Source organism: Lampris incognitus, chromosome 13 (genome assembly GCF_029633865.1).
Source record: "Lampris incognitus isolate fLamInc1 chromosome 13, fLamInc1.hap2, whole genome shotgun sequence".
Classification (NCBI taxonomy): domain Eukaryota; kingdom Metazoa; phylum Chordata; class Actinopteri; order Lampriformes; family Lampridae; genus Lampris; species Lampris incognitus.
In genome coordinates this window covers 12,168,314-12,434,570 of record NC_079223.1, presented here as the reverse complement: position 1 = coordinate 12,434,570, position 266,257 = coordinate 12,168,314, and the positions used below count along the sequence as shown (strand labels likewise).

General features: G+C 44.9%; 4 protein-coding genes across 4 annotated transcripts; 1 reads left to right on the top strand and 3 right to left on the bottom strand.

The window, feature by feature from the left end:
- Positions 1-22,673: 22,673 nt before the first annotated feature.
- Positions 22,674-119,386, bottom strand: kif20ba (kinesin family member 20Ba). The gene is made up of 34 exons (XM_056292276.1): positions 119,285-119,386; positions 118,618-118,707; positions 116,740-116,859; positions 115,390-115,528; positions 110,952-111,142; positions 107,793-107,847; positions 104,900-105,106; positions 102,476-102,587; positions 101,725-101,796; positions 101,283-101,429; positions 97,284-97,446; positions 96,969-97,109; positions 94,113-94,238; positions 91,106-91,233; positions 89,544-89,664; positions 87,534-87,747; positions 86,980-87,041; positions 86,676-86,795; positions 84,808-84,949; positions 79,628-79,893; positions 79,435-79,530; positions 75,996-76,993; positions 74,457-74,595; positions 73,343-73,465; positions 71,471-71,519; positions 70,778-70,903; positions 68,506-68,636; positions 67,582-67,737; positions 64,666-64,863; positions 58,496-58,705; positions 40,021-40,095; positions 39,291-39,408; positions 28,653-28,798; positions 22,674-22,754 (listed from the first exon to the last, which is right to left on the bottom strand). Exons 1-34 carry the CDS (start codon positions 119,384-119,386, stop codon positions 22,674-22,676), a joined length of 5,364 nt encoding a protein of 1,787 aa, XP_056148251.1.
- Positions 119,387-120,840: 1,454 nt separating this feature from the next.
- On the bottom strand, positions 120,841-133,072 carry LOC130123146 (high-affinity choline transporter 1-like). The gene is made up of 8 exons (XM_056292275.1): positions 132,889-133,072; positions 130,482-130,598; positions 129,742-129,897; positions 128,301-128,449; positions 126,447-126,590; positions 125,756-125,909; positions 124,893-125,110; positions 120,841-121,401 (listed from the first exon to the last, which is right to left on the bottom strand). The coding sequence occupies exons 1-8, from the start codon at positions 133,070-133,072 to the stop codon at positions 120,841-120,843; spliced, it is 1,683 nt and encodes a 560-aa protein (XP_056148250.1).
- A 10,754-nt stretch (positions 133,073-143,826) lies between these two features.
- Positions 143,827-153,206, bottom strand: ankrd1a (ankyrin repeat domain 1a (cardiac muscle)). Its single transcript, XM_056292323.1, has 9 exons — positions 153,063-153,206; positions 151,911-152,093; positions 149,595-149,720; positions 149,225-149,332; positions 148,153-148,251; positions 147,661-147,759; positions 146,511-146,609; positions 145,467-145,565; positions 143,827-144,074 (listed from the first exon to the last, which is right to left on the bottom strand). The coding sequence occupies exons 1-9, from the start codon at positions 153,087-153,089 to the stop codon at positions 143,982-143,984; spliced, it is 933 nt and encodes a 310-aa protein (XP_056148298.1). The 5' UTR covers positions 153,090-153,206; the 3' UTR covers positions 143,827-143,981.
- Positions 153,207-187,113: 33,907 nt separating this feature from the next.
- On the top strand, positions 187,114-236,177 carry pcgf5b (polycomb group ring finger 5b). The gene is made up of 10 exons (XM_056291945.1): positions 187,114-187,145; positions 199,536-199,685; positions 199,812-200,823; positions 205,013-205,109; positions 207,314-207,369; positions 214,494-214,553; positions 214,945-215,126; positions 219,859-219,957; positions 222,316-222,405; positions 235,791-236,177. The coding sequence occupies exons 3-10, from the start codon at positions 200,709-200,711 to the stop codon at positions 235,836-235,838; spliced, it is 747 nt and encodes a 248-aa protein (XP_056147920.1). The 5' UTR covers positions 187,114-187,145; positions 199,536-199,685; positions 199,812-200,708; the 3' UTR covers positions 235,839-236,177.
- The last annotated feature ends 30,080 nt before the right edge of the window (positions 236,178-266,257 follow it).

Sequence of the window (266,257 nt, the reverse complement as noted above, 5' to 3'; positions counted from 1 at the left end):
GATCGGCTCTGAGCCCTTTCTTCTTTGCACTGATGATTGACAGGTTGACGGACAAGATCAGGCAGGAGTCTCCATGGACTATGATGTTTGCGGGTGACGTTGTGATCTGTACCAAGAGTAGGGAGCAGGTGGAGGAGAGCCTGGAGAGGTGGAGGTATGCACTGGTGAGAAGAGGAATGAAAGTCAGTAGGAGCAAGACGGAATACCTATGCATGAATGAGAGGGAGGACAGTGGAATGGTGAGGATGCAAGGAGTGGAGGTGACGTAGGCATATGAGTTTAAATACTTGGGGTCAACTGTTCAAAGTAACGGGGAGTGCAGTAGAGAGGTGAAGAAGAGAGTGCAGGCAGGGTGGAGTGGATGGAGAAGTGTGTCAGGAGTGATTTGTGACAGAAGGGTACCAGCAAGAGTTAAAGGGAAGGTTTACAAGATGGTTGTGAGACCAGCTACGTTATATGGTTTGGAGACAGTAGCAGAGTTGAAGAGATGGCAGAGTTGAAGTTGCTAAGATTTTCATTGGGAGTGATGAAGAAGGACAGGATTAGGAACGAGTATATTAGAGGGACCACTCAGGTTGGACGGTTTGGAGACAAAGTAAGAGAGGTGAGATTGAGATGGCTTGGACATGTGTGGAGGAGAGATGCTGGGTATATTGGGAGAAGGATGCTGAATATGGAGCTGCCAGGGAAGAGGAGAAGAGGAAGGCCAAAGAGGAGGTTTATGGATGTGGTGAGAGAGGACATGCAGGTGGCTGGTGTGACAGAGGAAAATTGCAGAACACAGGACGAGATGGAAATGGATGATCCGCTGTGGAGTAGCTGAAAGTAGTAGTTAGCAGATTTTTGTAATCCGGGGCTGTTCATAAAACAAAATGACGCCACTGACCCCGAGTACTCCTGAGAGGAAATACAACAGCGAAGGACTGAGAGGGAAAAACTAAAGGCAAGAACTTCAGACACTACAACAGTAACTGATGTGCAGGCACAAGACAGAGCTAGAAAAATGCTTTTCCACAGAAAAAGCGTGTGAATGCTGAGCTGCTGAAAGAAATCGCGAAAGCATTGCTGAAAATGGATAAATAGGAAAAGTCAGAAAGTCACTAGCCGACCTGAAACTGAAATGTGAAATGGCTGAATATTTCAAAAGTTTTAAAGGTTTAGAAAACTGAAAAATTTGCCATAATGTGCTAAATACATAAATAGTTTGATTGTTGAATGGTTTCTGTAGTTAAAGTATGAAAAAGTGGAAGTGGTGCCACTAATAAAGAACTGCAAAGCAATAGTGTTAATACCCAGCATTCACACTAATTAGGCTGGCAGCTGAGTTTCAGATTGATATGTGACGTCACAATAGGACTGAACATTCTAACAGGCAAAGTGTATGGCAGAATTGCTAAACTTTAGAGCTGAATTGTTCAAAACTACAAAATATGGTAAGAGAAGTCATGCGAGCGAATAACAGAACCCAGGGATGTCGTGTACCAGCACTGCTGCCATTTTTGGATTGATTTGAAGCTCTCTAATGGCTTCCACCCACTAGCTGCTGAACACTGGGTCGGGGGGGGGGGGAAATTGAATTTGTGTTACCTTGATAATCACCTTGGACATACATTCCCACAACCGGATACTGGACAGTTAATTGTCCCACACAGAGTCGGTACCAAGAAGATTGAAGCTGCGCAGAACTGCAGAAGTTACTGTTTCAATTTCATCAAGTTCCCAAGCATCCGCAGCTTCTTATTCACACCGAAACAACCCTTGTTTCTGTGGCCATCTGGGCACAGAGAGAAAACCACAAAGCCTTCGTCATTCCTCATGATGAGTTGTGTTGACCCGAGACAAGGATGCAGCTCCGTGACCTGGTTAAACTGCTTCTTGGGGTTCAGTGGCTTGCATAATGTGTTCATGAGTAGGCAGAAATCATTGTTGGTTTCTTTCTTCACATAGACCATAACAACAATAGAGAAACCAGAAATCCACCAGCCTTATGGTTTAAGGCGGCAGTCAACACGGCTGGAACACATCTCCACTAATCGTTGGTAAAGAAACACTTGATTTTTTTAATTATTGTTATTATCTTCCTTTTTTGTTTTGAGTGTTGATTGTTTGTTTGTTTTCTGTTTTAATGTTTTGTTGTGTTTGGTTATGTCTTGTATTATTTTGTTGGCCCCATGCTGTTGTTCCATCTTTCTTTTTTTTCTTTCTTTTACTTGTTTGAGTTGCCTCCACTTTGGCTTTTGTCCTGTCCGGGAGGCATCAATTCAGCCATGTAATTAGAAATAGAAAGAATGAGAAAAAAAATCGTTGGGAAACCCTCAGAAATGAAACTTCGTTTCTTGCTTTTATTCACCATGAATCTTCTCGCTGTACTTAAAGCAGTTTCATCACAAAAGGGCCCATTAACACCATTTCATTCTTTTTTTTAAAGACACTTTTCTTTGTCATTGTATTGCTCCAACCCTCACCTATGGTCATGAGCTTTGGGTGGTGACCGAAAGGGTGAGCTCGCGGATACAAGTGGCTGAAATGAGTTTCCTCCTCCGTAGGGCGTCTGGCTCGGCCTTAGAGGTAGGGTGAGGAGCTCGGACATCCGCAGGGAGCTCGGAGTATGTGGCGACTCCACATTTATCGGAGAAGGCATGTGGTAGTCTCCAGTCCTCCCCGGATCGGCAGAGGGGGTGGAGCGGTGACCAGGACAGCTCGGAAAATAGGGTAATTGGACAGCTCGGAAAATAGGGGTAAATTGGACAGCTCGGAAAATAGGGTAAATTGGCCAGATACAATTGGAGAGAAAAATCCATGCTGTTAGCACGGATTGTGGCTCCTGCTTTGAATGGTGGTGCTGTGGAAAGAACAGTTGGATGGATGGATGGATGGATGGATGGATGGATGGATGGATGGATAGATGGATGGATAGACCACAGTGGAAACCACTGACACTGAACAGAGCTGATTAATGTAATGACTTCTGTCTCATTTGCTGTCCTGAAGATTGATGGCTTTGTTGCCTACAATGTACAAATATAATGACCTGGGCTTAGAGAGGTCTATGTTAATTACCAGCCTTGTCCCCTTTTTTACCTCCTCTCTCCTTCCTTCCTTAACAGAGAAAGCCCTGTTGATGATTCTGTTAGCAGTCAGTATTTTCAGATTTTCATCTCTTCATTTCACTTCTCTCATCAACTCAGCCTCTGTGATGTTGGTCTATGGGGAAAGCATCCTGCTCTTAACAGTCTTTATCTTAACGAAATACGGCATCTTTGATTTTGGTATCTCTGCGTTCTGAACTGTGTCTCTTAAATGTCCACCCATCCATTATCCAAACCACTTATCCTGCTCAGGGTCACGTGGATGCTGGAGCCTATCCCAGCAGTCACTGGGCGGCAGGTGGGGAGACACCCTGGACAGGTCAGTTTAGTACGGCCGGTTCACCTGACCTACATGTCTTTGGACTGTGGGAGGAAACCGGAGCACCCGGAGGAAACCCACACAGACACGGAGAGAACATGCAAACTCCACAAAGAGGACGACCCGGGATGACCCCCAAGGTTGGACTACCCCGGGGCTCGGACCCGGACCTTCTTGCTGTGAAGCGACCGCACAAACCACCGCGCCACTGTGCCGCCCCCCAAGTGTTAGCTTTCATAAGGAAATTCTATCCAAAGGACAGAACTGTTAAGTGCTCATGACTTATGAGCATATTTTGAATACTGCAGAGAAAAAAGTAGGCTACTTTAACTAAGCCGGTGATCAGCTAACAGCATTCCACTGATGTACAGTTTATGAGGCGCTACATGTGCAACATGTCATTGGAAATTCATTTTCCGCATTCACACTTGGACCTCTTCCCTGCTGATCTTGGTGCAGTCAGACTCTTAATGTCCCTCAGGCGAAAAGAAGTGCAAAAGCATAACAATTTTTTATCTCAAATGATCTAGCATTAAAAGTGCAATTTCAGAAGAACGACGGAGTAAGTAATACGCAACACTGCACTCTCTCGTCTGTAAAACCATAAGTTTATTTTTAGATTTTATTTGATGAACAGAGTGCTTGCAGATGAATAATTACCGGAGTGATAATAAATCAAGGAAATTTTGAGAGCTTACATTTTGATCTGAGTGAGAAAATGTTATTTCTCAGGAGCACAATTTAAAAAGTATGAGACATTTTTCCTCAATCTTACATTGGTGTTAAACAGAACTCATTTATGCCTCGGAGAAGTAGTGGAACAGGAAGACATTTTATTTTCAATTTTGTTTCCATATTTGCAGTTTTATTTGCAAAAAAATAAATGATCTTCAATGCTCCTCAGTTTAAATGCTGAGGAAGCATTTGATAGAACAGATTGGCTTTGGCTATATTTGGAACACACTTTAAAAAATGGGATTTCATGCAGATTTTATCAAATGGGTTAAGGTACTGTATTCTGGACCAATGTCAAGGGTTCGAATAAATGTCTACACAATATATTATACATTTCATTATATTGTAGGAGCAATCCCTGATGGAGCTATGGATAAGAGAAAGGTGGCACATTGTCACCACTGGAATTTCCCATCCGCCAGACTTGACCAACACGTGGAGAGGACATGCTCAAGGTTGGCTGGCCTTCCACAGAGCATTCAGCTGGGTCTCTCTGCCAACCCCCATGTGTGGAGGTTTGATGGAGTAGGCAGGACATCATACATGGAACACAACAGGAACTTGATCTGGCGTCTTCCATGATCCAGATGTCATGCCAGGTCAGTGCCCTCTCTTGCACACTCTCCCACCCCATCCAGCTGCCCTGCTTCTTCATGGCTACAGCCTTGACAGATCTGCTTTCCTCCTCTGCCTTGCGGACTTCCCTCTGCACCATGCCACGCTGCTCTTTCGGGTTAGCCTTGTTCCAGCTTGCCCAGGTGGAGCAGCCAGACCCAGCCTGCCCCAGGCTACTGACCCGACAATTTCGCATGATGCAGGCGATCTTCCACACTTAGGGCCTGTTGTGACCTCAATACCTGCCTGGCATACTCTTGCATCTTTGCTGTCTCGCAGCATCATAGCCTGTTGTGTCTTTATTAACTTGTACTCCTCGACTACGGATGTTACTGGCAGCTGCAGTTTGCTGCCTGTGCTGTACAGGCCGATAGAGCAGAAGTTTCTTTGGACACACAGCCATCTCCTCAGGTAGGTGTTCATCTTCCTCTCCAGCCCCTCAACAGTGGAGATGGGTACCTCGTAAATGAGCAGTGGCAAAAGCAGTCTGGGAGCAACCCGGGTTGGTATCCCCACACCTTATACTTACCAGGTAGGCCGCTCTTCTGCAGAGATGTCATCCAGGTTTCCGCTTGAATGAGCATCTCCTTCACACTCTGCTTGTTGTTGAGGTCCGCCCTGTACAATTTCCCCAAGCTCTTCATCAGTTTCTCTTCGACTGTCGGGATTATTTCCTCTCTGATCTAAATGCGAAACTGATGCTGGACACGGACCCTCCTCATTACCAGGCTCCTGGATTTTGCAGGTTTGAAATCCATCTTTGCCCAATCAGCGAGCTCGACCAAGTCCTCCAAAATCCATCTCCCTTCAGGTACTGATTTCGCTGTGATGGTGAGGTCATCCATGAATGCCCTGATGGGTGCTTGCTGGATGCTGCTTGCTAGTACTGCACAGACTGAATCACAGATTGTGCACCCAGTGACAATGCCCACCTCCAGTCTCTGCCAATCAGTGGTGAAGTCCCTGCAGGTGAAACGCACGTTGAGCCCATCGAAGTAGCATTGCAAGAAGTTCTGGGATCGCTCTGCGACATAATAGGTCTTCAGTGTTGCTTCCAATAGCTTTTGGGGTATTGTTCCATAGGCATTGGTTAGATCAAGCCACAGTAATGTCAGGTCACCATGGTTCCTTTTCGTATCCTCAATGATCTTAGAGATTACGCTGGTGTACTCAAGACAGCCAGGTGACCCCGGAACGTCCCCTTTCTGAACTGAAGTGTCCATGTACTCGTTGTCCAACATGAAAGTTGTCAGCCTCCTTGCCAGAATCCCAAAGGAGATTTTGCCTTCAATGTTGAGGAGTGAAATGATATGGAATTATTTGATCTCTGTGAAGTCTTCTTCTTTAGGGATGAAGCATCCTTCCACAACCAAATAATTGTCAGCAAGGAAGTTCTTCCTCCATGCCAGCCTCAGTAACTTCCAGAGTCATTTCCTGAGCCTTTTGCAATACTTGTACACCTTTTATGGAATGCCATTTGGACTTGGGGCTGATTTTCCTCTGGCCTTCTTGAGAAAATTGTTGATTTCCTGCCAGCTTGGTTTCTCTACGCTAAATTGGATAGTTGGTTCAGCTGGTTTGATGAGTGTCTCCATCTTATCCAAGCTGTCCTCCCTTCTGGGGTCACTGTGGACTTGATGAAGATGCTTCTCCACTCCACCTCCTCCTTTGTTGCTTTCAACTCCCCAGATCTTTTGTCATCCAGAAGTTTCAACAGATATTTGAATGGGTTCTTAGCGAAAGCCACCCTTTCCTTCATCTGTCACTTCCTATCCCTGCAACGACACTTGGCTTGGCGTGAGATCTTAATGCGCTTCCTCAGGTTGTCTCAGATTTCGGTGAGTGCTGTTTTCTCATCCTCTGTCGTTTTGCGAAAAGCCTTCGTCAGCCTCTGCAGCCTCTGGGTATGCGTCCTGGTCGCTGCACTAGCGCCTCCTCTGGTCGGTCGGGGCGCCTGTTCAGCGGGGAGGGGGAACTGGGGGAATAGCGTGATCCTCCCACGCGCTACGTCCCCCTGGCAAAACTCCTCAATGTCAGGTGAAAAGAAGCGGCTGGAGACTCCACAAGTATCGGAGGAGACATGTGGTAGTCTGCGGCCTTCCCTGGCTTGGCAGAGGGGATGGAGCAGCGACCGGGACAAGGTGGGGTAATTGGCTGGATACAATTGGGGAGAAAAAATGGGGGGGGGGGTTTAAATCAATATAATTGTAAACTACTAATAAGACACGTTAGCCCCTAGCTAACAGGTCTGACCCTTTAGCCGAGCGGTTAGTGATGTCGCCTTGTGGCGCAGTACACCTCGGATCGAATCTCGCACCGGGCAAGAAAATAACCGGTTACATTGGTGGCAGCGGTGGGATCCGGAAGTGTGCAGATCCTCAGAAGCCTCTTCGGAGCGCGGGAATAACAAAGCGCGAGGGCGCGCATCCGGGGAGGGTGACGACTGTAAACTACTAATAAGACACGTTAGCCCCTAGCTAACAGGTCTGACACTTTAGCCGAGCGGTTAGTGATGTTGCCTTATGGTGCAGTACACCCCGTATCGAATCCCGCACCGGGCAAGAAAATAACCGGTTATATAATTATTTCAGTTAATTTTTGTTACCAATGTTTTGTATGAGTTATTTTCTTTCCCTCAGAGCTGTGTAATGCTGCAGTGTGCTGTCAGCTGGTGTCGTTTGTTACTGCTGGGGTTCGCTGCTCCGCTCGTCTCAGAGTGACGGTGTAGGAAGTATTCACAATATGCTCCATGTTCGTCTGGCAAAGGTGAACATTTGCAACCGCAGCCTTTTTTGAAGATGAACTTAAATTGTAGCCTGCGCGCGCTAGACTCTCCATGTGCCGCACGCCTCACAGTTGAGCATTTTCCCCGCGCACAATCGTTGGGAAAGGAGCGGCCGTAAAACAGTGGATAATTTTTTTTTTGAGTGTCACAACAGCCAACGAAACAAGTCGTTTCGCTATCGGAATCTGGTCCATTTGGTCCGATAACATTTGGAAAGTCTCGAAGAGCCCCACGATTAAAGTATTTTATCCCATTCAAGTTAGCGGAGGAGGGCTAAACCGGAAGTTGGCAGGCAGCCAAGGCGTCTAACACTGGTGCGCATGCTCTATAGGCGCTGGGGTCGGTGGGGGGTCCCCAGGCTCTGAGCGACTCGAGTAACCCGAAAACCCGACTCTCTTTAGTGAGTTAATCATATAAACTCGAGTCAGGACAAAGAGTCGAACCTCCCATCACTAGGAGGGGGGGGGGGGAGTAACAGGAAGGTGTGGGGGTGGGGGCAGTGACAGGGCTGTCATATTAACACTGAATCATTGGCTCTTCGTGTTATTAAGACGACAATAACCGGCCAGACATGTTAATGTTGTGACTCAGACATGTTCCTAACGATGACTCACCTGCGGGGAGGTGGCAAATAAAGAAAAGGGGTGACCTCATCCCGACTGCCCCTGCCCTGACCCCTGTGGCAGCAATCAGGTAGGTTTGAATTCATCCTGTTCACTTTTTTCTATCCTTGAATTCTGAATTTTACCAACATATTCAGGAACCAAGCTGATTTCTCTCCAACAAAAATCTTTTTATTTGTTTGGCTACAGCCATGCGGCAATCCTAACTATATGCTTCCTTTGTTTTGGTTGCCATTATTATTGAGCCTATGTTATTTCACCATATAACTTTTTTTGTCCCTTTTTCTCCATCTCGGTGTTACTCCCCATTAGGGGTCATTGCAACCACACTGCCTCCAGCAGCAGAAACGCTTGTTATGAGAGAACGAGCCCGGGCACATAACAGTTGACTCATATGCTCACAGTGATCACACAGACAAAGTTAGAAGGATGCTAAAGCTTTCAAGAAGGGCAGGACTGAGAACATTCCCATTGGCAGGACCTATAGAGTTTAGCGCTAACTGGACTTCACTAGACCCTCAAAACAAGAGATATCATAATAAGAATCCATCCATCCATCCATCCATCATGCAAGCCACTTATCCGAATTTGGGCCGTGGGATGCTGGAGCCTATCCCAGCTGTCATTGGGCGGCAGGTGGGGAGACAGCCTGGACAGGCCACCAGTCCATCACAAGGCCGACACATCTAGGGACAATGTAGTATGAGCGATTCACCTGACCTGCATGTCTTTGGACTGTGGGAGAAAACCGGAGCCCCCGGAGGAAACCCACGCAGACATGGGGAGAACATGCAAACTCCACACAGAGGACGACCCGGGATGACCCCCAAGGTTGGACAGCCCCGGGTTTGAACCCAGGTACCTTCTCGCTGTGAAGCAATTACACTAACAACTGCGCCACCGTGCCGCCCGTGATAAGAATCAACAAGGACAAATGACTCAGTGGTAACAGTCGCATAACACTAAGAAGCTTTGGGTTTTAAAGTGACATTGTGTATTTTTTCCATTAATTTAGCGAACGAGACGTGATCGTTTCCTCGCGTACAGGAAATGACCCTATCTAAGAGGCATGATGAAAAAAATGCAGGATTTAAGATGTTTTTTTTTTTTCTTCATCAATGAACCGCATGTATTTGCTGCAATCTCTACCATCAACAAGCCATTAGCGAAGAGAAAAACATCTAAAAGCCTGCGCTCATGTTTACCTTGCCTCGTGCCATTTCCTGTGCATTAGTAAAGGATCACGTCTCGTTCGCTGGTATGGAGACAATACCGCCTGTGTTTGTCCCAGCAGACAGTTTGAGGCGATAACAGTGAAATTAAGTGGTCTATTGAGGGTCAGAGGTCTTAATGTGTTGTGTACACACTCCAGATCTTAATGATAAAATCACACAATGTCACTTTCAGTTTAGATTTGAAGGCGTCTTCAGAACCAGCCTGTCTGGTGTCGGAGGGCCGTGAGAAGATGCTCTGCAGCCTGCTGAGTTTGTTTGGCTCTGGGAATAGAGAGGAGGCTTCTCCTGGGGACCGGCGGGCGTGGAACGGTACATAATGCTTTACCGTATGTGTTCGATAAGAAAGAGGAAGCCTCTTAAGTATTTCACAGGTAAACAGTAATACTCTAAAGTCAGATCTGGTGTGGATGAGGGCTGCGGTAAGGGGGGCTAGGATGGGCGAAATACAGCCAAACTTTCCAAGTTTAAATCAGGATTCCGGCTGCGGTATTCGGTACCATCTGGAGGTTTCTGATACTGATGTGTGGCAGGTGGGGAGAAAAGACTTCTCAATAGTCAAGCCTGGCTGAAAGGAACGCTGAATTCCAGTCCAACTGATCATTCTTCCAGGGAATTTAGACATTTTCTTATCGGGTTCTCCCTCTGAGAAGATATTTGGATAGATGTGGCATTCCTCAAACACTCTTACTCGTAGTTCTGGTTCATAGAAGTAATAAACCATGTGGTGTTCCCTTATCTTTATGCAGTACAGTCGAACCCACTTACATCGAAATGTGATCACCGGAATGCACAGACAACCCCAGGGTTACTTTAAGTCCTAACGAAACGTTGTTGGATCAGTCGAGGTTGGATAAGTCGAGAGCTCTCTCGGCTATCACTCCCGCCCCTCCAAAGCCGTATTGCAATACTGCTTAACTCAACTTAGTGGTGTGCAGGTTGACTCAGCGTTTACACTGAATCAAGTGGCATGTATTGGCGAATTGTTTGCAGCAGGCACGTCTTAAGTGAGATTGTAAACCAGTAAAAGTAAATGGACTGACCTAGAAATAAGAAGACAGCTTTGTTCAGCCCCTGTAAAGGAGGAAATCAATAGTCGGCTGTGCTGAACAGTTATATGGAAAATTGAGAACGGCAAAATGAGGAAGTCGTTTTAATTCTCTGGTAGTTTTACTTCCTTCTGAGCTTTGTCACAACTATCCTCTTTCAGGAGGGTCTCAGTCTCAATGTATTTACAACTATAGGTCTCAGCAGTAATCTCTTGGTTCTGTGCTGCCGATGAGAATGTTCCTAAACTTTCTGAAGGCATCTCACCTGTCTAACCTTCTGTTTGTATCTCCGAGCACAGGAGTGCCCATGTTGTGGGCCTGTCTCCCCCCCCCCCCCCCCAGGGAGTGGCATGGCTCAGGAGGTACAGCAAGTCGTCTAGTAATTGGAAGGTCCCTGGCTCCTGCAGAGAGTGTGTCGAAGTGTCCTTGGGCAAGACAATGAACCCTTAATGGCTCCTGATGAGCAGGTTGGTGCCCTGCATGGCAGCCTCCACCATCAGTGTATGAATGTGTGAGTGTGAATGGGTGAATGTGAGGCGTACACTGTAAAGCCCTTTGAGTGCTCGGTAGACTAGAAAAGCGCCACATAAATGCAGTCCACTTACTGTTTAACATTCCTTCTCGCTTTCCAGGACACATTTTCTTCCTTTATAGACTGTCTGATGACCATGGATCATCTCTGTCTCTTTCAACCGCCTGTTGAATTCGGGGGCCTGTTGGGGATGCGTCCTGTTTTCCCTCGGACACAAGTCCACCCTTCTGGAGACTTATGCTAGCTCTGTCTCGGTGCTTGTGTGCATGTGAAGTCCATTTCTCTCTGCAGGGCCCCACTGAGCAGAGCTGGTTTGTGGTGCGGCGTCCCGCCAGCTCTTGACTGCATCTGTGGAGTTCCTGACGTTGTCTTGGATGGTCAAAGATTCACTAAATTTGCAGACCCTTTAGTTGACTGGTTAACGTAGTCGCCCGTGGTGTGGGAGACCTGGGTTTACATCCCGGCTGGGGTGGTTCCCGGGCTGCCCCCCTTAATTCGCTACATTGGTGGCAGAAGTGGGATGGTGAGACTGCGAGGCCATCGGAAGAGGGTGCGTCCAGAGGTGTGAGGGAGCTGGTATGCTGAAGCACGGGGATCCACTTCCCAAAGGAGGGGGGCAGTGTAACGAACATGAATGAGTAGACCTGCTAGCCTTTGGCTAATGGGTCGGACCCTTTTAGTCGACTGGTTAACGTAGTCGCCTGTGGTGCGGGAGACCTGGGTTCGCATCCCGTCTGCAGCGGTTCCTGGGCTGCCCCCGAATTCGCTACATACATATTTGTTACATACAAATTTCAATGTGCCCAGCACATTTAAATTTGCTGAATGTTATGCATTAACCATATGTATTCTACATTACCTTGTTCTGTGTAATCTATGATATGTTTGATTACATTGATCTATGATTACATTTGATGTAATCATAATGGATTCATTATAAAGAATTGTACCGCTACAAGGAAGCCAGTTTGCAAAGTTGGGTCTAAAATGCGTGGGCATCACGAGCTAACGCTGGCAAAAGGATGAATACATACATACATACATACATACATACATACATACATACATACACTACCGTTCAAAAGTTTGGGATCACCCAAACAATTTTGTGTTTTCCATGAAAAGTCACACTTATTCACCACCATATGTTGTGAAATGAATAGAAAATAGAGTCAAGACATTGACAAGGTTAGAAATAATGATTTGTATTTGAAATAAGATTTTTTTACATCAAACTTTGCTTTCGTCAAAGAATCCTCCATTTGCAGCAATTACAGCATTGCAGACCTTTGGCATTCTAGCTGTTAATTTGTTGAGGTAATCTGGAGAAATTGCACCCCACGCTTCCAGAAGCAGCTCCCACAAGTTGGATTGGTTGGATGGGCACTTCTTTGAGCAGATTGAGTTTCTGGAGCATCACATTTGTGGGGTCAATTAAACGCTCAAAATGGCCAGAAAAAGAGAGCTTTCATCTGAAACTCGACAGTCTATTCTTGTTCTTAGAAATGAAGGCTATTCCATGCGAGAAATTGCTAAGAAATTGAAGATTTCCTACACCGGTGTGTACTACTCCCTTCAGAGGACAGCACAAACAGGCTCTAACCAGAGTAGAAAAAGAAGTGGGAGGCCGCGTTGCACAACTGAGCAAGAAGATAAGTACATTAGAGTCTCTAGTTTGAGAAACAGACGCCTCACAGGTCCCCAACTGGCATCTTCATTAAATAGTACCTGTTAGAGCCTGCTTGTGCTGTCCTCTGAAGGGAGTAGTACACACCGGTGTAGGAAATCTTCAATTTCTTAGCAATTTCTCGCATGGAATAGCCTTCATTTCTAAGAACAAGAATAGACTGTCGAGTTTCAGATGAAAGTTCTCTTTTTCTGGCCATTTTGAGCGTTTAATTGACCCCACAAATGTGATGCTCCAGAAACTCAATCTGCTCAAAGAAGTGCCCATCCAACCAATCCAACTTGTGGGAGCTGCTTCTGGAAGCGTGGGGTGCAATTTCTCCAGATTACCTCAACAAATTAACAGCTAGAATGCCAAAGGTCTGCAATGCTGTAATTGCTGCAAATGGAGGATTCTTTGACGAAAGCAAAGTTTGATGTAAAAAAAATCTTATTTCAAATACAAATCATTATTTCTAACCTTGTCAATGTCTTGACTCTATTTTCTATTCATTTCACAACATATGGTGGTGAATAAGTGTGACTTTTCATGGAAAACACAAAATTGTTTGGGTGATCCCAAACTTTTGAACGGTAGTGTACATATATCATGAATTTAAATAACTAACCTCTTACGTAGGCCCTTGTGTCCTGTGGGATGGTTGGATCAGATTAGCTTCCTCCAGAGATGCCTTCAGCAACAGGTCACCCACTGTTCTGACCGAGGGCCTTCTGTGAGTGGTGGGGGACCCCCAGCTGTATTTATACTGTTTTATTTTATTTATTTATGTTTTGATGGCTGGGAGAGCTGGTGTTGGATCGGCTGAGAGAACTTGTTCTGCTGCGTCTTGTGGATGGCTCTGCTTGGAGCTGTGCCCGAGAGGAAACACCGAGGTGGTCTGGCGGTGGCCTCGCCTAGCGTCGACTGTGCAGTGGTTTTATCCCATCCTTTTTGATAAGACTTTTAATCATACCAGCTAATTAACTTCTGATAAATTATTTGATAAATAGCAAATGATTCAGAGAATGCCATCTGTTAACGCTTAGCTTTTGCTGGTTCACATCAGCAACCAATCACATCTTTGACAATAGGTATTCTCTGATCGCCAATCATAGTGAAATTGAAAAGCTCTTGACTTGCTCAATGATGTTGTCCTGACCTCTTGTCCGGGAGCGGGGCCTGGAGGTCAGTAACTATAGTTACTGGACAACAAAGATTTTGCTTTCTGAACACTTGGGTGTATTCTATGTACTATTTTGGGCTGCTGATCATGAAAATCACCTTAAAAGTTTCCCATCACATACTGTTTTGTAGATATAACCTATTTTTGCGATTTCCCATCATATTTTAGGTCTACTAGGACATCGCCCACAAAGCAAGCTGTGTTGGTCAGTCCAAGCATACCTGGGCATGCAAATGTTGTTTTAGGCATGCCTGGGCATGGTTAGTCAGGTTAGATTAGAGGGGGGCAGCATGATCTGGGGGGTGGGGTGGGGTGGGTGCAGGTCTTTGTTCCAACCAAGCAGTTACACACCACACACCTGATTCTATTAGTCAAACAACAGTCTTGTTCCAGCCAAGCAGTTACACAACTGATTCTATTAGTCAACCAATAGTCTTTGATGAGGACCTTGATTTATAGATTTCGGTGTGTGGCTGCTTGGTTGGAGCAGGGACCTGCACCCACGCCGGCCCCATCTGGGTCATGTTGCACATCCCTGGAGGCTATAAAAGCCGCTCACATTTACAGATGCTGTTTGGATGCATGCTGATGCACATGTGAATAAGTTAACCGGTGTAAATCAGATTTTGGTGGCCTTACGCATAAGAAATGGGGAGCGATTGTTCAGAAAACGGCTTGTGTTCTGCTATAACAGGCGTCTGAAATTGAGATTTGACCAGACATTTAAAGCGCTTTGCGTGGCTATCGCAGCTAGAAAAGCGCTATATAAAATGCAACTTGATTGACTGATTGGTTGTTTGCGTTTGTGTCATTGTGTGGACTGCGGGGGAGCTGTGTCGAAGGTGTTTGGCTGGGAGAGCTAGCTTCGAATCGGCTGAGGGAGCCTGGTCTGCTGCCCCCTGTGGGCCCAAGTACCACGGCCTTGCCTGTAGCAGCGCCCGAGAAGGAAGCACCGAGGGCGGTCTGACAGGATGCAGAAGCGGGGCAGGCTAAGCTAACTGCTAGCCCATGCAGACCGGAAGTTCTGACAGTCATCCTGGCTGGCGTCCATCATCCGGACAGCAGAATTTTTGGACTGTGTTGCACCGAACAGGCTGTGTTGTTAACTGTTTGTGTGTTTTGTTTTTGTTTTGCTTGGTTTTCTGTTTTTGGAAATTTGGATATGTTTTTATGTTTTGTGCTGCACTGCTGTGGGAGGGGTGAAACTAAATTTCATTTCTTTTGTGTCAAGTACACGATAGAAATGACAAACCGTTCTTGATTCTTGATTCTTTTTACTCTTACGTATTTGATCTTACTTATTTTTGCCTTGTCTGTTTTTATCTTCTTTTTTTGTGAAACACTTTGTAAAATTGTCTGTGAATGTTCTCATTCATCCAGGTCACGGTAGTCCAGTTGCACTCGATTCAATTCCTTTGGCTTACTTTGTAAAATTGTTTTAGAAAAGTGCTATATAAATAAAATGTATTATTATTAATAACTTTTTCAGGCCGCAGCCTTTTTGTTATTGGTTTTAATGAAGGTCAAATGTGAACATATCCACTAAGTATAAATTTGGAGACTTGTATGTATAAAGGCATTTACAAGTGTTGCTTTTGTATAGACAGTATTAAATACTGTCCCTCAGTGTTGGGGTGGCTGAAAATTTTACTTTTTGTGTTTTTTTTTTTTTTGTTGAAAATTACACTAACTACTTAAAGATATCACGTGCTAAATGTGGCCAATGAATGCTGTTTAATTAGCTAGGGTAGGCTAAGCCAGTGGTTCTCAACCCAGTCCTCAAGGACCCCCTACCCTGCGGATTTTCCTTGTAACTCTGCATAGGTAGCCCTGCTTGTACTTACTCGACCAATCATCTCGCAGCACTTAATTACGCAAGGTGTGCAACGTCTGACAACATTCATTGCTGATTGGTTGAATAACCACAAAACAGGGTTGCAAAGAAAATGTGCAGGATAGGGGGTCCTTGAGGACTGGGTTGAGAAACGCTGGGCTAAGCAACGTCACAACTGCTTGTAATGAAATTATAGCTCACCTGTTTGAACTCTATGCTCATATTTCATCTTCAGTTGCTGCCGAGTACGTTTTGTGCCTGTTGGGTTGCACCCACACACACACACACACACACACACACACACACACACACACACACACAGATTATATAAACGTTGAATAAGTGGAATACTCGAGATAAAACTTGTTTTTTCAATTAATACTGACCCATCAACTCCGTCAGCACTTTTCTGCCACGCTAGCTCTGGTTCTTCCGCTCCCATGTTGCTTCCCCCCTTAAATCTCTCCTATCTCTACTCCTCCTCTTCTGCATACGCGCTCATTAATAACCCCACTCCAGCGGGGCGAGGTAGGACGACCCTTTTCTCGCGCTGGTTGCCATGGCGAATCGTAGGCTCGGCGCTCCATTGGTGAGGGCTTTTTATAGTCGCCGCACGCGCTTCACTCAAGAGTCCCGTGGTCGGGGTTGATTGGAGTAACTCAGAGCAGCGGTTCTGGAACCGGAACCTCCCGAGTGTGGCAGCTCGGTGAGCCGAGCCCGGGTTCACGTTGAACCTGCGAGTTTGTTAAAGCTGCTTTCTGAAACAGGCCCCAGTACATCCGTCAGTACCGGGCCACAAACACAGCCAGCGCTAACCACTGCTCAACAGTACCGTCAGTAGCGTCTATTCCGTTGCCTAGCGACACGAGGCTCGCCGGTTCGAATCCCCGTGTTACCTCCGGCTGGGTCGGGCGTCCCTACAGACACAATTGGCCGTGTCTTCGGGTGGGGAGCCGGATGCGGGTAAGTGTCCTGGTCGCTGCACTAGCGCCTCCTCTGGTCGGACGGGGCGCCTGTTTTGGGGAGGGGGAACTGGGGGGGGGGGGGAAATAGCGTGATCCCCCCCACGCGCTACGTCCCCCTGGCGAAACTCGTCACTGTCAGGTGGAAAGAAGCGGCTGGTGACTCCACATGTATGGGAGGAGGAGGCGTGTGGTGGTCTGCAGCCCTCCCCGGATCGGCAGAGGGGGTGGAGCAGCGACCGGGGCGGGGTGGGGGTGGGGGGGTAGCGCAGTCAGTACTGGTTCTCAGACACGCCTACATCCGGCAGAGCCATTGTCGGCGTTATTGGCGCCAGCTGCGTTTATCCTGCTGTCGCTGACGTCACGCTGACTTTGTACATTGGATTGCAGACCAGACGTTCTCGCAGGGGGTGGTCAGAGCCCAATGGCATGGAGGACCAAGACGATCGGGGACCACTCTCGGCTGCAGCCTTCATCCCGCCCTCACTGCCGCTGTGACCTGGAGACATCTTCCGGCACTGAGGTCTTTGTTGGATCGCGCTTCGTCTGGAATCCCCCACCCCCCTTGACCTATCCGCCTCGGGTGACCCTACCAGGAGCCAAGCTCTGGACGCCATAGCGATTGGGATCATTAGTACACGCAAGCTTCTCCTCCACCACGACAAGGTGGCGATCCAGGAGAAGCCCCCCCCCCCCACACACACATACACAGTACCACAGCATTTCCTGGTGTGTCTGGGGGGTTGAGGACAGGAAAGGGAGCTCAGACGGCACAATGGGCACAGCTGTGTGGGCAGTGATTGGTAAAATTGCAGCATTGCAGCCGTTCCATCATTCACAGTGGAAACAAAATGACCGCCCAGTCTTTCTGTCGTCCTCTGGAAGGGTCTGGAAAGGGACCGGGCCATGGATGCGGAAAGATGCGCTGCATGAATACCCATTTTCTCTGTCACTGTCATCACTCCGTCCCCCTGAGCCCTCAGTCATCGGGTCTCCACTGCACTCCTGCTTGTGTGTTAAAGAGATATAGAAAGATCGCACCCATCTCTAAACGAATGGGACTGTCCTCCACCGAAAACGACCCCATAAGTCGTTTGTACAAGCAGGTTATTACGACCTATGGTTACGTTTTAAAGTTAAGCGACCTCTAGCGGTCGTGTAAATAACGACAATCTGGTGTCTCGGGTGCTTCGTCACCATATGAGCTTTGAGCTTCGTTGCCAATCCAAATGCGACGAGCCAAGCGGGGGGAGTGTGGCATATCTCCCGCTGCCGGTAGGGGCGCTAATTTAGGAAACGCTGGATCGTATTACAGGGTAGGAACAAACGACCTGTGTGGTCTCATATGGGTTGAAGGACTTTTGTTAATAAATCCACGCAATCAAAATTTCAGAACATACAACACCCCTACTTGTGCACAAAAATGCACATGCAACATAAATGCCATTGTGCAACGTAACACACACAATTATATCAGCACTGTCACACACAATACAAGAGATCCTAAACCCAACACACACATACAGACAGCAACATATAAACACCAACCCCCCCCCCCTCTGACAGGTCCCTGTTAGATAGCGGCGTGTTAACTGGACACACTGACCATGCTTTGGCTGTGTTTCCTCAATGTCTCTGACGTAACAGGCAAAACGACACACTCACACGAAGCATGGGTGCATGTATGTGTAACAGCAACACAACCTACTGCTTTCTCTTCCCAACAGCCATGCAAACCCACCAAATTTGTCTCGACATACATTAACAGTTTATTGGTTTACACGACGCCCAGACTGGGAACATCTTGACAGAAGGTTGCCACCGTAGGAAGAGTCCTAACTGATCGACACTGCATGAAAGCAGTAAATTGTCCCTAGGTGTCAAGCTGGGTGGGGACGTCCGCGGGACGTTTGCAGGACTTTCACAACGTCCCCCACTGGTCCCCACCTCAACGTTCTCTGAGGGACGGTACCGGGACGTTACTGACGTCCGCAACAAGTTCTTGTTTGGTCGTGATGCGACATAAATGTAACGTCCGGGGTCACGTTCTCATTTGGTCCCCGGGGTCACGTTCTCATTTGGTCCCCGGGGTCACGTTCTCATTTGATCCTTCAAGAACGTTTTGAGAACGTCCTATTTTGGTCTCTCATGACGTTATAAAGGGGACGTTAATGGGACTTTCCCAGGACATTTATTTACTTTTGTGGACACGCACAAATTATATATATATATATATATTAATCATATAATGTATAGCAATAATATAACTTTGTTAAAAGAAACACTCAACGATAGGGAAAGTGCACAACAAAGAAGGAGCAAAATAATCCAGTGAGTCAAGTAAATACTTTATAAGAGAGTACAAGCCTGTTTCATGCCATAAGCTTGTACTGTCCCGGGTGTCTCCCTGCCTGCCGCCCAATGACTGCTGGGGTAGGCTCCTGCACCCCCGCGACCCTGAGAGCAGGATTAGAGGTTTGGATAATGGATGGATGGATCATAGATTACACAAAGCGAGGTAATGTAGAATACATACAGCCAATGGATGACATGTAGCAAATTTAAATGTGCTGGGTAATAAACTTGTAACGAGAGTTCAGGGCAGATTTAGTGAATCTGTGACCATCCAAGACAAAGTCAGGAACTCCACTGATGCTGCCAAGAGCCGACGGGACCCTGCACCACAAACCAGCTCTGCTCAGTGGGGCCCTGCAGAGAGAACAGGCCTCACATGCACACAAGAGGCAGAAGTGATGAGAGCGATGCAGAATCAGTCACAACTAAAACAAGTAGTATAAACGCCATTATGAACGAGGACAGCGTAAACGATAGCATAAATCTCCAGAGGGGTGGGACTGCGTCCAAAGGAAAACAGCATGCATCACAAACAGGCTCCAAAGTCATCAGGCGGTCGAGAGAGAGAGAGAGAGAGAGAGAGAGAGAGAGAGAGAGAGAGAGAGATATGATCCATTGATCATCAGACAGCCCATAAAGGAAGAAAATTTGTCCTGGAAAGAGAAAAATAGAGAGGGACAGGCACACATGGGCACTCGTGCTCAGAGATATAAACAGAAGGTTAGACGGGTGAGACGCATTCTGAAAGTTTAGGAACATTCTCATCGGCAGGACAAAACCAAGGGATTACTGCTGTGAGACCAACAGTTATAAATACACTGAGACTAAGACCCTCCCGAAAGAGGATAGTCTACATTACTAATGGTTGTAGAGATTTGTCTTAATGCATGGTCAATACTCCAGGAAAGAAAACCAAAGACAGAAAGGTGAACCAGTTCCTGTGGACACAACGTTTATTGACAGAAATGTTCCCTTACTCATCTGACCTCTTCAGTCTAAACTGTATTGTTTATAAGGGTGGGGATGCCTGCAGTCAGTTGAGACTGAAGAGGTCACTTAGATGAGTGATGAAACGTTTCTGCCGATAATCGTTGTGTCCAGATGAACTGATTCACCTTTCTGTCTTTGGCTGTAAAGATTGGAATAAAACAACTGAGCAAGATGTCTTGATGCATGCTCAATAATCCAGGTAAGAAAATCAAAGGTTGAATCAGTTCATCTGGACACAACGTTTATTGACAGATACTATGTTTCATCACTCATCTAAGTGACATCTTCAGTCTAAACTGATTGCAGATATCCTCACCCTTATAAACAACACAGTACAATACAGTGCCTAACGACCGAAACCAACCAACGACCAGTTTCATATGCAGAAACTAGAGTTTCAGTGGCCATGTGTACTATTCACAGAGGATTAGGGAATGTTGCAATCACAGCATTGTAAGATGGTGACAGATGTACTCTTAGCCCCCCCCCTTAAGTTACCGCACTGGACGCCTATCTCCACCACTCCAGATTCAGCACCTGAACCCGACTCCCTTTCGACCGAGCCCTCCCTTCCGAACAGCGTTCGCCTATCTCTTAGGACCGACTGGCCCATGTTCGGCTGCTGTTCACATGAAACCCTTCTCCACTCCGGCCTTCAAAGTTCTTGTCTGAATATTTGCTACTACCACCAAGATCTGCACCCGCGGCAGCTCCACCCGGGCCCGTGCCCCAGGCTTCCATGCGCACCCTAGCCCTCGAGACTCCTGCTGCCGGCGATAGCCGGGTATGGGCCCGACACGCCAGCGCCATCCATTTTCAGGGCTAATTGATGCTAATTGAGCAAGATACACTATGATCAGTTGATAGACACAAAATGCTCATTTGCAAGCTATAATACATTATTTATAAAAACATACTTCTATTTTATATGTTCAAATAAATAAAAAATAGGGCCATTAAGGCTACAGGGCTATTTTAGCCAACGATCGGCTAACCACTGCTGCTCCGCAAACTGCTCTGAACAGGTTAAGGCTAATGTAAGGAAAGGCCAAGACAATACATTAGCTTTAGTGTATTACAGCTGTGTGGTTTCTTTGTTTTGTTTTTTAGTGAAAAAACATATCAGCTCAATAGCTGATATATCTTTCTTTTAGTCAGTTAACATTTAGCAGCTAAGCATCGATCTTTTGGGTCTTTAATGTCAGGCTAGGAACAGGAAAATGCCTCCACACCGTTACTCTGCTGCACTGATAACCCTGCTGGTGTTTTATGAATATGGGCCAAGGCTACATGTTTTGATCCAGTTATGTTTTAAAAGGACTTCCAAGAAAGAAAGAAAGAACACTCATGAATCATTTTCAGCTTTTTTTATTTCTACACAATAGCCATTATCTCAGACACATTCCAAAATTAGCTAGCCAAGTATGGGCTGTCTTCTTGAATGGCATTTAGGCCTATCCCCCCATTACTCTTAATGTCCATATTCACAAGGGAGCAGAATAATGTGCCATGTACACACACTATGGACACAGAATTTAGTAATGCTGACTCGGGCAACTGTAGTGATGGGAGTCAAAAGGAGTGTTTCTTTAAATGAGGAAAGTGATGCAGGGAGACAGAAGACCTTCAGAAAGGCCTGTATCTGTGAGTCCCCAAAGACTCCTAGGGAGGCTTGTTCCTCGACTTCACAGTATTTTATATATGTTTTTAGAGAGTTTGAACCAGCAAAGTTGCCCAAGTCAAGTGGCTGAGTGCTTCAGTCTCGACTTAAAATAAGCAGTGTTTTTTTTTTAAAGTTTCTCTATGTGCCATGAAACTCTCAAATTCAAACTCTACGCCCAGTATACATCCCATACTATGGATGGCATAGAAATGACAGTAAATATTTGTGAACTCAAACAGGCATGAAAATAAAATCAAGGAAAAGTGCAAAAGCTCGATTTTAGAGATAAAACTCCAACAAAGGTAATAATATGGTTTAGAAACCAGTAAGACTTAAAGAAGGTTCAAATGCAGGACGGCTGTTTTACTATCATTTTAATTTTTCTACAGATTTGTTACACTATTGCTTTAGCCCCATGACGAACTTAAAAAAATAATCTTGTGATATCAATGCAGGTTGGTGGACTTCTGCATTGGCTACCAATGTATGGACTGTCAGATCAGTCATGGCGATGAGGACAACTACTTCCACAAAGAGATCTGTCTACCTGGAGAGATTTATCTAGTATGTGGTCTCCAGCTATGATTGGGTATTACCAAAAAAGTGGTGAGCCATATGTGGGAGACATTTTGTAGCGAAAGGGTGGAAATGGGAAACATCAGTGCAGCAGCTCATTTACAGTACAGAGAATTGCACTTCAAACTTCACAAAATTATACAAGCCCTTCATATATCTTTGAGGTATATAGAGAATAAATAGAGAAGTTAGTGTGCTTAATTATGCATGTTAGACATATTTAGTGTTTCAATAAGCTAATAATAGTTCTATTCCAGTTTATTGCATTGGTACATACCTATTGATTTTGTGAGTTATCTACTGAAGGTACAACTCCATAAAAAAAAAAAAATTAAAATGATCAAGGGTGGATGAGGAAGTTGGGGAGGTCATCAGTCTGCTTTTGAAGCATCTAAATGTTGGCTTGCAAAAGCTCCTATGGAGCAAACAAAAATAGGCTGATAAACATACAGAGGGACCAGGGGGTTATTTTGGGGTCCGGGTCCGCAAACATCTCTTTAGGATCAGGTGGTCACTTTCCTTCTCCACTGGATTTGTGCTGATGATCTGGAAAGAAAACCTTACTGTTAGCATCCATCCATCCATTATCCGACCCCCGTACCCAGCTTACTGTTAGCATCTACTGTGGAAACGTCTGCATGTACGTATGTGTGTGTGAGGTGAAATCAAGATGTTCATCATTAGAGAAGTGAGTGAACACGTTTCAGCATGTGTTTGCTTGTGTGTGACTAAGAAACATTCAGAGAGGAGAGAATGAGTGAGTTTGAGTGTGACTGTTAAAAAATGTAAGTAAGCGTACATGAAAACAAAGTATATTCTTGAAAGAGATGGACATGTGTGTGTGTGTGTGAGTGAGTGATGTGCGGGTCAGGGTTTTTATTTTATCTGGATCTGCCGATCTGAACCCACTTAACCTGTTTTCACGCATGCACAGTGGATATAAAAAGTCTACACGCCCCTGTTAAAATGGGAGGTTTTTGTGATGTAAAAAATTAAACCAAGATAAATCATGTCAGAACGTTGTCCACCTTTAATAAATTTACTGCTTTTAAATTCAGAAAAAACCCGAGATGCTGGTCGTTGGCCCCGCTAGACACAGATACCAATTTGATCAAGTAACATAACAACTGACAACTCTGTGATTTTACAAAGTGTGGCAGCCCAAAGTCTTGGTGTTACGTGTGATCCCAGCCTTTCCTTAATAAGCACATTAAAGAAATCACCAAGACTGCCTTTTTTCACTTACGTAAGTAACATGGCTAAAATTCAGTCTTTCCTGTTCATGGTTGATGCACAGACTCTAACACATGCAATGCATTTGTTTCATCCAGATGTGATTACGGTAATGTTGTGTTTTCAGGTCTGCCACATGCTAGTCCTAAAAGTCTTCAGATGGTTCAGAATGCTGCTGCTAGGGTCCTAACTAAAACTAGGAAATTTGACCATATTACACCAACTCTTGCCTCCCTTCATTGGCTTCCTATCCATGTTAGATCAGAATACAAGGTGCTTCTGCTGACTTATAAAATCCTAAATAGGCTTGTCCCATCTTACCTGTCTGATCTCCTTAAACCGTACATCCCATCTCGAGCTCTTCGTTCTCAAAATACAGGGCTCCTGTGTGTACCCAAAGTTAAAAAGAAGTACACAGGTGGCAGGGCCTTTTCCTATCGGACCCGTTCTTGTGGAATAACCTGCCTGCTGCCGTCAGACAATCAGAGTCTGTTGAGTCCTTAAATCCAAACTTAAAACTTATCTTTCAGCCTTAACCTACAGTTAGTTGCCTTTAAGTTGAGTGCTTCACAACCTGTACTGCATGGCGGGTCGGTTTCTGTCTCAATGAATTTACCAACCACTGTTCTGCCCATGAGATTATAGAGTATAGATTATTGATTATTGCAAACTGTTCTCTTCTCTCATGTGTCTTTTCTCTCTCTGAATGATGTCTTCTCCTCTCTTTTTGTGTGTGAATGGTGTGATGTGAGTCTCCCCTGTCTGCACGTGCAGTCTGTCCTGCTCTCACGTTTCCATGGTGACAGTGGTCGCCACCTGGATACTGCTTGGCATCCCTCTCATCACATTTTTTAATATATCTTATAAATCCATATAATTTGTTATCCTGTTTCAATGTTGTGTCCTTCTCTCTCTCTGTCCAAAGGAGTTGAATCAAGTGCAACTGGACTTGGTATATATCCGTGAAGACGTTTCGCCTCTCATCCAAGAGGCTTCCTCAGTTCGTGCCTTTCTGACTAGACGAAGCTAGTCTGACTGGCTGGTGATGAGACTCAGAGTTTATCCTCTTGGAGTCGTTGTCAGAGCTATAGTTCGTCTAGGCCGGCTAAATTTTGCAAAAATATACATCCAGTCTCCCAAAACCATGGGGAAAAACGTGTAATGGCCTTACGAGACCAAGGTTAAACTGTTTGGCCATAATTGCAAAAGGTATGTTTGGCGCAAATACAGCAGAGCACATCACCAAAAGAACACCATACCCAAGGTGAAGCATGGTGGTGGCAGCGTTATCCTTTGCGGCTGCTTTTCTTCAGCCAGAACTGGGGCTTTACTCAAGGTGGAGGGAATCATGAATAGCTACAAATACCAGTCGATTTTGGCATAAAACCATCAGGCGTCTGCTAGAAAGTTAAAGATGAGGAATTTCACAAACACTGACGACCAAAAGCATACATCCAAATCAATAAAGGAACAGCTTCACCAAAAGAAGATCAACATTTTGGAGTAGCCCAGCCAGAGCCCAGACCTGAATCCAACAGAAAATCTGTGGAGTGACCTGAAGAGGGCTGTGCACAGGAGATACCCCTGCAATTTCACAGATCTAGAACATTTTTGCAAGGAAGAGAGGAAAAATATTGCCCAGTCAAGATGTGCCAAGCTGATTCTCTGATCGTCCCAAAAATACTGAGTGCTGTCCATCCATCCATCCATTATCCAAGCTGCTCACCCGAATTTGGGTCGCGGGATGCTGGAGCCTATCCCAGCAGTCACTGGACAGCAGGCGGGGAGACACTCTGGACAGGCCGATTCACCTGACCTACATGTGTTTGGACTGTGGGAGGAAACCGGAGCACCCGGAGGAAACCCACGCAGACACGGGGAGAACATACAAACTCCACAGAGAGGACGACCCCCAAGGTTGGACAACAACCCCAGGGTTCGAACCCAGGACCTTCTTGCTGTGAGGCGACCGCGCTAACCACTGCGCCACCCCACTGAGTGTAATAAAATCAAAAGGTTCTTCATCAAACTATTAGTTAAGGGGTGTAAAGACTTATACAACCAGCTTATTTTAAGTTTATATATATATATATATATATACATATAAATATATATTCTTTTCCCTAAAAGGTTTCAGTTTGTTTTTCACTTGAATTTTATGGGTTGCAATTTCACATTAAAAGTTTATCAACATTTATCAACGTTAAACCTATTTAGAACTATGTTCAACATTTCCAGAACTAAACATTTCAACTAGAAACACAATGGTAAATTATGACAGACCACAGTTCACACTTATTAGTAAACTGAGGGGAGAAAAAAAACCCTTTTCATTAAATTCCTTCCTGCAATAGAAATATGACCCTTTATTCACTGGACTCCTTGCCTGCACTGTCAGATTCATTTCTGTGCACTGAAGGAATAAGATTGAGTCCACAGTGTCTGAGTTCATTGTTAGCCCCACCTCAGTCACTTCCTGCTGAGCTTTCCTGTGTAGTTTGTAGCAGGGATGCATAAAACTGCCCGTTTGAAAGCGAAAAAAAGACAAGAAAGGCAGATTGACGCTTCCTCCAGAATACTATTATGTCTTTGTGATCCTTTAAGGCCCGGAACCCCAATAAGTGGACCCATATCTGGCCCTCGCCGACTCATTGGCACTAACGCTCCTGTCATAACATGTGAAATAAAGTGCACAATGTTAAGTAAAGTGAGTGCTGCTCTACTTTATTCTGACCTCACCCCACAGCGTACACTTGACCTATGCTGCAGAGTGCGTGCAGACACAAGATGGTCTCTCTATCGTCTTTGACTAGACAGAGCCACTCACCAGCTAAGTCACAGATAATCAATAACTGTCCTAAACCAAGAACATGGCCTATGTGAAAAAGTGCAAAGTCAACCAGGAAAACCGTCAGTTCAAATCTGACTGGACCGATCAGTTTTGTTTTATTTTACCGGACCACGCCAGTGCCAAACCGACATGCATGCAGAGCGTAGCTGTCTGCAAAGCAGATAACCAAACAGGCCAAAGAGGAGGTTTATGGATGTGGTGAGGGAGTACATGCAGGTGGCTGACCTGACAGAGGACAGGAAGAGATGGAAATGGACTGATCCGCTGTTGCGACCCCTAATGGGAGCAGCTGAAAGTAATAGTGGCTGGAGGAAATGTCAGCGGAACACAGGGATCTTTTGCTTCATAATGATGTTCGCTGGCTGAGCAAAGGCCGTGTGTTGGAGTGGGTGTGCAACCTGCGCGATGAGCCTGTGTCACTTTTATCTGGACTGTGGAGCCAAAAAGCCCAAGGATATCAGAGGTTATTAAGTGACGTTAAGGTGATGGCATATATTATTATTTTTGTATGACATCATATCTCATCTAAATCACCCTAATCTAATTACAAGACAAGAACCACACTGTTGCAGACATGTATGAGGCAGCTGAAGGTTTCTGGTAAAGCCGAACCTTTTGGAGAGAGACATTCACAGGAGAAAGTTGCACTTTCCACGTCTGTGGGAGAATTGCAGGAACAACGAAATGCGGGAGGATCCAGCGATGAAGGGTTTTGTGATAAGCCTGGCAGAAAACTTCAAGAAATGATGTGAAAGTTCCCCTAAACTCTCAGGTGACATCCTCCTCTTCTCGAGACAGCCGTTCTTTGTTTTGGCTGACGGACGGTGGACTGCAGAGGCCAAAAGACTAGTACTTTCCATAGATGAGGCAACTCTTCTGATGGTCTTGGAGATGGGAACATCTGATTTGCTCAAAGCACAACACAAGGACGTTGTGATGAGTGACTTTTGGATCAATGTTGTTCCCCAAGCTCAATTCAAAAACATGAGAGCTATTTCAGTGCTCCTACTCACAAGTTTCCCCTCCACGTATACATGTGAGTCATTGTTTTCTTCAAAGAACTCAATCAAGAACCGGGTAAGAAACAGACTCTCCAATGCACATCTTGGCCAGTGCCTCAGGCTTTCCGAAACAGAATACAAGCCCGACATCAGAAGGATTGCCTCATCCCGTTGCTCTCTTTTTTTTAGTTTGTTGCACCCCCCCCCCTTTCCTCCCAATTATACTTGGCCAATTACTCTATGGCGTCCCGGCCACTGCTCCACCCCCTCTGCCGATCCGGGGAGGGCTGCAGACTACCACATGCCTCCTCCGATACATGTGGGGTCGCCAGGTGCTTCTTTTCACCTGACAGTGAGGAGTTTCGCCAGGGGGACGTAGTACGTGGGAGGATCACACGAGTCCCCCCAACTTCCCCTCCCCCGACCGACCAGAGGAGGCGCTAGTGCAGTGACCAACATCCAGCCTCCCACCCGCAGACACGGCCAATTGTGTCTGTAGGGACGCCCAACCGAGCTGGAGGTAACACAGGGATTTGAACCGGTGATCCCCGTGATGGTAGGCAATGGAACAGATCACTACGCTACCTGGACGCCCCCCAACACTCTCACTTCCCTCACTGATTGGTGAATGAACATCCATTTCTTTTTGTGCATAATTAAATGGTTGGTTTTGGACTTATTTTGTTTCAAGAGTTCTTTTTTTTTCTTGTGTGACCTTCAACACAGCTTTAAGAATCCCAGTAGCAACAACATCTGCACATAAAAGAACTTTTGCTGGCGCAATGGAAAACCCCCCCATATGTTTTTGCCCTTGGCTTGGCATGCATGACATGATTTAGCCCTTTAGGAAAACTAATTGGGAAACCCAGCTCTAAGGGAAAAGTGACTGCCTAGCTAACTCACACTGTTGCTGGGTCAGTTTTCCAGTTGTACGCTTTATGCGGTATTTGCCTATGGATGCAATAATGGATACCGATTGGAGGAAAAGAAATGCAAAAAGGTTTGCATCAATCATGTGGAATTCTTAACAATAGATGCTGCAAGCACAAATACGTGGAGTAAGTCTGGAGAAGTATATCATGTATCAAATATCAAATATATCGTGTAAATTTAGTATAAACTATGTTGTGTGCAGCCTCTTTGACCCACACCTTGTCCGACCCGATCTCAATACTCTTTTCAGTCCTCCTGAACCCACCCGACTCGTGAATAAACCCTCAAGTTTTGGACTGACCCGTGCATCACCAGTGGGTGTTGTACCTGCATGTGTGACAGTTTGTCTGTGTGGTGTTTGTGTGTTACATACAGTTTCTTTATGTATGAAGGATGTATGTGTGTGTGTGTGTGTGTGTGTCTGACCGGATGTGAAGGCATGTCCATAGGTGAGGAGATCTCAGGGCGGTAGAGTTTCTTCTTGCTCTTCTTCACTCTCAGACTGTGAGGGAAAGAGGAGGTCCCTGGGTCTACATCACACCGACCGCTAACTAAACCCATCATCTTCTTTGCTACAGGAAGAAAGAGACAGTAGAATTAAATGGTTAAATGCACTGAAGCAACAGCAATAGCAAAAAGAACTGGGATGCTATTTGACCCTAAAGAGAGCATACTGGGGCCTTTAGCATTTACTTTATAAACTGATACAAAATCTTTTAGATTACATGTGATACTGGCTCAGAAAATGCATTTTTTCTGTCCCATTCTAAAGGCTCAGCGTTTTCGGTTTGTATTTTTCAAAGCCATCGAGCATGCCGAATTTCGCCACAAGAGGGCACTGTGACATAACCTCACACGAACAGGAACAACTTTTGGATCCGTGGGAACATAAAATCCGGGTGAAAATCAGTTTTAAAATCTGGGTATTTTTTTGGTGAAAATCAGTAAAAACCTAAAACGCTGAGCCTTGCCCATTCTGAACATGATGCTTTACTCTGAGCCTACAGTACCCAGAATTCACTGCGAGGGCTTGGTTCTTGAGCAGATGTGTGGCTGCTTTCTCCTAGACTGCCCTGCTGTCTTTCTTTTAATGAATGTTTTTCTAAAACAGCCATAAGCAGATTCACAGGAGCAAAGTTTTTATTTCTGAAACTGTTTTCCCTCTTGTTAAGTTTGGTTTGTCTATTTTACCTCTGATGTAAAGCGCCTGAGTATTTAGAAAAGTCAAACGTCAGATGTAGCATTATTATTACCCCCCCCTTTTTCTCCCCAATTGTACCCAGCCAATTACCCCACTCTTCCGAGCTGTCCTGGTTGCTCCTCCACCCCCTTTGCCAATCTGGGGAGGGCTGCAGACTACCACATACCTCCTTCGATACATGTGGAGTCGCTAGCCGCTTCTTTTCACCTGACAGTGAGGAGTTTCACCTGGGGGATGTAGCACATGGGAGGATCACGCTATCCCCCCCCCCCCCCGAATAGGTGCCCTGACCGACCAGAGGAGGTGCTAGTGCAGCGACCAGGACACATACCCACATCCGGCTTTCCACCCGCAGACACGGCCAATTGTGTCTGTAGAGACGCCCGACCAAGCCAGAGGTGACATGGGGATTTGAACAGGTGATCCCTGTGTTGGTAGGCAACGGAGTAGACCGCCGTGCCACCTGGACGCCCAATATTATTACTATTATTATTATTATTATAGACGCTGAGCGCTGTAAGAAGTGGCTCAAGGCTATTCAAAAGTAGGTTTTTGAATTTACTCACGTAACCAAGAGCTTCCAAAGCATTCCTGCTTCTTCACACAGCTGAGCACAGTACGACACTTTCAACACTTCTCCACTGGGTTTATTCACTATTACAGCCGAAACTTACTTTTCCAAAAGATGCAATGACTAAAAACCACACAACTACGAACTACAGTTCAACTCCAGGTATTTCTGAACCATTACAAAGAATAAAAGGAAGTCCAAGCCCCGTAGTGAGCATTATGTTGAATCTTATTCCTCTGTGGTCTATGAATAATTGTACATTAAAGTAAATTATGGTCTATCTCACAGCTTGTTCAAGGAATCATGAACCGTGGTAAATCAATCCTCTGTACAGTCCACCAGGAGGATAGCTGGACATAAAAATGTCCTCAATCACAATCTAAATGGCTGCCTTTTCTAAAGTGTGCCATAAGACGGGTCTCCATTCAACTGTCAAGCTTATTTCAAGGGAACTTTTCTAAAGTCAAAAAAAATAAAATGTGAATTAGTTTTTCCCGTCAGATCTGTTAGTCAGAAAAAACAACAACCCTGAATGCAGTTTTACATGTCCTGCCTCACATCCAAACTTCAACACTCACAAAGACATAGCCAATCACGATTCAACTCGATTCACATTTAATTTTCTAATTGGGCAAATGCATTTCCATCAGCCAATAACCCTTTTTCGACAAAAGCAAAAACCACCTCAAGCAAGCCTATTAACGTTTTTGTGATATTTGTGATATATTTCAAAATTTGGTTTTTACATTCAGCCTTTTTTTGCCATTCGAAAAGTCAAGTTTTGCAAGAGCTGGCTGGCTGGAAACCCCACTACAGAACCCATTTGAGGAAGAAATGTGGTGTATGCAGCAAGGAAATATGAGTAGAAAGAAAAACAATATACAATGCACTTGTAAGGTGGGTGCATAAAATAAACTACATTAAAGAAATGGTCAACATACACAAAGATTGGAATTTTCTTATTTAGCATCACTGCTGAGTATTATCTTTACTCTTGGGGCTATGACCCCCAAATTGGGAGAGTGGCTCCAACAGATTCCAGGTGCAACATCTGAGATGTCTGTCTAGAAAAGATACTGAACCCTCAACCTCCCAGGCCTCTGGTAGAGGACCCCAAACACAAAGACCACCCCACATGGGGGAGAGGGGAGTTGTTTTATATATACATTTACACATATAGTAAATATAAAAGGTCTACCCACCCCTGTTGAAATTGCTGGTTTTTGTGATGTAAAAAAATGAAACCAGGGTAAATCATGTCAGATCTTTTCCACCCTACGAACACTGTATGTGCAAATGTGCACGCACGCACACACACACACTCACACACACAAGCGAGTAAAGAGATCAAATGTAAAAATGTTGATCTCTATCTTCATGTTTTGGCAGTGCTGTTCCATGTTGTCATGCTAATAAAAGCCCCGAATTAAATACAGGAAAGAAAAGGGAAAGAGGGGGAGGGAAGGAGCAGGAGAGGCTTGCAGAGAGGGAATGAGGTTAGCGATAGCAAGCGAGAGCAGAAGAAAGAAAGAGGGGTAGAGGAGCAGGGGTGAAAAAGAGATCAAAGAAAAAGACGGAGAGGAAGGGGGAAGAGAGAGAGCGGTAGAAATAGACAGACTGGGGAGAGGAGAGGACAAGAGAGAAAGAAAGGAGGAGAGACAAGATAATAGGGACGGAGGGATAGAGAAGAGAGGGACTCATGAGACGGTGGAGGGAAATATGTGGGGATGAAGGATCAAGAGATAAAGAAAAGAGCAGAGGGGAGGCCGAATAAAGGTCAATGCGGGGGGGGGGTAGACAGAAAAAGAAAGCAAGACAGAAAGAGGAGGAGAGAGAGAGAAAGAACGAGGGAGAAGGCATGAAACATCCAAAGAAAATAGGAGACAAGTGAAAGGTGAAGGTGAAAGCGACAGAGCTAGAAAGAGCGAGAGAGCGAGATTAGACAGAAGCGAACAGTATTTCTCCTCTGGCACTCCTGGACAACAATTCATTGACCGGGTGACACTGTCCATCCCTGCGGACAGAGCGCCACCATGACTCCAGTTGTTTTTAATACGTTCCCTGTCTGAACCTTCTCCTCCTCCTCCAAGCCATCATTAGAGCAATAAACAACCCCTGCCCTTCACAGGAGACCTCTTCAAACCCGAGTTATCTTTCCCCAATGTCCTCCTGCAAGCACCAGCCTGTTTGTTCTTGCTTATCAGGGTGCCGGGACACATAATACTGAGAGTGATATTTAATTGAAATATTAAGCGTTCAATGTCTCAGCAAATAATAGGGAGTGGGTGAATGTTCGGTCCCCATCATCAGTGTTTTTCTGGGTATGTCAGTGCTGATCTATGGGTGAGCGACTCACAACGTGATGATATTCATGTGTAAGTATTTGTGTGTGATAATTACATATATGCCTCCCCATATAGATCAGTATTTCTCAACCTCAGGGCTGGAACCATCAATGGTTCTGACGGTTTGTTTGTTGTTCTGCTTGCTTTTTAACTTAATTTTTAACCACTCCTTGGGACCACTGGCTTATTTTAATTGATTTTATGGTTTGCCTGACGACACTCCCGTCCACACGGCTGATGTTCCGACTCGCCCCGATCTAGCCCCCTCTACGTTAATGGCGCCTCCTGACACTGTAGCTTCCCCACCACTAGTGGCTAGCGGTGTTCACGTGGCTCGCCATCGCACTGTGAAGCCAAAACAACAGCCCTCGTTCCAGGTAACGACCTCCTCCTCCCGTCTTAAGATCCTGAAAGAGACCGTGATTAAACACTCTGGAAGTCTTCCTTGCCCCAAGCCCCCAGGGAAATTCATTCTCATGGCTGATGTTGCTGCCTTGCCTCAACACTCGCCTGCTCGGAAAACCCCATCCCCAGTCGGCGAATTCAAAACAGTGTGGATCGTGAACTCCCCTGCTATGAGAACCCACAGCCAACATCCTCCTGTGCCCTTTTCTTCCCATCCACATTAATGGTTTGGGACTCCATAATCAGGAACATCCGTTTTTTTTTCAATGCAGCCACACACCGTTTCCCTGGAGCCACCATCCCTGATAAGCTCCCGGGGCTGCTGCACTAACTGCCGTCCCCCACCAATCGATTGATCATTCATGTGGGCACAAATGATGCTGATCGTCGGCAGTCTGAACTGACCAAAAAGGATTTTAATAATCTTTTTAACTTTAAGTCTTTCTGGTCCCATTCCCACACTGGCCCATGGAGCAGGGTGTTTCAGCAGTATCCTCAGCCTCCGCACTTGGCTCCAGTCTGCCTGCAGAGCTCAAAATATAGGTTCTATTGACGATTTTAATCGGTTTTGGGATAATTTCACCCTCTTCAGAGCTGACAGAGTCCACCCCAACAGGCTGGGTAGCCGAATGCTAGCAGCCAACTTGCAGTATGCTGTACAGTCCTCTCCATGTGACTGACAGTTTACATCCCATACTTCCTTCCCGGAACCTCCATCTCCGCCTATGGTGGCACCTCAGAGTTCTGTTCCCCCCGCTAGCACCCCTACCACTTGCCTTATTTGTCATTAATCCTCTCACTGGGAGTTTTCCCTATACAGACTACTATAAGGCACCAGACCTCCCATCCACATGAGATTTCTAATGGTAGGAACAATCTTCTTCTTTCAGCTTGTTCCCTGTTTCTCAGGGGTCGCCACAGCAGATATTAGTTTCAACTGGTACCTTGTGAGGGCACAACACCAATGGCAGCCATTGTTAACCCGCCTTTGACCAATCCAATCTGGTATGGTCTTGTCAATCTACATACTGATTTGGCAACATTTTACATCGGATGCCCTTCCTGACGCAATAACAACCTAATATTTGGAGCAAATATCTGCAATTTACATCCTATTTGCTGTATTCCCGATGCTTTTTACTCTTCTTTGACACCAAACAATTTTGGCCTCTTGAATGTGAGATCTCTTTGAAATAAGTGCTTTATCATCCATCCATCCATTTTCCGAACCACTTATCCTGCTCTCAGAGCCGCGGGGATGCTGGAGCCTATCCCAGCAGTGCTAGGGCAGCAGGCGGAGAGACACCCTGGACAGGCCACCAGACTAACACACACACACACACACACACACACACACCTAGGGACAATTTAGTATGGCTGATTCACCTGACCTACATGTCTTTGGACTGTGGGAGGAAACCCATGCAGACATGGGGAGAACATGCAAACTCCACACAGGACGACCCGGGACAACCCCCAAGGTTGGACTACCTTGGGGCTTGAACCCTGGACCCTCTTACTGTGAGGCGACCGCGTTCACCACTGTGTCACCCCAGTCCCTTTATCATTAATGATTTTATTGTTTCTAATAATGTGGACGTTTTTATGATAACTGAGACCTGACTGTCCCCAGGGGACACTGTTCCCCTGATTGAGACTAGGCCCCCTGATTTTGTATATTTTCATATTCCCAGGGCCTCCGCAAGAGGGGGTGAACTAGCAGTTCTTTATAAGTTAGGTCTTAAGTGCCAGCCGGTTACTTTATGTAATTTTATCTCCTTTGAGTTTTTTTAAATTTATTATTCCCTGGACCGCCTCCTTTACTCTGCACCTTAATTTAGAGGCCCCCTAATTCAGTTAGTTTTATTTCTGAGTTTTCTGAGCTATCCATTATCATGCCTAAATATGACAGGTTGTTTATTCTCGATGATTTTAATGTTCATGTATGTTGTCCTTCCCATTCCCTCACCTCAAATTTTTTAGATCTTATAGATTCTTAACCTCATTCAGTTACTTATTAAAGGGGCCACACATACCAAAGGTCATATCTTAGAACTTAAACTCTCATTTGGTTTCTCTCGAGTGTCTTAATCTGGTGGATATACTACACCATAAAGGTGTAGTTTTTAAAGTTCCACTACAACTCTCTATTCCTAGTCCATCCATCCATTATCCGAACCGCTTAACCTGCTCTCAGGGTCGCGGGGATGCTGGAGCTTATCCCAGCAGTCACTGGGCGGCAGGCGGGGAGACACCCTGGACAGGCCGCCAGGCTATCACACAGGGCTGACACACACACACACACACACACACACACACACACACACACACACACACACACACACACACACACACACACACACACACACACACACACACACACACACATTCATACCTAGGGACAATTTAGTACGGTCGATTCACCTGACCTACATGTCTTTGGACTGTGGGAGGAAACCGGAGCCCCCGGAGGAAACCAACGCAGACACAGGGAGAACATGCAAACTCCACACAGGGGTTGACCCATGATGACCCCCAAGGTTGGACTACCCCGGGGCTCGAACCCAGGACCTTCTTGCTGTGAGGCGACTGCGCTAACCACTGCGCCACAGTGCCGCCCCTATTCCTAGTCTCTATCCTAGAACATGCTCTCGCATTCTCAATGCTGGTTCTGCAGTTAGATTCTGTGATGCTTTTAATCCATCATCCTTTAATTCCACTATATCCCCTCTCAATCCAGATGTGCTATAAATTCATTCAATGATCAGTGCCTAGCCATCCTCGACCAAATTACACTGGTTTAAACTAATAAACAAAAATCAAATGACCGTCCATGGCTGAACAATCATACACGAGCTCTTATAGAGCCCTTATATCTTTAGAAAATCACATAACGCCCTAAAAACCAAATGTTAATTTACCAGAAAGCAGTTAAAGGATGTGAGATCAGCTCACTTCTCTGAATTGACATCTAGAAATATCCACGATCCTAAAGTTCTCTTTAAGGTAATCAATTCTGTTATTAATGGTCCTGCCACTTCTTTTTCTGAACCTGATGAGCTGTCCGAAAAATTTCTCACTCATTTTGTAAATAAGCTGGAGAATATCAGGTTCCAAATCCAGCCTGACCCTTTCATTCTTTCCGTTCCCCCTGTTAATTCTGCCTCTTACTCAATTTCAACCTATTACAATTTCAGGGTTAGAGTAGTCTCCTATATGAACTCTTCCTCCTGCATCTTAGACATCATCCCCACTAAGCTGCTGAGGGAGGAATTTTCCACTGTTAGCTCTGTTATTTCGCAAAAATTTAATAATTCTCTGGCCTCTAGTCCTTTTCCAGTTTTACCCATTGCTAAAGAAACCTAATGTGGATCCCCTGTTCTTAAGTAACTACTGACCAATCTCCAAACTGTCTTTTTTATCTAAGGTTCTGGAGAAAGTAATTTCATCTCAACCGATATCTTTTACGAACACTAATAGTGTTTTTAGCAGTTTCCAGTTTGGTTTTAGAGCACTTCATAGTATCGAGACAGCTCTAGTTAAGGTTACTAATGACCTACTGCTGACTGCAGACAGAGGGCGACTGCTCAATTTTAATTCTTTTACACTTAAGTGTTGCCTTTGACACAGTCGATCACAGTATCCTTTTACATTGCTTGGAGACTTGGGTAGGCATCATGGGCTCGGCTCTTAGTTTATGCTCATACCTCTCCAACAGAACTTTTTCTGTTGTTCTGGGTAACTACTTCCTCGATGGCTCAGTTGAGTTGTGGTGTCTCCCAAGGCTCAGTTCTTGGCCCCCTTCTGTTTTTTATATACATGCTGCCTCTTGGCCAGGTTATTCAAAATCATGATGTGTTTTACCATTTTTATGCTGATGACACTCGGTTATATATGCCACTAAAACCCACAGATCCTAGCACCCTAGCAAATCTCACAACTTGCATTTCTAATATTAAATCCTGGATGTTCCAAAATGTTCTTACATTTAATGATCATAAGTCTGAGGTCATTCTGTTCGGTCCCCCAAATTCCATCAGCCCTTTTGGTACTAAACTTGGCAGGCTGTCAAATAGTCTTAAACATGCTGCTAGGAATCCAAAGGTAATATTCGATGCTAACCTTTGTTTTGATTATCAAGTCAAAAATGTTGTTCAGTCATGTTTTCTCCAGCTCAAGATAATCTCTAAAATTGGGTCAATTTTATCAATGGCTGATCTACAAAAAGTTGTAAATGCTTTTATTGATACTCGGCTTGATAATTGCAACGCACTTTACTCGGTATCAGCTAGGGCTCCATCCACCATCTCCAGTTGGTACAAAATGCCTTTAGATTTTGAATTGTTGAAAATTTTATTTCTCACTTTTAAGGCCTCAAATGGTCTTCCTGCTATATACATGTCGGATTTGTTGACCTGGTATACGCCCTCTCGACCATTAAGATCTGCAGATGGAGCCCCGCTGGTTATTCTCTGGTCACGATTTGTTACAAAGGGTGATTGGGCTTTTGCTGTTAGAGCCCCCACACTATGGAACTCTCTTCATACTAAACTCAGACAAACTAAGTCTCTAGCTTCTTTTAAATCTCTTCTTAAAAATGTTCTCTTTGTGAAAGCTTTTGGGAATATTTGATATTTGTTTTTATTTATTCATACTGTTTTTATTTTTATTCCTATTTTATTTGGTCTCATTCATTAATTTTTACCTCCTCTTTGCTCATGTCCTCTGGTCTTATTCTCATTTTTTCCTTGTCTGGTTTTATTTTTGTAAAGCATTCTGTAACATTGGTAAGAAAAGTGCTATGTAAATAAAGTTATTATTATTACTGTCTCCCTGCCTGCTGCCCAGTGACTGCTGGGATAGGCTCCAGCATCTCCGCAACCCAGAGAGCAGGATAAGTGGTTCGGCTAATGGATGGATGGATTATTATTATCGTCAATGGGATAATCTGAGGGGTGGTGAGAAATCCTTCCTTGCTTCCATCTGTAGTGCAGTACTCTGGGGACATATTAGAGAGTAAATGGTAGATTCTAAGGCTTTCTGCAGGTCAGTTTTTCATTTTCAGCCGTTTTTAATGGCAGATAGACAGGTAGGTTGTTTGAAGTCTGAAGAGAACCCAATACATCTATTCTGTCCCTATATTGCTGCAACCAGCTGGTCCAGTCTTGCGCAGTAGATGGGTGTCCAGCATATGTCACGGCAGCGACGGTGAGAAGGTCGACGTACACACGCAGAGGGAATGCACTAAGCCTGTAGCTCAGTCACGGACAATGACAGATTGTGCTGTTTTTACAAAGTCATCGGACTTTGTAATTATGGCTCATATTTCAAATGTTAAAAGTGTAAATAGTGTATTTAGAGGAAATGTTTTGCCGGGGAAAAAGTAATTCACATAACTTATTGTAGCACTACTTGGTATTTTGTCAAACTTATCCGCCTCACTGAATTGATACCAATCTTAAAACAAGGCATCAGTGTTGTTCATCTTGGTAAATGTGGTCGGATGACTATAGTATTGGTTTAAAAAAATGCTTACACTCATCTTTGCAATGATTTATAATATGACTATGAATGACCTGTCATTGTAGTAATTATCAATTAATGTCTTAATTTTTACCATTTGGTGAGTAGCGGATTGTTTAAAGCTTGTCTTTATATCATTCATTATTGATGCCTGCAACTTCGCAGTAATCATCATTCATATTTTGCTCATCATGTAATAAAAATGGAATTATTAGGGATTTTTGCAGTTTAATAAACTTTTGAAAACAGATTTGTGGAAATTATTGACAGCTGTGCCTAATGTGCTCTCCTTAATCTTAGGGACAAGCATGCAAAGTTATTGTTGTTGTTTTTTTTTAACCGTGCTTTATGTAAAGCCTTAATTACCAGCACTAGGGTTCAAGCATCAACTCATGCTGTTACTGAACTGACAGAAAACATCAAACTTGCCATTGTGGGAAAAAGAAAAATCCAATCATGTGTAGTAAATAATGTCTTGGCTAAAATTTCAGGAATGCTACGTGTATTATACAATTATACTGCCAAAAACTCAATGCAAGACAAGAACGGCTTGTTCTGTTAATGACACAGTCAAGACGTATTAAGAAAATAAACCTCAATAAATGTGACAGTCCTGAATTTAATCAGCCTCCGCAAAAAGTGATTGTAGGATCAAATGAACGATCATGCCAAGTCTGACATTTCAGAAAAAAATTATTGGAGGCTAAAAATTTAGAAAAAAATTAATGAGTCTATGGGAGAGTTGGCCAGATGAAGCCGGTTCAGTACTTCTGGCTGCAGTACCAGCACTAATCCACTAGTTACAGTGGCTTCTTCATTCTTCTGAATGTGCATCTAAAATGCAACTAGTGGGGATGCATGGCATTTTGAAGCTTTATGAAGCTGACAGACTCCTAATGTAATGTAGCTAATGTAGGCCAAGAATTAAGGTGGACTGTTGGTGTAATTTGGTGTCAGTTGGTGTAATCTGATGTCAGTACCCTGCCAATGGTTTGAGCGAGTGTGTCCTCAGGACAAACCTTTTGTCCCAAGCAGCGTGGGCGAGCTCTGCAGGAAGTCTCCTATCTTCTGCAGCGTTCCCTCTTTTTTGCCTTGTTCGCTGCTTTGAGTGTCATGGCTGCTCACTGGGGAGGAGCCCTGGAGATGGGTGACAAAAAGTGGAACTGAGTACGTGTGCTTTTGTGTATGTGTATTTTCCGGATGATATCATCACTTTTTGATTAGAAAGCGTCCCTTTTAATGACTTAAGGCCCACAACTGTTTATTCTTCAAACTAAAACTCACACCTAGAAATCTGACTACAAACTGAATCTCCTGTGAGAGATTTTGCTCATATTTAAGTGGCAAGTATAATTTATAATTATAAGTATAATTTTAAGAATATTTTTTTCAAATTTATGGGCATTCCAAACGCAACATGAATTTTGATGCATCTTAACACGTCACAATATACAAAGAAATCATCTGAACATGAAACTGGATCCTCGAGGTATGAACAGACAGTGCTGAATATATGTTCTTGATGAAAATTCCCATAAGCTAATAATAAAAAATAGAATAAGAATGTTGAAATATCGTCTTTTATTTGTCTTTTTATTGAACCAGAACAAGTCATTATCAAAACTCGGCATGGTAACAATAAATGCCCCCCAAATAAATGAAAACGTTGACAGTGAACTATCAATGCATGTTTAACCAAGATGTTTTTGCATATAAATATCTGTGCGTGTGTGTGTGTGCGCGCATCACCTCCTCCTGATGTGCGATTAGCTTTGGTGTCACTTTGGATCTTGTGTTCCATCGGTTTTCGGCTTCCACTTCCTCCTAAAACCACAAACACGCACACAAAAACACAAAACAAATACACATATTACAATAATACACACACCAAGTATAAAGGAGATGGTGTCACTGAGCTGAAAACAACCACATATGATGATGTTGTAATCACAGGGCTTTAGACCAGGTATTTGAAACAGCTGCTGGTAGTTTAAAAAAAAAAAAACATGCTAAAAAGAAAAGGCCACTGTGTGTGGGACTGACAACAGATTCCACAATTTTACAAACCTCATTCAACACATTCTCTTCAATAGACAGAGACTGACCAGAGAATCCAAGTGGTGTTTGTTGGTCAGCCAAGTACACAAAACAATGACAAACGATAAACTTTACTTTCTCCATCCCTCAGAGAACAACAATTTCACCCAACCCCAGCTTTCCTCACACAGGTTGCCACCTTTTTAGAAAACGTCCTCTAAATGATGACTGATCCTGTGGCCTGAGTGCAGACCATGTTTCATGAAGGGGAAATGGGCAACATCATCAATTAATTTTCGACAACAAACATGATTAAAAAAAAGCTGCTTTGTCGAGTCAGCACCATGATGAAGCCGAGCGTCCAGGCTTCGGCTGGACACTGATGGACACCTGAACGTGATTTCAAATACTTTTCATGACACGCTGGGGAAAACCCACACTTCCTTACATGTTTTTCTCCACGCTCCTCTGTTTGGGAGGCGACAGCCGGGGAAGGAGGTGGTGAGGGAGTGGAGATCTGTGTCATGCGTGTGAATGGAAGATGATTACATGAGGAAACCACACATTTTCAGCTGAATTAATCAAGAAAAATGAAGCAAGATGAGAACACTTTGGCAGATGGGAGATGAGACAGTTGGCGTTAATGCAGAGGGCTCACATTTACATTTAGTTACAAGATAATGGATGGATGGAAAGTGCAAAAAAAAAAAAAAAAAAGGTCAGGAAAATCACTGTTTCTGGATTCAATCTGCAAGGAATGTGTTTATATAGTGACAGATGTAGTTAAATGTCTAGTTTACTCACTGTCCACTCTTAATGGATAATTTTACAATTAATTTTAGTAATTACTTCTAAGTTTTAATTTTATACTTGTAAGGTGATGTTGTCCCTGTGCTGAATGTGCTTGCCTGTCATATGTGAGTTGTTTATATGTCATTTTACCAACATAAGCGACTGGTCCTCCATCATCATCAGGTTGAGTATCCTCGGATGTCCTCCACATCTATTGTACTCATTTAAGAGGTGGTTTAGAGTGAGCCACTGGGCACAACTGTATCTTGATGAGGCAGCCGATCTGAAGACTGTTGTGTTGTAGTGTTGTTATTCTATGTTAAGTACACTGTGAGAGCCACGAAACTGGAGTCAAATTCAAGGTTTTTGCAAACCTACATGGCCAACTTATTAACATTATTATCAACATTATTAACATTATTATTTATTTAATTATTTGTCTAATTATGGCGGTGCAGTGGTTAGCGCAGTTGCCTCACAGTAAGAAGGTCCCGGGTTCGAGCCCTGGGGTAGTCCAACCTTGGTGGGTCATCCCGGGTAGTCCTCTGTATGGAGTTTGTATGTTTTCCCCCTGGGTTTCCTCTGGGGGGCTCTGGTTTCATCCCACAGTCCAAAGACATGTAGGTCAGGTGAATCGGCCATATATATATATATATATATATATATATATATATATATATTATATGTGTGTGTGTGTGTGTTGGCCCTGTGATGGCCTGGCGGCCTGTTCAGGGTGTCTCCCGCCTGCCGCCCAATGACTGCTGGGATAGGCTCCAGCGTCCCTGAGAGCAGGATAAGCGGTTCAAATAATGGATGGATATTTAACTATTTATTAACATTATTGTTAATTATTATTATTATTAACATGATTCTGAATCTGATTGAATGGGCCATGTGCCATGAAATATAAACTTTGAATGAAGATGAAGGTCAAAACTCTTGAGTAATCTGTGATTCACTGGCTGTCTTTAAAATGATCTGAGGAAGAGAGAAGAGCTGGAGGAAAGAGAAATCAACCATACGGCTTTGAGGGGGTGTCTGAGATAAGGAGTGTGTAGGCAGACCAAATGAGGAGATAGTGTGCTGTGTTTTTGTGCGTTTGAGGGAGAACGCGCAGGAAAAAAGCAAGATAGACCCAACGCTGAATGTCTAGAGCCAATGAATAAGGCAAGAAAATGGTGTGTGAGAGAGGAATAGAAGTAGGTGACACAGGCTGAGCATGAGAATGGAGAAATGAGAATATGAAATACATGCGGCACACAGACAGAGCTGAGGGGTGATAAAGGCTGTGTGTGTGTCTGTATGTGTGTGAACACAAGTGTTCACATGTCTGTGTGCCTTCTTCTGTGACAGAACTGAACTGGAACAGCACAGTAATGGCATTTTCACACTGGCCAAGAAACCCGCTAACATCCGCCTTTGGTCAATGTAACACTGACCACCAAAGGCGGATGTTAGCGGGTTTTTTGGCCAGTGTGAAAGGGGTATAATTGTGATAGCTGATGCAATCTGCTGCCATATACTTACAGGTTCACTCACAACAGAAACATCATCTAATCAGATGAGAGGCCACTTTGACGAGCAACTTTCTTGTCACCATGCCATACGGCTGAAACATGGAGCCGGCTACATATGATAAACGTGGGTTTATGATGGGTTTAAATGACCCCCCTTCACCCGTTTAGTACAAGAGTTGCTGTACTTAAGAAATTCTTCAGAGAAGTTTAATTTTTGAAATACCACCCGGTGTGCATTGAAGTACCTATTTTGATTTACGGCACAAGTGTAGGGATGCAGAGAGAAAACTGAGGCGGTATCCGCCTAAAATCCTATAGTGCACTTCACTGTTGATTTTTAAAATATTCTTTATAAGGTTAAGTTGACTGAGCATTCGTGCTTTCGTTCAAAACCACCCTGCTTCACATATCCCCCCATCCCCGCTTTTTCTCCCAATTGTATCAGCCAATTACCCCACTCTTCTGAACCTTCCTGGTCGCTGCTCCACCCCCTCTGCTGATCTGGGAAGGGCTGCAGACTACCACATGCCTCCTCTGATACACGTGGAGTCTCCAGCTGCTTCTTTTCTCCTGACAGTGAGGAGTTTTGCCAGGGGGACGTAGTGCCTGGGAGGATCACACCGTTCCCCCTCCCCCCCGAACAGGTGCCCCGACTGACCAGAGGAGGCGCTAGTGCAGCCACCAGGACACACACCCACATCCGGCTTCCCACCCGCAGACACGGCCAATTGTGTCTGTAGGGATGCCCGACCAAGCTGGAGGCAACACGGGGATTCGAACCGGCATCTGTGTTGGTAGGCAACGGAACAGACCGCTACGTTACCCGGACACCCCCTTCACATATTCACCTTTGAGCTACCCGGTGCAAGCACAGTATTTTACTGTTGATCGGTTATAGGTTAAATGCCCTGCTTGAAAGGCACTTTGTCCACAGTCACTGAAGAAGGGGAGCATGCTTTTGAATGAGCTTCCAAATCCCTGATCTTTCTACAGGGATTGAAGATTAAATCAGCTTCCTCTCACTCATAAGTCTGCATCTTAAATCTGTAGGCCATGGGAAAAGTCAGGCGAGTCACCTACTTCGAGACACTTTGTATAAAGCACGTATGTGATATTTGGTGAGAAAGCCCTGGTCTGCTGAACAATATGAGGTGGTGACTGGTGACTGGTTGATGGAGGTAAATAGGGTGAATATGACAATGGCTGTAATGAGGGATGCTCGTCTATGAAGTATGAGAATGGGATTTACGAGTCAGGCTCAGAGAAAAAAAATACCTTGTTTGTCACTCTCCGTTTACTCCTCAGGAAACTCCATGTCTTCAGAGAAGAAATAAATTGGAAGTTAGAGAAGAACGCAAAGGTCTTGCTTCTTTTAATGTGAATATTTTCTAGTTAATAACTTTGTATATGTAATAACAGACAGGTGAATCAGTTCATCTGGACAACATGTTTAGTGGGAGAAACGCTTCATCACTCATCCAAGTGACTTGGTCAGTCTCAGCTGACTGCAGGTATCCCCCAATCCATTGTGACTTCCTTACCTGGATTATTGAGCATGCATAAAGACATATGTATATGTAACATTTACATTGACGGTATCACCATTAAACGATTAATATCAATACAACCGAAGTTTGAAAGACTACCAAAAATCCCTACTTGAAAATAAAGATAATTTTACTAGAAAATCACTTTGGTAAACGTTTAAGTACTTTACCCGAATTCAGTCTTTAAGGCTGAAATTGTCAACTTTTCTCCATTAATAAATCATTATTTCATCCTTCTGGACCCTGGAGACAGGTTCCATAGCACTACCGGTCATCTTTACCGTGGTTGGAGACGCTCTCCAGTCTCAGTGTACCGCTGCTGAAATGTTTTGGCAGGGTAGAACGAATACTGGTGCAGCGGCAAACACGTACATGTAAACAACTCCCAGGAAAAAAGATTGGAAAATGATGCCGATGTGTCCATGACGATCAATATGACTGTACAAGAGTGTTCCCGTACTATATTAGACTGTCTGTGTTAGCTTTGGTCCCAGGATCCATTTTTAAAGGGTTGGAACTGTTTACTGCCGAGCTGACGGCACACCAGCCACAATGGCTGCTACACCTTGTTTGCAGTCCCTGAAAATCAGAGTCAACTGGTCTGCTTCTCTCTGCTTCCTACATCCAATTATATCACAATAATGTCGTGAATGAATATTGACTGTCCAACAGAAGCACCACATCATCATTTTTCAAACAGATAAAATGACAGAAATGGAGAAAAGTCACAGATTGCAACTTTGAAGAAATCCAATTTTCCAGAAGACTGCTCATGTTTTATTTTTTGTCAAGGACCGACCATGACAGAAAAAGTAGGAATTAAGGATAACCTGAGAGCTGATAGTTGAGGAGTACAGCCAGAATAAAGATGGAGAAAGTCTTGCTTAAAAAGTTGGTTGAAGTTGCTGGTTACATCCCAGAGATATAGCTCGTCTCCATCCATTACTCTCCTTCTCTGTTGCCAAAACTTTGATCCGTGCCTTTACCACGTCGAGAATCGACTACTGCAACAGCATTCTCTACGGCTCATCATCCAAAGTCCTAAACAAACTCCAGTACATCCAGAACTCTGCTGCTCGCCTACTCACCCACTCCCGCTCCCATGACCACATCACCCCTGTCCTCCAGAACCTCCACTGGCTCCCTGTCCCACAATGGATCCAATTCAAAGTCCTTCTTCCTCCTCACAAAGCCCTCCATAACTAGGCCCCCTCCTACCTCACTGACCTGTTCTACTACCATACTCCTTCCCGCAGCCTTCGCTCCTCTGATGCCAACCTCTTGTCTCCACCACACAGAACCAAACACCAGACCTGACAGAGCCTTCTCCATAGCTGCCCCCTTTCTCTGAAACTCCCTCTCCAAACTGCACCGATCTGTACATGTTCAAATCATTAATCAAAACTCACCTTTTGTAATTGATTTTAATGTGTGATTATTGTTTTGCATGTTTTTGGTGTGTTGATTTTATGTTTACTTTATCTTATATATAAAGCATCTTTGTGTACCTTGAAAAGCGCTATACAAATAAAACACATTATTATTATTATTATTATGGCGGCATGGTGGCGCAGTGGTTAGCGCAGTCGCCTCACAGCAAGAAGGTCCTGGGTTCGAGCCCTGGGGTAGTCCAACCTTAGTGGGTCATCCCGGGTCGTCCTCTGTGTGAAGTTTTCATGTTCTCCTCATGTCTGCATGGGTTTCCTCCGGGGCTCCGGTTTCCTCCCACAGTCCAAAGACATGTAAGTCAGGTGAATTGGCCGTACTAAATTGTCCCTAGGTATGAATGTGTGTGTGTGTGTGTGTGTGTGTGTGTGTGTGTGTGTGTGTGTGTGTGTGTGTGTGTGAGTGAGTGAGTGAGCCCTGTGATGGCCTGTCCATGGTGTCTCCCTGCCTGCCGCCCAATAACTGCTGGAATAGGCTCCAGCATCCCCGTGACCCTAAGAGCAGGATAAGCAGTTCAGATAATGGATGGATGGATGTTATTATTATCATAAACTACTACTACTACTTTCGGCTGCTCCCATTAGGGGTCACCAGAGCGGATCATCTGCTTCCATCTCTTCCTGTCCTCTGCATCTTCCTCTTGTCACACCAGCCACCTGCATGTCCTTCCTCAACATATCCATAAACCTCCTCTTTGGCCTTCCTCTTTCCCTCTTGCCTGGCAGCTCCATATTCAGCATCCTTCTCCCAATATACCCAGCATCTCTCCTCCACACATGTCCAAACCATCTGCCTCTCTTACCATCTCTCCAAACCGTCCAACCTGAGCTGTCCCTCTAATATACTCATTCCTAATCCTGTCCTCCTTTGTCACTCCCAACGAAAATCGTATCGTCTTCAACTCTGCCACCTCCAGCTCCACCTCCTGTCTTTTCATCAATGCCACCGTCTCCAAACCATACAACACACAGTTGGTCTCGCTACCATTTTGTAAACCTTCCCTTTAACTCTTGCTGGTACCCTTCTGTCACAAATCACTCCTGACACTCTTCTCCACCCACTCCACTCTGCCTGCACTCTCTTCTGCACCTCTCTTCCGAACTCCCCGTTACTTTGAACAGTTGACTCCAAGTATTTAACTCATACACCTTCGTCACCTCTACTCCTTGCATCCTCCTCCTTCCGCTGTCCTCCCTCTCATTCACACATATGTATTCCGTCTTGCTCCTACTGACTTTCATTCCTCTTCTCTCCAGTGCATACCTCCACCTCTCCTCAACCTGGTCCCTACTCTCACTACAGATCACAATGTCATCCGCGAACATCATAGTCGTCCATCAGCCTGTCCATCACCATTTCAATTATTATTATTATTATAAACACTGATCACTGAGAGTTAGTTTGGATGGAATCATATTCACCATGTTGGGAAGGTTTCAAATGAAAGAATAACCTTTTCAACTATTTGCTTGCAAGTAGAGGCTACTTGTCAACAAAACAGTTGTGAGACCTGATTGCTCTGATCAGCACTAAATGTGGTGAGGAAGCATCTTTTACACCAAAGAGAAAGACAAAAAGCAAACGTCCTCATCATAACCTCATTTTATTGGTGTTTAGTTTAATGAATTTTCTATTTATGGTCTTGCAGATGCTGTGCCCATGAACATAAATCCCTTACTCAGGAACTCTAACAGAAGGCCACCATGAATCCTTAACACAGCTTCAAGACAGGACACATAAACAGTTATAGTACAGCTGTTGTGTGATTGCACAGCTAGATGGACACACCCCATCCTACAAATTAACTGTGTTTATCAGACATGGACACAAACACACAAGCGAGCCTAAGTGTAGCCTAGCCTATTATCAGAGTTAAACAATTATAAGGCCGAGCAAGGCAGTCTTAGCATAACATCTACATAGACCTCGGTCAGCAGCTACATGGCAGTTCCTGCTCACTGGGATCATGTATCGCTAGAGTACTGCAAACTAGCCATCACACTATAAGTAAAACTACCGTGCATTAGGTAGCCTTTTGGAGTAATTAATGTAGTATGTAGCATTTTCTGGGCTATTTTGTCTATCAGTTGTGTTATGCGTTTTAGAATATATTGTAAAAAAAAAAAAAAAAGAAGAAAAGAAGAATGATTACACAGGAAAACCTGCTTTTTCTTTCTTCTGGGAGAAAACAAGTTCAACCCCCTCCGAAGTGCCTGCTGAACATGGGGGCATCATCAAAGACATGGCACTTGAGAAGTGCAACCCATTTTTTTTGGGGGGGGGGGGGTTTCCCCCCCTTTTTCTCCCAATTGTACTTGGCCAATTGCCTCACTCTTCTGAGCCGTCCCAATCTCTGCTCCACCCCCTCTGCTGATCCGGGGATGGCCGCAGTAACTACCACATGCCTCCTCCGATACATGTGGCGTCACCAGCCGCTTCTTTCCACCTGACAGTGAGGAGTTTCACCAGGGGGATGTAGCGTGTAGGAGGATCACGCTATTCCCCCCAGTCCCGCCTCCCCCCCTGTTCGGGGGGGGGGGCCAGAGGAGGCGCTAGTGCAGCGACCAGGACACATACCCACATACGGATTCCCACCCGCAGACACGGCCAATTGTGTCTGTAGGGATGCCCGACTAAGCCGGAGGTAACACGGGGATTCAAATCGGCGATCCCCGTGTTGGTTGGCAACGAAATAGATCGCTACACCACCCAGACGCCCAATCCTTTTTTTTAAAAATATTTTAAATATACAATGTTTTCTTCTGTGCAGTCAGGGGAAGCCACATCATCATCTTATAAATGTGTTAAACACTGAATGCATCTTCTAAAATAAAATTGACTTCTTTGCAAATATAATATGTGGGCCAGTGAACCTTCAATTAGCATAGTCAACACCTCAAAAATCCCACATAAAGACAGCTGACTAAAGGACGTGACAGAATCGGACCAGCTGATCAGCTGCTTTCTCTATATCAAGGCATTCCAACAACAACAACAACAAAAAAATGATGTGTGTGTATGTGTGCACACACAAAGGTTGAACTTTTCACTTTTACTTGTTTTCACACTGGAGTATGTAGCTAATAATGTTTATGATGTGTGCAGGCATCCTGAGATGACTACCTTTTTCTGTTTTCCGTTGTTCTTTCGACGACAGATTACAAGTAGGCTTCGTCACTTATACATGTGTTTGTTACTGTGTGTGTATGAATCAGAGAGCGACAAAGAGAAAAATGTGCAAAAACAGAATTACAAGTAACAGTGGAGAACATGAAGTACAGGCTGTGCAGCTGGTACAAAAGCCAACATTTCCTGTGACAAGTTTGTTCCCTAAGTAATTGTTTGCTGCCCTTAGCAAAGCCTTGTTGTTTTTAGTCTACGTGGGACTTATGCTCGGTATCGTCGACGTTGTCCTAAGCAAGGGTACTTTCCTCTGATGTTTATGTAGCAAAGGGCAGTTGGTCCAACAGTGACAAATTAGCCAACACGAGGTAACACCTGGACCATCACACATTACTGCTGAGTATTCAGGAGGTGGTCTCGGATTAATTTCATCCAAACATCTGTGATGCTGGATATTCACTTTATAATCACAACGGCTTACTTTCTACATTCCACAGCCGATGACGCTTTAAATGATTTAGCAACAGCTGCCTTCACTCTGCGTACCTCAGCACAGGCTCTTTCATACTCTGCAGCAGAATACTGCGCCCCCGCCTGGTCCAAGTCATCCCATACACACCATGTGGACACCACGCATAATACCAAGCAAATCATAACCAGGACTATTCGCTCAACACCCTTGGCTCCCTTTCCTATCCAACATAACCCCCCCCCCCATATATGACGAGTCGCACTTACTCAAAGGATGCACCAAAAGGCCAAAGATTCCCCCCATCTATCAATCCACGCAGACATCTTCAATCCAACTGCTGCCCGCCTCCCATCCAGATGACTAATCTGGAAGAAAACCCCCACCACCCGAATCCACTTGAGAAAAGGAATGGGAGTCCAAGTACGTCCCAAACAAACATCTGGTGTCAGACCCCACTCAACGGGTCCCCGGCACCAACCTCCAAAGGAGACAGTGGTCAACCCTCAAAAGAGCAGGACCGGCCACGGCCCATTCTTTACGGGTAGGGCAGCAGCCCAAGCCCAGTGTGTGCTTATGGAGAAGAACAGTGGAACACATCATTGACGCTTGCCCTCTCCAAAGACTAAAAGCAGTTAACTCCAGATAGTTTTGCACCAGTTTTCACCAACCCGGAAAGTTTTCTGGAGATCTTAGTTGGAGGAACAGCAGCTCTCTGTGAGACATGGAGGCTCCCGAGAGTGGGGATTTCAATCTGCACTCCCAGCGATTCACCGAGCGAATCTCCGCTCCATGCCCACCAAAATAGACGAGCTGCTTCTCCTCAACAGGACGAACAAGGACGTTGCACGTTCTGCTGCCCTTTGTTTCACTGAAACCTGGCTCAGCGAAACCACCCGACAGCGTATTACATCTGCCGGGCTTCCGCCTACACTGAGCGGACTGCGTAACGGTGCTATCGGGAAAGCGAAGGGTGGAGGAATTCGCTCCTACATAAACGAAGGTTGGTGCAAAACTGTGCCTGTATAAAAAAAGACTTTTTCAATTATTTCAATGCTTCATTGCATTTAACACCTGCATTCATTTTGAAGGAACAGGAACCCTGAGAGAGAAACACGACCAGGATTTCTTTTGTGATGTTTTTGATGACTGCTCGTCACATAAAGCATGATTTCTTTTCTCAATTAATCAAATAGAGGAAAAAAAGTTGGAGGCAGCAAAAGCAGTGCAGAGACCAAGCAGTGTGTGGTCATGTGACAGGAAGAAAACCGGGGGGGGGGCAGGTGAACTGTACCCGAACCTGTGGCTCTCATCCGGGGTGTTTGGTTTATGTCTTGTATAAGGCAAGTGAATGTGTATATTTCTGTGTCACCTATATCTTTACTGTGCATATGTGTTTTGTGGAACGTGGTATGTGGCTTATGCATTTCTTTTCCCTTCCTTATTCGTTACTTATAATTTGTGTGCTGTTAAAACAAGCCTCTCTGAGGATGCTGTATGAGAGTATTTTTCTCTGCGGGCTGTAATTGAGTGTTTGCTGCTCTCAGACTGGTACGTGTGTGTGTGTGTGTGTGTGTGTGTGTGTGTGTGTGTGTGTGTGTGTGTGTGTGTGTGTGTGTGTGTGTGTGATGATGTATGTGATACATGTTTGTATCTGCATGTATCATCATTTTTTACATGCCCTTGAGACCTGTGCGCAGCATAGGAATTAGCCTATTTCCTGGCATTAGCTAAAAACAAACTATCATAAGAGGGATTTCAATCCTCCGCTGCACTCGGTGAAATTCAAGTGACAGAGAAAATAAATTTTTAATCTCCTCAAAGCCAAAATAGCTACTTTTTAAAGATATATGAACATTTTTCATCCATTTATTCTGATATCAGGATCAGGGACATTTATCAATGCCCTAATAAGGCTGTATACATCAATGTATGCAAAAAATGTACAAAATGTGTACAGTCGCATATTTTCATATCAACACATATTTCGTCTCCTTCCTGGAGAACATTATTTTTGCATTGCTTTGACCATTGAGTAACCCTTGGAAAGCATAAACATTCAAGCCAATAATATCTATCACAGCCATTGTTACTTCTATCTTGGAAATACTGCACATTCATGAATAATACCCCTTTCTTTTATTTATTTTTTTAAAAGCTTTTTTCAGGCACCCATCCATCAACTACGCTGAGAGAAAATGGTTTTGCATTACATCTCTGGTTGCTTTCCACTGAAATCTTTTACCCTTTTACTAACATTCCCTAGTCCTGCATGGCTCCCTGGTTCAATTTTAATCGACCTCAAGTAGTCTTAATTTGCTATTCAAGTCCCACCCAAATGTTCCAAGTCAAATGGATATATATCAAGGGGGAGAAAAGCCATTTGAGATCCACTTATCAAGTACGGCCAGCCCTAGTATTTATTAAACCTAGGTAAGATAAGGAGGAGGAGCCCCAATATATGCTCTGTGAACCACAAGGCTCTAATCTTCACAGATACTGTACAGCCTGACCTACATACATATACATCTCACACAAACACCCGGTGAAACCTTATGAAATTCTTGCTTTAAGGTGGCAAACTGCCACTTTTACATAAAAACAAGGCTCTAAATCACCAGTGTCATACTCAGATTTGTGGTTCTGGTAAAGATGTCCATTAAGTGACATCACATTTGGTCTGTAATGTGTCTGGTACATGGCTTCTGCTGGGCTGCACAGTGGCATAAAACCCATCATAATGTTGGGGGAAAGGTGTAATAATCTAATCAGGTTTTAGAAATATTGTCACAATAATTAATCAATAATGATTAAGCCCAGTCACTGGGAATGCACAAGCAAGTGCATTCTTAATGCCGGTCCCGTGCCCGGATAAATGGGGCGGGTTGTGTCAAAAATGGCATCTGGCTTAAAACCTTTGCCAAATCAAATCTGCATATCATAAATCAGATTTCCATGCCAAATCGGTCAAGGCCCAGGTTACCAACGGCCGCCAGCAGGGTGCCGGTGGAAAACTATGCTACTGTTGGAAGAAGAAGGAAGCCACGTCCAGAGGCAGCAAGAGTGGAGGAAGGATAGGAGTGTGGAAGTGAGGATCGGAACGCTGAATGTTGGCACTATGGCTGGTAAAGGGAGAGATGGCTGATATGATGGAGGGAGGAAAGGTAGATCTATACACTGTGTGCAAGAGATCAGGTGGAAGGGGAGTAAGTCCAGGAGCATTGGAGGTGGGTTCAAATTCTTCTACCATGGCATGGACGGGAGGAGAAATGGGGTAGGGGTAATGCAGAAGTAAGTGTATATCAAGAGTGTGTTGGAGGTGAAGAGTGTCAGACAGAGTGATGAGTATGAAGCTGGAAATCGAAGGTTGATGATGAATGTTGTCAGCACCTTTGCTCCAAAAGTTGGGTGTGAGATGGAATGAAGTGATGGACTGTACCCAAAGAATAGAGAGAGGTGATTGGAGTGGAGGTTTATGGATGTGGTGAGGGAGGACATGCAGGTGGGTTGGTGTGACAGAGGGAGATGCAGAGGACAGGAAGAGATGGAAATGGATGACCCGCCGTGGCGACCCCCAACGGGAGCAGCTGACAAATAAAGAAGAAGTCACAATAATTACTCAGAACATCAGTGGGCCTGTATTTGAAGAAGCACCACTGAACCAGTTGGGGTGCAGGTCAAATTACTTGTTCAAGAGCACCGTAACAGTTGTGTGTGGGAAGGTTCAAGATAAAAGGTGATTCTCAAACCCGTAACAAAATGTTTTAACCTTGCAAAACTGGCTGTACATACTGTAAGCCAATTCCTGGAATGATGATTTGCACAAGTGATTATGTCAGGATTTGAAACAGGAGTCAGTCAACATAGGTCTTTTGGAAAAGATGCCCTAGCACCAGCGGACATTCGAATAGTTATGATGGACTGCGAACCTGATGGCAAGGGTACTAGTGATTCTTTTCTGAAATTCTTAAGCAGACGCAAAGTTATTTGGAGGAATGAAGAATTAGGAGTATAGAACTAGCATGAATAAAGTGAAACTAAAATATAACTGACATCATCAGCCTTCACTTATAGTTAATAAGTGACATAATAATAATTACTTATAGAAATAAGTGAATAACACATACATAAATGTTATATAAATATATACTTTGACACACAGAGAAGGAAAGCTGGCTGTCAAAGGCTTTAGAGCCCTGAACCCCAATAAGCTGCTCACAAGAGCCAAATGTCTGGCCCACGCCAACCCATTGGCACTAACACACCTGTCATAACATGTGACATAAAGTGAGTGCTGCTCTACTTTATTTTGACCTCACCCCACAACGTACACTTGATCTATGCTGTAGAGCGCGTGTAGGCACAAGACGTACTCCACGCTCTCTATGGTCCTTGACTAGACAGAGCCACTCACCAGCTAAGTCACAGATCATCGATAACTGTCCTAAACCAAGAAAACGGCCTGCGTGAAAAAGCGCAAAGTCGACAAGGAAAACCGTCAGTTCAAATCTGACTGGACCGATCATCTCACGTCACGTCATCTCATCTCATCGTCGGCCGCTTCGCCGGGGTCGGGTCGCAGTGGCAGCAAGCTAAGTAGGGCACTCCAGACGTCCCTCTCCCTAGCAACGCCCTCTAGCTCCTCCTGGGGGATCCCAAGATGTTCCCAGGCCAGACTGGACATGTAGTCCCTCCAGTGAGTTCTGGGTCTACCCCGGGGTCTCCGCCCAGTTGGATGTGCCCAGAAAACCTCCAAAGGAAGACACCCTCCAAAAGAAGGCGCCCTTCCTTTTTTTTGGGGGGGGGGGGTAATAAAAATAAAAAAATAAGGGAAATAACAAATATAATAAAATAAATAAAACAAAGCTGGACTGATCGGTTTTGTTTTATTTTACCGGACCACGCCAATGTCAAATCGATGCATGCAGACCGTAGCTGTCTGCAAAGCAGATAATCACAATGGGCACTTCAACACTATGCATGCTGCCAGTTTTAATCAGGAATCAGGAACACTTTGTCATTTCACCTCATGTACTTGCGCACATGAAGTGAAACGAAATGCCTTTAATAAATGTTATGTCTTCGGTCTGGATGAACACTCGGACAGGTAAGTGTACTTCACTGGTCTTTATTTAACATTGTCTTATCTTGCAGACCTCCATGTGTACACAGCTACAACTCTATATCAATTAATGCTAACTACCCTACAAAATCAGATCACAGCAAACAAAATAGCAAATATGATAACACACAAATGCTCCATTTCTACTATCTGCAAATCAACATCACCACAAGAGAGTGCAACAGCTGCATCGTTGCATATTTCATGGGACCTTGCTAAGGTTAAGCTAAGAAGCCATTCACTGATGCCAAGTTTATTAAAACGTGTGCAGTTGATATGGTTGGCGAAGTTTTAAGCCGTGATGAGAAAAACAAGAAAACAGTTGTGGCGCTATTAAAGCAGGTGCCATTGTCGGCTGACAGGGCAACAAGACGAGTATAACTTTTAGCAGAGGAGTGTTTTTCCAATCTACTCACCGATTTGAAGAAAGTAGAAGCCATATCACTAGCCATAGCCTCGTCCTGTGATCAAACTAATATAGAACAGCCATCTGTGTTCACAAGATTTTTTTGATGGGAAGACCTTTCGGGAAGAGTTACTTCTTTTGCTTCCTCTGCCTGGGTGCACAACTGGGGAAATCATTTTTAATGGATGAACATAGTTCTTTGAGAAGAATGGCATGGATGTGAGAAAAATGTCTGTTGTCACCGATGGGGCTCCGTCAATGGTGGGACAACACAAGGGCTTGGTAAGCAGGCTTGCCGTTGTTAACCCAGCGCTCTTGGCATTTCACTGCATTATTCATGAATCAGTGTTGTGAACTAAACTGTGGGGAAATGAAAGAGGTGATGGATGCTGTGACGAGACTGGTAAATGTTGTTGGTGAGAGTTCCAGCCTGCAACATCGCCTTTTCACAGCATTGCTAGAGGATGTGTCAGTGGAACACAAGGATCTTTTGCTGCATAATGCCGTACGCTGGCTGAGCGAAGGCCGAGTGTTGGAGAGGGTGTACGACCTGAGCGATGAGCTTGTGTCATTTTTATAGCAGACTGCGGAGACAAAAAGCCCAAGAATATCAGAGGTTTTTAAGTGACATTAAGGTGATGGCATATGTTATTTTTTGTGCGACATCATGTCTCATCTAAATCACCCTAATCTGCAACGCAAGAACCACACCGTTGCAGACATGCATGAGGCGGTTGAAGCTTTCCGGTAAAGCCGAACCTTTTGGAGAGAGACATTCACGGGAGAAAGTTGCACTTTCCACGTCTGTGGGAGCATTGTGGGAACAATAAAATGCGGGAGGATCCAGCGATGAAGGATTTCGTGATGAGCTTGGCTGAAATTTTCAAGCAACAATTTGAAAGCTCCCCTAAACTCACAGGTGACATCCTCCTCTTCCTGAGACAGCTGTTCTCCGTTCTGGCTGATGGCTAGTGGACTGCAGAGGCCAAAAGGCTGGTACCTTCCATAGATGAGGCAACTCTTCAGATGGAGGTCTTGGAGATGGGAACATCTGATTTGCTCAAAGCACAACATAGGGATGCTGGTGGTGAGTGACTTTTGGATCAACGTGGTTCCCCAAGCTTGATTCAAAAACATGAGAGCTGGGGTGCCCTGGTGGCTCACCTGGTAGAACGTGTACCACATAAGTCTGAATTCCTTACCACAGTGGCCTGGGCTCAAGAGTTTTATTTGTCACGTACACACAAGTAAAAGTCCCGAGTGCAGTGAAATGAAAAAAGGTACGAGCTCCAAGATGTGCAAACAACAAAGTACAACAGGTATACACGCGTTCCAATTTGCAATACACAATTTAAAATGACATACAGCGAAGGGCCTTGGGCCGGGTTCGAATCCAGCCCAGGCCCTTCGCTGTATGTCATCCCCTCTCTCTCTCCCCTGCCTTTATTGTCTCTCTCTCTACTGTCACTGTTAAAATAATGCAGAAAAAAAATCTAAAAGAGAAAAAAACATGAGCGCTATTGCAATGCTCTTACTCACAATTTCCCCCTCCACATACAAATGCGAGTCGTCGTTTTCTTCAAAGAACTCGATCAAGAACCAGGAAAGAAACACTCTCCAGTGCAGATATTGGCCAGTGCCTCAGGCTCGCCGCAACAGAATACAGGCACAACATCAGAAGGACTGCCTCATCCTGTCGCTCTCACTTCCCTCACCGATTTGTGAATGAACATCCATTTATTTTTGTTCATAATTAAATGGTCGGTTTTCAAATTTTACCAATTACTTTCAAAGCCCTACATGGCCTCGCTCCTGCATCTATCACTGATTTACTCACACCCCATGGGCCTGGCTGCTGCTTGTGCTCCTCAGCCAGGTCCTTTTTAACTGTTCCCTCAGCCAGCCTTGTTACTAAAGGCGACCCAGGTGTTTTCTGTAAGAGCCCCACATCTCTGGACCTCCCTCCTTGAGGAAATTAGGCTAGTAAACTCACTGCTTTCTTTAAAATCACTTCTTAAAACTTAATTTTACAAGAAGGCCCAATATTTTATTTGTTTAAGATTGTTTATATCTTGTACTTTTATAATTTTACATTTTTAATTCTTTATGTTTTCTTTCATCACCTTATTTTAACTGTTTTCATCATAATCCTTGCTTTATCAGCTCTAATTCTCTTCGTTTTAATTATGCTCTTGTGACTTTATCCTGACCGTGTTTTATCTTGTTCTGTGGGGTGGATCTGGCATCATGTCCTATATTTTTTACTGCATTTTGTTGTTTTATACAGGTTAAGGCCCTGTGATGGTCCGGCGGCCTGTCTAGGGTGTCTCCCCGCCTGCCGCCCAATGACTGCTGGGATAGGCTCCAGTATCCCCGCAACCCTGAGAGCAGGATAAGCGGTTTGGATGATGGATGGATGGATCTTGACTTGCATTATTTTATCCTTTTGTGTAAGGCACCTTGTAACGTTGTTGAGAAAGACGCAATATAAATAATGTTTACTATTATCATCTAAATCACCTTAATCTGCAATTACAAGGCAAGAACCACACTGTTACGGACATGTGCGAGGGTGGCTGAAGCTTTCCGGTCAAAGCCGAACCTTTTAGAGAGACATTCACGGGAGAAAGTTGCACTTCCACGTCTGCCGGAGCATTGCAAGCAGAACGAAATGCAGGAGGATCCAGCGATGAAGGATTTCATGACGAGCCTGGCAGAAAACTTCAAGGAATGATTTGAAAGCTCCCCTAAACTCTCAGGTGACATCCTCCTCTTTCTGAGACAGCCGTTCTCCGTTTTGGCTGACAGCCCATAGACTGCAGAGGCCAAAACACTGGTACCATCGATAGATGAGGCAACTCTTCAGATGGAGGTTTTGGAGATGGGATCATCTGATTTGCTTCAAAGCACAACACAAGTAAGTAGGGGTGAGTGACTTTTAGATCAATGTTGTTCCCCAAGCTTGATTCAAAAACATGAGAGCTATTGCAGTGCTCCTACTCACAAGTTTCCCTTCCACATACATAAGTGAGTCATCGTTTTCGTCCATGAACTCGAGGAAGAACTAGGAAAGAAACAGACTCTCCAATGCACATCTTGGCCAGTGCCTCAGGATTGCCACAACAGAATACAAGCCTGACATCAGTAGGATTGCCTCATCCTGTTGCTCTTACTTCTCTCACTGATTGGTGAATGAACATCCATTCATTTTTGTCCTTTTGTCCATAACTAAATGGTTGGTTTTGGACTTCTTTTATTTCAAGAGTGCATTTTTTTCCCTTGTGTGACCCTCAGCACAGGCTTTAAGAATCCCACGCCTAAATTACTACTACTACTAATAATAATGATGATAATAATAATAATCGTAATAGCAGCAACAAAATCTGCACATAAAACAACTTTTACTGCGCAATGGAAAAAATCCCCCCCCAAGACATTTTGGCCCTTGGCTTGGCATGCATGACATGATTTGGCCCTTTGGGAAAACTAATTGGGGAACCTTAATCAAAAGTAAATTAGGTGCATTATCGGCCAGGATGGAGTGTTGTCGGAGCAATCTCAGAGCGAGGGGGAACATCGACGCTCCGACTATTGCTCCTCCCTTCGGGCAAAATCAGACAGCTCAGCTCCCCTCATATACCCTGCTGCCGGTTAGTGTGCGTACGCGTGTGTGTATGCGTGTGCGTGTGACTGTTAGTATGTGCGTGTTTTTGGGTGTGTGAGCATGTGTACATGTCTGTATGTGTTTTTCTTTCATATTCTTACCTTGTCCATCTCTGCACTCTTCCTCTTGCGCGCTGAGCGGGTGATTTTCACGGTGACGGTGTTCTCCTCACCCTGCCGACGCAGAGCCATACGATTGGGCTGCAATGGGCTGAAAGAGATTTCCAGCTCAGGCTTTGGGAAGCGACTGGTTCTTCCGTTCTCTGTTGAGATTTCAGAGGAGTCCAGCACCGTTGGACAGCCAAAAGAGCCCTGCAGAACCACATGGGCAGTTAGACAAATATTAGGGCAAAATCGTCAATCAAGATACTACTACTACAACCTTTGGCTGCTCCCGTTAGGGGTCGCCACAGCGGATCATCCATTTCCATTTCTTCCTGTCTTCTGCATCTTCCTCTGTCACACTCGCCACCTGCATGTCCTCCCTCACCACATCCATAAACCTCCTCTTTGGCCTTCCTCTTCTCCGGCAGCACCATATTCAGCATCCTTCTCCCAATATACCCAGCATCTCTCCTCCACACATGTCCAAACCATCTCAATGTTGCCTCTCTTGCTTTGTCTCCGAACCGTCCAACCTGAGCTGTCCTTCTAATATAATCATTCCTAATCCTGTCCTCCTCTATCATTCCCAATGAAAATCTTATCATCTTCAACTCCGCCACCTCCAGCTCCGCCTCCTGTCTTTTCTTCAGTGCCACTATCTCCAAACCATATAACATAGCTGGTCTCACAGCCATCTTGTAAACCTTCCCTGTAACTCTTGCTGGTACCCTTCTGTCACGAATCACTCCCGACACTCTTCTCCGCCCACTCCACCCTGCCTACACGCTCTTCTTCACCTCTCTTCTGCATTCTCCCTTACTTTTGACAGTTGACCCCAAATATCTAAATTCATACGCCTTCGTCACCTCTACTCCTTGCATCCTGACCAATCCACTGTCCTCCCTCTCATTCACGCACAGGTCTTGCCCCTACTGACTTTCATTCCTCTTCTCTCCAGTGCATCCCTCCACCTCTCCAGGCTCTCTTCAACCTGCACCCTACTCTCGCTACAGATCACAATGTCATCCACAAACACCCTAGTCCACACAGACTCCTGCCTGATCCCGTCTGTCAACCTGTCCATCACCAGTGCAAACAAAAAAGGGCTCAGAGCCGATCCTTGATGTAATCCCACCTCCACCTTGAACCCATCTGTCATTCCAACCGCACACCTCATCACTGTCACACTTCCCTCATACATATCCTGCACCACTCCTACATACTTCTCTGCAACTCTTGACTTCCTCATACAATACCACACCTCCTCTCTCAGTACCCTGTCATTTACTTTCTCTAAATCCACAAAGACACCATGTAACTCCTTCTGGCCTTCTCTATACTTCTCCATCAACATTCTCAAAGCAAACATCGCATCTGTGGTGCTCTTTCGTGGCATGAAACCATACTGCTGCTCGCCAATCGTCACCTCTCCTCTTAGCTTCTATTACTCTTTCCCGTATCTTCATGCTGTGGCTGATCAACTTTATAAAATCATCAATCATGATTACGTAGATCAAACAGCCCAGTTTTAGTTTCCATAATAGTGTTTTGCAAAAGTATTACACCCCCTTCAAAGTTGCCAAACTTGTCTGAATTACAAATGGTATATTGAGACTGACCTTCAAAATTTACCAACGTGAGACTGTTATTATTTATCTTTCTTACAAAATATTTTCTAAAATAACTGAAATAAGCTGTTTGCTTAAGTATTTAACACCTGTGCCCTGGAAGCTCCAAGTTTACACGGATGAAAAATACTGCCGGACACAAATGGCTTACAATTGGCCTTTACCTGTGAAACATTAAAAGAGCTCACATTTTCTGGATAAAAAAGCCCCTTAAGTTTAAGTATCATTGGTCAGACTGTGAGTGTGAAGGAAAGGTGTGAAAATGAAGACCAAAGAGCATTCTAATGAAGTTACAGATAGAGGAATAGACATGCACCACTTAGGAAAAGGCTACAAATAATATACAAGTTTGGATATCCCAGTGAGCACTGTTGGATCAATAGTGAGGAATTGGAACCTACATCATACCACCCAGGCTGCCTAGACAAGGCCATTCCTCAAATGTCAGCGTCCAAGCAAGACAGAGACCTGTGTGGGAAGCCACAGAGAGCCCAAAAATCACTCTGAAGGATGTACAGAGCTCAGTAGCTTAGAGTTTATGGAAGGTGCACCCGTCAAACATATCAAGAGGTCTGCATAAAACTGGCCAGTATGGGAGGGTGGCTAGAAAGAAGCCATTATTCAAGAAAAACCATATCAAAGCACGCCTGGAGTTTTCCAGAGAGCATGAGAGTGACCCAGCTAAGATGTGGGACAAGGTTTTGTGGTCAGATAAGACCAAGATCGAGCTTTTTGGCCAAAATTCAAACAAAGAAGAAAGCCACTTCATCAGAATCATACTTATTGGCCATGTAAGTTTTCACATATATAGAATTTGACTCCAGTGTCGAGGCTCTCAGTGTACTTAATGTAGAATAACAACACTACAACACAACAATCTTCAGATATATACACAAGGATTGACTTAGACAGGTGAAATAAGAGGTGATAAAGTGCAATGGTGCAGAGAATATATCAGAAATGCTGAAATAGATGTTAGCAGGTTATTTAGATACATGCCTGAGGTAGATGTACATGACAGAGTTTACCAGTATGCATACAATGTACAGTAAAGTATATAGAAAAAGGTTGGATTTGTTTGACAGTGTTAAACGTTCATTTGAATGACAGCCCACGGAAAGAAACTGTTTTTATACCTAGTTGTTTTGGGATACAGTGCTCTGTAGCGCCTGCCAGAGGGGAGGAGTTGGAACAGGTTGTGACCAGGGTGTGATGGGTCTGCAGTGATTTTGCCTGCCCGTTTCCTGAATCTGGAAGTGTATATGTCCTGAATGGAGGGCAGGGTAGCACCAATGATTTTCTCTGCAGACTTAACTGTCCATTGTAGTCTGTCCCTGTCCTGTTTGGTGGCCGATCCAAACCAGACAGTGATGGACATCCAGAGGAAAGACTGGATTATTGCAGTATAGAACTGAATCAGCAGTTCCTGAGGCAGGTTGAATTAGAGATTGTGGAGCCCAGAAATCTGTAGGTTTTCACCATAGACACAGTGCTGTTTAGTATGGCGGTGGTAATGGGGGGGGGGAGACTCCCCCTGAAGTTCACTGTCATCTCTACCATTTCGAGTTTGTTCAGCTCCAAGCTGTTATGGCTGCACCAGAGGGCCAGCTGATAAACCTCCCGTCTATATGCAGACTCGTCACCAAACTTCAGCAAACATCAGGAGTTTAACAGACGGTCCAACCTGAGGTAGTCATTTGTGTACATGAAGAAGAGTAGAGGGGAGCACAAACATCCCTGTGGGGTGCCAGTGCTGATGTCCGGGTGCTGGATGTGAATTTCCCCAGCCTCACCAGCTGCCTCGTATGTCGGGAAATTTTTAACCCACTGGCAGATGGGGGCTGGTACAATGAGCCAGATGAGTTTGGAGTGGAGGATATTTGGGACGATAGTGTTCAATGCTGAGCTGAAGTCCACAAACAGGACCCTTGCGTATGTCCCTGGGGAGTCAAGGTGTTGGAAGATGTAGTGCAGTTCCATGTTGACTGCATCTTCCACTGACCTGTTTGCTCAGTAGGCAAGCTGCAGGGGATCAAGCAGGGGGCCTGTGATTTCCTTAAGGTGGGCCAACACCAGTCTCTCTAAGGATTTCATGACCGCAGACTTTAGGGTAATGGGCCTGTGGTCATTTAATCCTGTGATACGGGGTTTCGTGGGTACCGGCATGATATTGGAGCTATTGAAGCAGAAGGGGACTTCACAAAGCTCCAGTGATCTGTCACAAAGATCAGTGTGAAAATGGGGGCCGGCTGGTCAGCACAGACTTTTAAGACAGGAGGGTTACACGCCAAATGTACTATTCACAGAGGATTGGGGAATAGTTGCAATCACAGCATTTTAAGATGGCGACAGATGTCTTTACGCATGCTCAATAATCCAGGCGACAGATGTAGTCTTAACCCCCTGGGTTCAGGGATGGTCGTTCCCTCTTCACATAGATGGCCTCTTTGACTCCCCGTTCAAACCAGTGTTCCTCCCTATCAAGGATGTGCACATTCTTATCCTTGAAAGAGTGGCCACTGGCCTGTAGATGGGTGTAGACCACAGAGTCCTGGCCTGACGAGGTAGCTCTTCTGTGTTGTGCCATCCTCTTGACTAGGGTCTTTTTGGTTTTCCCGATGTACAAGTCACGGTAATCCTCCCAGCACTTAACAGGGTACACCATATTGCTGTTTATTCTGAGAATCTGGATCCTTGGGGTGGACCAATTTCTGACGCAGCGTGTTTCGGGGTTTGAAAGCAACTGAGACGCGAAGAGATGTGAAGAGGGAACGACCACCCCTGAACCGGGGGGGGGGGGCTAAGAGTACATCTGTTGCCATCTACAATGCTGTCATTGCAACTACTCCCCAATCCTTTGTAAATAGTTCACATGGCCATTGTAACTCTAGTTAATGGTCATGGCAATTTGCATATGAAACTGATCGTTGGCTTTCAGTCATTATGCAGCTGTATTGCTTATAAGTAGGGCCCTACCAAATTCACGGCCGTGAAAATCGCGTCACGGACCGTGAAATCAGCCTCTTCCCGTGTAATTGACCATTTGCCGTGAAATGCAGTGAAATGCAGAATTTAAGTGCGCAACCAGTTTGAGAAAATACTGTGCTGACATGATTGACATTTTGGATGCGCGAATAAAAGCATTCACGTGTCTAAGACATTGATTGGTTAAATGAGCATCCGGGGTGGTCGCAATGATCATTGTTGTTACTAGCATGGTTTGAGTTAGCTGTCGCCAGCATGTTAGCTTAGGCCCTAACGTACTGAAGATGTCGAAATCTAAAGCCTCAAAAAACACGACTGCAGACGACAGAGTAATTGAGTTTGGAAAACATATTTTACACGCTGATGGCGGGAAATTATTTTGTACGAGTTGTAATATCTCGTTAGATCACAGTCGACGAGCAACGATTCAGCGTCACTTGGAAAGTGAAACAAAAAGAGGGCTGCCGAAAAAGAACCACAAGGTCGTTCGGAGACGAGTCAAACGAGAACATTACGCAAAGTAGATTTAAACAACCAGCGGCCGAATTCCTGAAAGCAGTGCGCATTTTTGACCCTGCACAAATACTTATTTTGACGGTGGATTTAAACTCACTCAGCACGGACATTCCTGGATTTGACAAAAACTGTAGGCTGGAATTGCCGAACTACAAACACATCGCACAAGAGGTGGACACAACTTTACTAGCGCTAGCTTTTTGGAAATCCTCCGAATCTAGGCTACCACATCTTGCTAAAGTAGCGTGGCGCTGTCTGTCAATCCCGACGAACTCTTTGGACGCGGAGAGGGCCGTGTCAAAACATGGACAAGTATTTTCATCGCAGAGACAGAGCATGAAGCCAAGCACCATCGCAGGATGCTCAGTGCTTACATTAAACCACCAGTACGGTTATGCTGTGTACAGTAGGCTGGGCTATTCAGGCCCTGTGTGAATAAAAAGTGTAATTTAATAATTGCCGTGAAATGTCGCATTTTTCTTATAGATTCCGTGAAATCTGTGATTTTCGAGAAACTAGGTCCGTGAAATTGAGCGAAATGTACCGTGAATTTGGTAGGGCCCTACTTATAAGGGTGGGGATACCTGCAGTCAGTTTAGACTAAGAGGTCACTTAGATGAGTGATGACACATTTCTCCCAATAAACGTTGTGCTCAGATTCACTGATTCAACTTCCTGGGATTTCCTTACCTGGATTATTGAGCACGCATCAAGACAACGGAAAGTCATAACTTTCACCCAAAGTCACTCAATCATTCTATTTATTAAAAATCAAACGTATTCTTATAGCACTTTCCAAAAACTGAGTTTACAAGGCAACTTCACAAATAAGAATGCACAAAATGTTGGAGAATATGGAATTACAAGTAACTATTTTTTAAAAATATGAGTCTTCTATAGAGATATAACAGAATATAGAGAAGGGGGTAATTCTAAGGTCCACAGCAGGACGTTCCTTTGTCTAGGATCTAATCTCCTCAGAATTACAGAACCTCAGTGGGCAGTGCCCTGGTTTGACCTTGTCTGTGTTATACTGACCTCTTGTGGTGGCTGGGTGTTGGTGCTGCGTAGCTCCTGGATGACTTTTTCTTTGTCTGCATTGCTGGACAGCAGCTTTTGCAGCTGGACCTCGAGGGCTGCGACCAGGGAGTCCCTCTCGTGCCTCCACTGCTCCATAGCCTGCTCCTTCTCCGCCAGCTGGGTTGACACAGATGCCAGCTGGGAGGACACAGACTCCTACAAATAGAGGGAGAAAAAGGGAGAGGCAGCGAGAGGGAGCGAGAGACGGAGAGTGTATGTCGGACAGAGACACAGGGGAACAGAGTGAAAGACGAACAAAGACACATATAACAGGTGATAAGTATATATTTTTGGGAGGAAGAGTAAAAACATGAATGAGAAAGAGGGTGTGTTCAGTGAAACACACACATACAAGCACAAATACAAAACATGAGGGGAGAGAGAACGCTTTCAGAGAGATACGTATACTTGTATGGAGGTGAAAAATAGAGTCCAATAAGCACGACTAAACCAATTAGAAAGAGCATATGACCGAGGTCACGCATGCTGAATTTTGTAGAACTACACTTAAACATCTAAGAACAACATTCACCAGTTCATGCTGGGCAGAATTAGGAAGATATTAATTGAACATAATTAATCCTACGTGGCTCTAACTGCGATTATGAATTGACTCAGCATCTCTTCACTAATAAAAAAAAAAGCAGTGATCGATCAAATGCAGACCCAGTGCCCAGTCTGGCCATAAGGAAAGGATGACAGAGTGTCAACTTGGGGTTGAAACAGGAGCCACACGCTCTTAAAATCTGACAATTATTGTCATAACAGAATTGGCCATTTCAAATAACGAACCGCTGATCTCCAACTTCTATGTTCAAGTGACAAAGGGTTGAACCGATACATATGGAATATGTATGTAATTCAGTACCGGAAGCCAATGGTACCTTTTTTCGGTACTTTACTCTCTTTATAATAACGAAAATGTCATTTCAGTTGTAATGGCCGAGGCCAAACTTACTGACTAGTAATCTGGTCAGCACCCTTAAAAGTAGGGCTGTCCCGAATACAATTTTTTGGGCTCTGGAGCTTCGGTAGTAATCAACAGTAAATATTCGAAGCTTCGGCAGTGTGTGTGTGTGTGTGTGGGGCGGGGGTCTGCTGAACACGACTTGGGAAGGACTCAGCCAGACATTTCTCCGTTCTCTGCTAAGATGGATGGCATAGCACTGTAACACGTTTCTTTCAGTTAAAGGCATTCATTTTTAAGGATTCTGTTATGCTAGGTATTGTTGTTTGTATAGTTAGTTGTAAATAAAACATTTTCCAAAAGGTGTGGTGTGTTTTATGCATGTTTGTAATCGCAAGGGGTTGAACAAGGTCCTATCTATGTGTTATTTTTTCTCCTCAATTGAATTTGGCCAATTACCTCACTCTTCTGAGCTGTCCCAGTCGCTGCTCCACCCCCTCTGCCGACCCGGGGAGGGCTGCAGACTACCACATGCCTCCTCCGATACATGTGGAGTCGCCAGCCGCTTCTTTTCACCTGACAGTGAGGAGTTTCTCCAGGGGGATGTAGCGTGTGGGAGGACCACGCTATTCCCCCCAGTTCCCCCTCCCCCCTGAACAGGCGCTCCAACTGACCAGAGGAGGCACTAGTGCAGTGACCAAGACACATACCCACACCCGGCTGCCCAGCTGCTACCCTACCTGGACGCCCCCATGCATGTTTAAAAAAAAAAGTTTTAAATTTTTTTTACAGTGGGGGAAACCGGAGCACCCGGAGAAAACCCACTGCAGACACAGGGAGAACATGTAAACGTCACACAGACACAGAGGACGACCTGGGATGACCCCCATCCATTATCCAAAACCGCTTATCCTTACTCAGGGTCGCGGGGATGCTGGAGCCTAGGGAGTTGTTCCTTATCCAATGCAAAGGTCTCAGGACAGGATGTTGTGTTGCAGTAAAGACCACTGAGGCAAATTTGTAATTTGTGATATTGGGCTATACCAGGGGTTCCCAAACGTTTCCATGCCAAGGCCCCCCAAATAGCATTAGCTTCTGGCCGGGGCCCCCCTTTTTGCAAGATGTCTTTAAAAACCCATTGACAATACTACGGCAAATGTTAAAAAGAAGGGAAAAAAACTCCTGAATATATTTCCTTATTTTTGTTAATGCAATAATAATGACATTTATACTTAAAATTTTAATCCTTCCATTATAGTGAACATTTCTCTTTTCCATTATAAGCATTTTTGTTATAAATATATTTGACCATAATATACATAATAATTCAATTTATTTTTCCAAAAAAATTTTTTTTTAGCATTTTCTGTCATCTTCCCTCCAATTTGCTGAGGCCCCCTTGGTGTCCCCTGGCGGCCCCCTACAGGGCTGCGGCCCCCCACTTTGAAAACCACTGGGCTATACAAATAAAAGTTGACTTGACTTGACTTACATTTAGCAAAAAGTAAAAACAAACAAACAAGAAAATTAATATCCGAATCTCAAAATTGAAAACCGAATACCTACTTAATGAATGAATATCCAAATAGCCGAATATTCGGGTCTAGCCCTACTTAACAGTATCGAGTTCGGCACCCAACCCTATCAGTGACAACTAAAAACAGACAATCCCCATTTGAGAGGAGTAAATGCATGAAATGGGCTCTATAAACAAGGCTCAGCGTTTTCAGTTTTTATTTCTCAAAGCCATCCAGTATGCCAAATTTCACCACAAGAGGACACTGTTACATAACCTCACACGAACAGGAACAACTTTTGGCTCTGTGGAAACATAAAATCTGGGTGAAAATCAGTTTAAAAATCTGGGTATTTTTCGGTGAAAATCAGTAAAAACCGAAAACGCTGAGCCTTGTTAAAATATGTTTGAATAATATGATTCCTGGTTTTTCCGGGTAGGACATTCTCACCAGCTGGGTCTGCTGCCTGGCATGGCGCTCCCTTTCGTCTGCAAACTTCCTCATTTCTTGGTTCCTCGTTTCTTCCGCCCTCTTTGCTTGGCCAATAAGAGACATCTTTTCCTCCAGCCACTTCCTGCGGTCGGCCTGATGCTTCTCGGTACATAACTAAGTGCACACAAGTAAAAGAACATTTACACACATGCTCTTTCAATATACCAGCAAAGCCTGCAAAAATGCTGAGCAAACGACCCCATTATCAAATAAACTTACATAACCCAGCGTTACCCGTGTTGTGGAGGATCTGATAGCATTTAACACAGAAAACCAGCTCTGAAGTGGAATTTCCAAGAAATGGAAATTCATTAGGAAGTGACTTTAAGATTCATTTGCCAAATCCAGAGAGCATATTTTCAGCTGCATTCACAGAAGTAGTGCAATACCTTGAAAACATATGTAATTTGCAAAGACCTACTGCTTTCACGTCCACATTATTAGTTACATCATGGCTTGGCTGAGGGCAGCAAATGCTGTTTTCCAAAGCTTCACCACAGAAAACAGAAATACAGCAAAATTCCTCATTATAGAAGGATTGTTTCACGTAAAGGAGAACACACCTTTTTAAGAGTACGCGCCTCATCGGTAACCCAACACCCAAGCTTTGTAGAAAATGATGACATAACTTGTACCCCTTATAACATAAAACTGAAAAATCAGTGAAATCTATGGAAATAAACATTGCGTTTAAACAATTTATTCATCAGAAGCTTTTTCTTGTGTTGATAGTGCAGGTGGTGACTCCCTCCTTTACTACTGGCAAACCGGTGAAATACTACCCCGACCAAGTTTTCCACTGGTCAGATACTACCCCGGCCAAGTTTTCCACCACACTTTGGTAGATTGCGGTGTTCTCAGTCTGAGTGCGCCTCCAGTTACCTTCAAGGTCTCCGCAGCCTTGGCAGCCTCCTCTTTAGCTCGGCTGAGGTCATTCAACTGGTCATCACTCAGAAAGGATGTAGCTTTTCTATTGTCACGGACCTGTAACATCCCTTTCAACTTATTTATCTCTGAAATGGACGGAAGACAAGACAAAAACAGGGATAAGATAACATTTGACACCATTTCAAAGGAACAATTTTGGTTACTTTGTCTTCTGTTAAATAATCAAGTTATGTCGGAAAACATTTAACACATTTTCATAAAGGTTTTTGATACTGAGAAACTGGCAGTTATTTCTGTTTAGTACTGAGTGGTTATTAGTTCGGGCAGCAGTGGCGCGGTGGTTAGCGCGGTCGCTTCACAGCAAGAAGGTCCTGGGTTCGAGCCCCGGGGTAGTCCAACCTTGGGGGTCGTCCCGGGTTGTCCTCTGTGTGGGGTTTGCATGTTTCTCCCACAGTCGAAAGACATGTAGGTCAGGTGAGTCGGCATTACTAAATTGTCCCTAGGTTGTGTGTGTGTGTGTGCGGGCCCTGCGTGATGGACTGGCGGCCTGTCCAGGGGGTCTCCCCGCCTGCCGCCCAATGACTGCTGGGATAGGCTCCAGCATCCCCGCGACCCTGAGGGGAGGATAAGCGGTTCGAATAACAAATGGATGGTAATGTTGGGTTATTAGCCTCTAAAAACCCAACATTTCCTTGATGTAAAAAGCTGAACTTTGCAATTCAAGCAGCATTTCCCCCTACCGCAGCAGTTAGTTGGCAGCATGCCAATCAAGAATATCTGCCCAATAATCCCCCATCGGTAAAATGTGAAAAGGATTTTCAGTTTCAGTGAAAAGGAAATACATTAGTGCAATAAGTGTCAGTTCCTGAACCAAAGAATAACAAGTTTTCGCAAGTCTCTTAACGTTTATGATTTGTTATTTTGTTGACAAAATTGAACTTTGTCTCATATTAAATCCACGCAATAGAGCTGCACCACGCTGACACTTCAGATCTCCCCCGTCCTGTAATTTGGCGTTGACAAGACTGCAGTGGATGTCTCATAACAGTGACGACAACATGTTGTGTTTTAAATTCAGCATGTTCTCCCTAATGATTTTTTCAGATTCAACAGTTAATGTAAGAGTCACCATCCGACCAACTGAAGGGTAACTCATCGCAGGATGAGACCACTCATTTTAACACCGCATGCAGTTTTAACAAAATCAAACCTCATGTCGGGTAGAAATTTAGCAGTTTTCTTTCTTCTTCTTCTTTTTTATATATACATTTATTTCTAGTTTTTCCCCGTATCCCACCCGATTAACCCAATGGCATATGGCCGGAACTCTTGTCGAATAACTCCCCTGGCTCACGTTTCCACAGGAAGGAGATAGTTGTAACACCAGCTTCCTTCAAACTCGTGTTGGCTGCTCTCGCTAATTTACACGCTGAAGCCTCGCATGGATTGCATTACCTTCAGGCCGCGAAGGAGACGTAGGGAGAATGCTTTCGGTTGCTTGGCTGCAGGCGCCCGGATGGGCCAAAGGGGTTGGTGGAGAGCGACGAGTCCCCGAACACTACACCGATCTACACCCACTATCCCTCGGGTAAGGGTGGCCTAATGAAGGCCTTACCCCGTGGACGCTCTGGCCGTGACCGGTTACGGCGAGTCTGGGATACGAAACAGTTTTCGTTCTATTACATAAACTGGATGCATGTTTCTCTTTGAGGCATATGAAAGCCTCAGTGTTCCTACGTAAAGTGTTTTATTAAGCCTGAAAAATGCAATGTTTGGTTAAAAATGGCGAAATAATAATGATTTTTCGACATCGGTAGACCAAACAAAGATAAAACATTAGAATCAGAGATGCCGCTCCACTCACCGGGTTTTACTGATGCACACCCCTCTCCCAACCCCTCCGTACCCTGAAACTTGACATTTTTAAAATATGAACTGGGCATAGACAAGCTTATGTAACGTACCACAGGACCCCTTAATAACCAAGGATGAATTCAGATTTAGGGTATTTCACTATTTAAGATTAAGGACAATGCCATCAAGAATCTTTTGACTAAAAACTCGTCATGACACAAAATCTACTCCACCTGCTGACACGTGCTTTTGTCACACACACACACACACACACACACACACACACACACACACACACACACACACACACACACACACACACACACACACACACACACACGTTAGATACAAAGCCTCGCTCACTGCAAAAAGCCGTGTTTTTAGAGCGACACAAAAGGCTCCTCCATCATACCGTCACGCAGTTCCTGGACCAACACTTCTTTCTCCTCCAAGAATCGCTCCATCTGCTCCTGAGTCTCCTCTTGTTCCATCAGAGCCAGGCGCATGTCCGCAATCAAATGCTCCGTGGCCTCCAGGTCTGAAATACAAATACAAACACATTTTCTAGGGTTTGTGTACACCCTCTACACACACATGCTCTCTTATTCTATGCATATAAATATGTTTTTAACTTATTTTATTTTAAAGCATGTTGACTGACTGGCTGACTGACTGGTTAGACGGTGGATTTATGTCTTAAAATATTGACGGCTGACGGAGAGTTCACTCTGAGCTGGTGCAGACTGAGGGTTTTTCCTCAGAGGCACTTCAGCAGGGCAGCCGCTTGGTGTGGTGGAGAATCAAACCTTCCACTTCCTAGTTAAACAAGGATCTCTGGTTTAACCCTCCAACCGCTGAGCCACTCTGACACGCACGCTCACAAACGTCCACCAAGACACTGATACACACACACTGATGCAAAACACAGAAAAATGTGTGCACTAGTGCACACACTGACATAAACACACATATGCAACTCACACAAACCATTAAGACACAGGGACACCGACACACAAACAGGTTGACACACAATCGTGCTTGCATGCACGCGCGCACACACATTTTCTCGCTCACTCTCTCTCACCCACAAACACACTTCTCTGACCTTTACAGGTCTTTCGGTAATTTTCAGTCATCGCATCAGACGCCTTTTCCTGAATGGAGAGACAGAGAGAGAAAGAGAAATGGAGAGAGAAGAGAAATATGTGTATGAAATATATGTATAAGTGTTATTACTAACAATGAAACTCCAGCTGCAGCTGGTCTGTTGTTGTGGGGTGTCTGCATGACTACAGGGCCCATGGGTGGCTGTAGAGACTGTCTGCTGCTTGGAGGCACTACGATAAGTCGCGGATCTCAGACACCAGGATCTATTGGGATTAACCCCGCGCACTCACAGGTGGACACGTCACATGCACATACACACTACTAGCTTATGCCTCACACACTCCCTGGAATCCTCTCAGGATTACATCATTCTTAGTCCTTTTTCTTTCTTTTGTCTTATCACTACAACTGCAATCCTAAACTGATATTGATAAGCTCAGTTTAATTATGTTTTGTTGAAAACATCAGCATCTGTGTCTTATCAGATACATGTTGTCATTTTTTGTTTCAAGTTTCCTTGTTTCACATGTGAACCCTGTCCTGGGTACGACGTTAAACTGCAACCGTCGGGTCGTCATCGACTAAACCGGCACCCCCACTTCAACCCTTGGGTTGTTGTGAGGAGGGTGTGTGGACACCCAGCAGGACTAAAAACAAAACCTATCAAAGGACGGATGAGCTCCTCTGTGAACCATCGGCCATCCATACCTGGAGAGGAGATAGGGACCATCAGGTTCTCCCCCTACTGAAACACAATGATGACTCAACCTCTTGTTGAGGCATCAGCTGTGCTCCTATGACCTCCATAGGCTACGGAACTGATGATGATGATGATGATGATGATGATGATGGTCCCCCTCTTGGAGAGGCGATGCTGATTGGTTGTTTAGCTCATCAAACATGCTGAAGAGGGGGACCGACGGGGGCTATAAATGCATAACAAAAGCCCTGTGCTCTTGTAAATCCCATAGTTTGGACCGACTGCAGGTAACTGCAGGATACTTGCAGCCGGTTAAGACTGAAGAGGTCACTTAGATGAGTGATGAAATGTTTCTCTCTCAATAAACATTGTGTCCAGATGAGCTGATATAACTTTCTTCAATGAAAGGACAGTTTCACTCTTTTTGAAACACTATCCCTATTAAAGTGTTGTCAGGCCTCATTTAGAATTGTACAGACAAAAAAACATCACTTATCACATCAGTTTGGAGAAATATGTCACTTTGCTGAGTCTTCTTATGGGGCTTTAATACAACCCAAAAGAGCAAATGTTTTAGCCTTCAAAACAGTGAAATATCTACTTTTTGAAAATGGGAAAATTACTTCAATCTTCATTAATATTTATCCATATTATCAGTACTATTTGTTATTCTATTATTATTTTAGCTTTTTTATTGCTGGCGATGACAAATGAAGGTACCCCCCCCCCAGAAAAAAAGTAGTTATTCTATTTTCTTCTTTTTTTCTACAATTGTAGACATGCTTTGATCTTGCCTTTTTTTTTTGCGTGAATGACTGACAGCAGATGTGACCTATAAAGTGTATGGATGAGTGGCAGGGGGTGTGGCCTATACAGCATATGGGTGAGTGACAGGGTGTGTGACCTAGACAGTGTATGAATGAGTGACAGGGGGTGTGACCTATACAGTGTATGGATGAGTGACAGGGGGTGTGACCTACACAATGTATGGATGAGTGACAGGGTGTGTGACCTATACAGTGTATGTATAAGTGACAGGGTGTGTGACTTATACAGTGTATGGATGCGTGACAGGGGGTGTGACCTACATAGCGTATGGTTGAGTGACAGGGGGTGTGACCTACATAGTGTATGGTTGAGTGACAGGGGGTGTGACCTATGAGGACGTACAGTTTTTAGCAGCTGGATGGTTCGGTCTCTGTTGGCCAGGTCAAACTGAAGCTGCTTCCTGGTTTTCTCCGCATCAGACAGTTTCTGTTTGAGAGTCTTCTCCTCATCTCTCATTGTAGAGATCTTCAGGACACAGACACAAACAAACAATCAATAAATCAGGTGGGGAGGGAAACTGAGGCAATTCTAATGTTGAGATACTGATAAGAAAACATTCCAGGTGAACAGATAAAGAAAAAAAAATGAATAAAATAAGAGGAAGAAAATTGGGCACAGCTCAGACTCAAAATCTGGACTTGTCAAACGCTACTCCAATTGCCAATATCCCTAACAGGTGTCAGTAACTTAAATGCAAACAATGATCTGTAGGATTGCTACAGCATTGTGAATGTAATAAATTACCAGTTAAGTGATTAAAGTTTATGGAGAGGATTTTTTTGCCTTTACAGATGTTTTAGAAAGATAAATGGAAATGTAATGGAGCAGGGTTTTCAGCCTTGTGTTAAAGGATTTGAAAGATGATAGAAGTTTTCAGCCTTCAATTCAAAGGAGACGTATTTTCAAGTTAATATGGTAAATGGACTGGGTTATTTATATAGCGCTTTTCTAGTCTACTGACCACTACGGACCACTCAAAGCGCTTTACAATATATGCCTCACATTCACACACTGACGGGGGGAGGCTGCCATACAAGGCACCAACCTGCTCATAAGGAGCAGTTAGGTCTTTAGCGTCTTGCTCAATGACACTTCAACATGCGCTCTGGAGGAGTCAGGGATCGAACCAGGAACCTTGCGATTATTAGATGACCCGAAAAATCAGTTGTCCAGAGGTTTGGGAAAACTTTGGGAGGCACGGTGGCTCGGTGGTTAGCACTCCCAAGCCACACTTGGCACATTGTCATTTGAGAAATGTAGTTTTTACTACATTTAGTCCAAAAAGACACTGCTTACATTCTTGAAACAAATATAAATTTGTAACTATGGGTCTCTGGCGGTTTAGGATGCGGCCTTGTGACACAAGAAAATACATTTTAAACTTAAATAAAAAAAGTTTCACTTTGTGTTTAAAGAAGATAGATTTTGAAGGTATAAGTGATCCCAGAGCAAGTACCTCTTTCTGGACTTGCTGGATCTGTTTCTTGGAGTCTGCAAGCTTCTCTCTTAGATCTGAAGTCTCATCTTCCTTTCTCTGCAGGTCAAGGCAGACAGTCTTCACTTTGTCTGCCCCCTGGATTGCGCTCTCCTTCAGTCTTAAAGTAAAATCAACAAAAACATAACTTAGTTACGAAAAGACAGCATAATACACTTTTGTAGAGAGAAAAAAAAAAAAGACAACTTACCAGATTCTTCAATATTTGTAAACACCTGAATAGAGTATGCAAAATAGTAAAAATCTGAATTGTATAGTGTTAACTATGGGTGGAGGGCAGAATCGATGCATCAAGATTCTCTCAAAAGAAGAAGTCTCGATGCAGAAAACTCAATAATCGGAACTTTAAAGCCCAATTCTTGACTGGGCTGTACGCGCCTTACGGCTGACGCTGAACCAACTGGATGGTGAAAGGTAACGGACGTAAAACACGTGCGTCGTGTTTACGTTCCAAGCTAGGTTACTTCTTCAGTTTTGGTGAGGATGGCTGAGCGCGAGCAACTTGCTCGCGCTGGATATTGGATGGATATTATTTGGATATTAGTTGGATATTATTTATTACTTGCTCAATCCCCACTACTGGAACCAACACACCTGTCTCCACTCAAGCTAAGAGCCTTGGAGTTACCCTAGATAGTGCCCTTTCCTTTTCCAGTCATATAAACAACGTCTCCCGGATTGCCTTTTTTCTATCTGTGAACGATCTCCAGACTACGTCCTGTTTTAACACAACATTCCATGGAAGGTCAATGCTTTGGTCACATCATGCATTGACTACTGCAATGCGATGCTGGCAGGGATCCGCACAAACTTATTCACTGGCTTCAACTCATCTAGAATTCTGCAGCATGGATTATTACACGTTAGAAGTGTAATAATGGCGTAATTGACCATGTCTCTCCCCTGCTGATTCAATTACACTGGCTTCCTGTGTCACAGCAGATTAATTTTAAAATTTTGTTACCAACATTCAAAGCTCTTCATAATATATCCCCCCTGCTTATCGCACAGACCTCCTTCAGACTTACACCCCATCTCGCTCCCTGCAATCTTCGCCAGTAGGTCTATTGGCACTACCAGCCATTAACCTCAGCACAATGGGTGCCAGGGCGCTCTCCTATGCAGCACCTAAACTCTGGAACTCCATTCCCTCTCACATCCACTTACTGGACTCCATTACAGAATTCAAAACAGCTCTTAAAACCCACCTTTTTAAAACTAGCATACTCAGTTTAACAGCATCAAATTCACCCTTTTCTTTTTCTTCTTTCAAACTCCTGCAGATGTATGCTTTATTGCTTACTGTGTGTTTTATTGTTGATTGCACTAATGTTTTACTGCTTTGTTTTGTTGTGTTTGATGTGAGGTGACCTTGAGTGTCATGGAAGGCACCATTAATTTTTTTAAATTATTATTATATACTTACTGACTGTAAGAAAGACGTGAAATAGTATAAATTTGGCATTCCAAGCCATCAAATAAGGGAACAGAAAGGCTTACCGTTGGATCTCCTGGGCTCTCTTTTCGAGCTCAGCATCCTTCTGAGCAATGGCCTCCTCAGCCACAGCTAGGAGCTCCCGGCGCCTCTCAACCTCCCTTCGCCGTGCCTCCTGAACTGCCTGGCTCTCCTCTTCTTCAGACCGATCCACTGCTTGCTGCAGTCTCTTCTGCAGAGACAACACCTGGGCCTCCTTCCTTGCCAGTTTCTCCTGCAGCTCTTTCTCTTGGTCTTTCAGCAGTCTCACCATCTCTGCTGCTTTCAGTAAGGAAGCTTGCTGTGTGTTAGATCCTGGCATCACCTCTGTCGATAGTGGTGTATTTTCTCCCATTTGTCTGTCCTTGGCGCACCCCCTTTTCTCCTCTATGTTAGTGGCTTTTGCCCCCAGTTCAGCGCCTCCAACGTCCAACCTAAAGTGGTCATCTTGGGCTTTGGAATCAATGGTGTTGTCAGCTGTGCCCAGAGCTTTGGCTACAGCCTCCTCAGATTTGGCTCTCAGCTGGCTGATCTGCTCGATCCTATCCACTTCCTCGACTGACACCACTTCCTGTTCTCTCAGTTCTTGTCCAAGCTCATCCTGCTGCTTCTCCATTGTCTGAGTCTGTTCCTCTGGCTGTGACCTCGACTGCCCCAGTTCTTGTTCGGAGGCTTTCAGCTTGTCAGTGAGCTGCTGTAGAGGCTGATCAGAGACCTGTACACGGAGCAGTGGTATCCGTCCATGCCTTGTCTTGTTCTCCTCTTTCTCCTCTGCTAAAACCCTACTCTGGCCAGAAAACTCCTCACTCTGACTGGGGATAACCATTTCAGGCCCTGTCAATACTGGGATTATTTTCCTTTCCCGCTTCAGGTAGAGTTCCTGTTTGAGGTGTTCAACTTCCTGGGTCAGGGTGTGGATCTGAGCCATTTTTTCCTGAATCTCCCTAGTGCATTTCTCCATTTGAGCTTGGGCTATCTGGAGTTCATCTGAGACCTGCAGGGCTTTTGCAGTCTGTTTGGCTACCTGTGGTAATAATAACAATATACTTATAGGTAATTCTCATCCATGCTTATTTAGATAACGTACAGTTTTGAATATGACATGCATTTACAAGCTAAACAAAAAGTATTTGTACATAAATTATAGAGGGAGAAAAAAAAAACTCCAGCGAAGGCAAATCTGTGAACTAGCTTTAGGCCCTGAGCACCAGAGAACTCACTTATCAGAATTAAAACGAATGGGTGAGTTCTGATAAGTAAATCTAAATCTGAATTTTGATATTTCTGTGTTTAAAGATCCAGTGTAATTAGAACCATGTTTTCTGATCTCACATCTTTTAACAGAGGATTAAATATTGCTCTAATAAAAACGTGTTTTCTTGGGGCTGCAGTTATTTTATGTAATGGTTTTGGTATAAAACTGCATATTTGCTGTTTTTGACAAATTGGTCATGGTGCACAACTGCTCCTTATCACATTAGACTGACCCCGGAGATGTACCAATACTGTACCCCGGAGATGTACCAATAGTGATATCCGCTATCAGTACTGGTACATCCCTAGATAAAATGTAGCCGATGTGTGCAACCCAGTGATCGCTGTATGTGTGTGTGTCTAAGCAATCCTTAAGAATGAACCTTACTATAGTCAACAATTCCAACTGTCTTTTTGCCATCACGTTGCCCGAGTTGAATTTCAGCAGTCGCACATTCACTTGGATGGGCAGTTAGTTCACAGATGTGTGTTTTGTTATTGAAAAGTTGATCACATGTGATTGCAGCTGCACCCCAGCACCAACACGGCAACTGCTGTCTCCCTACCCAGGACGGACAAAAAACCCGCACCCCCTTCCCCAGCACACTGACCTTTTTTTCTTTCTTTTTTTGTTGGGGGGGGATTTTCATCCCCAATTGTATCCGGCCAATTACCCCACTCTTTTGAGCTGTCTTTTGCTCCACCCCCTCTGCTGATCTGGGGAGGGCTGCAGACTACCACATGCCTCTTCTGATACATGTGGAGTCACCAGCTGCTTCTTTTCACCTGACAGTGAAGAGTTTCGCCAGGGGGACAAAGTGCATGGAGGATCACTGTATTCCCCCCAGGCGACCCTGACCGACCACAGGAGGCGCTAGTGCAGTGACCAGGACACATACCCACATCCGGCTCCCCACCTGCAAACATGGCCAATTGTGTCTGTAGGGACGCCCCACCAAGCCAGAGGTAACACGGGGATTCAATCCGGTGATCTCCATGTTAGTAGGCAATGGAATAGACTGCCAAGCTACCCGGATGTTTTGTTTTATTTGAGCCTGAATATGCTTGAATTTGTTTGTATATTGTTTGGTGATCCACTTGAGTCATGAATGATTTCTTTTGTTTATTCTTTTTTTTTAAATTTTTTTATTAGACAGCAATAGTGAAGGCAGACAGGAAGGAAAGAGAGTGGGGGTATGACATGCAACAAAGATCGCCAGCTGAATTCGAACCGGCCACGGTTGAAACCATGTGGCCATGTGGTATGCACTATAGCCATTCAGCTACGGTGGCGTCTCGAGTGATTGCTTTAAGATCATGACTGTAAGGTGCACTTGGTTGAAAATAGTCATGCTATCCTCGAGAATGGCTATTGTCAATATGTCATTCAAGGTATGTGATGAAAATATAGACACACCCACACATCTTAAGAGTGTGCTTTATGAAAGGGTGTCCGGGTAGCGTGGCAGTCTATTCTGTTGCCTACCAAAACGGGGATCGCCGGATCGAATCCCCGTGTTACCTCCGGTTTGGTTGGGCATCCCTACAGACACAATTGGCCGTGTCTACGGGTGGGAAGCCGGATGAGGGTATGTGTCCTGGTCACTGCACTAGCGCCTCTTCTGGTCGGTTGGGGCGCCTTTGGGGGGGGGGGGGGAATAGTGTGATCCCCCCACGTGCTGAGTCCCCCTGGCGAAACTCCTCACTGTCAGGTGAAAAGAAGCAGCTGGCGACTCCGCATGTATCGGAGGAGGCATGTGGTAGTCTGCAGCCCTCCTCGGATCGGCAGAGGGGTGGAGCAGCGACCAGGACGGCTCGGAAGAGTGGGGTAATTGGCCAAATACAATTGGGAGGGAAAAAAAAGGGGGGGTATCCCCCAAAAAAGTGTGCTAGATGTGATGAAACTGTCCGTACATAAATCTATTCATTCAGCGGACAGACCTGGCAAAGGCAAGTGTTTTTGATTGCATATTTAAGGTGTTGTCCAAGCAATTTCTGAATGAAGTTACTGGAATGGGTCTTTAATTACAACATTGTTCCGCCCAGCTATGGTGGCTTCCCTATTGAATGTAATAAAAGGTTTTAAGTGTTATTTCAACCAACCTCTCTCTTCATAGCCTCCAGTTGGTCGGTCATTTCTGTAACTTCCTGTCCGAGTGACACAGCCTCTTGCCTTCCCTCTTCAGCTAGCTGGCTGCCCTCCCTCCTCACCTCTTCCATAGCAGGCTGTGCTTCCTCCATGGCTCTGTTCTCCCCTTCAAGAGAGTAAAGTGCCTGCTCCCTGCCACGCTTCTCCTCCACCAAAACCTAATGTCCCATCAGGTAATAAATGAATAAGTCTGCATGCATGCATGAAAACACACACACACACACACACACAATCATGAGCAAAAAGAAAGTCTACCTGATGACCTTGATCCTCCTCCATCACAGCGTCAAGCGCCTCTTCTTGGCTGTGGGCCTCCTCAGCTTCCTCATCAACCTCCTCCTCCGCCTTGTGCAGAGTCCTCCTCACCCGTGGTGACCGCAAGTCCTGGGAGGTCAACTCTATCTCCTTTTGAAGGTCTGCCACCCTTCTCTCCAGCTGGGCCACCATGGAGCACTTCTCCTGAAGTTGGGTGTAAAGCCTGTTCACAACCTCCTCGTCTACCCCACTGTCTTCACTGAGGTCTGATAGTACAAGCAGACAAAACACAGAAAAATATCAGACACAAGCCCATGACCGATAACTAGTCATACAGTATATGAATGTAAGATGTGTAGCATAATGTAAGACACCATTCTTCCAAAATATCTGCATAGTGCTTTTCATTACTCAGAAATCTGTAAAGTTTATCAGACACTGCTGTCTTCATTAGGACCCACTCAGAGTAAAGAAAACGTAAAAATATCCATCCTAATATTCCCACAACAAAACAGATCAAGAATTAAAACTCAGATCTATTCAGCTGTCCAATAACCAAAAGGCACACCATAATGTTAAAGCCATAAATAACAACTAATTTTGACACACTCAAAAAGAATGTAATTTCTTATAATAGAGTATGGAAGGTCTTTACTAAAATTTTCCAGCATATTGGTAGACTATTCTGTTGCACATTTTTGCATTAACAAAGCACCAGAAGAGGAACCAAGTATGTGCATATCCAGAAAATATTAAGGTGCAAAACAAGAATAACAAAAGTTGAATTAAGGAGTGAGGTCTGGACACTAAATTGCTCCCAAAAGGGATTTTAACCATTTTATTCATTCTCATCATCAGCCGCTTCTCAGGGGTCAGGTCGCGGTGGCAGCAAGATAAGTACATTGTAGATTCTAAAAATTTACTTTAAAAAAATTAGGAAACAAATTACCCTCAGGAAAAGTAAGTAAATGAACTCAATTGTGTCAAGTTACGTGAAATGATTTTATGTGAAATTAACTTGACACAATTAAGTTCATTTACTTACGTTTCCCAAGTGTAATCAGTTCCCTGATTTTTTTTTTTTTAAGTAAACTTAACTTTTAGAATTTACAGTGTCGGGCATTCCAGACGTCCCTCTCCCCAACAATACCCTCCAGCTCCTCCTGGAGGATCCGAAGGCATTCCCAGGCCTGATTGGACATGTAGTCCCTCCAGCGAGTTCTGGGTCTACCTCGGGGTCTCCTCCCAGTTGGACATGCCCAGAAAACCTCCAAAGGATGGCGCCCAGGAGGCATCCTAATCAGATGTCCGAACCACCTCAACTGGCTCCTTTCGACACCAAGGAGCAGCGGCTCTACTCTGAGCTCCCTCCGGATGTCCAAGCTCCTCACCCCATCTCTAAGGCTGAGCCCAGACACCCTATAGAGGAAACTCATTTCAGTCCCTTGTATCTATGATCTCACCCTTTTGATCACTATCCAAAGCTCATGACCATAGCTGAGAGTTGGAATGAAGATTGACTGGTAAATTGAGAGCTTTTCTTTCCGGCTCAGCTCCCTCTTCACCACAATGGTTCGACACAATGTCCACATTATTGCTGATGCTGCACCAATCCGCCTGTCAATCTCACGCTCCATCCTACCCTCACTTGTGAACAAGACCCCGAGATACTTGAACTCCTTCACTTGAGGCAACAACTCATCCCCAACCCGGAGGGAGCAATCTACCATTTTCCAGTAGAGAACCATGGCCTCAGACTTGGAGGTGCTGACTCTCATCCCAGCCATTTCACACTCAGCTGCAAACCGCGCCAGTGTGCGCTGGAGGTCACGTTCTGATGAAGCCAAGCAAAAGACATTATCTGCAAAGAGCAGAGATGCAATTCTGAGGTTCCCAAAACGGACACACTCCTCACCTTGGCTGCGCCTTGAGATCCTGTCCATGAATATCACAAACAGAATCGGAAACGAGGGACAACCTTGGCGGAGTCCGACACCCACCAAATACTTGTTTGACTTTGTACCAAGAATACAGACATAGCTCTCACTTTGGTTAAACAAAGACCGGATGGCTTGTAGCAACTGCCCTGGTACCCCATACTCCCGCAAAACCCCCCACAGAGTGCCCCGGGGTACACAGTCGTATGCCTTCTCCAGGTCCACAAAACACATGTAGACTGGCTGGTCAAACTCTCATGCCTCCCTCAGCACTTCTGCAAGGGTAAAGAATTGGTCCGTTGTTCCACGGCCACGACAGAATCTGCGTTGTTCCTCCTGGATCTGAGGTTCGACAATCGGTTGAAGCCTCCTTTCCAGCACCCTGGAGTAGACTTTCCCAGAGGGGCTGAGCAATGTGATGCCCCGATAATTGTAGCACACCCTCCGGTCCCGGTCTAATTTTAATTTCGAGTTTAATATTGTTTAGTTCTGACTTTCGGGACAGAAAGCAGACCTGTCCCAGATGACCTGAGCCGTCTGGATGGTTCACAGTGTAGCAGAAGATCAGAAATGTATTTTGGCCCTAAACCATTCAGTGCTTTATAAACCAAGAGCAGTGTTTTGAAATCAGTTCTTTAACGGACAGTTATATAATGACGATGAGCCATCTGTCATTCCAGGACGAGTGTCATTTTTTCCAACATGCAAAATAAGTGTCCATGTCCGGATGGTCGAGTAACACTTGTGGCAGTGTTTGAACCACGTCGCTAACCATCACGTTGGGTACACAGACAGTTTTCAAAACTTTGCTTTTGACATCTCTTATTATTAGGTCATTCATTCGTTACCTCCCAAATTAGGTAATTTTTATCAATTGCCGATTTGCAAAAAGTTGTACACGCTTTTATCTTTTCTCGACTTGACTACTGTAATGCACTTTATTCTGGTATCAGCAAGGGTTCCCTCCATCATCTGCAGTTGGTACAAAATGCCGTCGCTTGGCTCATTACAGGAACAAGGAGGCATGACCATATCACTCCTGTGCTTGCCTCCCTACACTGGCTCCCTGTTATATTTCGAATCAAGTTAAAATTTTTACTGCTCACTTTTAAGGCTTTAAATGGTAATGCTCCTTTATACATTTGTGATTTATTGACTTGGTATGTCCCCCCTCGACCATTAAGGTCTGCAGATGGAGCCCTGCTAGTTATTCCCAGGTCTTGGTTGGTTACAAAGAGTGACCGGGCTTTTGCTGTTAGAGCCCCCACACTATGGAACGCTCTTCCTGCCGAGCTAAGACGAACTACGTAAGTCTTTAGCTTCTTTTAAATCTCGTCTTAAAACTTTTCTTTTTATGAAAGCTTTTACAAATGTTTGGTATTTGTTTTTAATTTTACTCTTATTTGATCTTACTCTTATTCCTGCCTTGTCTGGTTTTACCTGTATTTTTTATTTTTTTTGTGAAGCACTTTATAACATTGTTTTAGAAAGGTGCTATATGAATAAAATTATTATTATTATTATTATTATTATATGGTCTTCTACAAGCAGAGCTGTCTTTGGTTTGATGTCTTGCCTAGCTTGGCTGACTTTTTCGAATGTCCGGTGCATGTTCTCCTGTGATGCTGTCTGTTTTGATGATGTGACATTAGCTTTAGTGGCGACTGATCTGTTGTTTACCTCTGGGTGCTGCCGAGAGATGCTCCTCAAGGACTTAGCTGTATCACGGGCCGTGGCTGCACAGGTCTCAGCGTTAGCTTCTGAGCTAGCGGTGGTAATGCTAGCTGGGGCATTACCATTGTGCCCACTGACAGCGCATCCAAAATAACAAACCTGTTCTCCAGCCAAACCTCTGGTGAGACATTAGTGGAATTGTGCATGTTGTGTCTGACTCTTCTTTTACCCCAGACAATGTCTGTCCAGAGCTCAGGGTTTGACACTGCGGGGGTAGAACTGGTATTTGGTCTTGCTCCCTGGTTTAGCCAGTAGCACATATCCAGATCTAATGTGGTGTCTCAGTCTCAAGCGGGTTCGGGCCCGACCAGGGAATAGTGTCCGCATAGTTATTGGTGTGGTGCTCATTATGTCTGAAAGCAACTTCGCAATGTGCTTCATGTCCCTTGTTCTGATCATCAGCTGGTTCCGGGACATCAGCTTGGGAAGCAGCAATCAGACCGTCAGTAAGTTTTTCATCCTCTTATAATATTTGGTAGACCATAGAGATTATTTTTTTCAAGATCTGTGATTTTCTGGCTCAGCATGGCACAGCTGGTGCATTCAGGGGAGGGAGACGAGAGGGGAGGTATTTTTCCCCAAAGCAAAACAAAGTCTCCAGCAGTCCAACAGTGAAAATCTCCACAAAGAAAAGCCAGTCAGGTTCCCAAGAGCAGGAGAACTCTGTGTTTCAGCCTCAGTGCCATGGAAAGACAGTCTCTTCTCTTCAAAGCGATGAAATCGGAAAACTCTATGAAAACCATGGTCACTTTTACAAATAATCTAGCATGAAATACTGCTCATGGAGAAGTAGCAAAAACAATATAAATGTAGGAAAACTTGGAAAGTCAAAGAGCAAAGTGGAGAGCAAAAGCAAAAGCGTCTGCACTGTAGTGTGGGCGGAGAGAGAAGGACGATAAAGATACTAACAGCAATAGATTTTAAAAAGACAAGGTGATCGTCAAACAACAAACAGGTCAACGCTTCTTAATTATTATGCGGCTGTAAAGCAGCGAGCCCAGCTAATAAAAATACTTTAATTTTTCCCAATCATCTACAAGGACATACATATTTATAGAAATAACGCTTTTATTTTAGAAAGAAATTAGGCTAGGCTTGAGACTTCCCATCTCAAGGATTCCACCCCAATTTCAGTCAGTTGCTATGTGTAGGAATACTAAACATTTCCCATTTCATTGTCCCAGCCAGAATTTCCTGGCGGATTTAACATTACTTTGGAAGTTCACTATGATGGAAAATATTAGGTCATGAACACACTAAAGCTTAAGTGATTAACAACCAATACCACAAGTGGAACGAGTACAATGTCTAGTAATGCGGGGCTAAAAAATAAACTCATATCAATCCACATTCTTTGAATCAATTACGTAATAATGGCAGTGTGCTATGCTGGGAGTCACTTCCTGATGCAGGAAAGCCTCCATTTGGATTGGTGGTAAAGTCGACTTTGTGCAGGTTGTTTCCTATCTAGGCCTCCCTGCTTTCCTGGGTTGACAGCAAATACTGTACCTCTCTTTGGAGGGGGCTGTCCATCTAAGTCAGGCTGGGCTTCATGCTGCCGTTTGAGGGTCTGGTTCCTGGTGCTGGTGGGCCTCTCCACTTCTCTGGCCCGTGAGCAGGAACAGCTGCTCTTCAGACTGAGAAGCTCCTCCTGGATTGAGTCAAAAATTGCCTTCTGTCTCACACGCACACATGCGCACCCATACAAAACAAAGGAGAAATATGTATTTAAATTTAAGTAAGCAATGAGTGACTTGTCCAACGAAGACCTTAAGGGGATGCCTATGGTCCCGCTGGACCTCTGGGCCCTCATTCATACGTACAAATTTTTACACACCCATGGCATTTTTTTAACTCAAGATTGTTTGACAGTCAGAAGCAAAGCCTGGTGGTTATTTGTAATTCCTTCCCCCTAAACATATATTGTCTACCTCTTGCAATGAGCAATCACCCAGGCTTGCAAAAACATCAGCAGTACACAATTGGTGTATAAATTTAGGTGTTACCCAGGTTCTACACTGCTCTCTGAGACAAACTCCAGGGCTAAAAAATTCCATGGGTATGCAAGAACAAATTTGCATGTACGAACGACTGATGAATGAGGTCCATAGTGATCGAACTTGTCTGAAATCAGGATTGTTTGACCTAGAGATTTTTTTTATTTTTTTGGCGGAAAGCTGAGCAGTAGGTTTTTCTACATGAAAAGACTGCAATGACTGGTTAGCTGGACCAGATCACACAAAGTAAATTACGATATTACCCTGTGCATTAATGAGCAGACTCTGCTTTACAGAGCAACACTCCTGAGGAGGGAGTCAAAGAAAATCAAACCCACACTTAAGGACAAGCATGTGCGTAGTATTAATCACAAAAAGATTATTTAATTTTCATTGGAAATTTAATATAAATTTATTTAAATTTTTAAAAAAATCTAAGAACATTTTTCATTTTGTATTTTCTTACATTTATATAAGGTTCTCTCAATTGTAGTTCATACTGTAAAATGGTGCCTGGTGCCACCAATAAGCCTAGTTTGTGTTGATTCTGGGGATACTTAGTTACTTCCTCTGGTGAAATTATGAGCCAGAATTCAATAGTTAACACAAATTGCCCATTTTAAACAAGGATCACCTGAAGCTGTGCTGACCCAGCCAGTATGAAGGCAACACACTCACACGAGGAGACATTGAGTACTGGAAGTTCTTTAACCAGAATGTCAGCTCGATGCATAATAGCCAGCCCACCACCACGACCCATGGAGCGAGGTTTCTGTATGTACACATGGCGTGGGGGTATGGCTTGAGTTAGTGTCAAGAAGTCCTGCTGATTTTGCCATGTCTCAGTTAGGCATAGAAAGTCAATTTTCCTGTCCATGATGATGTCATGGATGAGTAGTGCTTTATTGTTTAAGGAGCAAGTGTTCAGTAGCATGAATGTCGCAGTGTTGTTCATAGATGCTGAGGCAGGCGCTGTGGGAGGAGTGACACTCAATACAAACCAGGGAGTTCAAAATCACTACATAGAGTAGTGGAGCCTAATCCCAGCATTCAAGTTGCTTAATGCAGGGAGATACCATGGACAGGTTGCCAGTCCATCACAGGGTCGATAAACCAAAATCACTTAGAAATATTTCACATCTCTGGGCAATTTAGACTTTGAAATTGACCAAACATCCACATTTTTGAACAGTGGTCGGAAACAAGAGCACCAATAGGAAATCCAAGCAAACACAAGAACATGGAAACTCCACAAAAGAGAGATATTTTGTCCAGGGTCTAATCCAAGAAAATTTTCCATTACAATTTTCAAATTTGGTGACTTTCTCCAGGTTTTCTACCGGCATTAAAGCACTGCCCATTTGTATCAAGCACGCTTACATTCTTAGTGGCATCTTCAACCTGTCTCTCCATGGCTGTCTGTAGTCTAGTGATCGCCTTGTCTTTCTCAAGGCAGAGCTCCATAAGCTCTGATAGCTTCTGCTCCCGAGACTCCAGACTCTATGAAATTGGAAAGAAAAAACCCGTTATATATTGAAAGAGAAAAAGCATTGGAACAGAAAGCTATAGCTAGCTTTGGATTTTTCAGTTTAACTAAAACACACATCCAAGTCTACGTCCTTTTTTTTCTTTACATGAAAAAGAAAATTGACTTAAATTAAAAAACAACTATTTATTGGTTTACCTTTTTAGTCTCTTCCATCTCCGTTTTGTATTGGTGGGCCTGTGTAGTGAAGCTATCAAGCTCTGAAAACAATATAACAGTTTCGATTGTATAATTTATTTGATTTGGGATAAAAATCAATCATAAAACAGAACAAAAATAACCATAACGAATGGAGGGGTAGAAAACATTACAACAATGGGTTAAGGGACTGGGGCTTGTTTTGAAAAGCATTTAGGGGCGGTTGTAATGTTTTCTACCCCTCCATTCGTTGCTATGCATCATACGTACCTACCCCATTGGTTGTTATAGTTTAAATGTTTCCTCATCTGATTGGTTGCTGTCCAACCGAATTTAGGGGCGTGACGCTGGGCAACGTAAACCCCTATTATTCTTTGTTTAACCTCATTAGCAGCTGATAAGTGTGCAACACACGAAACAGGCCTGTACTGCAATGTGTTAAAACTTTTTTTCCTGTATCTGTTTATATATTTATATATATATATATATATATATATATATATATATATATATATAAGATAGCTGTAGGCAAAACTTGTTCTCATTGATCTCACCTGTGGTTTTGTGAGTGAGCTGTTCTTGGGCATTCCTTAGCTTGTTGAGAAGTTCTGACACCTTCTTCTCCAACTCCTCCATGGCCTCACTCCTTCCTGCCTGTTCACTTGGTTGGCAAGACCTCGGGCAATTGTCAACAGCCTTGGCAGCACTCCCTATGCCTGCAGGTTTGCTGGACAAGGAGTCTGGAGCACTGAGGTCCAGGTCCTTGTCCTGCCACAAAGAGGGGAGAATGTTTCGCAAATGACAGTTTATCACCTATACAGACCCTGTAAAAGGGACTTAGGGTTGAGAAGAAAAGCATTTCAAGTTTCATTTCCTAAGTCATTACAAGCATAGAGGTCAAGGGTCAAATCTGCAGCACTGACTACAGATACAACAAATATCCATGTGTCCATAAAATGACCCAATACAATAGGGAAGGGCTATGTATGTAAATATCAAAATACTCTACGGCACAGATAGCCATTCTGATTATGGGTCAAAAATGTATCTTTTCTATCCTAAGTTTACACACTATGATAAAACTACTTCTGTAAGGTAGTATTTTGTGTGGAAATTGCACGTGACCTATTCTTATATGTAAAGCAACTCATGGACCTTGAAAGAAAGAAAAATACTTACAATTAGCTAGAGTAGTCCAAGTCGGTGAACAGAGAAACAAAAAAAACTAATGGCTCAGGTATCAAGTATAGTATTAGTATGCTACTAATCGAGGACCTTAGCATGCCATAAATTTAGATGTTATAGGTCACTGAGTTAATCATATAAACAAGGCTCAGCATTTTCGGTTTTATCGGTTTTTACCGAAAAATACCTAGATTTTTAAACTGATTTTCACCCAGATTTTGTTTCCACGGATCCAAAAGCTGTTCCTGTTCATGTGAGGTTATGTAACAGTGTCCTCTTGTGGTGAAATTCGGCATGCTGGATGGCTTTGAAAAATAAAAACCGAAAACGCTGAGCCTTGCATATAAACCACTGCCATCTTACAATGCTTTGATTGCAACCATTCCCAAATCCTCTGAATAGTACACATTGCCATTGAAACTCTAGTTCACGGTCTGACAGCAACTCAGGAGAGCAGGAGTCAGAGGAGGAGGAGGAGTCAGAAGCAGAGTTTAAGGACAACCAAAAGCAAATGGGGAGGAAGGGCTGGGAGTAGCAATGTTTGGGTAAATACCACTCAGGTCAAAGGAAGGCTCAGTGTGTATGGATGGAGAAAAATGGGAATGGATGGGGGAGGAAGTGTGGAGCCAAGTAGGGAGGCAGAGGTGTTTGGAGGAGGCTTGTTCATGTTGCAGTATGAGCAGTACTTCTCATCCCTTTCTTTTCAACATTCTTGTTGAACTTTTTTTCCCCTACCATTTTAATTTTAAATTATCACTCCAATTGCTTATGTACTAATCTGATGTATTACTTTTAAGCATCTACTGCTCATTACTGGTATCTCTAATAAGTATTTTTGTTGGTTCCAAGACAACAAAATTGTTTAGGCATTACGGGTTGATTTGTATGATGATGTCATAGTAAAAGTACAGTAGTAGTACAACCTAATAAAAGCGGTTGTAATCGCATACTAGCAGCTGCAATTATACTAATAGCTCCCTATCAACCAACTAGCAGTAGCCCCCTGACAACCACCTAATAAGACCCCAGCAACCACCTATTTCAAAGAAGCAATAGACTAGTAACACTCTCGCAGCCACCCAGTGCATCCTTACAGCCACCCACCTTTCTACTATTGCAACATTACTTTTGAAAAAGGGCTCATTCAACTCAAATGCTACAAATGACATTATTTGATAGTACTAAAATAGTGAAACATCTCAAGCATGTATTCAACAGCTATATAAAACATTTTCTTCAGGAAATGTGCTTTTCCTGGTTACCATTAGCATTATTACTATCACTGCTGTAATTAATATTACTATCATTACAATTAGCATCATCATTGTTATCGTCATTATAATTAGCATCATCATTACTATCATCAAGGAAATGATTACCATGGCCTGTTCGTCCTGACTGGGTCCGGCTGAATTGAGGTTTTTGACCAGGTCCTTGAAGATCTCCAATCTTCTCTCTGACTGCTCAACCAGAATCTCCTTCTCCCTTGCCAGACGATTGCTGAACGATAAGCACATTTGTCATTTTTATTTACTGTACATGTAAAGACCTCGTCTTGAATTGGATTAATTGGCTAGATATTTTCACGTTTTTTCAATGTTAGATGTTATTTTTTTCTACACTTGAACATCCCCTTGTGTCTTTATGCTGAGCATCCTACCAAGACATTCCTTTGGAAAAACCTGGCAGCAAAACCCAAGTCTCTTGCCTACTCAACACCTGCTCCCGTAGAGCCATGGAGCCTTGTCCGGGATAATAAACAATGGGAAGGGTGTCCCCTCGCAGCCCCACCCAGATGTTCTTCAGTTTTGGAAAAGACACCGGGGCCCGTAGTTATCAAACATCTCAGAGTAGGAAATCAGTCCTAACTGGCCAAAAATTCTCAGGGGGACGCAAATTTGGTCCCACTTTTAGACATAGGCGTAAGAGCATTTTATCAGCTTTATTAATTAGGAAAGTATTCCCATCTCCACCAGGATTTAGGAGAGCTCATGAGCTGTCCTAGAATCATGCTGGGAACATTTATGCCGGGTGATAGCCCATGCGTGCATTGATGACGCAGTGACGCATTTCTCTGACCAATCAGAAGTCTGCATTGATTTTGGTACCCGCTCCAGTTTTTTTTGGAACCACGACAAAGGCAGTACCAGAAAAGTGGTAACAGTTACCAAAATGCCGGTACTTTCCAGTAATGGAAAACGAAAAAAGGGCGAGTTGAGTCGAGTTGAGCTGGTACCATGTAGTGGAAAGGGGGCATTAGAGGAGTGATGAAACGTTTCTCCCAGTAAACGCTGTGTCCAGATGAACTGATTCAACTTCCTGTGATTTTCTTAGCTGGATTATTGAGCATGCATAAAGACTATGTGAGCACGGGGTGAACATACAAACTCCACACAGAAAGGCCCCTAATCGAGCGATAACGCGGAGAGAAGACGCAGAGTACACAAAGACAGACACTGCACACCGACAGGCCTGGGGCAGAATATGCAAACTCTCCCAGTGCCAAACCCACCCCAGGTAGGAATCAAACCCAGGACCTTCTTGCTGTGAGGCAGCCGTGCAAGTACTGCACCACTGAGCCACACAAGGTGGGTAGAATTATGACAATTTAGAAATAAACTAAACCAATAACACATTTGTGATGTAAAAATATTGGCAATTTTACTCAGTTAAAAGACAACATCAATCTGCTTCTGTTAAGTGAAGCTTTTGACCATAATAATAAAGCAATACCCAATTTCTGATTTATTATTTTGATTTTCCACTCCAGATGCCAACAAATCACCCAGATACACAGAAAACTGTGTTCTGTCAGTGGAATGGGGCTGTAAGTACAACCAGTTACAAAGCAAAGCAGGGTGGCTCCGTAAGAGGGTACCATCTGCTCATTTCCTTAATTAATTCAAAAAAGTTAAAGAAAAATGTGGGGATAGAATCTCACTTGTTATCGTTCTGCATTTTAGAGAACAGCTCTGAGAACTCCAAGGTGACCTCCTCCCGAACCCGTGCCTCCAGTAGCATGCTCTCTATCCGCTCCTCCTTCAGTTGCTGCAACAAAGCCATCTGCCTCTGTAAGTTGGAAGGATAAAAGCAAACACTTGGTGTATATATTCAACAATCAGCCAAGTTTCAATGGTATTTTCGTTTAATGATGATGACAGCGTTTGAAATATTGTGTCTAAACCCCATTGGCTGGTGGCTTGACAACTTCAAACCCTTAACGCTGACATTTTACACACTTCTGGCCGTCCAACATGGGAAAAACCCTTCATGTCCTTAATAGATCTCCTTAATAGCAATACAGAATCAGACGTTTAGAGGTCAGAGCTTCAGCAACAAGATAAAATATGTAAGTAAATGACTGCTTCTTTAGAGGGAAACTATCACAAAAGCCGAACAAACATGCGGTAATAGCTAGTTTTTTAAAACACAGAGCAAATATGCTCTGTGTTACAAGTGGAAGTTTAATAAATATAAGTACTGTAACCAGTGACTTTTCTTGCTATTCTACCCATTGGAAAGACGACGACAATGTGGCGATTCTCCTGGACAGAAAATCAGTATTCCAGGGGAACAGTGTTGTGGTGTAGTTGATTTAAGAGGCCGAGAGAAACAGACCCGTCGATAGGGCTGTAACATTATGGATTTTTTTTTCTTATCGCGGTGAAAAAGCAACATATCCCTGTGGTTCACCACAGCGCAAGTATGGATCATCAAAGCTAAGCTAACTTTAGCACTGGATTTAGCCAAGTTCATAAACTATATGCCTAGTCACAAACCTGGTAGCCCTGTCTGACTGCTGACATTTCACCATACATTACTTTTCCTGCTGGGATCATGGTAAGCTTTTTAATTTTGTGTTATAGTTTGGTAAACTTTTCCTTCTATCACACTCTACCTCCCCCGCATGCATGTCTCACTTCTGGCTACATCAAATATAGTAACTGTTATCTCATTGGTTGCGCTCTGAAAGGTCAGCGGCAACAGAGGTCAAAGTTGAATTAATTTGAACTTTGAGTGCAGTGCTCAGTGGCATTTTCAAACGGTGTGCCATGCAAAGGGTAGCGCATCCGCCTAGTTGGGCACCACCGCTCTCCCCATAGGCAAACAATGGCACAGCCAGTGCAGAACGGTTTGACCACTGATCATGTGTGTACACTCTCATACCGATTGTTTTTCCAACAGACCTGACCAAACATTTCAACAGTCGTATAGGGACACTGGAGACAATTACTACTACTACTACTACTACTACTGAATGCAAATAACAGCTGCTCATGAGTTGTTTTTTTTTTTATCATTACCATTCAAATACCCCTTCTGAAATGTACTGGTCACATTATCAGGGATTTGGAATTGAAAAAAAATCTCAAGACGATAACCATCATTTCTAATGAGTGAACATTATTTCGTAATAACTTCATGGCAGTATTTTTGGCTGGACCGCAACAGCAGGGCCAGCCCTGCACATGCAGTAGTCCATGAGTGAGTGAGTGAGTGATGGAGTCTCACAATTGCTCAGACAGCCAAGTTCCAGCTGGCGGCGACCAAGGGCGTCACTTAAGTTACACGGTTGGTCGGCCAACCAACAATGTTGCTGGCAAACACGGGGGTGGGAGTTAACCTATTGCTCGTGAATCAGCGCAATGGTTCGCACGGTAACTAACATAATATATTGCTGCTTGTGGAGACTACAGAAACGCCTCATTGCAAAAAAGTTCAATTCACAAACACCACCGCTAATATCCGCATGCAGTTAGGGTGAAAACTATTGGCGTCTTCAGAGAGTTGGTGGTAACTGAAGGGCATTTTTAAGGGGTGTCATGCCCAAATTTCCCACTGATCATGGCAGCAGATTGTAGCCAGGTAATTAATTTCATATAAAGACAATAAATTCGCGTTATTTAACTGTATAAATAATCAGGATTTGAAAACTGCTGTCCAGTACAGCCACTGTTCACAGACCGATGTCAAAACAGCAGCTTTTTAAATGTAGTCGGGCACAAAAAAAAAGCTGCTTTTTTTTTATGTATTCACTGTCCAGCACTATACTAGGTTTTAAGCTACTCTTGTTCAGAAATTGTTTTACGTTGAAATCATTTCTTACATGTACACACATTAACCTAAAAATCTTTAGTGGTAGTTAAAATGTAACCAGCTCAGTAACCACTCAAACTTTGCTGACAAACTGATCTGATGATCATTTCATGAAAATTTAACATTAACCTTATTTAATGCATGGGGCACCCGGGTAGCATAACTGTTTATTCCATTGCCTACCAACACGGGGATTGCCGGTTTGAATCCCCGTGTTGCCTCCAGCTTGGTCGGGCGTCCCTACAGACACACTTGGCTGTGTCTGCGGGTGGCAAGCTGGTTGTGGGTATGCGTCCTGTTCGCTGCACTAGCGCCTCCTCTGGTAACTCGGGGCGCCTGTTCGAGGCGGAGGGAGAACTGAGGGGAATAGCGTGATCCTCCCACGTGCTACGTCCCCCTGGCGAAACTCTTCGCTGTCAGGTGAAAAGAAGCGGATGGTGACTCCACATGCATCGGAGGAGGCGTGTGGTAGTCTGCAGCCCTCCCCGGATCGGCAGGGGGGGTGGAGCAGCGACTGGGATGGCTCGGAAGAGTGGGGTAATTGGATGGGTACAATTGGGGAGAAAAGGGGGGGAAAATCCAAATAAAACAATTTTATTTACCAAAATAGTGTCCCAGACACCAATTTTAAAAGGGTACCAACATGACAAGTCTACTTCAATAAATTCTTCATCTTGTTATCAGTGAGCAAGAATGAGTTACAAAACCAGTACAACACAGAGCAGAGGGTAAAAGCCTACATAGAGCAATCTTACAGTCTCTATTCTTTTTACCTTCAAAAAGTTTATCAACCCTTGTTGATGAAATTCATTTAAAAAGCATTGTTAATATGCAAAAAAAGCCAGACTGACCTGGTAAGCTCCTTTACTCAGAACAATTTTTTCATCATCATCATCTTCATTACCATCTTCCTCTTCTCCACTCTCCTGGACAGTGTCCTCCATTGGGCTCTCATTATCCTCACTGCCCTCGTCCTCCTGCATACAAGGTAGTCATGCACTTATACCATGGGATGATACAATCCAAGTAAAAATAAAACCAACTAGCGATACACTTAGTGTATGACAGTGGCTGTTAATTAGAAGTAATTATAAAAACATCAATATAAACAATGACAACATCAGAGGAAAATGTACTACTTGGCAATGTGTATAGCTTCAATTTTTCATTGTCTTATGGATCGGTGGGTGTTATAAACAAGTAATGGATTATCCGGTTTTTGCTGACATTCACAAAGGCTGTAATCGATTGTGGTCAAAACATCACATGCAATCTTGGATGCAAACATTAAATAAAAAAATAAAAAAACCCACTTTGTTCTAATTCAAGTATTAATCATCTATTTTTTATCGTTAGTACTTAAATAAAGGGAAGAATCCAGTAAAAGGACACAAAACAAGACTATTTACATGGAAAATGTGAACATGCAACACGCTCAACCAGTCTTCATAGACAAACATTGGTAGCAGAATGGGTCATACTGAAGAGCTCAGTGAGTTTCAACATGCCACTATCATAGGATGCCGCCTTTCCAACAAGTCAGCTGGTCAAATTTCTGCCCGGCGAGATCTGCCCCAGTCAACTGTAAGTCTGTTATTGTGAAGTGGAAACATCTCGGAGCTACAACAACTCAGCTGTGAAGCGGTAGAACACAAGCTCACAGAACAGAACTGCGGAGGGCTGAAGCACATAAAAATCATGTGTCCTCAGATGCAACGCTCACTATAGAGATCCAAACCGCCCCTGGAAGCAACGTCAGCACAAGAACCGTTTGTCAGAAGCTTCATGAAATGGATCTTCATGGCCGAGCAGTTGCACACAAGCCTAAGATCGCCGTGCGTAATGCCAAGCGTTGTCTGGAGTGGTGTAAAGCACACTGCCAGTGGACTCTGGAGCAGTGGGAAGGCGCCCCCTAGAGTGATGAATCACGCTCCACTATCTGGCAGTCTGACGGACCTATCTGAGTTTGGAGGATGCTAGGAGAACGCTCCCTGCTTGAATGCCTAGTGTTAACTATAACATGGTCGGTGTAGTAGAAATAATGGTCTGGGACTGTTTTTCATGGTTTAGACCAGGTCCCTTAGTTCTAAGGAAGGATAATATCAACCCTACAGCATACAATGACATTCTAGATAATTGTGTACTTCCAACTTTTTGACAAGTTTGGGGAAAGCGAGGTCCATGAAGATATGGGGCTGCATGTATAAATAAATTATGTGTACGCACAAAAACCATGTTTACGCCATTTCCCACACGTGCAACAGAACACGCAGTGAGAATATGTGCACCTCACACATTCTTTAGACCAGGCGCACGCGTGTTTTTCTAGAGTTAACTGAGGGTGATGTGATGAAGATGAATTATGAGGTGAGAGCTGGAATCTTTTAGTAAAACATGGTTCCAGCTGCACTGATTTCACGCACGTGTCTTTGTGTTTACAGAGTTGTAAAATGCCAATCAAAGGCACATTTATTAAGGTAACACTGATTAATTGCTTTTGTGTGATTAATTTGATCATTCTTTTAATTTACATGAAGTCAGAGTCAACATTTTATTCAGCTGTTAATATTCTTTATTCTATCCGTAGCTGTGTAACACCTTGCCAAGTCAGTTTAGACGGGAGTGCTACAAACTGATCACTGATAACATGTCTGAGATATCATTGCCGACAGAGGTTCATGGTCATCAACAATTCCACACAAAGACATGTGGCCCAAAATAGAAAGAATGTGTGGATCCACACTAGATAAAGCAGGGGTTGCCTGCCCCCTGTTGCCGTCACGCTTTCTTTGTGTAGAGCGATGCGCTTTTTTGCCCCCCGTTTATAATCTGACCATTTTTTTCTTAACTCCTTGCAGGGTCCTTTGCTCGGAACTTAGGAAGTAGATGGTCTCTGTTACTTTCTATTTCTATACCCTCCTATGTTTTTGTTTCCGTTTGTGATCCCAGAGGCGAGACCACCAAATATAAAACCTTTTCTTTTTTCACCTTCCCCGAAAAGTGCCTCGATTTAACAATCATTCTTCTTTGAGGTTCTTTTCATTGCCATGCCTGAAAACTTGTGGTGAAAAGTGCGTTTTTATATGCAAAAGATTAAGAGAGTGTCTACATCCATTTATGGCTTATGCTTGGAGTGGAAATCGGGCTTGTGTATTTGCGTACAATTACACAATGACTGAGATTTATAGAACCAAGTGAATGCACGGCTTTATAAATGTGATGAAGACAATGCGTATGCATATTTCTGTCTTTGTGCATACAGAGTTTTAGTCATAAATCTACATGTGGTTTGCAGAGTTTGGTGTTCAAGAACTTTACTGGCCTGCACAGAGCCCTGACCTCAACCCTACCCAACACCTTTGGGATGAACTGGAACACAAACTGTGAACCAGGCCTTCTCCCTAACATCAGTGCACGACCTCATTAATGCTCTTGTGGATGAACGGAGCGAATCCCAGCAGCCATGTTCCAAAATCTAGTGGAAGGCCTTCCTAGAAGAGCGGAGGCTGTTATAGCAGCAAAAGGGGACCAACTCTATATTAATGGCCATGGTTTTGGAACGATATGTTCAAAAAGCACATATGCATGTGATGTTTGGGTGTTCTCATATTTTTGGCCATATGGCCGGTAGGTCAATTATATCATGTAAATGTGTAATACAATGAAATCAAAATGAACAAAGCATTCTTTGTGAAATAACCCTGTACCTGCACTTCTTCCAGGCTTTTCTCCAAGCCAATATGACAACCCAGCAGGGTCTTCCTGTCAGCATTGTTAATGAAAAGGGAAACCTCGTAGGCAGACCTTTGGGGCATGATGGGAATGGTCTTGGAAGGCAGGACTACAACCTGAGTTCAGATGAAAGAGAGAGAGCAAGAGAGAGTGAAAGCGAGTGAGAGAGAGAGAGAATAAAAAAAAATTTTCAGTAAAAAAAAAAAAAAAGCAAGGACAATAGATTCTGCATGTAAGCACCGTTCATGCGCTTAATCAGCTGAAATCAGTTGGGCGAAGCTCAAGTCTACCTTCTGGGCAAGAGACGAGAACTTGAGGACGTTCAGTGTCTCGTCGTACACTGAGGCACACTGGTTGATGTTCACAATCATGCAGGCTTTGCCCCGCCCACAAAAGAAGCTCTGCAGGTAGTGTGTGAGTTTACTCTCTCTGAAGGGAACGTGCTGCAGAAGCCTGGGGGGGAGAGAGGGAGGGAGTGTTTACACACTGCATAGCATCATATGATATGGTTGTATGGACATTCTTCATACCCCTGTTCAAAATATAAATGTTCATTTATCGCTTGGTGTAATGGTTCTAACTTCCAGTTCTTGACCCCCCCCCCCTACTGATGCTGGTTTTCTATTCTGGGAGGTAGTCTATTTTAGGATTTGTTAAGTATTTGTTGTGCCAGGACTAAGAACTCCCTGATCAGACAGTTAGAATACCTGGAAGAATAGAAAAACAGTTATAACAAGTAGTATGTGGTTCTCAAATCTTGTTCTGGGGGGGGGGGGTATCCAAAGAATTTATTGAAAGGAAAATAAAAGCAGGGCATGTCTTTATGCATGCTCAATAATCCAGGTAAGAAAATCAAAGAAAGTTGAATCAGTTCATCTGGACACGTTTATTGAGAGAAACATTTCATCACCTCATCTAAGTGACCTCTTCAGTCTCAACTGACTGCAGGTATCCCCACCCTTATAAACAATACAGAGGCATAACAGCCAAAAACGATCAGTTTCATATGCAAATTCATATGCAAACTGCATTCCGCATTTAGTTTTTGGCCCTCTACTTTTCCTTCTATATATCTTTATATTTCACCTCATGGCCAAATTATACACAGTCATGGAATACATTTCCATTGCTATGCTGATGATTCTCAGCTGTATGTCCCTATAAGGGCTGAAGATCATACTCAAATGACTAATTTAGAAGCCTGCTTGACTGCTGTGAAAAATGGATGTCACTAAATTTACTGCCTTTAAATTCAGATAAAACTGAGATGCTGGTCGTTGGCCCTGCTAGACACAGACACCAATTTGATCAAGTAACAATAACAATCGTCAACTAACTTCACAAAGTGTGGCAGCCAAAAATGTTGATGTTACGTTTGATTCCAGCCTTTCCTTTGATAAGCAGATTAAAGAAATCAACAAGACTGTCTTTTTTCCCTTTACGTAACATAGCTAAAATTCGGTCCTTCCTGGCTGACACAGAGATAACACATGCATTTGTTTCATCCAGACTTGAATGCTGTAATGTTCTGTTTTCAGGTCTATCACATGCTAGTACTAAAAGTCTTCAGATGGTTCAAAATGCTGCAGCTAGAATCCCAACTAAAACTAGAAAATCTGACATATTACACTAATTCCTGCCTCCCTTCGTTGGCTTCCTATCCATGTTAGATCAGACTTCAAGGTGCTTCTGCTGGTTTATAAAATCCTAATGGGCTTGCCCCTTTGATCTCCTTAAACTGTACATTTCTTCTCAAGCTCTTCGCTCTCAAAATACAGGGCTCCTGTGTGTACCCAAAGTTAAAAAGAAGTCAGCTCGGGCGTCTGGGTGGCAGTCTATTCCTTTGCCTACACACCAGGGGATCGCTGGTTCAAATCCCCGTGGTACCTCCGGCTTGGGGGGGGGACCCTACAGACACAATTGGCTGTGTCTGCGGGTGGGAAGATGGATGTGGGTATGTGTCCTGGTTGCTGCACTAGTGCCTCCTCTGGTCGGTCGGGACACGTTTTTTTGGGGGGGGGGGTAGCAGGATCCTCCCACACGCTACGTCCCCCTGGTGAAACTCCTCACTGTCAGGTGAAAAGAAGCAGCTGGCGACTCCACATGTATCGGACGAGGCATGTGGTAGTCTGCAGCCCTCCCCGGATCGGCAGTCGGGGTGGAGCAGCGACCGGGACGGCTCGGAAGGGTGGGGTAATTGGCCAAGTACAATTGGGAGAAGTTGGGGGGGAAAATATCCGCACAAAAAAATGTCAATTCAGGCATTGGCCTGACTCTCCTGCAGTGATTCAGTTGATGCAGAACCATAACAAACATTCACACTGCGAAAACGCAACAGAAAGAGGAAAAAAGATCAGAGCCACATCCTGATAACAAATTGCTACTTAATAACATTAGTCAAAGCACTGTTAGAAAGGGCTTTACAAAACCCAACAAATGGATAATACTGATAAAATCAAATAAGAAAAAAACAAATGAAATAAAAATGAAGACAAATGGCAAATCAATGGCTTAAAAAAATACATCCTTAAGTGATCATTAAGATTTCCAGTATGGCTGCTAGAGTGCCTGTACTTACGTGACAGTTAGGCAAGACAATTTAAACCAAAGAAACTTTGCTGAGAACAAGAAGTGTTTTCCAGCCCAACTACGTATCACATTCAATGTCCCCCAATTTAAAATAAACTCTCACGGCTGTGATGGCAATCATACACACTATTTTTACAGCCAATATGAACCATTTTGTGGTAATGTTGATCATTTCCCCGTCCTTGAAACAGTTTGCCAATACCTCCTTTGCAAATACAGAAACGTAATGACTGGACAAAAAAAAAAAAACAGAATATGAAGCCAACATTTTAAGTCACACGCTGTCCCTGAAAGCCTAGTAAAAAGCCTTGAGACATATATCTCAACCTTTTGGTTCAGGACCCCTATAAAAAGCTGTGATTCCTCCTCTGCCCGCCTGACACAGGCACATGGAGTGGTAGACAGCTTTGTGTTCCTGTACGTGAGAAAGCCAGACTGTAATCTGGACTGTAATCTTACTGGTGCTATTTTTAAGGTCAGGGTGGCTAAACTGAAAGAAAAGCTTTGAAAGACTTACTTTGGGACCAACGACCTCTGTGCCACTTTGTACAACTGCTGTCTGCCAAGAGATTTAACCTAACCTCGTTTGCCACAAGTCATCCCCCCCTCCAACAATACGATATTCAGCCACACAGCAAATAAGTGTAGATCTGTACAGAAACAGCGGGGCTGAAAAGTTATGGCCAATATGATGAATAACAATATTTTGATCAAAGCCATTTATCATCCATCCATCCATCCATTATCCGAACCGCTTATCCTGCTCTCAGGGTCGCGGGGATGCTGGAGCCTATCCCAGCAGTCATTGGGCGGCAGGCGGAGACACACCCTGGACAGGCCACCAGGCCATCACACACACACACACACACACACACACACACACACACACACACACACACACACACACACACACACACACACACCAGTTACCATGTGTGGCCACGGGGAGGCCTGGCAGGAGTCTTGGTGAAGGAGAGGCTATGTACTGGCAGGGGTAGGCTTACACGCTAGGATGCTTCCCTATTCGCCACAAAGGCTAGCCAGTGGCAGCAAGCTAAGGGCAGGAGGGACACAAGCGGGTTGGAAGAACACATGCACCTTCCCTCCAACTACACACTGCTGCACTAGACGCAATACAACACCCTGTGTGTATGTACGTACACAAACACACACACACACACACACACACACACCTAGGGACAATTTAGTACAGCCGATTCACCTGACCTACATGTCTTTGGACTGTGGGAGGAAACCAGAGCCATTTATCAAGATTAATAAAATTTAATGATCCATGAAATTTATTTTTAACTACAATTGTCATTCTAAAAAAAAAACTGTCCTAAAACTTTAATCATTAGCATAGTTGTAGAAAGGAGAACAATCCTACCAGTACACATGATCAACAATGGAAAAATCCCTCAAATATGTGAATGTGAAGGACATTTAGACAGACAGGCAGAAAAAAAGACAGAAAGAGAACATAAAATACTGCTATATAAACAATGTTGGTTGTTCTGTAGCAGACAAATACAGAGAAAGGACATCAACATGCAAAGAAAGAGAGAGGATGACATGAATACAATAACTGACAGACCGATATAAAATAACAGTCACCCTTAGCCTGCCGGCTGTGCCATAGCAGTCAAACCAAGGGACAACGACAAAATAACTGACAGACAAAATGACAGTAGTCTCACTTGGCTTGCTGGTTGTGCCGTAGTGCACTGATGCATTTGCCCAGGATGAGCAGGGAGGTGTTGATATTGCCAGCCTCTTTCAGACGCTCTCCTTTGTTTTGTGTCTTGGCACATCGCTCTGAACCAGCCAGGTCACACAGAGACAGCCTGCACAAAGCCACAGGAAACACGCGGTGAGCACAGTGACACTGGAGCTGAGGCATTGCTCCTGCAAAACAACTATCAATTAACGTATGTCCAGGAGCAACACAAGTAGTATCATTTAATCACACCAATAATTTGATATTTTGCAAAGTCCAGAAATATTTCTTGATTTTTATTTATCCAGTGGTTTGCTGAGCAAAACACTTCCTTTTTGCACCGGCGGCACATTCGCACTCATTAAATTTATAAAATGTACAACTAAAAACATGCCAATAACATTTCTGAAAACGGTACTGACTCGCTAATGGCAATGACCCGCGGAATCCCGGTGTCCTCAATCCTCAGGATGCGAATTGAGAATATACTGTGGCTAGAGGGAGAGAAAACAAAGAGACTCTCAACTTGCAGGTAGCAAACCATATCTTCAGGGAAACAGATTTAAAACTGTCACTTCTGCAGAATGTTCGCTAATTACACATGTATCTGAACCAGAGCGGTCTTCATATTCTGATAACAGTGTTTTCCAGCCCTCTTATGAATCACCATTACTCTGACCCCCTGGTTTGAAATATATCCTCACAATGGAGTAACCACATGTTCTATCCAAAATTGTACAGCCATGATCATATTCTCCATATTTTCTACAAATCCCAGTGGTTAATCAGCATCTGCCAACTGAAATAGCTGAAGAAATTAACAAAATTCGAGCTAAACTTTTAAAAAACCAGCGCAGTAATGTCGTGAGCTCCATCCATGATTGAAAAGGAATAACACGCTTGCTAAGCCGTGGACTGTCTGTCCCTGCTATCCCACACACATCAGACAGGTACAAATAATGGATGGACAGAAGATCACCAAGTTTATAGACATGATTCCTTGTTTCTGCATTATAAATATTGTTTGTCACACCCCTGAAACCATCTTGGGACCCCTCTAGACATCCCAACCCAGAGAGTAACTGACTTAGCATTAAATAATTGATTTTCTATTAAAAATGTATACATTCATTTTTTCTTTAAATCGTGCCTGAGGATGGGTGTCCAACTTACCTCCTGCTGGAGAGATGATTGAGCTTGGTGGAGGAAAAGCTCTGGTTCCTTTTACCCAGCATCATCACCATATAGGCTTCTTCCGCACTGTTCACTTGCACCCAGCGGAGGTCTTATCACACACACACACACACACACACACACACACACACACACACACACACACACACACACACACACACACACACACACACACACACACACAGTTAAACCTTGAAACAGACTACTCACTTTACAAAATTCCTCTGTAAAGAATGGCAAGATTCTGTCTGTAATTCTTGATCATAAATATGGGAATAATCAAGAAACTTAAAAAAAAGAGCATCTCTAAACATGCTACAAACATTCACATCTGGGAGCTGCCTAGTACAACCACTTTGCCCCCTATAAGCTGCCGTGCAGCTGGGAGTAAATGACCTCGTAACAGTTCCCACACTTGTGGTTTTGGTTTTAGCCATTAAGTGCACTAGTTACGTCGCTCTGCAGGGAGATCAGCAAATATTTTATATAAAGTTCCATACCGAAAACTATGACTTGTTTACTGGTGCCAACCATTTGGCTACCAACTGATACTTGTCAGTTCATTACTACACTTTCACTTACACTGTTTGATATACTCTGACCTGGCAGTGACACTACCTCCTAAAATGATGTCAGTAATCTATTCACCCTCACACCAGCAGAAACCCAAATTAGTGTTTTGTTTTGAGACAGAGCAGAAGGAGTCATCCAATAAAATGCCAGAGTGGCTTTATTGCATCTTCAGGTTTTTGTTTTTTTCCCCCCATAAGACTACACTGAATGTCCCCGGGACCAGTAGCCTTTTTGACGCAGGCACAGTCGGCTTGCTGTCGGCCGATATGGATCATATCAACGCTGTTCACACAACATGACAGTAGACTCTATTCAATGTGACGAGGAGATGTATCAAGATTTTACTTGCTTCTTGTCATACAGAGTCACATACACTTAACTAGAAGAGTGGACTCAGTAGAGTGCAAATCCCTTCTCCGGTGCTTGGACGTAGGTGCAAAAACCGAGCAGTACCTGCCTACAGCTAGCAGAATAGGGCGGGGTTTATCACCAAACGTTTAATCCCACCCACCCACCAACCCCGTTTAACCTCGCCCAAACCCAAGTCCAAACTAGTGAAATCAACATTTAACCCCACCCAAATCAACATTTAACCCTACCCAACCGTTAAACCAATCAAATCGAACTGTGGGTGGGATTAAACGTTCGACGTTGAACGCCACCCCGTTCTGCAGGCTGCGGACAGGTATACTTGGGAAAACTAGCTGAGGAGTTGGCACCCAATTGTGGTATAAAACAGGTTTTTCAAAGGTTTGAATCACTGCAGCCATGAGAGGTACCTGATCATGTAGTCATAACTGTGCACAAGAATTATTCGGCTTGACAGGCCCAGTAGTATGTGAGATTAGCGGAGGACAGATCGACGGACACATGGACAGAAAAAAACTATTTTTCCTGCCATTATAAGGCTTGCACAGCGCCCAAGTCAATTGAATGGGAAATATAGGGGGAAAAAAGTTTTTGATATGCAGCTTTCAAGCTAAAAACATCTACCCAATGCAAACATTTTGCCTGTCAGTCTGGGGATGCACAGCCTCATAGGTGGGCCCTTGCAAGAATGCAACTAATATGAACTTGCACTTTCCAAAAAGAAAAGGTTTGCTATGCAACCATTTTAGTCTAACCCTAAACCTGTCTTTATTGTCATAAAGGTGGGTAAAGCGTTCACAGTCACACATGCGAGTGAGACTCACTTCTACGGTTGACTCAGATAGGGCAATGACAAGAATAGGCAATACTTCCTGTTTTGACTGCAACCTCAAGCAAGCTTTACATTCATAACTTTAGCATTTTTTTTGTTTATCAAAATTCTTTTAATATTTTTTTATGCCGCTGCCCGATCTGAGTTGACTGTAGATGTGAGTTACATGCATACGGTTGACTTAGAGCGGGCGGCGACAAAGCGAGCTAGAGATTGAAGAGAGGGAGCGGCAATAACAAGAAACATTTTTCACAGGTTTTGAATCACCGCAATCAGTTTGCATGCCTGAAGATTAGCCACAGACAGACACACACACACACACACACACACACAATTCCCTCCAGGCTATCCACCTGGTGGGGATAATGAACAAGATGGCCACAATAGTAAAGTGTATGGGAGCATTTAACAGGTGAAGCATGAACACACACATAAGAACGCAAGACCACACATGTGGGTAACTGGGACAAGCCATGGTCTTTTGCATAAGTGCAGAAACAGTGGTTTCTGACAATGAGGAAGATGTCTCCAATTCACTTTCCCAACCTGATCTGGGATTCAGGCAGGTAGTTACAAACAAAAGGCAGTTTCTGAATCCTCTAGGCTGCCACCAGTCTCCAGTAACTGACCTTTGACAAAGGCGTTGCCTTTGACATCCTGGGAAAGGCGCAGGACTGTCCTCTTTTGGGCACCACTAGGCATGGGCTCCAGCAAGTCGTGGATGTTTTCATTGTAGATCTCACAGAAGGAGACCCACACCGAGAACATTGTATGAGCCTCCAACTCCAGACAGACCCCTTCCTCCTCCCCCTCAGCCAACACAGAGACAGTGGAACCTGGAACAGGCACCAATGAGAACTGCTGTAACCCCGAGTGGAGATGAAAGAATAGTTAATTGGCAATGCCAACAGTAATATTACTGTTGGAAATAGTCGTAACATTGTTTAGCAAAATTTCTTAAAGATATACCAACTGGTTACATAATAATGATGGTTATAGAGTGGATATAAAAAGTGTACACACCCCTGTTAAAAGGGCAGGTTTTTGTGATGTAAAAAAATTAAACCAAGATAAATCATGTCAGCACCTTCCACCCTTAACATGTAATTGCAACCTATAAAAATAAGTGAAAAACCATTAACATTTTAGGGATTTTTTTTTTACAATAACCTGGTTGCATAAGTGTGCATACCCTTTTATAATTGGGGATGTGGCTGTGTTCAGAATTAACCAATCACATTCAAACTCATGTTAAATAGTAGTCAGTATATACCTGCCATCAACTAAAGTGACTGATTAATCCCAAGTAAAGTTCAGTTGTTCCAGTAGGAGTTTTCTTACATCTTCTTGGCTGCATCAGACTGCAAAAGCCATGGTCCACAAAGAGCTTACAAAGCATGAATGGGATCTCATTGTTGAAAGGTATCGATCAGGAGAAGGGTACAAAAGAGTTTCCAAGGCATTAGATATACCATGGACCACAGAGAAGACGATCATCAACAAGTGCAGAAAATATGGCACAACACTGACATTTCCAATAACAGGACGCCCCTCCAAAACTGATGAGACGCCAAGGAGAAAACTGGTCAGGGAGGCTGCCAAGAGGCCTATGGAAGCATTAAAGGAACTGCAGGAAATTCTGGCAAGTACTGGTTGCTCCCTAAATGTGACGATTTCCCGTATTCTTCATACGTATGTCTGGGCTATGAAATAGGGTGGCAAGCCTTTTCACATAAAAAAAAAAAAAAAATCCAAGCCCAGCTAAATTTTGCAAAAATATATATTCAGTCTCCTAAAACCACATGGAAAAATGTGTTATAATCTGATGAGACTAAGTTTGAACTTTCTGGTCACAATTCCATAACGTATGTTTGGTGCAAAAATAACAACAATAACACCATACCCACGGTGAAGCATGGTGGTGGCAGCATCATGCTTTGGGGCTGCTTTTCTCCAGCCAAACCTGGGGCTTTAGTCAAGGGGGAGGGAATCATGAACAGCTCCAAATACCAGTCGATTCTGGCACAAAAGCTTTAGGCATCTCTGCTAGAAAGCTGAAGATGAAGAGGAATTTCACCTTCCCGCATGACAACGACCCAAAGCATACATACATACATCCAAATCAACCAAGGAATGGCTTCACAAAAAGAAGATCCGTGTTTTGGAGTAGCCCAGCCAGGGCTTTGACCTGAATCCAATTGAAAATCTGTGGGGTGACCTGACGACAGCTGAGCAAAAGAGATGCCCTCGCAGTTTGACAGGTCGAGAACATTTTTGCCAGGGAGAGTGGGAAAATATTGTCAATTCAAAATGTTCCAAGCTAATAGACTCTTACCCAAAAAGACTGAGTGCTGCAATCAACTCAAAAGGCGCTTCAACAAAGTATTAGTTGAGGGGTGTGCAAACTCATACAACCAGGTTACTGTAAGTTTTGGATTCCCCCCCCCCCCTAAAATGTTTGATTGTTTTTCACTTTATTTTTACAAGTTGCAATTAAAAAAAAGGGAAAAATTCTGACATAATTTATCTTGGTTTAATTTTTTACATCACAAAAACCTGCCATTTTAACAGGGGTGTGTAGACTTTTTATATTCACTACTGTCTTTTATGATCAAATATTTGAATAAAGCATTATTTTGTGCACTTATTAGTTCAGTGTTTTGTGTTCAAAAAAAAAAAATCTGCTGTGAACCCTCTTGGAAATGGCAGAATTCTTCTTCTGTAGTAGATAAATATAAAGTAGTGAGCCAAGAATTATACCACAGGGTGTAATCATAAGAACATCTAGAATAGTTCAATTTAACTGTGAAGTTTTTTTCACTTCCGCTTTGTTCTACCAGACTGCATAATAGCAGTGGACAGACATTTTCAGAAACAATACTTTTGGTAAATTAATCATAATATCTAAGGTTTCGCATATTAGGCCAAATTAGCATATTGTACTTGGACCCTGTTCATTAGTGCATGTGACCCAACAGTATGTAATAGGGATAAGGCAGGGTTGAAGATGGGGTGTGTGCAGGGATTTGACAATGTGACCATTTTGTTTCTCGTTCTGTATTTGTACAAGAGCGGTATGCGTTTATTTAAAAAAAAACTACAGCAACTGAATTACATACTACTGAAAATGTTTTCAATAAAAATATTTTAGAGAAATGTACTGAATTGCATTGATGTACAAAATTTGCTATACTAAGTAAGTTCGGCAATTGATTGAACAAGGCTCCTAAAGAATACAAAACCGTATGGTTCTCCGGGTGAGTGACAGGGAGTGTCTTTTAATATGCCTCCCTAACCTGCGGTAAAATAAGAACATGAACAGTATCAATCTGGGATGAAAGCTTTTATAAAAGCCCAAAGGTGGGTGCAGGACGTTTTCTCTCCCTGTAGTGTAAAGTTTGTCATCGTTTCCATCTTTCCTGTTTACTCCAGCACAAACACCTCCAACACATTAACACATTCATATGTAGATAAACTGAACTGAAAAAGAGACTGGAGGTGAACAGATTATTCCAGTCTTACCTGCCAGGGGAGCCTTGCTGGTGGAACAGAGCAGGCTGGCACTACTCTTCTCACTCTAAAGAAAGAACATAGATGCAGAAAAACATTAAGACCTCTGACAAAGACAAGGGTTTTTAAAGTGCGTATTGCGGGTTAAATTTTGTACAAAATTTACTATGAAAATGACCTGAAAATGACCATTTGAAAAGTTAATACAAGCTAGTTAATAAAAGTTAGTACAAGATATAAGGACACAAATTCAGAGGAAAAAGTGGCTGTCTTGAGCCAAGCTTGCAAAAACACCTTTCCCCCCACCCCCAACATCACGTAGTATTACGTAACAGAGGGGAGCTGGTCTCTCGGCACTGCCTCAGCTCAACGTGTAGTAGTAGGGGGTAGTGAGTCTGAGCGGTCGTGATATAGTGAGTTGGTCTTTTTTTAAGCAGTTTTACATTGCATTTCCCCATTTATCATCATGGGTCAATTTGAGTCCACAATTTTCCTAACAGGAAAAGGAACAGTGCTAGCTTTCATGCAGCTTTCACGCCTGGGTGCATATTGTGCAGGTGAAGAGACAGGAAAAACCCAGCTGTGTGTGTGGCACTCATTTTAGACTGAAGGAATATCTTCCTGGCAATATGACGGAGTTCAGGATGGTATGTCGAAGCCAGGACCGGGTGAGACTGACAGCTGGTGCGGTTCCTTCAGTGCACACAGTGGCTTCATCAGGTCTGTCATTTGCAGTAGCCTCTGGTTCTGCCGATGGTGGGAGTAATGGTCGGTCACAGATCTGTCAGATTTACTTCAGAGAATGATGCAAGAGAGAATTTTTGACCTGGTCAAACCGTTTTGACCTTGCATTATTTATTTATAATTACAAAATAGGTGCTTATATCTACTATGTCTGCAACTGCTGGCCAATTCAATAACAGGAATGAATAACAGGAGTGAATTGGCCAGCAGTTGCAGACATAGTAGATATAAGCACCTATTTTGTAACTATAAATAAATCATGCCAATAGACAAATACACCCCCCCCCCATTGGACCGTTAGCGATCACGTGTTTTTGAATGTCGCACCTCTCCCTTCCCCACTGGATATTGTGCATGTGATGTTCATGACGAGGCAATAAATGGTATGTCCTTTCCCGAGTAGCTTTATTGACAGCTGATGATTGCTTATGGCATGAAACAGGCTTGTACTGTCTCATAAAGAATGTACTTGACTCACTGGATTTTATATAAATATATATGTGTGTTTTTTTTTTCTTTGTCCAAATTTAGCTCCTATATTATTTTCCTACACATGATTAACTGCTCTTTAATTTTTTCAAGGCAGGAGAAATTTAAAAAGGTCCACAGTTGAACCCAGAGATGTCATGTAGATTTATTACAAACAGTAAACGTGTGCTCTGGTCAAGTAGCATCTACTTGCTCCTAGAAACGTTTCATATAAATTACACATTGGTATTGGGTTTTTGTAAAGTGTGGCATAATGGTAAAAAAAAAAAAAAAAAAACAGTTTGATTCAAATAAAATGAAGTCCCTGTTTACACTTGGTATCGACTACCTAGTTTCAGTTTGGTGGAGGAAGATCACTCGTCTTCCCTCAATCTTGTGACACACTCTTTGGTCATTTTTGTTAGTGTATGCCCGCAAATGCAGGGTGACATTACCACTACTACGACTTTCGGCTGGGTCGCCACAGCGGATCATCCATTGGAAGAGAAAAATATTACTCTTATAAACATAAAACTATATTTTTTTATGAAAATGTAAGGCACACCTACATGTAATGCACTCTTATGATTACTATGTAATGTTCTATGGTACCAGTTTGTACATGCAAAGTAGCTATCATTGGTTTAATTGTGTCGTTACAGTATCTCGAGTAGTTTAAGCCTAAACTCACCATAACTACCAGTCCCCTCGAGCATACATAAACCAACTTGTGTTGCTTTATGTATGTTACACTGGTAAATTGTGTTGTCATTTCAAACTTAAAAGCCGCCACAATGCAAGAAACAAAGCCTCTGAAATTCAGTTTTTCCTGAGGTGTGTGGGTGGGGACTAGATTCCCGCTTTGATCGAAAAATCTCAGACTTGTGAAGTCTCAAGGTTGGCAAGTACGAGTCACAATATTACCACCTGACATGGGGATTTCCAACCATTTATCCTTAGGGGCCTCAGAGTGGTCTGGGTATGAGGTGAAGGGTTGTTTACCCAAAAAAGGTGAAGAGCCACTGAGTTGCAACATTTGCTTCGGACAGGTTTGTCCTAAGCAGTCTACATGTGGTGCTGAAGCACGACGTAACTAGTCATGTTGGCATCAGAGCAGCAGGACAGCTGAGTGAAAATTTAGACACTTTTTGTTTTTAATGCTCACTATAGTTCACTTGTTTTGTTAAGATGAACAAATGGGGTCAGAGTTTTCTTAAAGATTTACTGTGATGTAACTGATTTAGGGCTATACAATTAACGCTAGAATGACCAAGGCTGTAAATTTGCCGGTTTTGGATTTTCAAAGATGAATAACTTTGTTGGAAAAAAAGAAGAAGATACAAACCTGCCACTACCTGAATTCCCCTAAAATTGCATATATTTGCATGTAAAATTAGTTTTAGACCAATTGCACACCAAAAAAAACGAAGCTATGACAAGATCTCCCTAAAATGACCACGAGCAGTCAAATTGATGGTGCATCATGATGGTCGCGTCATTTCCTTCACCAAGTTCATTTCTCTGTCCTAGAAAAACACCAGTGTTCTCCAGAGTAATAGTCTAAACACGATTTTTGATTATTGCCAACATGTCTGGGTACAGAGGCCATTTCAGATGCACCATGGCGTTGCAGCGTTTACAGGCGTTGGACAGTGGCCATTTTAAATTGTTTGAAAAATAGTATTAAAGTTATTAAAATGTTAATTTTGGTGTCAGTTGTTTCTTAACAGACATACTAACATATGCAATGCATTAATATCTCAATTGGGTATTTATCTTGACGGAATATAGAGTTTAAAAACCGGCGGTTATTTTGACCGCCCATAGTCATTTTAGGTCGGAGTGAAATCCCAGTCATTCTAGTGTTAAAATCTGATTCGACTTAAGTGCCAAAAAGTTGGTTCTATGTTCATTAGACAACAAAATCTCTTTGTTCAAGTGGACAGAAATGGACAAAACAGTCACCTCTCTGAGTTGCCTGAAGAAGTTCCTCTTGCAGATGGTCTCCTCGACCTGCTGCTCCCTGGTGAGCCGAATGAACTCATGGCAGCGCATGGGCTTTATGATCATCTGTTTATAGATTCGCTCCTTGATGCTGCTGAAGATCATATTCAATGACCTGGGCAGAATCCCGACTTCCACATCAGTACCTGGAGCCAAAATACGGCGTTCATGTTAGCATGTCAATTGTAATTCAAACTGAAACAATTTACACAAAAAGGAAAAAGTCAACAAACCAGTGAGATTTCTGCCCTTGAAGTTCATATCCCCAGCTTTTAACTTGGACCAGCAGGTTCTGCTTCTTTACTTTGGGATTTTTACCCCCAGAAAGGGTCTTATGGGGAATGCATGAGATGCTTCCCCCAAGTGTACTTTTTCAAAAGATGTGTATTGTAGGTGGAGAAGGATAACAATACACAAGGGTCAGACATCTTGCTGTGAACTGTATGAAACTGTTCATGTCAGTACAACTTCTACAGGTGGAAGTTGTATACTCATTGGCAAAAGGTAAACCGTTTTACCATTGTTTTGGCAAGATATGTGGATATGTGCTCTGATGCTGTGTTTGAGTAGTTATGTAACCAACTTGTGGGCCTAATGTAAATTTATTTATCACTGTTCTAGAATTTCAAAGAAAATTGGCTTCGTCTTTGTTCATAAGAGTGACATTTTTCACATCCTGACAAAGAACATTTTTGACTTGCATCACCCTGCACTTACAGGCATACATTAACAAAAACATCCATCAGTGGGGCACAAGATTGAGAGAAGACAAGTGATCTCCTACCACCAACTTGAAACTAACCGGTAGTGTATCAATTAGGGTTGCATGTTGATATCTGCACAACATCGGCATCAGCCGATAAAGAAGTGAATTATCGGCAGACATGACAAATTTCTGCCGATGTGCCTGGCCAATAAGGTGACACGTTAACCATGCACATGTGACAGGCGTCCGGGTGGCGTGGCGGTCTATTCTGTTGCCTACCAACACAGGGATCGCTGGTTCGAATCCCCATGTTACCTCCGGCTTGGTCGGGTGTCCCTACAGACACAATTGGCCGTGTCTGCAGGTGGGAAGTCGGATGTGGGTATGTGTCCTGGTCGCTGCACTAGCACCTCCTCTGGTCGGTCGGGGTGCCTGTTCAGGGGGGGAGGGGGAACTGGGGGGAATAGCATGATCCCCCCATGTGCTATGTCCCCCTGGTGAAACTCCTCACTGTCAGGTGAAAAGAAGCAGCTGGCGACTCCACATGTATCGGAGGAGGCATGTGGTAGTCTGCAGCCCTCCCCGGATTGGCAGAGGGGGTGGGGCAGCGACCGGGACAACTCGGAAGAGTGGGGTAATTGGCCAAGTACAATGTGGAGAACAGGGGGAATACACACACAAAAAAAAAAAAACATGCTCATGTGACAATGCTAAATTTTTATTATGAGTGCCAGCAACAAGCTTCAACATGTCAGTTGGATGGAAGTATTTTGAAGTATCTGAAACAGATAACAAAATTACCATTTGCAATGCTTGTAGAACACCAGTGATGTAAGGAAGGGTAAAACAAACACTCCTTTAACCCTACCAATTTAATTATGCATCTTAGGAGCCGTCGTCCTGAATATAACGCAGTTTCTCAAACGCAGGCAGGAAAAAAGGCGCCAGCGAAAACCTGCCAGCAGCCTCTACTTCAGCCATTTGACAAAGCTAAGAAATACAGTAGCAACCACCTACAAGTGAAAGCCCATTGAATTCACTGCTCTTGTTAACCAGCCATTCACTCAGACTAGTGCAATGCTCATCCTCATAATTGTGGACGTAACTTGGTATGTACAACTTGAAACTTTTCACCCGTTTGCTGGTAGGTGCAGGTGAAAGTTTGTCGACAATTCTGTGCACGTCGCTGACATTTATCCATGGCAAATCTTGAAGGCATTGCAAAAAATATACCATTGTCAATAGCACACGCCAACAAACAGGAAACTGGTATGACCGCCGCAGTAGAAACTGGAAGTCAGAGCTGACTGGAATATATTTAGTGCAGCTTGCGACTCCCTCGATGAACTCACTGACACAGTGACGTCATACATCAAGTTCTGCAAGGAAATGTGCATGCCTACAGTGACATTGTATGGCAATAAAAAAACTCTGGTTCTCCAAAGAATTACACCTCCTACACAAAGAAAAGAACTGGGCATACAAAAACGGAAACAGGGATCAATACAGAGCAGCCAAGTATAAATTGCGTGCTGCAATAAGAAAAGCAAAGTCCAGCTATGCAACAAAACTGGAACAACAATTATTTTCTAGTTGCTCCAGATCAACATGGACAAATCTTAAGGAAATGACAGATTACAAAAAGCACCCCTGCTCCCCTCCAGATGACCATACCCTCCCAGATAAATTAAATGAGTTTCATGCAAGTTTTGAAAAACCTATTCCACCAGCAGCCCCCCCCACTCCCACTCCAATGCCACCCTTCTGCATCCAGGAGGATGAGGTGAAAGCTACATTCAAGAAGCTGAACATTAGGAAAGCAGCAGCGCCAGACGGCATCAGTCCTGCTTTGTTGAGCCACTCTGCAGCATAATTGGCCCCAATATTTTCCACCATATTTAACACCTCTCTAAGCCAATGTACAGTCCCACAGTGCTTCAAACTCTCTACCATCATTCCTGTGTCAAAGTCCTCAAAGATCACCTGCCTCAATGACTTCAGTTGCCCTAACATCTGTGACCATGAAAGCATTTGAGCATATCATTCTGTTATACTTGAAATCTTATACCTCCCCAATGATGGACCCATATCAATTTGCCTATCAAGCCAACCGGTCTGTTTAGGAGGCAGTTAGCATAGCCCTCCCACCATGCCCTGCAACACCTGGACTCACCAAACACCTACACACGCATCCTGTACATAGACTTTAGTTCTGCCTTCAACTCCATCAAGCCACTCAAACTCTTTACCATACTTGAAGAGGGAACGGCTATCCTTGAACGGGGGGGGGGGGGGCTAAGAGTGCATCTGTCACCATCTTACAATGCTGTGATGGCAACTATTCACAAATCCTCTGTGAACAGTACACATGACCATTGTAACTCTAGTTAAGGATCACGGCAATTTGCATATGAAATATGTTTTCAGTCGTTATGCCACTGTATTGTTTATAAGGGTGGGGACACCTGCAGTCAGTTGAGACTGAAGAGGTCACTTAGGGCCCAGAAACACCAAACCGACTAGCCAAGGCCAACTGTTGCGTCGCCTCATATCGCCTGCCGTCTGGGCCAAAAAGTAGCACTTAAGCACACCGCAAAAACTACTGCTGATGGCCAACTAGCATGTACGTTCTGCACCGATTCACTAAGCTGAACAGCCAATCAGAGTGATCTCGCTCACCGCCGGTTCAACATGCTGAATTGGCCGAAAAGCTGCCGACAGGGGTCCAACTACTGCCGACGGTGCTGGACACACTGCAAAAATCGGTCACAGACGCTCCCGACAGCCCGACGGCCGACCATCAGCCTGGTGTGTCGGGGCCCTTAGATGAGCGATGAAACTTTTCTCTCAATAAGCATTGTGTCCAGATGGACCGATTCAATTTTGTGATATAGTATATTGCAAAGCTGAAATCTATTTTCCACTAATAATCTGCATGTCCAGGTGCTCAGGGTATGTCTTGTGAAACTATAATCGCTTCAGTGAAAATCATTTTGACGGAGAAATCAATGTTCTCCTGCCTATAGAGCCGTTCTACATTGCCTACATGTACCAGCTGCCAATGTCAGTGGAGGCAGAAGTAGGCCAGGTTGCTATAGCGGGCTATGGCGATGGAAACAACATTGACAAGTATTGCATATGTTATAGACATGTCAACCCTAAGATTAATAACAGACCTGAGGTTGAAAATCGGTGAAATTCCCCTTTAATGCATAGTACAGCCCTTCTTTGTGTATATATATATATATATATATATATATAAATTCATTTCTGGTTTCTTCCCTTTTTCTCCCAATTTAGTGGCCAATCAATCCCTATTTTAGTTCAAACACCCACCCTTATACTGTATGCGTTTGCCAACTGCATCTCTCCGGCCAGCAGTCTCGAAGGAGACGCCTCCCCACTTTCGTGACAAGGCGAATCCAGCCCGAACCACTGCTTTTTCCGACACACACAGAGACGCATTCATGTGACGAACACAAGCCGACTCCACCCTCCCTCCCGAAGACAGTGTTGCCAATTATTGCTGCTTCACCGAGTCCGGCCATAGTCGGATCTGACGAGACCGAGGTGCAAATCCCTGTCCCCAGTGGGCAACTGCATCGACACAAAGCCGATACTTAGACCGCTACACCACCGCGGACCCCAGTGCAGCCCTTCTTGAACATATGAATTAAACAAACAGACCTAGGAATGTGAATGTCTTCCCAGCATTGGTCACTCCGTAAGTGAAAACGAGGGAGTTTCCTCCTTTGAGAACGTCTCTGATCAGGTCTTTCACTGTGCCATCAAACAGCTCCCTCTGGCTCGTCCCTGGACCGTACACCTGTTGGGTTGATGAGATTGCAGTGTTCAGAGTTGCAGATATGACAGACTAAACTCAAAGGCCACTTTGCGTAACACTGCTGTTTCTGGCACCACTGGTGGTTTCCTCTGTTCACATATACAGCTACTATCCCTACGGTATACAGAAAGCATTTGTTCATGCGACATGACAGGGCCTTCAATCTTGTTCCCCACTCTATTGGATATCTTATTTTAAACTGAAACGTATGGCATCTCTATCTCCACATTATTTATTTATTTATTATTTTGGTACTTTTTAGCTTCCTAATAACTATTTAACACAGTAAAGCTAAATATTGATTCTATTTTCTGCACAGATGGAACAAAGCTCTCGTTTTTAAATTGGTACAATTTCCAGAAATTTTTTAAATCCAATTTAACTTTTTGCTGGTTCACAACAAAAAAAAATAATCAAGCCTCAGACACATTTCAGCCTGCTGTGAACAAGTTTTGGATGTATGCCTATCAATTAGTTCACTCCTAAAAGCATCTTACATAATGTTGATATGGCACTCTTAAGGCTTTGTTCAATCTATTTTCATCCAAAAACATTTCTGTTAATATAACTAGGTCTTAAGTCAGTAAATAGCCGATACAACGTTTACAGCATATCAACACCAACTTGCGTTCACATGAACCTGGCCCAGTATCTGGCATTATCAATGCCAGTTGGTGCACATGTGCACACCGATGTAATTTTCCGGTGACATTCTACATTCTAAGACTTCATGTTTCATTGTTTCACTTTTCAAAAAGAAAAGCCTATTTTGAGCCTCTTCTTCTTCTCTCAGCTTATTCTCCATTTCTCAGGGGTCACCACAGTGGATTTTACAGTTTCCATTGGTACCCTGTAAGGGCACAGCACCAACGGTGGCCATTGTTAACCTGGGCCTTGACTGATCCGGTATGGAGCCTTAACCGATCCAGTATGGTCTTGTCAATCCGCATACACTAACAGTTCATGTGATGGGCTGGCCTGTGTGGTTATACAGTTTGAGTGCAATGCCTTGCCTGTGTTCAAATAAAATGTAGTTCAGATACTCTGGTTTTTGCATCTTCCCTCTACCAGTCAGTGCCATCTAGTGGTAGGACCTTTAAATAAAGAAAATCTCGCCGTTTCTGTATAGTGGGTGTAAAAATAGCAAACTGTCTCGGGGGTACTATTGGTCATGAGATACCACAGAGACCAACCTGAGAGAACTGAAAGCGCTGCCCAGTCTGGGGAAGTGATTTGTCACTGAGCCTTGATGACACAGAAGACCTGGGTGGCTTCAGCAGAATCGTATCAGGGGGCTCAATGCTAACACAGTCCTGTAAAAAAACACAAACAACACAGTGAAGACAAGATACCAGGCTTGTCTACTTATGATATATTTCATAATTTTACCTGCTCTCACTAATGAGCTGCTTGCATCTTGATCAAGTCTCCATGGTGGTGTTGGGTTAATGTTAAGTTTGGTGTTGAGATCATTGATCAGGGGAAGTGTCATCAATTTGGAACGGACAGCATTGGCACACTCTAGGAAGACCTCTACCCTCAAACAAATACACTGAAAATTCATCATCTGACTTTGCTGCTTAGTTAAAAAACTGTTGGAGCTCAGGATCTATCCATCTCATATCACAATATACATACTAAAAAGAGAGCCATTGTTAGACAGTAACACCTAGTGCTGAAGTACTCTATGTGCCATGGAGGTCCTAATGCATGCATGTTTTCTTTCCAACTCAACACTGCACCAGCTAATTTCAATGATTGATCCGCCTGTCTGATTTTAGCTGTGCTACTCAGTGAAATCAGCTTGTGTAGTGTTCGGCTGCAAAGGAAACCTGCATATACATGGGACACAATTGAATATCAGTGCTTTAGTGCTTAGTCTAGTCAAGTTCACATTCAGTTCAGTTAGAAACAGGAGAGACAACTCATTTAGTAACGATTCCTGCTGGAAACAGTTGGTGACAACTGAAGAGGACTCAAGTTCCAATGCAAATGAGGTTGGCTGTGCATGTACAAATGGGAACAGAAGTTGACAGCTAGTAGTTGTACAGTAATTAACCGCGCAATCGTCTCCGAACATTTCATTCTCCTTCAAAACAATGGAAGGTGTGGCAGATTGTTGTTAACTTGGACAGATGCTGAGATGAAATTCTTTTTATGTTTATGAGCAGATTCTTTTTAGCTGTGTTCGCTACCAGAGAGGATAAAAAAAAACACATTCTCCAGCTTCACTTGGCAGAAATAAACAAAACTTGAAGGACCAACTCCATACTTGTAGATCACATTTATTCCCACACAATATGTGAAATGCAACATTAAAGTTGGGAGCAAATATTGAGGTATTATTTACTTATTGAAAGTGCTGAAAATACAAGACTGAGTCCCGTTATTTGTTCATCCATGGAAGGATTCTCGTTCAACTAAATGTATGTGTGTATACAGACACCAAACATGAACGACTCAAGACAACTTCAGTTGTCAAGCCCAAAGATGTAGACAAAACCACACCTTAGAGCAAATACGATCATCTACTATTACTACTTTGGGCTGCTCCAGTTAGGGGCCGCCACAGCGTATCATCCGTTTCCATCTCTTCCTGTCCTCTGCATCTTCCTCTGTCATGCCAGCCACCTGCATGTCCTCCCTCACCACATCCACAAACCTCCTCTTTGGCATTACCATTTTCCTCTTCCCTGGCAGCTTCATATTCAGCATCCTTCTCCCAATATACCCAGCAACTCTCCTCTGCACATGTCCAAGCCATCTCAATCTTGCCTCTCTTGCTTTGCCTCCAAACCGTCCAACCTCAGCTGTCCCTCTAATATGTACTCGTTCCTAATCCTGCCCTTCTTTGTCACTCCCAATGCAAATGTTAGCATCTTCAACTCCGATTTGCCAATACTACCATCACATCTACAAAACTGATAAACTCGATATCAGCCAAAAGATATGGATCTTTCTACATATCAATCTTTATTCACAGAAATACCATTTTTATACTTGGATCCATTTATAGTTAGATAAACTTATAGATAAACCCAGATTTTAACTGACACCCCCCCTAATTTTACCTGTGACTCTCCACTGCCACTCTCTGATGATGTGAAAGGCCGAATACGGAGGAAAACCTTGAGGTGTTCTTGGTCCTGGATGGTGGGATCCTGCAAGAAAATGTCAAGCGAAAAGAGTGGGCCTGGTTGAGAGTGAGAAACAAATAAGCTCTGTAAATGATTTGCATTTGTGACATTCAGTTGATGCACCCATCCAGAGCAACGTATAAATGCTATGAAGGATGGTGGGGATGAATGAAGTAAGTTGTCGTGGAAGTAGTATAATAGAACAAGAGCGGAAAAAAAATCAAATGCAGAGACAGTATGGAACCAAAGTAACCAAAATCTTTGAATGTCTCTGTTTAAATGGGCCCACCTTTATGAAATGTCTTTCGGTGAGAAGTAGCACATTTAAAGTGCTTAGGGATATTTTAGTGTATGGGACTGGGTCATTATTGCAGAGGAGACGCCGGAGCCATTTCACCACTTGATTAGATATGAAAATAAATAGATGAATAAAACAAACTTTGCATAATGCCGCTTTTGAAGTTAGTGAAAAAACAAGACAAGAAAAAAAGAGGTAACAGCCGATATTTGTTGACGAATGTTCCCCATTTAAACAGCTTCAAACGAGACAGTACCAATAAACACCAAGAAGAAGAAGAAGAATACGAGACAGGTGTGGCACCTGTGTGTCTTGTAAGGCGCTGAACTCTGAGCACAGGTCCTTCCGCAAATCCTCATACACAGGCTCGCTTTCCCAGTTACTGTTCGAGCATGACTCCATCATCCTGTGAGGAACAAGGGTACGTTTTTCCACATCGATAACATTTAGAGACGTACAACGGCCATATTTACAACTTAACCCTCGCGGAGAGCAAACTGGCTAACTAGCATGACAAACTGTATTAATCAGCTGTTACGGCAATCAGGCTTAACATGAAATAGCGCCTGTTTACGAAAAACGGGCAGGCGAAAAGCTGCCAGTTAAACTACGACGCAAATGGCTTTATTTAACTTGAGAAATGACTTACGCGGCTGTTTGTTTTCTTTTTCTTTCTTGTTTGTCCGCACTTGGCGTTGACCAAAACAGAACGTTTGCGTCGTTGCGAAGCGCCGCGTACTGATTTCGAATCTGGCCAATCAGCTTCAAAGCGGATGTCGTAAGAGGTGTTTCCGGCTTCGGCCTGGCGCTCGTTCTTCTTCGTTGGTGTCAAGCGGAAAAGCGGCGGCGCATTCATTTCAAATGAGAGCGGCTTCACTTGCGTTTCCCCCCCAGTTCATATCACCATTTTGCCAGTATGGAATACGACTGTATCATTTAATAGTTCAGTAACAGTGCACCGGGAAAGGACCAAAATGAGCATAAAAATCAGATCATATCCTCAGCAAAAAAGTTGATTTCTTGTTCGGTGACTAGTAAAAGGTATCATCTTTTTTTTTAATCATCAAGTCTTCGTGTTTTGAACGGAGTTCATGCAGCTTTCATTCGGTCTGAGTGTAAAAGGTGTGCCAGTATGTAAACCAGAGCACGGATGCAAACAGGAAGAGCGAGGTTTTGCAGTTTACCCTGATGTTTCTACCTTGTGTTTTATTCTATCGGCTGTTTGATACTAAAGCTTTTCAGTGTGAAATGAATGCATGAAATATGAAATAAAAATGTGATATAAAATAAAAATTATTTACAGTTCTCATGATATAGGGGTATATTTATGACATCTTACACAAACATCACATTCTACTTTCAGCAACAAAGGACCGTCATGTATTTGTTTACCAAAAAGCTCAACAGTTAACATAATTAACATTTAGTTAACATTAACAGTTCCTCCAAAGAAGTACATCACAAATGGGGTAGGGTCAGGTCAGGCAGTCAACATTTAAATTATTCTTTTAAGGACGTGAGTCTATTTAATGGTCAGGGCTAATGTATAAAGACTGAACTCCTTGTCAAAAGCTAGTTATTAGCATGGCAGTATGAAAAGATAAAAAGCTTGAAATCAAAGACAAAATATTTAAACAGCAGATTTCCAGAATTACAGTGGTTTTAATATCTACCCAGTGGCTGATTTATCTTACTTATACAGGAAAATTAAGCCCATCCTTCTTTCTGTTTTAAAGCATGTTTTACCAAAGTGCAAAGAACAACGAAACAAAGAGAAATTACATGGGACTGTTTCCAAGTCTTTCACCACAGGTTTCCTAACATGTCGCTATGAATAAGACAGGTGTTGTTTGTTTTTTTTAACAGCTTGTGCCCATCATTGGCTCCAAGGCATTTTGGTGACTGTTATTTTCATTCAAGTCCTCCATCTTGATATCTCCTTCAACACCACCTGTTGGTGTCTGTTGTCTCGGCAACTGCTGGGCTCTGACGTTAAACACATCCCACTTCTCAGGAAGCAGGCCTATGTTGAAGAGCAGTGAAGCCAGGTAAGAAACCAATAAGATGGTGGCTAAAGCAATGAGCATGCATATGGTGTTAACTGGAGACTGCTGGATGTACACGCCATCTTTAAGTGAGCATCCTGGGAAGTGGAGGATGGGTTGTAATCCAATCACGGGCTCTCCAGACAGCACTCTCATCAACAAGCCCAATAGGAAGCCCATAAAAGATCCATAGCCGTTGGAGATGTTGAAGAAAAGTGCGCATATCAATTGTGGAAACATAAGGATGTAGGTGAATTCTGTGCCAAGGTACCAGAACATCATGACGCTACTTTGAAGACTGGTGAGCGACGTACCAATCACCCCAACCAAGACCACAACAACACGGATCACCCACTCAATCTCCCTGTCTGATGCCTGAAAGGGGAGAGAGAACCTCAGAAACCACATCAATGCCATTTAATTGTCTATTAACCCAGCCACTGAGGATGCACAAGCCAGTGCATTCTTAGTGCCGGCCCCATGCTCAGATAAATGGGGAGGGTAGTGTCAGGAAGGGCATCCAGCATAAAACCTTTGCCAAATCAAATATGCAGATTATAAATCAGATTTCCATCCCAAATTGGTCGAGGCCTGGGTTACCAACAACCACCACCGGTACTGTTGGCCAGCAGGGTGCCGTTGGAAACTATGCTACTGTTGGGCTAAGGAGAAGGAGCTGGAGGTGAGAGTCGGAATTTTGAATGTTGGCACTATGTCTAGCAAACTGGTTGATATGATGGAGAGAAGGAAGGTAGACACATTGTGTGTGCAAGAGACCAGGTGAAAGGGGAGTAAGGCCAGGAGCATTGGAGGTGGGTTCAAACTCTTCTACCATGGTGTAGATGGGGAGAGAAATGGGGTAGGGGTAATTCTGAAGGAAGACTATGTCAAGAGTGTGTTGGAGGTGAAGAGCGTGTCAGATAGAGTGATGATTATGAAGCTGGAAATCAAAGGTGTGAGGATGAATGTTAGCAGCACATATTTCCCACAAGTTGGGTGTGAGATGGAAGAGAAAGAAGAATTCTGGAGTAAGTTGTATGAAGGGGTGGAGATGAGTTGGATGAAGTGGTGAAGAGTGTACCCAAGGAAGAGAGAGTGGTGATTGGGGCGGACTTTAGTGGGCATGTTGGTGAAGGGTACAGAGGTGATGAGGAGGTGATGGGTAGGTATGGTGTCAAGGAGAGGAATGTGGAAAGACAGATGGTGGTGGATTTAGCGAAAAGGATGGAAATGGCTGTGGTGAATACATATTTCAAGAAGAGGGAAGAACACAGAGTGACGTATAAGAGTGGAAGAAAGTGCACACAGGTGGACTATATCTTATGCAGGAGGCATGATCTTGAAGGGACTGGAGACTGCAAGGTGGTCACGTATCAAATTGTGGAAGAAGGAAGACTGTTATGTGGAGTTCAGAAAGGAGTTAAGACAGGCACTGGGTGGTAGTGAAGAGTTGGTAGATGGCTGGGCAACCACGGCAGAAATAGTGAGGGAGACAGCTAGGAAGGTACTTGGTGTGTCATCAGGACAGAGGAAGGAAGACAAGAAGACCTGGTGGTGGAATGATGACGTACAGAAAAGTATACAGAGGAAGAGGTTGGCAAAGAAGAAGTGGGATAGTCAGAGAGATGAAGAAAGACAGCAATACAAGGCGATATGGCATAAAGCGAAGAGAGGGGTGGCAAAGGCAAACGAAAAGGCATATGATGAGTTGTATGACAGGTTAGACACTAAGGAAGGAGAAAAAGACTTATACCAATTGGCTAGACAAAGGGACCAAGCTGGGAAGGATGTGCAGCAGGTTAGGGTGATGAAGAACAGAGATGGAAATGTGCTGGAGAGTAAGGAGAGTGTGTTGAGAAGGTGGAAGGAGTACTTTGAGGGAATAATGAATGGAGAAAAAAATGAGAGACAGAGCGAGAGAGAGAGAGAGAGAGAGAGAGAGAGAGAGAGAGAGAGAGAGAGAGAGAGAGAGAGAGAGAGAGAGAGAGAGAGAGAGAGAGAGAGAGAGAGAGCGAGAGAGAGAGAGCGAGAGTGAGAGAGAGAGAAGGTTGGAGGATGTGGGGATAGTGGATCAGGCAGTGTGGTGGATTAGCAAGGAAGAGGTGAGGGCAGCTATGAAGAGGATGAAGAGTGGAAAGGCGGTTGGTCCAGATGACATACCTGTGGAGGCATGGAGATGTTTAGGAGAGATGGCAGTGGAGTTCTTAACTAGATTGTTTAACACAATCTTGGAAAGTGAGAGGATGCCTGAGGAGTGGAGAAGAAGCATACTGGTACCGATTTTCAAGAATAAGGGCGATGCGCAGAACTGTAGCAACTACAGAGGTATAAAGTTGATCAGCCACAGCATGAAGATATGGGGAAAAGTACTGGAAGCTTAGTTAAGAGGAGCGGTGACGATCAGGGAGCAGCAGTATGGTTTCATGCCACGAAAGAGCACCACAGATGCGATGTTTGCTTTGAGAATGTCGATGGAGCATGCTGGATTTAGAGAAAGCATAAGACAGGGTGCCGAGAGAGGAGGTGTGGTATTGTAAGAGGAAGACGGTAATGGCAAAGAAGTATGTAGGAGTGGCGCAGGATATGTATGAGGGCAGTGTGACAGTGGTGAGGTGTGCGGTTGGAATGACAGATGGGTTCAAGGTGGAGGTGGGATTACATCAAGGATCGGCTCTGAGCCCTTTCTTGTTTGCCGTGATGATGGACAGGTTGACGGATGAGATCAGGCAGGAGTCTCCATGGACTATGATGTTTGCGGGTGACGTTGTGAACTATACCAAGAGTAGGGAGCAGGTGGAGGAGAGCCTGGAGAGGTGGGGGTATGCACTGGAGAGAAGAGGAATGAAAGTCAGTAGGAGCAAGACGGAATACCTATGTGTGAATGAGAGGGAGGGCAGTGGAATGGTGAGGATGCAAGGAGTAGAGGTGACAAAGGTGTATGAGTTTAAATACTTGGGGTCAACTGTCCAAAGTAACGGGGAGTGCAGAAGAGAGGTGAAGAAGAGAGTGCGGGCAGGGTGGAGTAGGTGGAGAAGAGTGTCAGGAGTGATTTGCGACAGAAGGGTACCAGCAAGAGTTAAAGGGAAGGTTTACAAGATGGTTGTGAGACCAGCTATGTTATATGGTTTGAGACAGTGGCACTGACGAAAAGACAGGAGGCGGAGCTGGAGGTGGCAGAATTGAAGATGATAAGATTTTCATTGGGAGTGATGAAGAAGGACAGGATTAGGAACGAGTATATTAGAGGGACAGCTCAGGTTGGACGGTTTGGAGACAAAGCAAGAGAGGCGAGATTGAGATGGTTTTGGACATGTGTGGAGGAGAGATGCTGGGTATATTGGGAGAAGGATGGTGAATATGGAGCTGCCAGGGAAGAGGAAAAGAGGAAGGCCAAAGAGGAGGTTTATGGATGTGGTGAGGGAGGACATGCAGGTGGCTGGTGTGACAGAGGAAGATGCAGAGGACAGGAAGAGATGGAAACGGATGATCCACTGTGGTGACGTCTAATGGGAGCAGCCGAAAGTTATAGCAGTAGTAGTAGTAGTAGTAGTAGTAGTAGTAGTAGTAGTAGTAGTAGTAGCAGTAGTAGTAGTAGTAGTAGTAGTAGTAGTAGTAGCCAGTTAATTGTCTTTTCTGTTCTAACTCTCTTCCTCCTCCCTTGTTTCCTTCTCTAGCATGTCTCCTAGTCTCCTCTCCATCCTATTCTTCCTTAATTTGCTTTTCCCTCTCCTCTCTTTTCTCCTCCTCTTCGGGTGAAAAGAGGCAAATCTCTAATCTTCCTTTATTACAATAAAAGTGTAATGAGTTTCAGTCTAAATGTTTTTAAGATGAAGCTGGTTGTGAAAAAAAAGGGTTTTTTTCCTCACCTGGGCTCTCAGTATGTTCTTGTAAATGTTAGAGGATACGATGGAGGCTGCAGAGAGCATAATGGAGTCTGTCGATGACATAACAGCAGCCGCTATGGCCCCAATGCCTAGTATGGAGATGTAGGGCGGGGTGAGGTGCTGCAGGGTGATGGGGAGGATAAATCCTTCCTCGCCACGGTCAAACGGAGACGGAGAACCATAGGAAGTCAGATTCCAGTCTGACTCGTGGTACCACAGAGGAGATAAACGGAATAAAGTCAAATGTTAGTCCATGTGCAGGAGTAGCTTCAGAGGACTTTAAACCATCCTACCTATCAGTGATTTAAAGTAAATGAACACTGAAAAGAAAACTTAAAAGATACAATCCTTAAAATACACACAAACATCCTTTTTCATACTTTGAATCACTATCACAAATGCTAGCCCACGAACATGTCATTCGTCAACCGTTATGTAGAACGTCAGTTTAATGGGCACTTCTTTTAGTCCGTCTCCTGTGTAGCAGCCCAGTGCAGACGTCGGGGAGAATCAAGATTGGAGAAGTTAAGTAGCTGTGGATAGTATACAAATACAGCAGAACAGCCTTGTAGAAGGCGTTTACTGACGGTTACAACAACATCTATAGCTGAAAGCGAGGCTTAACCGTGTGTTTCGTTTGCTGGCGGGACAGGAGCTGATGTAAGGGCAACAAATGACAATTTTATTATTCTTGATGAATGAACATACTGAGGCATTTCTTATAAAATTACACGGTCATGCTCCTGAATTTATGGGAAAAATGTGTATTTTCATAATTACGTGACAACAAATTAATAAACATTTTTCCGTTTCCACCTTTGTGTGTGTGTGTAAACTCTTTATACCTGTAGATGCAGCCACTGCTCCTATTAAGGCAGGAGGGATCCCAAAAATAAGGATAACAAAAGCGGCGGCGTAACAGCTGAGACTGGCTGAGGCGGAGGAGGAGGCGGCCAAGATTCTCTGATGGATTTCTTGATAACCAAGGTTTCCTAAAGTCTTCAAAGCAAAGTTTGGTGAGGTCAGATAAAGAAAATTAAAGGAACCAAACCCCTCGTGCTCGGGACATCTTTGACCACATCAGATGGATGTGCAACAAGTTGAATCAGTTCATCTGGATCATGTTACAATGTTACACTTTCACTTAGCAGACGCTTTTATCCAAATCGACGCACATCTGATGGTTATCCAAAGGAGCTGAATCAAGTGCAACTGGACTTGGTATAGATCCGTGAAGACGTTTCGCCTCTCATCCAAGAGGCTTCCTCAGTTCGTGCCTTTCTGACTAGACCAAGCTAGTCTGACTGGCTGGTGATGAGACTCAGAATTTATCCTCTAGGAGTCGTCGTCAGAGCTATTGACTAACGACTAATGACTCCTAGAGGATAAATCTTCATCAATCATTTTCCAACACAAAATTAACACAATCACATAAACCCCTTTTTTATACCGATGTGCAAACGCCAGTAGTGCTAACCTCTGCACCCTAACGCCACTTAACCGGTTGCTGATAAAAAGCCTGCTCCTTCATCTTACCAAAAGAAAGAAATTGTCGATCCATTTCCAAACTCTGTCCCCCTCCAGTGTGCCAAGCCACGGGGGTGGTAAAGTTCCGTTGAAGACCGCTCTGGTGATGTCATGGGAGGCGGGGTTTATCAGAGCAAAGGGGACGCATAGCCACTGCGAAGAGACATGAAACAACTGAAGTAGTAAACCCATGTTTCACCTATTTGACTGAACTCTCCAAGGTAATTCTCTAATTTTGTGTCTGTTACCCAAGTGAAAGCAATCATTCATTCAGTTATCCAAAGGAGTTGAATCAAGTGCAACTGGACTTGGTATATATCCGTGAAGACGTTTCGCCTCTCGTCCAAGAGGCTTCCTCAGTTCGTGCCTTTCTGACTAGACCAAGCTTGTCAGAAAGGCAAACAAACTTGCTGAAAATTTAGCACTCACTTGTGATATATAACAGGTTTTTCAAAGGTTTTGAATCACTGCACCCACGAGAGGTCCTTGATCATACAGTCATAACTGTGCAAAAAGTTGTTAGGCTGGGGGCAGCCGGGTAGCGGGGCGGTCTATTCCGTTGCCTACCAACATGGGGGTCGCCGGTTCGAATCCCTGTGTTACCTCCAGCTTGGTCGGGCATCCCTACAGACACAACTGGCCGTGTCTGCGTGTGGGAAGCCAGATGTGGGTGTGTGTCCTGGTTTCTGTTGGGTGTTGCAGTCTTCAAACGTCAACTAAATGTGCGGTTTTTATTCGACTGTTAAGCGCTCCTACAGCGTTAATAGCTGGAGCTATGCGGGTAGATGAGCCGTCGAAATATGGGTTTAAATAGCAATTCAGATTGCCACATACTCAAATTGGTTGAGCTGAGATGTGGTAAAATACTAAAAAGTTTTCTCAAAAAAATCAGGATCATTGAGGTAAAGTGAATACTGGCAATCTGACCCAACACCATAATATGTCCTCCACACAGGTCAGAAGTGACCGAGCCAAGTTGAAATGCGACTGATTTACAAAACAAGATTGCTACACGCCAGTCTCTACAGCAGTGGTTCTCAACCTTTTTGGGGTGCTGGACCCCCTGCGTAGTTTTGATCTACCCGAGGACCCCTCCACCTGATCTTGGGGGAGGGGGGTTGCAATTTGATAGAAACAGTAGAAACTGCATTTTAAATTGCATTATAGCATTTATTCACTCTTCGGGGCAAAAATAAGAGCTTTCAGTTGTAACTTAGATATAGTTAACAAAACAGAATTCTTATGCAGTAACTTTCAGATATATGTAACAAAACAGAATATGTATTCAGTAACTTTCAGATATATGTAACAACACAGAATATGTATTCAGTAACTTTCAGATATATGTAACAACAGAATTTTTATGCAGTAACTTTTAACAATGCAAACGGGAGCGAGATCTCTTATTAAAATACAATAAATTACACTTGTGAAACAGATGTAATTAGAGAAACAAGTCCTGTTACCCTTTATAGTTTAGGTAGATAAAGGTCTCAGTCACATTTGAGTAAAATAATCCTATTTCTATAAATGTCATAGGATCTTTTTTTTTAAAGATATTTTATTTTCACGGACCCCTTGCAATTACACCACGGACCACTAGGGGTCCGCGGACCCCCGGTTGAGAACCACTGCTCTAGAGAATGGAGACTGAAATATTTGAGAAGCAAGGCTTACATTTCTTACCCTTCGAATAAAGCAGAGCAAAAAAAGAGGAATCAGGATGGAACAAATACACATTGACTGGCAGCCATGTACAGATCAGGCCTTTGGGAGATTCCCCGCATCAGGGAGGGAGGGCAACACCAAGGGGAACGTTTTCTAATCAGGAAGGAACATTGTCCAAGATGCTAGCAGACTCACCAGGCTGATGAATATGAGAATGAGTTGGATGACATCTGTGTAGGCCACAGAGTAGAGACCGCCCAGCAGGGTGTAGATAATGGCCACTGCAGCAGAGATCCAGATGCTAACGGTGTAGGGCAAGTCAAATATCACACTCGTGGTTGCACCTACAAATTAACATACAAAAACTAAAAATAAGTTAAAAAAGAGCACGAGTACAAAAATAACCACAGACGTTCAGTGGGTGGCCAGGTTCAGGTGGGCAACAGCTTGGGGGAAAGAAGCTGTTTTTGAGCCTGGTAGCATGGGTTGTGAGGCTCCTGTAGCGCCTCCCAGAGTGCAGGGGGGAGAACAGTCCATGGTTGGGGTGGGTGGGATCTCTGCTGATGCTCAGACCCCTTCGAAGGCAGCGTTTTGATAAATGTCTTTTATGGCTGGGAGCTGGGTACCGGTGATATGCTGGGCCGCCTTGACGACCCGCTGCAGAGCTTCCTGGTCTACTGAGGTGCAGTTGCCGTACCACACTGAGATGCAGCTGGTCAGGATGCTCTCTGTGGTGCAGTGGTAGAAGTTGGTGAGAATTTGGGGGGATAGACGGGCGCTTCTCAGCCTCCTCAGGAAATGCAGGCGTTATTGTGCCTTTTTCACAAGGGCCTGGGTGTTTGATGTCCAGGAGAGTTCCTTGTTGATGTGGACTCCAAGGAATTTAAAGCTGGAGACACGCTCCACTTCCACCCCATTGATTTGTATTGGGGAGCGGCTGCAACTTCTAGGCCTCTTGAAGTCCACAATCAGCTCCTTCGTCTTCTGCACACTGAGAACAAGATTGTTGGTAGTACACCATGATGTGAGGTGCTGAATCTCGTCCCTGTAGGATGTCTCGTTATTGTTGATGATATGGCAAATGACTGTGGTGTCATCCGCAAACCTAACTATTACCTCATCTCATCTTCAGCCGCCTCTCCGGGGTCGGGTCGCGGCAGCAGCAAGCTAAGTAGGGCACTCCAGGCGTCCCTCTCCCCAGCAACGCCCTCCAGCTCCTCCTGGGGGATCCCAAGGCGTTCCCAGGCCAGATTGGACATGTAGTCCCTCCAGCGAGTGCTGGGTCTACCCCGGGGTCTCCTCCCAGTTGGCCGTGCCCAGTAAGCCTCCAAAGGAAGGCGCCCAGGAGGCATCCTGATCAGATGCCCGAACCATCTCAACTGGCTCCTTTCGATGTGAAGGAGCAGCGGCTCTACTCCGAGCTCCCTCCGGATGTCCGAGCTCCTCACCCCTATCTCTAAGGCCGTTATGATAGCTATTTGACACAGTAACCCTTTCCCTTCCTCTTATCTGCTACCTCAGCTCCACGCTTTGGTCCTGAAGCATTTCAGAAGGACTGTATTCCAGCTGAACGTGTACTAAAACCCATGCACGTGCACCAGGTTGTTGGTAATTGTCGTGATTACTGTTTACATACCCAAGCCAATAAGTGTCGTCGCCAACCACACGATGTCTCCAAACACTGCAACCGCAGACAGATAGGCTGTTGGTACTTTCCCATACTTGATCTGGATGGGGTCTATCATCGTCACATATTTCCTGTCTCGCATCAGTTTGGCAAAGAAGAGGCCAGCTGAAATTTAAAACAAGGAGTGATCAGCACATTATTCACAAGACATATGCAAACCGTTCACCTCGTTATCTTTTATTGATGAAGTTTAATTCCCGTTTCGAAGTCTAATGCCATGATCCCACTAGCAGGTAAAATTCAAGTTTCTGCAAGTTTTATAAAGGCAGTTCCTTCCAAAAGTCTCGAAGGTTAAATAGAGTAAGACAAACTGATCAAGTATAGTTACTGAGAATGTACTGATATCGTGTTGACATTTCATAACCATCGCAGAGAGCAAATACAGGGTAAAACAAGATCAGTTCAGTTTACACATGCATAATGACTGCATATGATAAGTAACACCTGTTCACGAAGCAATTACATGACAAAGCGAGGCATCTACATAAGAACGATGCAGCTGGAAGAGATTCTCAGACTGAAGTGAACGAAGTCCCACAACACGAACAGACATTTCACGATGAGAGTCGGTCTGACAAATTACTCCATGCACATACAGTATTTCTCTTTGTCTATCTATAGTTTGTTGTTATTAATAATAATAATAATGATAATAATATTGATAATACTAATATGAAATCAAGAGATACCAAGAATAAAACTGGATGAGTCAGCCAATAGGAGAAGGGCAACCCAGATTAATCCACCAGAAGGGCTGTATGCCGTCTCTGCTATTCCTGTAATGTGGGCTCCCCCAAACCATGTAGCTGTAGGATAAACACAAATGTGTGTGTACACACACACACACACACACACACACACACACACACACACACACACACACACACACACACACACACACACACACGCCTTCATTTCATTTACATTCACATGACAGAGGGAAGACTGCGTTGGGGTGTTACAACTTCCAAAAAAATACATGTGATTATACTGTTGTCTACCAACATGGGGATCGCTGGTTCGAATCCCCCTGTTACCACCGGCTTGGTCGGCCGTCCCTACAGACACAATCAGCCGTGTCTGCGTGTGGGGAGCTGGTTGAGCGTATGTGTCCTGGTCGCTGCACTAGCGCCTCCTCTGGCCGGAGAGGAGGAACTGGGGGGAATAGCGTGGTCCTCCCACGCGCTACGTCCCCCTGGCGAAACTCCTCACTGTCAGGGGAAAAGAAGCGGCTGGCGACTCCATATGTACCGGAGGGGGCATGTGGTAGTCTGCAGCGCCCCCCCCCCCCCAGATTGGCAGAGGGGGTGGAGAATTGGCCTAATACAATTGGGGAGGGGTGGGGATACCTGCAGTCAGTTGAGACTGAAGAGGTCACCTAGTTGAGTGATGAAACATCTGTCAATAAACGTTGGGCCCAGACGAACTGACTCAACCTGCTCTGACACAAGAATGATCGGTTTGACTCGAGGCACATACGATCTCAAGTCCATTTTATTTGTACAACCCAATATCACAGATTACACATGTACCTGAGGGGGCTTTACAAAAACTAAACATCCTGTCCTTAGAGACCCTCGCATCAGGTAAGGAACAGCTCCCTAAAACACATTTAACGGGGGGAGAAAAACGAGGGAGGAACCTCAGGGAGAGCAACGGAGGAGGGATCTCTCTCACGGGAGTGACAAGAGGCAATGGATGCCGCGTTCGCTCAATTTACAAAGACACAACATCCATCTCCTCACGCTCTTCTGGATTTGGTGATGGGGAGAAGTCCAGATGCAGCCAAAGGCAAGGCTACTGGGGTACAGAGCTCTTGTATGGACAGAAATTAAATGTCGATAATAGATTTTTCTAATACGTACCAACTTGATTAAGCTGTACATAGTGCCATTAACCAAATGAGGGTGGAAAGACAGGTGGTAGTTTCACAAAGGGGCTGGTTTTTGTCAATTTGCTTAATTGGGGTGGGGGGGGTCCCCTGGCAAACCCCCAACACACACACACACACAAATCAACCTATGGATGTGGCTTTCCTCGTGTCCTCTTTTTATCTATTGTGCACGTAAAATGCATTACTGGCATTGTACACAGCTTAGTGCATTCCTGTCTCCAAGAGGAAACGTCAGCTGCCATATATTCACAGAAATTTAATTCGCATCAGACTTGACAGGGCAATGCTGATGTGACCTATGATGACATCACCGGCGGCAAAAGGTGAGTCACAGCTTGCATTTCGACTGTGCTGATGTCACTCGATAGAAACAGGCCCCATAATCCATTGATTCTGTGTAACGGCTGTCAGTTTAAAAGAGACGGCCACATATTTGCAGAATTCTCTCTCGTAACATGCAGAAGAACAGCCTGGCATACATAACCATCTCATTCAGGTACACACACACACACACACACAACAGAAGGGCACACAATCACACGTTTCATCCAAAATAATTTTGTGCATGAAAATGACAGGACAACATTTGGTACCCCATTAGAGTGCAGTGCCACTAATGCCGGGATCAGATTACACAATTTTAGTATGATTTTGACATGATTTTTGTTGTCGATCGCCTAATCTGACATGGTGAGTATCATTCATTCATTCATTATCCAAATCGCTTATCCTGCTCTCAGGGAGGCTGGAGCCTATCCCAGCAGTCAGTGGGCGGCAGGTGGGGAGACACTCTGGACAGGCCGCAAGGCCGAGTCACCTGACCTACATGTCTTTGGACTGTGGGAGGAAACCGGAGCACCCGGAGGAAACCCACGCAGACACGGGGAGAACATGCAAACTCCACACAGAGGGACGACCCCCAAGGTTGGACTACCCCGGGGGCTCGAACCCAGGACCTTCTTGCTGTGAGGCGACCGCGCAAACCACTGCACCACCGTGCCGCCATGGTGACCATCATGAAAGACAAAAATATGTTGTAGTCTGATCCCAGTTTAAGATTATTAAAAAAATAAAAGACATAAAAAAAGACAAATTAATACATTTACAAGTGAATAATAGATTGAGCGGCTGTGAACCTGAAACTTTTAACACCATTGTCTACCTGTAACCTAGTATACATGCACACAGCAGCGACATCTCACCCGTGATGGTGAAGACTCCCACCACCAGGCTGATCTTACGGTTGCCCAGCAAGGTTATCTCTATTTTGTCCGCTTTCCTCTTCCGCTCCTCTTTTTTGGATTTGTCGGAAGCCCAAATGCCAATTCCAAGAACCAGAAGGTAGAAAAATGCCATCACTAATACCCCTGGGATGTTAAGAGCCATTCTTGAGCGGGATTTCGGCTCAGTAAAATTACTTGGCTGCCTGTAGACCCTATGTTTTTATACCAAGTGACGACTGCTACAACACTGACTGATAGGTTTTTGTGGTTTTAATAAAATTGCCTCTATAAAACAGGCATAAATTAAATATCATCTTTCCCTGCTCCATCAGTTATTTAGATGAGCTATACCACAACATAGCCAAGTCAATTCTATTTGCATAGCCCAATATCACAAATTTGCCTCCAGAGGCCTTACAGCAACACTGCACCTTGCCCTTAGGCCCTCACATTGGATAAGGAACAACTCCCTAAAAAAAAAAACTTTAACAGGGAGAACGACAGAGGAGGGATCTCTCTCCCATGATGGACAACGTGCAATGGCTGTTGTGTTTACACAGTTTACACAATACAATATTGAGAGAGGATAACAGAATTATATCATGGAATTATAAAATTTATGAAGAATATGATGCACGGGATGCCAAACGGTGTCCAGATGCCACCAGAACAGCCCAGGACCCCAGCCACGCAACCAGCATCACCATGTTAAACAACAAAAAACACAGAAAAACAAAAATGATATGGATTTATAAGATATATAAAAAGAAAATGTGATGAGAGGAATGCAAAGCTGCAGCCAGGTGGTGACCACTGTCACATGACACCATTCACACACAGAAAAGGAGACAGGAGAAGACGTCATTCAGAGAGAGAGAAAAGACATGCGAGAGAAGAGAACAGTTTGCAATAGTCAGTCATAATCAATTAAGTCATCAATTAGTCATAATCTATACGCCATAAACTCGTTGGCAGAACAGCGGTTGGTAAATTCTTTGAGACAGAAACTGACCCGCCATGCACACTTCACCATCGGCCTGCCTGACTACCATGGGGTCTTCAGTCATCCCCCCCCCCCACCCGTGGAACGCTCTCCCACACCACTTTCGCAAAACTGACCCTCTTTCAACCTTCAGATCCCATCACAAAACACACCTTTTCAAACTGGCATATTCACTCTGAGCCACACTTCGGTGAGTTTTGTGCAGATGGTGATTTTATACTTATCTGTTGTGTTAACTTTTTGTCGTCTACCCTGCTTTAATTTGATTTTATGCTGTCTGATACAGCATAATGTGGGTATGTGTCCTGGTCGCTGCACTAGCGCCTCCTCTGGTCGGTCGGGGCGCCTGTTTGGGGAGGAGGAGGAACTGGGGGGGGGGGGGATAACGTGATCCTCCCTCGCGCTACGTCTTCCTGGGGAAACTCCTCACTCTCAGGTGAAAGGAAGCGGCTGGCGACTCCACATGTATCAGAGGAGACGTGGTAGTCTGCGGCCCTCCCCGGATGCAAATTTCCGCAATGCAGGATAGCAGGGGGAGACTCATTAACATTCATAAAAGAAGCACTACCTGATTGGCCGGTGAGTGGCGCGGGACGAAGCGCTGCCTGATTGGCCGGTGAGTGGCGCGGGACGAAGCGCTGCCTGATTGGCCGGTGAGTGGCGCGGGATGAAGCGCTGCCTGACTGGCCGTTGAAACGTTGCTGCTCGCTCTTGTCAAGAGAGCCTGAGGAGATGAGCATAAGGTAAGCAGGCGTTAATACATTCACTTTTGTTAACGTATAGTTACACGAATACGATTTTTGCAAGCGTTAAGGCCTTACTGTTTGTGAACTGATAATGTTATATGAATATGTTTTTGTATAACGTAACAGGAATAGAGAAGACATACGTTTTACATCAGCTATTACCAACGCAGTCTATTCTAGCTACTATCAGCACTGTAGTCATGGCAACATCATTAGGCGAGCTACGCTAGCTATGCTAGCTCTCGTGAATTATCGTCCAATGATGTTGGCGTGACTACAGTGCCGACAGTAGCTAAGTCAGTTTATACGTTACCTTCATTCATATGTTGGTATAGAGTTTGGATCAACTGATACCATGTCTAATATTTATACTTTCATACCATTAAAGGTAGACCACTAAAGCAACGAGAGGTTAGCGAGGAAGAGAGAGAGGATGAAGCTGTGCCAATTAAGTGGTGTCATATTTGCGAGAAACAAGATAATCTGGAGATACTGGAGCATCTTGAGGTTAGGTGCCTAAGCGTAACTCACTGTTAAACACAAGTTATTATAAATATAGTTACAGTCTGACCATGCGTTAGCCATTTTTGTATTGAGGCATGATTTTATAAGGAAAATAAAGGAGATTTCTCTCAGGTACATGGGACTAGAGCAGTGTTTCTCAACCGGGGGTCCGCGGACCCCTACTGGTCCGTGGTTTAATTGCAAGGGGTCCGTGAAAATAAAATATCTTTTAAAAAAAGATCCTATGACGTTTATAGAAATAGGATTATTTTACTCAAATGTGACTGAGACCTTTATCTACCTAAACTAGAAAGGGTAACAGGACTTTTTTCTCTAATTACATCTGTTTCACAAGTGTAATTTATTGTATTTTAATAAGAGATCTCGCTCCCGTTTGCATTGTTAAAAGTTACTGCATAAGAATTCTGTTTTGTTACATATATCTGAAAGTTACTGAATACATATTCTGTTTTGTTACATATATCTGAAAGTTACTGCATAAGAATTCTGTTTTGTTAACTATATCTAAGTTACAACTGAAAGCTCTTATTTTTGCCCCAAAGAGTGAATAAATGCTATAATGCAATTTAAAATGCAGTTTCTACTGTTTCTATCAAATTGCAACCCCCCTCCCCCAAGATCAGGTGGAGGGGTCCTCAGGGTAGATCAAAAATACGCAGGGGGTCCAGGACCCCAAAAAGGTTGAGAACCACTGGACTAGACCATAGGACTTAAGTGACTATGTATACACTCCACTTTGTTCTACTAAAATAGACAGCTATTCAAAGCTAGTAAAACAGACAGTTATAAATAGTTAATTGTAAATTTATGTTAAGACATTTAGGGTTAAATTTTGAAATAATGTTGATTTACTAAAATTATATTTAATCTGTTTAAACAGCAACTTTTCCCTGAGGAGTATGAACACAATGTGTGTTCTCATGAGCCACTGGGGCGGGGGGGGTTTCAGGGCCTCCTTGAAACTATAATTAAAATTTGCTCCTGGATCGGCAGAGGGAGTGGAACATCGACCGGGATGGTTCGGAAGAGTGGATAGAAAGGTAAATGGCCGGATACAATTGGGGAGAAAAGGGGGGTAAACCCCCCCCCCCAAAAAAAAGAAAAAAAGAAAATACATTCAGGGAATAGACGTTTTCTGCTCTGCTGCACGTCAGTGTTAACCAGCCACTCCTCCCCTTATGTCTTTGGTTGCATCGCCGGTATGTACTGTTACTACATTAAGTGCTCTGCACTGCTATATTTCCTTGTTTTAGGATAAAAATATACCTTTGTAGCTTCAGTAGAAATATAACTCAGTCGGGATATTTCTCCAGTGTTTAGCATACCAGCTCGTTTGCCACGCTATTCTTAGCTGCCTTTGATACAAAGTTACAATAATGTGAATTTGTTTGCACATCTGTAGCGAAGTTATCTACAGGCCCTTCGCCAGAGTTTTAAGTGCACCTTCTCTGCAGGCCCAGCTTCTGCAGCTCCGGTGGATGCTGATTGGGGTGCTTCCTCTTCTGCATTTCGATAAATGCAGAGTGTCATTTTGATGAGTTGGCCATAACAGTGTGAAGTTTTTCAACTAGATTGAAAAAGTTGACAAAACAGATGTTTGGCTTTGCACTTTCTACTAACACCAGATTAAGGCAGTGTGCCTGACAGCGCACATACAAGGCCTTCGGATTTTGCCTTAGGATTCTGGACTACAGTCCCTTGTAGTGCCCATTCATGTTCGCAGCCCCATCATAGCCTTGACCCCAGATGTTTTCTATTTTCAGGTCATTTTCTTCCAGTAGAGCCATCACAAGATTTTCAAGAGCATCTCTGCTTGTTGAATGCACATTGCACAACTGAATGAATCACTCCTTTATTTTCATGTTGTGTACACACCTCAAAACAAAGGAAACCTGTTCAGTGTGGAACACATCCGTCGTTTCATCCATAAGTATTGAAAAGATTTTGCTCTCTTGAATTTCTTCTTTCATGACACGTTTCTCTCCAGCCTGTCTCCTGACTTGCTTCTTCCTGCAGTCTTTCTGTTGCTTGGGCCTCAATGTCCCTCTCTTTCTCTCCTGCCTCTGTCTCCTGGCTTGCTGTTCCCTGCACCCTTTCTGTCACTTGGGCCTCAATGTCTTCCTCTTTCTCTCAACCCTCTGTCTCCATCTCCTCGTATGACCTATCACTTTCCACTCGCTGTCCATCTTGGAACAAAGCACAATTTACCATTTCAGCATTAATCTATTCTTTTAACCATCACTACTACTCTTGCACCAAATCAATAATAAATCCACCTTAAGTAATGATACAAAACAATAAATAACTGATACATTGCAATATAGTAATTTTATAATTATTGTTGTTGTCTAAAATTGAATACCTTTACACTGTAAACAAATGGTACATGTGTTATTCTTACCTGTTGTGCTCTTTTTTAAATAAGAACATAATAGCTTCTTAAAATGTAATCACCTAGCTAGCTAGACACATTAGCCAGTCATCTAGTGCGCAGGTGACCTCTCTTGACTTACACTGTTAACCACTGTTAGCCAGCAGCTAACGTCACTTCTACAGGCTACACACAGCTATATAAACTTTGCATGCTCTCTTCACCTCGTTCTTGTAAAATACATCCAACAACAAGCACACTGCTGCAAACCCCACTTACCGGCGGTATTGAAGGTATACTGCTGAATCAAATATGCCGTCTGTCTGCGCAGTGTGAGCAAAGGTAGTCCATTGCTTGCCTCGTACCTCTGGCGTGAGGGCACATCGGATGAGGTCAGGTAAAGTCGACAGGTGAAAGGTCATCATGTGGGTAATTTTATTTACGGCTAAATTATTATTCATTAATTTTACTAATAGTGTAAACTACTAATAAGACCCGTTAGCCCCTAGCTAACGGGTCTGACCCTTTAGTCGAGCGGTTAGTGATGTCGCCTTGTGGTGCAGTACACTCCATATCGAATCCCGCACCGGGCAAGAAAATAACCGCTTACATTGGTGGCAGCGGCGGGATCCGGAAGTGTGCAGATCCTCAGAAGTCTCTTCGAAGCGCGGGAATAAAAAAGCGCGAGGGCGCGCTCCCGGGGAGGGTGACGACTGTAAACTACTAATAAAACACGTTAGCCCCTAGCTAACGGGTCTGACCCTTTAGTCGAGCGGTTAGTGATGTCGCCTTGTGGTGCAGTACACCTCGTGTCGAATCCCACACCGGACAAGTAAATAACCGGTTACAATAGATTGGGCAGGACTTCACAATTATTACTTTTTTAAATAAAACAATTAAAAAAAATGTTGCCTTGACAAAAGGGCACTTTGGGCATTAGGGGGCAAAGGGGCGGGTGCTTGAGCACCCGCAGCACCCCCCCGTCTGCACGTGTGTGCGTGTATTGCGGTGTGACACCCACTAGGCAGAGGACTCAAGAGCACGACACACAGGGGCGGATCTACAGGGTGGCATGGGGTGGCAGCTGCCACCTCTGGGACACAGTCTTGCCACCCCTTTGCCACCCCAGGAAAAAAATCTCTAGATCCACAACTGACGACACAAGAGACGAGGTCGGAGTTCAAAAGTAATCTTTACTGAAAAGCAGGGTTCGGGCAGAGCAAAGACATACACAAGAAATCCAAACACTAGAGAAAAGCTGGCACGACTTGACACTAGGCACCAAACGAACTGGCACAGAGGGAGGGGAGCACAGAGACTAAATAAACTAGAGGAAACAAGGCACAGACGAATCCAGTCAGGGCGGGGAAAGTAGTCATGCAGGAGGACGCAGACACTGGGGCAGGAAGTGAAGTTTCTGAAACGAGAGGAGAGGTGAGACTTTCAAAATAAAAGACCAGACACTAGACAGAGACGACATACAGAAAAGAAAACCTAGGGCACAGAGCTGGGTGGGTCATGCGGTGGGGTTTGATGGTGGGGTTTCCCCCACCATCAAAAGAAACATACACGTGAGGGTTTATACGCCCTGTCTCTGTCCCTGATCAAGGCAATGGGAAAAGAGCTGGAGTTGGTCCCCAGGCGCAGCATGAAGGCGGCAGCCCACTGCTCCTAGCGACACAGATCACAGCTAGGATGGGTTAATTTACAGTAACTGAATTTCCCCAAGGGCATGAATAAAGTCAAACAAATCAATTTCATTTGTGTAGCCCAATATCACAAATTGGCCTCAAGGGGCTTTACAGCAACAGCACATCCTGTCTTTAGACCCTTGCATCGGATAAAGGAAATTTAATTAATTAAGCAAAAGCTACGGATAACACTTGGGGGGGGGTCGTAGGTGAAGCCTCAACACTGTAAAACACATGCAGTGACCAAAACCATGATCGCAAATTGATGATAAAGCTGCTTACGTTCCTTCTTGTGTGTGTGTTAGAGAGAGAGAGAGAGAGAGAGAGAGAGAGAGAGAGAGAGAGAGAGAGAGAGAGAGAGAGAGAGAGAGAGAGAGAGAGAGAGAGAGAGAGAGAGAGAGAGAAGGTGTCTGGCGTCCATCTGTCATCTGTCTGTCTGCCGTTGAGGGCACCATCCGTTGTCTGTCGATGTCTCTGGCATGCAGCAAGTAGATTGGACCTCTTTTGCTGCCTGGTTTTCGACTTTCCAAGTTGTGTTAGACGAGCCTTCCCCGTGAACTCAGTCACGCTTTGGGAAGTGGTCTCATCTAGACGCGACGCGAGTCTCTGTTGGATCTGCTCCTCTTTGGCTTCTCAGCATTTCATCGACCACATTAAGTCTGTGGACAACCACGTCAAGTTCACCAGGGAGGAGGTGAAAAATGGCAGATTGGCCTTCTTAGACTGTGAAATTGCAATTGATGATGGGGGACATTTGATTGTTGATGTTTACCGTAAACCAACACATACTGATCAGTACTTAAGGTTGGACTCTCATCATCCACTGGAGCACAAACCAGGAGTCGCCAGGCCGCTGCACCGCCGAGCTGACACAACGTATCCTTATGGACGGTGCGTGTGATCGCGTACGAAAAGTTATGCACAATTTTTCTTGGAGCGACTCACAGCGCCTGCGCAATCCTCGGGGCGGCGACGCACCGGTCCGCGCCAGGCGGGGCGCGGGGGGCGTCGGGTCACGCCGCGGGAGGGCGGGGGGGGGGGCTCACTTCACCGGGTTAGGGTTAAGCTGAGGTGCCTGACGTGCGCCAGCCAATCGAAGAGAGGAGAAGGACCACAGCTGCCTAAGCGTAAACCAGTGGTGATTCTGTATTGTGGCGGGAGTTTTGGAACAGTTGAGACGCGTATTTTCCAAACATTGCGCCTCCGTTGCTTTTCAACCCCAAAACACGGCTGCACCAGAAATTGGTCCACCTCAAGGATCGGGTCCCCCGGCACAAGCAGAGCAATATAGTGTAACGTGCGTGGATAAGAAGACACGCTGGCCGCTGGCCGGCGGGTCTGACCCTTTAGTCTAGCGGTTAGCGATGCCTCCTGCGGTGCGGGCGATACGGGTTCGCGTCCCGGCCGCGGCAGTTCCTGTGGTTGCGTTTTCCCCCAAATTCGCTACATTGGTGTCAGAAGTGGGATGGAGTTACCGTAAGGCCATCGGAAGCGCATGCGCCTTGAGGCGTGAAGGAGTTGATATGCTTAAGCGCGGGGACGCGCTTCCCTAAGGAGGGGGGTAGTGTAACGTGTGTGGATAAGAAGACACGCTGGCCGCTGACAGGCGGGTCTGCCCCCTTAGTCTAGCGGTTAGCGATGTCTCCTGCGGTGCGGGCGATACGGGTTCGCTTCCCTGCCGCGGCAGTTCCTGTGGTTGCGTTGTCCCCCCCCGAATTCGCTACAATAGTGTAGCCCAGGCTGCCCCCCCCCAATTCGCTACATGGGTGTCAGCAGTCGGATGGTGCGACCGTGAGGTCAACGGAACTGCGTGAGGCCCAGAGGGAGCTGATATGCTGAAGCGCGCTTCCCAAAGGGGGGGGGGGGTAGTGTAACAGACACGTTGTAGCGAATTAGGGGAAACTTTCTGGGACCGCCACAGCCAGGACGCCAACCCGTATCTCCTGCACCACAGGCGACAACGTTAACCAGTCGACTAAAGGGTCCGACCCGCTAGCCAAGGGCTAACGTGGCTACTTATTCATGTACGTTACACTACCTTGTTTGTTTTTCACATGGCTTGTGGGCCTGTACGTTCACGGAATGTTGCACTGGAATGTAAAATGCAATACATCTTAGGATGCTTTATTTATTTATTTATACAGTTTTTTTACTTATGTGAATTTTTATCCTCCATCTGGTCATCATGTGAGTCTGCATGCATGGCCACACGAGGGTGACAGTGTGCATCTCTTGCCCATGTACTGATCTGTCTGTTGTCTGACATACTGCTGATTGCCTCTTGTCTGTGGGTTTGTGTATGGTCTGGGTAGATTGTAAAACTGAATTGCCCTTCTGAGATAAATAAAGTTGTCTGAATCTGAAGTGAGGTGGGGGGGGGGTGGCAAGAGTACATCTGTTGTGATCTTACAATGCTGTGATTGCAAACATTCCCCAGCCCTCTGTGAATAGTACACTTGGCCATTGAAACTCTAGTTAATGGTCATGGCAGTTTGTATATGAAACCGATCGTTGGTTTCAGTCGTTATGCCACTGTATTGTTTATAAGGGTGGGGGCACCTGCAGTCAGTTGAGACTGAAGAGGTCACTGAGATGAGTGATGGAATGTTTCTCTCTCAACAAACATGTTGTCCAGATGAGCTAATTCAACTTTATGTGATTTTCTTGCCTGGATTATTGAGCATGCAGCAAGACATTACACTTTAAATGTTAAAACCGCTTGCCATAGACCACCCAAGCCCTTGTTAGACCCCCCCCCTTCTCGTCCATTCATTTTGGAAATGCATCACATCACGGGAGCATCGTGTGCACTGCATGCCGTTTCATGTGGTCTTTGAATAACTAAGTCCAAAAAGGCACTTCACAAGGTAGGTTTCACTTCACAAAGAAGGCACTTGCCCTCAAAGCAGGTTTTATTGAAACAACCCATAAATAACCAACAATATGTACATATAAATAAACAATGTAAAAAAAATAGTCTTCATTTGATAATATTTAATTTTTTTCTAACCACATAAACCTCCCTTTGTTTTAAACATGCTCTGAACCAAACGTAGCTTATCCGCCCTTTCATCCGACACCCCTCTCTGATTCTCTATGCATTCTACTAGAACCTTGCAGTGATGAGCGAATTCCAGAAGCTTCCTCGTTTTGAAATCAGACTTTGTCTCCCCTCGGTAAAGGGAATGCCAGTTTGGATTTCAGCTGCTCGGGGGTTTGAACAGTGTTGGCCTGTAGCTCGGACAAGAGGCCTTTAATTAACATGCCCGTAAGCAGGTTGTTTAACCCCCGGCTACTCTAACAGAGTGTCCCGACAGTAGAGGACTGTGCTTACACTGTGGCAGTGCTGGACCATGGAGTGCAAGAGGGTGTTGACCTTTAGTATTTGCTATTCTGAGAAGATGCATTTGAGCCCTGTATAAAGTTAAAGTTACAGTGTAAAAACACATTATCCACTGGGACAAAGCAGCATTATTATTATCTCTCTAGCATTCCAGCTGTGAAAACTCTGTGGCACCATAAACAGACCTCGCTGGATTATCTAAAATCCACCTGGTCACTTTCCTCTGCAATCAGCTTGTTCAGTATGGATCAAAATGGAGTGCCCATAAGTCACAGCAAGCATATTAACACTTCATGTCAATTTAATATTTGATGAATTATCATTAAAAGTCTGCCAATGACATTCCGGCCCACCAGTTCATCAAACCAACAAAGAAACTACATGACCAATAACTCTTCTACTTCACAAGCCTCTGTGGTGATAAAACAATCAATAAAACCTTTGAATCAGTTTTGATCAATAATCAATAAATAAGTCAATGTGTTGCTGACTTCAACTCAGCTTCAAAACAACAACAACAACAAAAAAATGCAAATTTTTCATCGAAGATATTGCACAGCAATATCTGGTGATAAACAAATCTAATGATTCTAATCACAATGTCACATTGCTAATGATATTGTTAATGACTGATTAGGATTTCACATCAATCAACAAGCTGTCAATTCTTTCCCAAGAACACCTGCTGCTTTTCTGCAAGATTCTCTTCTGGCTGTCTTGACACAAGATGTGGTCGATGTTTTCGACGGTTTCTAATATCTATGAATTGCCAGAAGCCTTAAGGGTTGAGGGAAGCAGACAGAGTAGTTGGTGGTTCAAATTATTTGCCAGGCTGTGGAGGGGGGATTAACACTTCCCTGGCAGAAACAACTGTCAGCATCCTCCAAAGCATCCAACTGCTCCAGTGGAGCTTCCTATTGGCCAGGTGTTAAGTTCCCTAGAGTCTGGATGAAGTATAACATCATTCTTATCATTTGGCTTATTATTGGCCAAGCTCCAGTGTGTGAACATGGATAACTATGAATCTAAAGAAGAATGATGCTCAAAAGGAGGCTGCATACTCTGCAAAACATCCCCCAAAAGTAAATAAATAAAGATTGAAATTCTTCTCTAAGCTGGCCAGTATTACTATCCTCAGTGTGAACGTACAGCAGGACAACCCATTCGGACACGTTCGAGCATCTGAAAACATATCGAATACAAGACTTTTCCCTTAACTGGATTTTCTCTCTCTTCAGGTGTTTTTTTTTTTTGTTTGTTTTTTTAACCCGGCACTTCACACAACCGTAAGGGTGGTGCCAATATATTTGGCTATGAATGTTTTCTCCCCAAAACAACAAGAATTTCTACTGAATATTCACTGAATCGTGCGTCCACTGGACTCTGTTGTTTTCTACTGGACGGACTTCTCCTCACTGAAGTTACACAGGATGCTTTTGGCTCCACTCTGCCAGGAATAGAGCGTCTCCATTGGGGTCTTCCCATCCTATATCAGTTAAAAAAAGAAAAGAAAAGCACAAACTTTAATTCTGCACTAATTCTGCTTAATGTATGGTGTTATCCCTCATCAAAGAGGACAGTTCACTCGTTTGATTCAGAATTAACTTCAAATATGTCAATCAGTAACATCTCTGTTTTAGCAACCTTCTGCTTTTGGTTTGGATGTGCTTGACACCATCCCTAACCAAACCCCTTAAAGAGTAAGCACTCGCCTTTAGCCTGTCTCCGCCAACTCACATACAGATGTAAAGGGGTGTAGATGTAGAGGACAGTGACGGAGGTGCGGGTAAGACAGAAGGTAACAGTGTTGTAGTACATCATCTCGCCCCAGCTTCTCGCAAGTCTACCCAGACAGTTTAGTCGGCCAACGCTGCCCCGTCGCCTTTCCACCTGGCACATATTTTATTGGTCTAAAGTGCTGGACCCCACCTGTGTCAGCTACGTCACATACATTGTGGGCATCTTTGAGGCCCCCATATGACATAGGCATTTTGGAGGGGGTTGATCGAATTGTGCATATTCCCCCTGGATGTCAGAAAAAAACAGATTTTCTCGCTCAAAGCAGCCGCGTGGCCACACTTTAAATGAGGCGTACGGTGTCGTTCACCCAGCAATTTCTATTCCGAAGATGCATCCGGTAAGCTTGTTTTGGTCCGTTGGGTTGGACTGTGCTCTCACTGCGAACAAAACCGCTCCAGGGTTCGACTGGAAGCAAGCCGAGACCATCCTTTCTCGGCAATCTCGGCCTGTTTGTTTTGTCCCGCGTCCCGAGTGCAATTGCTGTGCCAAACGAACCGAGCATTTGGGGGAGACGCTCCCCGGTTTTGAAACAACTGCTCCAAATGAGCCAGGTGTGAAACACCCTGAGTAAAAACCTCTGAACGTCCCCTTAACGGCTGCATTAACTCCCAACTGATGGAAGTATGTGGACAATTGGATCATTCTACGGTTTTTACCTTTGAATTCTCGCTCACTCCACATGCAAAAGTCATTAAAACGTTTCATGGAAACGTCATTTTAAGGAAAAATTAAGGAGTTTTGGTTCCATAACGATTGCTTTAAAATGTAAGTCTAGACTTTCTGTTTATCATTGTTATATACTGCTTGTACAGTGCTACAAAAGGAGCTCTGTACAAGAAAAAAAACAAGTATAACTGTAAGATACCCGTTTGGTCCTTCAATGCAAATTATGGCCCCTTTGTGGCCCCTGTTTAAAAAATGTCCAAGAGTCATGATGGCTCCACGTCAAAGAGTTAAATACACTAATTTTCCCATAATCCTGGTTTCCTTGACTTGAATCTTCATCATCCCTCTTGTAAAATCATCAACCAAATCAGCCTGTATTGTTTTCCATTTGTTATGGTATGGTTCTACTTACGCAGTTCTTGGTGGTGAGACTGGCCCCATATAGCATCAACAGCTTGATCATCTTGAATCTGTTTATTCTCACAGCATCGTGCATGGGTGTGTCCCCATCCTGCAGTTGGGCAAACAAAACAAATTCAACATCTAGTTTTTGCCTCTGACCAACTCCCCGAGGCTGCTGGGTGTTAATTAATTAAGTTTCATTTATTTAATCCCCTTGGGGAAATTCAGTTACTGTAAATTAACCCAACCCAGCTGTGATCTGTGTCGCTAGGAGCAGTGGGCTGCCGCCTTCATGCTGCGCCCGGGGACCAAATCCAGCTCTTTTCCCATTGCTTCGGTCAGGGGCACAGACAGGAGTATAAACCCTGCCATGCATGTTTCTTTTTGACGGTGGGGTAAACCGGAGCACCCGGAGAAAACCCACCGCAGACACGGGGAGAACATGCAAACTCCACACAGAGGATGACCTGGGATGACCCCTAAGGCTGGACAACCCCAGGGTTCAAACCCATGGCCTTCTTGCTGTGAGGCGACAGCGCTAACAACTGGGCCACCGTGCCGCCCAATGCAAAATAACGCTTTTGCTTTTGCAGCGGAGTCCTCGGTGGTAGTTTTATATTAAGCTAGAGATAATTTTGCAGCAAGGTAAACCCCAGTAACTCTGTTAGGCAACCTGACTTTTAACTTTATGGATGACACATATATCTAATACAGAACAGTTCCACTGTGCTCTTGCATGATTGGTGAGACTTTTTTTACCACTTCACTTGAAGAACCTCCATCAGAAAGACTCATTTAGCTATTTAGTCTTCTGGTCTAGTATAAAAAGAGGCCAAAATTCCATAATAGCTACACCCAACATGAACCTGCATGATGTATTTGTCTACTGAACTGCTGATGAAGTCTCACCGGTTGTCCAAGAACACTGTGCCGGTGTGGGTCCGTATTAGACAGGCATGCTTTACCCTTTTCCCCCCGACTTGTTCCTGCACTAATCAGTGGTAACTGTGCAGAGGATGCTCTAAGACTGTGCAGATGACCCCCGGCTCCTTACTCTGTCTTTGGCGTTGACATCCGCGCCACAGTGGATGAGGTGCTCGGCACATTCGTAGTGGCCTGTCCTGACTGCCACGTGGAGCGGAGTGCTGCGCAGCTGTGAGGGGAGAGGACAGGAGACGGCACAGAAGCACGTAAGAGTAAAGATCTTCCACGTTTGTACCAACGCAGGTTAACCGTCCGGAGAAAAATATGCAAATGAAAAGTGGGTTTACTCCAAACTCATCACCTCTGGGGGAGAAACTCTTTTGGATTTTATATCAGTGGAGTCAAGGTAAGACCGAACCAAGTCTGTAGGTTTTCTCTTTCTTATGTGCTGACGACCAGAACTCAAGGGCCTTTAACACTTTGTTCAAGTTGTTGAAGAAGTTGCATTGTGCTGTACTGTGTAAATTGCGTAAACACAACATCTATTGCGTGTTGTCAGTCTCGGGAGAGAGATCCCTCCTCTGTTGCTCTCCCTGAGGTTTCCTCCCTGTTAAAGAGGGGTTTTTTTTTAGGGAGTTGTCCCTTATCTGGTGAGAGGGTCTAAGGACAGGATGTTGCGTTGCTGTAAAGCCCACTGACGCAAATTTGTAATTTGTGATAACGGGCTATACAAATGAAATTGATTTGATTTGATTTGATTTTAAGAGGAACAAGAAAGAAATAATCTTAGAAACATCCACCCATCCATTATCCAAACCGCTTATCCTTACTCAGGGTCGCAGAGATACCGCAGCTTATCCCAGCAGGCATTGGGCGGCAGGCAGGGAGACACCCTGGACAGGCCGCCAGACCAACACAGGTCTGACACACACACACACACACACACACACACACACACACACACACACACAAACACACACCTAGGGACAATTTAGCATGGCCAATTCACCTGACCTACATGTCTTTGGACTTTTGGATACTATACTTGTGGATCCATGTGTGTACCTTTGTTCTAGAGTTGTATTACGTGTGTGTGTGTGTGTGTGTGTGTGTGTGTGTGTGTGTGTGTGTGTGTGTGTGTGTGTGTGCACATGTGCGCATGCTTGAACGCTTTGTTTATACGTCTTTTCTATGAAGCTGGGTAATGTGTTTGCCTCGTATCTGGAGCTAAATAAATGTGTGTTTGCCGAGTCAATGAAGCTCGGTAAATGTGTGTGTACCTTGTCTTTGGAGGTGAAACTGGCCCCCTGGTTGAGGAGGAACTCCAGGGCTGGCAAACTTCCTCCTCTACAGGCCCAGTGGACCGCTGTGGCCTCCAGCTAAAACACACACACACACACACACACACACACACAAAACAACAATAAAATATCGTTCGGGGGTGTTTGTGTGCGCTTGCATGCATGCAGTTGTTTGTGTAGCTCCCTAGTGGAAAGAAAGCAAGGATGAGAGTAAGAAAGAAGAGCCCGTCTTAATAAAAGAAAGAGGGGGGGAGCAAATAAAAAAGAGAAACGGTGGCAGTTAAATGTGAGCGAACCGGCGTCCTGTCGGGCAGCTGAATAGGCTGAACGAACAGCTGGCAGAAGTCTGACTGGCTACAGAGTCCACTCTTTAGGGGTACACGTCCTGTAAAACCTCCCAAGTGGTGGACTAAACTGCTCCGACGGGCTTGATCATCTTTTTTCCCCCTCACGTTTCTGAGGGCCTCTTACCTTGTCTTTGCGCTCGATGGCGGCCCCCGCCTCCAGCAGCCTGCTGATGATCTCCACGTTCCCTTTGAAGGAGGCTTTGTGCAGCGCCGTTCTCTGAAACTGGTAAATGAAGCTCACTTTAGTTTGTGTGTGTTTTTTTTATATATTTCTCAACATCTTTTTTTTGGATTGCTTATTGAGGTGTTTTCTTTTATGCGATTTGTATTGTTTTTGCCCTGTGTTGTACGGGACAGTGAAGGGCAGGAAAAACTGAATGGTGCGAAGAGAGAGGGGAAGACACAGCAGTTGTCCTGATGCTGTGATGAGACACGAGGCTGCAGGCCACACGTGTCAAACACCTACAGGATGTTTGAGAGGAACACAGTAGGGAAGATAGCGGAATAGATGTTCCGGTGGAATCTGATCTCAGACCAGCAGTGTGTGTGGTGGTGGTGTGTGGGTGTGAAGGGGGGGTATATGGGAGGTATCTCAATCAGAATCATGCTTATTGGCCATGTAGGTTTGCACACACATGGAATTTGACTGCGGTTTCGTGGCTCTCTCTGTGTGCTTAACATAGAATAACAACACTACAACACAACAATCTTCAGATATGTACACAAGGGTTGACTACATACAGGTGAAACAAGAGATGATAAAGTGCAATGGTGCAGAGAATATATATATATATATAAAACTCTACAGTTATGCTACGTTAGTTATGTTACAGTTATGCTAACAGAGGCATAGAGTTATTTTCAGGATAGATTGTGTCAGAAAAAGTGCACACAGTTCTCACATCAGTGAAAATACACCGGTGTCGCTGGGGTATTTTGCGGGGCTACGTCGAATTTTCTGGCACACTTACCAGTCCCTCTCTGTGACACATTGTCTTACAAAGATACCATTTTCAACTGTTTTGTTCCCCCATCGGAGCTCTGTCTGACCTTACGAAAGGCCAACAATCCAAGAGGATGCGGTGTGGCGGACAGTCAACGAGTATGTAGCCCATCCAATAATGTGTTTTTCATTTTCCCTGACTTTTCTGTTTTCCGGTTCGTCTCAGTAAGCGGTTCTGTTGTTCGGCACTCACGTGGTCAGCGACGTTGGGGTCTCCGCCGTCTGCCAGGTACTTATCCACCACGGCCGGTTTGTTCTCCATGACTGCTGTGAGGAACGTCTCCTCCTCCACAAGCTCAGGCTGGGTGGAAGAGACAGACGCAAGGGAACAATTACAGCCGGGGTCAAAGAGGTAGATGGTGGAAAGACAGACACGCAGACGCGGTGATAGAAAGAGAAAGGAATTTACAGAGATGGATGGATGGATGGATGGATGGATGGAGGGTCAGATAGATAGAAAAAAGAGTCAATGAGCCACATTCATGCAGCACTTATCAAAAGCCACATAAAAAAAGCTGTTAGAACAAGAGAGAGAAAACGAAAGCTAAAGACGGTGGCCTTACAATAACTTCTGGCTCAGGCTGCTTCTTATGCGCCGGGGCCTTCCTCTCCCTCCTCCTCTTCTTCAGCTGGAGAATGTTAAACAGGTCGTCCACCGTCTCCAGCTTCAGCCTGCCGCTCTTGTCCATCTGGACAGTGAGAGGGGACAGGTTAACAAGAATACACCCTAAAATGTGTAGCTTCCTTTAGTTTTTACCAAACAGCTGCTTGTCAACTATCCATTAAGATTTGGAAAAACAAAAACAAAAACAAAAACAAAAACAAAAAACTTGATAGCTCAGTGTTCTTAAGATGGAAGAATCAGCCTATTAATCTGTTAGTATGTTTAACCAAAGCCTGGGGACAGCATGTAAGTGACTTCATCACTTGCATGCCTTCAGCACAACAGTGTGACTTGACTGAGCTGATTTAAATGGATTTAGTCTTTTACGTGATGGAAATAGTTTTCTCTCCATCACCTATCAGCCCTCAGAACAATGTCCTTTGTGACAGTCATGTAGTAGGAGACCAGCTTTCTTTAATGAACTGCCCACAGCTGAGAGCAGCTAAACGCCAACTCATACAGCCGCAGTACTACGCAGTCGCCACTGGGTGGGAGTGCGGAGCAGAGGGTTTGTGGGATCGGTCATAGGACACCGTTTTAAAATGAAATGACTTTTTCCAAACCAGCCTGCTTTAAATGAAATCTGTGCAGTCTAATAATGTACGCTAGCTATACAGATATTATATTTCAGCTGCAGGTGAAGGGACCCCAGTAGCATGTATGAATGTAATCCCATCCACCGACTCTCAATAACGGATGTTTTTTACCGTCAGTGGATATGATTTGCAGTATTTCAGCCACACTGTTTGCTTCTGTTTTCTATTTTGTCCCCTTAATTCAACCAAACTGAGACGAAGTGAATTAAAGCCAAATGTGTTTAGGCATGGCCACTGAAAGGGCAGGTCTATAAAACAGATGAAACCACTCACTGTGTAACTGTATCCACTTTTGTGCAAAGTAGAATGAGCAACTAAGAGCATTTTACACGACCACAAAGGGTATAAAGAGAGGGAGGCGTGAACACGAGCTGAACCACAGCGCCTCGCTTTTGTAATCTGCACATTTGCAGGGACGTCCTCTGTTGGCCGGGGGAACGCCCCGAGTGTGCAGCTTAAGCAATAATGGGCCAGCCATTGGAGAGACAGACAGACTTGGCGTTGCCTGTCTCTCCAACCGGGCGTTTAAAACAAGCGTTAGCAGCTCTCCCCAGAGCCTGCAGACACCAGCCACTGGAGACCATTAGCGAGAGACAGAAACCTCTGCTTGCTCTTTGTGGTCGGTGTGAGCCACACAGCACATCACACTTCTTATCAGCGTGAGACTTGTGTAACCGGTTATTTTGTTGCCCGGTGCGGGATTCGATACGGGGTGTGCTGCGCCACAAGGCGACGCCACTAACCGCTCGGCTAAAGGGGTCAGACCCGTTAGCTAGGGGCTAACGTGTCTTATTAGTAGTTTATAGTCGTCACCCTCCCCGGAAGCGCGTCCTCGCGCTTTGTTATTCCCGCGCTCCGAAGAGACTCGTGAGGATCTGCACACTTCCGGATCCCACCGCTGCCACCAATGTGACCGGTTATTTTCTCGCCCGGTGCGGGATTCGATACGGGGTGTACTGCACCACAAGGCGACATCACTAACCGCTCGGCTAAGGGGTCAGACCCTTTAGCTCGGGGCTAACGTGTCTTATTAGTAGTTTACACTTACTTGGCTAATGACGGGATTATTTTTCCTACATCTGTACAACATCGGATGTCTAGAGATCTCTTGGAATGAACAGGCCATCTATAAATAGGGTGTATGTCTTGTTTTTTCCCAGGAGGTTCGTGCTCCCACGTGTCCTCGCCTGCAGTAGGGCTAATTAGCATTCACTGGCTAAAAGTGCTGCTCATTAGTTTCATACGTCATAATAGCTCACAATTAATTTGATATTCGCAAATGCGCATGGGCAAAGTAATGTATTTGAAAGAAGAAAGTCGAAAGAAACTCACGTTTTATCAAAAAAAAAACTAAAGTATGATCCGCTTTTTTCATCTGGCTCAAAACACACAAGTGAGTGTAAAATGTGATCCTCAACTTTGCTTTAATGCAACAAAAAAAAAGAAAAAAGAAAAATTCCCCCGAAAGGCTCGTTCTCTCGCTTTTCTCCACAAAACTGTGCTACCAGATTTGGACGCTAGGGGCGCAGGGCGAGTGGCCTGTCCCTGTAGCAGAGACTTTAAACGGGATCCGTCTTAAAGCTAATTCTGCAGGCTGCTGGCGTCACTCGGGGTCTTACGTTGAGAGCGGCGACGCTGACTTCCTCCTGCCCGCGGCCGCCGCCGCTGTGCGCCAACAGAGCCCCGCCCACCAGCTCCCCGCGGGACCCGCGGTCATCCTGCTTCTCTTGATTGACAGCTGCCTCATAGATCCCTCCTTGAAAGTCAACCGCGTCGCTGTCGTCACACTTCTTACTGGTCACCTAAAGGGAAGGGCAAGCGGAGCACAAATAGATACATAAATAAAACATTTTCTATCCCTCATCTTCCTCATCTTCCTCAACTCGGAGAGCAGGTCCACTCCCGAGTTTCCTGCGGCTCCAAGCAGGGCGACCAGCGTCTGCGGAGCCACGTGTTGCTGCCTGGCCAGACTGCTGACGGACCAGCGACCAGCACGCTACCACAACACAACGTTACACCGGGACTCTAACGGGCTGCCGGGCGAACAAGCTCCCCAGAGTCTTCTGCGTCCGCCATCTAGTCCAAACATTACACGTCGGTTAAATGTAAAGGTTTATCAATTAAAAGGGTAGGAAAATGTATTGTAGACTTGCATGAAGAAATATTTATCACATACATCAAGTCTGTTTCACTGACATTTCTTTAAGATGTAATCTATCTATCTATCTATCTATCTATCTATCTATCTATCTATCTATCTATCTATCTATCTATCTATCTATCTATCTATCTATCTACCTACCTACCTACCTACCTATCTACCTATCTATCTATCTATCTATCTATCTATCTATCTATCTATCTATCTATCTATCTATCTATCTATCTATCTATCTATCTATCTATCCACCTATCTATCTATCTATCTATCTATCTATCTATCTATCTATCTATCTATCTATCTATCTATCTATCTATCTATCTATCTATCTATCTATCTATCTATCTATCTCGACATCCTGATCATCTACCGTAGGCCACTGTCTTGCAAGCTTAATGACTATGTATGTATGAGACATGCATATGAGGCAAAGACAAGCAATCCGAGTCTAAATCATGTGTCAGTATCTCCACTTGTGAATCCTCCTCTACCGTGTCACCGAGTTTCAAACAGGGAAAAATGTTCCGGTCTAGCTTTTTAAATGCTACAAATACAAGAAGAAGAAGAAAAACCACTGGCATATAGGTTCTACTTGAGATGTAGAACTCACCAGCTCCTCGACACTCAGGAGTCCCATCTTGTAGTCTGATCCGGTTGAAGTGTAGATGCCGGTGCCTGTGGGTCTGTTCGAGTCCAGTGGCTGAGTAAGGGCTTGGTGATGGTCAGCGTCTGCCTGTCTGTCTCGTCTACCTAACTGCCTGTCTGTCAGCTCTGCAGGCTGCCGGAGCCTTCCTGACTTTATATATAGAGCCAAAGAAGCGCTGTTGAAAATATAGAAGCTACGTCACTCGAGTGCGATCAAATAACCTGTTGCTCATGTGCCATGTGTCATGGTGAGCGCTCATCTCTTGACCTCACAACTTCACACCCCCACCACCCCCCACCACCTCCTACCACCAACCAACCACTCCACCACCACCACCAACCCCACCCCTCCGGTGCCCCCCTCCCACACACACACACCCCGGGTACCACCTCTGCCCTATATGAGGCGTCGAGGCACGCCGGGCATCTCCCTGCGGAATGCCATGATGTCACCGCACGCGCATCTGAAACGTTCAAGGTGAGTGGTCCACTGATGGCGCGCGACGTCACGTCAGGTGGTCTTCGCTTCCCGGTCGCCGCGAGGCACCGCGTTTTGGGCACCTTAGGGCTTCTTGATCACTAACGTACCACGTGTACTGGCAGGATATATGTTGACAGATTCTGACAACTGAGGCTGCAAATGTCTGTCAAACAGAAGTCAATATTTAGTCTTTCCCCCTGCGCATGCTTACCGTATTTCCCGGACTATAAATCGCAGTTTTTTTTTTTATTGTCTGGGCGGTCCTGCGACTTATATTCCAAAGCGATTTATACAATTTTGTGGGACGAATACACTGCATTTCAACTAAGGCCACTAGAGGGCACTGTTTAATCTGGTGACTCAATTGATAATACTGTACTATAGTGACGCGCGGGTTCGGGTAAACTTACTAGAAAATACCACGTATTCGGGCAGGCGGGTCAAAAAGTGACAAGGCAGTGTTCCGAGCAAGTTATAAATAACTTACAGACACATTGCCTGCAATAGGCTAGGCTGTGCACGACTAGCCCACCTTCTCGCCCCCCCCATCTCTCTCTCTCTCTCTCTCTCTCTCTCTCTCTCTCTCTCTCTCTCTCTCTCGCTCTCTCTCTCTCTCTCTCTCTCTCAAACACACACACACACACACACACACGACGGCACGCAAGCAGCTTCATCATCAGTTGTGGGTTTGGTCACTGCGTGTGTTTTAGAGTGTTGACGCTTCACCTACGAGTTTTTTCCCCTCTAAGTGGTACCCGTAGCTTTTGTTTACACCACCAAAACTCAATTTTTTTGGTCAGAAAGAAGCTTTTGTGTGTGTGTGTGTGTGTGTGTGTGTGTGTGTGTGCGCGCGCGCATGCGCGCGTACGTGCGCGTGCGCGAGAGAGAGACAGAGAGAGACAGTTCATGTCTTTAAGTTACTTCTTTTGCTGCCATTCAACAGTAGAGAACACCAGTTGGAACAATTCGTCAGCTTATTTAGGAGGCTATGCATCAGTGTACCGCCAGTGTGTCATGCTGGGCAAACAGCCCCAAAACCAAATAGTGCAGCACTGCTCACTTTGCCGTAGCCTAGGCTACATTGGACGTCTGCGGGTTTGGCTGGTTAATTAGCTCATATTTTAGCCGGTGGGTGCAGCAGCTATTAAAAATCCCTGACCCCGCGCATCGCTACTGTACCACCATGCGACTTATACACCGAAGCAACCTATGTCTACCCCCCCCCACACGTTTTTTGTTTGTTTGTTTTTGTGTTTTGTTTTTGTGTTTTTGCTGAGTGCGACTTGTACTCCAGTGCTCCTTGTAGTCCGGGAAATACGGTAATTTAATTCATGGTCTACGGCCCATTTAAGTGGGCATTAGGTAAAACACGGGAGGAGATGCACAATTTAGTTGTTATTATTATTGTTGTTGTTGTTATCGTTCACTTAAAGGGTTTGTGACTGTTGGTATTTTACATTTCCAAAACACGAGTCTTAAAAAAGCTGCATATAACACAACAAACTCAGTTCACTGACGCAAACGATTAATATGGCAAGATTCAAAGTTAAAATCAAAACAAGAATATAACAATAAGTATTACAGAACTAAAAACAGAGCAAAAACTATGAATTAAGTCTAATTGCACACAATGAGGAGGATGATAACGCTGTTGATGGCGATGAAGAAAAACAAACAAAATGAAGCGCTGGTCTTTCGTCTTTTCAGGTTAAACATCACTTAGCAACACTGGTGATTTTAAAGGGGGTAGCCTAAGACATATACAGTGCATCTGGAAAGTATTCACACCCCTTCACTTTCCCCACATTTTGTTATGTTACAGCCTTATTCAAAAATGGATTAAATTCATTTTTTTCTCATCAATTTACACACAAAGCGAAAAAGGTTTTGTAGAAAGAAATTTTTGCAAATTTATTAAAAATAAAAAACTGAAATATTGCATGTGCATAAGTATTCACACCCTTTACTCAGTACTTGGTTGAGGCACCCTTGGCAGCGATTACAGCCTCAAGTCTTCTTGGGTATGAAGCTACCAGCTTGGCACACCTATATTTGGGGTATTTCTCCCATTCTTCTCTGCAGATCCTCTCGAGCTCTGTAAGGTTAGATGGGGAGCGTTGCTGCACAGCTATTTTCAGGTCTTTCCAGAGATGTTCAATGGGGTTCAAGTCTGGGCCACTCAAGGACATTCACAGGCTTGTCCCGAAGCCACTCTTTCGTTGTCTTTGCTGTGTTCTTAGGGTCGTTGTCGTGTTGAAAGGTAAACCTTCGCCCCAGTCTGAGGTCCTGAGCGCTCTGGAGCAGGTTTTCATCAAGGATCTCTCTGTACTTTGCTCCATTCATCTTTCCCTCGATCCTGACTAGTCTCCCAGTTCCTGCCGCTGAAGAACATCCCCACAGCATGATGCTGCCACCACCATGCTTCACTGTAGGGATGGTATTAGCAAGGTGATGAGAGGTGCCTGGTTTCCTCCAGATGTGATGTTTGGCATTCAGGCCAAAGAGTTCAATCTTGGTTTAATCAGACCAGAGAATCTTGTTTCTCATGGTCTGAGAGTCCTTTAGGTGCTTTCTGGCAAACTCCAAGCGGGCTGTCATGTGCCTTTTACTGAGCAGAGGCTTCCGTCTGGCCACTCTAAAGGCCTGATTGGTGGAGTGCTGCAGAGATGGTTATCCTTCTGGAAGGTTCTCCCATCTCCACAGAGGAACGCTGGAGCTCTGTCAGAGGGACCATCGGGTTCTTGGTCACCTCCCTGACCAAGGCCCCTCTCCCCCGATTGCTCAGTTTGGCTGGGCAGCCACCTCTAGGAAGAGTCCTGGTGGATCCAAACTTCTTCCATTTATGAATGATGGAGACCACTGTGCTCTTCGGGACCTTCAAAGCTGTAGACAGTTTTTTTTACCCTTCCCCAGATCTGTACCTCGATACAATCCTGTCTCGGAGGTCCACAGACAATTCCTTTGACTTCATGGCTTGGTTTCTGCTCTGACATGCACTGTCAACAGTGGGACCTTATATAGACAGGTGTGTGCCTTTCCAACTCATGTCCAATCAATTGAATTTACTACAGGTGGACTCCAATCAAGATGTAGAAACATCTCAAGGATGATCAGTGGAAACAGGATGAACCTGAGCTCAATTTTGAGTGTCATAGCAAAGGGTGTGAATACTTATGTACATGCAATATTTCAGTTTTTTATTTTTAATAAATTTGCAAAAATTTCTACAAAACCTTTTTCACTTCGTCATTATGGGGTATTGTGTGTAGATTGATGAGAAAAAAAGGAATTTAATCCATTTTGGAATAAGGCTGTAACATAACAAAATGGGGGGAAAGTGAAGGGGTGTGAATACTTTCCGGACTCACTGTATGTACACTCCTTCTTCTTCTTTCGGCTTGTTCCCTGTTTCCCAGGGGTCGCCACCGCAAATTTGATACTTTCCAGCGGTACCCTGTGAGGGTACAGTACCGATGGCGGTTTTGTCAATCCGCATAAAGATTTGGCAAAATTTTACGTCGGATGCCATTCCTGACACAATCACTAACATACACTGTTTAGCCAAAACATTACGACCACCCGCCTAATATTGTGTAGGCCCCCCTTGTGCCGCCAAAACAGCTCTGACCAATGGCGACTGGTGCTAAAAAAATGTTGGGGGGGGGGCGCAATTTACCTTGGTGCAGCACACCTTACAGCTGCTTTAATGTCCACACAGTCACAAACGTTATTAAGAAGGTCAATGTAGCCTATAGATTTTATCAGGGTTCGTAGACATTGGATGATTGACAGTGGAGACGAGGTGTGGTGGTGGGTGTGAACATGATTGACAGTCACGAGAACTGTCCAATCACATTAGATCAAAAAACATTAAAACAATGACCAATTCGCTGCCAATAAAAGTGGGAGTGTCTGGGGCGCACAGAACTGCGCCCCATGGAAATTCTGAAGAAACCAATTAGACAGCAGCCTCAGGTCACCTGCTTGCCAAAAGTTTTAGGGCTTACATAAGGTATCATTTGGTGAGCACCCCTCACCCAGGAAGTATATGTATTCAGACAGAAATCAACCAAATACCATTTGGAACCAGTATTTAATGGCTGCTGACAGGTGCTCACAGACTGCAAAACACTTTTATTTCATAATTATGTGCATTATACAGCCCTGTGATGGCCTGGTGGCCTGTCCAGGGTATCTCCCTGCCTGCTGCCCAATGACTGCTGGGATAGGCTCCAGCATCCCCGTGATCCTGACAGCAGGATAAGTGGTTTGGATAATGGGTGGATGGATGGAACTAAATTATATCTAACATGTTTAAGTAGATTTTCGTCTTGATATTTGAAGGGGGCAGTGCCCCAGCACCCTGTACTGGCCAGCCGCCACTGGCTCTGACCCATCGAGGCATGAACTCTACAAGACCTCTGAAGGTGTCCTCTGGTATCTGGCACCAAGACATTAGCAATAGATCCTTTAAGTCCTGTATGTTATGAGGTGGGGCCTCCATGAATCGGACTTGTTTTTCCAGCACATCCTGCAGATGCTCGATTGGACTGAGATCTTGGGAATTTGGAGGCCAAGGCAACACCTTGAACTCTTTGTCATGATCCTCAAACCATTCCTGAACAATGTGTGCAGTGGCAGGGCACAATATCCTGCTGAAAGAGGCCACTGCCATCAGGGAATAGCGCTGCCATGAAGGGGTGTACCTGGTCTGTAACAATGTTTAGGTAGGTGGCACGTGTCAAAGTAACATCCACATGAATGTCAGGACCCAGGGTTTCCCAGCAGAACATTGGCCAGAGCATCACGCTGACTCTGCCGGCTTGCCTTCTCCCCATATTGCATCCTGGTGCCATCTCTTCCCCAGGTAAATGACACACATGCACCCGGCCGGCCACATGATGTGAAAGAAAATGTGATCCATCAGACCAGGCCACCTTCTTCCATTGCTCCATGGTCCAGTTCTGATGCTCACACGCCCTTTGTAGGTGCGTTTGGCAGTGGATGGGGTCATCATGGGCACTCTGACTAGTCTGCGGCTATGCAGCCCCATACGCAGCAAGCTGTGATGCACTGTGTGTCCTGACACCTGTCTATCATAGCCAGCATTAACTTTTTCAGCAATTTGAGCTACAGTAGCTCTTCTGTGGGGTCAGATCAGACGGGCTAGCTTCCCCTTCCCATGCGCACCAATGAGCCTTGGGCACCCATGACCCTGTTGCCGGTACACCGGTTGTCCTTCCTTGGACCACTTTTGGTACTGATCACTTCATATCGGGAACATCCCACAAGACCTGCCGTTTTGCAGATGCTCTGACCCAGTCGTCTAGCCATCACAATTTGGCCCTTGTCAAAATCACTCAGCTCCCTATGCTTGCCCATTATTCCTGCTTCCAACACATCAACCTCAAGAACTGACTGCTCATCTGCTGCCTAATATACCCCACCCCTTGACAGATGCCACTGTAATGAGATAATCAATATTATTCACTTACCTGTCAGTGGTTATAATATTTTGGCTGATCGGTATATATTTTTTATATTTAGTAACATATACTCCTTAATGTTCAAAACGTATACATTTTCCTCTTCTTGTGGCCCTTTGTTGATTTTGAATAACTTGATCTGAACTACGGCCATAATGTAAAAAGCAGCGTCACACTTTATTGACATCAGCCAGCATAACGAAGGAGTTTTGCATTGGCTAAAGAGGTTAACAATGACAGTCATTTTCAAGAAACATTGAAAGTAAAAAAATTCCTTCTTCTCTAGCCTTTAAATCCTTGCGCACCACGTGCAAAGCCCAGGAATCACCTTTGCTTGGTAATCACGTGTCAGTCAGGTTTGTTACTCAGTCTGTTTATATCCCTAAACCCGCTGAGTGGTGGCCTTGTGAATTAAATAGATTATAAATGAGAACTATTTTAGATTGCGACCTTGTAACTTGCATCTCATTTACATGTAGCCAACACATATATCAAATGGCTGTTATCGTCTTGTCATAATTCTCAAGGACAATATGACAAGACAGTCAATTTTTTTTGAGGGGGGGGGGGGGATTAAACCTTTGACATTGTGTGTAAAGAAAGGTGTCTGACCATTTGGCTGCTCTGCTGTTCACAATTAAAAGAGATTATGAGAGGGAAGTGTTTAGCATGGTGACCTTGAGGATTGGATATGAGAGAGGAATTGCAAGCATTCAGCAGACTTGGTGTCATTTCTCCCGACACGCTGGTTATTAATGGCTCATAGGAGCACACGACAGGAAGGTTAGACGGACATGCCGTTAGAATTGGTGTTACAAGACGACAGGTGACACAAACCCCCACGTTACTCTCCAAAAGTTTGGTGGGACAGTGAAAAGGGAGTGTTTTTTTTAAGTAACTTCTCTGTTTTTCCCGTTTTCCCAAAATGTGAACCACGTGTTTTGTTTTCAAATGTTGAAAATGACTTGAGAGACTTTTAATCAACGGGTTTATCATTATGCTTCACAAACGACAATGGACTCGAACACAAGCAGAAAGTTATTTGTGTGCACGTGTGTGTGTGTGTTTTGTTTTGTAACTTTGATATACTCCATTGATCCCCGTAGGGAAATTATGCTCTGCATTTAACCCACCCTAGCTGTGTAGCTAGGAGCAGTGGGCAGCCGCCGTGCAGCACCCGGGGACCAGCTCCAGTTTGTCTCGCCATGCCTCGGTCAGGGACACACACAAGAGTGCTACCCCTAACACGCATGTCTTTTTGATGGTGGGGGAAACCGGAGCACCCGCAGAAAACCCGCCACAGACACGGGGAGAACATGCAAACTCCACACAGAGGATGACCCCCGAGGTTGGCCAACCCTGGGGTTCGAACCCAGGACCTTCTCGCTGTGAGGGGACAGTGCCAACCACTGGGCCACCGTGCTACCTGTGCCGTGCCGCCCGTGGTTGTGTGTGTTGAGGGTTTTTTTTTGTGTTTAGAAAAGAGGTTGTGGTAGGAGCTAAAGAGGTTGTTCCTCCCACCCGAGCGCCTGAACTGGATTCCATACCTGTCAGTGTTCTTGAATACGTTTTTGAGTGGTCCAGAACACTGCAGTACAAAACAGCAACCAGCCACAGTTACTACATGTACCAGCAAGCATTGCACGAGGACGCTACTGTCTTTCCAAACCGCTAGAGCCCCAATGCTACGTCTGTCTTTCTCTCTAGGAAAGTGCAGCTGTTAGGCTATTATTTATCTACTCGTCGCCGACCCAACGTTAGTTATTTTAGAGAACCCCGCTGTAACAATAGGACTGTTATTCCTAGTTTGCGGTTCCGGGAAGCATTTCAGAGGCTGAAAGACAAAATAGCCAATGCACCGGTTCTGAAATACCACAACCAGGACGACGGGTCGACACGACAGTGTGATGCATCAGAAACAGGACTGGGAGCAGCCCTGATACAGAGGGATAAACCAGTAGCATAGGGTAGTAGGGCACTCACACCAACTGAGAGGGGATATGCCCAAATCGAGAAAGAATGCTCGGCCATAGTGTTTGGGATGGAAAAGCTTCACCAAGATACCTATGGCAGACAGGTGACTGCACAGAGTAAAATATTAGAGTATGAATTTAGTTATTTACGAGTGATATTTTGATTGATTTATTCACTGATGTATTGACAACACAATTCTTTTGTTTATTGATCATACGGACCACTTAAGAGTAAATGATATGTTGACTAAGGGAGTTTGTGGTTCCGGGGAGCAATTAGAGTGTGACACAGACCCTGAGTGCTGCTGGCTGGAGATGGAAGTAACGGAACTGTATGATCTAAGGATTTACGTTCATAAAGGAATAAGTAAGTAAGTAAAGCCTTAACCGTCCATGCCGGAGGGTTAAGTAAAGAACGGAGCATAATGAAACACCCACAAAACTCTGTTTTTGTTTTATTTGCAACAAGCGGTTAAGTGGATAGTCAGTCGTCCACCACTGTTGGATGGATCCACCGGAAGCAAGAGTAGAATAGAGTAAATCTTTTAATGTCCCCTATGGGCAATTTGGTTTACAACAGCAGTCAGTAATAGTAAGACGGTCCGTACAATATACATACAGTGTAAACATGTATACCTATGTAACCCTTCTTTAATAAGGAGAGAATTTTACCTCAAGGTCAGGTATAGTATGACTTGACTGTGTGTGAATAATCTGGACGAGGCACAAGGTAAGCAGAGTTGCATGGAATTATACTTTAGATAGACGTAGACAGGGAATAACAGTATGTACCAATATTCATATGATGACTCGCAAATACAAAAAAATATATATATATATGCAAAACACAAGTATGAATTATACACTGATAAGTTGCAGCGCTGCAATACCCCTGTGGTGCACAACACCCAAATAAACAAAATAATGAACAAAAGGAGATATCTCGCTGGGGCCCTTAACTGAAGTTTTACTTGAATAAATCCAGGAAGTGAATGGCTACTGGAACAGCCTTACTTGAATAAATCCGTGAAGTGTTTCCTGGCTCACAGTTCATCGAGTTCGCCAACAGGAGGCGCTACGCAGTCAACGATGGACGATTTAGGACGGATGGATCTGCTGATGGTACTGCGGGAGTATGGGATACCAGAGCAGTTGATACAAGCCATCCGGTCCTTGTTTAACCAAAGTGAGAGCTGTGTCCGCATTCTCAGCACAAAGTCAAACACGTTTTCGGTGGGTGTTGGACTCCGCCAAGGTTGTCCCTTGTCTCCGATTCTGTTTGTGATATTCATGGACAGGATCTCAAGGCGCAGCCAAGGTGAGGAGTGTGTCCATTTTAGGAACCTCAGAATTGCATTTCTGCTCTTCGCAGATGATGTGGTTTTGTTGGCTTCATCAGAACACAACTTCCAGCGGGCACTGGGGCGGTTTGCAGCTGAGTGTGAAATGGCCGGGATGAGAGTCAGCACCTCCAAATCTGAGGCCATGGTTCTCTACTGGAAAATGGTGGATTGCTCCCTCCGGGTTGGAGATGAGTTGTTGCCTCAAGTGAAGGAGTTCAAGTATCTCGGGGTCTTGTTCACGAGTGAAGGTAGATGGAGAGTGAGATTGACAGGCGGACTGGTGCAGCATCAGCAGTAATGCAGACGTTGTACCGGACCGTTGTGGTGAAGAGGGAGCTGAGCCGGAAGGCAAAGCTCTCAATTTACCAGTCTATCTTTGTTCCAACCCTCACCTATGGTCATGAGCTTTGGGTAGTGACCGAAAGGGTGAGATTGCGGATACAAGCGGCTGAAAGGAGTTTCCTCTGTAGGGTGTCTGGGCTCAGCCTTAGAGATAGGGTGGGGAGCTCGGAGTAGAGCCGCTGCTCCTTCTCATCGAAAGGAGCCAGTTGAGGTGGTTCGGCCATCTGATTAGGATGCCTCCTGGGTGCCTTCCTTTGGAGATTTTCCGGGCACATTCAACTGGGAGTAGACCCCCGGGGTAGACCCAGAACTTAATGGAGGGACTACTTGTCCAGTCTGGTCTGGGAACGCCTTGGGATCCCCCAGGAGGAGCTGGAGGGCGTTGCTGGGGAAAGGGACGTCTGGAGTGCCCTATTTAGCTTGCTGCCACTGTGACCCGACCCTGGAGAAGTGGCTGATGATGAGCTGAGCTGAGCTGAGCTGAGCTGAGCTGAGATGAGATGAGATGAGATGAGATGAGATGAGACGAGATGGGATAAATGCTAAATTTGTACAGGATATTGTGGAAAAGGTTTTACATTAGTTAAGTTAGCATTTATTCGGGAAATTCAGCCTCTTCATTTGAGCCATCCTAGCTTCTCAGGAGCAGTGGGCAGCCACAGCGCAGCGCTCAGGGACCGATCCCAAGTTCTAAGGCGGGTGCTCTGGCCGAGGGCCCCAGTAGGAGTATCTGATACATAAATGAACACTGCACGTCTTTGGCTGTGGAGAGGACCTGGACCAGGACCGGGAATTGAACCTTTCTTGCAAGGCAACAATGTTAACCACTGCCCCACCATATCGCCTCTAACAATTCAGAGATGAAATAAGCGGCTATGGAAAATGAATTAATTAATTAATAAATTTATGAACTTCAAAATGGTCGTCTTCAAGTTGTTCTCTTCGTTATGGGTCGCGTATCTGAAATTTCCGGACTGTCTCTTTAGCCCTGCACTAAACGGAGCCCTTTATGCTCACTGTGGTTCATCCGGGTTTATCCTGGTTTGCATTCATGCTCTCTTTCATCTTAAACCCCCATCTAATTTAAGAAGGAATACCATTTCTTTTAACAAGCCTAGCTTCAGGCCAGCATGCACACTGAGGTTGGATATGCATTTATTAAGTGTGTTTGTGAGCAGCAACAATCTTGACCATGAACTTGAGCTAATTGTAAGGGTGTGTTCAAGTGCAAATATGTGTGTGTGTGTGGGTGGGTGGGTGGGTGGGTGGGTGTTTGTGGTGTGAGGGTGTGTGTGCTCAAGCATACAGGCATTCCTTTTGTGACATGTGTGTGTGTGGAGGGGGGTAGGTGGGTGCGTGTGTGGGTGTTCGGGTGTGAATGTGTAATTGTACGTTTGCGTATTTCTGTGGGTGTTTGTTAGACTGTGCTTGTGTGGGGTCTCTTCTGTGTGCATGCGTGTTTGTGTGAGTTCAATCAAAAGTGACCTTTGTTTGTGGTGTGTGTGTGTGAGAGAGAGGGGGGGTGCCCATGTTTTCATATATGTGGTCATGCATGTTCATGCACAAGAATACCAATGAGTTTTCATGAACAGGTGGAGTCGGCGGGGCCCAGCGACCAAAGAGGACCGCTAGCACCAAACATCAGCTATGACTGCATCCCAACTGTTTTCTGTCTTCCAGGCTAAAGATAGAAGATGGGAGGGGCCGGAGAGCAGATTTCAGAAAGAAGTCAAGTTTTTTTTAAATTGCCAAGGAAATATGCACACTCAAGGGATTTGATATGGAAAAGCTCAACAGTTTAAAAACACACACACACACAAAGCACATAATATAACATCCCCAGTGAAGAAACAACAACAGCAACAACAGCAACTAAGCATTCAAGAGCATCTAGAAAACGTTTGCAGTGCAGTCTGAGTGGTGGTGTTGTTGGGATGCTTTAAGTTGCTTAGGACCAACAGCACTAAACAATGGTTTCCCCACTGTCAGCTATTCAGATGGTGGCTCTGCTGTGGTTCCTGCCTTGGCCAAACCAGGATTCTTATCCAGCACAGTATTTTTCACTTATTCCCATGTAAGGCATTGTAATGGACAACATTAATATCCTATAATGCACTATATTAATATGAGTTAACTGGCCGATACTGGGGAGCTGATGTGTCAGCACATAAATGCATCTCTCCACAACGCTGAAGGTCACTGAAGGACCTCTTCCTTCAGACCACTGCTTTCAATATTGATTTTGTTTTTTTAATTCCCCCCCCCCGCCTTTCCCTGGTCTCAGCTCCACCTCCTCTGCCGATCTGAGGAGGGCTGCAGGCTACCACATGCCTCCTCCCATACATGTGGAGTCCCCAGATGCTTCTTTTCACCTGACAGGGAGGTGTTTCGCCAGGGGGACGTAGCGCATGGGAGGATCATGCTATTCCCCCCAGTCCCCCCCCCGAACAGCCGCACTGACCAACCAGAGGAGGCGCTAGTGCAGCGACCAGGAAACATACCCACATCCGGTTTCCCATCTGTAGACACGGCCAATTGTGTCTGTAGGGACGCCCGACCAAACCGGAGGTAATATGGGGATTCGACCCGGTGACCCCCGTGTTGGTAAGCAACGGAATAGAGTGCCACGCCACCTGGACGCCCCTGCTGTCAATATTGATCTTTTCTTTCTTTTTCTGAAGTCAGCCAGGAGAAAAGCAAATCATTCAAAATTAAATGTTCAGTGGAGATGAGTCAATCAGTCAGTCAGTTAGTCAGTCAGTTAGCCAGTCAGTTAGTCAGTTAGTCAGTCAGTTAGTCAGTCAGTCAGTCAGTTAGTCAGTCAGTCAGTTAGTCACGTTAACAGCATCTTAACCACAGAAACAAGGTTGTCAGGAGGAGAGAGGAGAGGAAGAAAATGGAGAGGAGAGGTGAACTGAGGTGAGAAGAGGGCAAAACCCAAGAAGAAGAAGAAGAGGAGGAGGAGGAGGAGGAGAAAGTAGATGAGCAGGGAGGAGGAGGAGGACTGGGAAAGAAATGGAGACGAGAAGTATAGAACTAGTGGAGGACAGGAAATGGAAAGAACAGAAGAGAGGGGAGGGCGGGGGACGAGAGAGGAGAAGGGAAAGAGAAGAGAAAAGGAGAAATCAGAGGTATCGGATAGGGCCAAGAGACAGAGGACACCAGGGGAGGAGGGAGGAGAGGAGGAGAAGGGATGAGAGATGAGGGCAGAGAGGAGGAGTGAGGAGCGGGCTGAGCGGTGGTCAGTAATTTGGGGGTTTTGGATGTGAACCACATTCCTTTATGATGAGCAGAGACTGGAGAGCGCCAGCACACCACGCAGGGCACAGCAACCGGGAGAAAGAGGGGAAGAGAGAGAGCGAGAGAGAGAGAGACATTCATGCAGGAGAAAGAGAGAGAGAGAGAGAGAGCAACAGAGAGCGAGTGGGAGGAAGAGAGACAGATGTTGCTCACAGTACTCTCCGTATGCCGCGTTGGGTCTGAACCACCAGTCTACCACCTCGTTTCAAACCACCCAAAATAATTCCACTTCTTGTTTTTGGTCATTTCCACTTGGAATGACAAAACAAATGTGTTGACGAGTCAAACGGTTGATCTTCTAGTTTTGGTCAAAACCAGAACCGAATTGCCATTGGCTTAATCCAGCGCGATGGCTCTGTAGTGACGCCACTGCCTTTACACATATCAGACGGCATGTCTTGTCATCTACCCCGTAACGCCGGTCACACAAAAAACATGTGAAACACAAACGACAAGTATTTCATACAGTGCCGCCACTCGGCACACACACGCAGACACACAGCAGAGGTCTGTGTGTGTGTGTGTGTGTGTGTGTGTGTGTGTGTGCTTCCTGGTCTCACCAGTGTGCACTGAGAGGTGCCTGTCTGTCCACACATGTGCACAGGCGGAGCTGCAGGAACGCACATGCTGCACCGCTGCTGCTGCAGCTGCTGCAGCTGCAGCGGTGCAGCTCCTCCTGAATGCGTTTGACTCTTTTCTCCTCTTAGTCTCTCTCTTTCCCATGTCCCTGGTCGGGTCTGAGGGGCTCTCTCTCCCCCCCTCTTTTTCACCCTCGCTCTTTTTGACTTGCCTTTTCCATTTTCTCTCCTTTATCTGCCTCCGTCTGCGCCCCACCCATCTCTCGTTATTTCCATCTCTCCGTTCTACACCTCTCTTTCAAGGTTTTAAGTGTCTCTGTTCCTCTTTTTCTTCTCTTCCTTCCTATCCCCCCCCCCCTCTCTCTCTCTCCGTCTCTCTCTATTAAGCTCTCTCTCTATCCCTCTCACTCTTCTATCTCTCTATTCCTCCCCCTCTCTTCTGTTTTTCTCCCCTCTCTATTAATCTCTATCTCTAGTCCTTCCTCTCTCTCTACCCCTATCCCTTTCTACCCCCCCCCCCTCAGCTGTTGATTGGGGCATGTCTGACTGGGAACTGACCCCGGTCCATTTCAGGCCTGGCTCCTGGCTCCTGGGCGACAGAAACAGTCACAGATATTCGGTCAATGCGATGCCGTCAGGTCTTGCACCATCCGCTGCCCGCCTAATGCTCTGTTCGGGCTCAGTGTAAAAGGCTTATTTTGGGCCCACGTTAACAGGGCCGCCGTCACACCAGCACTACAGTAGCCAGCTACTGTATCCTGGCCTACACGAACCGCCCCAACAACTGACCCAGAAATCAAGGCCCCTCCGGGCCTTTATCACATTTGGGCCGAAGGCAGAGGACTGGCTGCACCGTGCCACTCCCGGATCTGTCTGTAAAGACCTGCGTGACCGTGTAGGAGGCCAACACCAAGGAGCACGTTGTGTGTCTAGTCAGCTCTCGTTTTTTCTTAAAGGGGAATTTCACCAATTGCCCCGCGCCTGCGCTGTAACGCAGCCGGTTGGAGCGGCGGGGTAAAGTCCTCTCTCTGTGTGCCCGCGTTGACCCGCTCGGCCTCCTCGCGGCACCTACACGTCCCAGCATGCACTGCGCGTAAGCTTCGGTAGGCTTCTCGCCACCCATAAAGCGCTCTGTGCTAATCTCGCGGGGCGTCCTTTGCGCCGCCGGGAACGCAGCTTAGCCGAGGGGCGTGTTTCCTGAACAGCGGGTTCGGAGCATTGAACGCCCCGCCCGGGCTTTTGGTTTTTACATCCGCCGTATGACGTCACGGCGCGTCACGGCGGTTCCGGCTCCGCCCCGGAGACGCAGCGCCGGTCAGGAGCGGGTTGCAGGCGGAAACGTGGCGGGTCTTCCCCTTTAAGGAGAACTACCCTTCGCAAAATATTTATGACAGGTTGCATTTTTACGCGCCGGATAAAAGCCCCCCTTTAAGGAGGGGCGTAAAGAAGGGGTAATAAAGGTATCTTCGTCGGAGGAACATTAGTGGCTCCTGTTTTGTTGAGTCATTTAGCAGACGGAACACGAGGCGTGAGCACCAGCGCAGTGTGTTGAAGTCCCCCACCGAGGCGGGGAGAGAGAGACGGGGGAGCGAGAGAGAGAGAGAGGGAGAGATACAGGAAGGGGGGATGGAGTGAGGTGGGGCTGACAGTAAGGGAGAGTCGGTAAGGGAGAGGGGGCGGGGCGGATGTGATTGGCAGGAGTGAGAGGAAGAGGGTGAGTGACAAAAACAGAGTGGCGTTATCCATTAGAGAGAGAGAGAGATGTTAAGAAAGGGATAAAGGAGAGAAAGAGCGATGCGGAGAGAGAGAGAGAGAGGGAGAGAGAGAGAGAGAGAGGGAGAGACAGAGAAAGAGAGAGAAATGAGAGTGTGAGACTGACACAGCATTTTCTCCCTGCTGTTCACTGGGCTTACTGCCATGTCGTTCTGGTTTCTCTCTTTTTTTTTTTTACTTTTCTTCCAGTGATCCTCTCTCTCTCTCCCTCTCTCCCTATCTCTCTCTCCCCCCCTCCCCCCTCTCTCTCTTCCCCCTCCCTCTCTCTCTCTCCCCCCCCTCCCTCTCTCTCTCCCCCTCCCTCTCTCTCTCTCTCTCTCTCTCTCTCTCTCCCTCCCTCTCTCTCTGTCTCTCTCTCCCCCTCCCTCTCTCTCTCTCTCTCTCTCTCTCTCTCTCTCTCTCTCTCTCCCCCTCCCTCTCTCTCCGCCCTCCCTCTCTCTCTCCCCCCCCTCCCTCTGTCTCTCTCTGTCTCTCTCTCTCCCCCTCCCTCTCTCTCCCCCCTCCCTCTGTCTCTCTCTGTCTCTCTCTCTCCCCTCCCTCTCTCTCTCCCCCCTCCCTCTGTCTCTCTCTGTCTCTCTCTCTCCCCTCCCTCTGTCTCTCTCTCCCCTCCCTCTCTCTCTCTCTCTCCCCCTCCCCCTGTCTCTCTCTCCCTCCCTCTCTCAGCACCGGTGGAGATAAAGAGATGGAGAGAGAGAGTATGAAAAGAGGGAAGACAGATTTCTCATCGCTCTTTTTCTTTTAAGAAAAACGGGGATGAAAACAGATCAGAAGCAAGAGAAAGAAGGATTCTGTCCGTAACATGGGAAGTAAAACCCCGTTTTTTTCACATGCCAAACAAATGTCCACGGGCAAATAATTAGTTTCTTTTTTTTCTTCCCGCCCCCCCCAATTATACTTGGCCAATTACGAGCCGTCCCGGTCGCTGCTCCACCCTCCTCTGCTGATCCGGGGTGGGCTGCAGACTACCACACGCCTCCTCCCATACATGTGGAGTCACCGGCTGCTTCTTTTCACCTGGCAGTGAGGAGTTTCACCAGGGGGACGTAGCGCGTGGGAGGATCACGGTATTCCCCCCAGCCCCCCCCCCGAACAGGCGCCCCAACCGACCAGAGGAGGCGCTAGTGCAGCGACCAGGACACATACCCACATCCGGCTTCCCACCGGCAGACTTGGCCAATTGTGTCTGTAGGGACGCCCGACCAAGCCGGAGGTAAGAACAAATAATTCTGCATCCGGTTGACTGCTGAACAGACCAGTGTCGTCTTTTGAATGAGCGGTTTTCTCTGGGCGAAGTGACTTCCGGTTATAAAAAAACAAAAAACCTCGTATTTCTCGCTCCTGACGTGGGGCTTAGCTGTTTCATGCTCCGATCAAGTAGGTACAATTACCTTTAAATGATATTCCGACAAAACGAAATGTTCTGATTTCTAAACTATTGTAAACTACTAATAAGACACGTTAGCCCCTAGCTAACGGGTCTGACCCTTTAGCCGAGTGGTTAGTGGCGTCGCCCTGTGGTGCAGTACACCCCGTATCGAATCCCGCACCGGGCAAGAAAATACCCGGTTACACTATAGACTTTTTTCACAGCGGCCATTTGGACATGAAATAGTCAGTAAACACAGGTGTTACCGGTCACATTAATTAAGGCTCTGCACATAAATAGAACAGGACCTTCATTGGTGTCATTAGTAATACCCGTGTTTACCGACAATTTCACGTCAAAATGGCTGCTGTGAAAAGGGTCTATTGTGAAATTCACACTGAAATGGGAGTCCTCGTTCGTACGCCATTTTACCTGGATGACACCACCTTAACCATTTCTGACCTTTACCGTAACCCCCGCCCCAACCTTGGCCCTAACCTTCCCCCTTGACGCTAACCTTAACCATCTAATGTCAATCTAACCTCAACCCTTATCTTAATCTAATGTTAACCCCCGGGTGAAATAGTGCGAGTCGTTGACATTTGAATCCACCAATGATTGGTCTTCAATTGATTGCGCGAGGCATTCACGCCTTCGCCAGTGGTCAGGGTGCGTGCAAATTACTCAATGACCTCTTCCTATAAAGGACTTTGGTAGGGGATGTGGCTTAGCCTCGGCTGCAAGCGGGGCGGGGCGGGGCGGGGCGGGGCGGGGGGGGCTGGTGCGCGGGTGAGAAGAAGCACGAGGTGTGCCAGCTAGGGGTGGGAGATACCGAAAAATTTGGTTTCGATCCGACACCAAATAATACAGGGCCAGAATCGCCGATATAAATACCAATAGTTCTTATCATTACAAGCGGCTTATGTACTTTCATGTAGGGGAGAGTAGTGTGTCATGATTTATGAGGTGAACGCATCATCAATAGCTTAAATCTGAATACACTTTCATGACCACTAAAGAGTCAAGTCAAGTCAACTTTATTTGTATAGCCCATTATCACAAATTACAAATTTACCTCAGTGGACTTTATAGCAGTACAATATCCTATCCTTAGACGCACATCGGATTAGGAACAACTCCCTAAAAAAAAGAAGCCCTTTAACAGGGAGAAAAAATAGGAAGAAACCTCAGGGAGAGCAACAGAGGAGGGATCTCTCTCCCAAGACAGATAGACATGCAATGGATGTTGTGTTTACACAATTTACAGAATATAACATTGAAAGAGGATAACAGAATTACACGACATATGAAGAATATGATGAGGAGGAAGCCAAGCAGTGTCCAGATGCCACTGGAACAGCCCAGGACCCGAGCCATGTGGCCACCATCACCGTATAGACCCGACAGGAGGACAGACTACACATGCACACAAGAGGGACTCACATCACACCATTCACATAAACAGGAGAAGAGACAAGAAAAAAACATTAGTTACAAGACAGAGGAGACCATCTGATGCTGAGAGGGGACAGCGTCGGATGGTGGTCTGTAGGATGACTTTGGAGACCAAGAAGAGGAAGCGAGTGAAGGAAGAGCCGAAGATCAAATGGTGGAAGTTGAAGAAGGAAGACTGTTGTGTGGAGTTCAGGGGGAAGTTAAGACATGCACTGGGTGGTAGTGAGTTGTCGGATGGCTGGACAACCACTGCAGAAATAGTGAGGGAGACAGCTAGGAAGGTACTTGGTGTCATCAGGACAGAGGAACGAAGACAAGAAGGCTTGGTGGTGGGGTGAGAAAGTACAGCAAAGTATACAGAGGAAGAGGTTGGCAAAGAAGAAGTGGGATAGAGATATGGAGAAAGTAGACAGGAGTATAAGGAGATGCAGCATAAAGTGAAGAGAGAGGTGGCAAAGGCAAAGTAAAAGGCATATGGTGAGTTGTATGAGAGGTTAGACACTAAGGAAGGAGAAAAGGACTTGTGCCGATTGGCCAGACAGGGGAACCGAGCTGGGAAGGATGTGGCGCAGGTTAGGGCGATCAAGGATAGAGATGGAAATGTGCTGACAAGCAAGGAGAGAGTGCTGAGAAGGTGGAAGGAGTACTTTGAGGGGCTGAGGAATGCAGAAAATGAGAGAGAGAGAAGGTTGGATGATGTGGGGATAGTGAATCAGGAAGTTCAGCGGATTAGCAAGGAGGAAGTGAGGGCAGCTATGAAGAGGATGAAGAGTGGAAAGGCAGTTGGTCCTGATGCCATACCTGTGGAGGCATGGAGATGTTTAGGAGAGATGGCAGTGGACTGTTTACCTAGTTTGTTTAACAAACTATTGGAAAGTGAGAGGATGCCTGAGGAGTGGAGAAGAAGCATACTGGTACCGATTTTCAAGAACAAGGGTGATGTGCAGAACTGTAGCAACTACAGAGGTATAAAGTTGATCAGCCACAGCATGAAGATATGGGAAAGAGTAACAGAAGCTAGGTTAAAAGGAGAGATGATGATTAGCGAGCAGCAGTATGGTTTCAAGTATGTAGGAGTGGTGCAGGATATGTATGAGGGAAGTGTGATAATGGTGAGGTGTACAGTTGGAATGACAGATGGGTTCAAGGTGGAGGTGGGATTACATCAAGGATCGGCTCTGAGCTCTTTCTTGTTTGCAATGGTTGTGGACAGTTTGACGGACGAGATCAGGCAGGAGTCTCCATGGACTATGATGTTTGCGGGATGACATAGTGATCTGTAGTGAGAGTAGGGTGCAGGTTGAGGAGAGCCTGGAGAGGTGGAGGTATGCACTGGAGAGAAGAGGAATGAAAGTCAGTAGGAGCAAGACGGAATACCTATGCATGAATGATGGAGGACAGTGGAATGGTGAGGATGCAAGGAGTAGAGGTGACAAAGGCGTATGAATTTAAATACTTGGGGTCAGCTGTCCAAAGTAACACAGAGTGCGGAAGAGAGATGAAGAAGAGTGCAGGGTGGAGTGGGTGGAGAAGAGTGTCAGGAGTGATTGCGACAGAAGGGTACCAGCAAGAGTTAAAGGGAAGGTTTATAAGATGGTTGTGAGAGCAGCTATGTTGTATGGTTTGGAGACAGTGTCACTGACAAAAAGACAGGAGGCGGAGCTGGAGGTGGTCGAGTTGAAGATGCGCAGATTTTTATTGGGAGTGACGAAGAAGGGCAGGATTAGGAACGATTATGTTAGAGGGACAGCTGAGGTTGGACGGTTTGGAGAAAAAGCAAGAGAGGCAAGATTGAGATGGCTTGGACGTGTGGAGGAGCGATGCTGGGTATATTGGGAGAAGGATGCTGAATATGGAGCTGCCAGGGAAGAGGAAAAGAGGAAGGCCAAAGAGGAGGTTTATGGATGTGGTGAGGGAGGACATGCAGGTGGCTGGTGTGACAGAGGAAGATGCAGAGGACAGGAAGAAAGGGAAACAGATCATCCGCTGTGGAGACCCCTAACGGGAGCAGCTGAAAGTAGTAGCAGTAGTCAAAGAGAAATCTGGGGTTATATTTATTTTTTAAATCTTTTTAATGATTTTTGAACCAGTGTTGCATACAAAACATTGTTATATATACAACATGTCCAATTTAACTGGTTTCATACATATATAAACAGAACCTATTATAATGGGGTATACAAATAGTAGAAAAAAAAGCAGCAACAAGAACAGTAATCAATTCCTATTCCAATTAGTTCTTACCCAGTCTTCATATACCCATTAGCACCTTACTTCCTCCCACCCAATTCCACCCACTTGTTACAAGAGAAAAACACCAAGTGAAAGGCAAATAGGTACACTCATTATACCTATTAACCCAATAACATTTCTCACCTCAAATTCTTCTCACTAGCTATTAAAAAAAACTGAGAGGAAATTTTTTTTTCATCACACACACACACACACACACACACACACACACACACACACACACACACACACACACACAAAAGGGGGGGGGCATCTAGTTGTTATCAGGGTGAATGGTAGCCATCTTCAAATACTCGATAAAGGGCTTCCAGGTCATGTCAAAGGATTTGCTGGGGTTTTTAAGTGAAACTCTAATTTTTTCAAGTTTGATGTGAGATAGTATATCCATGAGCCAGCTATTTTGTGAGGGGGGGGAAGAACACGTTTCCACTTAAATAAAATGAGGCACCTACCTAAAAGAGTTGTAAAGGCCAGGACGCGCTTTTTTTTATTAAAGACAAATTGGATGCTGTACATGGTGGGACTCCAAATAGGGCTGTAAGAGGTTCCGGCTTAAGGTTCATACCAAATATTCCCTCAAGTGTGTTAAAAATTTGACGCCAGAAGTCTGTCAGTTTTGGACAGGACCAAAACATGTGAGTAAGGTTTGCGGGTGACTGTTTGCACCTATTGCAAGTATCATTGATAGCTGGGTAGATTTTTGCCAGTCAGGCAGTGGTGTAGTGTACTCTGAACATCAACCTTACTCTGGAGTAGACCATGCCTAGCACACATAGAAGCTGAGTGGACCAGATCGAGAATATGGCCCCACTGGTTGTCATGTATTGACACACCAATTTCCTGTTCTTAAATCTCCTTCCAATGGGCTGCTGGATCGGGGTTAACGGAGTCAATGAGCCATAAATCAATGAAATTGAGCATTTCTGTGCAGGGTCCAGAGTAAGAAGGGAGTCAGTAGTGGATCCAGCAGGGTGATTATAGGAATGGGGGTAATTGGTTTTAATGAACTATCTAACTTGAAGGAAGCGAAAGAAGTGGGATTTAGGCAGGTCAAACCTGGTTGAGAGCTCTGTGAAATCAATGAAGATTCCTTCTTATAGAAATCTTTGATATTAAGTAAGCCCTTGTCATGCCAAATGCGAAAAACGAGGTCAGAGGTGGAAGGTGGGAATAAATGGTTTTTGAAGACTGGGACTAATGTAGAGGGTTTGTCCAGTTTTAAATGCTTACGGAATTGTATCCATATCTTAATTGAGTTGGTAACGACTGGATTTTGGCAAATATTATGAATTTTAAGGGGGAGTTGTGCAGTAATGACAGACTGGAGGGACAGCAGCTCCATTTGGGCCCATAGGGGATGTGTCTCAGTCCTCTTATCGATCCAACAGTGTAATTTTTCAATATTGCATGCCTAGTAATACTGAATAAAATTGGGCAGTGCCAGACCACCTGACTTTTGGGGAGTCTAAAATGGCTTTTTTTAAATGCGTGGCAGTTTATTAGCCCATACGAATGAGGACACCATCTGATCTAGTTGATGAAAGGAAGACTTTTTCATAAAAATTAGAATGTGTTGACTTAGGTATAGGAATTTGGGAAGGATCAACATCTTTATAAGGTTGACACAGCCAATTAAGGACAAGGGTTGAGAGGACCAGCGAATTATGTCAAGTTTACATTTATCGACAAGGGTTTGAAAGTTTTTGGCAAAAAGGTCATTAAATGAGGTTGTGCTAAACACTCCTAAGTATTTAACGCCTTCAGAGACTACTCTGAGTGGGAGGACAGACTGTGGTATTTTCTTGGACAGAGCATTGATGAGGAGGAGTTCACTTTTCTGGAAATGTAACATATATCCGGAGTATTTGCCGAATTGAATTAAAATGTCTTTGACAACCGGGAGGGATGAAACTGGGTTGGAGGCATAGAAAAGCAGATTGACTGCATATAAGGACAGTTTGTAAGTGAAACCCATCCTGGTAATGCCCTGAAACCTCCTCTCCTCCTGAAGCCAAATGGCTAGGGGTTCGATGGCAATAGCGAATATGAGGGGGGAGAGAGGGGACCCCTGTCTGGTGCCACGGTGGAGAGCAAAGGGGGACACCTCATGCCATTGGTGAGAACACAAGCAACAGGAGCTTCATAGAGTAGTCTAATTCACGCAATAAAGTCGGACTAAAACCAAACCTTTCTAAGACATAATAAATGTATTTCCACTCAACCCTGTTGAACGCTTTTTCTGCATCTAAAGATATGAAATTCAGATTTGACCAGAAATGTAAAGCACTTTGAGTAGCTGTTGCAGCTAGAAAAGTGCTATATAAAATGCAGCTTGATTGATTGATTGATTGATTGATTGATTGATTGATTGATTGATATTACCACTTCAGGAGTGTCAGGCTGGGAGAGCCGATTATATTGAGCAGCCTTCTGGTGTTATAAGAAGAGCTCCTTCTGATCATAAAACCAGTTTGGTCTGTTGAAATCAAATTTGGTAGGGCCTGTTGTACAAAATTTTTGCTAGAATCTTTTGGTCTACATTTAAGAGAGATATTGGGCCTGTAACTGTTACATTCAAGAGGGTCTTTATCTTTTTTTAGTAAGAGACAGATGGTGACTTTAGATAAACTCGAAGGTAGTCAGCCATTAGTGAAGGATTCATTGTAAATATCAGCTAAAAGTAGAGAGATAAATTTGAACATGCTTTTTAAAACTCTACTGTGTAACTGTCCGGGCCTGGGGGTTTACCATTTTGCAGCAGTCTGACTGCCTCCCTTACTTCATTGGCTGAAATCGGAGCTTCCAGCTCATTGGTGTAATTGATACTGATTCTTGGAAACGTGATCAGCTTCAGAGGGTTGTGGTCATTCCAGACTTCAGGTGAGTATTCAGAGGAATAAAGGTCAGAATAATTTTTTTTAAAAACGTCATTAACCATTTTTGGGTCAGAGACAATAAGACCCAGTTGTGATTTTATATTGGGGATCAGTCTTGAGAGAGCCGCTGTCCTGGCCTGGTGAGCGAGACGTTTACCTGCTTTTTCTCCCATTTCGAAGTAGCGTTGCCTTGATTGTAATAATTGTCTTTCAGTCTTGGTGGTTGACAAGAGGTCGAACTCAGCTTGAAGATAAAGTAGTTGGCTGAAAAGCGTTGAGGTGGGAGTGGAGGCATATTGCATATTGACCATCTGGAGTTAATCTGATATCGCTGTCAATCTGACAGTTTCTACTCTTTTCAACTGAAAAGCAAAAGAGATAGCTTGCCCCCGCAGGGAGGCCTTGCACACTTCCCACAAGATACCTTCTGCAATATTTGGCATGTCGCTCGTCTGAAAAAAGTGAGAGATTTTGTCTGAAAAGAATTTTTACAATTTCATACTGGTTAACTATTGTGAGGAGAGCCTCCCACGGTGCGAACCACGGGGGAGTTAGGGGGAGCTCAGCTCCCCTTAATAAGATATGGGCTCCGCTGAAAACGTGATTTGTTAAATTTTGGGGGGAGTCTCTAAAAATATTGACAATGTGTTATTTTGACATGCAATTTCAGATTTGTGTATCGTCAACATCATGGATTATTATGTGTAAAAAATCATTCATTCATGCATGACGGTGATTTAACACCAATTCACTTCAATAAAGTTAACTACACATGCTGTTTTGTCATGACCATCAGGGCGTGGCGGCGCTGCGGTGCAAATCAAACTCCACTCACGTTTACATGTTAACTCAAAGATTCGTAGAAAAAATATAAACGTTGGAGGCTGAGTCCCATTGATCTGCGCAAGAAGTCCTTGGCATTTTCTTTTTGCAGTTAACATCAATTGCCATGTCAAAAAGAAAACAGGGCAGTTAAATTAACTTTGGTTTAACTAAGAAATCGTGTCCTAGTGATGTTAGCATGACCGAGTCACCTGCTGCAAGCCCTGAGACCGCTGTTAGAACACTGCCCGCCGGGGTGCCAACGCAGCAGGAAGAAGCTGAAGAAAAGTCCTCTCTGGTTGAAGATAGTGGCGGTAACAGCTCTTCAGAGGAAGAGGCTGTGGCCGGGCACGATCCTAACCCCTCTTGCTCCTCTCTCCTGTCAAACTGAAAAGGCCAGCAATGGAGAGACTGAAAGAGCCGTTATACATGGCTGTTCGTTAAGGATGGAAGCTTGGGGTGCACTGCTTGCAGGGACACAAAAACCCTTCTTCTGTCTGAAAAGGTAATTGGCACGCACTTGTCTGAGGAGTGGATTAACGGGGAAGTAAGCAGCACTGCTCAGAACAAGTTGCGAAAAAATATATATAACCAGAGGGACAGCATTGCACACAAGACTCGAGGGCCACTGAAGTGGCATTGACTAAGCAAAAGGCGATTCTACCAAATAAAGTCATTGAGGTGAATTCCAAGTTAATGGAGGAGACCGCAGCATCATTCAGGTCCGCCTATATGGTGGCTAAGGAAAGGCTGTCTTCCAGAAAGCTCACCCCTTTAACGAAGCTTCAGGAGCTTAATGGCGCAAAGGTGGGAACTGCGCATAAGTCAGATCACTCCTGCGCTGAGATCATAGGTCATATTGCACAGCAAATGCGGAAGAAGTTTGTTTCGAATATTCGAGAGCTTAATTCAAAATCAGCATCACCATTGATGAAAGCACAGTACACGGCCGTACCTATCTCATCGTATATGTGAGATGTGAAGTGAGTGACAAAGGAGATTTGGAAAATATTTTTTTAGACATTGTAGAGCTGACACAGGGCACAGATGCAGAATCCATTACAACAGTCTGAGACAGTGCTTTCGCACAGCAGGATTGGATGATGAGTTTTTGGGGAAACACCTCATCAGCATCGCCACGGCTTCAGTTCTCACAAGCAAAACCACTGGAGTCATTGCAAGGCTTAAGCATGACTTTCCAAACATCCAGTCCATACATTGTTTGGCCCGCCGCCTTGACTTGGCTGTCCATGATTCTCTGAAAGTGGTTGCATGTAATCAAGTATTCTTTGTACCACCAGTCTGCAAAGAATGTGAGATTGCTTGAGTAAGCAGCTGCAAATCTAAATATGCAGATTTTGAGAATTGGACCGATATTCACCATCAGATGGGTGGCGAGTAGTTTCAATACTGTAAAGGCAGTCTGGAATAACTACCCTGCTTTAGTGTGCCACTTCAAAACTGCAAGCGAGGATGCATCTCGCAGTGACACCGAAAGGAAGAAATTCCTGGTGCTATACAAACACCTCACAAACTCTGGGTTTTTACTTGATCTGGCTTGCATGAAAGACGTACTCCGTGAGCTACAGGGCCTGTCACTGAAATGTCAGCAAAGAGACATCATTCAAGTGGATGCCAGTCGCCACATTCTGCAGTCTATCGATATACTAAAAGCAATGAAAGCGAGTGGAGGTAAAGCCACACAGAAGGCAGAACAGCGCACATCCCTGGGGCTGTTTAAAGATGTTCAACTAGTTAAGGGCACAAGCAAGATTAACTGAAATCAGTTTTATCAATCTGTGATTGACAATCTCACAAGGCAAATGCCAGAATCAGACCTCCTACAGACGCTGAAACCCCTGGGCAAGAACTTTTGGCCACAGGATCGGAATGCTTTAATTCTGTATGGAGAAAACGAAGTACGGGCACTTGCTAAAATGCTTGGAGAACCAGCCAGAGAGGCAGTAGAGGAATTCCGCGACTGGACGTTACAAAACAGAGTAACAGGCAAAATGCTGGAAAAGCGTTATACAGCGAGTAGAACATACCTTCCCACTTCAGCTGAGTGTGAGAGGGGATTTTCTGCCATCAATGATACTGACAGCAAGACCCGCAATAGGTTGTGTGAAAACAGCCTCTCATCGCTCCGTTTTCTGGATATTAATGGACCCCCGTTGGAGAGTTTGGACCCAATGCCCTTTATCACAGCTTGGATTAAGGCAGGTCATCGCCCGTCCACATCATGGATTTCTGGACGAACAGCAGAGGCAGCTGACCCCAGGCCTCTGTGGTCAACTCTGTATTAAGGTAAGGCATGTTATTCCCAATGTGTTGTGCTGGGTTGTTATAGGTCTACGTGACCCTCGATGTCTTAATTGAACTGAGGAATTGTGGTGTTCTTCTGTAGCCTGTGACGGGTATTTTTAACTGATGTTGATGTACTCGATTGTAGGCTGCCTGATGTGCTTTGTTTATAGCGTATTTTATATAGACAGAGTATAAGAGTATATATTTATATAGCCTATACGATGTGCTGGCATAAAGCAAGTAGGCCATACACTTGCAGCTGTTGTATCTTTGTAAGTCATTGTAAGTCCTCCTTTTGAGATACACGAAAGTGCCCCCCCCATCAGTGAAAAAAAAAAACAACAACAAAAAGTTGGCTCCCCCGAAGCCCACAGTATAGTTCGAACACAGGAGCCTCCATTGTCTGGGTGAAGAGCTGTAATTGGGGAAATGTATGTCCACTGATGTGAGGGCATGGTCTGAGGTTACAATGCTGTGGTACATACTGCTATTAATCCAATGTAAGATTCTGTTATCAACAAGAAAGAAATCAATCCTCCAGTAAGAATGGTGAACTTGGGAGAAAAACGAGTATGCATTTACAGATGGATGGGTGGACCTCCAAGGGTTGCTCAAACCAAGCTGGTCCTGAAGTGAATCAGTACTGTCACAGCTTTAGACAAAGTGGACGGTATGGAGCAGGGGTGGCTAACCATGTGCCATGGAGAGCCATGTGTATGCAGGTTTTCATTCCAGCCGGACTCCACACCAGGTGATTTCGCTGATTAGCAACCCATTCAACCAAAGAGGAAGAATGTATCAGCGAAGTCACCTGGTGTAGAGTCGGGTTGGAATGAAAACCTGCATACACATGGCTCTCCATGGCACATGGTTAGCCACTGCTGGTCTAGAGGAAGACCTATCAAGGGTAGGGTTTTGGAGGAGATTAAAATCGCCACCTAAGATCAGGTAGTGCCTATCTACATCAGGCAGAGAGGGAAAAAACGCTTAATAAATCTGTCATCATCCCAGACAGGGGCATAGACACATGCTAAAACTACTGGAATATTAAATAGCTTGCCCGATACAGCTACAAATCGACCAGCGAGATCTTCAATGGATTTTGAAGGTTCGAATGATACGTTTTTACCAATTACGATGGCTGCCCCTCTCGCCCTTTCGGAATACTTGGAGTGAAATATATGACTCATCCAGGAGCCTAAGATGGGTTTCCTGCAGGAAATAAATATCCCCTTTAAGCTGTTGTAGTTGTGCCAACACTTTACCCCGTTTGGTGACTCCATTGACACCCCTAACATTCCATGAGACAAACTGACAGCCCTTACCTTGAGATGTTACGCTACACACTGTTCACAATACACTGGGGACAGAACATGTGTCCAGATGACGCCTGCGGGGAGGGGGGGGGGGTTGGCATAACAGCATAGCCAGGGGAAGAGAAAAAGGAAACAAAAAGAAAAAATAATAATAATGAGGCCAAAACCCTTATGCAACTTTCCGTTCTTTCCATACTCACTACTCTTTCGGTCGCAATTCCCATTATTTACAGTGTGACCCTACAAAAACGCGGACAGTTTTAACAAAAGGGCAAATGTTTAGGTGAGGATGCTGGCACTGCGCTATGAGTATCCTTTCTGGAGACAGCTTGACATTTTCCTTGATGACTTCAAAGAGACCCTTGATAATGGTAGCAATAAACAATACCACGTAATTAATAATAATCCATCCATTTTCCAAACCACTTACCCTGCTCTCGGGGTCACAGGGATGCTGGAGCCTATCCCAGCAGTCATTGGGCGGCAGGCAGGGAGACACCCTGTACAGGCCGCCAGACTGTCACACAGGGCCGACACACACACACACACACACACACACACACACACACACACATCCATACCTAGGGACAATTTAGTATGGCCGATTCACCTGACCTACATGTCTTTGGACTGTGGGAGGAAACCGGAGCCCCCGGAGGAAACCCACGCAGACACGGGGAGAACATGCAAACTCCACACAGAGGACGACCCCCAAGGTTGGACTACCCCGGGGCTTGAACCCAGGACCTTCTTACGGTAAGGCGGCCGCGCTAACCACTGCGCCACCGTGCCGCCCGGTTAATTAATAATAAGTACAATAATCACATATATATATATATATATATATATATATATATATATATATATATATATACACACACACACACACACACACACACACACACACACACATACATACACACACATACACATACACATACCATGTATAAGTTCTACACATATGCATGTAACGTGCATGGATAAGAAGACACGCTGGCCGCTGGCTGGCGGGTCTGACCCTTTACTTGTTAACTCTGAAAGGGTGTCTAAGAAGCCCATTATTTAACCACGTCACATGCATATATCATATACATGTCATATTAACTAATAACTATTGCAATTATACATTACTATAATTGAATATATTAATAATAATAGATGCTATCGTCATAATAACCATAATTTATACACAGAGCACTAGTGTATAGCAAGTAGAACTGAGACATAGAGGGAGACACCTATTGCAGATGAACATGGCAAGACTTGGTCTTGCACACAATTTCTTATCGTTCCTCAAAAGGGAAGGTAGCCACGTATTATAAGCGAATTTAGTGCCGATAAGGAGGTTTTTAGAGACACCATCCCAACAATTAAAAGGCACTTTTGAGAAAGGAGGTTAAGAGGAGATACGTTATTTCTCACCCGCCAGAGCACCAGGGGCGCTGTGGTGCCTCACAAATTCACGGATAACGTCTCCAAAAATACAAAAAAAAATTATCCAGGCTGTATCGTACCATCCAGTCCAGGGTAAGTGCGGCGCTTCCGGCTGAAACAAAGACGGTTCGCTTGTTTAGTGTAGCCGCGCTATTGCGATTAGCCAAACCGACGAGGGCAGCACAAACAGCCCGAGTAAGTCCAAACGAATTTAACTTTAAAAACCAGAATCACAGTAAACTGGGCACTATGGGGTGTGATGACGCGCTTACCAGCCGAGCCGTGCACAGTATTAAACCCTGGGTAACGCTAGTCCGCTGATCAGGTAGCCTAGCAGTTAGCCCCTTAGCCGACACCGGCCATATCGGTGTTATGGAGCCGGCCACGTTCCCGGGAAAGCGGCGGCTTCCTCAGCCGCGGAAACCCGGTTCTTACTGCCGTCTCTGTCGGTGTTCTTAAACCAGGTTGTAGAGTTTAGCCATGACCTCGCAGCTCCAGTACGTCAGGGGTTAATCCCCCTAGATGCGGATCGGTGTGTCTCGGTACCTCGGGTCATTCCTCCTTTCGCGGGCTTCTTCTCAGAAAACCAGATCCTTGACTCGATGCCGATGGAAGCACACAGTCACCGGTCTGGGCTTGTCCCCTTGTCGGGGTGGGGTACAACGCGCACGGTCTAACTCCGGGGAGCCGGCAGCACGTGGTCACCGAAAATCTCCACCAGGGCTTCGGAAAAGAAGGGTGTGGGGTCGCGAACCTTCAATGGACCAGACTGGCAGGCCAACAATCCTGACATTATTATACGCCAGCTTCGGCCGTGCAGGTCGGCATTTTTGGCCTTGAGTTTAGCACAGGCGTCAGCTAGGCCGCAGTGTTTCTCAACCCAGTCCTCAAGGACCCCCTATCCTGCAGATTTTCATTGTAACCCTGCATAGGTAGCCCTGCTTGTACTTACTCAACCAGTCATCTCATAGCACTTAATTATGCAAGGTGTGCAAATTCAGACATTCATTGCTGATTGGTTGAATAACTACAAACAGGTATTCAGGACATGGTGTGACAGAGGAAGACGCAGAAGACAGGAAGAAATGGAAACGGATGATCCGCTGTGGCGACCCCTAACGGGAGCAGCCGAAAGTAGTAGTAGTAGTAGTAGTAGTAGTAGTAGGTACCTATTCAGGATTGCAAAGAAAATCTGCAGGATAGGGGGTCCTTGAGGACTGGGTTGAGAAACACTGAGCTAGGGTAGCGCACGATGCTTCAAGGACTTGCATGGCGAATTCGGGGGGGGGGGGCACTCGGGAACCGCCACAGCCGGGACGCGAATCTGTATCTCCTGCACCGCGGGCGACAACGCTAACCAGTGGACTAAAGGGTCCGATCTGTTAGCCAAGGGCTAATGTGTCTACTTATTCGTGTACGTTACAATACGTTCCTCGGGTTAAATTAGCATTTGCCTCCAGACTTGTGTATCCGGTTGTTTTCTTGCCCGGTGCGGGATTCGATACGGATGTACTGCACCACAAGGCGACATCGCTAACCGCTCGGCTAAAGGGTCAGACCCGTTAGCTAGGGACTAACGTGTCTTATTAGTAGTTTACAGTCGTCACCCTCTCCCGGAAGCGCGCCCTCGCGCTTTGTTATTCCCGCGCTCCGAAGAGACCTCTGAGGATCTGCACACTTCCGGATCCCACCGCTGCCACCAATGTAACCGAGCTATTTTCCCGCCCGGTGCGGGATTCGACGCACGGGGTGGCTTCCGGGAGAGGGTGACGACTGTAAACTACTAATAAGACCCACTGGCCGATCGACTAGAGAGTCTGACCCTTTAGCCGAGCGGTTAGTGACGCCGCCTTGTGGTGCAGTACTCCCCGTATCGAATCCCGCACCGGTCGAGAAAATAGCTCGGTTACACTTGTAATTCGCGCCCCATAATCAGCGACTGCTGCCTGTATCGCATCTAACTTGGTTTCGAGAGACGCTAATGCCGACTTAAATTCGGCTGAGGATATAGACCCGCGGTGTTCTTCCAGCAACTTAGCGAGGGCCTGCGTGCTAATAAGCCCTCTCGCGTCGGAGGAATGTTCGTCTTTTTTGACGTCTTCTTTTTTCTAATTACGTTTAGTTTTGGATGCCATAGGGCAGTTTATAGACGGTGTCTGCCCTTGCTAAAAAAAAATTAAAGGTTCGGGTAATAAAAAAAGCTATGGGTAGTGAAGTCGTGGGAGAGTGCGGCAAATGCGTCCGCTCCATTCCTCTCTCCACTGGAAGTCGGGGTTATACTTATTAATATGGATCAAGCGAGAGAGATGCGATGTTTTTGCAGCAGGTAAAGCACGCTTGTATTTCAATAAACACTCATGCCAAGATAGATTAAAAAAAACTTCCAATTTAGATTTTTGCCATTTACATTCCAGTTTCCTGCAAACCCGCATAAGAGCATGTGTCTCGTCGTTAAACCAGGGTGTAGACCTTTTTAGTCGCCTAGCTCTCGTAGTGAGAGTTGCAACTGAATCGAGGAGACTAGAGGGCCACATTTAGGTCACTAGGGAAATTTTCGACAGTCAGTCTCTACAGTGAAAGGTGCCAAGACTTCAGGCAGCTGCTGGCCAAATGCAGTTAAAGTGGAGGGACCAATGTGGCGAGTGGCAGTTACATAAATAAAGTGGCTTTCTTTCTTACATCTGTGCCGACATTAACAAACAGGACAGGCCAATAATGCTTGAAATTTGATAAGAGAATGATCTGACACAGATGTGGTTGGCAAGACACTGAGATCAGAAACAGCTATCCCTTTAGATAAAACCAAACCAAGGGCGTTACCACTGCAATGAGTTGACTCTTGGACAAACTGAGTGAACTCAAGAGTAAGAAAGAAACCAGAACGGGTTTACTTAGTGTAGTGGTTCTCAACCTTTTTGGGGTCCTGGACCCCCTGCGTATTTTTGATCTACCCTGAGCACCCCTCCACCTGATCTTGGGGGAGGGGGGTTGCAATTTGATAAAAACAGTAGAAACTGCATTTTAAATTGCATTATAGCATTTATTCACTCTTTGGGGCAAAAATAAGAGCTTTCAGTTGTAACTTAGATATAGTTAACAAAACAGAATTCTTATGCGGTAACTTTCAGATATATGTAACAAAACAGAATATGTATTCAGTAACTTTCAGATATATGTAACAACAGAATTTTTATGCAGTAACTTTTAACAATGCAACCGGGAGCGAGATCTCTTATTAAAATACAATAAATTACACGTGTGAAACAGATGTAATTAGAGAAAAAAGTCCTGTTACCTTTTATAGTTTAGGTAGATAAAGGTCTCAGTCACATTTGAGTAAAATAATCCTATTTCTATAAATGTCATAGGATCTTTTTTTAAAGATATTTTATTTTCACGGACCCCTTGCAATTACACCACGGACCACTAGGGGTCCGCGGACCCCCGGTTGAGAAACACTGATCTAGAGGATCAGCAGCCTTATTCAGATGAATATTGAAATCGCCAAAAATTAGAATCTCATCAGAATGAGTAACAATACCTGAGACAAATTCTTCAAGAAATAATAAGACCCAGGAGGTCGATAGAGTATCACAATCTGGACTGAGCCGAGTCTATTTGTGGCTGAGGGAGATGGATTTAGAATAAGAGCTTTAATAGATCGGAATTTGGGTTCAAGTTTAGAAGTTAAATTGAGAATAGATATAATATCAAGGCAACACCCCACTTTGTTTATTTGCCTGAGCTACATGGGCATAAGTATAGTTGGGTGGGGAAGCTTCGTTTAAGGGAAGGAAAACATTTGGTTTCAGTCATGTTTCTCAGTCATAACCCAATCATATCGAAACTATGTTCAAGAATCAGATCATTTATTAGTAAGGCTTTGGTAGACAGTGACCTGATATTTCCATCCATCCATTATCTTAACCCCTTACCCTGCTCTCAGGGTCACGGGGATGCTGGAGCCTATTCCAGCAGTCATTGGGCGGCAGGTGGAAGACACCCTGGACAGGCCGCCAGCAGGCCCCCACCCCCCACCACACACACACACACACACACACACACACACATTCATTCCTAGGGACAATTTAGTATGGCCAATTCGCCTGACTTACATGTCTTTGGACTGTGGGAGGAAACCGGAGCCCCCGGAGGAACCCGACGCAGACATGGGGAGAACATGCAAACTCCACACCGTGGACGACCCGGGATGACCCACCAAGGTTGGACTACCCCGGGGCTCGAACCCAGGACCCTCTTGCTGTGAGGCAACCACCCTAACCACTGTGCTGCCGTGCTGCCGATCTAATATTTATGAAACCAATTTTAAGCCTCTTGTTGAAGTGATCAATAGTAGGCAGAACTTTAGCGCTACCAATCCTCTTGAAACCCAGCAATTCATTTTTAGCGTTTTTGCTCATATCTCTCATACTACACATGCCACTTTATTCAGTCCCGTTTTTCCTTAAAGAGGACAACTGTCCTTAAAATGACGTCACATGTGGAGGGGTATGTGACCTTGCGAACGTGCCTGCCTGTTACTACCTTCAAAATGGCTTCTATCTCAGTAAGTGCGTTTTTCAGGAAAAAAAAAAGAAAGGTATGCATGATATTCATAAATAAAACATTTTTTATGTTATATTTCGATTATTTCGAGTAAGTAAACGTCTCAGGAATATCTGAATGAGTTTTCAGTGCTGAGTTTATTTACTTTTATTTGAGTAATGTTAATTTATGACTGTCCTCTGTAGTGGACATCAGGACTTTGCACTTATGTGTGTTTCTCTCTTTTTCCCCAGTAGACAGCTCTGACGGAGGCAGAGGGGGTTCTTAACAGAATCACTGAGGGAGATTCTGACATCGTTTCATCAGGGGATTAGAGTCCGGAGAGAGAGTATGAGACAGAAGAGGGCGAAAGCTCAGATGAGGAGGACCCAGATGAGGTGAGCCAAAACCAACACGTAGTGTTCTGAACATTTTAATCAGTGCAAAAATGGAAGGGTAACCTGCAGAGATGTGTTCCAGGGAACAGATCCCAATATTTTATTTTTGAACCTAATTAAACAATTAATGAGGAAAAAAATGTTAACATGTTCATTAGAACAGGGGTGGGCAGAAGGGGCCATTGTGGGTGAAGGTTTTTGTTCCAACCAAACAGTTACACACCTGATCCCACTAATCAACCAGTAGAGTCTTTGCTGAGGAATTTCATTATTAGACACAGGTGTGTAACAAAAACCTTGACCCACGCTGGCCCTTTCTGCATTGGAAGAATGGACATATAAAACAAAGTGCAAAAGTGTTCTCAAGTGAACTATCCCTTTTAACATTTTCATAACATGTTAATTGTGCTAAATTATTGATTGCACTTTGCCTTTCTCAATCAAAGCTTTCTACTTACATGTAGCTTTGATAGCTAAACAACAAAATTGTGAAAGGTGAAAGTTAACAGTTAGGTCTAGGGGTGTAAGGAAATATCGATACACTTGAGTATCGCGATATTATCTTTTGTGATACTGTATCAATTCTCAAAACCACTATATCGATTTTTAATTGTTTACATGTAAAGGTTCGTGACAAACCTTTTATGTTGTGTGTAACCCCACGACCACTTGGTAACAGTGTTGTAATCTATTTTCAGCCATTTGGCTCTTCCACTCCAACCCAACAACGTAAACTGAGATAGGAAGTAGCATCAGCACAAAGAACACAGGCCTATGAAATCACAATATATTGCCTTTCTTACAGTATCGCAATATATCGCGATATATTGAATCTTAACCCCTGTATCGTGATACATATCGTATCACCAAATTCTCACCAATACACAGCCCTAGGGATGTCTACTGTGATGTCTATAGGCCTTTACACACCGGAGACGTGACAAATAACCGACACAAAATTTCGCATGTTCGTGTCGGTTATTTGTCACATCTCACCCCCCCCCCCCCCATTTTCTCCCCAATTGTACTTGGCCAATTACCCCACTCTTCTGAACCATCCCGGTTACTGCTCCACCCCCTCTGCTGATCCGGGGAGGGCCGCAGTCGCCAACCGCTTCTTTTCCCCTGGCAGTGAGGAGTTTCACCAGGGGTCCATATCACATGGGAGGTTCACGCTATTCCCCTCCAGTTCCCGCTCTTTATAATTTTTGTATCCTTCCTTTGTCATACAATACAGGGTGATGAGACACACAAACGATCAACAGGTCCACCGTTGACAATAGGAGTTGTGACATAACGCACAACGTGATTGGCAGATGCCTTTATTCGTGGTGCGAAAGCTCAGGAAAATCAGCCTTGGAATTTTCAGCATTTGCCCCAAATGCTGAACATTCCAAATGTTTCCAGATGCAGAATGCCGAGATGCAAAAGCAAAATCTTTGTGAGATGCCTAAAGTGCTACATGTTCCTCTGTGTCTCCAAAAAGTCAGAATGGTTCATGAAATACCACCTAGAGTCAAATGTCTAATGAAAATGGTGACGTTGATACATAAGAATGGAAAATCTACATTTACTATTTGTTTGGTTTGTGGTGTTGTAATTTACTGGATGATTCCAGTGGCTCTTTCCATGCACATACTCAGCCTTTAAATGTTTCACACTTGAGAACAATTAAATTAAACAATTAAGTCATGTTTTCCACTACAGTGGGCATGTTGTAAAATTTTATTTATTTATGTATTTTGTTTATTTCGAACGTTAATTTTTTTTAAAAATGTGTAATAAAAGAAAACAAAAGAGAGAAAAAAATCAAAACAAGCAAGCAATATCATCATCAAACATTTGTTTTAAATCTCGGCAGTTCGAAAATTTGGGAAAAAAGTCAAATTTTAACATTTTTTTCTTTGCAATGTGTTTTTTAACCACTCCAAACACTTAATTTATGTTAAAGAAAAAAGAAATAGAAAGTGAACATTATTTTTCCTGGGTCTCAGGAGGCAATAGGTGAAATATTAATTGGAACTAGACACCTTGTATTATTAGTTGACAATTTTGATGACCTATGCTTAGGACGATTTGGACTATTGGTCACACTTTTGATAACATTAGATGTTTGATTCTGTAGATTATTAGGTACTTTGTTGCACATTTCACCACCACCAGTGGTAGGAATGATTATTAGATTATTGTGATTCACACATTTAGGAGAGGAGAGCTTGGGAGTAGTACAACAGGGTAGGGATACGGTCTCAATGTTTTAGACCAAGCTGTCAAATATATACAATAAGAAATTCCTGACTAAACATATTAACTTAACTAGTTGACTCCACATCTGCACTAGGTGTAAACCTAGCAGGCTCTCTGATCACCTGCAACCTGCTGAATGATAAGTCCCTAGTGTCAAGTTGTAGACAGCTATCTATATTTCTAGACAAAAGAGCGGTGCCGTCCCCAGTAGGATGAATGCCGTCCGCAGAAAGAAGGCCGGTTATCAACAAAGCTAAATCCCTGCTCCATTACAGTAACGAGCCAGCCAGCGGTTCATTGAGGTGCGCATACTGTATATCTCAACATTACCCCGCACGGGTAAGGGACCAGAGACAATTAATCAGTGCCAACACATTTTCCCGGCAAACTCAAGCGTCCTGACTAGGCTGGCTTTTGTGATCTCTGATTGCTTCATCCTAGCGTTATCGGTGCCAACATGAATAACAATGTTGCTGAAAGTAGCGGTGCCGTGTGCCTGGGTTCCCTCATTCTCCCTCTGTGATGCCAGCACCCTAAGATTATGTCGGAGACTCTGGCCCCAGGTAAACAGTAAACCAAGGCTGGCGAAGCTAATCTGATATTGCGGGTAATGGAGTCTCCTATCGCTAACGTGCGTTTCTTTAAATCGTTTGCCAAAGGTTAGCAGTCATTGTAAAGGTGAGTGAGACCCAACTGAAGCATGTGGGTAGCAAGCAAAATCGGCCTCATTCATTCATGTAGCACTTTTTTTTTAGTGTTACATAAATGAATGAAGCCCCCCCCCCCTTCTGCTATTATTTAATCACATGCATGTTAAAACACAGGACAGTTTTTAAAGGCAAATCTACTACTACTTTTGGCTGCTCCCGTTGGACAAATAAATAAATAGTTTTAAAGGCACATAACAAAAATATTTGTTTTATTATTGTAAATTGAATGTGCAAATATGAAAAAAAATGTTTTACTTCGGTACTTCCGGTAAAACTTTTACTGGAAGCGAAAACCACAGGCCAAAATACTGTGACTGAAGCCCAGCAATTGGTGTCTGCCGGTAGTCAGAGTGCGTGCCACTGCACATGTGCGATGTGTATGTTCGTTGTTTGAGTGCACACAACATGACAACAGCAGCGGAGAAGCAAAGAGGGCATGCACTAAGATGCGTTGACGACAATGGAACATTTTTTGCGCACAGTTCTACTCTGTGAGGAAATGGGTACAACGTGAAAGAGAGAAACTACTAAATCTTAAACTAGTATTGATCCCATTGATCTAGAATCGATCTATCTGTAGTATCGATATTTTGGGATCGATCCGCCCAACCCTATTGCCGACTAACAATCCGCCCTTGATGTTCTGCATTGAGGCTGGGTCCTGGACTGACGTGCCCGGCAGAACAAGGCAATAGATTCAGAGAGAGAGAAAAGCTGCAGATGCTGAGAAATCATTGATCTGATCCAGCACCTGAGAGGTGAGGGGTAAAAAGACCGGAGCCTGCAAATAAAAGCCTCTGTGATACCGCCTACCCTGTGTCTATCCCTCCATCTCACACCGTCGTGCTAACAGCCTTGCCACAAGGATCCAGTCTCTTTGATATACAGACAAACATCTACACGCATCAACATTTAAACAAGCCTTCCTGTGGAGGCTTTCCGGGCACATCCAACTGGGAGGAGACCCCGGGGTAGACCCAGAACTCGCTGGAGGGACTACATGTCCAATGTGGCCCGGGAACGCCTTGGGATCCCCCAGGCGGAGCTGGAGGCCGTTGTTGGGGAGAGGGATGTGTGGAGTGCCCTACTTAGCTTGCTGCCACCGCGACCCGACCCTGGAGAAGCGGCTGATGATGAGATGATATGAACATTTAAATACATTGAAAGAGAGATACGAATACACAAACACACGTTTTTATATTCCTGTCCTTCATCGTGCATAACATGTGTGTTAAGACGCCTGTTAAGTGAAAGCCATTTATGGCTGAAGTTTCAGTCAAAAATCAGTTGCTCACAATTGGAAAAAAGAAAACACGCGAGCAAAACAATGCGGCTAAACCAAAATTATAGCTCAAAGGAAAAACAGCACATTGACAATCTCAATGTTCCCCATCATTAACATTAGGGACCCATTAAAGTTACTTTAATCCCTTCAGAAGTTGCATGGAAAATGCCTTCGATGTGCCATAAGACACTTCTGCCAAAGTTTCAACTGAATAAATAGATTTTATGCACCAATGATTTCACCACATTGAGGAGTGTGGCAATGTGTATCTTTTATTTATTTATTTTTATAATGATTGACAAGCTAAGGCAAGTCGAATACTGGAGGAGAACATGTGTATAATGGAAAAATACAGTCTATAATGTAAGTGTATATACTATAATATAGCCCTATCATGGGGTCAAATATCAACTTATTGCACAGAACTGTGGTGGCGGCATTCACCACAGCACAAGACAGAATAAGACAAGGCACCATGGCCCGGTGGTCAGTGCTGTCGTCTCACAGCAGGAAGGTCCTGGGTTCGAGCTCTGGGGTAGTCCAACCTTGGGGGGGTGTCATCCCAGGTTGTCATCCCAGGTTGTCCTCTATGTGGAGTTTGCATGTTTTCCCCGTGTCTGCGGTGGGTTTTCTTTGGGTGCTCCGTTTTCCCCCACCATCAGAAAGAAACATGCATGTTAGGGTTAGGCGACACGGTGGCGCAGTGGTTAGTGCAGTCACCTCACAGCAAGAAGGTCCTGGACTCGAGCCCCGGGGTAGTCCAACCTTGGAGGTCATCCTCTGTGTGGAGTTTGCATGTTCTCACGGTGTCTGCATGGGTTTCTTCCGGTTTCCTCCCACAGTCCAAAGACATGTAGGTCAAGTGAATCGGCCGTACTAAATTGTCCCGAGGTATGAATGTGTGTGTGTATGTCGGTCCTGTGTGATGGCCTGGCGGCCTGTCCAGGGTGTCTCCCCGCCTGCTGCCCAGTGACTGCTGGGATAGGCTCCAGCATCCCCGCGACCCTGAGAGCAGGATAAGCGGTTCGGATAATGGATGTTAGGGTTAATACACCTGTCTGTGCCCCTGACCAAGGCAATGGGAAAAGAACTGGAGTTGGTCCCCGGGTGCAGCATGAAGGCGGCAGTCCACTGCTCCTAGCTACACAGATCACAGCTAGGATGGGTCAATTTGCAGTAAATGAATTTCCCCAAGGGGATTAATAAAGGGAACTTAAATTCAAATCTAAACATGGAGTTTATGGACCGGAGGCATGTCCTGCAGCATCAGCTACAGAATGCCCACATAAGAAAGAAACATATACGGCTTTATATACTCAGTATATACAGATAACGTAAGCACAAAAATCTCACAAAATTTTTATTTGGTCTGCTTGTAAATAAAAGTATTGCAGTAAACGCTCATGAAAAGGTTCATGACAAGATTTCTCAGAATCTGCTACAAATATTAGTAACCACTTATTGTACAGGTAGCGCTGTGCTGCTTGTTTCCTACAGTAAAACACTGGCCAACAACAACAAAATACTTTTGTTTCAGGAGCCGAGCGTACAAGTTGAACTTTATGCTAAGAAAAATTTAATTTTTAACAAAAAACGTAATGGTTATGGCAAGTTTTTATTTTTTCTCTCACTCGAAGACCGACTGGAAGAGAAATGGAGGACTGTATTTGAGCTACATTCAGGCCTTGATGGATGATGGCTAATGGTACAATTCAAGATTTGAATTCAAAACTTATCAGAGTGAGTTCATTTGACACAAGGATGGACAAGAGATTGGCTCCTCTGTTTATTTGGTTAGGGGATCATTTTCTGGTAAAGCTCAAACGGACAACGAGCAGCTCTGGCGCTACATTAGATAGGGGCATGTTGCGAACGTTAGCTGATGATGGGCAGGTGACACAACATTAGCCTTTCACTAGCGGTGGCTTGCTAACTGCATCCGAAAACACAGTTTTAGAAGGTTGAAACTCAGTTGTGAGTCTCTGCGACATGGATTTGAACTCATATTTCAGATTCCTCATTGGTAGAAACATTTTTCACTCTTAAAAATTAAGTTCTGCAAGGCTCCAACACCATTTCACAGGGGTTTGCCAAAACATTTACATGGTTGCGAAGCTGTCGTCCTGGAGCACAAGTTTGTTCTCCAGGTTTGATAAAGGTGGATAAAAAGCTCTAAAATGTTTATGAAATGTTGAAACTTTGTTTCTGAAAGAGTGAATCTTGATTTTGAATCTTTGCAGATATGGATTTGTACTCGATTAGGTGTTGATGCAAGTCTAAAGCGACCATTCACCACTACATTTGTGAACTTAACAGTCATCAGGAATCGGGAACAATTTATTTGTCATTTCATAATATTGTTTCCCCCAGCTCACAGCAGTGCAACACAAAGACAAAAACACATATATCCAAACTACAAAAAACTACAAAACTAAAAAAACACATATCCAAAAACTTCCTTATCCAACATATCCAAAAAAATTCACTGTCCAAGAGAATGAACGCCAGCCAGGATGACTTGGAAATGCTGGTCTGCATGGGCTAGCAGTTAGCTTAGCCTGCCCCGCTTCTGCGTCCTGTCAGACCGCCTTCGGTGTTTCCTCCTTGGGCGCAGCTCCGGGCAGGGCCGTGGTCCTTGGGCCCACCGGATGCAGCAGGCCAGGCTCCCTCAGCCGATCCAATGCCAGCTCTCCCAGCCAGACACCTTCGATACACCTCCCCGCACTCCACACGACGACACTAAAAACACAGTCAGCGCTAGACGAGGCCGCTGCCAGACCACCCTCAGGGTTATCGGAACTGCCGGTCTGCACGGGCTAGCAGGTAGCTTAGCCTGCCCTGCTTCCACGTCCTGTCAGATCGCCTTCGGTTTTTCCTCTTCAGGCGCAGCTCCGGGCAGGGCCGTGGTCCCTGGGCCCACGGGACACAACAGACCAAGCTCTCCCAGCGGATCTAGGGCCAGCTCTCCCAGACATCAAATGAAGACAAATTAGGTTTCTGTCACTTTTCTGCTGGGGCTCAAGTTTTAAAAGCCTGTAAAATATGCTCTGGAAACAGGCCTGGGACCCAGGGGCAGAGACATCTGTCTTTAACCAATCATCTAGTCCAATATCAGCCATTTGAATATTGTCTTTATTGTTTTAATCAGTTCCACTTTATAAAAGTCAAAATGTAATGGCTGGGGCTTTATAAGAATGGCTTTACGAGCATGGGTGATTTATTGTTCTAGCTCTGACTCATTATTCCTTCCAAACTCTTTTGAGCATAAAAAAAATAGTATGGCCATCATGGTATGTCTGTTTTTTCTTAGGAGCTACCTAAAGGCATAACTACTGATCAAAACGGTATTTGACAAGTAGGATGAGGGATGGGTGGTGGTCTAAAGTCAGCGGTGAACCAGGGCTCATAGGATGGATGGATGGACAGGTAGCTCGGAGAACTTCTCATAGAGGTGATGAACTGGTCAGACGGAGCGGGGAACATATCCCCACATTGAGACTGCATAATGCACTGATACGAAGTCTCCCAAATCCATTGACAGATTTGTTTAGGTGTTCCACTTGGCCAAAAACCTCGGTCTACATGGAGCCATTCACTGACCTTGGTTTCCATATCCTTGATGTGACAGGATCTGGAAAATCCACCAGAACATATACATCAAATCAACATTTACTTAAGGGCTGCGTGCCACGAATTTAATGTTGCATATTGTTACCATCCATTTGTATTTTGACAAGATAACGTGGATATGATGTTACTTGGCTTTTTATGTTGTTGTTGCTAATTATTTTATCTTAAGTGTTTGGACATCACTACACGAGGTTTCTCTCTTTTTTGCCATGGTATCAAGTTGGGTATAGAGAATCATAGAATTTCACTGGTGTTGGTATCAGCTGCCATAAAGTCATGGTATTATGACGTCATTAGCTAGCACAGCGACTGGCTAGCAAGGTGGTTTACATGGTGTCTTGATGCGTGCTCAATAGTCCAGGTAATAAAATCACAGAGGGTTGAATCAGTTCATCTGTACACCACGTTTATTGACAGAATAAACATTGTATCCAGATGAACAGATTCAGCCTTCTTTGGTTTACATGGTGTTATCAACAATTAATTACCCCCTCAACACTGACATGCAACCGCTTTGCACTCACTTCTTTCAGTCCAGCTGTGCTCCGACCTTTGACCCTTTCTCTGCCTACTTTTTTGTTGTTTGTGATGTTGCGGGTCTGTGAATTAATGCTCATTCTACTATGGCACTAATGGATACAGTTTGATGCTTTGTATTGGAATGTCAGCTAAATGTCTAAAATGTTAAATAAATGAGGAAAAGGCCAAAAAAAAAATCAGTGAGTGATTTGGAAATTTGTACAAGCCGACAAAAAGAAGCACAGGCTCCATCAGCTTTCTCTGGTTAGGGTTCTCAATGTGGCATGTACCTTGGGAATTTGTTCTATAAAGAATTATGAAATCCTCTCCACCTCATTACTCGTCTGTAGAAACAAGAGCAATGACAGAATACAACGGCTATTTTAATTCTGACTGTCAGTCTCCATGTCCTCATCTCCACCGTCATCGCCGTGTTCTTTTAATTCAGTTTTTTTTTCTCCAGAAATGTTGTACAACCGCTTTGCTGCTCTCCCCTCACTGCAACAACAGTTACTGAGGTGTTCTTGAGCAAGGCACTAACTCCTCTGCTAGTGAACCTGCCCAAGAGTAGAAAACAATGAACACACCGATACAAACGGGTGATAAATGAAAGGAAAAACCAACATAAAGTATCTTAGTAAGATGTTGGGCCACCACGAGCCTCCGGGACAGCATCAGTGCTCCTTGTCATAGTCTACAAGTCTCTGAACTCTACTGGAGGGATGGAGCACCATTCCTCCAAAAGATATTCCCTCCTCTGGTGTCTTGATGATGGTGGTGGAGACCACAACGCCAAAATCTCCCATAGGTGTTCAACTGGGTTGAGATCTGGTGACTGTTGAGGCCATAGCATATGACCTACGTCATTTTTGTCCTCATCAAACCATTCAGTGACCCCTCGTGCCCTGTGGACGGGGGCATTGTCCTCCTGGAAAAGACCACTCCCATCAGGACGGAGGTGTTTCTTCATAGGGTCAAGGTGGTCACTCAGTAACTTTGTATTGCTCTGCAGTGACCCTTCCCTCTAAAGGGACAAGTGGACCCAAACCATGCCAGGAAAATGCCCCCCCCCCACAGTATAACAGAGCCCCCGGGGGACCCCCCTCACTGTAGGGGTCAGTCATTCAGGTGTTGTCACTCGTCTGAAGATATGAATAATCTCGGCCTGCCCAGGGTGTCTCCCCGCCTGCCGCTCAACGACTGCTGGGATGGGCTCCAACATCCCCGCGACCCTGAGTGAGGATAAACGGTGTGGATAATGGATGGATGGCTGGCTGGCTGGATGATCATCACAAACTGTGCAGCGTTCACAACAAGCCGAGGCGCTGAGCAATGTTATCCACATCCATAGGTGCAGTGTGTGTGTGTGAGAGAGAGAGGGGGGGAGGGGGGAGGAGAGAGAGTTTGTTTTTGTCCCAGGTCCAAAGAACAATTTATGGACTAAAAACAAATTTTATTCAGGTTTTTGGAATCCAGTGTTTATTTATTGGCGTAGACATCAAATGGAAGGATGGCTGGGTCGAACGTTAGCACACACTTCCCTGTGGCCTCTCACCCCAACCCCCCCCCCCCTCCGAGGTTCCGCCAGGACGCCGTGCATCGCCGTCCCGTTCACCTGCTCCTGGCCAGAGCTGATCCAGGACTACACCGGTCAGTGGAGGATTTGACCCGGCGTACGCTAAGCAAGCTGTGTTTAGCTTGCAAGGGGCGCCCCGCGAGACGCCGCTAGCCGTCTCATTGGCTGCGATGCACGCAAGGCGGACGGAGAAGTCACGAGCAAGAAAACTGCACACCGTGCCATGTTTTGTCCTCGCCGAGGCGAGCCGACACGGCGCGCTCGTTCTCGCGGGCCAATAGTCAGTCAGTTACACAATCGCTTGAGCTTTCACACACACATGCTCGATGCCTCCCCCGCCCACTTTCCCTATCTGCGTCGCTAGAGCTGGGCGGACTGGAGCTGATCAGGCTAGTTCCGTATTCTTGCCGCTAGTTATCTCGGGGCTTCGTCTATTCCTCTCGCCGAATTGGGTTTTTTTTTTTTAACGAGGACCTGGAGACGTCACGGGCCAATCCCCCTGCACCGGCGTCTCGTAACTCCGTGGGCAAAAAAAAAAAAAAAGAACAAAAAAAAAAAGTAGAGGGGTAAGAAACGAAGATTTATTTCAGACTGCGCGTTGCCAACGGGCGGCGGATTCGTCGGCCGACGTCGTTCTCGCTCGCCGTCAAACTTTGACGCCGCTGCGCCCCTCTCGTCCAAATACAAGTGCGTCGCCTCATTCATTGGACATGCGGCGTTTGGCATTCCAGACGCCGCCGCCGCCGCCGCCGCCGGCCAGCCCGCGAGCCGCCAGCCCGCGAGCCCGCGTCTCGTTTGTGACGCTTTTCGGACCGTGACTTGGGCACTCTCGCAACTTTGTTGCCGAGACGTGCGTCGTCGTGTGTGCGTGTGTGTGTGTACGTACACACACACGAGTGTGTGCGTGTGTAACGGTGCACACGATACAGTGACGAGCTGTACCAGTGTGCGTGCACGAGAGAGTATGTGGCGTGTCGTCCATTGATGTTGTTTTGACACAGGTGACGTAGAGCGTGACGCGCCTAAACGACGAGACGGCCGAATCGCGTCCCCATGTCATGTGAACAACATGCCTCGGCCGCCGTGCCGGTTCCGCGGGTTGGAGGGGGTGGAGGAGGAGGGGGGGCGGGCGGGGGGTTCTGAGCTGCGCACTTGATAATTGAGGCAAGACGCCGACCCACGCTGAGCGACGCAGCTCGGCACCGGGAGCCGCTGTGGCTGTAGGCGACGTACAGTTTCGCTGTCAGTCTGGTGCACGCGGAGTGCACGTTATTGCATTTGTCACACAGCACGATAAAATAGCACGACCCGAAACTATGCAATCACCAGTCTGATCCTTGTTTTTTTTTTATGGCTAGATATGATCACGCCATGGCCTAGAATGAAGGGAGCAGGACAAGTAGACTCCAACATTATGTACCAAGGGAATGAGTCGCTTCCAAGAATCCCATATTCCAATACATTAAACTGTCGTCTCTTGCAATTTACTGTAACTACAGTCAGGGCTGAGAGCAGTGGCCTCTGACGGGTGGAGGGATCATGAAACCAGAGAGAGGAGGTGGGGGGGGGGAGGTTTCACACATCACTGAGGAACTTAGTTTTCATATCAGTGTTTATTTGAAGCAGGCAAACCCAAAAAATGCATTCATATTCACTGAGTTAAAAAAAAAAGGAGCTGGAAGAGGAATCTAAAGCATTTTTTTTTTATAATCTGAAGCATGCAAGTCATAACTGTAACAAACTTATTGGATAAATGCCCGTGTCACGTATTTGAATCCTCAGAGATATGCCACATATGTCTACGAGGAGCCTGACGCTGGGACGATCTCATCCAGTTTATGTTGACCCTAAATGGTCTTAAATATTGGGACGTTCAGTCCTCTTCTCGTCTGATGTTGCTGTTTGTGGCATCGGTTAAAAGACGTCTCTGGGTTACTGTAATTCAGAATAACAGATGCAGGTAATTGATCCTTGCCACACTCAATTTTGTCTTTCTTGAGCCTAATTCTGTACTCGCAATATATTCTGTTTAGTACCGGCCTGATGAAATCATTCCTTAATATATTTTGTATCTCCCGAGTGTCTTATTTTTCAGGACTGCAGGTCGGTTCCTTGGGACAGGTAGCAATCTGAGGCGCGGGGGTCAAAAATACACTTAGTTGTGTCCGAGGCAACGTGACCTCTCTGCAAACAGTTGTGCTTCAGAAACTATTCGTTGCCGGATAATTTGCCCCGTGCATCCCTATCCGGAACCTCACAGAGGATTTTAGGCTTGGGGGAAAGCAGTACCGTAGAAGTTGCCAGAGTATTTTCGGCTAAAACATGGCTGATTCAGATCCCCGCCGGGATCCGAGAAGTTTTCCCTTCTGCAAAGTTGGCGGGAGAAATGAACAAGCAGTTTTTTTTATCTCTTTCTTTGTCAGGATCTGCAGTTGAAGTGACCCCGAGCATAGGACTCCAGCGCTGTCTGCTCCAGCGGTGCTGCCTGTTGTCCACCGGCAGAAGATTGTGGTTTTGCTGGACAGCTCCAAGTGGCCAACAGTGTGTCAGTGGTTTTATTGGGCAGCTCCCAGGTGTGAATATAGTAAATTAGAGTGATGCTTAAAAAAAATGCATGATACTTAGTTAACATTATTTTGGTAAATTACAGAATTCTACATGTACAACACTGATCACTTTTTAATAATGGCTCTTTTTAGGAAAACTTCCCGGAGGTGGAAAGATCATCTGCCAGACCCCTGCACCGGTTCTCCGTGTCTCCAACAATGGAAGCAGCATCGTAATGGACGATGCTGAGACTGGCACAGATCTGACTACCCAGCGGTTTCTCCTGTGGCGCCGGCACTCTTTGAACCTGATGTGATGAGCTGACCTCTGACCCCCAGGGGGTTAAAAATGGCACTCCAAATAAGGCGGAAGGGAAAGCAAGACATCACGCTGTCTGGGAATTCGGTGGGACTGTTCTTGTGAGGCAGGACCGGGCAGACCAGACCAAACTTGCTGTCAAAGAACTTCCGTCACAACAAACCTTGTTAATTATCGTTTAAATTGAAATTGGACTGGAGGGAGACTTCAGTAAACTGTCATTTAGTCAAGGCTACAATTTAGGGAGAAGAATGGAAGATCTTTGGCACTGAGATACCGATTCTGGAAACACTGACCATTTATTTATTTGCCACACAGATTGTTTAAACTGGTGGCATTTTTGCATTGGGGTGGACATTGCCCAGTGTTGGTAAAATTTCCACCCCTGCCCCAACTGAATGGATGCTTTACATGCTGCATCGTAACCTTTTTGGACTCCACCTGTTGCTGAGGATACATTCGCAGTTCAGAGACAGAAGAAACAGAACTTACTGACATTTCATGTCCGTCATTACTTGGAAATAGTAGAATTTCAACCCCTTGATATTGTGACTGAATGTGTCCGACTTCGCTCTGAAAACCAAGGAGGCCCCTAAACTCCAGCGTGTCCATTACCCATAACCTCCTGTGGTCGGCTTCTGCTGTTCCCTCTTCTGCAGTGAACAATCTGAGGAAACTGAAAAGCTGATTCCCCGATTAGGATCAAGGGGTACCATCACCCCGTTCCAAATATGGCTGCGGCAGGAAGGAAATACCTGGTCAGAGACTTTAACCATTTCATCACCTGTTACCTGTGCAGGGGTTATCTGATCAAACCAACCACTGTCACAGAGTGCCTGCACACCTGTGAGTAGCAGATGCACACACACATATACATGGGTCAAAAAATGAACGACGTTTTTGCCAAGATAACATTTTGGTCAAGTTTGTTATGTTTGATAAGGGAGAGAGGGGGATTGTATGCATCACGGATGATAACTGGGATTCAAACATGTGATCTGTGCCCTGTATGTTACATATTAGAACATGAAAATAACACGAGTAGCACAGAGAGAACAAACTGTTACCAAGGCAACATTCAAGCAGTTAACATCAAGTGTTGCTGAGTATTGGTTTTGCATCATTTGCAGCACTCCCCCCCCCCTTTTTTTTTTTTTTCTCCCCAATTGTACCTGGCCAATCATCCCGCTCTCTGAGCCTTCCCAGTCGCTGCTCCACCCCCTCTGCTGGTCCGGGGAGGGCTGCAGACTACCACATACTTCCTCCGATACATGTGGAGTCACCAGCGGCTTCTTTTCACCTGACAGTGAGGAGTTTCACCAGGGGGGACGTATCGAGTGGGAGGATCACGCTATTCCCCCTCCCCCCTGAACAGGCGCCCCGGCTGACCAGAGGAGGCGCTAGGGCAGGGATCAGGACACCCGCCCACATCCGGCTTCCCACCCGCAGACACGGCCAATTGTGTCTGTAGGGACGCCCGACCAAGCCAGAGGTAACACGGGGATTCGAACCGGCGATCCCCGTGTTGGTAGGCCTGTTTGCAGCACTTTTGGCATGGGTATGGCAAGGTTTGCTGCCTGAAATGTACCAATCTGGTAACTTCCTGAAATCCTTGAACCCTTTTCTGTTACCCAAGCACAACGTATTAGAAAATATTTGTGGAAAAAAAAAAGTTTAAAACTCACCTTTGTGTGACTTCTACGAGTCTGCTTTCAATGCATGTCATGGAAGCTGCTGTTCTTCTGCCCCTCGTCTGAATCCACAGAAGGATACTGAACGTGTACCTCGATGGACAGAATTTTTATTATTTCCCTTTGTTCCTTTTTAAAGGAAATAGTTTTATTTTGTTCAATATGATGTCCTTGGTGATAAACAAGTAAGCTCAGCTGAATGTTTTCCCTGTGCACTGAAGAACAGGAGGGCCTTTACTGACATGGACAAGTTGCACAAAAGTGAGGTTTATACTTTACAACAAATATTTTCAAGCAATATTTCTCACTCAGGTAACAGAAAAGGGTTCAAGGATTCCAGAAAGGTCATCAGATTGGCAAGTTTTGTTCAGGAAACCTTGCCATGCCCAGCACGGCACGGTGGCCCAGCGGTTAGCGCTGTCGCCTCACAGCAAGAAGGTCCTGGGTTCGAACCCCGGGGTTGTCTAACCTTGGGGGTCATCCCAGGTGGTCCTCTGTGTGGAGTTTGCATGTTCTCCCCGTGTCTGCGGTGGGTTTTCTCCGGGGTCCTCCGGTTTCCCCCACCATAAAAAAAAAAGACATGCATGTTAGGGTTAATACTCCTGTCTGTGCTCCTGACTGAGGCCTAGCAAGAAGAACTGGAGTTGGTCCCCGGGCGCTGCACTAGTGGTTGCCCACTGCTCCTAGCTACACAGTTAGGATGGTGGGTTAAATGCAGAAAAAGAATTGCCCCATGGGGATTAATAAAAGAAAAACAGTAGTAAAAAGTGCCAGATGCCATGCAAAACAAAATCACCAGGAAATTGTCAATGCATTTCCATGGGACCAGCACCCAGACAGTGGTTTGTGCTAGTCCTGGACAGGGCTAATCACTATGCAACGCTTTCTCATCCTAGGTCACGGTAAGCTTTCAAATGAATGTTTTCTTTAGCTCGGGGAAATTCAGAGACACTTAGTATTAGCTTCTCCTCCGTGTATTAGCCAGATCCGCTGATATCTAGCATGCCGGTTTTGTGCCCCAGCTGGGTTTTTATTAAGCAGTGTAAGAACTAGTCTAACAGAAGCACATATGTTTTAACACTCTGCAGGCCACCAAACTTTTGCATTTCCAGCCTCACTGCAACAGATAGAAATAGATGTTAGCTTGATTACAAATTGATTGCAGCTGCCACCCGTTACCACCACAGCCACTGCTTCCCTCCCCTCCCCCCCAATACAGACACCCACCACCACCACCACCACACACACACACACACACACTGAGTTGGCCAGATAACTGTACTGAGTAAAACCTGGAGCGGCTGCTTTTACTTAAGTCCATGTTCCAGACTTGGGTGATAGCAGGTTTTACTCAGCAAAGTTACCCGGTTATTGTCAATAATCCTGCTTTGTGATACAGGCCCCAGATAATAATGACTTGGCGTAGGAGGAACTTTCTAGTAGCCATAATCAGGCTGAGACATTTTCACTCGAGCAAGTGATGACCATTTCCCCAATTTTGTGTGACCCAGGGCAACTCATGTCGCCCCAAATTCTGATATCACATTCGCCGTGAAGGAATCTGAAATCAGTGGAATTGATGTACAGCAAAATTATATCAGACCAGCGGTCCCTCGGCGTGACTCCTGGAGAGCTACCATTCTGTTGGTTTTTACTCCAACCCTAATTCAACACGCCTGATTCAGCCAAGAAGCTCTCTTCGAGCATTAGTGGACTCAGGTGTGTTACGCTAAAGTTTGAGTGAAAACCGACGGGATGGTAGGACTCCAGGACCAGGGTACGAGACTACTGTTGTGGGCTATGTACATATTCTTTAAGTGCATTGGTGTAGTTAGTATTTGTTTTAGATCACAAATATGCTAGTGTGAGTACTGCCTTTAAAATTTACTCGAGTAGAAATTCCTCAAAAGTTGACTTAATACATGTCCCTGAGTACTTGTTACTAGTCTTGCTACTGGTCACCACTGGTGAAAACATGGAGACCTTCACACACAGCACACATGTCGACCCTCTCACCTCTTAGTCCTTTGCTGAAGTGTACAAATTCTCAAAGGGAGGGTCGGGATGAGCGGGCTAATCTTTGAATTGATGCGCATTATACCTTAAATCCAGGTTTGACAGGGACAGCACATGTAAGGCTTTGTTCTAAGAAGATGTTGACACCTCCCTATCCCCCTTCATCCACCTTTTAGAATACCCAAGGTACTGGAGCTCTCTGTCTCTCTCCCTCCCATCCTGATGAGTTTTTCCCCCTCTCCTGAAGTCACAACACCGTCACTTACACAAAGATGGTCACCGCCTCTACTGCTTAGCCAGTCAAAGCTGCAGCACCGAATAGCACCAATAAACATCGATACCAATTATTTTTATTCATTAACTAGGTGCTGGTTCTATCCGTGGCACCTCCTTGCAGCAGCGCAGTGAGTTCAAAGTTCAAGAGAATTGGCTGAAATTACCATATCGGCACCAAGACACAATTGCCGAGAAAATTGTCTTATTGAGAAGATGGAGCTAAGAGAGTTAAAAGTGCTGCATGAGGAAAATAACCAAAATTGGACCTTGTTGTTTTATGAACCGCTCTGTGTAAAGTTGTGAGTTGGCTGTAAATGTAGGTACAGGGTAGGGTAGTTCAGGGCTGGGCAGTCTTACCCAGAAAGGGATGGTGTGGGTGCAGGTTTTTGTTCCAACCAAGCAGTTACACACCTGGGTGTACAAATCAAATTCCTCAGCAAAGACTGTACTGGTTGGTTAGTGGGATCAGGTGTGTAACTGCTTGGGTGGAACAGAAACCTTCACCCACACCTGCCCTTTCTGGATAAGATTGCCCACCCCTGTGGTAGTTTGTATTAGTGCAGGGGTGGGCAGCATGCTCCAGAAAGGGCAGGTGTGGGTGCAAGTCTTTGTTCCAACCAAGCGGTTACACACCTGATTCTATCAGTCAACCAGCAGTCTTTGCTAAGGACCTTGATTTGTAGACTCAGATGTGTAACTGCTTGGTTGGAACAAAGACCTGCACCCACACCGGCCCTTCTCTGGATCATGTTGCCCATCCCTGTATTAGTGTGAGGAGAGGGCAGAGTGCAGAAGGGTGAACGTTACGGTGGGCCATGATATCCTCGTGGAAATTGCTGTTGGCCTGATTCAGCCAATCATCTGCGATGGGAGGAGCTTGCTGGACAAACCTATAATTTCCCACCTGCTCTCACCCACATCCTCATTCCTCCTAACGCGCAGGCTAGATTCTCTATATAGGGGCTTCCCCTCGACAGGGAGATTTACATTGTCTGTCTGATTGTCATGCTGAACCTTGCTTAAAGTCAATGTAAGTTTCTTCTCTTTTTCAGTCTGCAAGAGCTGTATTGTGCAGCACTTTGAGGAGAGCAACGACTGTCCTAAATGTGGCATCCAGGTCCACGAGACAAACCCCCTGGAGATGCTCAGGTTAAGATGCTCTCTCTCTCTCTCCGTTTCTCCCTTTCCTTTTGTACTGTTTTATGTTTCCATCTCTTGCTTCTTTTTTTTTTTTGTTGCTTCATCTGTCTTTCTCTTGCTTCATCTTCCTTGTTCTCCAGCTCTGTCATATTGTTACTGTTATCCAGCCCTCCCTTTTATCTAGTTCTGTCTCCTCATCCCTGTCTTTTTTTATTTCTCTGGTGGTCCTCTGTCATATTCCATATTCTCCCCCGTTTTTGGGGCTTTCTTCTTGTTCTCTAGCTCCCCATCTGTCTCTCAAACAAATCTCCAAAATTCACCGATGTAATTTCTCTCATTTGACTTTGAAAGAGGTGCAGGCAGGGTTCAAGTGTAGTGGAAGATGACCTTGCCAGAGTGGAGAAATTAAGGAGGCTGAAGTGAAAATAACAATACATGATCCATGCAGACACTCGTGGAAAACGGATGGTTTGGTCCAAGAGTAAGACATGAACAGTACTGCATATTGTAGTGAATTCGGGGGGCAACCACAGGAACTGCCGCGGCTGGGACGCGAACCCGTATCGCCCGCACCGCGGGAGACATCGCTGACCGCTCGACTAAAGGGTCAGACCCGTCAGCCAGCGGCCAACATGTCTACTTATCCATGCACGTTACACTAGCCCCCTCCTTCGGGAAGCGCGTCCCCGCACTTAAGCATATCAGCTCCTTCACACCTCTGGGCGCATATGCTTCCGATCTCACCATCCCACTTCTGACACTAACGTAGCGAATTCGGGGGGGGCGGTCCGGGAACCACCACAGCCGGGACGCGAACCCGTATCTCCCACACCGCAAGCGACAACATCAACCAGCCGACTACAGGGTCCAACCCGTTAGCCAAGGGCCAAAGTGTCTACTTATCCATGCACGTTACAATATAGTTCCAGTCAAGACAGTCGTCTGCTATGGTGGGCAGTCCTCACACTTATAATAAGTGAGTCCATTCCTGAAGTCAAATATTGGCATATTAGTGTTTGAGTGTTCATTAGTTTTGCAAAAAGAAACCGTGCACGTGTGTGGCATAGTCTATCTGTTTTTCCCTCCCTCTCTTACAGACCCTATTCCTCTCAACTCCATCGTGTCTCTATGTTTGTGTGTTCAGATAACCCTCACATGCACACACACACACACCCCGGTTCAGTTTCTTTTGACTTGTTTTTGTCCGGTTATATTCGGACTTCTGACCCTGAACAATAGTTTCATTTAGATTTGTGCAGACAAAAACATCACTCATCACTTCAGTATTGGGGGGGGGGCGGGCGTACCAGTTTGCTGACTCTTCTCCCTCGGCTTCAGCACATCCCAATAGGGCTATTGTTTAAGTCTTCTAAAAGAATGATTATATGTCTTTGAAAGTGGGAAATTGAGTGTATATTCCCAAGTATCTTAAAGGTCTACGATAGTCAAATACTGCTCTGCTGCTATAAAACCCGTGTTTTCCCAGGTCACAAGGTGAGAACGTGGTCCAGGCTGGAGCTCGTAAAGACGGGCAGTCTTCAGCATGTCTTAATTGTGTCAGTATGGGTGATCGACCCATTTAGTACTGACTCGTTTAATTGACATCACATGCACGCTTGGCGGTGATATTACGGTGTAGTGCTCTGGTATGTTAGCATTGGATTAAAACATCTGCCAAATAGGAAAAGGTAAAATGTTATAGTCCAATATGTCCTGAAATAATCTGAACATGTTTAGCCAGCATCTACATGTGGGCCATTTGTATTTAAATTCATTTATGTCCAAATTTAGTTTTATATTTTTCCCGCGTTGAAGTCTTTCGATTGGTTAGCGAAGTGATTTATGGACTCTCCCAAACACGTGGGACGGGTTCAGTACACACGGACTGTAGTTGTGTGAAGCTTTTTGTTCATTGAGCCTGCGATTTAAAATTTTTTTTTTTTTTTAATTTTCTTCCTGATTCTCCTCCACCTTCAATTCATTCTCTTGGGCCACCTCCTGTCTCTTCCTCGTTCATCCTCTTTTTCATTCTGCTCAAGTTCTGGATCAAGTTTTTTCTTACCGTCCAGGTTGTAAATAATAGAAATTGAGGTTGATGCGATGCTCATCATCGGTCATACTCAAGACATTTTAAAAAAGAAAATCATTGTACTCTTGTTCTCCCACCTCTTTGATTACTTCCTTCTCTCGCTTTTCATATCTTGGTTCCTCAGGTTGGACAACACATTGGAGGAGATCATCTTCAAGCTGGTTCCAGGACTCCGAGAAAGTGAGTTAAACTGGCGGGCTCAGTCTCACAACTTGTAATATGCTTATTGCTCAGAGCATGCCAATAGAAATGGTTTCAAGGGTGTCCGAATAGCGTGGCGGTCTATTCCGGTGCCTACCAACACGGAGATCCCCGGTTCGAATCCCCGTGTTACCTCCGGCTTGGTCGGGCGTCCCTACAGACACAATTGCCCGTGTCTGTGAGTGGGAAGCCGGATGTGGGTATGTGTCCTGGTTGCTGCACTAGCACCTCCTCTGGTCGGTCAGGGTGCCTGTTCAGGGGGGAGGGGGAACTGGGGGCAATAGCGTGATCCTCCCACGCGCTACATCCCCCTGGCAAAACTCCTCACTGTCAGGTGAAAAGAAGTGGCTGGCGACTCCACATGTATTGGAGACGTGGTAGTGTGCAGCCCTCCCGGGATCGGCAGAGTGGGGGTGGAGCAGTGACCAAGATGGCTCAGAAGAGTGGGGTAATTAGCTGGGTACAATTGGGGAGAAAAACGGGACCCCCCCCCCCCAAAAAAAGGAAATGGTTTCACATTGAAGAAAAGTAAAAGCCATTGTCATCAAGTCTGGGTACAGTTTTGTCAAACTCCATTTCCCTGCAGAGAGACACAGTCTATTGATTCAGCAGCACTCCGTGGCTCTGTATCATTTACATTTAATCATTTGGCAAACACTTTGATTCAATGTATCTTACATGCAAGTCAGAAATTAGCAGATAAATTCAGGTGCTATGGCGGCAAGTTACTGACTGGCATCATAGATTGCTAAATAATAATGATATCATGGTGGTACTATATTTAGCCATAGTAGGTGGTCGTAGTAGTACATGTGGAACATAGTAATCACATCAGAGCCAAGAGTGCATGTCAGATTTAGAGCGTTAGTGATGCCTTAGATCATTAAAAAGCAGAGAACAGGAAAATCACAGTTCAAAAATCATGATATTGCCACTGGGGATGCACGATGATATCGGTGCGACTTCGATGTCGGCCGATTAAAATCTCGAAGTTTATTGTCGCCGTCCTGGCCGGTAAGGTGACGCGTTAACTATGCCCGCGCGACAATGCTAAATGTTTATCATGAGCGCCAGCAACACGCTTCATCATGTCAGCTGTATGGAAGTATATCTAGCATTGGTGATGCGAGGAGGAGTACAACCACACTCCTTTAACGCCGCCAGTTTAATTATGCATCTGAAGAGCCGTCATCCTGAACCCACGAAGCGTTTCTGAAAAGTAGGGAAGAGAAAACGGCGCCAGTGAAAACCTGTCAGCAGCCTCTACTTCAGCCATCGCACAAAGCTAAGACACTTAGCAACGACCACAGAAAGGGCATAAGGAGCCTGGTTCCCAGTAGGACCTGTAGGCCTACTAGTCAGCTGAGGTTTTCTCGACCTCGTTCATTATACTCTAAAGTGGCTCCTAAGGACTGGAGCTTTAGGGCTACAGTGCACTTGAGAACAATGTGTTTTTCTGTACTGTCCACCGCTTTGTCAGGATTGTCTCCGGGAAGCATCATACAAACCTCTTCAAGCAGGGTGAGATGTACGTTTGTTTGAAAATATTAACTTTAAAAATAAACGGTATATTTTACATCTAGTCCAAGTGGAAATGTGTGGCAAGGCCGTTGCCGGTGGAAGGCTTAAGAGATGGAAGACAGACCCGGTTTAACGGAAACACAGGCTTTCATTAATTTACACGATTCAACATCTTTTCTGCACGCCGGCGCTGGAGGCCTTCTGCCTCGCCTCTGTGTCACTACATCTCTCTTTTTCCTGCGTCCGCTTGCGGTGTCATGTGTGTCAGTCCAGGACCCGGCCTCTCTGCAGAATATAAAGCGTGGCACGTTACTTGAGCCCACCTAAAGCCGATCACTAATCAAGCACTATCGGGTCGGCTCTCCTGTGACCCAAACCCTCTCTGCAGCTAAACCACAGCCCACTACCGCAAAATGATGTCCTTATTTTCCATGAGTGAATGTCTTCGTTTGTAAAAGGATACATTTAGGGTAGAATCAAAGGAAATGTTTTATGTCTGTATCTACAACATGTAGGCCATCACAGTAATAGGTTACATTATCGGTTAATAATAGTAATAGGTTAATTCCAGTATGGGAGGGAGTTGGTGTTCTCTTCAATGAAAAAAAAAAAAAGATGGGTATATATCAGCATTGGCATCAGCAATTGGCCAAAGTGAATTGGAAAATGTCAGCATATCGAATATCAACAAAAGTCCAATATCGTACATCCCTAGTTGCCACAAAACAGTAAAACAGGCAAATTGTGCCATGAGAACATAAATGTTTGCAATCAAACTACAAGCATGGATTTTAATACTACTACTACTATTTTGGCTGTTCCTGTTCGGGGTCACCACAGCCGATCATCTGTTTCCATCTCTTCCTGTCCTCTGCATCTTCCTCTGTCACACTTGCCACCTGCATGTCCCCTCTCACCACTTCCATAAACCTCCTCTTTGGCCTTCCTCTTTTCCTCTTCCCTGGCAGCTCCATATTCAGCATCCTTCTCCCAATATACCCAGCATCTCTCCTCCATGTACGTCCAAACCATCTCAATCTTGCCTCTCTTGCTTTGTCTCCAAACCGTCCAACCTCAGCTGTCCCTCTAATATGTACTCCGTTCCTAATCCTGCCCTTCTTCGTCACTCCCAATGAAAATCTTAGCATCTCCAACTCTGCCACCTCCAGCTCCGCCTCCTGTCTTTTTGTCAGTGACACTGTCTCCAAACCATATAACAGCTGGTCTCACAACCATCTTGTAAACCTTCCCTTTAACTCTTGCTGGTACCCTTCTGTCGCAAATCACTCCTGACACTCTTCTCCGCCCACTCCACCCTGCCTGTACTCTCTTCTTCACCTCTCTTCTGCACTCCCAGTTATTTTGGACAGTTGACCCCAAGTATTTAAACTCATCCTCCTTCGTTACCTCTACTCCTTGCATCCTCCCCATTCCGGTGTGCATACCTCCACTTCTCCAGGCTCTCTTCAACCTGCACCCTACTCTCGCTACAGATCACAATGTCATCCACAAACACCCTAGTCCACACAGACTCCTGCCTGATCTCGTCCGTCAACCTGTCCATCACCAGTGCAAACAAGAAAGGGCTCAGAGCCGATCCTTGATGTAATCCCACCTCCACCTTGAACCCATCTGTCATTCCAACCGCACACCTCACCACTGTCACACTTCCCTCATACATATCCTGCACCACCCCTACATACTTCTCTGCAACTCCGGACTTCCTCATACAATACCACACCTCCTCTCTCGGTACCCTGTCATTTACTTTCTCTAAATCCACAAAGACACAATGTAACTCCTTCTGGCCTTCTCTATACTTCTCCATCAACATTCTCAAAGCAAACATCACATCTGTGGTGCTCTTTCTTAGCATGAAACCATACTGCTGCTGCTGATCATCACCTCTCTGCTTAACCTAGCTTCTATTACTCTTTCCCGTATCTTCATGCTGTGGCTGATCAACTTTATACCTCTATAGTTACTGCAGTTCTGCACATCGCCCTTGTTCTTGAAAATTGGTACCATTATGCTTCTTCTCCACTCCTCAGGCATCCTCTCCCTTTCCAAGATTGTGTTAAACACCCCTCCCCCTTTTAGCCCACTCTTCCTAGCCTGCCCGGTAGCTGCTCCACCCCCTCTGCCAAGCCGGAGAGAGCTGCAGACTACCACATGTCTCCTCTGATACATGTGGAGTCGTCAGCCGCTTCTTTTCACCTGACAGTGGGGAGTTTCACCAGGGGCATGTAGCGCATGGGAGGATCATGCTATCCCCCCCCCCGACCCCGAACAGGCACCCCGACTGACCTGAGGAAGCGCTAGTGCAGCGACCAGGACACATGCCCACATCTGGCTTTCCACCCACAGACACAGACGATTGTGTCTGTAGGGACGCCCGACCAAGCCGGAGGTAACATGGGAATTCGAACCTGAGATCGCCGTGTTGGTAGGCAACGGAATACACTGCTATGCTACCCGGACGCCCCCTCTATTAAACCGTCTAGCCAAAAACTCCACTGCCATCTCTCCTAAACACTTCCATACCTCCACAGGTATGTCATCTGGACCAACCGCCTTTCCACTCTTCATCCTCCTCATAGCTGCCCTCACTTCCTCCTTGCTAATCCACCACAGGTCCTGATTCACTATCCCCACATCATCCAAACTTCTGTCTCTCATTTTCTTCATTCATCAACTGCTCAAAGTACTCCTTCCACCTTCTCAACACACTCTCCTCGCTTGTCAGAACATTTCCATCTCTATTCTTGATCACCCTAACCTGCTGCACATCCTTCCCAGCTCGGTCCCTCTGTCTAGCCAATCGGTACTTTTTCTCCTTCCTTAGTGTCTAACCTCTCATACAACTCACCATATGCCTTTGCCACCTCTCTCTTCGCTTTACGCCACATCTCCTTGTACTCCTGTCTACTTTCTTCATCTCTCTGACTATCCCGCTTCTTCTTTGCCAACCTCTTCCTCTGTATACTTTGCTGTACTTCTTCACTCTACCACCAAGTTGCCTTGTCTTCCTTCCTCTGTCCAGATGACACACCAAGTACCTTCTTAGCTGTCTCCCTCACTATTTCTGCAGTGGTTGCTCAGCCATTCGGCAACTCTTCACTACCACCCAGTGCCTGTCTTAACTCCTGCCTGAACTCCACACAACAGTCTTCCTTCTTCAACTTCTACAATTTGATCCTTCGCTCTGCCTTCACACTTTTCCTCTTCTTGGTCTCCAAAGTCATCCTACAGACCACCATCTGATGCTGCCTAGCCACATTCTCCTCTGTCTGTCACAACCTTGCAGTCTCCAATCCTTTTCAGATCACGCCTCCTACGTGAGACATAGTCCACCTGTGTGCCCTTTCCTCCACTCTTATATGTCATCCTGTGTTCCTCCCTCTTCTTGAAATATGTATTCACCACAGCCATTTCCATCCTTTTTGCAAAATCCACCACCATCTGTCCTTCCACAATCCTGTCCTTGACACCACACCTACCCATCACCTCCTCATCACCTCTGTTCCCTTTACCAACATGCCCACTGAGGTCTGCTCCAGTCACCACTCTCTCCTCCTTGGGTACCCTCTCCACCACTTCATCCAACTTACTCCAGAATTCTTCTTTCTCTTCCATCTCACACCCAACTTGAGGGGCATATGCGCTGATAACATTCATCAACACACCTTCGATTTCCAACTTCATACTCATTACTCTGTCCGACACTGTCTTCACCTCCAACACACTCATTACATACTCTTTCTTCAGAATTACCCCTACCCCATTTCTCCTCCCATTCGCACGATGAGAGAAGAGTTTGATCCCTCCTCTGATGTTCCTGGCCTTACTCCCCTTCCACCTGGTCTCTTGCACACACAGTATATCTACCTTCCTTCTCTCCATCATATCAGCCAGCTCTCTCCCTTTACCAGTCATAGTGCCAACATTCAAAGTTCCAACTCTCACCTCCACACTCCTACCCTTCCTCCTCTCCTGCTGCCTCTGGACATGCCTTCCCCCTCTTCTTCGCCCAACAGTAGCACAGTTACCACCGGCACTCTGCTGGCCAACAAGTACCGGTGGCGGTTGTTGATAACCCGAGCCTCGACCTATCTGGTATGGAAATCTGATTCATGATCCACATATTTGATTTGGCAAAGATTTTAAGCCGGATGCCCTTCCTGACGCAACCGTCCCCATTTATCTGGGCTTGGGACCGGCACTAAGGATGCACTGGATTGTGCATCCTCAATGGCTGGATTATGGATTTTTAATACTGATGGCATGAATTAATACATGGATTTCCACAATTTTATTTGTTGTTAGGGCGCCCTACAGACTCTGTAAAAAAGGCACGCACTGTTGAAGCTGTTTTAAATTGGTTGACAACACTAACAGATCATAAACCAGAACAATAGCGAAGACATTGAGAAGACATTCTCAGAGGCGGGACGTTTTTGATGTTTAGGCCTTAACCAGCGCATTGTCTTTGCATTAATAATGTGTTTCATCAACGTCAGCTGACGTTCCTGGTAAAGTTGCTTAAACTAATGCAACAAACTCGTGTCAACTGAAAATGACGTCAGAGCAGCCTGACACATCAATTAAAACCCCCAACAAAGATACAGAGAACAGCAAATAAGACGAATTTCAGACTGAATAATGCAATGGTGACAAAATGGCCTTCAGTCTGAATATCAGACAGCTGACTGAATGGACAAGAGGAGCATACTTCAAAACAGTATGGTGAGCAGGGAGAGCATCCTTGACCAGGTTGACCCTGCTTTAAGCCCCCTATGTTGGCAGTCATCCACCCCCTGCTGAAGTGTCTTTAAGCAAGACACTCAATACCTACCCTCTGACCTGTGTGTGTGTGTGTGTGTATATAACAGGCTCTTAATAACAGGACTGAGTAGAAGCCGAATCAACTAGTTTTTTTGTTTCATATCCATCAGCAACTACCCTACCCTGTAGTTAATCTGTTTTTTATATAAATTTATTTCGGATTTTTCCCTTTTTCTCCCAATTTAGTGGCCAATCGATCCCTATTTTTAGTTCAAACACCCACCCTCGTACTGCATGCGTTCGCCAACTGCATCTCTCTGGCCGGCGGTCTCGAAGGAGACGCCTCGCCACTTCCGTGACAAGGCAAATCCAGGCCGAACCACTGCTTTATCCGACACACACAGAGACGCATTCATGTAGCGAACACAAGCTGACTCTGCCCCCCTCCCGAAGACAGCGTTGCCAATTATTGCTGCCTCATTGAGTCCGGCCATAGTTGGATCTGACGAGACTGGGGCGCGAACCCCGATCCCCAGTGGGCAACTGCATCGACACAAAGCCGATGCTTAGACCGCTACACCACCGCGTTAATCTGTTTAAAAGTATAATCTTAACGCCTCAAATATAAACCTGCCGCTGTTTCTGCAAAGTTTTGTTGAGGTACAACAACACGTCACCACATGGGACTGATAGCCATGACCATAGGAACTTGTCTTAATAACATTAAGCTGTCGTGTGTTATTGTGTGCCACATGTTAATGTTGTGTTCCTACTTTTCTGATGACTTGGTGAACCAGAGGAGGAACAACAGGAAGTTGACTTCTGGAGGACAAACCAGCCCAAAGAAAACGGTCAAGGTTGGTTGTCAGATTCGATAAGTGATACAGTACCTTAGCATATGCTTCATTACTTTGTAAGTAGATCAGGCTGTTGTCAAGCGTTGTGACAGGAAGTTCATTATATATCTTCTTAATGAATTCATCACAGATTTTTGTAAATGCAAACACTTGAGCAGATGTTATCTATTTGGTCCTGCAAACAGAAAGACACCTGTGACTCAATATGCCACTCACTTATTCTAATTCCTCCCTTACATGCACATTAGATATGTAGATATTTATAATCAATAAACTTAGGTATAAGTTGACAAAGGATGTTCTTTCCTTCACCAGTCTTTGACAGGAAAGTGCAGCTTTGGAAAAAAGAACAGTTTAAAAAGTAGACCAATGTGTTTGTCTCTTGACCCAGGGGACAACATGAAGTGTCGAAGGCTCGGGTTACCCACTCCTGTTGGTGACCATGGGTGCGACGACGACGATGATGATGGCAACGAGGGGGCCGATGAAGACTACCACAGGAGTGACCCTCAGATCGCCATCTGTCTGGACTGTCTACGCAACACTGGCCAGGCTGGGGATAACTCTGTCTCGGTGTGTGAGGCTGGTTTGTTGATGGATACTATGACTGGTTTCTTATTTTACTGAAGTTTGAGTGATGAATTGATACAAAAAGAGATTGTTGGATGAACAGTATCTAAACATACTTTTGTATTTGTACCAATGTGCCTTTCAACCTAAGCAATTTGGTAAGTTTTGTCCATCACTAGTCTGTATTGGTTTGATTTTGAGCACAGGCTCTGGTGATGTATGTGGTCATTTGCATATTGAGCGGGGAAGTGAGATCTGACCACAAGCGGTCACTTGAGGTGCATGTAGGGATGGGTTCTGAAGCCATATGTGACAACGAATCTCACTGTCCACTTGTGATCGGATCACATGAGACACATTTTAATGCCGGCTCAGAACAGGGCCCAAGAGTCAACATACAACCATATACCATGGATCCAACAAACCAGCAACCTACTAAAACCAATGCATCATCTGCAAATATGTCTAAGTCTCTGTCTACCACAGTGACAGTGTAGAAAGTGAGGTCACACAACACGCGTTGGTAGTTGTATGCACCCTGAAGTGGCCACACTGATCACATACTCCAAGCTCTTCACTGAGTCACCATCCATGTTACCTCAGCAAGTGTCAGCCTTACTCATTCCAGTAAGGTCTGACGCATCTATTTAAAAGTAGTTCCTTACACTACATTGCCGGAAGTATGTGGACACTCCTTCTAAATTGTGGGTTCAGCTATTTCAGCCACGCCCATTGCTAACAGGTGCATAAAATCAAACGGAGCTTTTCAGTCTCCATAGACAAATATTGGCAGTAGAATGGGTTGTACTAAGAGCTCAGTGACTTTCAACATGGCTCTGTCATATGATGCCATCTGTCCAACAACTCAAATTTCTGCCTAGCTAGATCTGCCCCGGTCAACTGTAATTCTGTTATTATGAAGTGGGAACATTTAGGAATAACAACAACTTAGCCGTGATGCGGTAGAAGGACACAAGACCACAGAACGGGATCACCGAGGGCTGAAGTTTAAAAACTGTCTGTCCTCGGTTGCCGCACTCACTACCAAGTTCCAAACGGCCTCTGGAAGCAACATCAGCACAGGAATTGTTTGTCAGGAGCTTCATGAAATGGGTTTTCCATAGCCAAGCAGCGGCACACAAGCCTAAGATCACCATGTACAATGCCAAGTGTCAGCTGGAGTGGTATAAAGCACACTGCAATTGGACATCACCATATACAATGCCAAGCGTCAGCTGGAGTGGTATAAAGCACACTGCAATTGGACAGTGGAGTAGCGGAAACACTTTCTCTGGAGTGATGAATCACGCTTCACCATCTGGCAGATGGCATCTAAGAGATGGACCAATCTGGGTTGGCGGATGCCAGGAGAATGCTACCTGCCTGAATGCATAGTGCAAAGTTTGGTGGAGGAAGACTCATGGTCTGGGGCTGTTTTCCATGTTTTGGGCTAGGCCCCTTAGTTCCAGTAAAGGGAATCTTAATGCTACAGCATACATCGACATTCTTGAGAATTGTGTACTTCCAACTTTGTGGCAATAGTTTGGCAAAGGCCCTTTTGTGTTTCAGCATGACAATGCCCCTGTGAACAAAGTGAGGTCCATAAAGTCATGGTTTGCCAAGTTTGGTCTGGAAGAACTTGAATGGCCTGCACAGAGCCCTGACCTCAACCTCATCCAACTACTTTGGGTTGAAGTGGAACACTGACTGTGAGCCAGGTCTTCTCCCCAACATCAGTGCCCGACCTCACTAATGCTCTTGTGGCTGAATGGGAGTGAGTCCTTGCAGTTATGTTCCAAATTCTAGTGGAGAGCCATCCCAGAAGAGTGGAGGCTGTTATAGCAGCAAAGTGGGGACCAACTCCATATTAATGCCCATGGTTTTGAAATGAAATGTTCAACAAGCAGATACATATGGGTGCGATGTTTGGGTATCTGCATTAGAGCCCTGCACGGGCCCAAAACTCCAGCCCTAACTGGTGTTCAAGCCCTAGCCCAGCCCAAACCCGATAAAGTTTGCAATTTTTCAGCCCAAGCCAAGGCCGACACCAACATCCCTTTAAGCCCTCTCTGACACGTGCTCTCTCTGATGCACGCAGACACACACACGGCATGGTCAACTGTCACGTGTAATGGACATGTGCGTACATGCGCATGTAAAATATTTATTATATAATCAATATACCAATATTTCATACAGTGGCCTATGTGTGCTCTGCAAGTATATGGGAAGTTAAATAAGCCCGAGTCCGACCCCAACCACAGCTATTAAAAAAAAAAAAGGCCCAAGCCCGGCCTGAATCAACTCAGCGTGTTAGGACCCGGCAGGCTTGCAGACCTCTAAACTGCATACTTTTGACCATGAAGTGTACATTGATCAGAATCGGATCAGACTCATGTTTATTGGCCACGCATGCTTGAACAAACATGGAATTTGACTCTGGTTTCATGGCTCTCTGTGTACTTAACATAGAATAACAGCACTACAACACAACAATCTTCAGATATATATATAAATATACACACAAGGATTGACTTTAAACAGACAAAATAAGAGGTGATATGGTGCAGAGAATATATCAGAAATGCTGAAATAGATGTTAGCAGGTTGCTTGCATACATGCCTGAGGTAGATGGACATAACAGAGCGTACCAGTATACATACAATGTACAGTACAGTATATACAAAATGGTTGGATTTATTTGACAGTGTTAAGCTTTCAATTTGAATGACAGCCTGTGGAAAGAAACTGTTTTTATATCTGGTTGTTTTGAGATAAGGTGCTCTGTAGCACCACCTACCAGAGGGGAGGAGTTGGAACAGGTTGTGACCAGGGTGTGATGGGTCTGCAGTGATGTTGCCTGCCCATTTCCTGAGTCTGGTAATGTATAAGTCCTGAATGGAGGACAGTTTGGCACCAATGATTTTTTTCTGCAGACCTAACTACCTGTTGTAGTCTGTCCCTGTGCTGTTTGGTTGCCAAACCAAACCAGATGGTGATGGATGTGCAGAGGACAGACTGGATTATTGCAGTGTAGCACTGAATCAACAGTTCCTGAGACAGGTTGAATTTTTTGAGCCGGCGGAGAAAGTACATCCTCTGCTGGGCCTTTTTGATGATTGTGTCTATGTTGGATGCCCACCTTACGTCCTGGGAGATTGTAGAACCCAGAAATTTGTAGGTTTTCACCTTAGACACCATACTGTTGAGTATGGTGAGGGGGGGGGGGCAGTGTTGGGGCCACAGCTCCTGTGATCTGTTGAAGATCAGTGTGAAAATGGCGACCAGCTGGTCAGCACAGACTTTAAGAAAGGAGGGTGAAATGCCGTCCGGGCCTTGTGCCTCCCTGGTCTTCTGTCTCTGGAAGAGCTGGTGCACGTCCTCGACACAGATCCTGAGTGCAGGTGGGTGTTTGGTTGGGAGTGGAGAGTGGCTGGGAGGGAGTGCAGTTGGTTGTGTATTGTGGCTGGAGAGGGGGAGGGGTGTGAAAGTTTGCTTTTCAAACCTGCAGTAAAACCCATTTAGGTTGTCAGCCAGTTGAGGGTTCCCTGAGGTGTGGGGGATGGTCTCCTCTAGTTGGCAATGTCTTTCAAACTGCTCCAGACTGATGCTAGGTTATTGGCAGAAAACCTGCTTCTTAGCTTTTTGCAGTAGCACCTTTTTGCCACTTCAATCGCCTTTGTGAGTGTATTTCTGGCTTTGTTATACTGGATCCTACCTCCACACTTGTAGGCTTCCTCTTTGGCGTAGTGAAGCTGCCTGAGTTTTGATGTGAACCAGGGCTTATTGTTGTTGAAGGTACAGAAAGTTTTGGTGGGCACACATGTCCTCACAAATGCTGATGTAAGATGTCACAGTGTCAGTAAGTTCATCCAGGTCTGTAGATGCAGCCTCAAAAACACTCCAGTCAGTGCATTCAAGGCAGGCCTGGAGCTCCAGTTTTTACTCGTTGGTCCATTTCTTCAGTTTTAACTACAGGCTTTGCAGATTTTAGTTTCTGACTGTTGGGTTGGGACAACATGAATCAGACAGTGATCAGAGAGTCCCAGGGCTGCATGGGGGACAGAGCAATAGATGTCCTTTAATGTTGTGCAGCAATGATCCAAAGAATTCTTGTCCCTGGTGGGACATTTAACGTGCTGTCTGTATTTTGGCCATTTGTGGCTGAGATTTGCTATGTTAAAAGCCCCAAGGATTTTAACATCCTCAAGGATATTGTGGAACTTGATTGGAATTGGTAAGGTAGACTCTGTCTGCCTTTTGATCCCATACACCAAAACTCATAGGTTCAATTCCCATCTTTTTATAAATGTAAAGGTATAACCATCTTGTATAATTTAGTGAAGTCAGAGCCATTTATCACTCTTTCATTCAATTCGTAAGATGAAATATGAGAATGTGAGCTAGAACAATCCCACAATGCTTGTTTTAAAAATGGAACATTTAACCAATACCGAGTTTTGGTTTGTTTTTCGTTAACTCTTCCCTGATCGCAAATACAGTTTTTACTACATGATTGTCTTGAGGCGTGTCTGTTGACTTTTAGTCCCAGCATCACTAGTGGACGAGGGTCTGAGCCCTGGAGTGTGAACACATTTCACTGTAAATTTGCTTTGTTACCAGAAGCATTCAGGAGGAATCTTCTAGTTAAACCTTGACCATAATGCCAGCTGTACATGAGGTATTGTCTGTTGTCAGTCAGACTGTAATCGATTATGCCTCTCGTCCAAACAGGATTTGATGAAGAGGTTCATCCGCTGCTCCAGTCGCGTCACCGTGGGAACGATCAAGAAATTCCTCAGTCTCAAACTGAAACTACCCAGCTCCTATGAGGTAAGAGACGGTCGAACCCACAGTCTACAAATAACATTAAAATGCAAAAATAAATAATGGCTTAGAGACTACAGGTATACATAAAAACAAATTACAAGCCGATTACAAAAGAACAAAATTAAAGTTAAGGGTAAACTTTTTCTCGGAAATTATAAAATGTTAACCTTAGATGCCTTGACTTCAACTAAAAGTTAAAGTAAGGGGCGTCCAGGTAGTGTGGTGGTCTATTCCATTGCCTACCAACACGGGGATACAGGTTCGAATCCCCGTGTTACCTCCGGCTTGGTCGGGTGTCTCTAAAGACACAATTGTCTGTGTCTGCGGGTGGGAAGCCGGATGTGGGTATGTGTCCTGGTCGCTGCACTAGTACCTCCTCTGGTCGGTCGGGGCGCCTGTTCAGGGGGGAGGGAGAACTGGGGGGAATAGCGTGATCCTCCCACGTGCTACGTCCCCCTGGCGAAACTCCTCACTGTCAGGTGAAAAAAGCGGCTGGCAACTCCACATGTATCGGAGGAGACGTGGTAGTCTGCAGCCCTCCCCGGATCGGCAGGGGAGGTGGAGCAGCGACCGGGACGGCTCAGAAGAGTGGGGTAATTGGCCACATACAATTGGGGAGTTTTTTTCTCCCCAATTTTTTTTTTTTTTTTGGGGGGGGGGGAGAATCCCAAAAAAAACCTAGTCAAATTAATAAGGTCAGTAAAAGTGCCCGGACCTGCCGCTCCAACATCTTCACTGGTTTTGTTGTGTGTCAACACAGCGAGTAGGCTGTTTCTGACACGGCTGACAGGAGCAGATGCTCTAATGTGGGGCTAAGCTTCACTAAAGATATCAGCGGATGTCCAACCTTTAAATGGCGAGATAGAGAGTGATATCTACATTTTATATTTGTAATGGATATGAGTTCGCAGGGCGATACCGCCCCTCCTCCAGTCGACCCCCGGAGAGCTTCTGGTAGGGACTCTCCATTCGTCAGTGCAGTGAGGGGCAGATGAACATTGAGAGCTAATGAATGTCACCAAGCAGTGACAAGATTTGGGTCTCCTTCATTTAGGTGTGCAAAAAAGCTTGGTTGATATCCTGCTGTTTACAGAACGTATAGCCTGCTCTTCTTCATGGTAAAATTGAGTGCATAGTCCTTTTTTTTTTTCCTAAAGTTAGAATCTTAAAGTATGCTCGTATCTAGGTGTAGTAATTGAAATATGGGGCGTGATTAAGGCCTTAAAACCCAAATACTATATTGAGGTTATAGTTCCTTTTGCAACAGTTTGTTTTTTCCTCAGAAATGATAAGAACTGTTGTCGGGATTTGATAAGAACTGAATTCGACAGGCGGAATCACAACTAAAATTAAAATTGGTAAATTACGAATGATACCCAGCCCTGCTCAAGTGCATAAAGACTCTCAGCGCAGAATTTGGTAACACTTTAGTATGGAGAACGTAGTCACCATTAATTAGGTGCTTATTAGCATGCAAATTAGCAACATATTGGCTCTTAATTGGTCATTATTGCGTACTCATTAATGCCTTATTCTGCATGGCCTTGTTATGCAACCAGTAAGCCATTAACTATGAGTTTTCCCTCTATAACCTCAGAATTATTGCTTATTAGTAGTACCATCTCAATATGCTTTGCTTAGTATGGCCTTTATAAGGTGGTGGTACCACAAGAAGAGTTATTCTCCCTTACTAACACTTAATGAATATGGTCTGCTCTTACATAACAAAACACAAAACTACAAGTGTTAATAGTGTTAAATTACTGTAAATTAAGTTGTTGTTACTTAGAATATGTTCCCCATACTAAAGTGACATCTTGATCATTACTAATTCACTAGTAATTAAGTTTTTTTATGTTCCCCATACTAAAGTGTTACCCAGAATTTAAAATAGGTGCTTCATGGGGATCGCCGGTTCGAATCCCCGTGTTACCGCTGGCGTGGTCTGGTGTCCCTATGGACACAATTGGCCGTGTCTGCGGGTGGGACGCCAGGTGTGGGTATGTGTCCTGGTCACTGCACTAGCGCCTCCTCTGGTCGGTCGGGGCGCCTGTTCGGGGGGGGGGGGAATAGTGTGAGCCTCCCACGCGCTACGTCCCCCTGGTGAAACTCCTCACCTGTCAGGTGAAAAGAAGCGGCTGGCGACTCCACATGTATCGGAGGGGGCATGTGGTAGTCTGCAGCCCTGCCCGGATCAGCAGAGGGGGGTGGAGCAGCAGCGACCGGGACGGCCCGGAACAGGGGGGTAATTGTGAAAACAGCCAGCTGTGACAAGCTCTCGTGTTTTGAACGCTCTCTCCTGGAGCTTGCTACACATGTCTTGTTAAGTGTTTTTGTTTTTAATGATGTGTCCCACTTTAGTTGGATGTGCTGTGTAATGGAGAGATTATGGGGAGGGACCACACGCTTGAGTTCATCTACATGACCCGATGGAGGCTACACGGAGACAATGTAAGGCTGACCCTCCCTCTCACTCCCCCCCCCCCCCCACACACACAGTGTGTGTGTGTGTGTGTGTGTGTGTGTGTGTGTGTGTGTGTGTGTGTGTGTGTGTGTGTGTCCAAGATCAGGCAATTACTGTGGCAGGGCCATGCAGTGTATTACTGTGTGGCTGATTATATGGTGTATTGATGCACAGGTGTACTGGAGTGTGTACTGCTGTTTGATTCAAGATTCAGTGTTCGCACTACGATTGTTTTTCATATCAGCTCCCTGTCCTCTGTTAAGATACAGACTCTCTGAAGGGCATTTTTACCAAAATTGGTTATTTTCAGGCGGCACGGCGGCGCAGTGGTTAGCGCGGTCGCCTCACAGCAAGAATGTCCTGGGTTCGAGCCCCGGGGTAGTCCAACCTTGGGGGGTCGTCCTCTGTGTGGAGTTTGCATGTTCTCCCCGTATCTGTGTGGGTTTCCTCCGGGGGCTCCGGTTTCCTCCCACTTTCCAAACACATGTAGGTCAGGTGAATCGGCCGTACTAAATTGTCCCTAGGTGTGTGTGTGTGTGTGTGTGTGTGTGTGTCGGCCTTGTGTGATGGTCTGGTGGCCTGTCCAGGGTGTCTCCCCGCCTGCCGCCCAACGACTGCTGGGATAGGCTCCAGCATCCCCGCAACCCTGAGAGCAGGATAAGCGGTTCGGGTAATGGATGGATGGATGGATGAATGGATGGTTATTTTTCACAAATCTATGGCGTGATTGGATGTGCATTCCATGTCTAATTCTTTTTTTCTCAGACATACCAAACAACTAAAATGAAAAAAGTTGATATTAAGTACAATCTGTCCTGTTTTGATTGAAATAATTTAATGAAACTGTATTTAAAATGACCTTTGTTCAACAATGGGTTCGCTAAATAAAAGAGAAATGCAGAAATGTCTGGTTAGATAAAGTGAGATCCGATCCAGTTGGCTGTTTAAAAGTGGGTTAGGTGTATTTGGACTGGATGTAAATAAGGATGAGAGAGATTTGTGTAAACAGAGGAGCTATATATAGGAGGTATTGGTGTGACTCTGCTTTCTCAGCCATAGATAGAAACCTATGACTTCTATCTATGGTAGTCAGCCTTTAGGGAGCAGAGTCTCTCAACACACCAAAACACTCTGTATGCTAATCATCACTCATCACCTACATATAGACATACACACACACACACAAATCCCCATCTACATATACACACGGATCAAGGACATGAGTACACACACACACACACACATACACACACACACACACACACGCACGCTGGACACTGGCCCAGTGCACTAGAGAGGCCAGAAGCAGGGTGTGATGTCACATTCCAGCTACCCACTTCTCCCCACACACAGCCACTGTGTGTGTGTGTGTGTGTGTGTGTGTGTGTGTGCGTCTGTTTATTTGTTTGTGTGTGTTCGTACACTTGTCATTGTCCATGCCCTTAATGTGTTTGTGACTTTGTATGTCCGTGTTGGCATGTTGTCAGTGAAGAGCTATGAACTGGTTTTTGTGTGTTTGTGTGTGTGTGTGTGTTACACCCACACATCCTAAAACATGTTCTATTTATTTTAACGACTTTTTTTCTGTATGTTTTAATGGCTTGGTGTGTGTGTGTGTGTGTATGTGTGCGTGTCCCCGAGTGCATGCTTGTCATGTCATACATGTGCTGCACATGATTCTGTATCGGTCACGTGTGTGTGTCCGTGTGAGTGTGTGTGTGTCCGTTAGGCCATGCCTGCATGTTTAAATGAAAACCTAGTAAGTGAAAGGTCTCTCTTTGTAGACGCCACCTGAGGAGCGCAGACAGCTGGCTCCACGGGGGGCATGTGATACTAGGTCAAAAGGGGAGAGGACGGCAAGAAGGGAGGGAAGAGGAACGGAGAGGAGATCTTAAAGGAGGAAAGTGAACAGTGACAGGTGACGGGGATTAAGGAGAGGAGGTAAAAAGTACGAGGGAGGAGTTGGGAAAGGAAATGAGAAAAAGATGGAAGGACAGATTATAAGAGGGAAAAAAGTAGATGAAAAGGAAGCAGGGGAAGAGAAAGCGGAATAAAACGAGACAAGTGAGGAGAGGAGAAGGGAAGGGATGGAAAGGGAGTGGAATAATGAAGGCTGCTGAAGGGCGGACAGCCCGGGCCCCGGGGACACTGAATACAGCAGGGAGTCTACGCTAACAAAGCCTGAGAGATATTACTTCCATAAAATTACACGCACACAGAAAAGTCCGTAGCACAAACTTCCGAGAGCTGACAACACAAGACAAACGGGTAAATACTATTTGACCCCGGTGTGGTGAGGACAGACGGAGAGGGGAGTGGATGGAGGTGGAGAGGAGAGGGTGAGGAGGAGGTGAATGGTTTTATTCTTCAGCCTCTCTTGTGTGTTCCCTGGTTGACATGCAGACCGATGCTGGGCTGGAACACAGAACGATCCGGTCTCCGTTTCCAGGGCTCCATAATCGCACACGACGCTCCTGTTTCGTAATGCCGGGCTCGTCCGTCAGCGTCGCTCGTACGCGGGACTCGCCATTTGTACGCTGTTTCACCCGGATGACGCCATCTTTAACCGCTTCAGAGCTGACCATTTTCAGCCATAACTCCCGAACGTGGCCCTTACATTCGAGCTTGAACTTTGACCCTAACCGTTAGCTTAACCTGACGTCGAACCCCCGGGGGGGAGTGGCGTTCAGAAAGTTTCCCGCTCGTACCCAAACTACAAGACGCCTGACGTGGCTCTCGTTGCCAGGCAGAACAAAGTGTGACGACAAAGTACCGCGGCGTGTTTGTAGCCCGCCAGTTAATAAGGGCAGTCTGTTTTGGACAACATCAGAACCGCTACCGTTTGCTACACTAACCGATCGGCTAACCAAGCTCCGCGTGCTAGCATTCACAGAAAGCTAACTGGTCGACTTAAGGGGTAACATTACCTCACTGCCCTCCGCAAACTCATTCTTTCCTGTCGTGATGAAAACGATGAGTCTGCTCAGATAGACGGGGATGCTCTAAAACAAGGGCAGATAGCTTTTCCTCCATATTTCATCGTGTCGTTACGTACGACCCGGCTGTTCCGCCGCCGGCCCCTCCTCTGGAGTGATTTGATTGGTCGGTTGACCGGAGAGCGACGTCGACGCAGCTAAAGTCGAGACTAGCTAAACTCGGAGTGCCCCGAAATGCGTCGCTTCGTAACCACAAGGTGTCGCTATTTCAGTACATTGCTGGTCTCTTACGCTACTGCAAATATTCTCGTTCCTTTCACGAAACGTCTGCTTGTTTCCTGGTTACAAGACTCGTTATAAGGGATTTGCTCTAAAGTTGCCGCGTGCCTGCCGTGCTGCTATGATTAGCATGTTAAGCTGAGCTGCTTCCACTCTTGCATGTGTAACATAATCGGCGTACATTTCACAGAAGAAAGCTTGTGCCGTCATTTAGAAACGTGTGACACCTAAGATCAAATTGGGCGGCACGGTGGCGCGGTGGCTAGCGCGGTGGCCTCACAGCAGGAAGGTTCTGGGTTCGAGCCCCAGGGTTGTCCGGCTTTGAGGGTTGTCCCGGGTCGTCCTCTGTGTGGAGTTTGCATGTTCTCCCCGTGTCTACTTGGGTTTCCTGCGGGTGCTCCGGTTTCCTCCCACAGTCCAAAGACATGTAGGTCAGGTGAATCGGCTGTACTAAATTGCCCCTGGGTGTGAAAGTGGGGGGGGGGCCCTGTGTAATGGCCTGGCAGCCTGTCCAGGGTGTCTCCCCTGCCTGCCGCCCAATGACTGCTGGGATAGGCTCCAGCACCCCCGTGACCCTGAGAGCAGGATAAGCGGTTCGAATAATGGATGGCTGGGAAAGGAAATCTAAAAAAAGAAAAAAGAAAAAAAGATAACATTTATGTTTGTAGAGTAAATGTCTTAAAACAAGTCCTATCATCAAGAAACAAGTACACTTTGTTGATACAAGTACAGGCAACATCATCTGCCCGTGGGGCAGCATTATAAGCCCTAGTATACCTTGTTAAGCTTGTCCTTTTTTTTCTTTTTTTGCTGTTCACCTATCTGTCCCAAAAGAGGGATCTCTCCTTCCGGTGTTCTTCCGGAGGTTTCTTGCGCTTTTCTCTCGCTTTTCTGTGGAGTTTTTCCACATCTGACTTGATGCTGTAAGGCGTCGTCGTTTACAGCAGTTCACTGTATTTACCTTTCTCTCTGTGAGGATGTAAAGCCCTCTGAGTCATCACTGTGATGGAGCGCCGGCCTGCGTAAATAAATGTGACTCGCTCCAAAAGGGCGGGGCAGAGGGAGACGGGGACACAGCAAGGAGGTTCGGCAGATGGGGGGGGGGGAGTAGGGAGGAGGGGGAAAGAGCAGGGGTGGAGAGACAAATTGCCAAAAATAGATGGAAATGTAAATAAACACGAGAGAAATACATAGTTGTACAGAATAGTAGAGAGAGAGAGAGAGAGAATGATGGAGAACACGATGAAGCGACGGATGCGGTGAGATAAGAGCGGAAAGTAAAGGAGAGAAAAGGGCCATAAATAGAAAATGTAAAAAGCTGGTACATTTAGAGAGTGAGCAGGTAGGGATCGGGACACGGAGAGGAGAGGGGCTGGCAGAGAAAGACACCGTAGACGGGTAGAAAGATGGATTGATAGAACATTTGACACGGTGGTATGTCGGTAGTTCAGTCAGATAAGCAACTAGCAGGTGGGCTCAGGCCCGATTGCATCCCCCCCCCCCGACTTGGATTCAGACTCACAACGTTGGCCGCATGTCTTCCACTCTTGCTTTAACCTATATTTCCTGCTTGTACTCTGCGATGTAACGAAGCGAAACTGCCCCCCAAAAAGTAGTTAAAGAGATCCACCGAGAGAAACATACGCACATCGTGGTACAGAGAGGGCAGAGAGGAGTGATGGGGAGAGAAAGGTAGACGGAGGCAGAGAAGAGAGAGAGGCTGAGAGGAGTGATGGGGGGAGAAAGGTAGACGGAGGCAGAGAAGAGAGAGAGGCTGAGAGGAGTGATGGGGGGAGAAAGGTAGACGGAGGCAGAGAAGAGAGAGAGGCTGAGAGGAGTGATGGGGAGAGAAAGGTAGACGGAGGCAGAGAAGAGAGAGAGGCAGAGAGGAGTGATGGGGAGAGAAAGGTAGACGGAGGCAGAGAAGAGAGAGAGGCTGAGAGGAGTGATGGGGAGAGAAAGGTAGACGGAGGCAGAGAAGAGAGAGAGGCTGAGAGGAGTGATGGGGAGAGAAAGGTAGACGGAGGCAGAGAAGAGAGAGAGGCTGAGAGGACCACAAATGGGGACCGGAGAGAGACTTGTAGAAGAACAGGTATAGACACAGGGGGCCCCCTCGAGTTGCCCCTATAGAAAGTCGAAGCGACCGACGGCCACTGATGGTGTGCTGGCTGGATATTTTGTGCCAGGTCATGTGACCCAGACAGGATTCTGTGCCGCTGGGAAAAGGTCAAATCTTGGCCACAAGTTCGACTGCAACCCCACAAGTCTGTCAGGCTTAATTTATTTGGCCCATTTTGACATAAACATCAAATGCAGCACGGTCGCCCGGTGGTTAGCACTGTTCCCCTCACAGCAGGAAGGTCCTGGGTTCGAACCCCAGGCCCTCCCAGGTACCTTTCTGTGTGGAGTTGGCACGTTCTCCCCGTGTCTGCGTGGGTTTCCTCCCACCATCAAAAATACATGCACGTTAGGGTTAATACTGCTGTCTGTGCCCCTGAGCAAGGCAGTGGAAAGAAGAACCGGAGTTGGTCCCCGGGCGCTGCAGCTGCCCGCTGCTCCGAGATACACAGCCAGGATAGGTGAAATGCAGAGGTTGAATTTCCCCACGGGGATTAATAAAAGTACATAAAAAGTGCGTTTTACTTTGGAGTAGTTAAGCTGGATGAAAACAGAATAAAACAATCTTGAGTTATTTGATTTTATAGCTTTGCTTTTTGCAAGCTGAGACCGTAGCACATTTTTCCATCACTCAAATATAAAGAACAATGTTAAAGTATTGATTTTTTTTATGGCATGCCATTATGACTCCTAGATATTGAATGACCCCTGTGCTCTGTAGACAGTGCCCTTCTGAACCCAGACAGTCCAAATGGATCTGCAGCCTAGCAGACCAGAAAATGGTGGGTAGTCCACACACAGTTAGATCACAGGCCAACAAGGACGGAAGACAAAAACGAGTGTTTGGTGCACTGTTTTGAAATGCCATCTCAAAAGAGGAAGTCTACTTAACCGTCTTAAATTGAAAATCCTCTTTGACCAAACCACAGGCAATTTTAGGTGTCATCCATCCGTTATCCAAACTGCCTGTCCTACTGAGGGTCACGGGGATGCTGGAGCCCATCCCAGCAGTTATAGGGCGACAGGCGGGGAGACACACTGGACAGGCCGCCAGGCCATCACAGGGCCGACACACACGCACGTTCATTCACACCTAGGGACAATTTAGTATGGCCGGTTCACCTGACCTGCATGTCTCTGGACTGTGGGAGGAAACCGGAGCCCCCGAGGGAAACCCACGCAGACACGGGGAGGACATGCAAACTCCACACAGAGGACGACCCGGGGCGACCCACCAAGGTTGGACTACCCCCCGGGGCTCTATCCCAGCACCACCTTGCTGTGAGGCGACCGTGCTAACCACTGTGCCGCCGTGCCGCCCAATTTGATTTTAGGTGTCACGCATTTCTAAATTTTCTTAAGACGGTAGAAACTTTCTATTGTGAAATGTACACTGGTTGCTACACTTGTGTTAGACACGCAAGGGGTGGGAGCGGTTCAGTTTAACCTGCTAATCATCGCAGCACAGCAGGCAACGCTGCCATAAAGCCTATTGCTTTTTCATAGTACGTTGATATACATCTTGTTTTATTAATTTGTCTGAGCTAATGTGCTGTTATTGCCGTTTTAACACCCCGTGATATTTTTTCATATTTTTCCATTCGCTTTACAATGGACAGTTACCCTTAAAACCCAAAACTAAAGAAGGTCCTGGCCATGAGCCTTTCTGCTCTGTAATAAAAGCATCTCTGGCGACGCTGCCAGATGAGACGCACCACATGAGGCGTGGAGCCAGACTGGTTTGACTGGTCTCTGTGTGCACATGATGCAGCAAATTGGAGGGAAGATGGCAGCGGAAGATGACAGCAGCTGTGGCAGACTGGCTCAGTATCGCACCGGTAGCCTCTGGTCTCGCGGCTTCACTTGTCTAAAAAAAGCTGCAAAAGCAGGAGAGAGACACACAGAGATACCTTTTTGTCTTTAATTTTTTTTCATGAAAGAGGCCGTCTTTTAATATCTTATCAACTTTTATTTTATCAGCGAAGCAGGACAGGAATTTGGATGCAGACAGGCATCCCAGCATGGCATGCTACACGGATAGCAAGGCCTCATTTAGCACAATGGGGGCACCGCCATAAATGTGGCCTATAGCAAACATGTCGGTGAAAAAGGAAAATATACCGCTGTTCAAAACGGCGTTTATGATGCAATTCACAGGTAAAAGAAAAAGAGCAGTGTTATGAATTATGCACCAACAATACCAAGGTCAGAAAAGAGTGAGCACATTGTGTTGCAGTAAATATCAAAAAGACTTTTTCAGAATCAGAAAGAGTCTAATTGCCATGTGCATTACATGCACTGGCAGTTTTACTTGGTGTTGTTGGTACAATTAGGAATACAACAAAAAGTAGGGGGGGGGGTTTGAATTGGCTTTGAATTGCTGTTTTGTCTATTAAAAGAAATTGATCCTTGGGGGGTGTCTGGGTGGCGTAGCGGTCTATTCCGTTGCCTACCAACACGGGGTTCTCCGGTTCCAATCCCCGTGTTACCTCCGCCTTGGTCGGGCTTCACTGGCCGTGTCTGCGGGTGGGAAGCCGGATGTGGGTATGTGTCCTGGTCGCTGCACTAACGCCTCCTCTGGTTGGTCGGGGCGTCTCTTCGGGGGGGGAATAGCGTGATCCTCCCCCTCCCCCTGGTGAAACTCCTCACTGTCAGGTGAAAAGAAGCGGCTGGCGACTCCACATGTATGGGAGGAGGCATGTGGTAGTCTGCAGCCCTCCCCGGATCGGCAGAGGGGGTGGAGCAGCGACCGGGACACTTTGAAAAATAGGGTAATTGGCTGGATACAATTGGGGGAGAAAAAGGTGGGGGGGGGGAAATCCGAAAAGAAATTGATGCCAATGGTCAGTTATATATGTAGTGTCAGTTATATACGTACAGTTGCACAACTGAAATGTGGCAAGTTAAAAAAGATCTGCATCACTAGTGTAGAGGTCAACAGAGTCAATAGAAAAAGTTTGGGCAGAATGTGTGATTGGGCAGCAGAATGTTAGACTCATTACTGGGTGGTGTCTGCGACAGTGTGACAGGCGTGGGCGCAAGTCCATGAATACTGGGATGGCATCCAGCGCTCTTTACCTGTGCCCCCGTCCACAGGGCTAGTGGTTGTGTCAGGAAGGGCATCCGACATTAAATCTTGCCAAATCAGTATGCGGATTGACAAGACCATACCGGATCAGTCCAGGGCCGGGTTAACAACGACCGCCATTAGTGCTGTGCCCCTCACGGGGTACCGATGGAAACTGTCAAATCTGCTGTGGCGACCCCTGAGAAACGGGGATCAAGCTGGAAGGAGGAGACTGGGCAGTATTTGGTTGTGACTGAGTAGGTGAATGTGTAACAGGGTGTTGTTAATGTGCCCAAACTAACTGCCCCTCATTGGTTAAATAATAAGAGTTAGAAATAACACGCAAGGAATCATAAGAATTTGAATGTTTATTAAAGTTCCAACTCAATATTTTGTGTATTAGCACTGCCAGATAATAACTTCTCTTCACGCGGTGGTGGTTTGTGCAAAAGGAACAGATATGATGGTTCAGAAATGAAGTTTTCAGATACCAACAACTGCACCATTATTTTTGGTTTTCAACTCCGCTGCGTCGCACCCTGGCTGCCGTCCTGCTGAGCCGGGCCAGGACCGCTCAGTGGAAAGAGTGTGTAAGGGAGTGGGTGGATATTTTTAAGTCTGAATCTAAAAAAAATGTGGCTTGAAGTCAGATGAAACGGAAGCCACCTCTGTTTCCTTTTTGCTTGGCAACGCCGGCAAAAAGAAACGGGTACAGCTGAAAAGGCCGACAGGTAAAAATAAGATCGCACATATCCGAAGCTGCGGAGCTGGGTTCGATTTACACTGCATAAACGCAGCCTTCGAGGTGTTAACTATTACTGTAAAATAAGATGAATCAAATGCTTCTCGCGTTCACAAATATTAAGAATGTATTTTACAGTTGTCCTGCCATGATTAGTCAGGCGACATACCCAGGGTACGACCCAATTATTTTAACGGAGGAAGCAGCTGATATCGCTGCATCAGAGGGTCAAACCCAGGACCTTCTGTACACCTGGGTAGCATAGCGATCTATTCCATTGCCTACCAACACGGGGATCGCCAGTCCGGGTCCCCGTGTCGCCTGTGATCCCCGTGTTGCCTCCGGCTTGGTCGGGCGTCCCTGCGGGCACAATTGGCCGTGCAGGTGGGAAGCCGGATGTGGGCATGTGTCCTGGTCGCTGCGCTAGCGCCTCCTCTTGTTGGGCGGGGCGCCTGTTCAGGGGGGGAGGGGGAACTGGGGAGGAATAGCGTGATCCTCCCACACGCTACATCCCCCTGGCGAAACTTCTCACTGTCCGCTGAAAAGAAGCGGCTGGCGACTCCACATGTATCTGAGAAGGTGTGTGGTAGTCTGCAGCCCTCCCCGGCTTGGCAAAGGGGGATGGAGCAGCGACCGAGATGGCTCGGAAAAGTTGGGTAAGTGGCCGGGTACAATTGGGGGGGGGGGTCCCTGGGTTTGACCCCAGTTATTTTTCCGTTTTTCTTTGTATAGGTTTTCCTCTGCATACCATGGTTACCCCATGTAGTCTCAAGTCCATATTAGATGAACTTGAGACTCCAAATTGGTCCAAAAATGTATGAATAGAGTGAGTCATTTAGTGCAGGGGCCCTGTGAGGAACATCTGTGTCGAGGGTCTTTCCCTGCTTGATAGTTTACTCCCTGCTACCCAGAATTAGATTATTTTGTTACTCTTGTGACAAACGAATGAAGTTAGGAAAGTAAACCGTTATCTGAATTCTGGAGTGCTAAACACTGAATGTTATCCGTTTTTCCCACGCACATGTCAAGTATTCTGTATCGACAGAGTCAGCTATGACCTGGGGTGATGTGGGGCGACCCCCCCCCCAATTATATAGACCCTCAACAACATGAAGTACGTTCAGAATAATGTTTGTTAAGACACCCCCCCCCCCCACCCCCAACCCATTTCTGAGATGCTGGACGTTGATGCTGTTCATGCCATTTGGAAGGTCCTCAGATAGCCACCCGGGTGAGCAGCTTGCTGATTGGGATTGGTCTCGTAACCTTGGGGAGGCCCCTGTCTACGTAAGGCTGCAAGTCCCTTGTCCGACGCTGCTCTCTGTCGCCGCCCACTCTGATTAAGCATGACTCACGTCTACGGTTAAGTCAGATCAGGCAGCGATTGTGTCAAAACCAAAACATTATGTATTCGGCCATGAATCTTTAAAGTAAACGAGAAGTCAGTCGTGTTTCGCGAGCCAGCAAGTGCTGATCTCAGCACAGGAGAACTGGAGGAGAACTGTTCCGCGGTCCATGCCTTGTGGTACACCCTTTTTGATAATTAATCAGTTATTCTGATAATTATTTCTAATTCAAATATGGCAATAATAGCCGTCCACTATAACCAACAGTGGGTCTGTGTTGCATTTGATCAGTGACTGAAAACTACAGAGAGGCTTCAGGTTTAGGCCCCGCCCCCTCCGTCAACAAACGAGCTTGTTTTGGGGTTTTGTGGTCTCTGCTGAGTGTGACTGACATAGCAAATCTTTTTCGCTCTCATCTCTCACTATACATGAATCACCATCAAACGGAAATTCCCAACTACTGGTTATTACTGATACCTTGATGTACTATGTAAATACTACATTTATGTTAACTGTCGTTAAGTAGGAAGGAAGGTTTTGCACTTAGGGAAGAATGACTGAGAGGGCAAATTAGAGTTTTACAGCCCCACCTATCAACGTGCTTCTTCCCCATATTTGACTGTCTTTTTATCTTTTAACTATACAGCATTTTTGGTAGATGATTTTTTTTTTCACTGTGCGATTTATCAGGTAATCTTTTTTTTTTTTTTTTTTTTTTGAGCATTTCATTTGAGCTTTTCAAAACAGTATACAAACCACGCAGCCGCACATGGACAATACGAGAACGCTCACTGTACATTATAGACGTCTCAAAAATTAACATACAGTAAAATAACTTAAAACGGAACAATTGAAATTAAAATAAAAATTTAACGACTAAGAATAAGTAAAATAGAGAGAAAAAGAGAAAATTTGAGAGAGTGTTTAATTTTAGCCACAATACAATGGTCTTTTACAACACTAGTGTGGTGAAAATAGAGACTATGCAGACGTTCCTCTAATCATGCGAGATGGGGGATTCTCCATGCTGTTGATAAAAGGTTGCCATATTTATAGAAAAAACATTATCTTACTCCTTAGTGAGTGGGCTATCTGGTCCAGAGGTGCAACTGCTCACTTCTGAGATTCACAATCCAACCGGCAATGGGAGATCTGACTCCCATTTCATTGCAATGCATTTTTTGGCGGATGGCCAGTAGGATTTCTCTAAGCTTGATGGAGTGACTATGATTAAGATTAGAATTTGAGAGGTTGCCCAAAAGGCGTATCTGGGGATCCGTTGGGAAAGTAACTCTGAATTGTGGATAAAGCATCGCAGATCCCCTGCCAAAAACCTTGTAGTTTACTACACTGCCAAGAGGGATGGAGGAAAGTGTCCTCTGCTAGACCACACCTAAAACAAAGGGAGGAGAGATTGGGGTTAAACCCACATAGCTTGGAAGCAGCGAGATAAAGCTGATGTAAAAATTGAACTTGAATTAACCTGCTATATCTTGAATTGATTATAACACCATTGCTACACAAGTCCCTCCACAGTTCCGGATCATTCTCTATACGTCATTCCCTCTCCCACCTCAGTCTGGATCGCTCTGGTTCAGGAATTGACAGGGAGGGTAACAGGGCTTCGTAACCCTTAGAGATGGCTCTAACCAGCGGTTGACCGTCATGAAAAACAAGCTCAGTGGGTGACATCTTGGGTAGTCTCCACAGTCCTTGAAGGTTAACCCTTATAAAATGTCTTAACTGTAAGTAATAAAATCTTGGTCAGGTAGTTTATATTTCTGCTTTAATTGCTGGAAGGACATAAAAATTCCATCTATATAACAATGCTCCAATCGAGCGATACACCTTTTAGGCCCAGACTCAAAGTTTCTATTCTGGTAGAAGATGGGGATAAGCCTATTTCCCCACAGGGGAGTCCTGAGAGACAGAAAACCGTCTCGCCCAGACATGATTGACTTTCCATACCCGTTTATATAAAATATCTAACATGATCTGATCATTTCTAGCCTCTCGGTGTTCAACCATGAGGTTGGGGGGGGGGGGTGTCCCCATCAAACAGCTGAGTCAAAAAAGTCTAGATTGTGCCGCCGAATAGTAAAGCCTAAAATTAGGAAGTGTGTGTGTGTGTGTGTGTGTGTATGTGTTAAAATACTTATGTGCTGTGCATCTGGGTAGCGTAGCGGTCTATTCCGGTGCCTACCAACACGGGGATCGCCGGTTCGAATCCCCGTGTTACCTCCGGCTCGGTCGGCCGTCCCTACAGACACAACTGGCTGTGTCTACAGGGGTGGGAAACTGTATGTGGGTATGTGTCCTGGTCGCTGCACTAGCGCCTCCTCTGGTCGGTCGGGGCGCCTGTTCAGGGGGGAGGGGGAATAACGTGATCCTCCCACGCGCTACGTCCCCCTGGTGAAACCCCTCACTGTCAGGTGAAAAGAAGCGGCTGGCGACTCCACATGTATGGGAGGAGGCATGCGGTAGTCTGCAGCCCTCCCCGGATCGGCAGAGGGGGTGGAGCAGCGACCGGGACGGCTCGGAAGAGTGGGGTAATTGGCCCGATACAGTTGGGGAGAAAAAAAGGAGGGAAATTCTAAAGAAAAAACAAAAGCTTGTGTTGATGAAGGGACCAGTTCTAGACCAGCGGCACGGTTTCAAGACCCAACCCTCTGCCAGGCTATACCTCCCTCCGTATCGCGTAAATAACATCTGTCTCGCTTAAGTTGTGCAAGACTTTCCAGTTGATTCTCCGCAGGTGTCGTGGGGTAGAGGAAGAGTATGGCACACACGTGAAATATGGATCTTGTTAAAAGTCGTTTGTGTAACAGGGAAGACGGATGCAGTTGAACCGTCGGAAAATAACGTCTTTCTGTCCTCTCCTCAGAGCTATCCCATGGTTCTGGAGTACAGGCCACGCATTGACTTTGGCTGAGACGAGCCTGCAGGAAAAGGACTACATCCACACACGCATACATACACACACATACATTTGTGCATGGACCAACAGTCACACACACACACACACACACACACACACACACACACACACACACACACACACACACACACAGAGAAGCAATGTCCAGCCACAGAGAAAATTTAAATGTATTTTTGTACAGCTGACGATAAAATACGTATGTTGTTATGGTAAAGAAGTTTTATTCTATATAGACTAATATATGCTATAATATATGATATTTTTAAATGTATGTTCCTGTGCCTAAAAATCTGTTCGGATAAGAACTGAAATACGACCATATCTTCACTTGCCTGTCTGAATCTGTAGATGAATTAAATGTTGATTTTCTACTATTGAAGAGGATTTCCCTGGTTTTATTGTAACGTCCTCAGTGCTGCACGGCGCTGAGTGGAAAAGAGCATCAACATCCGCTTAACACTTCATAGATGCACTCCCTGCACATACGCAGTCGCCCTTCAGATGAAATTAGGGGCCAGGCGAAGGAGGTCACAGTTGCTGGTTGATTTTAATCTTCTCAACTGTTCTACTCTCTCCCACCTGTAGTCTGATCATTTGGTCGGAGCCGACTTGTTAAATTTTAGGTTTCGTACCCAACCAAGAGTTGAGTTGAAGGACGTTTTAGTTAAGGCAGACCTGCTTAGTTCTTTAAGTGGATCCCCCCCTCCCCTCCCTCTTTTTCTCCCCAGTTGTACCCGTCCAATTATCGCACTCTTCCAAGCCATCCCGGTCGCTGCTCCAACCCCCTCTGCAGACTACCACATGCCTCCTCTGATACATGTGGAGTCGCCAGCCGCTTCTTTTCACCTGACAGCGAGGGGTTTCACCAGGGGGACGTAGCGCGTGGGAGGATCACGCTATTCCCCCCCAGTTCCCCCTCCTCCCTGAACAGGCGCCCCGACCGACCAGAGGAGGCGCTAGTGCAGAGACCAGGACACATACCCACATCCAGCTTCCCACCCCCGTAGACACAGCCAGTTGTGTCTGTAGGGACGCCTGACCAAGCCGGAGGTAAGACGGGGATTCGAACCGGCGATCCTCGTGCAACGAATAGACCGCTACGCTACCCAGACGCCCAGTCGTCTGTTCTTTTAACAATTCTAATGAGTTTCTGAGTTACCTCCTGGATGCTAATTATCAAATGTTGATTTTATCAGTGAAACTCTCATGGCACAGTCAGTAAGTATTGGTGGTTATTTTGGATGAAGTTTTCTTCTGATTTGTGTGATCTTGATGTCAGGGCTCGCCTCCCGCCATGTGCAAAACGTTCCACAATAACCTTTCCCCCAGCGCTATTTCGCAAGGGCATTGGTGATCATAGTGCAGTTAAGGCCCGCCCTCAACAATTCTGATTGGTTCTGATCGCAAGCAGCAATTACTGCATCTAGCCAATCCTCATTGGTAGCGCCACCTGTTGGCAGATTCTAACTAAATGTCGTAGGCTCGCACATGGAGTGTACCTGCACATGATTTGGCACCAGGGATTGGCTAACTGTACTGTGCAGTGTGTCCACTCACATCACCTCTCACTCTCTCGCTCTCCCTCTCTCGCTCTCTCTCACTCCCTCTCTCTCTCCCTCTCTCTCTCTAGCTCTCCCTCTCTCTCCCTCTCTCTCTCTCTCTCTCTCTCTCTCTCTCTCCCTCTCTCTCTCGCTCTGGCTCTCTCTCTCCCTCTCTCTCTAGCTCTGGCTTTCTGGCTCTCTCCCTCTCTCGCTCCCTCTCTCTCTCCCTCTCTCTCTCTCGCTCTTCCTCTCTCTCTCGCTCTGGCTCCCTTGCTCCCTCTCTCTCTAGCTCTGGCTCTCTCCCTCTCTCTCTCTCTCCCTCCCTCTCTCTCTCTCCCTCTCTCTCCCTCTCTCTCTCTCTCTCCCTCCCTCTCTCTCCCTCTCTCGCTCCCTCTCTCTCTCGCTCTGGCTCTCCCTCCCTCTCTCTCCCTCTCTCTCTCTCGCTCTGGCTCTCTCGCTCCCTCTCTCTCCCTCCCTCTCTCTCCCTCTCTCTCTCTCGCTCTGGCTCTCTCGCTCCCTCTCTCTCTCTCTCTAGCTCTGGCTTTCTGGCTCTCTCCCTCCCCCCCCCCCTCTCTCTCCCTCTCTCTCTCTAGCTCTGGCTCTCTGGCTCTCTCCCTCTCTCTCTCTCCCTCTCCCCCTCTCTCTCTCTTTCTCTCCCTCTCTCTCTCAGCCAGGGATGACAACACAAACGGAACATAGACGTCAACTGATAATTTTAATATCTGCATTCCATAGAGACACTGTAAAAATAAATTTGTTGGTACTCGACATACTCAAATATCCAAGCTGATATCACTGTTACAGTTTTACAAGACTGCCTCGCCCTAATATCATCCCACCAAGTGTCACCACTCATCACAGGTATCAGCATATCCAAGAGGGAGCCAAGCAAGTGAGCTAGCAGGATATTCCCATGCCTTACCTCAAGGCGGTGTCAGTGGGTTAAAGGTTAATGGCACTGGCTCTCTTACAAGTTGCTGTCACACAAGTCAAGTCAAGTCAATTTCATTTGTGTAGCCCAATATGACAAATTATACATTTGCCTCAAGGGGCTTTACAGCGACACAGCATCCTGTGCTTAGACCCTCACATCGAATATCATGTATTATGTCTCGGAAGTCACGTAATTTTATGTGCACCATTTGTGTAGGACATATATCTGTGTGTGTGTGTGTGTGTGTGGCAAGCAGGACATGGTTCAGAAGTAGTGACACATCTGGGCAATGAGGAGCACCTGTGTACAATTATCTCTAAAATCTTCATTTTGAATATATGTGTACAGTTTTGTATTTTTCTGTTTATTTAGCTGTTGGCTAAATCTATCTATTCATCTATCTATCTATCTATCTATCTATCTATCTATCTATCTATCTATCTATCTTTCCATCTATCTATCTATCTATCTATCTATCTATCTATCTATCTATCTATCTATCTATCTATCTATCTATCTATCTATCTATTCCTGGCTCATTGCATTTGGACCATATCTGGCCCACACAGCACATGCCACAACATATTTTAAAACAAAACTCAACACATTCGAGACATCTATGGCCCGCACACAGCTTGCTGTAACCGATACAAAACCTGATCCATTACATTTGGCAATCTCTGGTCCATACAACACATGTCACAGCCAATGTTAATTCTGGCTCATTACATCTGGGGATGCTGGTATTTCTTGAAAAGGGGCTATTTGTAGATTATCTTGGTTTGTAAGCGGTAGATGAGTGGAGATGATCACAAAATGGTAATCCTTGAGCTGTGCATGCCTCCATCCTGAGCCAAGCAGGCTGGTTCTCAGGGTAGAAGTAGCACATGGCTGCTCCCACCTGTGTTGCTCAGCAGTATCATCATAGCCAGGAGAGTTGTGAACTTCCTCTATCATAGGACGGATAAAGTAGGGAAAGTTGAAGTCTTATGCCTTTATTTTTCCAGATATAATTGGGAAGATTGTCTTGGATTTGAGGGAGGATGATTTGGTGAGGGTAGAGGAATTGGCTGGAATTAATTGAGAAATATTAACAGCGTGCTCATTTTCAGCATAATGATACGGCCTTTTAAAGAAATTGACATCGAAGGCCATCTGTTAAGTGACTCTACGACAGGTTCTATGACCGGCTCAAAGTCGGCAGGCATGAGACCGCCAGTCCCTGGAGTGAATTTAATCCCTAAATGGGTGAAAACTCCCTTAGATACCAGAAATGGGGTCTGTATCTCTAGCTGTTGCCTCTCTTGTTCATGCAAAAATATAATAAGCTGATTTAGTCGTATTAATTTTGTATCCCGAGAACTCTGTATGCTGACAAATAACACTGTCAGCATAAAGGGAAAGTCCATGTTGTGAGTGAACCATTGTTATGGTGGGGCAGTCTCCATTACTAGTTTAAATTATAGCAGGGATTGAGGACAGCCTTGACAGGTTCCTCTCTACAGGACGGGTTTAGAACTTAGATTATTAGTAACTATTTCAGATGTTGGATTCTTGTATATTATGTTAATCCACTTAAGAAAGCATTTTATACTTTACCAAACCTTTCTAACACTTCAAATAAATACTTCCATTTAATCATGTCAAAGGCTTTCTCTGTTTCTCTTTATTGTTGCTGTTTTTGAACTAGCCTAGCCAATGGAAGCTGTAGCAAAGGCCCAACGAGTTCCGTGTTGCTGTGTTTTCATGCATACACTGTAACAGTACATGAAGCTGCTTCCTGTTTCTGCAGAATTAAGTATTTGTACCATTAGTGCAGTTTCACTAGAATCAGTCCACTTAGTCAGTAAGCCATTGTTAAGCTTACAGTGCACAAGAAATGTTGGGTTATTGAAACGTGCAACCATCGTGAAGTGTGGTTTTAATCTGGCCTGTGTGAAGTAGTATTTCACCTAAAATGGCCCTTGACTTCATAGTATATGGTCATTGAATAGGCCTGCTCCATTCACGCACGCACACACACACACACACATACACCAGTTGCACACAAACACACATATACACACGCACCAACCACTCTCAAATCTTTACACTCAGTGAAATTTGATGACCTCTGACCTTCACTCTGTCTGCAATCAGACAGTTACTCATTCAGCCTCCCAGCATGTCATCAGCTAGGAGTGATTTGCTCTGGTCACGATATAACCGTCCCCAAAATGGCTCCTGTCACTGAGCCACGTCTTCGAAGCATCATCAGCCAACAGTGACTGGTCAGCAAGTGTTTAATAACATGCTCTTAAAATGGCTGCCGAAGTCCTCACCGGAGGAAGAAGAGATCCAAATATGGTTAACATGCTTTGCCTAAGGTATCTCGCTGTCTGCCAATCTGCTATTCTGACGGTCTCCCTGCCTGTCTGCATGTTGTGCTGACCGGCCGTTAGTGCTTTATGACAGCTACCTGTGATGAGACGTCCTTCTGGGACGATGCCTCTAAATATGGCCAGTAGTCAACTTGGTGATTGTCTATGAATGCTGAGAGCTGGCACTTGGTAAGCCTCCTGAAAATCCACCATGACCACATTCCCTACTGATGTGACCGTAGTGTATACGTGTGTGTGTGTGTGCGTGTGTGTTTGTGTGGTGTGTGTGTGTTTAGTGTGGTGTGTGTGGGTGTTTGTGTGGTGTGTGTATGTGTGTTTGTGTGTGTAGTGTGTGTGTGGTGTGCGTGTGTGTAGTTTATGTGTGTGTGTAGTGTGTATGTGTGTAGTTCATGTGTGATGTATGTGTGCTTTTTTGTGTTTAGTTTATGTGTGTGGTGTGCGTGTGTGTGTCGTTTATGTGTGGTGTGTGTTTAGTGTATGTATGTGGTGTTTGTGTTTGTAGTGTGTGTGTGTGTTTAGTGTAAGTGTGTGGTGTCTGTGTGTGTGTGTGTGTAGTGTGTGTGTGTGTGGTGTGTGTGTGTAGTGTATGTGGTGTGTGAGTGTAGTGTAAGTGTGTGGTGTCTGTGTGTGTGTGTGTAGTGTGTGTGTGTGGTGTGTGTGTGTAGTGTATGTGGTGTGTGAGTGTAGTGTAAGTGTGTGGTGTCTGTGTGTGTGTGTGTGTGTGGTGTGTGTGTGTGTGTGTGTAGTATGTGTGTGTGTAGTATGTGTGTGTGTGTGTAGTGTATGTGTGTGGTGTGTGTGTGTGTGTGTGCGTGTGTGTGTTGTATTCGTATGGTGAATACGTATGTGTGTGTTTGCTTATCGTTTCAAGGCTTTAAGGCAGAGAACGACGCTGTATGAGGGCAGTGACGTCCCAGCGGGGCATTACGCAGTGACGTCATAGCGGGGCATTACGCAGTGACGTCATAGCGGGGCATTACGCAGTGACGTCACCGCGGGGCATTACGCAGTGACGTCACCGCGGGGCATTAGCTGGTAGCTGACACGCCGTGTTCACCCAGGATGTCTGACGAGCTGCTGGAGTCCACGACCCGGTTGTCTTCAGCGCCTGGGCCGCCGCCTATGTCAAGCTGTCCTCTTTATTAGGGGGATGTCCTTCTGAGAGACATGTAGACCGGTGCTGCTCATCTGTCTCGTGGACTTGGACTTGGTCCTCCGGTTCGGCATTTTGTTCATGTTGCTTTGTTTTTAAAAAACCGGAAATGGCCGTTTTGTTTTACAGTCTGGCATAGCCGGCCCACAAAGGTCGCTTGGCTCATTGTGGTCTGGCGAGGCTCAGTAGGAAGGATTTTGGGTTGTGGGGGTGGGGGGTGGGGGGCGGCCTCAGGCCGTAAACCGGGGAGGGTTCAGATGAAGACAGCCAGCGAGCAGCGCTGTATTTAGGGAAACAGCAACAATGACTGTGATGCCCCCCCCCCCAGACACACACACACACACACACACACACACAGGCCTCAGTTTGGTCCGGCTTGCAGCTGTGGGGCACAATCAGGTCTAGGAACCTCTGCAGACTCGTGTCACGAGCACAGCTCGCGAGATCCAGGCCGGCTATGCCAGAATGTTGTTGTTGTTTGTTTGTTTGTTTGTTTGTTTACAGAATTTGGCAAAAGAATGGCCGGAGGAAGTTCTCTGACATGACGTTTTGAAATTTTAATCTTCGCATTTTTGTTCACTCGGGGTCCTGTTCTGCACACCACGTGACCCGGCAGCTACGTATTATTGATGCTGCTTTTGAAACAGTTTTTTATTACCTCTCATGTGAGTCGGTAGCAATTAAAAACACATCTTTGTTGTGTGTTTTATCTGAAAGTGCTGGAGAGCGGGGAGTTGCCCGGCGGTGGGCTGGCCTGCCTGCTAGCTAGCTAGCTAGCGGCTGCGTCGGCATGGCGGCGTGGATATAACAGAAGGGAGGAATGACGTGTATGTCTCCATGTTAACAGATCAAATAAGGAGCGTGCACCGCGTATTGGGGGGCGTCCTGCCCACAGCGGCCGGGGTTCAGATCCAACCTGCGGCCCTCTGCTGCACGTCGCCCCTCTCTCTTTCCTGTCACTCTCAAAAAAAGCCCCCCCCCCCAAAAAAACAAAGAGAGCTTGAGAATGTGTTTTTCATGACACCGAGTATATCTGGCTGAGGAGAGCCACCAGGGCGGGATCTGACGTCTTTCCGGGGTGGGCTGAGAAGACACGCACGGGTCACGCATGGGCAGTTTCACATGATGTGTCAGTTATTTAGCCAACCAGTGTTTCTCAACCGGGGGTCCGCGGACCCCTAGTGGTCCGTGGTGTAATTGCAAGGGGTCCGTGAAAATAAAACATCTTTAAAAAAAAGATCCTATGACATTTATACAAATAGGATTATTTTACTCAAATGTGACTGAGACCTTTATCTACCTAAACTATAAAGGGTAACAGGACTTTTTTCTCTAATTACATCTGTTTCACAAGTGTCATTTATTGTATTTTAATAAGAGATCTCGCTCCCGTTTGCTTTGTTAAAAGTTACTGCATAAAAATTCTGTTGTTACATATATCTGAAAGTTACTGAATACATATTCTGTTTTGTTACATATATCTGAAAGTTACTGAATACATATTCTGTTTTGTTACATATATCTGAAAGTTACTGAATACATATTCTGTTTTGTTACATATATCTGAAAGTTACTGAATACATATTCTGTTTTGTTACATATATCTGAAAGTTACTGAATACATATTCTGTTTTGTTACATATATCTGAACGTTACTGAATACATATTCTGTTTTGTTACATATATCTGAAAGTTACTGCATAAGAATTCTGTTTTGTTACATATATCTGAAAGTTACTGAATACATATTCTGTTTTGTTACATATATCTGAAAGTTACTGCATAAGAATTCTGTTTTGTTAACTATATCTAAGTTACAACTGAAAGCTCTTATTTTTGCCCCAAAGAGTGAATAAATGCTATAATGCAATTTAAAATGCAGTTTCTACTGTTTCTATCAAATTGCAACCCCCCTCCCCCAAGATCAGGTGGAGGGGTCCTCAGGGTAGATCAAAACTACGCAGGGGGTCCAGGACCCCAAAAAGGTGGAGAACCACTGATTTACACCAACCAGTGAGTGGTGGAAATACATTCTAAGTTCATCTGGGTGATATGTCAATAATCACTGACGGCAAAATGTGCAGTGGTGATCACCCTAAATATCATGGTGAAGCTGATCTCCACCCCCACTCTGAACGGTGGTTAATCACCGGCAGCCATCATGGCGGCCCACGCTGAGCTGCGTGAGATGCTGATAACAGATAGGCCTCTCTCTGGATAGAGGTACACTTTATCAACTACAACGATGACACACAAACACTGTTGGCGACTCTAAGGGCAGGATGTATAACAAAACAAGACGCATTTCTTTCCATGGAAGGAAGAGGAGGCAACATCGACTCTCCTAAAGCACCTGCTTAAAAACATCACAACACAGACGTGACCACGTTTCCAGTTAGAAGTGTGAGAGAATCCATTTTAGTGTGAAAGAGAATAAGAACAACTGTAGTAGGGTGTCTGGGTAGCGGTCTATTCCGTTGCCTACCAACAAGGGGGTCGCAGGTTCGAATCCCAGCGTTACCCCCGACTTGGTCGGGCGTCCCTGCAGACACAACTGGCCGTGTCTGCAGGTGGGAAGCCGAATGTGGGTACGTGTCCTGGTCGCTGCACTAGCGCCTCCTCTGGTCGGCCGGGGGGGGGGGCGGGTAACGTGATCCTCCCACGTGCTACGTCCCCCCTGGGGAAACTCCTCACCGTCAGGTGAAAAGAAGCGGCTGGCAACCCCACGTGTATCGGAGGAGACATGTGGTAGTCTGCAGCCCAGATCGGCAGAGGGGGTGGAGCAGAGACCGGGACGGCTGGGAAGAGTGGGGGTAATTAGCTGGATACAATTGGGGAGAAAAGGGGGGGGGTCCCCCCCCCAAAAAAGAAGAAATTTGAAAAAATAATTTCCATCTCTGCTCATCACAATCTCTCTACTGGGGCATGGTGTGATATAAATAAAGTTTATTATTATTATTATTATCATTATTGTTATTATTAACTTTCCCAGGGGGGCTCAGCGGGGCAGTTTCTCCACCTGGAGCAACTTTAAGCCGGTTCCCACCAAACCCGGCCTGGACACGAAGTACCGAACCCTGCACTGGGAAGGACTAATGCATCATTTAGTACGCGCGTGTTTATCCAGAGACAGCGGGGCAGAAAGGTATTCTGAATATCACCCAGCATGCTCCTGGGTGAGGCCGCCGTCATGCGCAATCTTATCGGACTGCATAAACACAAACAACTGTCAGCGCCATATGTGCCGGTGTGAGGTCAGAGGCCATGCATGTGGATATGCACCAGCGTGCCAACCCACTGGCACTGGCGACACCTTATATTCTTAGAACAGTTTAGAACAAAATGTTATAAAAATAAATATGGAGCAAAAATAGATCCATAAAACAAGTTGGACTCTATTGTTTTTATCCACTGCTTGCACACGCACACTGAGTCTGGTGCAGTCCTTGTATCCTCGTATTTCTGTTTCCACTCATCTCTCCATGTAGTATCTCACTCTCTTAATTGCTTTCTTTCACCTTGATCTACTTTCAACTCTATTTTGGTTTTGTTTTTATCTTTCCTGATGTCGTACTTTGTCTTTTTCCTTCTCCGTAACCTTTGTGCCGGACTACGGGTCAATGACTTTCTGTCCTACCTGCATGTTTTTTATGTGTGATGTTCGTATGTGATATTGTTTATCCCTTCTGGGTCTCGTTTTATTTTTATTTACCTACTCAGTTATGTTTCTACGGGAAGGTTATTTTTCCATTTGCATGTGTTTGATACTGATTAAGTGAAGCTCATTTAAGGTGTTTGTTAAAATTCAAATTCGTTGACTCTGCATGTGTGTGTGTGTGTACACACACACACACACACACACACACACACACACACACACACACACACACACACACACACACACACACACACACACACACACACACCCATCTCCATGTCACTCATGCAGGCCCACCCATCACTCTGAAAGAAGAAATGGCATGTGAGTGTGTCGGTGACAGCCAGGCAAGAGGTCAGGCGTAGCCCAGATGTCCTGATGATGAAGTCTCTTATAAGATGAAATACAACTCCCCTCCGCTGTTCAGCCACCTCATGTCACACTGACAGCCTGGTCAGATAGATAGGCAATACACAGCGAGCTATAGATAGATAGATAGACAGACAGACAGACAGACAGATAGACAGATAGATAGATAGATAGATAGATAGATAGATAGATAGATAGATAGATAGATAGATAGATAGATAGATAGATAGATAGATAGATAGATAGATAGATAGATAGATAGATAGATAGATAGATAGATAGATGAGATGTGATGATGGGGAGTGATGATGAAAAGCACAGTCATCAACAGTGAATAAATTAATTATTATTATTTTTGGGGGGAGTTTCCCCCTTTTTTTCTCCCCAATTGTACCCGGCCAATTACCCCACTCCTCTGAGCCGTCCCGGTCTCTGCTCCGCCCCCTCTGCCGATCCGGGGAGGGTTGCAGACTACCACATGCCTCCTCGGATACATGCAGAGTCGCCAGCCACTTCTTTTATCATTACTTGACCAAATTGGTGTCTATGTCTAGCAGAGCCAATGACCAGCATCCCGGTTTCATCTGAATTTAAACGCAGAAAGTTTAGTGACATCGATTTTTTCACAGCAGCCAAGAAGGCCTCTAAATTAATCATTTGAGTATGATCATCAGCCCTTATAGGCACATCCAGCTGAGTATCATCAGCATAGCAATGGAAATTTATTCCATAACTGCATATAATTTGGCCAAGAGGTGAAATTTAGAGAAACGTAGAGGGCCAAGAGCTGAGCCCTGAGGTACACCACACTTGACATCAGAGAATTTTGATGAAATATTACTATAGCAGACACGATGTGTTCTTCCAGATAAGTAGGACTTAAGCCAAGAGAGAGCTAAACCAGAGACATCAAAATTACAATTTAATATGTCTAATTAGTACACAGTGATCAATGATGTCAAAGGCTGCACCGAGGTCCAGTAGTAGAAGCACGGAAGTGGAATCAGAGTCCATAGCTAGCAAAAGATCATTCACCACTCTGGTCAGAGCAGTTTCAGTGGAGTGACAGGCACCGCAAGCCGATTGAAAAGGTCCATATAGATAGTTTTCTTCTATATGGGTCGAGAGTTCTTGATACACAACTCTCTCTAGTACTTTAGAAAAGAATGGACGATTAGAGACTGGTCGATAGTTATTAAGAGACCCTGGATCAAGTTGCAGTTTAACCATGGCTGTCTTAAAACTGCTGGGAACAGTGGTACTAGTAAGTGATAAATGTTAAATGATAAGTGTTGCCAATTTAGTGACCTTTTCACCTTCCCCAGCAACTAAAGACCTTCTCTAGTGACAACTTTGGTGACTTCATGCAATGTTGGCAACGTCCATTCTCGTTGTCGAGCAACAGCAAAAATCTCCTTTCACCGATTTGTAATGACGTCGTGTCTGCCTTTTGTAGTGCTCTAGTGTTGCCCACAGTTATAAAAGTAATTACTGACCTACATGGAACCAGCGCTGTAATTACACGAAGCAGATGTTCTACAGATCTTACAGATACTACGCAGCTCGGCCAACGTCATTGCATGGCAGGCAGACAGAAAACCTAGGCTTCGCTATGATGAGAGCTCAACCGCACAAAACGGTCAGACAGTTAATAAGTTAGTTAGCGATAATTAAAATAAACAACAAAATAAATAAAAAAACAACAAAAATTACCCCTACACCATCCCGTCTTCCCCGCCCCCACTCCTCAAAAAAAAAAAAAAGTCAACCAAATATCCAATGAGAACAGGATGCTGTTCAGCTGCATGATGTACACAAATTAGACGTGGTTACGTATGTGACGTCATCACACAATCTAGTGACTTTTAGCAACATTTCAGAAAGCCAATAGCATCTTCTGGGGAGATTTTTTTGGTAACACTGCTTCCTTTTCTAGATCCATTTTGTCATCCCATCTTTGACTTAGACTGCTTTTATTGTCGTTGCCGTATATATGCATGTCTCATACATACAAGGTGATGAAATTACGTTTCACATGGAGCACAGTGCCAGTCCTGAGTTTTGCTGTGAACCAGGGCTTACTGTTGTTGCAGGTACGGAAAGTTTTGGTGGGCACACACAGAAGCTGATGTAAGATGTCACAGTGTCAGTAAGTTTGTCCAAGTCCGTAAATGCAGCCTCACAAATGCTCCAATCAGTGCAGTCAAGGCAGAGCTCCAGTTTTGACTCATTGATCCATTTCCTTACAGTTTTAACCACAGGCTTTGCAGATTTTAGTTTCCGCCTGTAGGTTGGGATAAGATGAATCAGAGTCCCAGGGCTGCACGGGGGACAGAGCGGCAGGTGCCCTTCAATATTGTGTAGCAATGATCCAGAGTGTTTTTATCCCTGGTCGGGCATTTAATATGCTGTCTGTATTTTGGCAGTTCGTGGCTCAGGTTTGCCCTGTTAAAATCCCCAAAGATAATTTGAAGGGAGTCTGGATATTTGCCCTCCGTGTTTGTAATTTGACCAGCCAGGTGTTTTGAGTGCCTCTTTAAAACAGGCCTGGGGTGGAATAGAGACACCGACCAGAATAAATGTTGAAAATTCCTGCAGTGAATAGAATAGTTTACAGTCAATGAAAAAGGCCTTTAAATGTGAGGGCTGCATGATCTCTTCAACGCTGTGACACCCGTGCACCACACCAACCTTCGTTTATGTAGAAGCATATGCCGCCACCCCATTTTTTCCCCTGATAGCTTGGTTTTGCGGTCCGCTCAAAGGAGTCGGAACTGTGGCAGATGTTATAAGCTCACTAAGCAACATTTTACTGAGACACAGGGTGGCACCCAGGTGGGTGCTGCACATTGGTGATGGTTGAGGTGAGTTTCCCCCCTTCACTGTAAAGTGCTTTGCTTGTCTAGATACATGTAATCTGTTAATCCATCCATGAAAACAATTAACGCTAACAAAATAATGAAAACAGCCTTTTAAAAGACTTAGCTTGCCCAGGTTCGAGACCCTCCCTCAGGGTCTGAGCTTTAGTGCTGGTACGGCCCTTGTCAAAGTTAGAAGTGGGGGAAGCATACCGGCCCAGCGCTGAGAGGCCTCCGAGAGCTTCTTACACAAAATGAGAAGCGGCTATCATACTCCTAATTCTCCACCTAAATTAACCTGGCCTTGGTCCACTCAGGAACCTCGTCCTACGCCCCGCTACCTATCCTCACCATCGGCAGCTCTAAACAGCCCGCGAATGGCACCCACCCCCAGCAACACATGTTCTGTTGGGCTTGGCTGTCAGCACCAGGCGCCGCTCCTCAGAACCACCTGCCCGAGCCCAGCTCTCTCCCTTTCAACACTGCCTAGGCCATCCCCCCCAGTCCTCGCCAAGCACAGTTGCAGCTATCTATTCCAATTAGTATCTGCAGCAGCTCCCCTCCCTGACTGCAGTCACTCCATTACAATGCCTAAGAAAACGAGACTAGGTTAAAACCTAGCATATGGCTGGACTGCAGCTACATTTATCAAATGGTTGTTTATGTGCCACTGCGTTTTAAAAGCGGCTGTTTTGAGATCGGGGAAACTCCAACTCGGCCATCCGACCAATGGTGAAACTCCATCACTCATTCAGTTACTCACGGACAGCTAGCTGCACGTGTAGGGCTGGCCCCGCTCTTGCAGTCAAGCCAAAAATCCATCCATCCATTATCCGAACCACTTATCCTGCTCTCAGGGTCGCTAAGAGGAAGCCTACAGGGGTGGAGATAGGATGCGGTACAACAAACCCAGAAATACACTCACAAAGGAGATCAGCTTGGCAAAAAGGTACCACTCTGAAAAGTTAAAAAGCAGGGTTTCTGGGCATCATAGTGGTCTATTCTGTTGCCTACCAACACGGGGATCCATCTATCCATTATCCAAGCCGCTTATCCCAATCGGGGTCGCAGGGTGCTGGAGCCGATCCCAGCAGTCATTGGGCCACAGGCGGGGAGACACCCTGGACAGGCCACCAGTCCATCATAGGGCCGACACACTCACACACATTCACACCTCGAGACAATTTAGTACGGCCGATTCACCTGACCTGCATGTCTTTGGACTGTGGGAGGAAACCGGAGCACCCGGAGGAAACCCACGCAGACACGGGGAGAACATGCAAACTCCACACAGAGGACGACCCGGGACGACTCCCAAGGTTGGACTACCCCGGGGCTCGAACCCAGGACCTTCTTGGTGTGAGGCGACCGCACTAACCACTGCGCCACCGTGCTGCCCCCTATGGTAACACTAGCCTGAAAATCCATGATGATAAGTAGCTGGCTACCGACAACTGTTGCCAGAGCAACAGTAAACAGCGCTAAAGAGTCCGCTGCGTCACCAGTTAAAGACACACCTTCAAGCGGGTAGTCCTGCTGTAATGGAAATGCAAATGCAAATCCCAGCCGCGCTGGTCTGAATGCTTTAGTGAGATAGAGAAGGTTTATGTGTGGATTAAGGGAAAGGCAGGGAGAGAACACAGGAGAAGGGTGAGATAGAGCAGAAAAAGAAGAAGATCAAGAGGGAGAGACTTTGTCACTGTCCAATACTCAGTGGAAGAGTTGGAGGGACTGCTTGAGATAGATGCTTGCATCAGTGGGGGAACATTAGGTAGGGAAAGATAGAGAGACTGCAGGAGAGATGGAGAGAGAGCGAGGGAGAGAGAGAGTGGGAGAGAGAGAGGGTGGGAGGGAGACAGACAGAGAGAGAGTGAGAGAGAGACAGGCAGGCAGACAGAGAGACAGACAGCGAGAGACAGAGACAGACAGACAGACAGACAGACAGAGAGAGGGAGAGACAGACAGACAGACACAGACAGACAGACAGCGAGAGACAGAGACAGACAGACAGACAGACAGAGAGAGGGAGAGACAGACAGACAGACACAGACAGACAGACAGAGTGAGAGAGAGACAGACAGACAGACAGACAGACAGACAGACAGACAGAGGGAGAGAGAGACAGACAGACAGACAGAGAGACAGACAGACAGACAGACAGACAGACAGACAGACAGACAGACAGACAGACAGACAGGGGCTGAGTAAGACACCGAGCAAGACTCCTGGATAGAGAAAGTTCGACACAGCAAATGATGACAGAAACAGACTGAAAAAGAGAAACAAGACAAAGAGATGTGTCATCAGGAATAAGGGACACACAAACCGAGCAATAACAGAGAGAGAGAGAAAAGGGGGACAGGCGCTGACAGATACAGGGAGGATGAGATGGAGAGGGCGTTGACAAAGGGAGGGTAAAAGAGAATGACTCGGGCTGTGACAGAGAGACGGGGGGTCGCGGCAGAAAGAGGAAACCTCTTTTCTTCTTTTTAAAGTTGGTGTCGTGCATAAAGACCCCGCAGACAAATGCTCCCCGCCACACGTTCAAAGCCAAACTGCGTTCACACCCTTTCACTACAGCTATTCCAAGCTACTGGCATTTTGAAGCACAAGTGGTGTGTGTGTGTGTGTGTGTGTCAGTGAGTGCCACAAGTGTATTTCTGGAATACAGGCAGTCTGATGACACATAAGTGTGAACGTGTATTTGCATAAAGTGTGACTTCAGGGGAAAGTGAAAAAGAGTTGGGGGAAACCGTGAAAAAGGCGATATTGTGTGGGAGACAGAACAGCAACTGAGGGGGAGAGAGACAGACAGAAGGTAGCAGAAGGGAAGAGACATGGCAAGTGTGGGAGTTTTTGCGTGTGTGTGCGTGTGTGTGTGTGTGTGTGTGTGTGTGTGTGTGTGTGCGCAACAGTGAAAGAGACAGGCTGGGCAGGAGATGATGTATGCTCTATCTGACACTGGAGAACCTAATGGGAGACTGATTTTGTTTCTCCGTGTGTGTGTGTGCGTGCGTGTGTTTTATAGCAGCAGGTGTGTGACAGAGCATGCTGGACATATGTGAAACATGTCGTCACTTCAACGCCCATGTAACTCTGCCTGGCTGTGCCCTTATGTATTTACTGGATATCTTTGTGTGCGCCTCCGTGTCTGTTTGTGCTCTTTGGTCGGTGTGAGGTTTATGTCAGATTGTGTCTGTTGATTTAACCTGTTTTTTTTTTTTTGTTCTTAAGTGTCTCCGTCTTTCAGTCGATGTGTGACGGCATTTGTGCGCGCGTGTGGGTTTGTGCGCGTATGCATTCTTGCGTTTGCGTGTTCAGCCTGCATACAAGCAGAAATGTGCACACCGTGTAACATTTGTCGACATCGGCCTCCAGATTTTGTGTCGTTTGCCTTGACACGGAGCCGCTGGCGTACTGGGCGTCGGCATCGCCGCACTCTCGGCCTCTGCGCAGCCGCTTGTTAAAGCGTCACCTTACAGGATCCCAACCCCTCGGCTGGCCGGCGCTGCCTCCTGAAACACATGGGGGTAATGAATCATACTTAGAGGATACACAGTAGGACAGTCAGTCAAACAGAAATAATAATAATAATAATAATAATAATAATAATAAGTTCATTTATATAGCACCTTCCTAAAACAATGTTGCAAAGTGCTTCTCACAAAAAACAAAAAAACAGATAAAACCAGACAATAAGAGTAAGATCAAACAAGAGTAGAAATAAAAATAGTAAAAATATAAAACAAATATTAAACATTTGTAAAAGCTCTCATAAAAAGAAAAGTTTTAGGAGGATTATTAAAAGAAGCTGAAGACAGCCTGTCTGTAAATTAGCCAGGTGAAGTCCTCCCGTCAGTCAGTTAGTCATTCAGTAAATCCGATAGTTAGTTAGTCATAAACACATTTAGTCAGTCATTCCTAAAGATATTCACTCAGTCAGAGCCACACAGACAGACAGACAGACAGACAGACAGACAGAGACAGATGGGTGGATATGAATCACGGTCCTTGAGAAGACACGCAGCATAATAAATCCACGATTCTTTTGGGCCTTAATCTAAAAGGTGCTGACCACTGGTTTGAATCCCCAGACTCGGGTGGTCGACAGCGTCCCCTCAGCTCGTCATGGCAGCTGCTGAAGTTTCAAGAAGCAAAGCCCTTTATCAGAGCCGTGTTCAAGTGACTTGCACAAAATTCAACACGGCTGATAAAAACGTGAGATATTCATCATGGCACACTCTTACAGAGTCCGGACATTTTCCCTCCTTGAGGACTGAGGCCCAGTCCCCACGTACGCGGGTTTTTTTTAAAAGCAGCTTTTTCTATATTGTAGCAAATTCGGGGGACAACGCAGCCACAGGAAGTGCCGCGGCCGGGACGCGAACCCGTGTCGCCCGCACCGCAGGGGACATCGCTAACCGCTCGACTAAAGAATCCGACCCGCTAGTTAGAGTATTGTAGACCAGAAGGAACGGAGAGACCGTAGGTTCACACTTTAGCCGTGTAGGCAACTTTCTTTAATCCACGGTAAATCAGAGAGACAACAAAACCACAGCTCGACTGAGCGGAGGCGGCAAGAATAACCAGAAAACTGGCTGGACAACCATAACTTAACCCTGCGTTTACCTGCCAGGGCAACCATGACTTAACCCTTAGTTCCTGGGTTGAATTCTGTCCCCAATACGTGTCCACCACAGTGTCTTCTTATCCATGCACGTTACAATATGTTTTGGCCTTTCCTCCACACTCAAATTGCGTTTCAGGTTACCGGAAAATGACCTTTAGGAAACCTCCTGCCGGGGTGAAGCCGTTCAGAAACTGTTCCGGCGCGCAGACCGGGAAACGGCCTGTGACGTCAAGAGTGTGCGCCGTTATCTCCTTCGTTTACGCGAGGCGACATGTTGTGCAATGGCGGACGCGGCCAAAGCAGCGTTGGTTCTAACAGGTCTTTTTACGTGTTTACACATAAATGTACCGTTACTCTTCCGCTGCGCTACGGAGGCCGCTGCTACACTCCCGCTTGGACTGGTAAGACTCCCAGTCCACGTTTTCCCGAGTCTGCTAACTTTATAGTCGAGTGTGATGTTGAGGAATAACCCCACTTCGCCTTCAGTTCCCCCCCTTCCTCGACGCGCCATTGCAGCCAAGCCAACCAGTTATAGCTGTTTTTCAGGCTTCTGATCGTTGGCCAACACGGCTTTAGGGTTAGGGTTAGGGTTATATCGCCGCCTGTTGGTTTGATATGCTCTAGACCAGTGTTTCTCAACCGGGGGTGCGCGGACCCCTAGTGGTCCGTGGTGTAATTACAAGGGGTCCGTGAAAATAAAATATCTTTAAAAAAAAGATCCTATGACATTTATAGAAATAGGATTATTTTACTCAAATGTGACTGAGACCTTTATCTGCCTAAACTGTAAAGGGTAACAGGACTTTTTTCTCTAATTACATCTGTTTCACAAGTGTAATTTATTGTATTTTAATAAGAGATCTCGCTCCCGTTTGCATTGTTAAAAGTTACTGCATAAAAATTCTGTTGTTACATCTATCTGAAAGTTACTGAATACATATTCTGTTTTGTTACATATGTCTGAAAGTTACTGCATAAGAATTCTGTTTTGTTAACTATATCTAAGTTACAACTGAAAGCTCTTATTTTTGCCCCAAAGAGTGAATAGATGCTATAATGCAATTTAAAATGCAGTTTCTACTGTTTCTATCAAATTGCAACCCCCCTCCCCCAAGATCAGGTGGAGGGGTCCTCAGGGTAGATCAAAAATACGCAGGAGGTCCAGGACCCCGAAAAGGTTGAGAACCACTGCTCTAGACAGCACTTTCATTGTGTTATTTTCATTTCGAAAGAGGGGTTTTGTTTTTGTTTTTCGTAACTCTGCTTGTGTGGATGGGATTTTTCTTTTTCTTCTTAAGAATGAAGGAGGAAAAGTCCCGTTTTCAAAAATACCCGCGTACATGTGGACTAGGCATAAAGCACCTGTTTACAGACTCGGTGACCAAGTGAAATGAGGCGTCTGGAAATTCAATTACGAGTAACAGCCCCATCTAGTGGCTAGTTAACGCTATGTCATATTATCTCACTCATGCCAGATAGCTGCATCTACCCATCAAGTTTTTTTTCCCTCCCTCCCTCCCTCCCTCTCTCTCTCTCTCTCTCTCTCTCTCTCTCTCTCTCTCTCTCTCTCTCTCTCTCTCTCTCTCTCCCCAGTTCAGCATTTCCAATTCCCCTCTTTCCTGAAACCCACCACTGCGTGACCCCTACAGTATTTTTTTGGGGGGGGGGGGGCAAAGACTTTCCCATGCATCCTCTACTCTAACACGTGTCAACTTGCCTGATGCAAGTTTCTTCCACAGTTTCCCTCAGATCTACCCGTAGCTGAATAGATGCCCCACCGCCTATGAGTCACTAGTCACTGCAATGGTGAGACACATTATCTCCTCCAGCTCCCAACACAGGAGCACCGCCCATCACACCCCCTGCAACGCCCGACAGAGTTGGAGTCAGAACTGGGATTTGATCTAAGAACCTCAGTGTTGGGGCGTTAGTGTAATAATCCACTGTGCCACCTGATTGCTGGACTTTTAGCTTTAACTTTAAAGCATAGGTTCACTTTTTTAACCTAGACCCCATTAAAACATTGTCAGGCATCATGAATTGTAAAACGATAACGGGTCTTACATAAAAACGTAACTTCAGTATCGAGAAATGTACCAGTTACCTAAATCTTCAAGCTGGTCTTCAACACAATCCAAATGGGGGCCATCTTTTAAAGCCTTTCAAAACGATGGTTTAACTGGGAAAATGGGAAACTCACAGCACAGTCAGTCGTTTCTCCATATATCTAATAAAAATTAGTCACAAACCTTGCTTTCGGTGAAGTTAAAATGACTTCTTTTTTTTTTTTGCACTTCCACAAATGACTTCTTTTTTTTTTTTGCACTTCCACAAAAATGTTTTCTTTGCTAAATCCCAAGTGGTCTCTACAACTGTGACACTGGCCAGGCAAAAGCACTTCCAGCTCTGAAGCGCAAAAGTTTACAGGCGGTTGTGAGATGTCGCCTGCAAAACCATTATCAGAAAGAAAGCCACCTTATTTTGTCATTGTATTCTTACAGTTACATTTGTTCTCTGCTCTTAACCCATCCAATTGTATAGGAGCAGAGGGCAGCTGCAGCACCCAGGGACCAACTCCAGTTCTTTTTTCCACTGCCTTGCTCAGGGGCACAGACAGGAATATTAACCCTAACATGCATGTCTTTTTGATGGTGGGAGGAAACCGGGGTACCCGGGGGAAACCCACACAGACACGGGGAGAACATGCCAACTCCACACAGAAAGGACATGGGACGGCCTGGGGTTCGAACCCAGGACCTTCTTGCTGTGAGGCGACAGTGCTAACCACTGGGCTGCACCAAATATTTTAGATTTTTCAAATTTAATTGGATTTTCCTCCAACTTCAAAACATTAAGAATGAATATAAAATAAATGAAGATACATGTGACTGTACTGTGAGCCCATTGTCAACCATATCATGGCTTTTGGAGGCCTGAACAACTGTCCAATTGCACTATACTGAAGACCAGTAAGAAGGTTTAGCCACGTTGTAAGTTTCTTAATGCTGAAAAATGCCTGGCTTCCACAATGTGCTCATATCCTTTAGGAACCATAAGCCTTCAAAGTGCAGAGAAGCAATTATCTTAACAATGTTCATAGTCCCCAAAGTCCCAGCAGCTTTGCTACTGGGATCGCTGGATACGACATAAAATAAAAGCATGAACGCCAACAATAACACACTCTCAATGCAATAAAATTATGAGAAAAGTAACTCAAAATGAGTGCAAAATGACAACAAAAATATGAACAAAATGTTTTAACGGGGGTTGAAGAGACGATCCTGACTTCTGAGGAACATTTTAACATTTAAGTCTTCCAGATCCCGGCGAGGGGACACTATGTGATAATGACACAAACACATCAACAGTGTGCATATGAACCCAGCAGCAGCCTTTGTGACATGGCCAAGGACAGCGTGACCTCACATACGCAGCAGAAGGACAGGGTGAACCATGCCATGCGAAGTATACACATCACATCTATTAATATACATTCAGCATTCTCCAGCTGTATTTCTGGGAGCTTTATGATTGCAAGCACTTGTACCATATTTGTGTGACGGACTTTGACAGATATTTGGCGGCATCAAGATTTAACACGTCATAACTCACAATCTATGACTCATAAAGGGTTGATCTAGCTTAGATTAGACATTTCCACTTGTCAGGAAGTGGGTTTTTGTGTTGACTCAAAAAAAAAATTTTTTTTGCAGTGAGTTTTGCCAAGAACAAAGGACACAAATTTAGATTTAAACAAGTATTTATGTTCATGTTGGGAGGGGGCTGCTCAGTGCAAACTGCTGAAGTCTGGTTTAAAACAGGGTAGTTCCTTTACTTAAGTTGTGTTGACTTAATATGATGTAACAAATTTACCACTTTAAAAGGTTATTTTAGTTTTCCTAGAGCAAGAAGGACACACATGATAAGACATGTGAAAATGAGATAAAAACAGGAAGGACGAACATCCCCGAAACACAGATAGCATCTTTCTCATTCTCCGTCTCCACGCATGACTGCGTGGCCACACACATCTGCAACGGCGTCTTAAAGTTGGCTGATGACACCACCGTCGTCGGCCTGATCACAGACAGTGATGAGACGGCCTACAGAGATGAGGTGAGAGTCCTGACGTCGTGGTGCCAGGACAACAACCTCCAGCTCAACATCAGCAAAACTAAGGAGCTGATAGTGGATTTGAGGAAGCTGCAGGGGGGGGGAGGATACGCCCCCATCCACATCAGTGGGACAGCGGTGGAGAGAGTCAGCAGCTTCAGCTTCCTCGGGGTGAACGCCAGTGAGGACCCGACCTGCTCCCCGGCATCGTCGTCAAGGCGACGAGATGACGACTCTTCTTCCTCCGCAGGCTGAGGACATTTGGCGTGGACTCCAGCGTACTTAGCAACTTCTACAGATGCACCGTCGAGAGTACCCTGACCGGCTGCATCACCACCTGGTATGGCGGCTGCACCGCCCTCGACCGCAAGGCTCTGCAGAGGGTGGTGTAAACAGCGCAGCACATCACCAGGACTGAGCTGCCAACCATGCCAGACCTCTACACCCGGAGGTGCAGGAAGAAAGCCCAGTGGCTAGTCGGGGACTGCAGCCACCCCAGCCACCAACGGTTCACTCGGCTACCGTCTGGCAAACGGTGCCAGAGCCTCAACCAACAGGCCTAAGGACAGTTTTTACCCACAAGCCATAAGGCTCCTGAACACATAGACTCTGGACACTTGGGCGCACACTTTATTCTGCACTGTTCACTTCCTGCCACACCACTCCTGCATTATGTGCAGATGCATTTAATATATATATATATATATTATATTTAACATGTGATTTTAGTTTGGTTTTAAGCCTTATTATCTTCTGGCCTGTCAACACTGTGAATGTGTTGTTTGTCATTTCTCATGCCGGGCTGTAGATACTGTAATTTCATAATCTCATACTTGTAATTTTTAGTTTTAACTTTAGCTGTTTTGAGGTTGAACTGATACCTAACCGTTTCATTGCCATGAAATGCCTGCCACGCTGTATTTCTTTGTGCGTTTGACAAAAGAACTCGAACTTGAGCCCCTTCGTGAGTGCCGTAAGTCATTGGTGTGGCGACAGGGGAAGACACGGTATGGACCTAAAATAAATATGCTTAGTAGTAGCTCAGCTTATTGAAATTCCTGCCCCTGTATTTGTCAGAGGGACCTGGGCGCACCACGTTTAGGTGTCCTTAAGTTAGACACGGAATCCTGTACGAGCTTAGGAGGGCTCCTGAACGCCGAGCCCGCGGCGGCGTTGTGTCAGCAGATTTGTTCGCCACCCAGTTGCGTGTTTGCAATGCAGGTAGCGTGACCCGAATTCACAGTTGTGACATTATAAAAAAAAAATCCTTTTGACTGTTGCACCTGTCACAAGGCTCCTCGCCATGACCCCGATACCCCATTCCTCCGGGGGGGGGGGGACTTTTACAGATGTATTCTTTGCTGTGTGGGAATTGGCGGCGTGTCCGGCTCTGAGCAGGTGTTGCAGAAGGTAAATAAATCCTCGTCAGCGGCGCAAAGTCAGGCGTCAGCCAGGTAGGCAGCCATATTGATGATGGTGCACATCTGATGGGGAAATCACATCTTCGGCCTTCTGCAGCTCGGCCTTGCCTTCTCGTTCATCTCCTCGCATCGCACTTCGACCGTCTCACTTCAGGGCCCGCGTCGTTGGTAGGACAAACCGAGTCATGTCCGATAATCCCTAAATCCCTCGTGCTCAACAGCACCACAACTCTGTGACATCTTTCACAAATCGTGTTGCGCAAGGCCTCACCCAACAATGCTTTCCAGATACTTCCGGCATAACTGTAGTAGAAATATTGACTGAGGGAACTCAGTCTGTACTGGGATAGGCTGGTCAGTTGTTTGTTGCTTTTTTTTCAGTTTCTGTTCTTTCAATCAATATTTTAATAATTTTTATTTTTTTGTGTGGCCTTCTCTTGCTGTGCCTTTTCGTCCACACCACTTCAGGTTAAGGTTTTGTTGTGTGCAGCAGTCGTTCTCTCGCTTCCTGTTGTGGTTTGGTGATTCTTTTGTACACCGCTAGCGCCCCCTAGTGACGTACACGCAGTACCCTGCATGTTAAGAGACGAAAGAAAAAAAAGGTCCGAGTGGACCAATAAGCCTGTACTCGTTTTTCCTATGAACCTTGGTCTCTGCCTGTGCTCTGTCACTGAGGTTTTGACCCGGAAGTAAAAACCGACCATAGACACGATCATTACTCTTTCCATCCTTTGCGATGGGGTCTCTTTTCATAGCAACTTTGTTATTGTGTTGTCGTGCATCACGTGAACTGACGTACTTAGTGAAGACTAATTGGGCGATGACGTCATGAAGGAAGACTGCCCACGTGGAAGACCGGAGGAACGAGTCGTAGATCTGCTTGTTTGAGTGACGTATAAGGGGAACAATACGTTCTGTGATCTACTGAAAACAAGCTCATGTGTGTGTCTCTTCTCCTAACCACAGGACTGACCGAACAAACGCCCCCCGGCCCGCCAAGTCAGGGGGGTAGCAGGTGCCGCCCGGCATCATCTACTCCTATATTTTGGTAATGTGTGTGTGTGTGTGGTGTTAGTGTAGATAGCGGGACCGAAAACTAAAGCACTTATGATCCTAAGTCTTTTTGGAGGTGGTAGGTATTGTCTCAGAGAGTAAGGGAAAAATCCCAGAAAATTAAAATTATGCATAATTATGCATAAATATGCAAAATATGCATTTTTCTAAAAATGGCTAAAAACCACTTTTCTCGGCATTTCAGATGAGTCTGAGCATCTTTGATTTTTTCACCTATATAAAAAAAATTTCTGGGACTTGGAAATGTTTTGGCATTATGCAAAATAAATGCATTTTTGCAAAAATGCACTTATGATCCTCTTTTTTTTTGGAGGTGGTAGGTATTGTTCCAGAGAGGACCAGAAAAATAGCAGAAAATTTAAATAATTATGCATAATTATGCAGAATATGCATTTTCTAAAAATGGCTAAAAACCACTTTTCTCGGCATTTCAGATGATTCCGAGCATTTGGGGGGGGGGGGTTGGAGTGAGGAGGTTTAGGGGCAGGGGGAAGAGGAGGGAGATTTAGATGGGTGGATAACCAGACCGCTACATTGTAGCGGGGCTCTTCTAGTGAAAACCGTAAGGACACCGTGGTCCCTTCTAGGGTGCAGAAGTCAAAGCACATCCTCTGTTACGTAACAGGTCAAACGTGCGCTTTGTTGCCCGGCAGCAGATGGTTGACGGGAGCGCGGGGACGCTTCTGTATGGAGGTATGTCTGAGAAAGAACTGAGACAATGAGCTGAGTTTATTTACTGGCAACGAGCGGGATGTGCTGCTGGTGCGGTGGCCAGGGCAGGGGCAGGCCGGGAAGTGAGCGGTACGGTATTCATTTCTGCAGCTCTGTGTCTGTCCCTCTCACACCCACAGGCGACATAGAGAAAGTCAAGACACGCCTCACGCACACTGTTGACACATGGCCACGTTGATGCCCCCAGACAGACGCACACGCACACGCACACGCACACCCTTCCCACAGACGTCCTGTCTACGCTGCTTAACGGGGTTTTGAAGCGCAGCTCTCAAAATGTGACTAGCGGACGTGTTTTGGCAAGGACGGTTAGGCTAAACCCAGCAATCCCTGACATCACCAGTTATGGCGGTGGCATGTGCAACGTGTTTCTGAGTGGGGTGGCAGAAGAGGGGCTGGTGATAGTTACTGTGGGGCACTCAAATTGTTGCAGATATTTGGAGTATTCTTTTCAAGACAGCAGCAGCTTGCATAGAGTTGCAATCAAGAGGAGACTGAAATTGGTCAATTAATGTAAATGGCTATTTGAATATAAGAGAATAAGAATCCTACTCCACAGAGAATTGAAAATAGTTTGCTCTGTGCCGTCTTTGCAGTGTCCTTCATTAGTATTGCAGAAAGCTCTATGGAAAATCTGGATATAAGCCTACATAAATATCTAGATGCAAACCTACATAAACATCTAGATACAAGACTACACAAATATCCAGATACAAGATTGCATAATATCTAGGTATAAGATAAACATACAAGTCAAAGAAGGTTGGCTCAGTTCATCTGTCGTTTATTGACAGATAAATCAATATATCTGTCAATAAACGTTGTATCCAGATGAACTGATTCAACCTTCTTTGATTTTCTTACCTGGATCGTTGAGCATACATCAAGACATCTAGATAGAAGACTATATAAACTTGTAGATACAAGACTATATAAATATGTAGATACAAGACTATATAAATATGTAGATACAAGACTATATAAGTGTCTAGATACAAGACTATGTAAGTGTCTAGATACAAGACTATATAAGTGTCTAGATACAAGACTATATAAGTGTCTAGATACAAGACTATGTAAGTGTCTAGATACAAGACTATATAAATGTCTAGATACAAGACTATATAAATATGTAGATACAAGACTATATAAATGTCTAGATACAAGACTATATAAGTTTCTAGATACAAGACTATATAAGTGTCTAGATACAAGACTATATAAGTGTCTAGATACAAGACTATGTAAGTGTCTAGATACAAGACTATATAAATGTCTAGATACAAGACTATATAAATATGTAGATACAAGACTATATACACTACCGTTCAAAAGTTTGGGATCACCCAAACAATTTTGTGTTTTCCATGAAAAGTCACACTTATTCACCACCATATGTTGTGAAATGAATAGAAAATAGAGTCAAGACATTGACAAGGTTAGAAATAATGATTTGTATTTGAAATAAGATTTTTTTTACATCAAACTTTGCTTTCGTCAAAGAATCCTCCATTTGCAGCAATTACAGCATTGCAGACCTTTGGCATTCTAGCTGTTAATTTGTTGAGGTAATCTGGAGAAATTGCACCCCACGCTTCCAGAAGCAGCTCCCACAAGTTGGATTGGTTGGATGGGCACTTCTTTGAGCAGATTGAGTTTCTGGAGCATCACATTTGTGGGGTCAATTAAACGCTCAAAATGGCCAGAAAAAGAGAACTTTCATCTGAAACTCGACAGTCTATTCTTGTTCTTAGAAATGAAGGCTATTCCATGCGAGAAATTGCTAAGAAATTGAAGATTTCCTACACCGGTGTGTACTACTCCCTTCAGAGGACAGCACAAACAGGCTCTAACCAGAGTAGAAAAAGAAGTGGGAGGCCGCGTTGCACAACTGAGCAAGAAGATAAGTACATTAGAGTCTCTAGTTTGAGAAACAGACACCTCACAGGTCCCCAACTGGCATCTTCATTAAATAGTACCTGTTAGAGCCTGTTTGTGCTGTCCTCTGAAGGGAGTAGTACACACCGGTGTAGGAAATCTTCAATTTCTTAGCAATTTCTCGCATGGAATAGCCTTCATTTCTAAGAACAAGAATAGACTGTCGAGTTTCAGATGAAAGTTCTCTTTTTCTGGCCATTTTGAGCGTTTAATTGACCCCACAAATGTGATGCTCCAGAAACTCAATCTGCTCAAAGAAGTGCCCATCCAACCAATCCAACTTGTGGGAGCTGCTTCTGGAAGCGTGGGGTGCAATTTCTCCAGATTACCTCAACAAATTAACAGCTAGAATGCCAAAGGTCTGCAATGCTGTAATTGCTGCAAATGGAGGATTCTTTAACGAAAGCAAAGTTTGATGTAAAAAAAATCTTATTTCAAATAAAAATCATTATTTCTAACCTTGTCAATGTCTTGACTCTATTTTCTATTCATTTCACAGCATATGGTGGTGAATAAGTGTGACTTTTCATGGAAAACATGAAATTGTTTGGGTGATCCCAAACTTTTGAACGGTAGTGTAAGTGTCTAGATACAAGACTATATAAGTGTCTAGATACAAGACTATATAAGTTTCTAGATACAAGACTATAAAAGTGTCTAGATACAATACTATATAAGTGTCTAGATACAAGACTATATAAATATGTAGATACAAGACTATATAAGTGTCTAGATACAAGACTATATAAATATGTAGATACAAGACTATATAAGTGTCTAGATACAAGACTATGTAAGTCTAGATACAAGACTATATAAGTTTCTAGATACAAGACTATATAAGTGTCTAGATACAAGACTATATAAGTGTCTAGATACAAGACTATATAAATATGTAGATACAAGACTATATAAGTGTCTAGATACAAGACTATATAAATATGTAGATACAAGACTATATAAGTGTCTAGATACAAGACTATGTAAGTGTCTAGATACAAGACTATATAAGTGTCTAGATACAAGACTATATAAGTGTCTAGATACAAGACTATGTAAGTGTCTAGATACAAGACTATATACATGTCTAGATACAATACTATATAAATATGTAGATACAAGACTATATAAATGTCTAGATACAAGACTATATAAGTTTCTAGATACAAGACTATATAAGTGTCTAGATACAAGACTATATAAGTGTCTAGATACAAGACTATGTAAGTGTCTAGATACAAGACTATATAAATGTCTAGATACAAGACTATATAAATATGTAGATACAAGACTATATAAGTGTCTAGATACAAGACTATATAAGTGTCTAGATACAAGACTATATAAGTGTCTAGATACAAGACTATGTAAGTGTCTAGATACAAGACTATATAAGTGTCTAGATACAAGACTATATAAGTGTCTAGATACAAGACTATGTAAGTGTCTAGATACAAGACTATATAAATGTCTAGATACAAGACTATATAAGTGTCTAGATACAAGACTATATAAGTGTCTAGATACAAGACTATATAAGTGTAGATACGAGACTATATAAATGTCTAGATACAAGACTATATAAGTGTCTAGATACAAGAATATATACACTTGTAGATACAAGACTATATAAGTGTCTAGATACAAGACTATATAAATGTCTAGATACAAGAATATATAAGTGTCTAGATACAATAATATATAAACTTGTAGATACAAGACTATATAAGTTTCTAGATACAAGACTATATAAGTGTCTAGATACAAGACTATATAAATGTCTAGATACAAGACTATATAAGTGTCTAGATACAAGACTATATACATGTCTAAATACAAGACTATATAAGTGTCTAGATACAAGACTATATAAGTGTCTAGATACAAGACTATATAAATATGTAGATACAAGACTATATAAGTGTCTAGATACAAGACTATATAAGTGTCTAGATACAAGACTATATAAATATGTAGATACAAGACTATATAAATGTCTAGATACAAGACTATGTAAGTGTCTAGATACAAGACTATATAAATGTCTAGATACAAGACTATATAAATATGTAGATACAAGACTATATAAATGTCTAGATACAAGACTATATAAGTTTCTAGATACAAGACTATATAAGTGTCTAGATACAAGACTATATAAGTGTCTAGATACAAGACTATGTAAGTGTCTAGATACAAGACTATATAAATGTCTAGATACAAGACTATATAAATATGTAGATACAAGACTATATAAGTGTCTAGATACAAGACTATATAAGTGTCTAGATACAAGACTATATAAGTGTCTAGATACAAGACTATGTAAGTGTCTAGATACAAGACTATATAAGTGTCTAGATACAAGACTATATAAGTGTCTAGATACAAGACTATGTAAGTGTCTAGATACAAGACTATATAAGTGTCTAGATACAAGACTATATAAGTGTCTAGATACAAGACTATGTAAGTGTCTAGATACAAGACTATATAAATGTCTAGATACAAGACTATATAAGTGTCTAGATACAAGACTATATAAGTGTCTAGATACAAGACTATATAAGTGTAGATACGAGACTATATAAATGTCTAGATACAAGACTATATAAGTGTCTAGATACAAGAATATATACACTTGTAGATACAAGACTATATAAGTGTCTAGATACAAGACTATATAAATGTCTAGATACAAGAATATATAAGTGTCTAGATACAATAATATATAAACTTGTAGATACAAGACTATATAAGTTTCTAGATACAAGACTATATAAGTGTCTAGATACAAGACTATATAAATGTCTAGATACAAGACTATATAAGTGTCTAGATACAAGACTATATACATGTCTAAATACAAGACTATATAAGTGTCTAGATACAAGACTATATAAGTGTCTAGATACAAGACTATATAAATATGTAGATACAAGACTATATAAGTGTCTAGATACAAGACTATATAAGTGTCTAGATACAAGACTATATAAATATGTAGATACAAGACTATATAAATGTCTAGATACAAGACTATATAAGTGTCTAGATACAAGACTATATGAGTGTCTAGATACAAGACTATATAAGTGTCTAGATACAAGACTATATAAATGTCTAGATACAAGAATATATAAGTGTCTAGATACAATAATATATAAACTTGTAGATACAAGACTATATAAATGTCTAGATACAAGACTATATAAATGTCTAGATACAAGACTATATAAGTGTCTAGATACAAGACTATATAAATATGTAGATACAAGACTATATAAGTGTCTAGATACAAGACTATATAAGTGTCTAGATACAAGACTATATAAGTGTCTAGATACAAGACTATATAAATATGTAGATACAAGACTATATAAATGTCTAGATACAAGACTATATAAGTGTCTAGATACAAGACTATATAAGTGTCTAGATACAAGACTATATAAATGTCTAGATACAAGACTATATAAATATGTAGATACAAGACTATATAAGTGTCTAGATACAAGTCCAGTTTCAAGGTGTGTAAATAATAATCACAAGGATGTGAGACCAATAAGATCATGGTGAAGTGTTTTTCACGTGGTCTGACCACTGAACAA

Coding starts and splice junctions, on each gene's coding strand:
- LOC130123146 (XM_056292275.1), bottom strand. CDS start 133,072: ATGGCTCTTAACATCCCAGGGGTATTAGTGATGGCATTTTTCTACCTT. Junction 126,591..128,300: donor TTCTCATATTCATCAGCCTG/GTGAGTCTGCTA, acceptor GTCTCTTCGCAG/TGGCTATGCGTCCCCTTTGC. Junction 125,910..126,446: donor TCGACAATTTCTTTCTTTTG/GTAAGATGAAGG, acceptor TTTGCTTTGAAG/ACTTTAGGAAACCTTGGTTA.
- pcgf5b (XM_056291945.1), top strand. CDS start 200,709: ATGGCTGCGGCAGGAAGGAAATACCTGGTCAGAGACTTTAACCATTTC. Junction 207,370..214,493: donor GGTTCCAGGACTCCGAGAAA/GTGAGTTAAACT, acceptor TTGGTGAACCAG/AGGAGGAACAACAGGAAGTT. Junction 214,554..214,944: donor GCCCAAAGAAAACGGTCAAG/GTTGGTTGTCAG, acceptor CTCTTGACCCAG/GGGACAACATGAAGTGTCGA.
- ankrd1a (XM_056292323.1), bottom strand. CDS start 153,089: ATGGGACTCCTGAGTGTCGAGGAGCTG. Junction 152,094..153,062: donor TCCTGAGTGTCGAGGAGCTG/GTGAGTTCTACA, acceptor CCTTCCCTTTAG/GTGACCAGTAAGAAGTGTGA. Junction 149,333..149,594: donor AGCCTGAGCCAGAAGTTATT/GTAAGGCCACCG, acceptor TCTTCCACCCAG/CCTGAGCTTGTGGAGGAGGA.
- kif20ba (XM_056292276.1), bottom strand. CDS start 119,386: ATGATGGAGTCATGCTCGAACAGTAACTGGGAAAGCGAGCCTGTGTAT. Junction 86,796..86,979: donor AGATGGAAGAGACTAAAAAG/GTAAACCAATAA, acceptor CCAATTTCATAG/AGTCTGGAGTCTCGGGAGCA. Junction 68,637..70,777: donor GGTCCAGGAACTGCGTGACG/GTATGATGGAGG, acceptor CGTCCATTTCAG/AGATAAATAAGTTGAAAGGG.